General features: G+C 38.4%; 12 protein-coding genes across 22 annotated transcripts; 8 read left to right on the forward strand and 4 right to left on the reverse strand.

The window, feature by feature from the left end:
• Positions 1–830: 830 nt before the first annotated feature.
• Positions 831–18,692, reverse strand: LOC121635425 (complement C1q-like protein 4). The gene is made up of 2 exons (XM_041978563.1): positions 17,965–18,692; positions 831–1,476 (listed from the first exon to the last, which is right to left on the reverse strand). The coding sequence occupies exons 1-2, from the start codon at positions 18,502–18,504 to the stop codon at positions 1,297–1,299; spliced, it is 720 nt and encodes a 239-aa protein (XP_041834497.1). The 5' UTR covers positions 18,505–18,692; the 3' UTR covers positions 831–1,296.
• A 37,625-nt stretch (positions 18,693–56,317) lies between these two features.
• pfkmb (phosphofructokinase, muscle b) lies at positions 56,318–66,991 on the forward strand. Of its 2 annotated transcripts, none has more exons than XM_041981623.1 (24): positions 56,318–56,435; positions 57,648–57,719; positions 59,150–59,266; positions 61,816–61,889; positions 62,329–62,406; positions 62,685–62,874; positions 62,989–63,154; positions 63,243–63,287; positions 63,598–63,706; positions 63,783–63,878; positions 63,965–64,057; positions 64,136–64,261; positions 64,432–64,496; positions 64,587–64,650; positions 64,748–64,894; positions 65,007–65,077; positions 65,202–65,289; positions 65,394–65,546; positions 65,650–65,814; positions 65,931–65,992; positions 66,087–66,198; positions 66,285–66,384; positions 66,489–66,594; positions 66,692–66,991. In XM_041981623.1, the coding sequence occupies exons 1-24, from the start codon at positions 56,333–56,335 to the stop codon at positions 66,831–66,833; spliced, it is 2,544 nt and encodes an 847-aa protein (XP_041837557.1). In that variant the 5' UTR covers positions 56,318–56,332; the 3' UTR covers positions 66,834–66,991. The 2 variants fall into 2 exon arrangements, with proteins under 2 accessions (XP_041837557.1, XP_041837558.1); XM_041981624.1 differs by lacking the exon at positions 56,318–56,435 and adding an exon at positions 56,763–56,785 and having other exon boundaries at positions 66,692–66,990.
• Positions 66,992–67,355: 364 nt separating this feature from the next.
• On the forward strand, positions 67,356–81,480 carry espl1 (extra spindle pole bodies like 1, separase). Of its 4 annotated transcripts, XM_041981451.1 has the most exons (33): positions 67,356–67,378; positions 67,515–67,575; positions 68,145–68,233; positions 68,464–68,766; positions 68,862–69,614; positions 69,714–69,800; positions 70,089–70,200; positions 70,358–70,485; positions 70,659–70,852; positions 70,973–71,215; positions 71,346–71,490; positions 71,621–71,780; positions 71,901–72,040; positions 72,289–72,423; positions 72,526–72,642; positions 72,720–72,891; positions 73,020–73,148; positions 73,234–73,390; positions 73,647–73,756; positions 74,092–75,236; positions 75,442–75,847; positions 76,140–76,271; positions 76,590–76,803; positions 76,972–77,177; positions 77,301–77,428; positions 78,642–78,764; positions 78,891–79,040; positions 79,129–79,296; positions 79,455–79,559; positions 79,671–79,786; positions 79,894–79,977; positions 80,456–80,620; positions 80,850–81,480. In XM_041981451.1, the coding sequence occupies exons 3-33, from the start codon at positions 68,153–68,155 to the stop codon at positions 81,049–81,051; spliced, it is 6,510 nt and encodes a 2,169-aa protein (XP_041837385.1). In that variant the 5' UTR covers positions 67,356–67,378; positions 67,515–67,575; positions 68,145–68,152; the 3' UTR covers positions 81,052–81,480. The 4 variants fall into 4 exon arrangements, with proteins under 4 accessions (XP_041837385.1, XP_041837384.1, XP_041837383.1 ...); XM_041981450.1 differs by lacking the exon at positions 67,356–67,378 and having other exon boundaries at positions 67,409–67,575; XM_041981449.1 differs by lacking the exons at positions 67,356–67,378; positions 67,515–67,575 and adding an exon at positions 67,860–68,008.
• A 2,271-nt stretch (positions 81,481–83,751) lies between these two features.
• pfdn5 (prefoldin 5) lies at positions 83,752–87,741 on the forward strand. The gene is made up of 7 exons (XM_041981675.1): positions 83,752–83,837; positions 84,048–84,199; positions 84,462–84,564; positions 84,799–84,830; positions 85,134–85,208; positions 85,327–85,432; positions 87,124–87,741. The coding sequence occupies exons 2-7, from the start codon at positions 84,134–84,136 to the stop codon at positions 87,207–87,209; spliced, it is 468 nt and encodes a 155-aa protein (XP_041837609.1). The 5' UTR covers positions 83,752–83,837; positions 84,048–84,133; the 3' UTR covers positions 87,210–87,741.
• Positions 87,742–88,494: 753 nt separating this feature from the next.
• larp4ab (La ribonucleoprotein 4Ab) lies at positions 88,495–101,550 on the forward strand. Its single transcript, XM_041979920.1, has 15 exons — positions 88,495–88,933; positions 90,491–90,629; positions 90,969–91,212; positions 91,637–91,773; positions 93,282–93,385; positions 94,542–94,652; positions 94,771–94,824; positions 96,028–96,240; positions 96,446–96,549; positions 97,091–97,321; positions 97,934–97,982; positions 98,122–98,277; positions 98,418–98,551; positions 98,631–98,808; positions 98,970–101,550. Exons 1-15 carry the CDS (start codon positions 88,931–88,933, stop codon positions 99,336–99,338), a joined length of 2,226 nt encoding a protein of 741 aa, XP_041835854.1. The 5' UTR covers positions 88,495–88,930; the 3' UTR covers positions 99,339–101,550.
• Positions 101,551–102,113: 563 nt separating this feature from the next.
• atf7b (activating transcription factor 7b) lies at positions 102,114–108,749 on the forward strand. Of its 3 annotated transcripts, XM_041979922.1 has the most exons (12): positions 102,114–102,369; positions 103,370–103,431; positions 104,331–104,427; positions 104,549–104,676; positions 104,783–104,908; positions 105,019–105,176; positions 105,409–105,505; positions 105,622–105,741; positions 105,950–106,099; positions 107,431–107,619; positions 107,745–107,850; positions 107,999–108,749. In XM_041979922.1, the coding sequence occupies exons 2-12, from the start codon at positions 103,384–103,386 to the stop codon at positions 108,232–108,234; spliced, it is 1,455 nt and encodes a 484-aa protein (XP_041835856.1). In that variant the 5' UTR covers positions 102,114–102,369; positions 103,370–103,383; the 3' UTR covers positions 108,235–108,749. The 3 variants fall into 3 exon arrangements, with proteins under 3 accessions (XP_041835856.1, XP_041835855.1, XP_041835857.1); XM_041979921.1 differs by lacking the exon at positions 102,114–102,369 and having other exon boundaries at positions 107,446–107,619; XM_041979923.1 differs by lacking the exon at positions 102,114–102,369 and having other exon boundaries at positions 107,972–108,138.
• Positions 108,750–111,853: 3,104 nt separating this feature from the next.
• On the forward strand, positions 111,854–153,884 carry dip2bb (disco-interacting protein 2 homolog Bb). Of its 4 annotated transcripts, XM_041979501.1 has the most exons (40): positions 111,854–112,379; positions 130,476–130,547; positions 133,466–133,612; positions 136,093–136,218; positions 136,336–136,650; positions 137,155–137,301; positions 137,451–137,468; positions 137,895–138,014; positions 138,319–138,516; positions 138,710–138,801; positions 139,369–139,479; positions 139,573–139,696; positions 139,862–139,971; positions 140,090–140,192; positions 140,285–140,349; positions 140,436–140,529; positions 140,608–140,727; positions 140,822–140,936; positions 141,499–141,638; positions 142,366–142,502; positions 142,618–142,698; positions 142,782–142,909; positions 143,106–143,220; positions 143,428–143,629; positions 144,028–144,140; positions 144,387–144,410; positions 144,900–144,980; positions 145,122–145,245; positions 145,347–145,468; positions 146,140–146,251; positions 146,895–147,004; positions 147,359–147,489; positions 147,575–147,743; positions 147,823–147,993; positions 148,080–148,141; positions 149,552–149,609; positions 149,696–149,770; positions 149,893–150,067; positions 150,235–150,358; positions 150,546–153,884. In XM_041979501.1, the coding sequence occupies exons 1-40, from the start codon at positions 112,295–112,297 to the stop codon at positions 150,796–150,798; spliced, it is 4,869 nt and encodes a 1,622-aa protein (XP_041835435.1). In that variant the 5' UTR covers positions 111,854–112,294; the 3' UTR covers positions 150,799–153,884. The 4 variants fall into 4 exon arrangements, with proteins under 4 accessions (XP_041835435.1, XP_041835437.1, XP_041835436.1 ...); XM_041979503.1 differs by lacking the exon at positions 144,387–144,410; XM_041979502.1 differs by lacking the exon at positions 137,451–137,468.
• A 1,152-nt stretch (positions 153,885–155,036) lies between these two features.
• On the forward strand, positions 155,037–160,894 carry atf1 (activating transcription factor 1). 2 transcript variants are annotated; one of them, XM_041979505.1, is made up of 8 exons: positions 155,037–155,208; positions 156,002–156,105; positions 156,924–157,046; positions 158,229–158,326; positions 158,427–158,560; positions 158,896–159,078; positions 159,624–159,777; positions 160,077–160,894. In XM_041979505.1, the coding sequence occupies exons 2-8, from the start codon at positions 156,007–156,009 to the stop codon at positions 160,219–160,221; spliced, it is 936 nt and encodes a 311-aa protein (XP_041835439.1). In that variant the 5' UTR covers positions 155,037–155,208; positions 156,002–156,006; the 3' UTR covers positions 160,222–160,894. The 2 variants fall into 2 exon arrangements, with proteins under 2 accessions (XP_041835439.1, XP_041835440.1); XM_041979506.1 differs by lacking the exon at positions 156,002–156,105.
• A 251-nt stretch (positions 160,895–161,145) lies between these two features.
• Positions 161,146–162,504, reverse strand: LOC121636210 (methyltransferase-like protein 7A). The gene is made up of 2 exons (XM_041979507.1): positions 161,993–162,504; positions 161,146–161,388 (listed from the first exon to the last, which is right to left on the reverse strand). The coding sequence occupies exons 1-2, from the start codon at positions 162,488–162,490 to the stop codon at positions 161,152–161,154; spliced, it is 735 nt and encodes a 244-aa protein (XP_041835441.1). The 5' UTR covers positions 162,491–162,504; the 3' UTR covers positions 161,146–161,151.
• A 152-nt stretch (positions 162,505–162,656) lies between these two features.
• Positions 162,657–164,703, reverse strand: LOC121637291 (methyltransferase-like protein 7A). Its single transcript, XM_041981345.1, has 2 exons — positions 164,149–164,703; positions 162,657–163,312 (listed from the first exon to the last, which is right to left on the reverse strand). The coding sequence occupies exons 1-2, from the start codon at positions 164,641–164,643 to the stop codon at positions 163,079–163,081; spliced, it is 729 nt and encodes a 242-aa protein (XP_041837279.1). The 5' UTR covers positions 164,644–164,703; the 3' UTR covers positions 162,657–163,078.
• Positions 164,704–171,981: 7,278 nt separating this feature from the next.
• Positions 171,982–217,424, forward strand: scn8ab (sodium channel, voltage gated, type VIII, alpha subunit b). The gene is made up of 28 exons (XM_041980684.1): positions 171,982–172,045; positions 175,462–175,799; positions 183,944–184,062; positions 185,433–185,522; positions 185,612–185,740; positions 186,573–186,664; positions 190,268–190,489; positions 190,647–190,710; positions 192,593–192,734; positions 194,982–195,188; positions 195,271–195,552; positions 197,861–198,217; positions 199,432–199,564; positions 199,805–200,043; positions 200,969–201,142; positions 201,352–201,708; positions 201,807–201,980; positions 202,116–202,409; positions 203,831–203,948; positions 204,120–204,274; positions 204,962–205,135; positions 208,605–208,727; positions 210,968–211,252; positions 211,340–211,393; positions 211,482–211,619; positions 211,796–211,900; positions 211,990–212,260; positions 213,469–217,424. The coding sequence occupies exons 2-28, from the start codon at positions 175,518–175,520 to the stop codon at positions 214,632–214,634; spliced, it is 5,946 nt and encodes a 1,981-aa protein (XP_041836618.1). The 5' UTR covers positions 171,982–172,045; positions 175,462–175,517; the 3' UTR covers positions 214,635–217,424.
• A 9,991-nt stretch (positions 217,425–227,415) lies between these two features.
• Positions 227,416–242,819, reverse strand: si:dkey-195m11.8 (fidgetin). The gene is made up of 3 exons (XM_041981527.1): positions 242,689–242,819; positions 241,773–242,002; positions 227,416–231,272 (listed from the first exon to the last, which is right to left on the reverse strand). The coding sequence occupies exons 2-3, from the start codon at positions 241,795–241,797 to the stop codon at positions 230,110–230,112; spliced, it is 1,188 nt and encodes a 395-aa protein (XP_041837461.1). The 5' UTR covers positions 241,798–242,002; positions 242,689–242,819; the 3' UTR covers positions 227,416–230,109.
• Between the last annotated feature and the right edge of the window lie 974 nt (positions 242,820–243,793).

A 243,793-nucleotide genomic window follows, 5' to 3' on the forward strand; every position in this document is an offset into this window, starting at 1 on the left:
TTGACTTGGACTTGCAAAAATGACTTGTAAACATCTCTGGTGTTTAGTCAGATACTTCTTTAGGTCTGCTGTAACACAGAAAGGTATAGGAGGTCATTCTGGCCAGCAGCCATTATCCTCTGGAACATGGACCTAAATGCTAACTTTGACTGACAGTGAAGAAGAAGAAACAAAGCAACCCTACATAAACATTAGAATTGCCCTTTCATTCCTTTTCATTTAATTTTATTATATTAACTAATTTAAACCTGAGCACCATCTGTTGGTATCAGTTAGTGGAATTAATTGTAACACATTTTAGTTCCAGTGAGGACAAAAATATATCATAAACTATTACTTTCATAGTATAAATCTGCTCTAACAGGCTTCAATTTAAATATTGACCTCTAAGCAAACAAACAAACAAAAAAAGCTAAAGAGCATATTCCCTAACCCGCTGAACCATTTCAGTAATGCAGCATACCAAGGATGTAAGGTTTGTGAGGTGAGGACACAGAGAAAGTCTCAGCTCGTTAGCAGGATAAGATGAAGCTCTGAGGCTCAGGATCAATCTCAAAGCTAAACCCTGGTATTGATAAGCTGTGTGTGTTAAGGGACTGTTACTAACAACATGACATCCGCCCTCTCTTTAAAGGAGTCAAAGACTGTGCAAGAAACACAAACAATAACATGATGCTGTTTTACCTAAACAAAGCTGAAGGGCAAAACACACTCATATGCTTACACACAGACATACAGCACACTGGGTAATGATCATGAGGTTGACTGTATTATTATGTATCAATATATTCATGCTTCTTCTCGCTTGGAGTCTACAGCCATATCGGAAATCCATCTCATAGTGAAGGCGAGAGGCTGAAGCTAAATACCCCCACTCAGACTGACAGTCTACATTCAGATTTAATTTCAGTGGATTTCAGACCCACAGCTGAAATAGTCAACTTGTCACAGAGAAGCAAGTAAAGTTCAATTAATGTGCACGTTTGTGCGTGTGTACATAGCAAAATGTATGCAAGTGAAAATGGTGTGAATTATGTATTTTAACCATGCATGCACGTACTGTACATGGTACTGAATAATGATTACACAGGTGTTTGTATCAGAAGTCAATGTTAATATATACAATGTTCTATTCATTTTTACACAAACACTCTTTTCATTAAGTGGTCATGTTGCTACATGTTTGGTGTACTGAACAACAGGGAAATGACAAGTTAATGGAAGAATGGTGTGTAAATGAAAAAAAGAGAAGAAACTTTTTGCTTTATCACAGAAAGGGAGGAGAAGAATTTCTTTTCAGTCAGGGTAGATGAGGAAGCCAGAGAAGGTGCTGTATTTGTTGGTATTTCCCCCATGAACTTTGCCCCCATCCAGTTGTACGCAAACTTCATCTCCTACATCCAGGTGCAGGATTACACTGTTGGAGGCATAGTCGTAGTTCTGATCTGCATCTTGAGCAATTGCACTGGCTCTCACCTGGAATACAGACAGGAAAGATGATGACAAATTCCTGAAAGGGAAAACACTTTGAAGTCAAAAAACAAAGCAGAGTTTTGCTCACTCCAGTTGATCCTTGTTTTTTGTCTATTTTTTTTCTTGAACACTTTTAATCTTTATTATAGACAGCAAGAGAAAAATGCAAGAAGGTCTTCAAATTGACTTGAATAGCATCTGCAAGAAAATTTTAGTGTTACATACATACATACATACATAGAGTAGCTATTATTTTTAACCCAGAAGTTTTTATAGAAACATAAAGTTTCTCCATTTAAGTAAGGCACAAATCTGAAATTGTAAGTGTTCTCGGTCTGCTAACTCTGCATTGTCGAACCCATGTTAAAAAGCTTGGTGTGATTATTGATAGCTCTTTTAACTTCCACCGGCAGGTCAATTCTGTAGTCAAAAGCGTTTTCTTTTTGCCCAAGCATGACCTAGAAAAAGTCACCACCTGCTCATCATGTCTCACATAGATTATTGCAACTCTCCGTATTATGGCATTGACCACTCATCTTTGCACTGACTGCAGCTTGATCAAACTCTGCTGCTTACAGGGAAAAGACGATGTGATCACATCACTTGCCTCCTTGCGTTGGCTTCCTGTTAGTTTTTTTGGGACCGAGTAAAAGATTTTATTACTTGTTTTAAAGCCTTAATGCTTTAGCTCCCCCGTATTTGTTGCTACACCAGCATGCAACAGCCAGGACTCCAAGGTCCTCTTCACAGGTTTTTCTGAAGGTCCCGTCTGCTAGACTCAGATCCAGGGGTGACAGAGCTTTCTCGATTTCTGCTCCAAAGCTGTGGAACGGCTTGTCACTTCACATCAGAGCTGCTCAGTCTATCTGTGGTTTTAGGTCTCTACTCAAGACGCACCGGTGTTTGAAAAATATTGAGCTTGACATTTGCTTGTTTTTACTTTTTATTCTAATTTAGTCATTTTATTTTTATTCATTTTATTTTTATTGATTTTTATTGTTTCATGTGTAGTGTTTTATTTTAATCTGTGGAGTCTATTTGTTGTTGTTCTATTGTTCAGCACTTGTAACACAGCAAATGTGTTATGTAAATAAACTCGAACTTGAACCCGAACTTGAACTTGAATAAAAGAACAACTTGGACCATATGGAAGCTGAGAGCTGCCATTCCTGAAATTATTTCTTTTTGGTGCCTTTATCTTGAGATTACATTAATCATTATTTTGTCTCAAGATTAAAAAATTCATTTTCATGTGATAAATTATATTTTCTCAAACAAATGTGCATTTTCTCAAGATAAAGTCATACTGGAACTGGTTACTAGATCTCATGTCTAAAGATCACAGTTTGTGTACTTGAAAATGAGAAGTTGGAACCTAACTTAACAAGTTTTTCTCTCAGCTGGTTAGTTGGTACAGTTATGACATGGTTTTTCACCAGATATGATGACTGCCTAACAACCCAAGGACACTGCATATTTATTCAATGTGATCATAAATAACTAAGTAAAAAAAATTGAGCTATATTAAGGAACATATTTTAAAAAGTGATCAATAGGTCGTCTTTTATTTTAGGAAAAAATAAAAAATTTTAAATCTCATTTTAAATCTTACCATCCTACCCACAACAGCTTGTTCACTTTATTTGGAAGCGACCACTGCCATTTTATTTCCTGTTTCATACTGTGATCTTGATGTAATGTCATCAGTACTGATTCCTTCCTGCCCACTGGGTAGATAAATGAGTTGTGCAGTGATCTTTGGCCCGAAACCTCCATCTGAGAGCACAGCCTTTCTTAGTCACTATCAATTTTCCCAGAGGATTGTTGCTCTCACACTGGATCCACCTGTTGCAGAGGATTTCAAAGTCTGATGGGGATTGCAAGGGATGATGGTATCAGGAAACACATCAGGTCATTTGTCAAGCAGCTGCAGAAAGCACAATAAACTTTCACACATACACATCTGATCACATGTACAGACATGTAACTGATTATCGACAATGATTTTCCATTATTACAATTTCCTATGGACAGTTAATTGCATATTTTAATCTAGCTGTCCTATGTTCATATTCATGTTCTTTAATGAGTTCTATAATTGGCATGTGTAAGACCTACTGTATACTTTCTCAACACTAAAATGTTTTATTTAAAAAGTGAAATGTAAAAGATCTCCAGTAAAGTCCTCCGATTTTAGAAATGATTTGTCTAAACTAACACCTGAAAGTGCATACTGCAAGATCAAGAACTGAACAGCTGGTAGCATAAATAACGAGATAACTGTTAGCAAGAATCTTGTCCTAAAACAACACGGTAGTTTGTATGGTTAACTTAAACATAGTAAATATTAGTGTTTTTAACCAAAACATTGTAGTGTGGATGATTGCTTAATGTTGTTCACATCAGAAGAAAGTGACCTTTAACACTGATCTTTGAAATGGTCGACACACATGCACACAGCTGCTTATTCGTACGAGACACATGTAGAGAATCATCCCTTAAAAGTTTTACTCGTGTCAGTGTATTGAATCTAAAGCAAATATTTGCTGGTCTCTACTAAACTCTGCAAAACACAATTGCTGCTAAATGTTCCGCTTTACGTTCACTAGCTTATCACAGCTAAATCACCAGGACAAAACGTTGAGTTTCCATTTCTCCAAACAAGTAATAGATAAAACCATTGTGTTTCTTCTCTAAAGCATTCCAATATCACCTCCACCTCTCACAAAGTGATATTTTGTCAAAATAGCAGCACGCTGATGCAGTTTTTGACTGCATGTGCACCTGTGCAAGTATTGAAAAAGCCAGTAACTAGCAGTGTTTCCAACTTAGTGACTGTCGCTGCCACTGGCTGATCCATCTTGGCTTACAGTCAGATAATAATGTACGTTCATGGAGACAGACACATTTAAAAAGGTAAAATTGCATTACTGTAACTGCTGTACCCAATTAAAATTAGGGCTGGGCATATTGATGCATAATTGTTGCTGTAACACAGACATTTAGTTTATCATGTATGAACATTGTTTTTTACTTTTTCGAAATTTGTTTTCTGGTTCTATATACACAGACAAACCAGAGGTGGCAATGGCTGGGAGTGACTGTTCTTTTGCGTCCCACCATTGAGAGCACCTGTGTGTGCTCACCTGAACAAGTGTCTGCTCTCTAACAGCTATATATTGTCTGCTCTATCTGTGTCTGCTCTATCTAATATATATATTATATAGTTAATAATTCACAAATTAGGTTGTGCACCTAAATTACTTTTGGTGCAGGTAATGTTTTGCCATGTGCACCAGTGCACCTTTGCTTAAAAGTGTATTTCGAGTCCTGAAAGCAACAATTAAACCAAAGTTTCCTTTATTCAAACAAAGTAAACTGTCTTGCTGGTTAAAGTATGTTCATATTGTCCATACCACTGGAGTGTGTATTGTATGTATTAATCCTGTAGCTGCCAGTGGAGGCATGTTTGCTATAGAATAACTTACTTTTTTTAGAGGTTCTGAAACTCAGAAATGATCAAGGTTATCACACTAACAGCATTTTGGCACATGAACTACAGAAAGGCTGCAGAATTAGGTGCAGAGTTTGTTTATTTGCTTTTTACCCTATGCACTAAACAGGAGGGGACTCCACAGGTGAGATGTGCCCTCACGTCTACATGTAATAAAAAAATTGCAATTATGCTTGCTGTATTTTCTTTGAACTCTCATGGTATCATTTTTGGTGTGTTTGGCTTTTCATGAGGAAAGTAATAGCGTCGGTAAATTAAGCTGAAAGAGCACCTATGTAGAGCACCAAGGATGCACACAAAGATGTTAAAGCACATATAATCTAATCTAATTTTATTTATAAAGCATACAAAAAGTAGCATAAAGTGCTGTACATAAACAATTTTGGCTAATTAAAAAGTCCTAACTTACCAAGTATATGACCTAACAATCATAATCTCTCTCTCTCGCTCTCTCTCTCTCTCTCTCTCTCTCTCTCTCTCTCTCTCGAAGACACACACACCCACACACACAACATGCATTATTTAAAACTTAATACGTAAGGTAAGATGGACGGCACTGAGGCATTTAGTTATATTATGATACTGTCTATTTTGTTACTTTTTCATCTTTATATATTCAGCATAGTTTTACATTGAAGAGATGCACCTTAATTTTGTTGTTCTGTGCAATGACAATAAAGCTTCCTATTCTATTCTATTCTATTTTATTCTATTCTATTCTATTCTATACATCATCAATGATCATTCTTTTTTTAAAAAGTGGATTTTCTCTGGCTAAAACATGGGTTTGCAGGGACAAATAAACAAACACTGAAGTATTAAGATACAGTACGGTCTCCTTGCACTGTGGTCCTATAGAAATTCAGAATACTGTCAACATAATTTTATCAGTAAGGGAGGTTCAGATTTGTATTGGAGTAGATCTTTAAAGTGACATATGGGGCCTTGTGTTGGCCCTGGCAGCTGGATAGTGCAGTTGGCAGTGCATTCTTCTCCCTAGCAGGAGATCCGAGTACTAATCCCACAGGGCAAAAATATTAACATCTTCAAGTTGGGTCCTTAGGCAAGACCCTAATGCTACTGCCTAACCACCTTCAGATGTAAGCTGCTTTAGAGAAAAGTGTCTGCTAAATTAATGTAGAATATCTGCCACCAGTTCTTAGCTGTTTCTTTATAGGAACAACTTGTAACTGACAAGAGCTAGACTGGTTAAAAAGTGGTTAAAAAGTGATGTAAACTGAACAAAGACCACAACTTTAATCAGCCTCATAGCAAAATGTTAAAAAGGACAGAAACAGAACCTTTTATTTGTAATGAAGACCCAATCTATATTTATTTCATGGCAAATAGCATTACTTGTAAAGTAATGCATTTAGGGATAATATGTCATTTGTCTAATATGCTTTGTGCTTTAAGCTGAGATGGCAGGGCTTGGCAACCAGTAATCCAGGAAAAGTGCATTTTGATGCAATATATATTGCAATGTATGTTTTAACACAAATCTTGGTATTTATCTAACATCACCCATGTTGTTTTTAGTACTGACACTTCTGAACAGCAACTGAATCTGAAAATACATTTCAAATGGCTGCAGAATTAAGTGCTGATTCGTTCCTTCTGAACTTGCTGGGCTTGACATTTGAATGTGTTGCTCTATCAACTACCCCTTCAACCTCAAAATGCAGACTTGTCAACAAATAGGTTGTAACTATTGTTTTGTGACTACTTCATAAAACTTACTAACACTGTTTGCCTTTATGTAGTTATTTTAATGTAAAGTAACCCCAAATAATTTCATGAAAAAAACATTAATTCTGCCCTAGAGTATATGTCAGTATTCAAATCTAACACACTTTGATTAATTCACTGGAAAAAAAGACCACATGACCCTCAGCCTTGTACAGTTTTGAGAAGTAATATGATAAATCATGCTTCATAGTTTTATCTTCAGTTGGACAGTTTTATGATTTGTAGAAAAGAATGTTGGCCACATGATGTGTAGCCTGTAATAGTGTGAGCAACCATTTAGCAACAAGTCTGATGATCATGTTTAAATAGCATTTTATATTCATAGCTTAACAATGATTATGTGGTGTCTCCATGTTCCCAGATAATAATGACCCCATACATGCTACTAAATAAATTCAGCAAAGGTTTCAGTAGAACATGAAAACAGTCAAACCCCCCGACTCTGCAAAAGAACAAGTAAACATCATGTCTGCTATCTGGTTCTAAAAGCACATCTCAGCATTTCAGCACAGTTGAATACATTTCAATGTAATGAAGCAGCATCTTTCTTCATTATGTTGTTAAATATTCCTGTGTTTTCATCCACTCTAAGTAAAATCAGAGTTGTTTTTGCCTTCAGTAAGCAAATCTGCTTATAATAAATTGCTGTTTCACAGGGCAAGTAAACTATTCAAGCAGACAAACAGTGGAGAATAAAGTGCACATTTGCATACATATTAATGAATGCAAATATAATACCCTAACTCCATCTTTGTCTCCTCCTCTGGGTCTGAGTCTGACTAAGGATATGGTTAATCATCTCCACCAGTCATCAGGCGTCCGTGATCCCTTGTTATCACAAAGACAAATCAGATGAGTGTAAACTATCTCTCTTCATCCTCCATCTTTTGCCCATTTCATTTGTTTAATTAAATATAATTCTATGTAAAAACATTTATTTCAGCTCTAGGTATTCATTTTTATTCCCTTCCCTTAGACAGAAGTTAATCAATACATTTCCTTTCTTTTAATTCCACTCACATCTCTCCATTAATTGTTGTCTCTTCCTCCACACCTCTCACCCTCTCCATCATCCCTCTCCCATTCACCACCCTTTCCCTATCTCTTCATTCTGAACCCATCTATCCATCTTTTTGTGTCCGCACACTGGAATAAGATGCAGGTCACGCACAGATTTTCTCTCCCCCGCCATGCCAGTGTTGGCGGGAGCAGGGACTAAGTGTGTCCCTGTCTGGTCTAAATCGGATTGATTAACGACGTGCTGCTATGGCAAGTCTCCTGAGAGGCCCTACCCGACCCCAAAACTATCCCCCCTAACCGTCTTTCCCAACCCCCTTACTACATCCCTCACCCCTCCCTTACCTTCACGATGCATTAAGGCAGGCTATACATGGCTGCAGTCTACAGTAATTGGTAGTCTGACAGCCATGGCAGATCCCCACCTAATAGGTCCAACTCCTCCATAACTCCATGCAATCACAATAAATGGGGGCACAGGATAGGCAACAGTGGTCAAATGGGCCCATGAAATACTAGCAGTAGGTCAGGATTAGATGCTACACGCACACACAAACACACACATTATCCTTTTCTCTCTATACATCTCGATAAGATCAGATACTGTTCTCTTTGTTTTTATGAAGCTCAAGTGAACATAAGAGGAAAAGTGGAACATTTGAGACATTTTGTTGCTTTAAAGTGTGAGGGTGCATTGCTCTAAAGGGACTGAACAGCTCCCCTGAGGAGACCTAATAGGCTTTAGAAAAAAAAATACAACAGTAAGAAACTTCTGACAACTTGTACATTCAACATCTGTCTACATGGATGAACAACAGAATTCCCCTGACAGTATCGGCTGAGTTTGAGGCTGTCAGGCTGCTGTAACCAGCTTTGATTAAAACTATCAGCAAAGGGCATTATGACCACTCATATATCAAGTAAATAATGTTGATGATGTAATTAAAAAAAAAAAAAAAAAAAAAAAAAGCAAGTCAAAGCCTGGGACACAAAGGGGGTCCTTGGGAGGTCATTCCAGAAACTAGTGCTGATTATCAGATGTGCTGCAACAGGTCTGATCCATGGTAGGTGAACCTTGGAGCTTACAGGATCAGCTGCTTATGTCTTGGTGCTTCATGTGGCAGACATGGCAAATGTTGCTGACGGTTAGTAGAGCCCAGGCCTCATAGAGCTGCGTTAACCTACAACATTTATAGCAGTAGCGGTGGAAATATTTTAACTCATCAGTGTGTAACATTCCAGTAATTACCAGCTAACTTTAACCCATTAAGGCCCAGCCCATGAAAAAAATGGTAAGAGAAGTCCAATTTTTTAAATATGAGGACTTTATTTGGCCCTTTAACAAAATGTAACAAAAAAAATTTACTTTTATCTACCATTTATTACTATGTGATATATTAAAAATATTTTAATATGGTTTTCTTTTATGGACTAGACTAGAAATCATCCTAAATTATCTTTTACATAAGTTCTACCCAATTGAACTGTCTACATCTAAGGCTCACAACAAAAGTTGCAGCACTGATGCACACACTATCTTATTGAAATGGCCTTTAAAACATGAACATCAGCTAATTATATTTGCCATCCAAAAGGACACAATATTATTTATGGCTTATGGTTGACTTCATTGTGAGGCACACGTAGGTTTGCTTAGCCTCTCCTCCGACAGTGGAGATGCTGACATTTAATGGGTTATGTTTATGATTAATTCATGGCTTTACTTTCCTTCTATACATACAGTAACCCAGTAAACAAATTCTCTTCTTCAGACATTTTAAGCACACATTTAGAAGGGTGTGACATTTAAGACATTATTGCAGTCATCATCATTTGACACAACAGGATATTTACGATATCTCAGTATGACTACGATGATATGAATAATGTCATAAAACATGGAGAAAAATCTACAATAACTTCAAGTAAATACACAGAGTAAATAAATGTGTTTGACATTAAATGACTCACAGAAATATAGGAAAACATCCTATTGGAAAGTTGTAAAATAACACACAGGCCACTTTTTGCGCAACATAGTATTTTGATTGTGTACTACATTATACTTACACATGACTACATTTATCAGAAATCTGTGTTTACACAACCCAGGCAGCCATGTCAGAGGTGAGCATGATAAGCATGTTGCATTTGTCTACATGTCAAAAGTAGTGTCCCAATACAGAGTTGAGATGACAATGTTTCCATAGGCTGTAGTTTGGGCAATAGTCACGTGATATTTTGGGCATCAAAGCATCTGAACTGTAAAATATGTAACCTGTAAGCCTGTATATTTTTTTTAATAATTTAATCATGTATTTTTGTAATATGCAAACCTAATTATGTACATTAGTTTTAAGCCTGATTATGTAGTTTTAATCCTAAACCTAACCACATGTGAATGAGAACACAGAAAAAATAAAATAAATAAATAAATAAAAGAATCTTCATTGGGACTGATGTAGACAAGTTCAATTAACCATTTTTCCTCGTGGCTCTTAAAACAGCAGTCTCTTGTATGGGGGCCTGTAGCTCCCACCATGCCACCCCTCCTCTTCATAATTAACTGAATGAACACTAATGTGATGCTACAGGTGGATGTAAAAAATATGGAAGGGCAAAGTGCAATTCAGTTAACGCAGAATGTTTGGCTGTGTGCTTAGTTGTTTTAATTTATTTTAGCATATTTTTATGCTTTTTTATATAATGATTGGTTCACATTTTAATTTTGTTGTACTCATTACTATTCCACAAAAAAATATTTTGATTCCGATGTGATCGTGAGAATGTGTACAGAGACTTGGAGATCTGGATCTGTGTGGGGAATTAAACATGTTTTGAACATTTATTGCGAAACCTTTAGATGTGTGGACTAGCTTAACTGTTTCATATTGTGACATGTTATTAGGCTGAGTTACAGGTAATTTTTTTCTAATGAATTGTGATATAGCACTCATTGTGTTGTTTCAGATTTTACATCAACTAAAACCTTTAAATTGCTAAACACACAAACACACACACAAAAAGAAATCCAAAATTGCCCACCAGCAAAATCATCTTTAAAGTAAAAAATAGGATTTTTATAATTATGGCAAATGTTTCCTTTTAGTGTTTCACAAATTTCTGATGCCTTTCTTTAAGTTTTAGCTCTTCCTTTACACTAAATTATTTTGTTTCTTACTGGAAAGTCCACTGATTAAAAATCCTTTCGCAGGATGAAACATCTGTGTGATGGTCTTCTTTGTGTTGCTTGCTCTGTTAGATATATTACTCATCCATGGGTCCAAACAGCTTAGGTTTAGTGCTACTGCTCCATTGAAATCAATTATTGCATGACTGTTTTACCTCTCTGATATTGCATTGAGTCTTAAATCACTGATATTTAGAGGGAAAAAAAACATCCTATTGAAGATCCCAAGGCTTATAAGGCTCACATCTCACATTTTCATGTGAGATATGACAAATCTCAAGAAGAAAAAGAAAACTCATCATCCGTCTGGTTGTATGACTCAGCTGGTCCTCACCAGACAGCTAATCTGTAAGTCCTTACATTTAAAAGGGCTTGTTTCTTGCAACTGACTCTTACATTGTTGTGTCTGTTTATACCATAAACTGAGGAACAAACTGTGATTTCTTGGGCCAGGGACATTGTGATCACACTGTTGAGACACTGAAAGCAGCACAGATGAGTCTGCAGGTTCAGCTGTCAGTAACAATCAGAGTGAAACCTTGTTTTCTTAAAGTGGGCAGGAAGCACTGGGGCTTTGGGAGTGAAAACAAGCGGGAAAGGCAAATCAGGATTATTGTCAACAGTGGCGGAGATTGATAGCGACAAGGGAGAGAATTTCTGTCTGTTGGGCCAACGCTGCTCTGACTTGATCTGCTGCTGTTGGGAAGAAGGGAAGCCCAAGAGACAGTAGAGAATATTACACTGCCTACACTTTTCATTAAGGGGGGGGGGGGGGGGGGCAGCATTAAATGGGGATAGAAAGCCACAGAGACGTGATAGAAAGCAGGAGAGAGAAAAAAAATTACAGCCAAGAAATAATTCACTCACAGTGAATGCTCAGTAAATTTTTAATAAAATCACCTTTTCTTTTAGCTTTGTGTGACATCCTCTATAGTTGATCTGTATTCTAAATAAATTTATCCCATTTTTATGCATGCTCATAAAATGTTTGAGCTTTGTCTTTTTTGTAAAACTGATTGGATGAGGAAATAAGGCAAGGAGGGAAGAGGTAGACAATGAAAAGGTGAGTGAAACAAAGAAATTTGGTATTCAGCCACACAAACGAGGAAGCACATGCATGTTGTCTGGCAGCTGACGCACAAGATTCAAACAAAAGAAGCTAAAGTTGAGAGAGGCCTTAAGTGAAGGAGAGGGGGCTTATTGGATAACAAACTGATCAAGCATGCTCGTTTCAGAGAGGGGAGGAGGGGTAAATGAGGTTGGGGATGTTGGCTATCCATGTAGTGTGTTATTTTTTCAGTTTTGTGTTGTTTGGCAGTGGTGCCTTGATCCTCTGGTAATAAAACTGACAGGATTCATTCACTGTGATGTACAGACCTCTCAGAGCGGAGCGAGCGATTGAGACAGGGTCTCTTAAACTTACCTGAGGGACCTTTAAGGGTGAACTGGAAGAGAGAAGAAGGGCAATTGAAATGGCCTTTTTTCTTTTTTTTTTTTTTTTTTGTAGAGACTGCCGTGTCTCTTACTCTATCCATGTGTACGAGTTTGAGGTCTCCTGCTTATTTTATGCAGGTCGGCATGTAACCCTTTTCCTGCACTGTGGACTCACACACTAATTGGCATACTAAATGCTAATATTTTGCCATGACACTCAAGACCCAAGGTGTCAAGATGTTGATTAGAAAGTCTCTAATTGGCTCTAGACTGAAACCTTTGAGGGCAGAGAAGATGGCTTAATTGGATATAAATGGGTTCTCTGGCTGGTCTACCTGCAGAGCATCAGCTACAGCCAAGTCTAAGTTCTTAAGTTAAATTATCCAACTCTAAAACAATATATTTTTTGTCATGTATGTGTAGTTAAAAGTTTATACTTATGTACCTGTACACATTGAGCACAGACAGGCGCAGCATATGGACACAAATAGCTGGGAGGTGACTTGTTTAAAACTTATTCATTATATGAAATATGCATAACAGGTCATAAGTTAATACCCTCATACTTTATCTGTTGTCTAAAAATGGTTAATAGCCCTGAGATATTTCATGTTCTATCTGAAAATATGACTACCACTGTGACACACTGCTGTTTATGAAACAGATAAAACACAGTTTCTTGATGAACAGGAATAATGATAATAACAGGGAGGCAAAAGGAAGGCACAACAAAGACATGGCAACAACCAGCAGAGTCCTTTTAGTCTTCAGAATATAATGGCCTCAGCCATTATAACAGAAACATATAGTGAAATAATGGCTGTGCACACAGACATAAATGTGTGTGGTTTTGGTGAAAAGACAAGAAGAACAAGGAAATCTGCAGGGTATGTGAGCGGGTTCCTTTTTCCTTCTGCTTGCTCTAAAAAATATTCTGTCTGAAAGAACTGACTTTTATCCTTATATCACATAATGCCCCCCATTATAATCCTACACCATTGTGACAGGGAAACAATACAACACAGAGACAACACTGAATTATTCTACAGTGTTAATAAGGACACAAGACTCGGAGGAAAAAGCAGAAAAATGTGCCAAAATTAAATAAACTTAATTTAGTCTAATTAAGTGCTACACAAGGCTCATATTGACACCTTGTCTGACTTATACTCTAATTAACAGCTTTCACCTCACACTGCAGCAATAGCAGCTTCACTCCTGCTTACTGTAAATGAGCTGCTCCTGCTTCTAATTGAGCCCAAGCTTGTCATCACCACAATCTTTAAGTGGTATATTAAATTGTCTGATCATCTCAAAGAGCTCATTAATTATCTTGTGATGTTTTGGGTTAAATTTTCAGCTGAAGGTATATTATAAAAACAAGGATGTATGGAGTGTTTAATGTAATCACCATGTAAAGCAGCATTACATTCTAATTATGCTGTTTAAAATTTACATTTGCAGCCTTACACTCAATGTTCCCCTTTTTGAGAACTTCCATAACCTCTATACCTTTAATATGCCTTTTGTTCCAACCTTTATATCTTAAATTGTCAAGACTAAGCCACATGATAGATCATTTTAGAGAATTTTGTACAGTAGAGGCCCAGACTGTACCCGAGTCTTATCACAAGTACAGACTGACCAACTGACCAACTATAAATATTCATACTCTCGCTCCATGCTCATCACTGTAAAGGGCAAAGTACATATTGGTGGTGAATTATATATCCATTGAAAAGGTCATCCATCTCAACACCAATCTTTTGATGACTTATGAGACACAAAGAAGGAAGAAGATTCCTTTACTGAGGCTTTAGATTAATGCAAACATATTTTAGATTTACACATCAGCTGAGCCCTTCATGGGCAAGTGTTGGAAATGGTGAGACTAGATCCTGACATGTCTATTTTTTTAAATATATGTCTGACTATATTACTTTATCCTTATTTCTTATCTTTTCACTTCATTGGAGAACCTCTGTTCATTCTCCTGTGAATATCCATCTATGTCAGCTCTCTTGTCTGTCCTGTCTGTCTCTGTAGTGATCTCTCCCCAGGATGTTTCTTGTTCTCAGCTCCCTTTGACAAGACATTGATTAACACTGTGCATATCAGTCTGACAATGGTTACGGGCCTATGCACATGTGTGCGCACCCATCTGACTAAGGCTAAACATGCTACACACACACACACACACACACATATATATACTGTACATGCAACTCCACTACATATTGTCACAATAGTACAGAAAAACAACATTTTGAGACACTGTAAAAATAGAAAAATGAAAATAATAATGCACTATTATGTGTCTTGGCCAGCCTTATAATTGATCAGTTCTCAATAATGTGCTTCACTCTGCTGCACGAGAAGTTACCTATTCACTAAAACAAGCAGAAGGCGCGATGAACCTGTGAGAGCAAGATCAGCTCTGAATTGGCTTAAATAATTTAGTTGATGGAAAAGATAATTAATGGAGAAAGAGTCAACAGACAGTATGGACAGGAAAGGTGTAAAGGGTGTGTGTGTGTGTGTGGGTGGGTGTGTGGGTGTGTAAAGGGGGACACAGGTGAAGGGAAGAAGATCTCATCTAAAGGCTATGAAAGATTTAACAGCAGGAGAAGACAGGAATGACAATGTCAGTGAAGGTACGCAACAAACCAAGTCCCCCAATTATATCTGGCATTTAACTGTCCGTCCTCTTTTCTCTGCACCTCATGCCCATCTTGTCAAATCAATAAAATTGGGAATAACTATCTTTATAGACTTGATCAGTGACAGAAATGATGTAGTATGTGCGGATGTATGCATTTGTAAAAACTGTGAAACCAAAGCAATTCAAAAAGAAACTAATAGACTGAATTTGATTTTATATTGCTTTAACAGTGATCAGTAGGTCATATGTTAAACAGAATACACCTGGGATCAATCAGTTGCAGTCAAATTTGTCCAACATCTCAAACATTTCCTTAAATATAAAATAAATTGTGAATTTAATAGCTTTGTGTTATAGTCTGGACAAAACATTCAGAAGATACTACACAGGCGATGATGAGCATTTTCTTTTTGGTTAGGTTTAGGCACCAAACTGGCTCCAAAGCTGCGCTCCTGACAAAACCTTAAAATGCTATAGTTTTCCACCGTTGACCCTGTGAGATGGTCTACTCAGTATGCCTCATATTTCCTGCTCATAAAGTATTTGTTTTCTAAAGCCACTCAAGACACCTCAAACAAATTATATAGACTGATGGCTGACCAAAGTTGACTGTATTGATTCAAATCTCCCTAACATGTTTTAAATTTTCTCTTTACGCACCCTGAAGTAGACTTACAAGGCACCATTGTGCAGGTGCAGCTCCTGGATAATCCTAACCTCCAAAATCTTGTCTTGTCTTGAGGGTTTTATGAACTCACAGCATCTTAGCTGCTGCTTGTTTCCTCCTCCTCAGTAAAAAATTGGCAGGGCTTTCCTCCAATAGCTTGAAAGATACACCCAGCATTCAAACTTGAATAATTTCTGGAAAACTAGCTACTTCTTGCATACATTTTCAGTCAAATCATATCTGGAAACAAACTATCATGCAACCTGCAGATGTGAACCCTACTCAACAACCTACCTTTGCAGAAGGCTTAGAAAATTTTGCATCCTATGTGAAAGCTGCTTAAATGATCATCTCTAAAAAAAATCCACAAAGAGAATGATACAATCTGGATCCATTGAGTTAAGTTTTTATCTAGCTATAGGGATTTTTTAAAAACTGTTTCAAGGGTTTTCCAAGGTTGCACAATAGCCATTGACAATAAAACAAGCCCTGCTACACATCACATAACATACAAAAGCTAAGGTCCCTCTGGTTTCACACTGAAACACACAGAGTGCCCTTAAACATCATGTCTGAACTAGCACCTTAGTCAGGATTTTTTTCTATCCTTAAATTTGTTGTTTTCATGCCTTAATTTCTAGAAGTTTTGATACTTCAAACCAAACCGAACACCATTTTAAAAACAAATGAAAAAAATTTAGCAAACAGTGGGCACACGTTTACTGTCTTCGGGGCAAAAGTGTTGGACTAACTGTATATTCTTTTACCACTCCTTCCCCTTACTTTGAGTTCTGGTGTTAAATGCTGTTCTGTAACACATCAGTGCTTCCAGTAGGTATAATTTTGCTAGCACATCAAAGGACATTTCAGCTGGAGATGCCAGCTCTTTTCACAAAATATAGCCGTATCTGACTCCCCTGGGGAGAAGAACATGTCTACATAATCAGGTATTCCAGTATTAAAGAACACAAGGAAGCAGTAGCCTCATGTTAAGATGTATAACAAGGAAACTAAATGTCTAAGGTTTTATGGCGTATGATGGGTTTTGCTCTGCTCCTATCGCTACAGTTATCAACTATTAAGCAAAGAAATTCCCTTTCTTCCGCTATCAAATCCTCACTAGCCCACTTTTTTAACATTTAGTATTCCACTGAACCACAGCCTGGCACAGTGACGGACTACTCAGCATCACTTGCTGTCGGTTCATCTACTTATGTACAGAGAAACTGTAGTTCTATCTGGCGCTTGTAAGAATGCAAAGCATATTTTTCTCTTTTCTTCTCTGTCTCTGGTAATCCCCAGGATGTCTTTCCTCTGTTCTGCAGCACACATGTCAGAATCAGAGCTCCTCAACAGAGTAAGGGCTTAGTACTTCAAGCTTGTCGCTGTTCTCCAGATGGAAGGCTTTTTCCAGGCATTTGTACTTGTTTATTTATTAGTGTTAAAGTCTGAATCTCTCAGAGGACAATAGCCAGCTGTTGCATCCTGGCTTTGCTCCACAGAGACAAGAAGGATTGTTATCCAACCGATTGCTTGGCTGTCACTCTCTTTCTTTTCCTTGGTTTGTGAGTTGTGCAGAAAAATACAAAGTTATTGCTTTTCATGAAAAACGACTATTTGTTGGACCCCTGGATCAGCTTCTATCAAACGTGATCTAAACTTTGTTTTGTAGCTTAAACTGAGTTTTGAAATTGAGTTAGCTCATCTCCACAGAACCAACAGCATAAAGTCATCTTACTTTTATTCTCCTATTTTCATGTATTGTTTGTAAATTTAGCTTCAGACTTCACTGTCTGAAGCTTCACCACGATACTTTCAATGCTCTGTTGTTAGACTTTGTTTTTTTATTTACCATGTTGAAAAGCTGAGTGACAGTCAGCACCTATGCATAACAATATATTCCACTTCAATAGCACTGCAACAAATACTACCTTTATGTAACAATGTTTTCCTAACTTTTTAACAATATCTATATAAACAATTATTTCATTCATTGATAAGACAGACATATTGCTCTTTCACTAAGGGGCAAGTTATATTAATTAGAAAATATCTTTGTTTCTGTAAAGTACAAGTACAGAATATGTATTATCTTTTTTCAAATTTGAAGAAAATGCATGTTTTACTTATTCCCATTGTTCTCTAAAACACTTTTTTAAGATTATTATTGTATTAAGGCTGGAACATTTAGTGGTTTGCTCAAATGGAAGTTAATAAAGTTCCAGAGAAACATGTCAGACCAAATCACCCTGACTCACCTGTCCATTCTTCTTCAAGTCTGCCCACATGCTCGTCCCGTCACCCCCTCTCATCAGGACGTGGTAGGTGAAGTAATAGATACCAGGCAGAGGACAAGTGAACTTGCCTGTGCTTGGCTCGTAATAGTTCCCTACGTTGGTCACTACATCGTCAAACTTCAGTATTTCGTTTCCTTCATGTTGTTTCCGGAGGCCAGCATAGAAGGCGATTTTAGGAGTGTAGAAGGAGGAACCATATCCACCGGGTCCAGGCCCTGGCGGACCCGGTGGCCCAGGCTTGCCAGGCTCTCCAGGGGGTCCCTTAGGACCTGGAGGTCCAGGAAGTCCAGGACTCCCTCTGTACCCCTGTTTGCCCCTGCGGTTTGGGAAATCTGGAGGCTGAGGGGAGACGGCTGTCAGTTCTCCCTGTGGAGGGGTGAAAGTGTCACACACCATCTTGCAGCTCCCGAGCATCTCGTAATGCGTACCACCACCTCCAGACCCTCCCCCCTTAGTGGTGTGAACCAATAGGGGAATGGCCACCAGCAGGATCAGGACCATGGCCACGCCAACTCCAGCCCCAATAACACGCTTCTTACGGCTGAGCCGTGAGGTGGCCAGCGTGAGGAAATCCTCTTCCCCTTTAGCTGGAATGGTTGTGCCGGCCAGGCTGACCAATGGGCAGAATGTAAGCACTGAATTGAGAAGTGGAGGGGGAAACAAGAGGGAATTTGTGGGAAAGAGAAAAGAAATGAAGGATTTTCAGGAACTGAGACAGTCTGACACAAGAGGAAGAGAAAGAAGTCAGTGATAGAATAAGAAATAGGTTTTCCCCATTTCTTGGTGTGTTATTTGTTTTTTTTGGTTTTTCTTTTTGTTTGTTTTTTCTTTTTGTTTTTTCTTTTTTGTTTGTTTGTTTTTTGTTTTGTACTCGTTGCTGTTCTCTGGTTCACAATGCACTTTAAAAATAATGCATCATAAAAATGAAATATGTGTTTGTGTACACACTGTTCATTACTATTGAGATTTTACGCTTTGAGTTTTAATCCAGCTTGGCGGTGTGGAAGCTCCAGTGAAAGTCCTTCAGTTACTCAGGCAGGGAGCTGTCAGGTGGGGTCTACAGTATTCCCACTGGAGTTCATCTCACCCACCACATACCGGGAAGGGCGCTTTACTTGTCTGTCCAGGAATGAGAAAAGAAGAACAAGGAAATGGCTAAATTTCTGCTTTTTTCTTTGTCTTTTCCTACTTGTGTCTTGTTGATGGGTTCATCACTCTATTAGATTTATCTCAGAAATCTGATTCTGCATTCAAACCACATTTTTGATACAATCCATAAAAAGGACAATTCTGAGAAAAGATATTTAAATAGAACATATTTTGTTTTATGGGCAGCTTGCATTAGGCAGATAACATTTGATCACATGCATCACATTTATTATTACAAGATACAGTAAAAAGAGGAGAAATACACATATGAGGTGACAATCATGAAATAAGAAGAGACTAATCTCTTTGTTATATCATGTAATAAAATTAAACTAAACACATTGATTAGATTAAAAAAATAATCATCATAGGCTAACAATAATTTTGCAATGAAGAGACAAAATGGGATTTTTATACAAATTTAAAATACAAATGTGACAATAGATTATTTACATTATTCATACTGAACGCCTCAAATCGATCCAAACAGCTTTTTTTATGAAATAAAAGAGGAGAGTAAGATGACATGTGTAATACGAGACAAACTTATTCCACAGCACATGTTGATGTGAGCACAGGCCTGCACGGTCGATTAACTTGGTCAGTTTAAACATAAAAAATCAATCGTAATTAAATATTCAGAATTCCTTTAACTCTTTTTTTAACTGAAATGACCACTTGGATTTTACGACTCGTCCAAATCTAATTAGAGCGAGAAGAATGATTATTTAAAAAGAAAACTTCTTACAAACTTGTGAAAAAAAAATATAAACCAACTCACCGAGACTTCTCTCTTCTGGTTTTTCTGTCCGTCTTTTCTACTCAGTCTTCAGCGTATTTTCATGCTGTGGGCTCCGATGGAAACGTGGAAAACTGGAATTAAATCCTCCAACAACTAAGCGCTTTCACTTGCTTATTGGATGAAGTTACGCTTCGGTGCAAACTCAGTTCGCATGAACCAACATCACACTAAGATTTAAACTTCAAATATCTCATCCAGGAGTCCGTCGTGGTGTCCGTCCAAAAATGCTCAAGGCAGTACACGCGAAAGATTTTTTTTAAAGAGTAACACGATTTAATGTCGTAAACGCTCCGGTACAAAATATATTTATATAGTTTTTTAAAAAAATCTCACATTCTGGCTGTGACTTTAATCGAGTTTCGCTGTGTATAAATGTCGGAGCTCAGCCACTTTAATTGCGGAGCAACAGTTCACTCACTTGTTGTATTTTCTGTCCTGCTTCTCTCTCCTCAGCATCTGCCTTCAACCTCTCCCCCGCCCTCCCTCTGTACCACACACTCTCTCTCACACACACACGCAGATCCAGCGTCCTATCCTGCGCGTGACCTTTTCACAAATCAAATGACTACATTTGCTTAATACTTTAATCAAATTTGGTCGTTTCTGTTTAGTTATTGACAGTTTATTTTTGCCACATTAAGACAATAAGGCAAAAAAGGACTATCACACCATTATTGGCCTAAATGTGATACTTTCTGGCGAGTTTATAGCTTCTTTATTACATGTGTAAATTAGAGTATTAATAAAATTATAGTTTATTTTTAAATAAATTCTCAATTCCCTGTAACAATGTAAGCAATGACTGTCTTTTAATGATGTACTTTATGTTCCACAGACTGTAGCAAGTCGTTTGCAGCAGATCTTTTGGATAACTTAAGCTTTCTTTAGCCAAATAAAGATTTTCAAGTGGCGTAAGATGTATAAGAAGCAGGAGAACAGCAGATGTAAAAGGGTTGAAACGTATAAATAGAAGATGTGGGCTATACAGATGTGAGAATGGAGCGCGTCACGCAAGAAGGTGAAGACAGAAAACGAAAGGAGTGGCATTCTCAGGGTTTGTTGTCAATTTCTGTGTTTTTGTAGCTTTCAGACCTCATTAGTGATGAAAGATGTATTGATGCTGACACTTCCCCTCCTCCACATCCTCTTGGTCTCTTTCTTGTTCTTTTTTCTCTCTCCCTGCAGCACATTTTTAGCATTAATAAATTAATTCTCAGATTAGATATTATTTTACGTTCTTTAGTATGCTACTTTCAGGTGTTTCTTTTTGTCAGTCTACATTCAATTGTGTCTCACAGACAGTCTTTAAATTCAGCACAGCCATCCTGATTAATCCCACTTACATTGTATATATATATATATATATATATTTATAAAACATGTTGGTCTGGGTGCATTCACACAAAAACGAGCCAAGTAAAACCGTTTGGGCACTCGGTTCTACTATACTTGTATGCACTGTCAGTTCTGCTCCTTATTTATGCATCTCTCAACTTTACTGAGCTGGAGAGTGTAGCAGATATTGAATATGGATCAATAGATCACTCCCCAGGATGCATACTGTCAGCCGACTGAGCCCTCAGGCAGATGCCAAGCCTCTGGTCACATTTGCATTTGGAGATAGAAAATAACTACTGCTTGTCAGAAAGTGGGTAACAGTATGGTCTCTGTGTTTTTAACAAAACTGGCAAATAAATATAGAAGGTGGAGAACTTTATGCAGTACCTTTCAACTCATGTGCATGAGCATGGTTCAATGTGTCTTTTTTATTATTTTTTTAATTTACCCTTTTCACAGGTGCGTGAATGCTTACATGGTTATATAATTGCACACATACACATATAATTTACATATGGGCTCTGGCACAGTGGTATAACACTCAGAGGCTCCCTGCATTTCAATTAAAATTGCCAAGAAGAAAAGACAATTTAGAGAGAATGAGGTTTAAGAGCCCCATAAAATATTAACTAAGGTGATGACTGTATAAGCTGTGAAGCTATAATGTGTCTCCCTGACTCTGCTTCCATCACCTTGTCTGCATTATATCTTTTCTTCAATCAAGCTTCAAGTTTTCATGCAAAACATAGATATTTTCTCTGGTGCAGTCTAAAATTTTAGCTGCTGTAATATACCTTCTTCTTTGGTTATTAATCCAGTTACATGTTACATATTTTCTCTTACCCTCAACTCTGATATTCACCCTTCTGCTTTCTGACCTTCAGGTGTCTGAGCTGCAGGAATATTATTAATGTGAAGGGGTGGGGGGGATAAAACTGTAGGCTCTAAGTGTTACAGGTTTAATCTCATGTTAACAGATCCAAACCCTCTACAAATAAGAAAACAAATGAGCAGTAATTGCTTTCAACCAGCTTAAAATGGAACATTTTCCAGAATATTCAATAATGACATAACTGGTCAGTTTGTTGTTTACATTTTTACATTTGTGTAGTTATATATTTAGCTAATTATTACATTATTGGAAGATGTTTGTTTGTAATGCTTATTCTTAAGAGCAAAGGAACATATTAATGCTACTGCAGCATTTTTATATTTCCCACAGATGTTTGAGAAATGATCAAAAATAATAACAAGTTATGTTTCAAGTTGTAATTTGTTTATTTGTTAGTTTTTTTCTTTGTTTTTTTTTTTTTTTTTTTATACAGGTGCACAAAAATATATGCATCGAGGAAAAAGTCTCACAGAAAGGAGTTTACCAGATTGAAAAGTCACACGTATGGCTGTCCTCTTGGAAACCTGAGTTTCTCCCACCCTGTACTTTCTACACCCCACTTTTTAGTTGCTGTCTGATTAGATTTAGAGCTACTCAGTTAGCACTAACGGGCCTCGAATATTTATCACATTTTAATTCTCTTCTTCATTCGCTGTCAAGTGATGATTTGCAAAGAAGACAAACAGTGCTTTGATACATCAAGATGCTGCATGGAGCATTCTGGATTAATCCACAAATGTTAACAATTGATTTTACATGTTATTTTATACATTCTTGATGGTCCTTGTTTGGCAGCAACTACATTTGGAAGTTTTTTTTATCTATCTTTGGCCAAAGCGCTTTTATAGTTCTTAATAAAGAAGATGCTGTCACTTGGATTTCTTTGTCAGCCATCTTATAGAATGCCTGTGTGATTAACTTCTGCTCTTTTAAGTTCCTTCTTTTGTGTAAAATAAAGATTAAAGATAAAGATGCCACAATTTTTTTCCCAATTGGAAGAGGATGAAGCAAATTCTAATCTCTTTTGCGATCTTTATTGCATCGTTATCTTTTGAATCTGCATTTAGTTTGGTAACTAAGACTTTTGCATTGTGTTGAACTGTTTGAAGCAAAGACACAACATCCCCTGTGACACAGAAATCCTCACACTCTGCAATGAGACCAAAACCAAAAGTCATGGAATAATTTATTCTTATAATACCTTTATAAAAGATAAGAATAAAGTGGGTGGTTAGCTTAGTTGGTAGAGCATCAGCCTTTCATGTAGAAGACCAGGGTACGAATCCCACTGGGGATGAATATTAACACCTTCCAGTTGGGTCCTCAGGCAATACACTTAACACTACTGCCAGTACACTGTAAGTTGCTTTGTATAAAAGGGTCAGCTAAATAACTGTAATGTAATTTCTTGTGAGGCGTGTCACTGTAATCACTTTTGAGTGATTCAGGATATGCTGACATTTATGTTTAAAACTACTTGCATAGAGAAAAGTGTTTTTTCCAGATTTCTTTTTTTCTTTTTTTTTTTACAGATAATTTTACCTACATCACTTTTTAAAAATCCTCGTCAGTCACAACTAAACCCGTCATGTTTTTCTTTCAACTAACACGCAGGTTATCAGGTTTGTTGACGTATATTATCTCTCTCTTTTTTTTTTTTTTTTTTTTTTTTGCTTGTATTTTGTGTATTTGTGTGTGTAGCATTAGGCTCTCTTGGCTATGGGATATACTAAGACTTCATAGAAAAAACTACCAAAAAATAAAAAAGAAGTAACTACAGGCAGATTAAAGCTTCTTTTTCTAGGATGGAGACATACATTAAGACATATTGTCTTAAAGTCAGAATATGGCATAAATACGAGGACAATAGTTTAGAGAATTTATCACAAAACATGTCTGTGACCACAAAATCCAGAGCAAGGGAAGAGGATAGATTACAAGACAGTAACAGAAAGAGTAACTCACTATTTTGTGTGGTTGATCTTGAGATAACTTTATCTTTTTCTTATTACAGTTTTTCAGCATGACGGCTTAAACCCAGAGTCTTCCCCTGTGGTTATGACAGCCAGTACTATACAATGGAATGACTCATTCTTGATAAACTAGTCTTCCAGAGAACTGCACAGAGAGATAGATAAGACTGGACAGAGGTAATTTACCAACAGGACTGTACATCTGTCTGTTTAGAACAATCAGTAAAACCAATCAGGACATGAGCAGGGAGTCAGCATGTGATCAGAGAGGTTACCATGGTATTAACCCAGTCATTCAATGTGGAGGTGCAATCAACACAGCGAGACACAAATACAAGACAAGTAAGTGGCTTTGGGAAAGGTATTAACCTGACCTGCAATCTCAGAGGTCTGACAGTGCATGAGAAGGACAGAGTATAAACCATGGAAGGAATGACAGTAAGGCAGCAGGGTAATGAAAACGTTGCGGTCATACCATCACATGCAGTTGTTGAGCATGTTGTGAGCCAGTCCCACTCTAGATATATATTTTTAGATTTTTTTTAATGCAGCATACAATATGCTAACATTTAGGGGGAAAGGACCTCATGCAACTGCACAAAATTAATGTTTGTTTTCCAAACAACAGGAACATCGCATATCTGTAATGAAATGAGTATAACTGAATTAAAAAGTCTATTTGAATAAGTTTGTAGTCAGAGATGTATAAATATCAGTATATTCAAAAAGGGATCTTTCTGTGCAGAGTTTGCATGTTTTCCTTGTGTATTCATGGGTTCTTTCCAGGCACTCCAGCTTCCTCCCACCGTCCAAAGACACGCATGTTAGGTTAATTGGTCACTCTAAATTCTCTCTTGGAGTGAGCGTGAGTAGCTGTTTTTCTGTGTTGGCCCTGCGATAGACTGGCAACCTGTCCAGGGTGTACCCTGACTCGTGCCTGCTGATTGCTGGGATAGGCTCCAGCTTCACTGTGACACTGGATTGGGCTAACAGTATAGAAAATGAATGGATGGATGATTGGCAGCAGATTCACAAACTGTCTTGAGACTTATAATATTTCCACGTTTGACAGCAAACACATCAAATATTGCAGAATCTTTTTGATTTGGTTGTTTTATACAGTAACTTCTTCCCTCAAATGTGGCCAAGAATGTTCATTTTGCTCATGCTCAGCCTCAGCTCAATGTGAGATTCAGAGGAGTCATCTGCATTAAGGTGTGACTGTGTCGATTTTTTTTTTATCTTGACTGCTAGTGCCTGGCATTTGAATGAGCAACAGACTTGCTGTGTTTGCATAGAATAAGCAGACGTGACTTTTATTTCCAGTAGCAGAGGTCATTTTAATTATACTGAAGTAAAACATCTCTTCCATTCATCACTTTTTTGTTGTCAATGGTACTACTGTGTTGAAACAGGCAGAGCTAAGTTGTAAAAATAAAAAATTAATGGTTTTTGTATGCTTTTTTAATAGTCTTGTATAAAAAAAAAAAAAACGAATAACCAAGCAAACCAATGTATGCACTTATTTTTTTATCATGGTAAAAAAAAAATTCACTTTATGCGTTATCCATTCCAAACTCTGACCTACACAGAGTTTGCAGGTACATACCTACTCTCTTCTTTTACTCCTACTTTCAGAACCACAAAAATGATAGTTTGTCATCAGTTTCCCCTCATAATGTATGATAATGTTGTATATATATATATATATATATAAAATTTCACCAACATGCAGCTGGAATTATAGGATATAAATATACTCTACACAGTTCTCAATAATATGAAGTGTTGCTGCTGTTTTAATTTTAGATGTTCTACTGAGGACATTTCTGCAAAATGAGACCATTTAAAGAGTCCTCATTGCTTAATCACATCCCCAAAGCTGCAGTTTTGTGGTAAGAGTTCAAAATCAGCTCAATTGTAAAGAGAATTGTGGGGTTTTAGAAAGGAATGAGTGTTCAATATGGTCAATGCAGCAGTGAAATTTCCTCATAAGTATTGGGAAAAATGTGTGTACGTCCATGAACCCCACTCCACTGGGACATCTACCTCTGTGCGCAGATCTGATTATGGTCCTTGATTGCGAGTGACAGTGTGCAGATTGAGTTGCACAGCCCCTCTAATTCTCTCTATTAATGAGTTGAGCTCCACACTGCTGCCCCGGACCCCATCTATTAATCACAATTTGTCATCTGTCTTGCGCTTTCCACATTTCCCCTCCCTTCCTCCTTCTCCATCGCTCCTCCTGCCCTTCTTCCTGTCTAAACAACATTATCCTTTCCCAACCGGTTCCATTCTTCCCATCATCTGGTTTCACCTTCTACCTTCTCTGCTATATTCTGCTATATTTTGAAGATTTTTCCCTCTACTTTTACTTATCATGTGTTTCCCATTCTCTATTTTATGCTTGCATCTCCATCTTCAGCTATTATACTTTCTTTTTCCTTCCTGTGCTTGGGTTCTTCCATGGTATGGTCAAGCATACAGAGTGGGTTTCCCCCTGAAATCCCCATCTTAATTCTGCTAGCACTCCAAGGTTAAGTAAGTCCTCTTGTATTGGTAAATAATGATATATCACTTCAATTCATATCCTTATTGTTGCTCTGTAATTGCATTTAGTCAAAGACAAATGCTACTTTGACAAACCTGAACTACTTTTTTTTTCTTTCTCTAAGACAAATTGTTTGCGACTGTATAAAGTGAAAGTCTGAAGTGTTGATGTGAAAGCGCGGCTGCTGCGTCTTTGTACATTTCACTGTAACTGGACAGCAGTCACAGTGAAATGAAAGAGATTGTGTCTGGACAGAAAGAAGAGAATAAGAGAACAATGAGAGTAAAATTCAACACTTCTGCATCAAATGTTGCAGCAGAGTCCCTACTGAGCAACTGTGTCAGAAATTCTCCACCCCACACTGAACATTAATTAAAGCTCTAGTCTGTCCCGAAGCCTGCTGTTCCCATCAGGAAATCTGTGTTCTGAATCTCTCCAACATGGCAAACCCCAAGCAAAACTACACCAGCTGAAAGACACACACACACAAATACACACAAATGTGCACATCTGGTATAATACGGCAAATGTGCTGAAAGTTAAAATGTGGTATTTTAGACAAACAAATATGAGGCAGATTAAGAACTTCACATAATTTGACTTTTGTAGTCAAAAATTCACAAATTAAGGTGTTTGAACATTGTTGTTTTAGCAGTTAAATCCTGGAATTGATTATGTGATATAGAAATAAATGTATGGAGGAGATAAATGAAACCGTAAGGGTCTTTGTTAATACAGCCTTTGTTAATATCTTCTTCTGAATTTGTGCTTGAATTAGAAAAAATAAAATAATTACATATAAAATACCTAATAATATACAGTGTTTATAAAATGTACCATCATACTGCAGTCATGAAATTTATAAGTAATTATAACATGTTGTTGTGTGTCTATCAAAGCTTGTACAAGGTAAAATTAAAATTTGGGGGAAAAGAAAATCTCCCTTTTCTTTAAAGTTTTGTTCCTGGTTTGCAACCTCTATATTTTCTATTTGGTGCAGAAAAACACTAAATGATGGGCTGGAGGTGACAACTGAGATCAACACATGATTCAAACCAGGTGTTTCTGTCTGGAGCTTGCATGTTCTCCCGGTGTATGTATGGGTTCTCTCCAGGTACTCTACCTTCCTCCCACAGTCAAAAAGGTTAATTGTTCATTCTACATTCTCCCTTACTCTCTCTAGGAGTAAGTGTGAGCACGGGTGCTTGTTTGTCTTCCTGTGACGGACCTGTGATGGACTGGCAACCTGTCCAGGGTGTACCCTGCCTCTCACCTCTAATGTGGTTTCAGCCTTTCAATGTAACATGCATAACTTAAAACACGAATAGTATCGCAACAACCACAAGTTACTAAGTAAAAAACATGGGAATAGTTAGCAAAAAACAGATAATTATTGTTTTATATTTATATTCAAACAAACTGTTTTTATACTTTGCTTTTATAATCACAAAAGCCAAAGAAACTCTAACAACATCAGCATTTTGGAAACCTCTGAAAAATCGAATTAAAATACTTGCAATAAAAAGCAACATGCCAGAGATGTAAAAAGGAAGAAACAGGGTTAGCTTTAGTTATATTTTTCTTGTGCAACACCCTTCATGGCTGCAAGTTTTTAGTCTTGTTTGCTAGCAAACATTTACAGGGTCATGTCTGCTTATGGTACACTGATTTTCCAGGTTATTTCAGATAAGCCTGCTGCCCACCCAATCTTAAAGAATCACAACCAGCTACAGTATACAGATGTAGATATCTGTACTTAGATGACCAGTGGTGATATAGTAGGATTAATCTAATATCGATTTGTGAGACCCTATGACAAGATGCAACCTTCAGTCCCTTAAGATAGAGACAGAAGTTTATTTAAGCCAGGCAAACTGCCACTAAACCCACACCACCTAATGTAATTCATCAGTTGTGCAATCAGCTCACAGCCTGAACCCACTCTGATAGCTCCTTGTCTCTCTTTTTTCCTTGAGCTGGAATTACACCATTGAATCGCTTTGTATTACTTCTCAGTTTTCATTTTCACAATAGAAAGTTACAAATACTTATTACTATCGACTGTGAATGTAAAAAAATAGAATTTCACTTTGCAATAGTTCCATTTAACATAGAGCAAGATGCAGGGGTACAAAAAAGAAAAAGAAATGGAACACACAACCCGTGACGAAGGACAGAAAGACAGCCGGGTTGGAAGAGAGCGCAAGGGATCATCCAGCATGGATGACAGGGGCAACAGAGAGAGAAGCGAAAAGGAGGGAGAGATAGTGAAGCGAGACATCGATGACCTTCTTTTCGCTCTTAAACCATGCTGTTCATGCCATCGCATCACTCAGAGACAAGAACACCTTCTTTACCCTGCTGCTGCGACACGAACATGACAGGGCTTTCTGATACACCGGACAATGCTTCCTTATACACACAAACACTCTCACACATTGCTTTTGAGGCTCTGTGTGATTACATCTACAGAAAAGGATCAGATTTTGACTTGTCTCATTAGGGCAGATATCCTGCAGGTATGCTGCAACATAAGGCATGGAGAAAGTTGAAAAACCTGTTACAGTGGACGCTTATTCTGTTTTTACATAAATAATTAAGATTTTGTTTTACAATTATTATCTAACTACTTGTTTCTTATTCTATTACCACAGGATTTGTTTAGTCACAAAACTGAATAAAGATTTGGACCGTTCAAGAAAAACCAATGAAAGCTTATCTCATGGATTTTAAATTTTTGTAATATCTATAATGGGTTTTCACCTACATTTCCAGGAATTTAATGTATATATCAGGGTAAAATTCCTGGTAATCTGCATGGTTTGCATTTTTACCACACCACACAGTTCCAGAAAATTAATTGTAACCAGGCTGCTACCATTTATTGATACAGCAGCTGGACCCTGTTGATGTGGTACCTTGGCTTCTTTACTCTTGTTTGAGTTTCTTTAACACTTTACGAATGTGTCCTAGATTTAACTGTGCCAGCATTTGGGCTATTTTTGCATCTGCTTTGTCATTTCATGCACTGAACATCGTCCTCTGCAAATAGACTTAAAAGTGCTGAGACTTTTTAAATAATCAAACACAGAGTTAAGTTTAGAAGTAAATTAAACATGTTTAAAGCTGTATTCCACAAGTATTTTCCACCAATCAGAATCCTAGAGAATCTGAAAAGTTCTACACCTGCACTAGGTTTATTTTTTCAGGTAAAGCTTGGATGGAAAAAAGCACAAATGAAAAAAGTTCCTGCAGCGTCAAAGGGGCTAAGGCAGATCAGTAACAGTTGTTTTTTTGTTTGTTTGTTTTTTGTTTGTTTGTTTGTTTGTTTGTTTGTTTGTTTGTTTTGGGAAGATAAATTTAATTAAGTGTGGGGCCCATTCGTCGCTCAGTTGTTGGATATGAAAGAATGACACCACTTACCTCTGCATAACCTTGTACTTGGTTCAAATACAGGATGTGTATACTATGCTGAACTCCTCTTGTTTTGTTTTGTTTTGTTTTGTTTTGTTTTGTTTTGTTTTGTTTTGTTTTGTTTTGTTTTGTTTGTTTGCTTTTTGTTTGTTTTTGTTTTTTGTTTGTTTCTTTGTTTCTTTTGCTCTGAGATCTATGCTTTTTGCTGTAGATCTGGCTTGATATGTATATTTTTTGCTGGATTCCTTAATGTTTTGTTTTGTTTTTTTGTTTTTTGTTTTTTTTTTTTACATTTTTGTTTGTGAGAGAAAGCAAAAAGAAAAAGGCTGGGCAGATAGTGAAAAAAGACATAATGAATAATTTAACAGTCATTTCTTTTTTGTCTGACCAAGACGTTAAGAAAAATAAATCAATTAATAAAAAAAAGAAAACTTCTCTAGCAGTCCACTGTGTACTTTCTCCTTTTTTTTCTTTTTTTTTCTTTTTTTTAGCAATTATTCATTGATATAGCTGAAGTACAAATTTCATTATAGATATGTACATTAGTTCTTTCTTTAATAAATGTAGTTACAGGTTAACTATATAATTTGCAGGCAATAACAAATGCAGAAGAAAATTTCACACAATTAAATAAAAACAATGGTGGGTGTCTATCTTAAAGCAACACAACACTATGTCAGTGAACTACATTGTATTAAATTGTATTTTAATTTAAAAAAATAACAGATAAAAATAAAGCAACACTACAGAAGGTTCTAAACTTAGAACTGATTGCTTATGACTTGTTTCAAGGCTTTGAAACTTTTTTTTTCAGCTGGGGCATTACATGACAGCTGAATTTTAGCTTTATAGCACCATGCCACATGCTAGCAACTGGATATCAACACACTGGTGGTTTAAAATATGCACCGTGACTGATGCATCAAAGAACTACAAGAAAAAGATGAAGAGAAAGTGCAAGCAATAAGACATGCATTAACACTGAACTGACTTTTACTGGCTAGTAAGAGCTCAGAGAAGAGACAGGTTACAAGATAAATGCCAAATTAGCCTTTGCTAGATAGTGTGCCATAGTTTGAAAAAGTTCAGTACTGCCACTTTAAAACTCCATTACATTTCAAAGTTTTGTATAAATGGATTTGAACTTATCTGTAGGTGTGTGGGAGGGAGGGCTGAAGTGTTTTAAAACTTTATTCATTTATTCATTTATTCACACACATCCAACATACATATAAATGGCCTTTGGAACCAAATTCTCATTATACATAAAAAATATGTTAACTTTTCCAGACAAATTTCTTACCTTTTAAATAGTTTTCTTTTTTTCAGTTTTCATAACATGAGGAACGGTGAAGTGTCCATGGCAACAGTAAGGAAGACAGGTCCTTACATTTTTAGCACAGTATCACTCTCTATCTTACACCTAGAAAATGTATGACAAATAATCAATTTATTCCAGAAATTTTTTATTTTGTCTCATCAAACTGGACAAGACTTCAAGTAGACAAACACTTATTTTTAGGGAGGAATCAATATTATATTGGTGAGATTAACTGGTCATCCATCTTCCTTCATTTGGAATAAATGTGCAGTCAAAATGTGTGAAACCATCCGTCTTACACTCTTACTGTCTCATACGGATCTATCCATCTGTGTCCTTAATCTAAAGCCCCCCTACCTGCTTTAGCTGCTGGGTAAACAAGTGCTCTGGACACAATTACAGTAACAACCCCCCCTCCCCCTGCACAGTTTCTCTTTTCCTCCCACGCAGTCTCACCCGTTCTCCCTCTTTTAAAACTTTACTTCTAGCTCTTGCACTCTTACTCTTGATCTCTCCACAAGCCACAAGTGCAGTGGCCTCATTTGTTTTTATCCTGTGGTTAACAACATTTTATTTAGCCTGTTCTTGGTTGTGTTGGGAAACTCTTTGTTCTTCTTCGTCAGATGGGCCACAGTTATGCACAAGATCATCACTGCTAAAGCTTCAGTTACAGCAGTTTGTGAAATAATTATGAACCATTTGGTCAGATACTGTTATATTTTACCATTTGTTTTATTGTGTATTTTTTGGCCTTACATACAGTATACTTTAAGAAAGTTTAAGAAAAAAATAGTGAAACTTGGAATATGTGTTTATGTGTTACATTTATCATATAGAGGGGTCCATTTTTTTAGGTTATCTTTTGAAGCGTTTCATTCTCTACAAAGCATAAACTTTTGTCTAAAAGTTGTACAAGCTGTAGAACAGCACAATTTTGTGCTGCCTCTGGGTTCTTGGGGCTCTGGGCTCTTTGCAATGGCCGCCCTGGATGGCTGGAGCCTTGCGGGGTCCATGGCAGCCGATCCTGGCCGCCGGGGCCTGTACCCCGGAGGACTCTGGCTGGGCCTTCCTCTGCCACCCTCAGGATGGGTACGGGATTGTCTTCGTGGTGGGGTGGCTTGGGTTTCTGCTCCGGGATTGCTGCTGATTGCCCACGTTCCTGGGCCGCCCTAGTCTGACTCTAGCCTCTGTAAAGGCGTGGTCACACTCATCTCTGATCACTCCTCATTCCTCATTCTCTGCATGCTGACACAGTCACTTTGTTGTCGAGTGGTTTTATACACTAATAGCTATTCTTGTTTAGGTTTTTTGGTTATTTGGTAACACCTGATGATTGTCAGCTTAGTTTACTTGTAAAAACTGTAAAATATTTCTCTGTTGTGTTTCTGTACAGGTGTCACAGTTGGTTTTCTGGGGTTAGGTTGAATTGAAAAGTCTTTGCCTTTTATCTACTGTATCTTTGTCTCCATTTCCTTTTTTCTACTTTCCTTTTTACTTCTCTTCATTACTCTCCTTTTTTCTGTCCCCTCCAGTCAGGTTCACCAAGATTATATAGATTAAACAATAGGCCTATATTTACATAAATAAATAAAAATAATAAATAAATAAAATCAGATTATCAAGAGGAGCCTCATGCCCATAAAGCTCCCCTTAGCAAAGCAACTCTGTTCAACACAAGACAGCAGCTAGACCATCATTCTGTTTGCTATATGCTGGACAGGAAAAGTTATAAATAAATAAATAAAAGTAATATAGCAACAGCTCAGAAATTAAATAAAGCCATGCTGCATGTTGAGTCCTCCATTCATCTTTTTCCCAACTTTATTATACAATTATATATTTTTTTTATTTGCATATTTTCTTAGTTATTTGGGGGCACTGTCATTGTCTCTTTGTCAAGCGAAGTTTTACGCTCGTCGAACGTGCAGATTAATCAGATGATGGGGCAGTGGACACAAAAAAATTTTTTAAAAAAAGGACTGTTGTGTTCACGTTTCCATTCTGCAGGGTTAATGCTTTGTGAACAGCTGTGAGAGAATCAGGAAGGCTTCACAAAGGGAGCAGAGGAACCCTCAACCCGTGAGTGATAATATTTACAATCAACTTCTCAGAAAAACAAGTGCACCAAGCGGACTTTGCAACACTGCCCATGTTGTGCCCATGTCACCAATATAAACTGCAAGAAGTTCACAGCTGAGGGTCAAAATGTATAAATTTGGTTAGTAATGGTTCAGGCTAAAGCGCCACATGGTAACAGTATCTGAGTTAAATTATTTATAGAGTAATGCAGTAACCTATTAGTTACTGACAAAAGTAACATCGCTACAGTAACGCGTTACTACCCAACACGGCTCTTTATTGAGACTTTAAGAACTGAGACAGAGTTGGTGTCCCGAGACAAAGATGGTGATTTTCAGGGTCAGAAGCAGTGGAATGGGGGGAAAGGAGAAGGGGTGGCAGAAAATACTGATTCAGGATCAACTGTCTAATCAGTTGTGCTCCACTTCTCGGCTAATCGATGAGTGTTTTTGCTTTTGCTTTTTCTTAAACCAACATCCAATTAGTAGCCAACTTGTTCACCTGCCCTCTAGTAGTCATTAACCTTACAGTGGTACAGGGGCGGCATTATTTCTTCGGTTTCATTTTCGCTGCTGCTGTCTCAGCTTCACAAACACTGTCAGTAAATACCTTGAGGGCATAGGTTGACTGCTTGTTAAACCGCAATATATCTGTTTTTCTTTTCTTTTCTTATAAGCTCATACTTACAAAAAATACACTATTGTTATAAGGTTCTGGATAATTTAAAGATGAAAAAAATAAATAAATAAACGTTGTTAAAGATAAGACTCCCATGACAAAGGAAGCCTGTCGAGGGATGGGAAGGCATTTCTGTGGTAGTGAACATGACTCAGGACCAGAAGCAGGTGAGAATTTGCAGGACCGACTGGGAAGACAGGGCTAAGACTGGACCCACAGGAAGTGGTGGTGTACAGAATAAATGGTGTAATGTTACAACTAACTTGTGAAATGGTGCAGCAATCGGGAGACACAGAAAACAAGAGAATAGCAAAAGCACTTCCTCCAGTGTATTCTGCTGAGAGTCGTGTCCTAGAGCTGTAGGCTGGCTTGTTACTGCCACTTTACCTGATCCCTGATTCAGCAGACACTGCTGTCCCTCACCATGTAAAGGCTTTTGTATAAGAACCATACTGACACTTTCCATATATACAGAGGGATTTGCAGGAGGAGATGAGGTACATTATATGTTGAAAAAGCAAAGACAAAGTAGCCATGGATTTTAAAATGATTCTCTAAACATTTGTCAAAGCTTTCACCTGGTGACTTATTGTTTGCTGCATTAACATAATAAATCTCCACTGATCACAGTTGCTCCCTTTCTTTTGTCTGGTTATCTATATTCTTCAGAGGCAGTCTTCCAGGTGTCTCTCTGACATATTGTCTCCTCTTTTTGCCAACTGTGTGCACCTTAATTTTAGGGAATTTCCAAATAATTATATCTTTAACCTTTCTCTCGGCTCTTGTCAGAATGTGCATTTCAGAACTCCAATACGTTAATTTATATTTTATTTAAACCTGGTAGCTAAATGATTACAGTCTGAAATTCAGCTGTCTTTGGACACTGTGTGAAATGCTGTGCTGACACAGTTGGATCTTAGCAAACTGTCTCTGCTCCGTCTCCTTCCATGTGTTTCAAACACTGGTTATAGACCAGGAAGCTATGAATCATTCATCAGTGGCGATTAATGTCTGCTGTTAATTAACCCTTATCCTTTTGCACTAGTGAGGTAGGGGTCAGTAACTGATCCCTTGCCTGACCCCTCAGACCACCTGCTCACTCTGTATCTACTCAGTTTAACTATTAGTTCTGTTGCTCTTTGAGGCAGCGTGAAAGTGATTGTTTTCCTTTGCTACATAAAGTTGTTTAAGTCAAGAGAAAATTAGTTTTTTCATCTTATGAATCATCCAAAACGCCATTTTTAAAATTGTAGTAATAGACTGTACTGAGTATATGAGTAAGTGTATGTGTGTGTAATTGCCGTGACGAGACAAGATGTTGAGAACTCAGCGGTGCATGTCGTCAGAGCGCTTGAACGCTCCACGGATGGCCCACTGAGAGGAGGAATGAAGGAGACACAGAAGGGGGTAGAAGGATGAGAGGAAATGTGAGAAGAGACAGACATATATGAATACACATTTATTGTTTAAGCAACAGACAATGTCTCAGACATCAGAGAGAGCAGCTGCATGTGAGATATGGATTTTACTTAGAAATGTGCCTGTATTTGATTTTTGTTTTTGTTGTTTTTTTTTTTTACTTGTGTCAGGTGAGTTAAATTAAATTAACCTAATTACACTCAGTTCAAAGTTTCATTTGCTGGATGATTAAAAAGCAAATTGTTTAATTCCAGTTTGTGCATCAGCATTGAGTAGGTGTGTGTATTGATGTAAGTCATGCATGCATGCTGTATATAGCAGTATACAGCTTCAGAAAGATTTTTCTGAAATGCCTTTGCAAATATACATAAACCAATAAACACAAGACTGCAGTGAAACAAATATGACCAAACAAGCACAACAGAAGATTACAGGTTTCAGTTTGAAGAGGGGGTGTACCTGAGGAAGGAAAACATAGGCCATAAAGCCAGTTGAAAACAGAGTCGCTGTTACGACGCAAAAAATTAAAAACTGAAGTCTGCATGAAATCACAATTAATATATACATTGCATATCATGCACCTTTACATATTATTCACCTAGTATGTCATATTTTTGCAGCATACCATGCACTAAACATCAGGACTCTCAGGGCTGAGCTACATTTCAGAGTGCAAACATCCATTGGAATATTGGGAAAATTTGTGAGCAACTAACATTTTGGAATCTATGAAATTACAGCACCTATTGCTTTCATACAGACACTTTCCTGGTTCTGGTTCTGGTTCTGGTTCTGGTTCTGGTTCCGGTTCTGGCTCGGGCTCTGGCTCTGTTCTAGAGTCTCGTGGTGGTTTCTGGAAAACAAGTTTGCATTCACACCAATTTAACCAGAACCAAAGTGGGAGGACTTTACCAAATGGAAGTAATTGTGGAAGCAAAATGGTTGATTGTGTTGATCATCTGTAAACCTTCGTTCTACGTATTGTCAACCTATCCTCTTAATTTGTGGAAGGTCAAAGGTGGAAGACAGTACTTGGTCAGCTTCGTCTTCAGTTGTAGCTGCTGCGATGGCTGATTTTTGTGCCCTTGTTACGTGGTTTGTGTAACACACATCCAGCTCTATTTCCCCCCCAAGTCTTTTATTTATTCATGTTTTATTGATTTAGTTTACTGTTTTGGACTTACTTCTTCTCTTTTCTAAGCTTTTTAATTATTTAGTCTGGCATTTGGGAATACCCAGCCTTTGTCCACTGATGACATCATGGTTTGCAAAGAAAAACTATTTTTCATTCTGGATGCAGCAGTTCACAATTAGGCTTGGCTCTGCTGGTATGAAAGGACTTTATGACTATTTAAACAGGTGTATCAGACTTCTGCTCTGGTAGAAGGTTCTCTAGTATCAGCTAATGCATGCCCTGGTGGCCTCACAGAAAAATAAATACATGCTATATTTCCAGTGTTGGGGTAGTTACAATAAAAAAGTAATTAGATACTAATTACTCATTACTTCTGTAAATTGTAATGAAATTGCTTTACTCGTTACTGCATTTGAAAAGTAACGCCACTACTTATTACTTTACTTTATCATTTCTTAATTCACCATGTAGACATGGACAAACATCATAGCCAAATCATCACTGATGGTCTGCAAAGTGTTTACTGTATATTGTAAATAAAAAGGCTTTAAAACCATAAGAACTTTAAAGAACTTACTTTTCCAAGCATACTATATTATCATCATAAGTAGCCTAGTAGTACAACACCAACTATTAAGAAAATACTGAAAAATAAGAGACTTGCTGTCATCTCATCTCCGGCCATAACACTATAGATTAGGGCAGCTGCTTATTTCAAAGATTCGGCTCTTTTGGCTTGAGTTGAGAGCCAGCTCTTACAGTTCCCAAATGGTTCTTCAACTGCTATCATTCTGAGTCTTCTATTTTAACATAATTTCGCGATTGTGAATGGTTGGCTTTGGTAAGTTTTGTCCTGTGCTTTTATAAAAACCTTACTATTTTGCTTTTTTCATTACAAAAAATAAAGTTACTATTTAAGATTTGAATCAAACCTGCAAATAAAGAGATATTTTTAATTTAGCAAACTCTACACTAATCCCTGCAGTCTCCTGTTGAATTGAAATAGACAAATGCTATTTTTATCAGTTTTTACTCATTTCTTCACTTTCAATGACACACTTCAATTTAATGGCAAAATTTAGCTCTACCATCTCTCTCTGTCATTCTTACCTGGTCTGAACCACCATACTCATTGATTTCGGAGCTTCTTCCCCCTTACCGCTATGACATAATGGTATGATCCTCATCTTTCCTTACATGTAACTGGTTTCATGATGTGCCCATAAAAGGAATTAGTTAAAAAATATTTTCTCGCCCAACAGGAGTCAACTTTTATAGTTCACTGAAATAAAATCTACATAAACATAATCCCTGTTTCACCAGCAGTGGTCAGAAACTGTGATGAGGAGTAAATGGGAAACAGTACTGAGTTTGTTTTGTCAGGGTACTGATATATTGAGGTATTGGGGTAAAGCTAATCAAGAACACAATTTCACAAAATCTAAAACCAGGATTTTCCTGTGATTCTAGTCGAATTTAGTCTTTAAGTATCCACGTGCAATAATGGCGGGCATGTTGCGTTCAAGTTGGAAAGAGCAATCATCTCAAATCCACCTAATATTTAGCAACAAATAGCTTGTCAAGGAGCAAACATCTAACATTGGTAATCACTCCAAAGACTCAGGTGTTTGTTTTCCACCTTTTGTGTAGCCCAAAACTGCTTTGCCTCTTCGTACTCTTCCTTTATTAAGATGCATTTTCTGGCATTATATGATGACCATAATATACCATTCTTAAAGCTGTACTCTGAAACATATTTTAGGACAACATCTACAACTTAATCTATGGTGTCTTTCTCTTTGTTCTTCTTTGTCATGCTCTGGACAGAACTCTTCTTATACACGCTTTTTGTGGCAGCAGTCTGTAAGTTCTCTGTAGAAAGATCTGCTGCACAAACAGGAACTAGAGACTAATCCTGCATTCATGTATCTGTCTAGTCAATATGCTACACACTTACAGTATATCATATCAATACTTGCATAAATCAAGACATGCAACACTGTATGTCACAGAAGAATGTAATCAAGTTTTCACTTGCTCTATAACAACAGTTTTTTTACAAGTCTTTCTAACATTCAGCTCAATGTTGTGTTTAAAACACAAACAGTAGGTAGGTTAAATATTCTATGGACAGTACTTCTTTGACAGGACCTGCAACTGATGGTCTGTGTGTTTGTGTGTGTGTGTGTGTGTGTGTGTGTGTGTGTGTGTGTGTGTGTGTGTGTGTGTGTGTACAGTGTGTGACTCGTGGTGGTGGGGGAGTGACAGGCAGTGACGGTGGGTACACAGCGTAACCTTTAGAGTGGAGCCACAGGAGCATGACGGCCAGACTCCAAGGTAACAGAGAGGGAGACGGGGAGAGGTGTTGTGGGGGTTGTTGAGAGGAGAAAGAGAAAGTCGACAGGTAAGGGAGATAGAAACTTCATCGTATCTGTGTCATCTGCCCTTCTGTCTGTTTGCTTTGCTGTAGACAGCTAAAAGACTCCCAGTGGCCTTGAAAGGTTGTGATAAAAAAAAAAAAAAAGTTAAACAATTTAGAAAACATGCTTATCTGAGTGAGATCAAACTTATCTGACATGGTATATGTATTGGTTTGCATATAATTATTTTTACTCCATCATAAATAAAACAGTGGGAAAATGTTAATTCTCTTATTTATTTATTTATCTATCTATCTATCTATCTATCTATCTATCTATCTATCTATCTATCTATCTATCTATCTATCTATCTATCTATCTATCTATCTATCTATCTATCTATCTATCTATCTATTAGGGTCCATTTTATTTTCAGTTAATCATATTTGGGTAGTTGTTTCAAACTCAAGAAGTATGAAAAAGTCAAGCATAGTAATAATTGGGTGGATATATAAAATATTGCATTGGCTGTTCAACACTAGGCAACCTCCACTCACACATACTCCAATAAGGCAGCTCTGTGACAAGGAGGTATGTGTGAGTGGCTGCATAACAGCGACAACCATGGCAGAATACAGCACAGAAAATTTTGTTTTATTGTTTATCCAAAATATTCACAACAGGGACTTAAAGAAAGAGGTTATGGTGAATGCTCAGCCTCCACCACCAGCCATCAGTAACTGAACAGATAGGCAACTTTTATATACTCCACTCTGACAGGGCTAAACCATTTCCTCAGCAGCTACCTGTTTTACAAAAACATCAAATCTATAATGTAATCATGTAATCAATAATATTCACACACTAACACACAGAAAATAAACATGGCTATTAAAAAAAGAAAAGAAAAAATGTACAAAACTGTGTTATACAGTACATCTAAAACCCAATTCCAAGCATTTAGAACTCAGTCACACCACCCCCAATACACGTATCCCATGACCTCTCCTAGAACCTGCCATTGGGGGTTCAGAGACGCATCAATACACTGATTCAATGATCAGGGTTGGAAAAAAATTTTCAAGTAAAGCTGCACTGATGCACGTGACAATCAATCAATAAATAAATAAATCAATAAATAAATACTTCCACTCAAAATAATTTAGGTGCACAACCCAAATTTGAGAAATATAAACTTTAAATTTAAACTCATAAAATCTTAGAAAAGTCTTAGAAAAACTAAAACGCACATATTTTTATCAGGATTAATCACATTGTTACGCAAAAAAAATGGTTCTAAACTGGTTTATTGGAAACCTTTATATTAAAGTACCTTTGTATTAACAAACGTGCAAAAACTTTTGATGTGTGCATGTTTGTGGTTTAGTGTCTGTCAACTGATCCCTTTGTTGCAAGTGAGCACAAAAAATAAAAAAAAAAATCTCCCCCTGTCCCTTAGTGGTCTCCGTACAATACTCACAGGAAGAGTTGAAAATAAATTAACACAGGTGTGAGGGGGGACCTTGGTAGGTAGCGAAACTTTATAAACAAATAACTTAAATTGCAACACAGTGCAATGCAGAGGTGACTCAAAACCACCGCTGCCTTTTCTCATTTAGACAGTTGTCTTTTTCACAAAATACCAAGTTATTACATTTCTATACCTAACAGATGCTAATTTCACTACTTCTGATTAATGTGATGGTTGATGTTACATTTGAAAGTAATTCAATAATTAAGAGAAATATTGCTTAGGGGTTAGAGTGGCTTAAATGAAATATCTGTGCTCCTAGTGAGTGACTAAAGAGTCAGTTGGTGACATTTTTCTTGTACAGTATTTGGTTTATGAGTGCTCTTTCATCTCATTCTGGGATCTTTTGTTCATGTTGCTAAGGTTTATGAATTCAAGAGCTTAACTATGTCAGTTTGATCTACCCTGTTAATGACTGTAGGTGTGGATGTTCTGTGTGTCATTTTCCCATCATTAATTAATTACACAGAGGCCTAATCATTCCTCTTGTCCAGCAGCACTGATACTAATTAGTTTCTCCATACAGTCCTTTCAACACGAGCGGACACAAGCAAAGACATGGTATCTATTTACACTTTACACGTGCTTGCGTGCACACAGTGACACGGCTGAGGGTCCTTCCTACAGCATTTTTCTCATTAGAATCTCTGTCCTGTCAATCGAAGCTTGGTGAATAATTTATAGATATTGGAGAGGGGATAGTTGACAGAGGGCACAACCAAAGTCCCTGGTGTGAGTTTTCAAGCTTCCACAAGTCTAGGGAGCTTTTCTGTCAATACTGTCACCAAGCTGAGATTGCCCACAATGACAGGTCACAGTCACATCATGTATACATAATAGTATACAAAAAGAAGAAATTCATACTCACACAAGCATATACTTTAGATTTATACATTTTTTTGTTTACAACTACCTCTCCAAAGAGAGTGACGTTTTATATAATGTAGTCTTTTTTGTTGTTGTTGTTTACAATAAGATTTTTTTTCTTTTTTTAATATAAATATAATTAAACATATATTTAGGCTATTGTTCTACTAAGTCTATTGAAATAAACATGCAGTTTTGTCCTGTTCTTAGACGTACTTTAGTTTCTAGTAAGTTATATAATACTTTTATTGGGGATAAGGTTAATGAAACAATAATATTTGGGAGATATGTCAAAATTAATTCAGTGTCTATTAATAATGGTCTTGTCAAAAGATTACATATACAGTACAGTTCAAATATTACAGTCCATTTTTTGTATCTATTTTCTAATATAATTTTATCCTTTTGAGTGTCACAAGAGGCATGTGCTTTAAAAGCCTTTCTACACCAAATCAAATTAAATTTTATTTATAAAGCACTTTTCATGCATGAGTACCACAGGTGCTTCACACAGTAAAATGCACATAAAAACATCTGTTTACAAATTAAAAACAGTATAAAATAGCAATTAAAAACACATAAAACAAAGCCATAAACAGAATTTAAAAAGTTACAAAAACAGGCGATTTTTAGATAAATAAGTACATGATTAAGTAAAATGAATAAAATAATAATAAAATGAAGTAGACTAAAAAAGAATAAAGTAACCATTTAGTTAAAAACTAAGCTAAAAAGATAGGTCTTGATACTTTTTTTTAAAATCTGTAACCATTATCCACTTAAAAAAGAACTTCTACACCAAGTCTGATGCTTTTTGTGACTATCTGTTTTAGATTTTATCAGCATCAACAAAATGGAGTTTATTTTATCTTAACAGTACAAACACAATTTCTCAAATCAGACCCATATCCCAAACAGAAGTCACAATTCTGCACCAGAGGAGGTGGCAAGTGCAAACACAACGTGCTTTGTGTGATGTCATGGCTTCTTCTGCTCTTGTTGGTTGCTTCAGGGCCATAGAGTCTTTATGCTGGAGTCTGATGGAGGTTGCATTAAATTAAAACGTGAACAACCCAGGAAAATAAAAATCAGATATGAGAAAATGACTTGGAATTTAACATTAAGATCTGCAGAGTAAATGTAGCCGTTGTCTCAGACCATTTGGAATGATGATGTTTGCTTGTTTTGCATGTTTACAGTCCAATAACTCTCAAAATACATTTGACTAAATATTTTAATTTGAACAATGAAATAAAGCTTCTAAAACACTGTAAATATAGCTGATATAATGTGAAATAGTATTTATTTTTAGGTTTGGGTTTTATTTAGATGGTAAAATATGCTGTTGGGATAGAGACAACTCAGCCCAAGTGATAGTCGACAAGAGGGGGAGTATAGTCTGGATGTGACATGATTATGCATGCTTATATCTACAGACAATTTAAAATCACCAGTTTACTAAACATGCATTTCTTTTGCCTTTGAAGAGAAAGCTCTTAGAAAAACCTAGAACAGAGAAAAAATAAACACCCAGCCAACACAAGATCTGAATCTGTTGTATTTACATGTCATTTTTTGTAAAAGCATATGCATGTTGCATTGCTATATCTATATCAATTATTTAAAGGTAACCAACACTGTAGGTAAGAGGCAGGTGACTAGAATATAGTAAGACCCAATGAACTTTGTCTGACTGGTATCTAACCAGTTTTCATTCATCATGCCGAAACTAACAAGAGGCAGTAGAAGCAAAACAAAAGTTGAGCCTTAGGCTAGCTACACACGTCAATATTATCCGTCTGTTTTTGTCCCAATTTTGCCCCTTCCCGACTAAGGACAGCAAATACCCGATTATCTTACGTCTTATAAGATTTTCTTATAAAATGATCATTTTGTCTGAGGTGTGTTAAGAGCGAATTCATCCCGACAATTGGCTCCAAAACGGGCCGTGGCCGACAATCGAAAGAATTGAACATGTTCAATATTTACAATCAAATATTTCCGCCTGTGTGTGGAAAGCCGACGACCCCTGAATTGTGGCTGTGTGGATTGTGATGTGGAATGGAATGTAGCCAATCAGAGATCAAGCTGACCAGGCAGCAAGGAAGGATATAAAGTCTGTGTTCAGGCTGTCTCCAGTCTGTTGTTTTTTTTTTCAGTTCTGGATTTTTCTGTTAATAACAGCAAGACCACCATCATTCCCCCATCTTCTATATCCTCTTCCATGCTGGGTGTTGTGTTTTCCTGTTGTTGCCATGGTTCTTCTTCTTTGTTTTTCCGGTTGTTGCTATGTTTCTTCTTCATTTTTGTTAGATCAGGTTTGATCACGTGAAATTTCTGACTCAAAGGGCTGGATTGTAGATCGGTTGCGGGGCAGCATCATTATGTGTGTGTTGTTCTGTGGTGACATTATCAGACCACACCACACACAGTACAATCAACACTGTTAAATGCCTGATTTTTTAACTTCATATGTGAGGTCTCGAACAGATAAAAAATCTCATCAGATTAAAATAATCTTCATGTGTGTACCTAGCCTTACTTGAACATAATTAGTGAAAAAAATTACTTGCAGCTCTTCCAACATTACATTTATATGCACATTTTCTTAATCAGTACACCATAGAAGTGATTCCTTCAGTGTTTTGTACATGTGAAATTAATTACAAATTTGTATAGTGGTAAAGTATGAAATTGCTTGCTGTCTTCAGCTGTGGTCTTGTGTTTAGTTTTGCCTCAGCTTTGGTATTAGTCTGGGCAAATTATTTTAATGATGTAAGATTTGAATCAGCTATACTTGTCAATTATGATCTAGTATTTAGTGTATGGAGATCACTTCTAAATATGAATAATTCATGAGATCAACCTACATGCAGGCATGCAGAGACAAATTAGCGCCATTACTTTTACAAATTAATTTCACACATGAGTTCAAACACTTTCAAATACAGTATAGATTCATGTGCACTGCTACTCCTACTACTACACAAACACACACACACACAAACACAGACACACACATACTGCTTGGACTGAGGCCTGCGACTATGACAAGCTCTGCTGTCTGCCTCGGTCCTCTCCCAGGCTTTAGGGGAGGATGGAGAGGAATGCTAAAGAAACCAGGAGAAGCCAAGCATACAGTTCTACCGTAGGGGTAGAGGGAGGTGGAGACTTGAAGCAAAGGAGGAGGGGTGGATGCTGCTTGCCACACCACACAGCTCTGTCTTTCTTTCCCCTCCTCTCCTCGCATCCTCTCAGTCTGTAGAGACCCCATGTGTGTCAGCCAAGCAGCGGAGCATCCCTTCTGTCTATTTTGCCTATTTTTTGTTGTTCCTGCTGTCTTTCTCCCACCCCTGTTATCCCGTTTACTCCTTTATGTTTTTCTTTGTTCTTTTGATTAATTTTGTGTTTTTAAAGCAGGTTTCCTTTTATAAAGAGTGTTGCAGATGTATGGAAATGTAGGGAGATAGGAAGAGAATCAAATGCAAGGGGGTTACACTTTGTAGGATGTGTCAGTCTTAAAGTTAAGACAAGCTTAAGCAATGAATGACTTTATTGTAAAGAAATGCTGAATGATGTTAGATGGTAAGCTCTAGTGTGTGTGTGTGTGTGTGTCTGTGTGTGTGTATTTGTTTCCTGTGAAACTTCTCCACAGCAGGTGTCAGCTGAAGAAGGAAACTTGGAGGCGGAGACATGGAGAAAGAAGGCAATTACTGTTGTGGAGCATTTTGTTTTGTTTGTGGAAGCAGCATTGTGCTCCCCTCTGCTAATGAGGCCCAGCAAGCTCGTTAATAATGAATTGTAAAAAAGGTGACATGGGGACGGTGTGTGTCTGTGTTTTTGTGTAGATATTTGGTGAGGTCAGTCTCCCCAGAGGGTGTTGACATTCTTTCTGATAGGCCCCCAGGCAGAATATGGTGTCACAGCACCACTTTACATTAATCTGGCAACAAACACTGTCTCTTTTCCATCCCATCATAGTAACTGTTTTATCTGTGTCCATGTTAACGTTGCCCAGATTTTACATCCTTTAAAAAGAATTAAGTCCGTTTTTGTTTTATATCATTTGTGTGTGTGTGTGTGTGTGTGTCTGCTTTTTAGCATTCACTAATGTAATACAAATAATGCAAAAATCTTCTTGCTGCAATTTATCAGCAGTCTCTTAAAATTTGGAGAATATTTTTCTTCTTTATAACAAACCTCTAAAAAGCTTTCTCCCTCTGGCGTTATTTGTCAATTCTGGGTTGCCGTGAAGAGCTGAGGGATTTGGGTCGGATCTCGTGTGAGAACAGACCATCGTGATAACAACACTCACTGTTACACACTCACCTTTACTGTGTTGACACTTCTTCCTGTGGGTGACTTGTGTGTGTGTGTGTGTGTGTGTGTGTGTGTGTGTGTGTGTGTGTGTGTGTGTGTGTGTGTGTGTGTGTGTGTGTGTGTGTGTGTTTTAGTTTGGTTTTGTGCGTAGGTCTGCATTGATGGTGGAGGAAGAAATATTACTACCCATACTTTGGTGTCCAAATGAAGCCCCTCAGATTCCTCCTGACTAACACCTCCCTGGGGGGACAGGATCAGACAGTCTGGAAAAGGAATGAATCTCTGTATGTTTGTGTGGGTGTGTGTGTGAGTCCAGCAACTGTGCTAGAAGGTTTAAGTTACACTATCAGAAATAGGGGTATGGTAGGAGTACATTTCTGTCCCTCAAAGGAAGGTTCAGAACTCTTATTGTTTCTTCCATAGGCACCAAATGTTCTGGAGGAGGATCTTTTCTGTGTTAAGGCTTATGAAAATTCAGCACATTCGCTATCAGAAGGTACAGCCAGACACCAAGATCGGACAGAGCCACATGATGCAACAAAGGACATCTACTTATGTAAGTGTCTTAATGTTAAGAGTTGTGGAACATGCCAATCTAGCCAAGGCAACATCTACATAGAGACTGAACCGATTTCATTTAACAAAACAACAAACAACTTTTCCTGACAGAAGCACAACAAGAAACGTGCATCAACACACAAAACCACTGAAAATGTTGTAGTACATGTGCTTGGTCTGTAAGTGGTGTTACAATGATGCCACAGAAATACACCAAAAACATAGAAGAAACTATGGAGCATGCACATAAATTTGTATAATTTACACAAACATTTGAAGAAAATGATTGAGAAAGTAGACATTTACAGAGGAGAAGATTATTTTGTTTTAAAGTCTATTTGATGTTCAGCAGCTTCTGCAGTAAAAATGCTGCACACTGGCAGAGTTTGCACATGCAGGTTATTGGGGAGGTGGGGCTATGACATCACCATCTCAGTAAAGCTTTTATATGTAAAAGCAGAAACAAAACAATGAATTTTTCAGATTAATTCACTTTGGGACCCACTTTCAAAAATGAGTGTTTGCAAGCTCCCAAAATGCTGGTTCTATGAGGGAAAAATGTCCAACTGAAACATTTTTATGGCTCCACTTAAACTCATCCTCATGTGGACACGACCCAAGTTGTTTTTGGTTCTTCCCTTTCTCTTACAGCTGAAACTTTGTTTTCAATTTTGTTGTCATTGAAAATAAAGTTTCAGCTATTAGAGAGCCAGTGTTTTAGCATTTATTTATTTAATTTATTTTTCTGTGCCTTTTTTTGACATGTAGGTATGCAGAAAATATGTTCAAAATTAATTTTAATCTATATAGTAAGGCTAACTTCTACAAAAATCCTTTCTACAAATTTTTTTTGGCTGTGCTGAACCAAAGATACAATTATTATAAAACTAAAGAAAGCTCAGTATTTCTTCAGTTGCAGGTTAGTGATGAAGTGGAGTAAATACATTCTGCATTGGGAAAGAAGTGACAAAGATTTGACTGCGTCTGCAAGCAAAATCTCTGCCATACCAGTTCTACCTTCAGGCAAGAGAGGAGGCTCTCGCTGAAGAGTTACCAGGAGTTAACAGGTGTATATTAATTGATATTTCCCATACCAGTGAACCAACAGTTCGTCAACATAACCCTATTGCTGTTGTCAGGTTTTTGAAACCATTGAAATGATCAAGAATTTGAGCATTAAAACATTGTTTTGATCTTAAATGTATTGTCTCTCTTGCAGGTATTTACTCTGGAGCAGCCCTTTATATTTCTCCCATACATCTTTAAGGAAAACAATAACTTTTTTATCACTCTTGGAGAGGTATGTGTCACGGTTGAGGCTCGGATGCAAGGACCCAGATGTTGGACAGAGAGGCAGGAGGGTGCAGCAATAAAGGTTTAATTAATAACTACTTAACAGTGACGGGACACAACAGAGAAACATGACGGATAAACTGACAACTGAAACCAAGGAGTATAAAATACGCAGAGGAACTAACAGAGAGCAGGTGAGGTGCATTTGCAATTGAACCAGGTGAGCCAACGAACAAGAAGCAAAGCACAATATACAAGGGGAATGAACTACAAAATAAACATAAAGTGTGTCTAACTTGTTCAACTTAACCAAATACACATAACAAAGTTAGCAATTTAGGTATTCTTATTGATTGATTCAAACAGGACAAGTTGAAAGGATGCATAAAATGTTATTTTGATTCCATTTGACTACACACTCAATAGTTTATTTACTTCACAAACAATTAACAAACAAACTCTAATGTGGTTCATTTATTTTAGTCCCATCTAATATTAGCATGACCCTCCATCTCCACATCCAACTATTCACTTGACTGGTCAAGACTGGGAAATGGCCTTCACCAAAAGAGCTCCAAACATTGTGACAGCAGATGGTGTCGATGCCTTCTGCACATACTTCGTCTTCAGCCTGGCATATCCAAGACACCTGAAGAGCACACTGATGTTCCTCCAGAGGTGCATGGTGGTGACCAACCTCTGCCAATAACTGGTAACAGGAAAATACATCTTCATTATGCCACAAAGCTACCAGTGCTTCTAATGCGAAAGGGGAGAATTTACCTTAATGAAATTAATTCAGCACATAGGACTGATTAATGTCAATCAAGGCAACTTTAATATTAACTTTAAATATTAGTTTAAACAGTGCTGGGAGTTTTTTCTGAATAGAATATGTTGGGTGAATTTGGGAAGGTGCCTAAAAAAATCCATTTTTATCTTTTGTAACTACAGAGAGCCCTAACAGTCAGAGCCTCTAATGTGGATTTCAGTAACAAAAATTTCCTACATGTGTCTGAGGTTATGTCAGCAGTGTTAAGTACACAATCTCATATATTTGTGATGGATGTACTACATTCAGAAGTCCTACTTTTCTAGAAAATCAAGTGCATCTTAAACATAGACATCATGTGGAGTCTCTGTGGTAAAATGCTGGCTTCTATATTGAATGGCCACCACTTTTGTGCATACAGTCAGAGTTGATGAAGCATGGACTTTACTGGAACCTCCAGGCAAATGACACTCAGTGGATGATATTTCATGTTACAGTTTGACAGTGTGTTAAAAATGCAATGAAATATAAAATGTTACAAAAGATTAAATAAAATTAAAATTTCCAAATGTTTGATGAATATTTAAAATTATTATTATTATTATTATTATTATTATTATTGTTATTATTATATGCACACTGTTCCCTGTAAGAGTAAATTTTGTATCTTTTTAAAAGGGTACATTAGGTACAAGCTTGCCACCAGAGGTACAATACTGGTCTTAATAAGGTGCAAACTAGAAGGGTACAAATATGTACCCTCTGTTAGGGTTACACCAGCAGTACCATTGAGGGTATCACCGTGGTGACAAGCCACTGTACCCCTAAAGGTGCAAATTGGTACTTTTTTTCTGAGAGTGTAGCATAAGCCAAAGGACCAAAGAGCACTGACAGCTTCTCCTTTACATTTCCTCTCTTCTCTTTCCACTTTGCTCTTCATTGACACTTTCCATCTTTATTGTGAATACAGCCTGATCTTTCCATTTCCCCTCTTAGTCTTTCAATGTACCATCTGACTGTTAATAACCTCTGTCAGTGCTCGAAGTCTTTTCTCTGACTGTGCTTTTTTCCCCCTTCTTACCTTTTAAAGGTGAATACTTTCAGCATCTTGCTTTTGTCGATGTAGCTGTCTGTTTTTGACACTTTCTCTATGTGCTTTATAAACTCTCTCTCCCTTCTTGTCTTTTCTTTTCTCACCACTGCAGAGATGGTGACCAAAATATACTGTCTTATTTTATAAAAGCACACTTGTATGCTTGCCTCCAGCCATTTAGCTTTTCTCTCGTTTCATGTCTCCTTTCAATTCTCCTTCTTCCTTTTTACTTGTTTGTATCCTGTGGGCAAGAACTGGGACGTGAGGTGCATTCTCCCCCTGAATTAATTTATTTGTCTTCTCTTATCATTTTCTTTCTTCTTTTCCCTTTCTAAACAAGACTGATAGAGACAGACAGATGTATTACACATATTTAAGTCTTTTTTTTCACTAGCAGTCTGTCATTATGTGTCTGTACTAAACTGGATTGTGAGTGACTCACCTTCTGACCACTCTGTCCCTTCAGGGTGAGACAAAGGAGAGCCCAGAAGACCACAGAAGACCTTATTTATTTCCATCCCCTTTTCACCCAGTCCTTCACTGATGACACAGATGTCCCCACTGGTACCACATCTGACCTCTTCAGTCAGCTCTCATCAACTTGATTGACAGCTGACAATCAAATGTCTGAGCTGTGGTGTGACAGGATGAAGCATTGATGGACAGTCACTCTGTTTGTGTGTTTACACTCTTCAACAATGAGCTTCTTTAATACCAGAGTTCTCCAAAAACTAAACAGAGTCCATTGATCCATGTGGTAATATATTACTGGGACTTGTAGGAGTTTAGCATCATATTCGATTTAATAGATTGAAATTGTTTATGTATTTATTTGGAAAGAGTTAACAGTTATTAAAGCCAGTAAGGTGGGATGAAGTTCAGTGCCTTGGTTTGTTTTGTGTTATTGCATAAAGCAAAGAGTACCACAAAGAAATGTTTTTAGTCTGTGGCTAAAGCAGAGCAGATTTCGCAGGTCATATGTCTTTGTTTGTGTGGGAGAAACAGACACATCCATTGTTTTTCTGCATTATTATGAACTGGCAGCAAACCACTAATGATATAACGTTGCGATCAAGCGCTTCGGTTCATGGCAGCCGGGTCTCTAGTCATAATCTACAATGGTGTCCACAAAATAATGGCTATGTGAGAACACTAATAGATTGCAAGGGGGAGAATCAGCTATATATATCTGTAGTGTGTCAGAGATCATAGCAGCAGTTGAATATTTCTGTTGTAGCTGCAGCAGGTAGATTTGCTTTAAGAAAAAAAAAGAAGTTTTACTTGCAGGGAAACCAGATACCTAAAACTTAAAAGATCACAAACTGATTAATGGGAGAGTTTAGCAGAAAAAAACAAAGTTATAATGTCCACTTTTTTGTTCTTTATTCTTTGGACCCTTTCTCTAATCTTTGATTTTTCTTTTTTTTTTTTTTTTTGTAAAATGTAAGACGATAATAATAATTATAATAATAATAATAATAATAACAATTACAATTACATGTAGGAATTTTAGTAGTAAAACAAGTTATCCATCAAAAATCCAACTTTGACCACAAGCTGCTTTTTGTTTTGTTGTTTTAAGTGAAACTCATGTTTAAATTTAAACTGTTGTGTTTCAAAAGTTTGTCACAATACCAGTTGCATAACATCCTGATCTTAAAGATAGCTAGAAACTGTCTAAAATAAGTTAGTTATTTCTCTCAGTTATGTAACTTTTTGCAAACTATTTAACATTACATTTTGTAAATAACTGATTGTATATAAAAGGTGAGAAGGTGAGACTTGATGATTTCAGCTCCTTGTACAGCTTTATTAGTTTAAAATTAAAGCCACTGTAATTTGCTATATTGTCACAGATTTTGAGATAGTTTCATATTCACTTTTACCGTTAGGATGATCCAAGATATGTCACATGTTTGCTTTGAGTACATTGCTTTGTAATGTCCATGCAACTGCTCTTATATCTAGCCTGCTGCTTAAGATCAGATTTAACTGGAAATTTATCCTTTTGATTGACTGGATTGTCATCTTTCTTCTAAACAATAGCGCAGAGGTCCACTTCTGCAACGTTGTAACTGCATCAGCAGAAACATGGTTACCAGTAATGCTGGTATCCTCCTAGCTCTGAATAACTGCAAAAAAATTGTTTGTCTTAAAATAAATTTAACCAACAATTTAGCTGGCTTAGCAATGCATCATTATATGTAATGAAAATCTTATTAGCTCAAGCCAACACAATTAAGATAGTGATTTATATGAATGCAAATTAACATATGAATAAGCCTTATAGGAAATGTCTCATTAATTAGTCATCTCTTAATTGGTCCTGAATGCCATTAGCGCACTATGTTTGTTAACCATGTGTTCATTAATAACATTACGGGGCAACCCAGATCTGCATGGTAAAGTCAAAACGTAGTATTTGTCTGTCTCTTTAGCTGTTGCATGACACTCTGTGTGTGTGTGTCTGTGCACACATTTGTAGGGTGTATGGTTTGTATTAAATCTGTCTGAGTATGATTTGACACCCATGCCCATACTGATACACAGGCTGGTTTTGCTTTGACCAATGGCGCCTGGCATTGAAAGGGGGGGGTAAAGATGGGGTTTGAACCTCCCACTGGTGCTGATGAAGACGAATGAGCTAACAAGACATGACGGAATTGCTTTTGCAAAGAGGGGGGGGGGCTGAATACCATCTAGTGATGTTGCGTTGAGGGTGGCTGAAGGGGTTGGTTGATTTATTGTTGCAGCGGCAGATAGCCAATGTTTTACCTCCCCTCCCTACTTATTCAGAGAGACCCTATGGTCTTTAATTACAGCCCCTAGCCTCTTCCATTCTCTCATCCATGTCCTTATTAGAAGACTCATGCCGCACATCATACATCTATGTGGGCAGAGAACAACACTATATATGAGACTGAGCCCTATCTAGTGCACAAAATGTCACATCCATGTTGATTTTGCATTCCATTACCACCTTATGGTCAGAAAAACATGGAAGATAGACAGTTGCACAAAGTAATGAAACAAGGGAGCTGAAGGTCATAGAAGAAAAAAAGGAGAAAAAAAAACACAATGTATTTAGTCTAGGTGAGGGGGGAATGGACTTAAGATATATGCATAACGGGAATAAGGGACTGGGGATGACAAATGTAGAAAGAAGAATCCACAGAGAGAGAGAAGGAGGGGTAAAGACATGTTAAATGGTGTGGAAGGCCTGAGAGTAAGGTGGAGCCCAGCGAATTCTTAAAACCCTCTGGACACAAAGAGGAGTAAAGAAAAATAATAAGAAAATGCAGACAAGGGGGTAAAGTTGGAGCAGTAAAAGAGATGAGGCTGTAGCAATGATTCTCCCGTCTTACTCATTGTCCTTGTCAGTTACAAGTAAGTCTGTACTTCTAGAAAAATTAATAAAGTACAAAAAGCTGTACAGATGACCACTTTGTGTGGCTAAAAGACAAGTGAGAGGATGGGAGAGGTAAGAACATGAGCATTTCGACCCATACAAATAATCATCACACTGCTGTTCGTCTCTGAAAAATCATCCTATTAAAACATTCATTTAGCTGATTAAACAGCAATAAAATCTAACTAAAATTTCCACCGACACTTTCAATGCAGGATTTATTAGGCCAGAGCCATGCATGTGCTTCTCAATGCAATGATAAAACAAGAAGATGGGAAAGATCAGATGCTGCTGCCACCTCTTGGCTGATGAAAGTCATATTTTTAAAAGAAAGTATTGAATTTATGCTCAAATAAACATAAGGGCATAACTTTGGATCAATCTGTAATAGCTTTAAAACCAATATATCTTCTATCATGAATAAATCATAAATTCAGTTAAATTAATTAAATTATATTTTTAGGTATTTCTTATTAAATTAAAATCAATTTGATTTCATAAAACTAAAAATGTCAGATTCCTTGTGTTTTTACACTTACATAATCAGAGAAAAACATGAGTAAATTATAACAGACAGACAACTAATATACAAAATATACAAACCGCAATAGGTATTTAAAAATATTGTGGCAGGATGATGATTTTATCCCTTCCACATGTTAGGCAGGATTCTAAAATCAAAGATATTCAGATCCCAAATGGAAAGAACTCATCATCTGTGTCCCAAATGTGCGCTGTTATCTGAGAATCAGCTTCAATTAAACACACAACAATCTGCTTAAAAATAATTTAGATAACAGGAGATGGGTCAGACAGAAAGGACATATTTCCCTGCATTAGCTCATGTGGAAGTGTTCTGTGTTGAACTGGTGTTGTATTGATCCATTTGGTTTATTACAGGCGGTGTGAGTGTTAACAGTGTCTGGGAAGACAGGAGCAGGGATTACCTGGACATGGTGCTATTGATTGGGAGGGTTGCCTCAGGAGAGAGATGCATGTCACTCAACCCACCAGGAGTGTGCTTAAAGAGATGGCGTACTGAGAACCAGAGCACAACGGCCACCTGAGGTGTGCAAGTATGACAAGGTGCCTTTTGTACACAGTGATTTATCTACTTTAGAGGTCATTTTGTTGGTGGGAAGGTGGACTCTGCAAGGAGGTGATGAGCAATCGCGGAACGAGCTCATCAAAACAGCAGGAAAGCACTTGAGTTAAATCCTCTTTAATCATCTTGATGTGTGAGTCTGTAACCTACGTCCATTTCTGTGGAAAAAATTAGACTAAACTGGAAAGTTTTAAGATAAAGATCAAATTTGGCAAATTTTCTAAAAATAGATATCGTGCGTTAATGTGTCTGCAGGTATGTGTGTATTTTTGCATTGACAGGCTGCCTGTGCTTCACAAACATGATCTCAGTCTCCCCGGTATGACATTCACACCAGTGTCACATTGCTGGAAAGCTCACTGCCTGCTTGCTGCAGAGAGGATCAGTAGTTTAAAAACACTGACTTTTTTAGCTGAAACTACCACTACACTGTCATATTACACCCTGAAACAGACGACAAGCGTAAAATAACTTCTCATGCAAAGTCTGCAAAATTGAACTGAATGATCACTGAGTGATATAGCTACACTATTATTTTAATTGTTATTCTAATTATTATTTTAATTTTTAAAAGTTATTTTAAATAAAAAATTATTTAAATTATTTAAAATTATTATTTACAATTATTCTTAAAGTTTTCATTAAGTTTACAGTAATGTGATGTACCCCAGTGTATGAAATATTAGTCTGTGAAAAATAATTGACTTTATATAGTTAATTTTTTTAAAAAAGATTCAAACTTTTGCCCATTTTAAGACTTTTTTTTAGATAGGTTCTGTTTTGTTATTTTCTGTACCCTCCAGAGCTCAACTAGTTTTACTGAGACTGCCAGTGCACAGAGTTTTCTTAAAACCACGTATACTTTTATTTTTCCCTTCATGATATGCTTTATTTTGGTGTTGAAATACAAGCAGTGGCTTGTCTGACAACTCTGTTATAACGGCTGTTTGTGGGGGATGCTGTACTGATTGTGTGGTTCACCATCTCATCAGAGGAACTCTAGATCTCAGTCTGGGTCACTGATGGCTTGTTGGCTACTTGCCTGACCAAGACCTTTCATCCATGATTTGATTAGGCAGTCAGACAAATAAAGTTCATCCATCCATTGTCTATACCTGCTTATGTTAGTTGAGAGGCAAGATACACCATATAGAGGTCATCAGTCTAGATCATAACAGTTTGTTGAAGATATCAACCGAGAATTGTGAAGTTTTGACTCTTTGGTGCTTTGTTAGGCTCAAATATTAATTGTATATTTTCCTTGATTCGTACCTGGACATCATCATCAACACTATGAGCATCAAACTTTGTTTAATCAGGTCTCCAATTTAAGTCCAATTTTGGAAGCATTTCAATGACCTCTGAGAGAAGACACAGAGGTACATCAAGAGTATCACGAGAAGTATTATATTTAAAGGCTGTTTTCTAGAATATGCATGGGTGTAGATGATATATTTGTAAATTAACAACTTCTTTGGTGAGTCATCAATACACTGCCACTCACTAAAGAATAAATAAATATATGATAAAATGTACTATATGTACATAAATCATAACTACCAAGTTTGCCTCAGTGACAAACAGGAGAGGAAAATGATATAGCTTTGCTTTTATATAATATTAACATCATATAAATAAGACAACATATTATTTTATAAATATTTTTAAGAATAGATGAAAATAAATTAACCAAGCAAAAAGTTTATTAACATTTTTTAAAAAATAAAAGCATCACTTCACATGCCTGTAGAAGTAAAATAAAAATATTGTGCTGTTTTTTATTAATTCGTGCATCAGAGGATTAAAATTATTCTGAAATATAACAGAATGTGAAAATCAATAAACAGCATAAAAACTTAACAAGATTTTATATGTCATGTATGTATGTACATATGAACTATAAAATCACAGCTCACAACATGAAATAACTACATACATAGTTACACAAGAAAAAGAAAAAGATTTATTAGTATTACCCTCTTTGCCATTTCTGTGCTCTCCTCTGGCTTTTAGTTTATTTATTGACAGCTTTCATGAAATTAAACAACCAATATGTGGTAAATATAAAGGCATTTCAAGGTACATAGTCCCACATTAGTTTATTTTGTGTTTTGCTCCTTTTAAAACTATCTTGCCTCCTTCCTTACTCTGGCAGGCTGTATTAGCTTACCCAGCATGCTTTAACGATAGAGGTCATTACTCCACAATGAAGAAGTGATGTCAAAGTTATTAATACAGATCAGATCCACAATGGTCCTCCAAGACGAGAGATGTGTGAGGATGTGGTACCTGGTTGTCCTTTCAGTCCTTTCAGGCTTTTCTTTGTTGCACTGTTTGTTGGTCTGTTGCTCTGGCTCAAAAAGAAAGGTCAAGGTATGCACCTGCTTTTTATATGTGTTCCTTTGTATGTTCGTGGTAGAACTATTATGTCTCTGTTTCATCTGTGTAAGATTTAGAATAGAACACTGGTCAATGCGTTGATTTGAGTATTTTCCCTCCTATATTTCTGATAATTCATTTTTTGGGAAATTATTTATCACATAGTAAATACACAAGTCTAACTATTCCTCTTGTCATGTTCATTTGGGGATGACTGTGCAGTTTCGCAGCAATAGTGGTGAAAAAGGGGAGGGGTTACTGTGAGTTTTAAAGATAGCCACTTGTTTCTATTTACAGTAAGCCTTGGTGAACTGCCTGCAGCATATGAGACTCAGGCTCCCACTGTGGGTACTTATTTTCTTTTTTTATTCTTATTTAAACATGTATGATCAAACATCAGATCTGATATCTCTGACTTTGTGTGTTAAATGTTGAGTTAAAATTGCTTAAATGTTCATACTGTATAATATACAGTGATATGTTTATTTAACATTCCCTATTAAAAAGAAAGTAACTGTGCATTGCTGGTACAGCTTGGTAGAAAAAATACTATTTTGTCAGAGTATACATACACACACACAAATGTATAAATACAGCTGTAGCACTGGGCTGAATCTAATTTCTCTCAAGAATCAGCAGGCCAGACGTTAAGTGGGCTATGACATAATACGTCTCGTAGAAGAGTAGCTGGTCAGAAACAACCTGTTTGTATCTTGGGGGTGACATGGATTATATCTTTCTTCATAAAACTATTAAAAACAGCACAGTTCATGTGTGAATTATAGGCTTCTTGTTGAGGAGCCTCCATTTAGAAAATCCAGCTGGTGCAAAAACATTCAAATTGAATATATCACACAGGGAAGACGTTTTTTTCCTAATAAGACAAAGCAAAACACAGGTGTTTCCATTTGTTTTCCCCACCCCATTTGCTCTTAAGGAAGCAGTCTATGAACTGTAACTTGTCGCAAAACGCAAGATAAGGCCAGCGGGAGTAAACATGTCTGCAATGTACAGATAGAGGGTTTATAGAGTGATGACAAAGGTTTTAAATGACTAAATGGATAGGAGAAAAAGGAGTATTGCATGAGCAACTTGTCATTTGTAGAGAGGGTTTATCAAGTGAGTGATATAAAACCTTACATTTCAAAGTGAGTTAATGACAGTGCTGCACTCCTTGGTTAAAATAACATCATTTTCCCTCCTCAGGTGGTGATGGCCCTTCTGCAGCTGAACGTGAAAGTGAGACGTCTTCAGGTTTTGATTCAGGAAAAGATGCTGGTAAGCCAGACTAAAATTAAAATAATGGACATTTGCATTTAGGGTCCCTGAATGGAAATCAGCCATTTTCAATCAAGATCTTTACCCAACGTGCTTTGAGGTCCATCAGATAATTAGTGAGATTTCTGCTGAATTATTAAAAAGCTCTGATATCACATTTGTATTCAAGCTCATTCTTGAAGAACTACATGGCTCCAAATGGTGAGGATGTGTGAATTTTGATATTCTGAACCAATATCAATGATTTAAAAATAATTACTGGATTTGCAAATTGCCAGTAGACAAGTTTTTGTAATTTATTTCAGCTTTACCAGGGAAACACTGGAATGTGGATCACAGAAAAATAACATAACTGTTTTAAAGAATCCTAGTTATTTTTTTTCATGTCATCTCTACTGGTACAAATTCTTACATACAAAACACATTTATAATAACTTTGCAGATCTGTGTAAAAGAAATAACTATTTCAAAGATGTTTTCAGCCCATTAAATCATTCCCTTGTCAGTAACATGTCAGTGTTAATATGACTCAGTATTTTGCAATATTAAACATGAATAAATCTAGTCAGTTCCAGTTTTAGGTCATCCAGGACAGACCATATAAAACTCATGTTAACCTATTTACCTGATTGCTGTTAAGAAGCTGAACTTTTGCTTCTGAAGTCTTACAAGGATATTCAAGTTAGAAGAAAACACTGTCAACTGTTTTTACAGTTGAACTGGAAATTGTAGCTGATACTGCCTCCCTCTGGTGACACGTACTAACTGAGTTTTTACTTTGTATTTTCAGACCAGTCTATGGGAAAGTACTTAATTCATATTTCTGTTTTGTGGATTTTCAAATGATTGCTTAAGATTTGTTATGGACAAGGACCAATGAAAGATAAAAATGAAAACACTGATGTACTGAAATGAAAAAACTCATTATTATTTGACTAAAATTGTCTTGGATTTCTTTCCAATCCTGAGATTGTTGAAAAAGTCTTTTTCAGGCGTTTTACTATTTAATGTGAAGATTTTTATTTTTATTTATTCTTTTTTTTTTTTTTTTTTTTGACAGGTATGAAACAAACATGATAACAATCCAGTGATTAAATGTTTTAGAATAATTAAATATGAAAAATATTATTGTTTTGGTTAAAAAAAAAAAGAAGAGGTGGAGTGGGATGTGAGGGGTGTACACAGTACCTATTAAAAACACTTTTAATACGATGTGCATCTGTGCGTGTCTGTGTGTGTGTGTGTGTTTGTGTGTGTGTCTAAATGTGTCAGCACAACTATGTGTGACCCCATGTCTGCCAAGTTAAGCTGGGTACTTTTGCAACTGTTATTACTTTCCATAACAGGCAGGCTGGGTTAGAGGCACCTTCTGCTCCACACAGTACAGCAGAGTGGCAGTAATTTTTGCACTTAAGGCATCTTTCTCTTAGCCAGCTCCAGCTCCAGCTCCAGCTCCAGGACCATGGCACAACAGGCTCCCACTGACCCCACCAAGATGGGTGAGGGTCGCGCAATTGCCGTCCTGACCTCTGGAGGTGATGCACAGGGTAAGTGGAGGATTTCTAGGGATTATAGGGCCAAAGAAGGGGAGTTGGAGGATGTGTTGTTTCATAAGTCAGTTCTTGGTGACAGAACAGCAGCGTTACCTTCAAATAAAGGTGCATTTAAGATGCAAAGGGAACGAGAAGTCAGCCAGTCCAGAATCAAACTCTTGATGTAATTGGTATTACCAGACAAGCTCCGATCGTATGCATATGACTGTATTCAACCTAAAGATCTGAACACTGTGTCTCTATTATCATAAAGTCTGAGTTTTTCTGAATAAATCCCCACTCACTATGTGAAAATCAAAAATGCAACCCTTGCCTTAATAGCCACAATTAAGCATGATCCCATCTTTCCATTTTAAATATTATTATTTATGATTTATGGCTGATTGACTTTTGTGATTATCTTTGCCAGAACAGTTATCTTGGCTTTCGTAGAGCAAAGATATTTATGTAAAAGGGCAATGTAAGTTACTTGAAGCACAGAGTGAGGCAGACGGTCCCCTGACCTTTAACTTGATGAGGAACATGTCCAATGTGACCTTTGTAAGGTGTGTCAGTGACCCCACACCCCTGTAGTGTGAGCATATGAGAGGTAAAGCTATCCATCAACAGTATTTCCTAACCTGCAGAAGTACAAATGTAAATTTAAAAATTCCTTACATTTCTTTTTTTATAACAACTTTGGTCTACTTTCATCCAAAAGATCTCCTCCTTCTTTCCCTAGTTTTTCTCTATGACTGTAACAGTTAAAAAGGCTAATTTTAGAGGCATGACCTTTCTGTCATATGTGAAAATTGGTAAGGTAGATCAAGAGTGTAGTTATACTCTTCCTTCTTATCCGCTTCTCCTTTGCACTGTAAGTGGAGATGCTCTTGGCGCCCTTAAAGTTAATCTAGCCACATCTTGTCCTTTAAGTGACACCCCCTTCACCCTTTGGGAGAACAGGCAAAATGTTTCAATAAAAAAGGGTCTGCTACAGTCAGTGACTGTTTGCCAAGACATAAATGGAAGTGAAGTGGAAAGGGACCATCATGTTGTGTTATTACCTGCCCCGTGGGTTTTTATTGCTCCCATCTGGCATATCTTAGTTGCAGAAACAAGTTAATGTACGATCTATATAAAGGTTGTCTAAAATTATTCATGAGTTCAGATGACTTGCAACATTCATGCAGCTTATCAACACACAAATTGGCAGCTTGGAATCACTATAAAATTAACCCATTCAAGTTGTCATGCTGACTTTCATAGAAACGTACTACAGACCAGACTGTAACTTAAAATAACCTACCAGAGGAGGATTTGTTGTTTGTGGACTGCGAGTGCAATTACTGCTAAAACACACTCGGATGGCAGATTAAAGAGAGAATGCATTCTGGTTATTTTGTTAACAAGGTGTAACTCCCCTGTCGTCCTTTAAATCACACATTGAATTTACCCAAGGAGTTTGTATTAATAAGACAAGAAACTGGGCCATCTTTCAATTCTATGATTTACAAATGAGCCTTAAAAGCCAGCTCCTCCCATAGTGAAATGGAGATGTATATTAGATCTTGTCTTGTGGCGTTTTGATGAGATTAAAAAGGAGTTGAAGTTTCAAAAGTACTTGTTGTAACAGAACCAGGGACAAAGACAAACCATCTCTGGTCTCAGTTAATTGTATAATCCCAAATATAAGTAAAGGATGCATGGGTTGGATGAAAAAGAGTAAATAATTACTTAAAGTGACATTGTATTATGTTTTTTCCATACAGTGTGAAATAAATAAATGATTGAACAAACAAGGCAAATTAAGAACTATACCCTCCCTACCAGGTTATAAATTTGGTACAACTTCAGATGAACAACATATTTTCATTGTGTCTTCGTCTATTTAAAAAAATAAATAAATGAAACAGAAGCAGTGTGTGAAAAAGTTAAGTGTACTCTAACTTGTAGAACCACCTTTAGCAAAATTAAGTTGAAACTGTTCCCTGTATGATGTTAGCGGTCTCTTACATTCTCATAGAGGGATTTTGGCCCTCTCCTTTTTGCATCGTTCAGTTTATTGAGGTTTAAGGGAATTTGTTTTTACACAGCTCTGTTATGGTCCCACCACACCATTTACATCAGATTGAAGTCTGGATTGAAACCTTGAAGCAGTTCAATTATTTTCTCTTTTAAGCCATTCTGTTGTAAATTTGTTGTTATGCTTGGAATAATTTTCTTGTTGCATGGACAAGCTTGAGCTGGTGGACCTCATTTGCCTCTGGAATACTTCAGTAATGGAGTTTATGGTTGACTCAGCAATTCTCCTTCCTCTGACGTCGCTATTTGACAGTTAATATGAGGTGTTTTTCCTGTTATGCTGTATTTGGTTTTCACCTAAAAATGTACTGTGTAAAAAAGTACATTGTTCCAAGTCTCAGTATTTGTTCAGAAACAGCTTTACAAACTTTGTAACATGTATATACATTGGACATTGTAAAAGCTCTGAAGGAGACTTCTAACCCCCAGCACATGTATGCAATATTTTTGTATGAATCAACATACACATACTGTTCCTACAGGTATGAATGCAGCGGTGAGGGCCACAGTTCGAGTGGGGATGTACACTGGAGCCAAGGTGTATTTTGTCCATGAGGTAAATCCTGTTTTTAATATGTTTTTTTATGTTTTTTTACTTTTTCTCTATTTGTGCAATATCAAAGCAAGTACAACAAAGTTAATTAGATAAATAAGTAAGTACAATTCTTCATTCCTCTTTCCAACATTAAAAACATTCGAAAGTTAAAAAACAAGTAACAAATGCTCCCAAATAACAAGACATCAGTTTTTGTTTGCCATTTTAGTTTGAAATATTGTATAAACAATTAATTAATCCTAAAATTAGCTTTTGCTAAACTGTTTGTCATTAGTAGTATTGCATTAAATAATTCTGTTACCAAACCACTTGCTGGACTGGCTGCCTAAGCTAAAGTAACAGCATGCCTGTACTGTTAAGGCTACAGCTACTTCCCAGTGATGACCTACTTTCTAGGAGGTGACATTGTGTTGTGTGTTGTGTTTTTATTTGCTGACAGGGTTACCAGGGTCTGGTGGATGGGGGTGACCATATCCGTCTTGCTACTTGGGAGAGTGTGTCAATGATGCTGCAGCTGGTGAGAACAACTGCAAAATGCAAAAACATCTTAGTCTGTATATTTAATGTTTACTATATGCAGTCTTTAACTTTTAACTACAGGCTAACTTTTGTGTGTGTGGTGCTGTGCTGTTGGTCAAATGATTAGTTAAATGCCAAGGTTCATTAGACAGCAAAACTTCATGGACCGTCAACATTAGTGCTTGGGTTTCAGATGACCACAACTCTTCTCTTCACTCGTCTCCCTGCCATATTTGTCTGTAACTGAAACCCCTTCCTCCTTGCCTGACCCTTCAGGGTGGAACTGTGATTGGTAGTGCCCGCTGTCAGGACTTCCGCACCAAGGAGGGCCGCACCAAGGCTGCATGCAACTTGGTCAAGCTTGGTATCACCAATCTCTGCGTTATTGGAGGTGATGGCAGTCTGACAGGTGCCAACCAGTTCAGAACAGAGTGGAAAGACCTGTTGGCAGACCTGGTTAAAGCTGGTGAGATATGTGACCTGGGAACTCCATCACATCATACATGCAAACTTGATATTGAATATGTAATTGTGTGATTTCTACCATTAGCATATTTGTGATGTTTTGATGTTTTCTCAGGAAAAATCACAGCAAATGAGGCCAAGAGTTCTTCCCACCTCAACATTGTTGGCATGGTGGGCTCCATCGATAATGACTTCTGTGGAACTGACATGACCATCGGCACTGACTCTGCCCTGCATCGCATCATAGAAATAGTGGATGCCATCACTACCACAGCGCAGAGGTGCACCTGCAAACCTCTGATATATTTAAAAAATGGATACAGTAGATAGCTTATTTTAAGACTTGTCCAAAAATGTGTCTTTTTGCAGTCATCAGAGGACCTTCATCCTGGAAGTAATGGGCAGACACTGTGGGTGAGTATGAGGGTGTTGTGTTAGCATCAGCTTGACAGCTCATAAAACTTCATTCATAGTGTCTGGAGTTATGAGAAAGTGGCAGCAAAAGTAAATAAAACATTATATATTTTATTTTCTATTTTGCCAAAAGACTGTTTTGACTATTACTTCATATCAACTTCTAAAATTATATACACATGTGATGCAGTTTGAGCAAATGTTTACAATGCTGCATTAATATGCCAATGACCTTTTTTAATGACAAAAATCAACAAAGACATCAATAATCTGAATGTCTGAATGATCAATGATTTTTCCATTTATCCAGTTACCTTGCCTTGGTGACAGCTCTGGCCTGTGGCGCTGACTGGGTGTTCATCCCAGAGATGCCCCCAGAAGAAGGATGGGAGGAGCATCTGTGCAGAAGATTGACTGATGTAAATATTTGGTTCTCCATCATCACACTCATGATCAGTTTAGCTTCAACTTTAACCTTTGCTCTGTCCCCCTTAGCAAAGAGAACGTGGCTCCCGTTTAAATATCATCATTGTTGCAGAGGGAGCAATGGATCGCAGCGGTAAACCAATCTCCTGTGATCATATCAAACAGGTCAGTAATAGCAGTACTACAGTGTACCAGCACATAGATACAGTCTCAAGTTGTTTAAGGTAGATTGCTAACAAAGTATTGTCCAGCTGGTGTCCAAGAAGCTTGGCTTTGACACTCGCACCACCGTCCTGGGTCATGTACAGAGAGGAGGTACCCCCTCCGCTTTTGACAGAATCCTGGTAAGATCTCAATTAATTATTACAATTATTCGTCAGGTGATCTCATTCTTTTTAAATGAGCTCATTGTGACAATTCAGGCAAGCAGAATGGGTGTGGAGGCTGTTATGGCTCTTCTGGAGGCCACACCTGAAACCCCAGCCTGTGTAGTCAGCTTGTCTGGAAACATGGCCGTCAGGCTGCCTCTCATGGAGTGCGTGCAAGTGGTGAGTCAATTCCTTCGCACACACAAGACAGAATTACTCGGTCAATGTGACATTAACTGTGACAGGTCTGCTGACCTTCACCAACTACTGTACACTAGATAAGCGCCTACTGTAGTTTTTTAATTTAGATTATATCCAAATTAAATTATTTTGACCTGTTCCCATACCAGACTAAAGATGTCACAACAGCCATGGCTGAAGGAAGGTTTGATGATGCAGTGAAACTCAGGGGAAAGTGAGGCAAACACATTTGTTTTGTTCATGTATAAGTCTTGCCTTGTGTTGGGATTCAAGTGTCCACCAATTTTTGCTACTTTGACAACAGGAGCTTTGAGAACAACTGGAGCAGTTATAGAATGCTGGCTCACGTGCACCCTCCAGAAACAAAGGTAAGGGACGTTTTTACTCCTTTATTGCAAACACAACATCACTTTTGGGAAAATAAGTTTGCTCTAATAACTGTGCCTTTGAATTTGTCTATACCAGAGTAACATCAACATTGCCATATTGAACGTGGGTGCTCCGTGTGCAGGAATGAACGCTGCAGTACGTGCAGCTGTCAGGATTGGCCTCCTCCAGGGCCACAAGATGTTGGCAGTGCACGATGGCTTTGACGGCTTGGCTAATGGAATGGTAAAATATTATATTTGCAAAGACATACTCGAACAAAGGGCTTAATTTTGAGACAATTATATGGTTTTATGCTGAACTTACACAAAAGATAAAACCTTCACTGTCTGCACAGATTGAACCTATTGGTTGGTCTGGAGTGGCAGGATGGACTGGAAAGGGAGGCTCAATGCTTGGCACAAAAAGGTGAGCCATCTCAATACAGTGATGAAAATTTATGTTTTATTGATTTTAAATGGTCATTGACTTGCATTTATTATTAGTGTGGTTAGTCAGATATATTATGATTGGTGTTTTCTGTCCCTTAAAGAACACTGCCACGCGAGTTAATGGAAGAGATCAGTCTGTCCATCACTAAGTTCAACATCCATGGTATTGTCATTATCGGAGGCTTTGAGGTTGGCAGCATTTCACTGGCCCTGAATCCTGCTAGATTGCTAGAACTTCACCTTCTACCTTCAAATTATAGTAATGTACTATTCTACTGCTTTCCTCCTACCAGGCATTCCTGGGAGGTCTGGAGATGGTGCAAGCTAGACAAAAGTACGAGGAACTGTGTATTCCACTTGTTGTTGTTCCTGCTACTGTGTCAAACAATGTTCCAGGATCTGACTTCAGTATTGGTGCTGACACTGCCCTCAACACCATAACCATGGTGAAGCTCTATTTAAAAACAAAGAAAAACGTAACATAATCTTTAAAACAATGAAGTCCTTTTCACCACCGCACTCTTCTGTCACATGCCTACTTTTTTGCAGACATGTGACAGGATCAAGCAATCTGCTGCCGGCACCAAGAGAAGAGTGTTCATCATTGAGACTATGGGAGGATACTGTGGCTACCTGGCAACCATGGCTGGGTTAGCATCTGGAGCTGATGCTGCCTACATTTATGAAGAGCCCTTCAACATTCATGATCTTGAGGTCTGTCTGCCTCCTTACAAATCAACAAAAGAGAGGAAATAAAACAATGACATTCATAAATAAGGGATGAATTCATATTTTTGAACTCGATGGTCTGATAGCTGATTTGTTTTTAGCTGAATGTAGAACATCTTCTGGAGAAGATGAAGACCACAGTGAAGAGAGGACTGATTCTGAGGTTTAAGGGAATTGGCATGATACTTTTAAATTTCCACAGTGGTTTATAGTTTATTTTGGCTCATGTCTCTTATGTTACTCTGCTTTTGCTTTAGAAATGAGAAATGTAATTCAAACTACACCACTGACTTCATCTTCAACCTGTACTCAGAGGAGGGCAAGGGTGTGTTTGACTGCAGGAAGAATGTACTTGGTCATATGCAGCAGGTGTGCTACTTAGTCTGCATCTTCTGTTTTTCCCAGTATTCATTGCCAACCACTTTATTATGTTAATATACCTTTCTTTGAGTTAGGGTGGAACACCCACTCCTTTTGACAGGAACTTTGGCACAAAGATGGGGATGAAGTCTGTCCTTTGGATAACTGACAAGCTGAAGGAATGCTATAGACATGGTGAGGATGTAATATTATTCAAAACATAATCTGTTTTAATAAAATTTGCTGCTTTCTCATTAGGCCCCTTGGCTAATGATTACTTTCTAAATTCAAACCTTTAGGTCGCATCTTTGCCAATTCTCAAGATTCAGCCTGTGTGCTGGGAATGAGGAAAAGAGCATTGGTTTTTCAGCCTCTGGCTGAACTCAAAGAAGAGACTGACGTTGAGTGAGGATTCATTTGTACCCTCTCAATGTATTTTCTGGACATTTTATCTTGTTATTTTTACTTTGCTCTTGTCATTGATGAGTGTTTTCATCTGCAGACATCGTATTCCAAAGACCCAGTGGTGGCTCAGGCTGAGGCCCATCTTGAAAATCCTGGCTAAGTACAAGATCAACCTGGACACCTCTGAGAAGGCTACGATGGAACATGTCATCAAGAAGAAAGGCTTGGTTACTCAGTAGCCTTTCTATGTCATTACTCAGGACCGGACATGAGCTTCTTGTCTTCAATAAAAGCACTTTTTAAAACTATGTTTAAAGGAGAATACAATATTAATAAAGAAACTTATAATGAAAAAAGAACAGTGTTACAATAAACCTCACAAATCACTTAAGTGGTCATTCTTAATGAAAATATCACTGTACAGAAGACTCAAGGGTACTTTTCTTGATATAAAATGTTACAGTCTGGTTAAACAGATGCAAAAAAAGATGGAGGCAGGCATGAGGCAGCTACTGTTGTGGCAAAATATGATTTATTAACAAAAACATAAAATACAAACAAATTAGTAATGTATGTGTGGATGAACGAGTGTATATTGTGCACAAAACAACAAAACATGCCACGCCTGCCAGTACAGGGCCGACCTCCTGGACCAGCCCAAGAAACATCCCGAGTGCAGGCTTGTGAAGCTCTTAAGTAACCAGAGTACACACTAGGCCCAGGTGTAACTCATGCCACTAATCATCATAAACTACCTGCAATACAACTCCAAAAAGAAGTGGTGGTGGGGCTGTCAAATTTAAAAATCTTCTTTTGAAATACTATCATTTCTAATCACTGCATAATAATAATAATAATTAAGTTGATTTTATTTTTTTAACTTCTTTACTTCTTGGAATTTTGTGAATATTCCACCAAAGAACAAGATAAAAAAAAAATTCCAAGACTGATTTGAATTCACAAGGTGTGATTATCTGTCAGGTAAGGCTGTTTTTATACATCTCTTTTTCATCATACATCTTTGGGGAGGGGAACATGGCTTCTAAAGTTATTTGTTATTTAAATTTTATTATTTAGGTTTCTACCACAGACTGTATAGAAATAAATTCCAAGAATAAATTAAATAAATATTTTGTACAGAATTTCCCCACAAGGAGTAAAATGAAAACTACCATACCCACAAGTCACCACGTTTCCGGTTGAAAGCGGTTATGCTTTCGGATTGGTTAGCAAAGATCTTTCAAAAACAGAGCGCGGGCCGGAGACGTTCGGAGAAACGCTAAAGAAGACGAGGTTCGGAAACTGAACACCAAATGGATTTCTAAATTTAACCGCTTTTCAGACGGTTATCATGGGCAGTAAATGGTCTTTCTGTCGCAAAGAAAGTTATTTACATAAACACTGAGCGCTTCAAGTGAGTTCCAGCTTTAGCACTTAAATGTTAAATCGTTATGATGCAGTTGATGCACTTTTAAGATCAGCTAAGCTTAGCCACTCTGTTTACGTTTAAAAGTAACATGATTTGTCTTTCGCTAACTTATCATCTTCAGGTGTCGATATGAAGTGTTTGAAAGTGGACGAATACATCAAGCAGACTTCATCTGTTCAGGAGACGAGGCTTTTATTTGAAGAACTAGAGGTTAGCATTATTGCACGTTAAACAGAAGAATCACGATTTATCTTTACAAGTTCATTTACTCAACTAGAAACAGTCTTTTAAATAATATTCACTAAGAATTACGTGACTCATTGAAATGTTTACCGTTCCAATGCTTTTGTAATCAAAACGAAGAAATATATCGGTCAGGTGTGCAGTAACTATATTTTTCCCTCTGAAAACAAAATCTAAGGCTGGTTTACATCTTTCAGAAATATGTCAAGAGTCAACCTGGACTTCAGGGGCGTACTCTATGTGACAGGGTTATCAGGGCCTGTCACCATCAACTTGGAGTTGGATCCCTGGACTTTGATCATATCACTCAGTTAGTAAAGCTGGTGGAGATTTCTCTTCATGGCTATGATATTTATGCAGAACTTGTGGCTCATAGCAGTCCATTCTACATGGAAAAAATTATTTTCCATATTGTCAAGAAGCTAAGCTCCCTAGACGTTCACACGCTATGTGGCCATGTAGCTGGGTTGCTTTACAACAGACTTTCTTCAGCACGACAGGTATGTTTTACAAAATAATTTTTATTTGTGTCCTCTACAATGTATATGGACAGGATAATTCCTGTTAGCTTTAACTGGGTTTGTATGATCTGTAGGCACAAGAAGACTACTGTGTCCTCGTGCAAAGCTGCTTCTCTGTGCTTTGGAGTGGATTATCTGCGGCCAAAAACAAGAAAATCTTGAACCCTCGGGATAAGCTGTGCTGCCAGATGCAAGCTTTGAGCTTCCTCTTTTTGTTAGATGGAGAAACTGCTGGACCCTCTTTCTCTAAAGTCCCCATTTATGCAGAGTATGCATTTACTGAGTTTGAGAGCAACTGTGAATCACTGACAAAAGAGGATGCTTCTTTCCTGCTCCGGGAAATAAACATGCTTTTTAACAGATGCTTTACCGGTGATCAAGCCTGCCAGGTAGATGTATTCAAACAGCGTTTAGAAACGAGATTTTATGCACTTTGTGAAATGGTGCTGCTTATTGTAAAGATGCTTTGTAAGGCTGATCACCACAGTCTGGCCACAACCTTTCTGAATGCAATGGAGAGCAAGGTTTTAGACTGTGTTGGCTCCCAGTGTACACCACTGGTGTTTGGCAAATGGGGAGTAAAAATTCATTCAGCAATGAAGGCTGGGAAAGTAAGCGGACTGGCATTCACAGGGTGTGCTAGGGCCCTGAGATCTCTCTCAGCTGACCTGGGCAACAGAGAGAGTCATGCTTTTCTGGAAGGTTGTAGTCTAGTGGTATGGGCCGTTGAAAGTGGGCACAATAAGGGATTATCTGGGCCTGTGCTCCTGTCTTTGTTTTCTTTTCTTGAGGAGCACCAAGAGTGGATAATGAAAATGCTTAACAAGGTTAGTTTGGCTTCTAAAAAGTAAAGTTTGATAATTTCTTGAAATTAATGATGTTTTACTAATCTTGTTTTTTCCCCTATCCTGAATTCAACATGACAGACTGAGTGCAGCAGACTACAGCAGACCCTCTGCTTGAGTATTTACCAAGGCTTTGTATTTGCTTATGAGAGCATGTTGGCGTCACAGGTGAGAGTGCACCTTCTTTATGGTACATTCATAACCCCCACATCCTCAAACTGCTGCTTTCTCCCTCTGTAAGAATGCGTGATTGTACTGTCTGAATATGTATCGCGTGTTTGTCTTTGCTTCTGCAGAGCAGACACCTGATGAAAATCTTTTTTTTTTTTGCTTTTTAAAATAAATAAATACAGTATTGAAAAAAACTGGGAGGGGAGAAATAAATTCCACAGTAAAATAATGTTTTTTTTTTTTATGTAAATAGATTTTATACTAATTATAGTTTGTTGTGTCTAGCTGGAAAACAGTGACACATTGGACAGAGTTTTGCTGTACTGCCAGTCCACAGCTGGACTGCTGATGACAGAGCTGCACAAGTTATCTAATGAAAACCTCTTCATCAAAGCAGGTGATCTCCTTTTTTTCCATTTTTAAATTTCAGCAGGCCAGTCGAATGATTGTCATTTTTCCATTGCTGTAAAATACAGGGAAGTTTTTTTTGTTTTTGTTGTTTTATTGTTTTATTATTATTGTTCTAACTTTTGTGTTTGCTGTTTGGCTTTTAGTGATTGCTGTGAGCAACTTGGCTTGTGGGTTGTACAACCGACGCCACTATGACCAAGCCTTCACACTGGTTGAGATTCTCTGCAAGGATCTATGCAAGAACTGCCCTGTATCATTGTCTGTTGATAGAGTAAGTTCATTAGATGCTTTTTATTTGTTTTGCTCTTTAGACTGGGATGTTAGTTCATTCACTTCATTGTGAAGTGATCAGTTTTAGCATTTAGGTTTAAGTGTAAACCCAAATCCCTCTGGAATGTGTGTTACTATTCGGTGATTTATTGGCTTGTCATTGTTTCCTCCCAGCTGAGTCGACCCTTCATGCTGGCTGTGCAAACTTCACGTCGGGCTGGAAAATTGGAACGAGCCCTGGATTGGGTGATCCTGTGGCTGAAGGCTCTTGGGGACAATATCACTGCTCACATGTCTGAACCTGTTTCTCTTTGGGTGAAAACAAAGACTGATGCAGCTCATGACTCTGATGAGGACATCAGACTCAGGTACACAAAACTACTCATTAATTGCTTCTCTTCATTGTTTTTAGCTATGTTGTGTTTTGCTGAATATAAATGAAAACTAAAAACACAAATGCTCGTCTTTGCGGTCATGCTCCTAAACAGGACATTGCGTGATGGTTTTGGTACCGATGTCCCTGAGGAGCGAATCATGCTTTGTCTTTTGGCGGAAGAGCTGCGTGTCTATAAGGAGTTGGCAAGAGACACGGCTCAAGAACGCTACAACACACTCTGTGATCTGTTGGACATCTGTCACGAGGAGAGTTCTCACACCCATTTACGTGCTGTGTACCTCTGCGAAATGGCCCAAGTTGTGTGCTTCCAGGATTTCAGTGAACAGACTGACTGGTAAAAATTTATGCATGATTTAATTTTTTTAAGAAAGTACCACCAGGACAATAAATTAAATAATTTTATCATCATTCAAGGCCAACATTGTTGTCATCTCTTTTTTTATTATTTGTTTATGACTACACAGCATGGCAGTGGACTTCATCCATGAAGCGTTACGACTTCTCGAAGAAGAACCAGAGACTCCAGACAACGCTGATAGACTGAAGGATGACAAAGCGCATGCTTTACTTTGGCTCTACATCTGCAGTCTGGAGAAAAATCTCCAGGAGGTGATCTCTTTGACCATCTCAAACCTCTTTATGTTCATATTTTTCTAAAGTAGTGATTGTCACATTTTAATAGTATGTGTGTTGACGTGTCAGTAATGTGGTGTTGGGATTCTTGCCTTTTTGTGGCCAGGCCATTGAGAGTGATAGAAAGCGAAGAGAGTTGCGTGAGCAGACGCAGTATGTGGCTGATCCCATAGGCAGCAATGATTTTGATTATGAAGACAAGCAGAAGACACAGGACAGCACTCTGGTCTATGAAGGCCTGCATTTCAACCTGGCTGCAGAAAAAAGTAGGAAAACTATTTTAGAATTCATCGGTTATAGTGCTGTGCAGGTATTTGAGCATAAAATTATTTATTATTTAACACTTCTGTTTGTTTTGTTTGTCTGTTTTTTATTATTATCCTAAGAGTTGTGTCAGCCACTGGAAAAAGCGCTGGACATGTGGTCTGCTCTTTTCAAGAGTCAAGCCCATCCCTCAGTCAGGAATGCTAAACAGACCTGCAGTTCCATTGCTGTGGCTGCAGCTCTCTTCAGACTCATGGGAAAGGTAATGACACAGAATTTGTCTGATCTATTTCATGTCACGGGGTCCTATTTGGTGGCTTTCAGTTTTATGCGATTTAGATTTTAGAGGGAAACGGGGGGAAAAAACATGAGCTAAATAAGTAAGCACCCCCTATAATACAAGAAGCAAAACTACTTCTTGCATAATTCTAGATTGATGTGTGTGAAAACAGTTGCTTGATTATATGTGTTTATCCCTTTTTTTAAATATTTCATTGTTCTCTTGTTTAGCCTCTAAAAGCTTTAGAAGCGTACCAACTTGGTGTTGGAGTTTCACAAGAACTGGCTGATGCTCAGAGCTGTGCCAGCTGTCTTTGTCAGTCAGTCAGTATCCTCCTCGATATTGGCAGCCCTGAACTGGCTCTGGTAAGAATCTTTTGTACTGTTTCTTTATATATATATTATTTATTTATTTATTTTATAAATTGATTGAAATTGAATAAAATATCTTTAACTTCTTACCTTCAGGCCCAGCTAGAAGAAGCAGAAAAAACATTAACTTCAGCTGCCACAGATGAGGGCCCTTCTGCCCTCTCAGTGCTGGTTGTTTTATTGAAAGCTCAGTACTTTTACCTTGTAGGACAGGTATGTGGCGTTGTAACATGCCAGTTTCTGACGTTTATCACATTTTGGTATTGACCTAATGTTTGGCCAAATTTCAGATCGACTGTGGCTTGACTTATCTGCGTGAGGTGCTTAAAGCAGTAAACGAGCAAAAACATTCAAAGAGCTGGTACCTGCTGCGTGCACGGACTCTCCAGGTCTGCAGCGCCTATCTGGACTTAGATACAGCTCAGCTGCCACAAGCCCAACGGCACAGTGTTGCACAGCATGGTTAGTTCCAACTTAACTATTTGTAACATTATGTGTACCCAGATGTCTTAGTATTTTTCATTTGTAATGTGGAAGTACAAAGGTGATACCCTTTGGTAAAACCAAGTATCTGCTTTTGTTTGTCTCAGGAATAAAAACCCCAGATGCTGCACTGTATGAGAGCTTGAAGCTTCTCTGCAGTCTGCTGGTCACTGTAGCAGGAAAAGGCTTGTATGGTACCAATGGCAGCAACTCAGATGTGCGTTTTATCTACCACGGTATGCTTTCCCTAAATTCTAAAATGTATCTGTTTCCGTTTTTGGTCAATGTGAGTTTCTTACACTCTTCTTGGTCTATGAACAGGTGACAACCTGGTGCTGAAGTGGCAGCTACTCTCAGAGCTGCTGAACTGCTCCAAGAAGATGGTGGCTATGCGTAGCAGCTGCGGAGCCATTAACGATGCCAGACTCCAGTGTCTAGAAGCCCTGAAACTAGCCATCAAGCTCCAAGCACTCAGCCAGTATGTATATGTGAAAAAAAAGATTACTGGTTGCTTTCAAGCCAAGTTCATTGGGCACAAGTAATGCATTATATCCCAGCGTTAAACCTATCACTTAGTTTATGTTGGCACTTAGAGATGTTTGATATATGCTTTTCTTGTATCTTGCTGCACATATTAGACATAGTAATGCTCATATTGTCACTTTATGACTTCCCATAAATGTCACAATCAAATGTTTTATTGGATTATTGTTTTCTTTTTGCCCTTGTTATAGATGTGCTGAGCTGCTGGTGATCAAAGCCGAGTTGGAGCTGATGCAGGGGGAGAGAGAGGAAAGCAGAACAGATTTGAATATTGTCAAAAATCTTCTTGAGCACTGCACAGGTCTGTCCTTGCACAGATGCATCTATTCAAATGGAGCTTTTGTGTTAATGTATTGTTTTTAGTTGGCTTTCATAAGAATAATTTTTTATGTCAGTACAGTTGGGCTGTTGCTTTTCATGGTAGAAGTTTATAGTGAAGTCAATTCAAACGTTAAAAAATGTATTTAATTATTTGCATTGGACCTCCTATTAAACTGGTGTTTATGTGTACGTGCCTTGGTAGCAAGATAGGAATTTATTTTAGATTGATTGATTTATTTATTTATTTTTGGAGTCTAATTTTCATTAAGTTTTCCCTCTTCTTTTTTCTTTTTTTTTTTTTACCCTACACTTAAGATATTTCTGATCAAGTTCAGAAAGCAGATGTTAAAATCAAACCAAGGAAAGGCCGTCCAGCTCGGAGACCTCCCTCTCCTCTTCCAACAGTGGAGGATGAACTAAAGGACATCCTGAGCACCAGGTGGATTGCCAAAGAACCTGTAGTGAAGGATCCGGCCAGCTCCCCACCTCTCAAAGCTCCACCTCGCCTTTGGCTTTCCTCATTGGCCCATGAATTCGATTGTCAGTGCCCTTGCTGCTCTGAACCCTGTTTAAGCCGTGCCACAGCTCGCTGGGCAGCTGCACAGGCTGATCTGGTTCTTCAGATGGATCCCACTGAAATCAGCGCCAGTTCCAAACTTCACTGGGCAGCTTTATTTCAATCTAAAAATATTACTACACGACTCAGAAACAAATTGGCTGAGATCTTCCCTTCCTGTGATCCTGCCAAAGGCATCTGTAAACCTTCCCTGATGCAGGATGTCGTAGGGCATGTGTATCTACACATGGCCCAGACTGGGCTAGAAACTAGGCTTAACAAGGTCTGTGGTATATGGAAAACATTGGAAGCTGGCTTATCATTTGTAGATTCTGTGACTTGTCCTGTCCCGGGGCGTGTGAGAGCCGGCTTAATGGCAACTAAAGCCATTGCATCGCTGGTGATCTTGGCTGCCAAAAAAGGCTGCAGCCCAGAGGAACTATATTCAAATGTTTGGACCTGGAATGCGCCAGAAGACGATACAGACATCAAACCAGAACAGAAAACGGCACCTCTCTCATCTTCACTTAAAAAGCCTAAATCCTCTTTTAAAAACCCAGATATGGCCGACCAAAAAAAGGAAGCAAGACAAGTCAAGGCTGTCAAACCCAAAATGGAAGTGAAAAGCTCCTCAATCAAAGAGAAAAGTCTTGTTCCCAAGACACCAATAATAAAAAAATCTAAATCCTCAGTTAGAGAGCTTGGCTCATTTGATTTCAACACAGTTGTGCCTACTTTGGCTTGTACCCCTGCTCAGAAAGTGAAATGCCCTGCTGCCGTGCAGAAAGCACCAAAGACTGCCTCTAAGCTTCAGTTTCATGTGTATGAAGAGCTCTCACCAGTTCAGGACAAAGCCCAGCATGTGCCTGCTGCCCCTAAAAGGACAAAAAAGTCACGCTTTAAGGTAAGCCAAAAAAAAACAAAGCTTTTTAAAAATGATTGAGTGTAGGATTCGTCAGCAGTTTATTGACGAGACAACAAAAACATTCCCAAAAAATGAACAACTGGCAATTGGTTAAATTGGAGAAAGACTTACTTGGTGTCTGGTCTTGTAGATTTACTTTATGATTTTATTAAAATATATCTGACATTTTTATATTTTAACACAGGTGGAATTTAGCGATGAAAGTGACTCGGAGGCCAGTACCCATGGAGAGCTAAGACCAAAAGATGTCCCTAAAAAGCAAACAGCCACAAGAAAAGCTGCCTCCAGTGCTAAAATGGCCCCAGAACCACCTGCCGAGAGGATGCCACTCAAGAGGCAGGCAAAGGGGAAAAAGAGCACCTCAGTGCCTTGTTCTTCTGAGGATGAGGACACGTTGATCAGTCAGCCTGTCTTCACAAGAAAAGGAAGAACAAGAAAAAATCTTTCCAAGGTGGAAAAAGCAGTGGAGGAGCCAGACACAATGAGGACCATTAAGGAGGAAATTGATGAAGTCCTGGACATGAGCATTGAGCAGCTACGGACATCAGACATGGAAGCTGAGGATAACACAGCTTCAAGTAAAGATATCAGTATGTATTTTGCACACACACAGCTGAGCTTAAAGAATATGGTTGCCACTCACACAAGTAGCTTTTTAGATTATGTCCATCAATGATACCAGATTAGATGCTGAAACATTTTATGTTATCATTGTGCCCCTTTAGCCCAGTTTTTGTTTCTTTAAGCTGTGTGTTGTTCAAGAAAATCAGTGGCCTTGCTTCTGGACAACTTGCAGAATCAGGGGCGCTGTTGGGTAGTACTATATGTGCAATATGTAAAAAACCAAATCCTGAAACCACTGTCTTCTCTTCTCTCATTTAGACATAGATTTTGAGGTGTTGCGAAGGGATATGTGTTTTCACCAGGACAGAGATGATCTGAATGAATTGAGGAGAAGAGGACATCCAAGAGAAGGTCAACAAACCCACATCTCTCAATCAGACAGCAGGCCAGGTGAGTTGAGCTCAGAATCACATTTGACGTATGTGTCATTGATGTAATAACAAAATGGAATTTATTTTCTATTGTAATACAAAAATGATTTTTTTTTGTCTGACCAAAAATGAATTCTTACAACTACAGATATTAGTATGTTTTTAAAGACAAAATTCTTTTTAACACCATTGCAATATTTTTATTTACTTAGTTTTTCCTCTATTTCTATAAGCTAGTAGAGTCAGATCTGTGGGAAAAAGTATCAGTGTCCATATTATGTATCGGATGAGAACTTCTTCATCCATTTTTGTTATTTCTGTCTTTATTTAAAACCAGACAACCTTTCTCTGGAGGAAGTTCAGGTGTTGCTCCGCTCAGCCTGGCTGACACTCCAGCACTTTCCCTGCCCCACCATCCATCCGACCCTCTCTGCTCTTCTTGCCTTAACTCTGGGACAGCAAGACCCCGTAACTACAGCAATGCTACATGCTCAGTCCTTAGGGGTCACCAGTCGTCATCGCACAATCCGGCATTTGTCCAGTTCTCTCCAGTAAGCACATCGTGTACATATATTAGTGGTTTCTGAATTTCTACTTCTCGATTCTTTTATCTGTGTTATATTACCAACTTTTGCATAATCTTGCTATTTTTTATTTATTTAAATGTTATAAATTGTGAATAACAATGAATGCTTAATTGTCTTTTTTCATTTTAACAGTAAGCTGAAAAAGGCATCCAGCGAGCTGGCTGACAAGATGGATGCTTTGAGTCTGAATGAGCCCAGTAGGACTGCGTCCACTGCTTCCACCGAGCAGAGGTTGTCTCAGATGGAGGACATCTTTTCCTTTCCCACTGCTGATCCTTCAGCTTTCCCGCACAACCACTGCCAAGAGTTTATCAAACAAATTCAACATCTTCCCGAAGGTAGGGGTCTTTTTAATCTCAGTGATATTTCCACGTCTGATCTTTATTGCTTAAGTAGAACTTAACTGAAACCAACTTTTTATGAAATTTGAGTTTTTCTTTTTTCCATCTTATCCTCTCCAGGGGTAACAGTGTGTTTGATGTCTGTGCTTGGAATAAAACCGGGGGAAATGGGAGACAGCATTTTACTGTCTCGTCTTGAGAAGGATTCTGCACCTGTCACTCTGCATATCTCCACATCCAAACAGCAGGTGAAGACGATCAAAGGATGTAAATGTTTACGTATTGCACAACCAAATAGCTGTGTATGGCACCAGAGTCCCCTGGTGAGACAGAAATGTTGAGATGATAACTTTCTTCTTATAGTACTGCTAAGAATGTTTTACCGTCCACTCAACATGGACATTTTTTATGCTAAAGCTGTTGGATAAAAGCTATTAAAGTACTGATACTCTTTCAATACAATAGTATCTAGAAGCAGAGTTTAAGCTCTGTATGTAAGTTGTTAACTGATAGCTAACTAGTTGCTAAATGAAAACACAAAGTGACTGAAGTTAAAGATCTAACAAACTTCTGTTCTGCTAATGAAGCATCGCTCTGGCTAACCCAGTGGTTACCAAACTGGGGGGTGGGCTCCCCAGGGTGATACAGAGGTGTAACAATAGGGCTAAATAAAACTTGGCACATTTTTGCACTTCTAGCAAAACATGGACAAATTTATGAAAGTACCAATGGGCAAACAATGATGAATCAAGAACAGAAATTTCAACTACCAAAGAAAAAAGAACAAAATATGAGGAGGTATATCTTTCCCTGGGTTTGATCAGGTAATGGTCTATGGTGGGAAATGAAGTGAGACCACACCGTTGTATGTCTCAATATATAAACATCTGACAATATGAAGCCAAACCGAACCACTGGGCTAATCCAAACTACCAACATATAACATTTTAAACACCTTTTAGCCACACTGCCTATCTATTTTACCTTAAAGTTAGCTTGGGATAGGAATTGATAAGATATTTATTGAAACAAGTGCCATTACTGATGCTCCTTATGGATCCAGTTCTTTTTAGATATCCTTGTTTTTCCTTGACCAAGTTTCCTTAGGAAAAAAGATCATACAGCAATTTAGCATCAAACAAATGTTTGCCATTTGAAATGCTAAATTTAAATTATTTTGGGTTTAGCATCTTTGTATTTAACAGATTAACTTGCAACTTGAAAAATTTAAATAATTTATCCCCATTTCTTATAAACCACTTTTCTGAGCATCTCATTTTATACCATCAATTAAAATCTATGTAACCCGACCTGCCTGAAATGTAGGACTTTGACTGTTGAGAAAGGGTGCAAACCTTTTTTATTGGAAATTTTGTGACAGCATAGTGACATTCATTTACCCTTTTTATTACTTTTGTTGCTCTCATTTCAAGATAACTGTTTTCTCTTTGTGTTGTGCAGCACAACATTAGCTGGTTGGTGCAGGAGATGGATAATATTCTGGTGGAACAAAAGGTTGTGAGCTGCGTGTCTGAGAAAGCAAAGTGGTGGGAAGGCCGATGGGCTCTTGACTCTCGAGTTGAGGTAAGTGTTACAGAATGAGACTGCTTATGGGTTGTAATACCTTCCTTAAACTTCCATGGGTTATGCTCAGATATGATGCTTTGCCGTAAAACCCTATGAGAACTGAAACCCGTTGCCATGTTATAGCGTCTGTTAAAAGAAATGGAGGGATCACTTGGATGTTGGAAGAGCCTTCTTCTACCCATCTCATCGGAGCCTGAGCTTTCCACACAAGCCAAGCAACTCTGTAAGGCCTTGTCTACACGAGGAGTGACAGTCAGTGTGGAGATGTTAAGGGTATGTCTTTTGCCTCATGACCTTTGTCTTATTCTGTAAAAAGTAACAGTAAGGCAGCAACTACTAAAACTTCTCATTTGTCTCCTAGGCTGTGCTTTCTGCATCTCATGTTCTCTCTGAGGAAGATCTTAAAGCATTTTCACTAGGACTTTACCCCCAGTGGGACACTGAATGTGATCATCTTCTCCATACTGCAATGTCCCAGCTCTCAAAGAGAGATGAGCCTCGAGGTCATGTGGTTCTGATCCTAGACAAGGTTTGTGTTGTTATCTATATGTAATGCTAAACTCTGCCAGATTGTGATATACAGCTAGTTGTGCACTAGTCAAAAATATAAAAAGAGCCATTAGAGTTTAATTTGTGAAGAAGGAAAGTATTTAGTGCTTATCAGTCTCTGTCCCATGTTTGATGCAGTATCTTCAGAAGTTGCCATGGGAAAGCATGCCCATCTTAAAGTCTTGCTCTATGAGCCGAATGCCTTCTTTGCATTCTCTGCTTGGACTGTGCCTTCAGAAAGAGGTAAGATTAAGCACCTTGACTGAGTTGGTATAGACCGTGGTGCTGATATCGTTAACTCAATAGCTGTTACTTTCAGTATATTTTTCTCATGGCTTGAATCTTCCTTGTTAGACTGACTCTCAGTCCATCCTGAGGCATGGTGTGAATTCAAGGAAGGTGTTTTATGTGTTGGACCCTGATGCCAACTTAAAAAACGCTCAGGATCGATTCAAGGAATGGTTTTGCAGGTGAGACAAACTATAACGGGTAGCATGATTTTAATGTTCTCGTGCATTTCTGTTACTGGTTTATATTCTTTCTCTTTTGTCTAAAAAATAAAATAATTTTGTTCAAGTAAACCGGACTGGCAAGGTGTGTGTGGAGTTGCTCCTGATCTGGGTCAACTACAAGAAGCTGTTGCAACCAAGGATTTATACATGTAAGTTTGAGATGAAGTATTTTCTATTAATATTTGTACCAGCCTAGAGGCAGACTTCATGTTTTTCCATTTTCAATGTGTTGGTTTTCATTTTGAATGATGTCACTTTTATTCACCAGTCCACATTTAATAAAAAATAAAACATTTCTAAAATGTCAGAAATGTAACTCTATGTAACTTTGGATAAGACCGAGCATCAAACTGATGAATCATGGTGTTAGCAGCATCATCAAGTGTTCTTCTCTGGGGCAAACGAAACACATGAAGTAAAAGATTTTGGCTCTGGTTATAGGGCTGTTTGTGTTGGACCCATTCCATGTAATATAAAAAAAAATGGATGTGGTCAGAAATATTGTGCCGTACGTGTGACTCCACTGCATATTATGAAATATGTAGCCTCGGATTTTGCAGTTATTGTTCAGACTGACAAAAACCATTAAAGTGAAAAGCTGTCTCATTTTCTCTGTACATGTTCTAGTTATGTGGGCCATGGTGCAGGTGCAAGGTTCCTGGACAGTCAGTCGGTTCTCAAGCAGCAGATGACTGCAGCCTCTCTGCTGTTTGGTTGCAGCAGTGCCGCTCTGGCAGTGCGAGGCAATCAGGAGGGACAAGGCATCGTTCTCAACTACCTCACTGCAGGCTGGTGAGATATCTGTCGAGTTTTGGCATCTTGTGTGTCCGTAGTTGAATCTTGTAGAAGCTTGTTTAGTAGTATCTGTACTTAAAGTTAATTTAGCAAATGTGAATGGTAAAGCTTAATTTTATAAATGGCATCTCATTGGCTCTAATATAGATTTACTTGGCATTAAATATCTCATTTAATTATTAACCTTTGGTGTTTGTGTCATGAATATTTTGGTCTTGTTTTCTAGTCCCTTCATTTTGGGCAACTTGTGGGATGTAACGGATCGGGATATTGATCGCTTCACTAAAGCTTTGCTGGAGTCATGGTTCTCTGCGGGGTCCGGCGCACCTCTCCTGCAGTACATTGGTTCATCGCGTCAGGCCACACACCTGAAATACCTCATAGGAGCTGCACCTGTTGTCTATGGTCTACCAATTCACCTGCAATGAGACTGGAAATCTGAAACTCCAAACAGTAAAGCAGCATATTGACCTTATCATTTTAGTGCACAACCTGGAGGATTTTACTTAACTTTGGAATTAAATTCCCAAAAACATTATTAGCGCATATGTTTTATTTAAAAGTTGTTTCCAGATTTTAACAGTCAATTATTTGAATGGCCTGTAATGGTTTTGTTTGAAGTGCTCAGGGTTTGCTTTTGGTTTTTATTTTAATAAATGAACTTGCACATACAGTTTGTTTCTGTTTTGGATATGATTGAGACGTGGAGCTCAACACTTGAATGTGTTATAAAAATTGCCACCATCATCTGGGAAAGATTATTTCACTGTAGACTCCAGCTAAGTCCTGTTACCATACATTGTCATTAGACTAAAAGTCATAAGATGTGTTAACAAATTAAATCAAGCTCTATCATCTAATGCTTCTAAGCATTTTCCTTCATCTCATTTGATCAAGAGCTCAAATTATGTGTGAACAGTGTAGGAAGAAAGTCAGGTAGCAGCTATAATTTTTGGGGAACATTTCAGTTCACATTTCTATAGTTAGTAATATAACTACAAGGCAAGGAAATGGGCAGAAGAAACAAAAAAGATTACATGAATAAATGTGTAAATGCATGCAATCAAAATTGAAATGCAAATTAAATAACTTTTAGGAATACATAAAATGTATTAAATTCCAGTTTGACACATTTTGACATGTATCGAATTATTAAGAATGCAGCCCTTCAGCAAAATAGCCCTCCTAACAGAAATGTTTCAGCCTAATAAAAAACCAACTATGTAATCTGAATATATACTGATAAAGAGAATGCTGAACACATCTTAGATTGAAAATATTTATATTCATTACATATTGTATTTAGAACAAAAGAGCATAAGAAGGATCAATGGAAATCATTAACCTATGGGGGGCTGGATTCAGAATCATACTGAGTCCAGGTGAAATAGAATCAAAAGTGGAGAGAGTAGACCTCAGGATGACCCATCTTATGGAAATTCCTTAAGACCATTCAGAATTAATCAGATCTACTTTATTAATCCCAGACTGAAAATTCAGTGTCAGAGTAGTATAAATGTCAGAGAACAAAATAGTAAAATTAAGCTGTAAGATGCAAAAATACTATATACAAAAATAGAATAGATGTAAAAGTAAAATTATATGTATACATACCTAAAAAATAAAAAATATAAAGAAATACTCTTTACAATACACAATTCACAAATGAGTATCCTTGTAAAAAAATCAATTATATATACATATATATGTATATATATATACATATATATGTATATATATGAATAATGGGACAATATAAGCCTGAGGCAGGAAAGATCTCAGGTAGTGTTCTTTGTGAAAGCGGAGCTGCATGAGACCTCCACTCTCTGTCCACTGTGTGGTGGAGAAGGTGGTCTGGATTATCCATGATAGATAACAAACCCGCAGTCCTCCTCTCCACCGAAGCCTCACATGTTTCCTGCCTGCAGCCAATTAGGAAGCCAGCTTTCCTGATCAGTATATTGAATCTGAACTTGTCTCTGGCTCCAATACTGCACCCCTAGCAGACCACGGCAAAGAACAAAACGCTGGCAACAACAGGCTGGTAGAACATCTCCAACATTCTGCTGCATACATTGAAGGATCTGAGCTTCCTCAGGAAAAAGAGTCAGCTCATCACCTTCTGCACAGCCAGGCTGTTGGTCCTTCAGTCCAGTCTGCTGTCGGTATTCACACCCAGCTACTTGTAGTTTCTCACTGTTTCAATGTTCCTCATCAGGATGCAAAGAGGCTGTGGAGCTGTCCTCCTTCTCCTGAAGTCAATCACCATCTCTCTGGTCTTAATTACATTCAGCATTGGGTCATTTTCACTAGCCCACCCCACAAATGAGGTTCAGTAGTGTGTGTGGCCTCCACATCCCTGTATACACTCCCTACAATGTCTGGGCATGCTCCTGAGAAGATGATGTAAAAATTTCCAAAAATTTTTATAGAGGTCCTCCTTAAGACAGGTCGGTCAGTTTTCACTAGCAGCTTGTTTTTTGGTGTGGTTCCTGCTAATTTTAAACATGCAGCAGTGCAGTCCTTCATTAAGAAACCTTGATCACTTTGTGCTGGCAAACTTTAGGCCCATCTCCAAGCTCCCTTTTCTCTCAAAAATCTTGGAGAAAATGGTTTTTGCTTAGTTGACGTCTTTTCTGGATAAGCACAATATATTGGTGGTTTGTCAATCTGGTTTCAAGAGCTTTCTGGCACAGAGGTGGCTTTATTAAGAGTCTTTAATGATATCCTCAAAGCATTAGGTTCTGGTGACCACAGTGTTTCTAGTCCTCCTTGACCTAATTTTTATATTTATTTTCTTTGATATTTATTTCCCTTTTTAAACCTTAATATTTTAGTGCAGGGGTAGCCAACGTTGGTCCTCGAGGGCCCCAATCCGGCAGGTTTTCCAGATTTCCATGCTCCAACACACCTGACTTAAACTAACGAGTCATTGTGGAGATCCTTATAGGCTGTTGGATCCATTTAATTTGAGTCAGGTGTGCTGGAGCAGGGAAATCTGGAAAACCTGCCGGATTGGGACCTTGGAGGACCAACGTTGGCTACCCCTGTTTTAGTGTGTTCTGTATATATCATTTTCACATCTGGCATCATCTATACTCCACATCATATAGTTTAATTTCACTCCGATTCTCTTTCTTTTTGTATAATGCTGCTGTGACGCTGTAATTTTCCAGTCTGGGATCAATAAAGAACGTCTGATTTTCATTTACAAGTAGGTCTTTTTAAAGCACTGTGTGAAGAACATGTATACACTAGTTGTAGGAATAAAGTTAAAACCAGCCTGACACATGAGATTGCCCTGTATGGTCTGTAAATTAGTGAGCAGTGTAATTTTCCTTTTCTTGGCAAGGATGAGGGCTTAGTGTTGAGAAATATCGCATTTATTTTCTTCTTATTTTATTTTTATCAGAATGTCCACAAGGGGGCGGTGTTTCAGACTAACAACTCCCCATATCTATCACCCGGAAGTTCAAAAGGAAAAAGGCCATTTATCATCACGCTTCCAATATGGCGGTGAATCTCACAGACCTCTCCCTTCCTCAGTTAGAAGGACTCAAAAGCCAATTAGACCAGGTAATTTATATATTTTTATTCTATAGCTTCAAAGATTGTGTTCTTACAAACTGGTTGCATGAGTACAATGAGCTCAGTGAAAACAGGACGGCAGGTTAGCTAGCTAACTAGCACAGCTGACGCTACCGTTAGCTTCATAGAAACACCCAGTCACCCTGTGTGTATTGTGTGTACTTCAATAGTTTTATTTATTTCCACAGTCCTACACAATCATTTAGTTAATATGGGTATTTCTGACTTTTCATTTTGACGTTTCCTCTAGGAGGTTGAATTTCTGACGTCTTCAATAGGTCAGTTCAAAGTTGTCCAGACCAAGTATGTTGAAGCAAAAGACAGTTTAAATGTCCTGAACCAAAACAATAAAGGTGGGTAAAATTTGTTTCTTATTTAGTTTTTGTCGATTGAACAAAACTGTTCGAAATGCTTAGCTGTCACAATTTGAAGACATGCTGGAAAATGAGCAGTTTGATCGGTTAAGTTTAAAAAGAAAAAAAGTGTTTTATATTCAGATTTTAAGCACGATATATTGTGTCTATATATATAAATATGCATCTTATTTGCCTTGCTTGTGACCCTCTCTTCCTACTCTCCGTTCACAGGAAAAGAATTGCTTGTGCCTCTCACCAGTTCTGTATCCTCTTTAACGTTTTGTCAAGTATCTTTTGACATGGACACCATTGATTAAATTTCAAGGTGCAACAGCACAGGATCACTTAAAATGTGTTTTTGTCTATGTTATAGGGAAGAGCACAATCGCTTGGCTTGTCACAGTTACATTAAACAAATTATGTAATTGCATAACCAGAATTAATGTTTGTGATTACAATATGAAGGAGCCCAAGAAATATTTCCCATGTTGTGTGGTATATGTTGCTGTTGTTGTGTCCCTTTTTTTAAATTTATATTCTTGTCCTTAATGATTGCTTCTAATCAGATGTATGTCCCAGGAACATTAAATGATGTGGAACATGTCTTAGTGGATGTGGGAACAGGATATTATGTTGAAAAGGTAATGTATATTTGTATTTGAGAGACCACATATATACTATTGAGTAATTGCACCATTGAGTGTATTTTAAGTAAACAAAAAATTGTCATGTTTAATTTATATGAAATTGTCTCTGTAGAATGTGGAGGACTCGAAGGCTTTCTTCAAGCGCAAAATAGATTTTCTCACAAAGCAGATAGAGAAAATTCAGCCAGCTCTTCAAGAAAAACATGCGATGAAACAAGGTAAGCCAAGAGGTCAGACTGTTTATCAGATTTTGTATTTAAAAGTGAGACGTTAAAATGTTTTCTTTCCCCGTGTTTTTCTTAATTTGATCAGTTTACTGAAGAAATGATTATTCTACTTCAGGGGTGGCCAACGTCGGTCCTCAAGAATCACAATCCTGCAGGTTTTCCATGCATCCCTGCACCAACACACCTGACTCAAATTAAATGGATCCAACAGCCTATAAGGATCTGCACAATGACTCATTAGTTTAAGTCAGGTGTGTCGGTGCAGGGATGCATGGGAAAACCTGCAGAATTGTGGCTCTCGAGGACAAACGTTGGCCACCCCGTTCTACATAATTCTTCAGGCCATAGTACTTCTTTTACAGGCTTGACTCATTTTAGTTTTTGCTGAATTCTGAAGGTCATTTCTGACTTTTCATTTTGAAATAGAAATTATAGCCATATTAAAAAGAAACATTTGTGTTATAGTGTTGAAGATTAACATGTCTTCATTCATCACATCAAACTCATCATTTCATGTTAGTCTGTATGACTCATTTAAAAAAAAGGTTGACCTGAAGTACTTTTCAGCCTATTCACATGGGTTAGTCATAGAGGTGTACATGAATAAAAATTGTTAAAAGAATTACCAAAAGGGTTAAAAATTACAACAGGATTAAGATGCAGCTGCTAATTTAAATCTAAGCACTTAAAGAGCCAGCTCACTGTTCTTGCAACATCACAGCTTGTTTATCATACTTAAACTTTGGTTGCTCTGGGTCTTTAGTTCAGTGTCCAAATACCCATGATGAAGATCCAGACAGAACAAAATATTAGTGTAATCAATATAATAATTTATTCTGAGCGAGAGTATTTTGTGGCAAGCTGTTTTTTTTTTTTTTCTCCTACAAAACAAACAAAGTTATACCCTCTAATTCAGAGCTATTCAGTTCAGTCCCACAAGGGCTGTGGTCCTGCAGGTTTTCAATGTTTCCCTGCTCCAACACACCGGACTCAAATGAGTCATTGTGCAAAACTTCCTAGGCTGTTGGATCTATTTAATTTGATTCAGGTCTGTTGTAGCAGGGGGGAAAAAAAAAACCTGCATAACTGCAGCCCTTGTAGGACTGAATTAAAAAGCCTTGCTCCGATTCATTGGCATCTGAGATAGTTGGAAGTGCAAGTATCCTTTTGAACATTTGATTCAAATTTAAATAAATCATTGAATAATTGACCCAACCCACTACCCTTGTATTGAAAGTACTTTTAATCTAAGAGAAATTCTAACTCTTCAGACAGGGATCCTCAATCTTGGCCTTCAATGACTGTTAGAAGTTCCCCTGTTGCAACACACCTGACTCACTGATGCTTTGGTGTGGATGAAAAAGGAGCCTTACTGGCTAAACTGAACAGGAAGCTTAGAGCACAGTTATTAGAGTAACTAGTTGTATACAGGCCTAGCCTTCATAACGCAGTTCTTCTCCATACAAGGCAAGCTGAACATTAGAACACTGATATTTAGCCACCATTGGTCGGTGTTATATGTACAATTGAAATTGATCTCAGATGTGGGTACAATAAAATGTGTTTATTGGAAAAAAATTTCATTTAATCCTAATAAGAGTAATTAAAGCATTGAATTTGGCATTTTTAGTGAAGCTCATATTACATGCACATTTACTTTATACACTGTGTTTGTCTTGCAGCTGTGATTGAGGTAATGAATGTGAAGATCCAGCAATTACAACAGAGCCAACAAGGATCACAGATGGTTGGAAGCACCAAGGCCTAAGGACAAAAACTGTTTGAGCTCTTTGTGACTGGGGCATTTTTAAATTTGTTTCCATAAATGACTAAATCTGAAATGCACAAACCTTGTTTCAGATATAAGTAGGCTGTTATCAAAGTGAAGAAATGTGTACTTGATCAGTTTTAAATTAATTAAATTGGGTGTCTACATTTGGAAAATTAGCGGTTACTGTGGATTTAAGGGACATTAAAGTGTGTCACTGTCATTTGTTCACTGAGTTCATCTAATATTTCTGTTCTTGCTTGATAATGAAACATTTTCACTATTATAAGTAAAAGAAGTGCAACTTGCAGGACACCTGCATTACAGAGATGTTTACTTTTTCTTTCATTAAACATCTGACTTTTACCTTTACTTGAGTTTATAATAGGTCCATCAAAACCTGATAATCTTATGTAAATGAGTGCAGGATTATTTGACTGACATCCTAACAAGACTTCTAAATTGCCCAGTTCAAGGATTCCAAGTCAAGATAGTGACAAGTACAATTGTCTCAATAAAGTTGTCAACTATAGAGGTTCAGATTGGTCACTGTATTCTCTCATAATTTCCCTCATTTTAGCATTGTTCTACTAGAATGCAAAAATTTTAAAGAACTGATAATGCTGTGTTAGAACAAGCTGTTATGCACAGAAATTGCTGAATTTACTATTCCAGGAAATCTCAAACAAAAATGCACTATACACATTCCCAGTTTGGCCATATATAAGCATTTATGTGAACGCAGGTCATACAAAAACACTTAAATATCAAATTAGATTTCACACTGAAAGTTGCTCCATTCTCTTAAAAAAATTCTTTAGTCATTCTGAGTCAACATGCAAGCTATCATGAATCAAATCAGCTGAGTACATTTCCATGTAGGTAATAAATGAAGATTTGAATTGAACGACGATCGGGTTTGTTGTGTACTATTTAATTGATATGGAAAACGCCTTGTGAGGTGTTTAAAAAATTAGTTTGTGGCGTATTTCTTAAACCTAACCGAATTAATTATGCTATCTCTAGACCGACTATTTACGACTATAAGAGCAAAATTGCTTTTTAATTTGTATTAAGTGACGGTCTGAAGTTGGCTGTAGGTTAGGTAGTTCCTGTCACAATATTGGTAAAATTCACCTTACCATTATTTACTAATGAATGTGAACTTTTTTTTTATTTTTTTTTTTTATTTATTTATTTATTTATTTATTTATTTATTGTTAAAATCGTTCCAAGTTGGCATGATCCTCCGTTGTGCGTTGACTCCGCCACTCGACCGTCTCAGAGGTCACAAACGCTGCTCTGCCGTTAAGGTCGAAGCGGGCGGGGTGCAGCCTGTTGTTGGCTCGGAGGGTTGCTGGCAGAAGACGCAGCTGTCACATGCTGGGTAACCGCTGCAAAGCTGACCTGCGGCATGAGAAACTAAGCGGAAGGCGATAACTGATATGGGAAACGCTTTTCTATAAAGTACCGTGAAACAGTTGTTAGTGTTACACGTTGGTTAAAGTTGTCCAGGCGACACAGTATTTGAATCGGGGCACGCGCTGGCGTATTCTTACCGGTTGACTGGAGACGGTCGTCAAGACGAAGAAAAGGACGGGTTAACTCTTAATAAGTGCGACCGATATTTTTTTTATTTTATTTTATTACAGTAAAGTCTCTCCAGAAAAAGAAATCCATCCGACTAATTGAGTCTCTTGGAGCCGAGAGGGACAGAAAACATGGTAAGTGCAGGGCCTGGAAGCGGGTACCCTAGCTAATGAGTGCCAACCTGTTTCACTCATTTCTTCGCTTTAGATTTACACGCGTCTGTTCTGAACAGTACACTGAAACAGAGTTCATGCTCCTGACTGAGTCGTGGTTTTTATTTATCTATTTGAACAGTCATCATATTGTGCATCAAACTGTCAAAGAAATTGGCTTATGTTAGCAGAGTAAAGTAAGGCCGGTTCCATCTGGTCTGCTAGTAAATGTAAGCTAGTTAGCTCAACGCCGGTATTAGTGGTGTTAACATATGGTTATATGACGGTCACAACTATCAAACAGCCATCCACTTTTGCAACGCGTATTACTTGGATTGTTGAGTTGGGTAAAACTTGGGCATTTCGTCCTGCCATAGGTTACATGAAAGGTATAATTTGACATTGCACGTGTAGAAACTGGCACGTGATTTGTGTTAAACGTTAGCTGCTGCCTAAGTGTAGTTGAGTGGCTACCAAAGACAAAGGTCGACGGGGACATTAACTGTGAAAGGTTATCGGTGTTATTGTGGTTTGGTTATCAATTAACTGACAACACTTGGGTTTGAAAAGAGCTTAAAGCAGCTTTCTGAATGTCGTGACATGTTAAAAATAGCAGGGCACATAGGCGCCACGTGCTCCTCCCAAACCTAATACACTACTTCACGTTAAATCCAAAGTTACTGTTTCTTAACAAACAACTTCTGTTGAATACACGTCAAACTGGAAAGTTGTGGGAGTTACGATTAACGTACTCATTAGCTTTCATCAGTGACCGCTGCGCCCTCGCAGTTTTGTAATGGATGATGACAGGTCACAGCGCCTTGTTGTAACCACGCCGAAGCTCAGAGGCGGATCCGCGCCATGTATGGTTGCATGTGACCGAAGTAGAGGCGGAGGTAGAGTAACCAGGAGCCAATGAGCATTCAGATTTATGTGTCTGAGCACTAAGTTGAGGCTTTTGCAAAACCAGAAAGGATTACAATCTGCTGAAGTCCCATCATTCACTAAATAAAATATAATGTATTTAACTAAAATAAGTGCTTTGTGATTAAGCATGTGCATTTTTCTTCTCCATATTTATCATATTTTAATATGCTTTTTATTTATTTTTTGTTTAAGGCTCTTACAAAAGAAAACAACTTGTATGTTTGACTATTTTAGTGTATATGGAAGAGGGGTAAGTTGAGCCATTTGTTTACTTTTAGTAAACAAATATAAGACTATAGTAAGACTCTAGTAAAACTATAGAACTGGTTACCCAGTTTATCCTCAGATGTTCATCTCCAATTACGTTTTATATTAATGTTTCAGAGACAGAAACTAGAAGTCAGTGTATTTTTGTGCAAGGAAGGGTGGGGGTTATATATGTGCGCTATGTGAGTGTAATGACGTGTGTAAAAGACAGTGTGATCAAGTGTGTTATTGAACTTGGATGAAGGTTTGATATATATTCAGAATTTGTTTTTATTATGTGAAGTACTTTGTGCTGTTTTTGTATGCAAAGGGCTCTCTAAATAAAGTTGGATTTGAATCTTGCAGGTAACCACTAAGGGAGCAGGTCTGAATCCCAATGCCAAAGTGTGGCAAGAGATTCCTGCCCAACAGAATGAGCTCTCAGGAGAAACGGACGACAGTCCTTGGCCACAGACCTACCCTCCTCCTGCTGAGATGACTGAAGGTATGAGTTTTTTTTCCCCCTCTTTAAAAAAGGATGAGCTGTTTAACTTTTAATTTAAAACCCTGTGGTAAATAATACAAACCAAACCCCTGGTGTTGCTACACTGGTACAACTCTGAAGAATGTGGAAAGACTTTTTGTGACAAGTGTAGACATGAATAGTGTCTACTTAACTATACCAAGATGATTACAGATAAACATATTTGAGGACATTGTAACTATTGGTTTTAGGCGTATGCCCTAACTACAAAGCCTGAAAAAGCTTATTTAGAGCGTTGTAATTTTCTGTAAACATGCTGGTTATTTTGCAATCAATTACTGTTTCTATTTTTTTTACTAGGTTACTCAGATGTTCCCTCTTTAGGAGGTAAAGGATACTACACCGAATATCTGGACACCACTGCTGACTACTCAGCTGTACCCACAGGCAACGTTCATGACACTGAACAGCCGGACATAGGGTATTTAGACTTTAACCCACAAGGTGAATCTGCCACAAATATCGAAGTGTCCAAGGAACAACCAGTGACTGAAGAGAGTTTGCGAGGGTCCTTAAAGAAACGGCTGGAGTTCTGCTTTTCTAGGTTAGTGTGGTTATATACAAGTTGTTTGTTTGTTTGTTTTTCCCCCCATTCAGTTAAATACTGTTTTTCATGATTTTAATAGTTATTTACATCAGTAATGATTAGGTAACGTAAGAGTTGTTAAAATCAGATGCACATACTTGTGTGTTTATTTTCTTACAAGCTGACAATCAGGAGAGTCATGTTTTGAACAACATGTTAATTAGATGTTTGTTATATTGATTTAAGTTTGTAATCGAGGTGAAGGCAGTGAAGTGATTCATTGTAGTTATTCAAGGGTTTGATTTTAAACTGTTTTAAACTGTTTCCCTGTAAACTACCAATGTCATATAGATATACTGAGTTATTATTTTAACACTGCAGGGGAAAAATATGTACGCACAAAGATATTTTGAATAATGTCCTGTATTTTGGATGTTTACAGAGAGAACCTGTCCAAGGACTTGTACCTGATATCGCAGATGGATAGTGATCAGTTTGTTCCTATCTGGACCATTGCTTGTATGGAGGACATTAAAGCTCTCACCACTGATATGGACCTAATTTTGGATGTACTGAAAGGTACTAGGGTTGCTCTATTTCCTATGTTTTAGATAGATAGATAGATAGATAGATAGATAGATAGATGCTGGCTGGCTGGCTAGCTCATCGCCATGCGACACATGCAAAATCAATTACTATTTGCAAATCTTCAAAATGGATTGTTTTTCATAATAATTAAATGACAGGAACACAGCTACAAAGTGTGGCAGGAGCATAAAAGTCACTGACTGGTCCGTTCCCCCAAGGTGTTCAGACAGGAAAACAGTAAACAAAGCCAAGAAGCCGATTTGATATACGTTGTCAGAATAGCATATCATAGCCTTGTCTGTCGATTTAGACCATTTTATCAAAACAGCATAGCTATGAATTCCATTTGATAAGTTACAATATTTCATATTTTATTTAGCAATAGATATTTCAAAGTTAATCATCACATGTTCAATCTCACGTAGTTTGGGAGAAGGCACTGGATTCTAATAAGTCGATGTAATAATGTGACTTTAAACAACATTACAAACTCACTTGCAAAAATATTAACAGGGAAAAAAATGTATTACAAGTACAGTTTCATACATATTATCTGGGTTTTTAAGTGCATTTCCCATTAAGTTTAGTCATAAAAGAGATGCACAATGTGTGATTAAGATGCAGTGTAATACACAAACTGCTTGTGGCTTCACAGTCGACTGTGTGCCGATGCAATTCCTGAGCAGTCAGTGGTGCCGAATTGATGGGTCATTTGCAGTTTTCTGTGCTACGCATTCTCATTAGCCAAGGATATGCTATTCTGACAACATATGCCAAGCTGACAGAAAATCCTGATAATCGTTTACTAATCGAATTGAAGCACCCTGAAGTTCAGACAGCATCAGTATGAAACATTGATTTCAGTACAGTGAAATTTTCAATGAGGGTATAAAAAAAAAATTGAGCCACAGAGTAATTATTTTGCAATGCAATATTCATGCACATACTGTGAAGTTTCATGGATTGTTGCCTTTCCAGCTGTTTATAACCTAGGACACAATGTCAAGTTACACCACTTGCCAACATCACCACATCACTGCATGTTTTTGAATAAACTTAATTGGTATCATTAATAGATAAACATAAGCAGGGTCTTGGTCTTAAAGTTTAGTGTAAAATGTACATGTTGGTTGAGGGATGTCACAGTGAGAACAGTGAAGTTGATTCTGGCCAAGCTGTCAGATAGATGGGTTGCATGAGTTGGCAGTTCACAAGATTGTTTGCAATGTCTGCCAGTGGTTAAGTGTGACAAAGTCGGTTAACCTACAGCAAGATCTGTTGCAGAAAGACTGTTGTTTGCATTTTTCTTTTTCTCTACAATTTTTTATTTTTGATAGTGGAAGAATTTCAAAGAATTACAGGAAGCTCTGAGCTAGCAACTGAACATGGTCACAAAATGTTGCCACAATAAACTTTTTACATAATTCTATGAATGTTTGTTCTTCATTAAAATCTGTGATTTAAAAAAAAACAACAACTTTTTTTCTCCCTTTTAACAGCTTCTCCCATGGTGCAAGTTGATGAAGCTGGTGAGAAGGTTCGACCTAACCACAGTCGCTGTATTATTATTCTAAGAGAAGTGCCAGAAACTACCCCAGTTGAGGTGAGATTTTATAAGTATTGATTTTTAAGCCTTATTTTGTAGTTTTACTAAACAGTAGATCTTACAAACAGAAGTGCATGGAAGATGTTTGTACCCATTTACACCGTAATGAAAACTCCATAGAATGGGATCTCAACATTTTTTTAACCTATTACAAAAGAAAGCAAACTGCCATCCTCAAAATACAGATATGACACAAAACAATTTGATAGCCAAACACTCTGGCTTTTTAAAACCTACCTCAGAATTTCAAAACTGTAATTTTTTTGCATTTTTGTGATCAAATAGAGGAAAGTGATTGAATCGCTTAGTAAGAAAGATTATGGAATTGCCTTTTAATTTAATTTCTGAAACGAATATCTGCATAAGTCTAAATATGCAAATAAGTCTGCAATTAAGGCTGTGTATCCACGCAAGGACAAATTTGGTTGATTCCACCACAGCTGTTTTATCATTTTGATGTTTTGTTTACCCCGGATGTGACGTTTTGGTCTTCTAAAATGGTTCCCAAAGTGAAAAGCTCTGCAAACGCCACCCTTTTCCATTCTGTGTGTACAACCTCGATGTGTCTTTTATTTATCATTTTTAAAACAACCTTTCGGCCCAGAACACTTTCTCACTTGGTACGGTGCCAGTTCCTGAACCTAATTTTGACTCAGCCAGCACATTCAATGTTGGTTTGGAACCTGAAGAATCTGTTCTCAACAGGCACAAAGAAATAGTGGTTCTCAGCTGTGAGCCATGACAGTATCCATGGGCAAAAGCTGGTTTAACCCGGTGGCCAGATCTTTGTATTATGTTTCATTAAAGTTCAAGAATGAAGAAAAAGGAAAAAAAAAAAAGAAGCCAGACTGGTGCTGGTTGTCACATTCACACAAATGCTGCATCGCACATAGTTTCAATAAAAGAAGTGAAAGAAGACTGTGACAGAAAAAAAGATTTGGACAAAAGTGGTGCTGGACGTGGTGCTACATATTCTCTTTTCTTCTGTCTGAAAAACTAGTCTCAAAAGCTAAATCGTTTGTCTCTGTGTGGACGTGGCCTGAGAGTGCTTGCTACTGTTTTACCTGAATGATGAGGAGCCTGACCTACAGGTGACTTAAGGGGGTAATCTTAAGCAGAAGTAAATAATGGGTTTTCTCTATTACTTTCACAGGAAGTGGAGGCTCTCTTTAAGAGTGAAAACTGCCCCGAAGTGCTGAGTACAGAGTTTGCTCACAACAGCAACTGGTACATAACTTTTCAATCGGATATGGATGCACTGAAGGTATGTCTGCCCCCCCCTCTTTTAAAGTAAAAATTTTAATTTCATCTTTCCATTTTACCAGGGACAAAATTAAGATTGCAATAATATTTTTTTTTGTTTTGTTTTGTCCCCCACTCAGGCCTACAGGTATCTACGAGAGGAAGTGAAAATGTTCCAGGGGAAACCAATCATGGTAATTAACTTGCACTGCCAAATTTTGGTATTGTCCTTAATCTCTGCTTATTATTTGCCCATGAGTAAAGTGGTGTCAAGGTCAAAGCAGTTTGTGTTACTCAAGATCACATGTGCTCCTGCATCTCTCCTCACCAGAAGAAGCTGCTTTACTGAGCTTTTGCCTTAATATTCACACAGACATTTGTTTGTACAGAAACGTTTTTATTCTTTGTTTTGTTTTACCACAAAATACAAAGTTAGAATGCCACAAAAATAACACAATCCAAACAATACAACAAAAATATATTTAGAAATTAAGAAAATAATTAAGAAAAGACATTAAGAGTTTAAAATAAATGCAATATTTTAAAGCTCTGTTAGTTCATGCAGAGCTATAGTCTCTGGAGAGGAGAGGAAGCGCGACTCATTAGGAAGAGTAAACAATAAGTCTTTTGATATTAGTCTCAGAGTCCCCAATAACCCCAGAAATAGATGCTGAATTTGTCGCTAGTCATTTTTAAAAAGAAGTGCCAGTAGAAAGGTAAAAAAACTTGCTAGCTAAGTTGGTAACACAGTAAACCATGGGTCCTCCAGGGAGATGCTGCAGAGGCCTGTTTAAAAGGAGTAAAGCTGGTTCTTTCCATGAAACAGCAGATGCCAAAGTGACATTTAAGTATGGACACCCGTGCTAGTTATTATCCAACTATATGATACTAAATTTTAGAATTGATTTAGTATCTGAGAATCTTTTTTTTTTTTTTTTTTTTTTTTAACACTAGCCCATGATCATAATTGCCCCCCCTAATTTAACATTTTCTGAAATGTTAAGTTGAACTTTGTACCCAACTCTTTTTCCTGTGGTAAAACAAATTAGACAGTGATCTATAAATAGTCCTATTTGTACCCCAGTGATGATCAGTATCGCGCTTGGAAGGACCCATATACACTGTGGCTATCTGGGAGGAACTTTCAGTAACTTTGTATTCATCTGTATCTCTGCTTCTGTACTTTATCTCTATCTTTCCTCATATTCCTTTACATTCTTTTTTTTCCCTCCCTATTTGCTACCCTTCTCCCCCCCTAGTTAGTGCAGTGTTTTATGGCCTTATGACCATGAGATTATGAGATCTGAGGGGACTAAAGGACAGCACAGCATCACTAATAAGGACTGGTATACTAGAAGTGTTGGTTCTTTACTCATAGAAAACATGTGTCTTTCTAGGCCCGCATTAAGGCTATTAACACGTTCTTTGGAAAGAATGGCTTCCACAGAATGGATGCAGCACTGTACCAACAACATGTTCAGCCGCAGGCCCAGTTTGACTCTTCAGTCTACATGCAGCAGGTGTACAGCCCACAGCAGCAATACCCCGTTTATCCTGTCGTGTCTCCTTCCTGGAACCCTTCAGTCATGCCTCATTTTGAAACACCACTGGTAAGCCCTGCTCAGAATTTTTCATAGTACATTTTGAAATGATCCCTGGTTTGAACAGTCACATTCACACTTTTACCAGCGGAATTATAGCAATATGTGTGTGATACATAGCTTCAATCTATTTACAGTTGTGTTGTTCAGAGCCAGAGATGCATTATGTAATTAAATTTTTTAATCTATGTATTTTTGCTATTTTTGTGTTTAGGCACCCTTCCCTAATACTGGATTCATGAATGGTTACCGCAGTGCAGGAAACTACAAAACAAATTCAAGCTCGGTCAATGCCCATCGTCCCATAGGCAGGAACAGGTAGGTGCAAGTTATGATTAATCTCTCATTCAAGTACTGTCTTAATTTTTGTTATGAAACGTAGTCCAAGTTTTAGGTAGCTAGTGTTTTGTTTCCAAGACTGTCTGCCTCAGTACATTTAGCTCAATACAAACTGGTGGTACATTTATGTGATAAATCTAAGCAGGCTTACATCACTCTAAAGAATAATTGTGCTTCAGATATTGAAAGGGGCCCACACACATTTTGGGATTTCAAAAGCAATATCACAAGCACATATGGAATCAGTCAAAAACAACTTACTTTCTTTGTATTCAGTAACATCATGAAATGTTTGACACAATAGGCAGATTGTTTACTAATTATATTAACAGACTTCTACTCTACACACCATATAAAATTGGTCAAGTCTGAGCCAATGTTTTAGTTAAATCACTTGTAATCTGTTGGAAACAATAAGGCATGGTTGTGCATTGTGCCATCATTAGATTTGTGAAACCAAATGCATTTCTTTCATGATTAAGCTTATTTTCAGACACGTGTTCTTTATTTTTGGACATAGAAACTATGCGAAAGGACATCCTAGGCCTGGAGATATCCTCCCATCTTCCCTGGATTCGGGAATCATGATGGATGGCATGTCTAGTCCCTTGAATTCAAAGGACCTCCAAGCATCAGGGACACTGATTGACAGCACACCACGGACGATCCCTCTGTCTTCCTTCAACCTTAAACACAGTTCTTCATTGTCAGTCATGCCAAATGGGGATCTAAACCTGGCTGGACGAGACAGGTAAATGGATATTATCTTATGAAATTATTACTCTAACACTTTTTTTAATTAAATTTATGGTAATTAAATTTAAGTTTAATTTGAGAATCATTTGTCATTTACAATGACAACCTGGGTTAGAGGCAACAGTAAAACGTACATTGGTACATATATTACCAAACATTAAAAATCTACATCTCATCCAGAATGCTGTTAACCAGGACTAAGAAATCTGAACACATCACATGTGCTATAAACTAGTCTTGCCTTACATATAGCAATGACACAAGTTTATATATAATGTATACAATTTTTTTTATATGTATGTATGTGTGTATGTATATATTTGTGTGTGTATGTATGTATGTATGTATGTATGTGTGTATGTATGTATGTATGTATGTATGTTTATTTATTTATTTTATTTATTTATTTATTTAGGACAATGCATATTAATCAACATATGAGCAAAAGCTTCACAGTAAATATGCCAGAATTAGCCACAAAAGCTAAATTGCATCTGTTGTCCTAAGGCAGGCACATTGAACAAACATTGACAAACATCTCATACATTGACAAACATCTCATTTATTTATTTATTTATTTATTTTTCTTTCTTTCTTTTCACTGTAGGAGAGGCAGCCATAGAGGTACGAGGAGAAACAGAGAAGAACATAACAAGGTAAGCACATTTTCCCTTTTTATGTTTGTCATCAGTACTTTGGACTTGTTGAAAATGTTGGTGTACCTTCATCTCAAGGTTTTCCTTCTGCCCCCTCTCCCTCCTCTGTCTCTTCTGGGATCACTCAAATGAAACCCAGAAAACTGTGATGGAGACCAAAGCACCACCTCCTAAGTTTGACCTGGAAGCTTCAAGTTTCCCCCCTTTGCCAGGATCTGTGGTCACTGCACAAGAAGGAACTGTGGTAGAAATGCGTCTTTCTGATGTTGTACGTGGCCTAAAGGTTCCGACAAAGGTGACTAGCCCTCTTGTGTAACTTAACTTCTTCTTTCAATAGTAGAATGTTTCAAAATATAAATACATAAATTAACATTATTGTTTTTTTTTGTTTGTTTGTTTTTGTTTTTTATTTTTCGCCCATCTTCTTTATATTAGGCTGTGAGTCAAGAGGACAACTCAACTCAAAAACTAAAAGGCTCAGAAAGTCCTGTAAGTAAACCAGATTCTGTGAGTCTGGTCACTAAACCTGTATCTGTGACGAAGGAGATGAGCACCCCATCATCATTACGGTAACTTCAATTTCAGGATAATATCATTGAATAACCAAAGTCCATACATGAAAATGACTTCTGTTCCTTTTTAATTCAGCGCTTCTCCATCGGTAATAAAAGAAGATAAGACTGAACCTGCTGTTACAAAGGGAAAAACGTTCCCCTCCACTGAAGCCCCCTCCACAACAGAGTCAGAACATACCCCCACCACTTGTAGTCAAGCTGTTCATTCAGAAACATCCTCTCCATCTCTCCCATCCCCATCCTCAGAACAAGTAAGGCCTGCTTTCTAAATCCCAACTATTTTTTTTTTATTATTACTATTATTATTATTTTCTTTGGGTGGAAATATTCTACCATCTTAAATTTGTGTTTCTCAAAGATCTATTTTACAGATCTACATATAAATATATATATATTTTTAATAACTTACCAGGTACCGAAAAGGCTCAGCTATGCAGAGGTGTGTCAACGGCTAGCCAGAGAGCCACCTCCAGCACAGACATCCTCTCCCACCCCTCATTCCTCTTCAGACAGCCAACCGCTCCAAGAACTCAAGGTCAATACAGTTGAAGAGCCTCGGCTCAACTCTAGAAAACCTCCAGAGAAACGTGGGAATAAACGGCCTCCTCGGCAGCCATTACGCAGCTTCAGAGGAGCATCTGGCCAAGCCAGAATCAAAGGATCAGGGATGAGTACACGGGAGAATCAGGGTGGCCTGAATTCTGGCAAACCATTCTGCCCTCAGCGAGGAGTCAGGCACAGTGGAAAAGAGCAGAACGTTCCCCCAACTTCACCAAAATAACAAAAGATATTTAAAACCTTAAACAGACTTCCAACTATGTGTAAATGTATAAAGCCTGTAAATACACAGATGAATCTATTTGTTTTGACAGACTTGGTCAAAAAAATCAACTTTGTTGCAGACCTTATATTAGTTGGAAAGACTATAAATAGAAAATTTAGAAAGAATTGCTGACTTTGGATGTTGTACATCTCAAAAGGGTTAGATATACAAGGTCTCTTACATTGATAAAGCAGTCCTCCATAAAGATATATTAAAGTATTGTACAGCTCTTAAGAGCTGTGTGGAGCATTGAGCTGGACCTAAACTTTCAGAATTTCCTCAGCTTAAAAAGGAAAAAAAAATTGCCAAAACCAGTCTTGTTCTGTGATGCTGGCACTCCGGTGCAACATCAGTGGGTCTGAATTTTTGTATATTTTAATTTCAACAGTTCAACAGCTACTCCCATAGACAAGCTGAATTGTTTTTGCATATATGTGTTTGAGACAATGAAAGGGAGAATAGATGTTTTGTTGTTTTGTTTTGTTTTGTTTTTTTTGTTTTGTTTTTTAAATCTAAAAACAAGTAGTTTGTCATCAGAAATGACAAAAAGTCACACTTGATCTCTCAGTTTCTGTACTGTTATATCATCTTTTGCGTTGAAACCAAGGATGTGTTATTTGAAGTGGGCATGAAATGGAACATGTTAAATCCATGCTGGAATAATTAGACATAATGGAGATATACTTTTTAAAAAGATTAGAAAGTAAGAGTTTAAAGGAAGCCTTGTATGTGTTCTAAGTATGTGAACCATTGGTCCCCTCTAATTCATGTGGTAATAATAGGTGACTGACCATTGATCAGTCTTGAACATTGGCTTTGAGGACAGTTCTTATTCCTTCATAGAAAACATGCTCAACTCATGAAGTCTTAAAAAAAGCCTTTGACTTGTTAATAGATTAAACGCACAATTCTTAACTAACGTACAAGATATTACAAATCCCAGTGGTTCACATTGTTTTGCAAATCAGATGTAATGTTGGATATTTTTTTCCTCAAAGAACCACAAGGCATCATGTCTTCGTACCATGCAAGAATGTGATGTTTGGTTTGTATTGTGTATATTTGTTGACTTTCAAACAGCTCAGCTCTGCATAGTAGATATGCTACTCAAGAATGTTAGTTTTGTTCCAGAGAATTTAATACAAAAACATCGAGGAGAATGATTTTGTATTAGATTAATGCTGCTGCCCATTTCAGTGAACATGGTTAATGGGCAAATCTGGCAACTTAGGTTTCACTTCTGGCTTTGAGTATTGCAGAACTTGCTTTTTGTTGGTACAACCGTCCATGTTCGCGATCATACTTATTTAGTGCAGCTGAGTAATCTAACAATGTGCTTTGCCTGTGGGAGGCACCCCACACAGAAAGGTTGCAGTCAGGTGCAAACCAGCAACCCTCATTAACATACTGTATTATATGGATAGTTCTACCTGCTTGGGTAAGGTGTTCACTGAACAGCTGTTATTGAGAATTGGGTGTTCGTTGTTGACTTCTAGCCTCTGCTTTAGCACTATTAATCTACAACTAGAGAAACCAGGAGCATGTGTTGACTTTCCTAATCAATAGAATGTTTTTATTAATTGATTTGAGTAAGTTTATGGTTGACTAGTTTCTTTAATATAATTTGTAACATCACTTTTATTTTGATGTGACATTAAGATTCAAATGAATGTAGTCTGTAACCACTGTTGAGCTTGATTTTCTGTGTTTATTGTAGCTGTCTGTGTGTATATTGTAATCTGGGTTTTCCAGTGTATTGTGAGTAATGCTAATTTTCTGCACTAGTAGATTGTGCTTTTTCTTTTTTACTTTCTTCTCTCTTAACCATATTCAGCTTTTCAGTAGTTCTCCATGAGCTGAGAAAGAGACTTGATGGAGTTGGGTAGTTGGCTTAAAATACCTGTAATGGTGTCTTCGAAATGCACCTCTATTTGATTTTAAAGTTTTTAAGCCTGACAGAAGACATGGAAAGATGTTGCACAGCACAAGGATGCTTTACTCTTATGTAAATATTTAACTTCTGTTTGAATTTAATCCAAATTGTTAGAAATCAAAAAGAAAAGAAAACATGAGAACTGCAGACTTTGAGGGAGGGGTTTTAATTATTCTTTTTATCTTGTATGGAATTTTATTTTTGCTTCAGTAAACATAAATAGTATGTTTGCCCAAAGCTCTGGTGCCTTTTTTTTGTGTGTGTGTTCATTTTCAGCTAAATGACTTTAAAACCAACTGAGCAAAGCTTTTTAACCTTAAATCTTAGTTTTTAGAAGGTGTGGGAGAAGGGCTGGGGTTGATTCAGCCAAGGTATGTGTGCATGTAAGCCTGTTTTGTGTCACTTATTTTTGTTAGCTTGCCAATACTACTTAATTCATACTATAATCTTGTTAATAGGTATAACATGACATTTCAGTCATTCAATTTTAGTAAACACTGGTTTATCAGTTGGGTATTTTATTACTGAGTCTAATGGATGAAATAAAAGATATTTTTGAAAATTTGTCATAAATACGTTTTTTTTATTTGAGTTTGTATGTTTTCACGGAGCTGAATAACACTCCCAATACGGTAAGGTAAAGTAGGAATGGCATCTCGGATATGGCTTTGTAGAAGCTGCGACACAGCTCTAAACTCGGAAATAGCCTAAAATATTATGTAACCACCGTAGGCGCATTTGTCTTGCAGCGTAAAGTGAACGTGTTCAGATTTCACTGTTTCTTGGCTCTAAAACCACTGATCAGCATTTATGCTTAGTTTACGTAAATAAGTTATATAAATGAAGAAGTTGGAGGATATGTAAGGATCCAGATTATATTGATGGATTCGACATAACAATTTTCATGCAAGATCAATCATGTTACGTAATATACTTACATGTTTCCGTTCTCGCGAGGTTTGGTCAATGGAAGTGTCAGTGTCAACAACGGACAGGCAGCTCAGTAGCACTGTCCGGAGCAGGGAGGGGGGAGTGAAGAGGCAGTTTAAACGTCAGGTGAGTATTTGCATATTTCGGATCACCTAATGGTAATTGCGACGTTACATGAAATGTATTCTGCCAATACTTTCGAAGCATGTAATACATATTTGCGCCTGCAGTTCCGTTTATGAGCATAGCTCGTTTAGCATTAGCTTGCTAACGTGTAAAGCTAGCCACCGACTTGGAGGCGGACCTGTTAGTGTAAATTCTCATGGCAAGCTAATGCAGCCTCGCTTAGCTATTAGCATTAACATAGCTAGGTGTTATGGAATTGTAAGATGCTGTAAAAATAGTTTCAGTCTGGCTTGTCTGGTTTTACCTGTATTTGCCTTTTTTCCCAAGACATTAGCTTACACGTTCGCTGTAATGACAAATCAGATTTAGATTGAAATGTTTAGATGTGGTAAGCAAAAAAGACATATCTTGGGGCCCACCTTTCAGAAAGTCATAGCTAGTCAAAGATTTGTCACTTTAGATTAACCTCTTCATTGAGCGTTATTGTTGCAATGTAAATAACTAGTTTGAGTAGCTAACGTTGGACGACTGAGATAACACTATTTAGTAGCTTGTCTTGACTCTGTTGCCTCATCGTTGGACGCATATCTCCGAATGTATTCAGCTGAGTCCAGAGCAAATGCTATAAACAGGCCATCGGTGTTTGGCCTCTGTCCCTCCCTCCTAACCATTTGTAGTATGACTAGTTTGAGCGCTTATGTCGACAGGTGAGCACGTGGAATTAGTGGCGCTGACACAGATTTCAGTTTTCAACAGGTGCATGTCATTCTAGCCATGCTGATGCAGCGACATAGTCACAGACACAACAGTCCTAAATGACGAACTGTTTCCCCACAAGCTATCTGACTCAGAATAAACGTTGTCATTAACGGAGAAGTGGCATAAATGAAACAGTAATTGAAACCTGAAACATTCAGTATTTCTGTACATGATCGGCATGTCTTCATGCATGCATATATATAAGATTGCTCATGTGTTTATTTAATTATTTTTGTTGTAGAACATTCATCTGAGATGGGGGATGACCGACCCTTTGTCTGCACTGCCCCTGGCTGTGGGCAGGTAGGTGTCCATGACCCTCTTTTCTATTTTGTTGTTCATTTTGTTCATTTAACAAAGTAGTCATACAGCTGTCATGTATGTATGCATGTATATATATAGAGAGAGAGAGAGAGAGAGAATGCAAAGATTGACTGGTCGGTAACCAAAGTAGGCCAGTATTCAGCTTAACTGCTAACCAGCCTTTCACTTTGATACAATGTGCTGGCAAGATTTACACATATGAGCAATGGATTTTTCATGTCATGCACAGTTTACATATGCGGCATCATCATGACTTTACAAACACACTAAAATCTCTACTAGATCTTCTTCTGTGTGAATTAAGAAATCACAAAGTTTGCAGTTTGCTTTGATATTATGGTTCATTTATGACATAATGTAACACAGCAGGCAGCACTGCCCACTAGGCTTTTCTCCATGGCGATTCAGATGCACCACAACATCTCATTCTAGAGCTTTTTTTTGTTTATCCCCTCATAATCAAAATGTTACTCAAGCACTAATTATACTATCTCCAAACCATTATAAGATGTACAATGAGCTGGCAGTTGAAATCAAAATGAAACACTGCCTGAATGCCTCTGTGAAGCTGGCAGTGAGAGTGTGGAACTGGCCGTTAACTTAGAACCCTTTATTTTTGAGAGTTGTTCTAATCATACTCAGAGAGTGTACTTTAATTTGATACTATTGGTGAAAAGGCTTCATAGTTGTCTGTTTACTGTGGATCATTTGTTCAGTAGGCGAGTTCTGTTATTTATCTGGCATGATCTATAAATAGCTTCTTATTCTTTGTCATATTTTGGCAGCATTGCAAGCATGCTTATACTGTCCTTTGGATTATTTATCATGACAACAAACCTCTACATTGTCTATATATGACTTGTTCTTTTCTATTACAGAGATTTACAAATGAAGACCACCTGTCGGTCCACAAACACAAGCATGAAATGACTTTAAAATTTGGTCCTGCCAGGACTGACTCTGTTATCATTGCAGGTAAGGAGCTGAAGAGTAATAAAGTTGTCATACCGAGTAGGCCTACACTGATATACCACTCATTCATTTTAAGGTGATAATTCTGTTACCTAGTTTTATGACTATTGTAATGTTCTTGCAGACCAGACTCCCACCCCCACACGTTTCTTGAAAAACTGTGAGGAGGTCGGTCTATTCAATGAGCTGGCCGGCTCCTTTGAACAGGAGTTTTGCAAAGCACAGGACGATGAGCATAGGACAAAACACCCTGTGAGGAAAAATGATAAAAGTTCAATCTGTGTCATTTTGTTGGCTTCCCTTTTTTATTAGATGACTTGGCAGATGTCCTTTTATCATCTCTTTCTTGATCTTTAAGGCTGCACCATTACAAACACCATCTGAAGCAAAAGAAGAGGACGAGGGCCCTTTACAAGTTGATTCATCCCCTCCTGGAAGTCCAGATTCTTCATCCAGCATGTCTGACAACAGCAGAAGCTCAAGGGTAAGAGAGAAGATACAGCCCACTGGCACAAGCTGTGTGCTTAGCAAAGTGCTTTACATACTATTTTTTTTTGTGCATGTGTTTAAAATGAATTATGAATTTCTTAATAGGAAATTCTCACAAAGCCTCTAGCAACCTCAGCTCCCACTCCAACTATTGTGCGTCCAGGTTCTCTTCCCCTTCACTTAAGTAATGACCCACTACACCCAACTCTGCCGTCACCAACTTCTGTGATCACGCAAGCGCCGCCCTCCAACAGACAGCTTGGGTAAACTACATAGTGTTCTTATTTGCTTATATGGGCACCTATTTGCTTTGCTTCAGTATTTGCAAAACATCTCAAAATTCAAATATTGTCAGAAAATGTTTTTTTTTTAAAATGCAGTCACGAGAAGGTGATTTTGGTTATTTAAATGACTCACCTACCTAAACATTTTATTTACTCTTCAAATTCTTTTGCACCATTCATTTACTGTTCAAGTGTCTAATCTTGTCAACAGCTCCCCCACAAGTGCATATCCACTGATGAGGCACCTCCCTAATGGGCAGACAGTTCCTCTTTTGCCCAGTCCTGTACAGATGACCTCAGTTATATCTGTAAGTCATACATTTGAGATTGAGAATAAATGTGTGCCAAACAATATTTAAATTGATATATTACCCTCCCATTTTCTTCTCCTTTAACCTCTGTGGGTATTTTTTGCCACATGAAGCTTGCAAGGCCAGTAAACACAGTGCCTAACATCCCTGGGATTCCAGGACCCCCTGTTGGAGGGACTAGCAGTGGTTCTTCCTCCCCATCTGGATATGGCCTTCATTCTGAGACCAAGATGGTGAGATTACCAGTCATGCGGTCATTTTATTGGCTGCAGGCTATAAAAAGAAAAACTGTCTATTTTTGGTCCATTCACTTTTTAAACTGGTTAAGTTGCTCATACACTTTAATTGCGTTAAATTGGAAGAACAAATTGTTATCTTTTAGCTTATTTTGTGAGCTTGGTATCTTATGACCTACATGGAGTGTTGTCTGTGTCTTTAAAGCGGCTGAAGGCGGCTCTCTCTCATCAAGGCCCAGCAGCACAAGATGGAGTAGGTAGTGGCTCAGGAACCATCCCTGCTGTCCCCCAGCGGCAGGAGCAGAGCCAGCAGCCAACTCAAAACTCTGACGCACCATCACCTGCCCAACCACAGGTACAGAAATGTTCACAATCAAATCAAACTCATCAACTGACTAACTTTAAATGACAAAGTCCAATGTTTTGAGCTACAGTGGATTCCTTGTTAGCCTTGATGGCATTTGTTGTTGTTGTTAAAGATATCTTAAGGTTTTGCCACCAAAATGGCTCCAGTGTTGGTCCTGAACCAGAGCCTAAAAGAATCAGCTTTAGCCAAGCATATTCTGGCTTCAGCACCATAAATAATGGTGTTACTCTGGGACTAAGCTTCTGCTGGGCCAGTGGATATGGAGAACACCAAACCAGCTAAATATCAACACTGTAGTGTTCAAAAATCCAGAGCTAGTGGAGAATTTAGTCTGCTTAATTGAAGAGAAAGAAATCAAAAACTGAGCTACAACATGGATGTGAAGTCAAAACAGCAGGGGAAAAACACAAGCTCAGTTATTCCTCTTTTTCCTGATGTGCAGTGTTTTATATCACAAGTCTGTGAACGCTACTGTAGAGCTGTATTCATAATCACCATTTGCACTAAATCTGCCTAAGCATTTGTAGCTAGTTTAACATTGTCAAATGTTTTAGTAGTCAGCTGCTGTCTATAGATCCCAATCGAAACAGCTTATAAAAATCCTGCTTGTATCACTGTACATAATACTTGTTAGTGTTTTAAACCTCTACAGAGAGCATTCACAAACAGCAATTGTTTGAAATGGCATGAACAAACAAGTGTGCCAGAAAAGTGACACAAACACTGTTCATTTCCTCCAAAATTTTTAAGACCTGTAAACTTTAGTGTGTACTTCAGGAAACGTTGTTACTGTTTGTATGTAAAATATTCAAGCTGGGCCATTCATGTCCAGCTCAGTGAGTGAAGGAAACAGTCCAGTGTGAGCTGCAGTGGGGTTCAGCAGGCTAGAGAATGAGCCAGGATAGAAATGAAAACAGTGATTCATAGGAATGAAATGGTTTCTCATTGTTTTACAGCGGTGACATGTTAAAGCCTAATTAAAAACACCTCAGTACAACCCCGTGGGAAGGTGCTGGTTTCTCTTCACCATCTCTCATTTTCCCTGCCTATGTACTGCAGCTCAGGAGATAAGCAGGAAATTGGCTTTCTAGTTTACCCATTGCACCAGCATTGTATTTAGTTTCAGAGTCTTAGAAATGATGGTTTAGCACTGCAGTTCAGAAAAGAGTTTAGCATCAAAGACATTTTACTGTGGGAGTAAACATGAGTGCATTGTGTAGTTGTTGCATGCTTTTATAAAAGTTTGCATTTCAACCCTCACAGATGAGCTACATTTGTATCTGCAAGTTGCCCATTTTTACCCCCTCCTCATTCTCCAGGTGTCCCCTGCTCAGCCAACAGGGGGTCGCCGGCGGCGGGCATCAGAGATGGACCCTGATGAAAGGAGGCAGCGTTTTCTGGAGAGAAACCGGGCTGCTGCCTCCCGATGCAGACAGAAACGAAAACTATGGGTTAACTCTTTGGAGAAAAAGGCAGAGGATCTCGCAAACATGAATGTCTCCCTAACGGTTAGTTTTCTTCAGGTTGTATACAAACCATATAAACTTGTTCTTACATTGTATTGTTGACAGGGCTAGAGATGACTTGTGATTTATTTTTTTTTTGTTTGTTTTGTTTTTTTTTTTTATGTTAGAATGAAGTAACTCTACTGAGGAATGAGGTGGCACAGCTGAAGCAACTCCTCCTTGCTCATAAAGACTGCCCCGTCACTGTGATGCAGAAAAAAGCAGCCTACTTAGGTAACCATTTATGAAAATAAACTGGCTACCAAACTTTATGTACTACATCGCTGCTTATATCAGGGTTCATCCATCATCTCATTTATCTAATGTGCTATTTTTACTCGCTCACCTCTCTAAGGGTGAATGTTGCTCTGTCTTTCTATAGCTGCAGGAGGAGAAGAAGCCTCCAGGGATGCTTCGGCTGAACCCATCGGCTCCCCAGCGGCTGTTATTCAGCACAGGCCGTCACCACCCGCCTCAGCTTCAAGCCCAGGGACCACTATCAACGGGCTGAGTGTTCGGGCTGCAGAGGCAGTGGCCATGTCAGTCTTGGCAGGCATGGGGTCCGGTCAGCCTGGAGGGGTTGTCATGGCAATGCAGTCACAGCCAGCCCCAAGATGATGTGCAGACAACGGCAGCCAGAATGAACTTGAAAGACATTTGGAGGCCGGACTGGTGCAAAATGTTTTCCTAAAGAGGGACCTGCCCTCAATCCACACCCCAGACTTAAGATGACCTCTCCCCTCACAGCCTACAGTAATCACACAAAGACGTGGCCCAGCGTCTCTATCTACCCTCCACTCACAGCAGGCACCCTTTTTCAAAGAAGCTTGGTCACTCTGCTCATGTAAATATGAATAACACGTCAAACACTCTGCAGGGTTCAGGGGCATCTCTTATTCAGTTATGAGTGTTTGAAAAGGTTTCAGGATTGGAAGAAAATATGAATGAAAAATCTCACCAGTCAGTAATCAGTTATTTTCATGTCACTTAAAAAAGCAGCAACAGTCCAGTTTCTACCCACACTGGCTGTGATGACGTCTGTTTCTTTCCTTTTCAGTAAAAGGCACCCTGGAATTTTTTTTTCTTTTTTGTGCATCTACTTTTTAGCCAGTCCTTTACTTTTTTTTTTTTTTTTTTTTATACATATATATATATAGATCTCTCTCTCTCTCTCTCTCTCTCTCTCTCTCTCTCTCTCTCTCTCTCTATATATATATATATATATATATATATATATATATATATATATAAAAAATTTCTCCATATACACACTCAATGGGTTAGTCAACTGAGTTTATAACAAACCAAATTGTGGACGTGAACACTGTTTACCTTGTGATTGTGTGCCTGACCTCTTTTTTTTGTTTGTTTAACCATTTATTTTAACCCATTTAGAATGGATGTTATGGTATCAGTCGTTTGTATCGGACCCTATTGACTGCATGAATATTTCAGTGCTGAAGAATACCACTGCTGACTTGTAGTTTATTATACTTTTATTGTTTTTTTTTTCTGTTCTGTAACATCAGAAAGTTGGTGCAAAAAAAGATCTAATGTAATGATTCCATCCTCAGTCCTAATGTAACACACTTGGAAAGTTAAGTCTTTTAGACCTTTAAATGATAATCAAGCATAATAGATTTTAAACCCAATACCCAGACATTTCAGTTGAGGAAAGAGGAGTGCAATATATTTTTCTATTGAATATCAATGTTTGTGCTTTTAGCTGATGCAAGTAGTCCAGCTGCTGAGAGGGGTTTGGTCTATTTCAGTCGAATCCTATAGCTATGAGGTGACCAAAGCAAATGTGGTGTTGAGTATTGAGTGAATGGGAGATTGTTGATTTGTGCACATTTGTAGTCAGTTACAAATGTCCTGGTCTTGGGTGCTTTCCACCATATAATAAGCAAGTCACATCATCAAGTAGACCTAAAACTTGTGCAAGGTGCTTCTTTTGAAATTTAAGTTTTGAAATGCAAATTATTTTATAAAACATTGTACTTCCAAGACTGTCATGTTTTTCCCCTTGTCACTTTTCTTTTTAATTACATGTTCTTTTTAACGGTTTTATTTTTTCTGGAAATCATGATAGAATGTCCCCTTAATTTGTTAGAGAGAATGCATTGTGTGTGTGTGTGCGTGCGTGTGTGTATTTAACTGAGGTTGACCTACATGACAAAATGTGTAGGAGCTACATGTTTAGAGGAAGTTTGTTCAATACTCAGGCCTCAAGATGGGAAAAATTACTTGTATAGTCTCAACTAATGAATAAATTGTCTCGAGCAAACAGTAAAATAAATTAATTAAAAACTTAAGCTTGTTGGTGCATTTACTGACATCTTATTTTGAAAATCTAAAAACCAAATGCATTTTGAAGGAAATAGAAAAAACCTTTGTATAGATGCTACTGTATTTCACTAACCAACTTAAACTTTGTTATTGGAAGGGCTCTGTACATGTACAAAGTTAGTGAATATGTGGTACGCATCCTGAGCATCAGGCAAGATTTTTATTCATGCATAACCCTCTTTCGAGTTAATGAAGATGCAAGAACAGAAGTTAAAGTAGGGTATGGACTTAAGTTAATAAAACACCCACATGTACAACTAATTCCCAAAAATTGAGTTTAAAAATTTACAATAAAACTGCAATGATTTGGAAATGATGTGCCAAATGTTTTCTACTGGTGAAATGTCAGGAGTACAAGCAGGCCAGTTCAGCACCTGGATTCTTCTGCAAAGACAAGCTGCTGATTTGGATGTATGTAGTTTATCTTTGGATTGCTGAAATATGCTTTGCCTTCCCTGAAAGAGATGCCCGAATGGGGCGTATTATGCTCCAAAAGCACTATGTCATGGATTCCCAAGTCCTTGAGGGCCAGTGTTCTGCAGGTTTGAATCAGGTGTGATACACCAGGGAAACATCTAAAACCAGCAGGACAATAGTCCTCAAGGACCAGGGTTGGCTATACCATTGAAGATGCAGGCTTTGAACTGCTGCTAATAACAAGCTGGATGGCACCTCTCCTCTTTAGCCTGCAGGACACGGTGCCCACAGTTTCTAAAAAGAATTTCATTTTGATTCATCAGACCATAAAATAGTTTTCCACTTTGCCTCAGCCAATTTTAAATGAGCTTTGGCCCAGAGAAGACAGTGGTGTTTCTGGACCTTGTTCACCTACGGATTCTTTACATGATGAAGCTTTAACTTGCATTTTTTAACTGCATGGCAAACTGTGTTCACAAACAATGTATTCTGTAAGTGACCCTGAGGCCATGCAGTGTTTTCCAATAGAAAATCATTCCTGTTTTTATTGCAGTGCTACTGTGACCCCAAAGATCATAGTTTCTGTTTTTGACTTTTGGCCTTGTCCCATGCGCACAGAGATTCCACCAGATCCTCTGAATGTTTTGATGATATTAAACACTTTGGATTGTGTGATTTTCAAAATTTTCTGAATTTTACATTGAGAAATGTTTTTTTGTGTAATTGTTCCACAATTTATAGACACAGTTTGTCCCAGACTGGTAAACCTCTCCCCATCTCTACATCTGAGAGGTTCTACATTTCTGAAATGCTTCCTATACTTAGTCATCTTACCAACCTGTTAACAATTTACCTAATTAGTTGTTTTTGATTTGTGCCAATTATTTTTCCAGCCCTTTGTTGCTCCTGTTGCAACTTTTTGAGATGTATTACTGCCATCAAATATTTTAAAAAGCTAAAATTTTTATGAAATTGTAAAATGTCTCAATTTCAACATTTGATATGTTGTTTGTGTTTTACTGGGAAAAATATGGACTTAGGAGATTTGCTAATCATTGCACTCACGGGTGTGAAACTCCAGTCCTTGAAGGCCACTATCCTACAGGTTTTTGTTGTTTCCCTGCCCCAACACACCTAATTCAAATCAAAGATCCAACAGCTTACTGTCAATTTCTTCACAAAACCCCCATTAATTTCAATAAGGTGAGCTGGAGCAGGGAAACAACAGAAATATGGATAGCAGCCCTCGAGGACGAGTTTGACACTTGTGGTGGACATTTTACATTTCTTTCTTTCTTTCTTTCTTTCTTTCTTTCTTTCTTTCTTTCTTTCAGAAAACTGGGGCTGTAAATACATGCATTTAAATTTCCAGTGGCCATCTTTGTTTGGGTAAAGATACAGAAACTGGGGCAGTCTGATAAAAGGGAGCACAATTTTTAAAATATCGATCAACGACATTAGAAATATACGTAGAGGATTTGAATATTTTTACTACATGTTAAATGTATAAAGATTTTTTTTCCGTCATGTGATGATGCTTGTTAATATCAGTATGGAAATATATGAAACATTTAGGGAGCGAGTTTTTACCTGAGGTGAATGTGGCAGGTGAGTTAGGTCAAGACGAACGCTGCTTCACCTCCCATTCGTGAAAACGTAACAGCAGAGGGAGCAGAGAGTCTGCTTTATTTCTCCATCTTGTCATAGAAATTACCGTCAAGTCTGGTCACGTGACCGCCGGACTCCTCTGGCGAGTTGCTTCATCTCCCACAGTCATGGCGGTGTCGGGGAGTCGCGGAGATGGAGTAAAGAGCACTTCTACATCTTGATTTTTCTTGGTTGTAGCTCCATGCTGGACTGTAGGTGCTGTCACTTGAGATATCGCTAACATTCTGCTGCTGCGCTTCCAACGATGACGGACCGCGGCGTTGATCTATCGGCTCTTCCTAAAGAGGTCAGGGACCAGCTGGCGGAGTTGGATCTAGAGCTATCCGAAGGTAGGCTGCCCTTAAATTTGCTATAATAGTTGGTAGTGCGGCTACATTTGATGCAAAACCAAGTTTAGTGTAGATCCTGGGCTTGTTGTTGTTGGAATCAGCATCAGACAGCTCTCTTGTATCAGCTGGGTCAGAGCTGCTGCAGTCGATCGGGTCACGATTACAAGAAATCATAAAAACTGACACTGACCTCCTTTTTAAGCCTTTATTTCTGTCAGCTGTCATTGCTACTTTTAAGCCACATAGGGATTATTATCTGTATAGGCTGCAACTCATGAAACTAACAAATGTTTACATTAGTATTTTGCCATGTTTTATTTTGTTTTATTTTATTCGTCATTTTCTTGTTATTAATCACATCTAATCAGTATACATTAATTCCACACGTTGTTTATAGTTAAATGAACATAAACACTCCTGTGAAAGAATATAGGTCAAGTTTGGCATCCCTGAGGCCCTGTGTGTGTATGTATGTGTGTGTATGGGTAGCCCTAGAGACGCTAAATGATGCTGTGGCCCTTCCTGCACTCAGCTCTGCTGCTCGTTCTGAACCCTGACCAGCAGCAGATTTAAGGTTAGGGTTATTTATTTTGAAGGGCTAAATGTAGGAAAAGGGAATATGGATCTTGCTGTTATGCAAGTCTCCTCACACTGTGAATCACTAAGCAGCAAGTTGATTGGTGCTTTGCAGTTCTCAGGTGCCTGGGGGTGGATGAGTAATGTTATGTTTCTCATAGAGCCAAGCAGGGGGAGGTATGTGTTGCTAATGATGTCTCAGTCCCTCATGCACCAAGAACTCTTATGCATATGTTGAGCTGCACTGCACTGCAGGACAGGTGAAACTTATCTTTTGAAGGAACCTTGTTGGAGACAGTTTTCCTGTATAGCATTGCACTTATGCACCACTGTATGAAAGTGTCTGTATACTGTGGTAAATATTAAACTACAGTTAAAAGTGTACTTGTGAGGGTTGATCATAGAAAAACAGTTGTTAACTGTGTTATTGATTAAAGGTGGATGTTTTTCCAAAATAACTAATTATGTACACAAGCATGTAGCAGGGACTGTAATTCTACAGCCATAACAATTAACGATTTTGATATTAGAATTTAGCACTTTTTTCTCCATGAAATTACACGCAGCTTGTTTGTGGAAGATGTAATTGAATCTAGTTACAGATGAATGAACCTGCTGTGGGCTGGAGCTTGAATGCTGTGATATGATTGCATAATACAAGTGTAATAGAGCCTTTTTAGTGACACCTTCATTGTGAAATGACTGTGATCAATCTGAATCACAGATATGTCAACAAATCAAGTCAATTTTTTGGGGGTTAAAATTTCATTCTTGGGATTTATTCAATTTAGTGAAAGTTTTCTATGATGAGTTGTCTTCATACTGTTTCTTACAATATGAAAAAGTCACCTTCTGACTATGTCAAATGACAAGACTTTTCCATCAATGCACTTCTTTTCTTCCCTAATGGCACGGGCATATTCCAAGATGGCAATGTCAGCGTTCATTAGAGTGGTTCAGGGAGTAAAAGTCATTTTACTGGATTAGCCACCATAGAGACTAGACCTTAACACCACTGAGAATCTTTGGGATGAGCTGGACAAGATTTTGCACTGTATTATAGCTGGTGAATTAGCAAAGCAAACCTAAAAACACAGTTGCAGATACCTACAACAGTTTGAGTTTTTGTAAGTGAGTGGTAAAGTGACACCTTCTGTCCTTCTGTTGCAGACATACTGAGCCTTAGGGGACAACAGAGAGATTTGTAACCTAAGATCAGACGTTATTATTTTGCTGATAAAAAGGCTCTGCTGTCCAGATGTCCTCCTTTCATATCGTCAACTTTTAGAGCTGTTTAGCATCTTTGCCGTCTGCCCAACATGCGTTTGGTCTGTAACAGGCTGATGGCACAAGTCAGACAGCAGCTGGACACCCAGTGAGTCCCAAACTTTCTCATGGATATCTTTTACATGGCAACAAACCTCCAATTGTTGTCCACATAGATGGGAGTCCCCTAGCAACAAACCGGGGAAAATGTACATCAGCATTTTTTTGTTTCTTACAGAAATAGAAGTGGGCTGCAGTAAAAGTGTGCATGTGAGTGTGAATGTGTGTCTATCAGAGAGAGAGTCCGCCTACTTTAGCTTCCATGACTGTAAGGACACAAAGAAAACCTTTGAGGGAGGTCAGGGTCTTGGTGATTGAACTAGACTGGAATTTAGAGCACTAAACTGCAACTGTTTAAGCTGCTCAGCCCAAGAATATGTGTGTGGGCATTATGTCCACCATGGTGACAATGTGGTTGGTTGATTAGCTGCATGTATGCAGATTTGTATGTGAAAGTGTGAAAGTGAATGGCAGAAAGCTCAAAGGGACCAAAGACAATTTGCTTGACACAGTTACTGTTCATACAAGTGGACAGCCCGCACAAAGCACAAACTTCAGGTGTGCATTTCATACAGGTTATCAAACTGGTCAGTGCAGTATTATTTAGACCCTTCAGTCACACATTTGATGATTTAAATAGTATGTTTGGTAGTTTTTTCATGTTTTTTTTTTCTTTGTGTTTTTTGTGACCACACACATTATTGAAATATTGAGAGGTTTTGTTGCATTAATTAATTAACTTTTTTTTGGTTTACTGTTGATGTGCTGCAAAATTATGCAATGTGATGGTCTGGCAACATGTCCAGGGTTGGCCCTGCCTCTTGCTTGCTAATTGCTGTGATAAGCTCCACAACCCTGAATTGGAATAAGCAGTATAGAAAAGGAATGAATCAGCATTTGATCAGGGCCGCCAATTCTTTTGACATTTGGCACTTTATTTTACATCGTATTACCAATATATGTACATTTAATTAATTTAATCCATCCATCCATCCATCCATCCATCCATCCATCCATCCATCCATCCATCCATCCATCCATCTATTCTTACACAGACTCAAGTACACAGGAGGTGTGAGTTTGAGCTTGCGTAGTTGTTTGTCTCTGTGTTTGCCCAGCAGTGGACTGGTGATCTGTTCAGGGTGTGCCCTGTCTCTCCCCTCTTGGCTGCTGGGATCGGCTCCAGCCTCTTTGTGACCCTGCATTTGAATAAACAGTGAAGGAGGGAGGCATGGATGATTGGTTAGTTGGTTGGTTTCCTGTCCATAATGTGCCCCACTAAGAATATACTGTAATATATACCTCTTCCTTCATGGTACCTTTACATTCAACTCACCCATTCCATGACATTCCCCAGTAATAATAAAAATGATAATGATTATAATGCATTAATTTTATAGAGCACTTTACTGCTCAAGACACTCAAAACGCTTACATTGTATTCATCATTTATTCACTCCTCATTCATACTTGGTGATGGTACGCTATATGTAACCACAGCTGCCCTGGGGCAGACTGATGGAAAGGCAGCATCTAATGTGTGTGGCACATAGAACCAAATTTTTGTTTTTCAAATGCCAGATGTGAGGCTTCAAAAGCAGTAAATAAACCAACGAGAGATGTCACAGCAGCTACATCCATCTTTTGTTTTCAGTCCGAGGTCGTGACCATGCTTATTCTGGTTTATCTACTGCTCATGTGCTGGAAAATACTGGTAATATGTAACACTGTGGACGTCAGTCTCCTTTGCATTTCTGGAATGTATCTACCAAGCAGAGTAGAAAGGTGGAAGAATAAGAGGAACAACTACTGTGCATACACTCATCCTTGTGAAATTTATTATGATTTGCCAGTTTTTAGCACTGATCATCACATTACAGTGCACATTAGTGTAAAATCTGGTATCCTGGATATTAATTTGATATGACCCCCCCCCCCCCCGAAAAAAAAAAAAAAAATTATACGAACCAAGCACACCTTCCATGGCATTATTTGGGTCATATTGTTCTGCAGTAAGAAATCTCACCCCATCAATACAGCAGAAACACCTCAGGAATAGCTAGAAGATCACAACAAAAAGGCCAAGCATTGACCCGACCCCCGCAATGCTAAAAAGCACAGAACACCCACAGGTGTCTCGTGCCCACATCTTTGTTGGTCAAAGCTTATTTATGAGACTGTACTGAGGCACAGTGGAACTTTTATTTAAACGCTCACAATAGCATGCTAATACAGTAATGTGTCGCTGTGTGTAATGCCCACCGTCTTAGGTTTTTTATTTTATTTATTTAATCTTTATTTTACCAGGGAAGTCCCATTGAGATTACAAAATCTCTTTGTCAAAAGAGCCCTGGTCAAGACAGCAGCAGTCCAAATTCCATTATAGACAGTACTGGCACAAAGGGTGCAGTGGTGAGTGAGAGCTTTGCAGCCCGTCACAAACCTTAAGGCACTGTGGTACATACTGTGCAGAGAGCGCAAGGACCTCACAGAGGCATGCATACAGCAGGTCTCTATAGTCTATCAAGAGACGGAAAGTAGCAAGATAGGAGAAACAGGATTTATTCCTATAATAAAAGCCCAGCTTAAGCTTAAGTTTTCAAACAAGGTTTTTGATTTGTAATGCCTGCATGTCTGCAGGCTTACGCTCGTTAACTTCCACTTGTTAACTAGTGCTACACACAAAATGCAGTTGAGGATATAGTAGGTTGCTAAATAAGGGTGATGGATATCTGTGCATATTTGTATGGAAATACATCTCATGGAGGTTGAGATATTTAAGTTGCCTTTAAACTGAGTTTGCTGCCCCACAGTTCTGCTACTACTGTAGCTTTAGTTTTTTCTTATGTATTTACAGTTCAGATGCAGCTCAGCTCTTATATTTCTAAAAATGCAAACAATATACAGCTCTACACATGAACAGTGATGCATGCCATCTGCGCCGTCCTCTTTTATGCACCTGTGTGTCACAATAATGTATCACAAGTCGGTTCCACTTGTGTCATTTTTCTGTATTTCATGATTTGGTCTCAGTCGCTGCTGTAAGGTCTGGGCTGATAATGTCTGGATGAGTATTTTTCAGTTAACATACTGCTGTCTGCCCGCGATCCTGTGCAGGACAGGCAGGTTTTCATGTCGTCAGCCTGTTCCATACTGACAGAGAGGGAGAGAAATTAGAGATTATAGTCCTGACTGCATCTCTCAATCTAGGTCACAGAGCATCAGGGGGCAACATGCCTGGCTCATTTAGCCCGTGAGTCACACTAGGCTTGGAGTGCTGCTGGGGATCTCTCCCTCTCTTGCACCCTCCACCACTAACTGCTCTCAGTTTCCTTCTTTTTCCCGTTAGGTGTCCTTCCTTAGTTTTCCGTACTTGAAAATAAATAAGATGCGTTCTTACAGAATAAGGCTGGGAAAATTCATTGATGGTATTCAGAGTGCAAAGCCCACTATGCATTAATCCGTCTTTACTTAAGTGCCACTTTTACTGTCCTGTTTGTTTAATCCCACTTTTTCCTGAATTGTAAATCAACATGAAAGATTTTATCATTTGAATCACAGATCACCACACAAATTCAGCTCATGTGCTCACATGGTTATTTGTCCATATGGGTGCCTGGATATAAAGCCTGCCACTTAAACTTCAGGTAAAAGGCAAACATCTCAGCATCAGCTTTTTCTCTTAGTGTATTTTTAAAGTTCTGTCTAGAAGTGATGATTGTTTTTTCCCCTACATTTATCAATCAGCTAAAATTTCAGTCGAGAGTCCCCTATAAAAAGTGTAAAGTTGATGTCAGATGCCAGTACGCTTGGATGTTATATCTTACTGTTTTTGCTGTTCTTCTGAGGTATGCCCAAACCCTGAGTTCTACAACTCCAATTCCCAAAAACGTTGAGACACTGTGTAAAATATAAACAGAATGCAACAAATTGCAGATCTCATAAATCAATATTTTATTTCCAGTAGAACATAAATAACATATCAGATATTGAAACTTAGACATTTTATCATTTCACAGAAATTATGAGCAGATTTTGAATTTGATGGCAGAAGCATATCTAAAAAATGTTGGAACAGGTGCAAGAAAAGGCTGGAAAAGTAACTGACACAAGCCAAAAACAACTAGAGGAGCATTTGATAACTTATTAGGGGAATTTGCAACAGGTCAGTAAGATGATGCAGGTTAAAGCTCTATCATGTAGAGAATAATCCTGATCCGTCTTCTCTGGGCCAAAGCTAATTTAAAATGGTCAGATGGATAAAAATTTTTAATTATTTTGGAAACTAGAAATGCCATGTCCTGCTGACTAAGGCCTGGCACACTCATAAGGATTTTTGGGCTGTTTTTGTCCCGATTTTGCCTCTTTCCGACCTCGGACGGCAAACGCCCCATCATCCTGAAATTTCCCTGTCCAATCATCATTTGGTCTGTGCTGTGTTACGAGTCGATTTCTCCCCATAATTCGTAGCCGACAATTGGGAATATTGAACATATTTCCAAGCCGATTTTCTGAGGAACGCCAACAACTCGTGCATTCTGACTGTGTGAATGGTGACGTGATATGGAATGTAGCCAATCAGAGAGCGAGCTGGCTGGGGAACAAGGAAGTAAATAAAGTCCATGTTCACGCCACCTCCACTCTGTTATTTTCTTTTCTGGCTTTTTCTGTTAAAAATAGTCCCAAGACCACCGTCATTCCCTCGTCCTATATATCCTCTTCCATGCTGTGTGTTGTGTTTTCCGATTGTTACTATGTTTCTTCTTCTTCGTTTTTTGCGGGTTGTTGCTATGGTTCTTCTTTTACGTTTCGATGTTTGTCCGGCTTGGAGGACTAGATTGTAGATCAGTTGCGGGACAGCATCGTCGTGTGTGTTGTTCTGTGATTACATTTTTGGAGCACACCACACACAATGTGATCAAAACTGATTTTTTTTTTGTCTTCATGTGTGAGGTCTCGACAAGATAAAAAAATCTCATAAGATTAAAGAAATCGTTATGTGTGTATCAGGCCTAAAGAGAAGAGGAGCCACCCAGCTTGTTATCAGTGGACATTTCAAGAGCCTGGACGTCTGATGGTGGACAGCTTGCACAGCTATGAAGGGCCCGTCTTTGTTGAAAAGTACATAGAAGTGTTACAGCAACATATGCTTGTATACAGTAAAATGAGCAACAAATGAAATGTTAAAATGCTTCAGTTTCAACATCTTTGCTGTTTCTTTGCTTGAACTGTAGGCTCAGATGCTAAAATAAGTTTTCTGTCCATTTTTTACTTCTCACAACCAAATTCTTAACATTTCAATCTGTTACAAGCAAAAGAGTCATATAAGAGCTTCTTAGAAGATGATGCTCTCATCTCCACAGGAAGCGTGGCGTGACATACTTTTACATTCTTTTTTCATCATCCGTCATGCTTATTATACAAAATAGATGCACCTCCTACCATCCTCCAGTGAGCATTGTGCCCACACTTTGCTAAATTTGAACATAAATGAAAAGTATGGACAGAGCTGTTACTTATTTTTTCATAACACAATCTGTAATACTTCCTCTGACAGCAGATCATATGCCAACATTGGCGCTCTGCATCATTGTCAGAAGGCCCAGCTTTGGTTAAAAAAGGTTTATTAATTTATGTAAACAGCTATACTAGAGTTCATCTGACACTGAGTTGGAGATAATTTTGAGCTGAAGAATAATCCATATTTGAAGTAGGGTTTACTTTGTAGTGACTAGAAGTGCATACAGTGACCATGGTAACAAAGCTGCAGGTCACCTAGGGCGGCTGTGTGACTCATTGATTTGTTTTTGATATTTAGAATTCTTGGAACCATTAAATCAAGCAGTGAAGATAAAGTTAAGTTAGACATCCAAGAAAGCACACAGCAAAAATCTGTCCAGTTGGAAGTCAAGCCCAAGGTTGGGTTACTCAAGGCATTTTAAGGTCCTTTAGCATCACCAGCATCTGGACAAGCTTTCGTTCTCTTCATTCATCTGCTTTGCTAACGAACCAATCAGAGTGAGTTTTCTCACCAACAGGTGCAACACTGATTATACACGTTAAATCAGCTGTATTTATTTGTGTGTACCCTCCTCAGTGACAGGGACAGGAAGGAAGCTTATTTAGCTCATTAAATGTTGCAGAGGGGCTGTCCTCTGATCTTCAGTACTCCAGGCTACATACTTGCTCTTACTCCATGAAATGGGTGGCTCTTGCACCACTTGTGTCACACAAAAACACAAGAGCATCTATCAAGGTTTCTTTTTTTTATTACATAAAACATAACATTTCTAATTTTACCATGAAAATCTACCCACACGCATATAAACACTGTACACTACTAAGAATACACTTTAGCTTTGAGTCAAAAATGTCTGAATTATTTAGATGAGATTTGAGTGCACACCTCCACACTGCCAGCCAGGTGGCTGAATAATCTCACTTTCAAGTTCATAGTAAACCATAGGTGGTCTTTCAACCCGTTCTGCCTTTAAAGTTGTACTTTACAATACCCTTTGATAATTTTAATTATGCTTTCTCTGATTTGTTTTGTTTTCTTGTGTTGGCATTAAATAAAATGAACTAAACTCAAAGAGGTACCACATTGAGCGTGACAGGGGTTAATAAACAGTAAGTGGTGCTTAGGTCACTGTACTGTTTGCTGAATTATTAAATAGTGCCAAGTAGAAGCAGCAGTCTGACTGCCTGCAGCATGTGCTTCAGATCAGGAAGTCCAATACCATTTAATTCTAGTATTTTTTTTTATTTATTTCTTTTTCCCTGCCTTAGAGGTTTCTTTCTCCTTTGAGACAAAACAAATTTGCTCTAAAATGAAAACCAGTATGCTTCTGTCAATGCATTTAATCTAACTCTTTATTTCTTTAAAGCTCCTTGTTAAATTTATGTGTGCCACCCTGTTATGTCTCCATGGCTATATATTTCATATTCCCCTCATGCCATCACCACATGGGCCTGGTTGCTATGGATACATCCCATATGGTGCCCCCATACCTCTGCTCCTTTCTTCCCCTGTAAATTTTCCTTAAAGCCCATCCAGATATAAACAGCCATATGTTTTAACCACTCATATAGCAGTACAATTAAATGCTGGGCTAAGCTGTTAAAACCATTACAGAGTAAACCCGAAGCTTCTGCAAATGTGCCTGAGAAATGTAGCTGTGTCATGGCTGAGAAAAGAGTCTCTCATGAATCATGGCAGTCTAGTGATTGTGTGCATCCCTCATTAAAGCCAGTAAATTAGTGGACTTTTAAAATTTATTTATTCATTTGTATTTTGCATTTAAGGACATTTTGCCCTTAAATGCCTTCAAAACCAAGCTGAAAGCATCAGAGACTGCCTCAATAACTTTTTCATGACCTGTTTGATATTAATGTTGTTTGTTTGATGTTGTAACTGTGTGTTGAATTTTTACTGCCTCTTGGCCAGGACGCCCTTGGAAAAAATTTTTTTTAATATCAGTGGGACTTTCCTGGTTAAATAAAGGTTAAATAAAAACAATTACTTATATCTGGGCTCAGCTGATCTAAGTGGTTTTCAAACTGGGGGTCGCCAGATAAATGTAAAAACCATATTGCCTACATTTATAAGATAAGTTTGGGATTTTTTTTTACCAGGGCTGTCAAAATTAAACCATTAACAAAGAGATAAATCTTTGAAATTAGCACATTATTTTTTAAAACACATAAGCAGTGCAGATTTTTTAATATGACATGTGTAAGGTGCAGTGATGCGGACTCTGCATCGGTCTGTTGTGGTGAAGAAGGAGCTGAGCCAAAAAACCTCCTCAGATGCTCAGCTTTTTCCTCATACAATCTGTAATATTTTGATATAAGCATTTAAGTGTTTCTAGAGTATGCTTAACTCATATTTTAACATCTGACCCAGCAAGGCAGGGTTGGTAGACAGACAAGCAACACATGCTGTCAGGAGATCAGACAGGTTGAACTCAAATCCCTGAGTTTAATCCAATTATTTGACACTAAATAGCCTTGTTGCCACAACAGGTACATCATTCTCCAGTTGTTGCAAGAAAGTTGGGGAAATTCATGAAAATGTATTTAAGCAGAGCTTGGCTGCCCTCCACTAAACCAGAATGTCCTGATCATATTATGTACACCACATATTCTGTTAGCTTCTCATTCACTGATCATTTTTGCTCATGTACTACTGCGAGTCCTAGTTGTACTTAATCATTTATTTTCAGTTAATTTCACGTTTTCTTGTTTTCTCTTTTAGTTTATGGGCAGGGTCAAGCATGGCTGCTTTTGCAAAGCCCAACAAGACATTCAATATTTGAAAGTGCTGTGTGATCATACTTTAGTTTAGTTGAATACAGTATTTACACACCAGGCTGTTTAGTGACATGCAACTACTATGGCTAAAACTCAACAGGTTTTCTTTCTTTTTCCCCCCACAATGTCATTATTTATTTGTCATAACTGTCACAGACAAAACAGTTTTTCATAGCATTACTCCCAGTACTGAAGTGTGTGAAGTGTAGTATGTCAGGAGGTTCAACCGCACCTTCTTCCATCATTCTGTCAGCTGCTGAACAAAAGATGGAAAAAGCTGACGACAGGAGATAGAAGAGGGGGGGGGGGGTGGGGGGGGGGGGGGGGGGGCTGAGTCACAGTTTCCTTTTACCTACCTCCTTCTACCTATTTGCCTTTCTGCTTTGTAAGCCTTGTTATTACCACTTCAGGCCCTTAGGGGCCTGTGGGTGTGTGTGCACCTCACTCCCTGTTCCCATTAAGCTTAATAACTGTGTGGAGGAAAACATGATTTGCTCTGTTACCTAAGTTGGCCGCAACCAGCGTGCTTTTTCACTGGGAGATAATTATTTGAAAACTACAGAAAATGTGTGTAAGGGTGTGTATGTGTGTGTTAAGGCTTCAAGCTTTTGAAAAACACATCTTTTACCAGTGCCAGTAATACCAGTTTTACTGTCTGAGTTGATAATGGTTCACATGTAGCTTCTCTTTGAGCAAAAATGTGTTGTAATACTCTGAAGATTTAGTTATGTAGGAGACAGGCTTGTTTTCTTTCAGGGTGAAGCAGGTGTTAACTTCTGAAACTGAAAGGAAGATAACTCACCTTAACTATATTACTAAATTCTACAACCATACCAATTTTGTTAAGCTAAGAGGAAATGTTTCTGAATACAATGCAGCGTGACAAGCTGACACTTGCCTGTATGCAAGATTTCCAACCTTAAAACAGCTTGAAGTGAAGGACAATGGTAAAATATTAAAGTTACAAGATTTCTAAAAGCTCAGTAACTTCCTGAGTAGCATTATCACCTGTCGTATAGTGCGTTCTTGATGACACACCCGGCGTCCTGTATCAACTTGCATGTTGAACCGTTCATTAACAAACAAGTTCACAAGCACAATGGCAACAACTACTTCGTGGCAATGGCAACAGAAGATTTTGGAAACTGTCTGCATGTTATTTTATTTTCATTTTATTCAACTGTACTATTTATTTATTTATTCATTCATTTACTTATTGATTTATTCATTCTTAAGCTATTCTTATTGTTTCTTAAGGTTGTTTAATTTTAATTTTAATTCCAGTGTTTTCCTTGTGGGGATCCTCCAAGCCGGGGGGCTTTACCTGCTTGGTCTGGGGGCTGCTGTCATGGTGATTGCACCTATCGGGGTGGCTGGGGCCCTGCACTGCGGCCTTTTGGCTGTGGTGGGGGCCCTGGTCTGTTCTGATGGGGGTGGTTGCCGTTGTTTGACATGGGTGGACTGGCCCCTGGTGTGGACGGATCCCCATGACACTGATATTGTTTCCTCACAGCAGCATCAGGCCGGATGCTTATCACTTTTAGTATTTTTAATAACATTCAGTTCGAGACAGAAATAAGAGAATCATGTTTGTATAGAATGGGGAGGGAAGGCTGCTTGGTGTGTGTGTGTGTGTGTGTGTGTGTGTGTGTGTGTGTGTGTGTGTATGTGTGCGTGTGTGTGCGTGCAGCTGTGTGAAATATTTTGGTGAGTGTTTCTTTTGTTATGTATTCCTACTTTGTTTTGTTTTATATGCATACATGTTTTTAATCATGTAAAGCACTTTGTGTTGCCTGTGGCATGAAAGGTGCTTTATAAATAAAGTTTGATTTGATTTGATTTGATTTGATTTGCATTTATATTTAAATTTGTTTTACAGCATTAGTTCTTCATTTAGGTTATAGTAGTAAAAAAAAAAAAACACTTTTAACTAATGATAAAAATCATTGCATTATTCTGAATACACTTTTAAAATATTTATTGTTGGTAAATAAAATTTAAAAAAAGTATGTGAATGTGAAGTTTCTGCTGATGTAAGGAGGTGAAGAGGTTAAGCTTAAGGTTAAGAGGTTAAAAATCTTTATTAATCCCTGAAAAGAAATTGTAAAAGATGGTGGGAAGCATTGTGGTTTGGACTCTACCTCTCCTCTTCCCTCTGGGCACAGAGAAATCACCTTTTATTAAGATATCTTACCGGATAATGTTAGGGTTGATGTACAGACACAATGACACAATGTGCCCTAATACCAAAATAAGGCTACCGTACAATGACTTAAGATCAAGACCAGTCCATAAAGGACCATCCTTACTAATGATGATTTCTCTGAAATCACTTTAAGACCTTCTAAGTTGACATTCCTGTCCTCTCTTCATGATGCTGAAAGTACCTAGTACAATACCTAGTCTGTGTTCCACACCTTTCTTTTAGCCACTTATTTTCTTCTAATTAAAACTGGAATAAAGTTATATCACATATTTTGCTGATTTTGTGTTTTCTGGATGCATTTTATATGTGAGCTTATTAATGTGGGAAACTGAACTCAACTCAACTCTTAGCCGCTGGCTGCCACTTCAGTTAATCTAATAAAAGGTTGGAAATGACACATTTAAGAAAAGAAGAGTATCAGACTACTGCCAAGTGGTCTTTGATACTGATAGGGTCTCTAAAATTTGTCCTTTTTGATTATTGCCAGGAAATCATTAATGTTGATGCATGAATAAAATATAAAAATATGCCCTCTAATTAAGTTAGTTGCCACAACACTGTTTAATTCACCTCATCCCTCTTATCTTTTTAGCTTGTTGTGAACACACACCCTTCTGATTTGCTTTTTCTGTGTAACACAGCAGTTCTGAGTAAACAAAACCAATTTTGGGGCCTGGGTATAGCTACAGCTGCCTGGTGTCAATGTCTACAGTGAAATGGATGCTCACATTGTAATAATTATAGTTGCTTTTGAAGTATTTTCTTGATGTGGTCGCCCACAACTCAACAAAAATGTTTGCGGCCTGACACCAGTAAACTCATTCACATCATGACTTTGCTAAATCAGCTCTGTCAGGAAGAATGTTCCAGAGTTACTCCTGGAGGTCCTAATAACGACTACAACAAATGTTTGACCACTTAAATCCTTTCTGCATGTGTGTTAAAGTGTCTACATACTATATAGGGTATTAGTATTTTTTCAGATATCAATAATTCATGTCATGCTCTTGGTAGCTTGTGTGGGTCCGATTAGATGCAGCTATAAAAAGGCCGCTGGGAGGTTTTGGTAGGATGTTTATTCCACGGATAAATACCGTGCCAACTCTTTAGCCCTCAGGAATGTCAGTTTTCTAAACAAACAACAACCCCATTGAAAATAATAGACTTCAACGGGGTGGCACAGTGCCAAGGAGGGGGGGGGGCACGTGTCGTCCTGAGACTTATCTTCCCCGTCTGCTGCAATGGCTGATTTTGTACATTAGGAGGATTGGACTGTGTGCTTCGTGTTTAGTGGTTATAGTGGATGTCTTGTATTCAGCCCCTGTTGAAATTCCCTCTTGTCTGTTACACCTGTTATATTTTAGCATGTGTTCATGTAATTTTCTGAAAGCAGATGTTGACATGAACTTAAATTGTTGTCTTGAGAGAGCAATTGAGTGCAATGTGACGAAGTTGAGCAAGGGGAAAAAGAGGATAGAGATCAGTGGCTTATTACTATTCAGACTGAGTGCCTGTGGGGTAAAAGGAGAGAGCAGCCTCACCACAATTCACATAATCCAAGGCTAGAAAGTGTGAGAGTGTTCGGGGCTGAGAGGAGGCACAGCTTTGATGTTTCTTCATTTAGCTGGTGGAGAAATAAAGGAAAAAAAAAAACACTGTGAGGTGTTTTCTCATCAAACCAGGATGAAAGAAAAGATATGTAGCGATCGCATATGAAGCTCAATACTGAAATAGTGCTATTGTGACCTCCTCCATTGGGACAGACATGACTGGGTCACTCTGGGAAAGTGGGTTAACAAGGGAGGCCCTCTCCTGCTTGACAGAGCTGTGCTTCGCCTCTTAAGCAGATTTCATTCACTGCTTCTTTAAGTGTAAACTGTGAGCACCAATTTGTCCATTTTCATATTTCCATTCTAACATGTCATGCAGCCTCTGTTTACCTGTAGTTTCACCTATAGATTCTCCTTGCAGAGGTTTAACTCTTCATCTCCAGCTGCTGGAGTCTGATGGTGCAAGCACTACAAAAACAGATGAATTCCAAATCATCCAGATGGAAGAGCGATAACGTTGTGTTTCATTTAATGCCATGCTAGCACCTCCCCCCATCCCTGACTCCATCCCATCTCTCTCAGTCTTTCTGCAGAGAAACTGCCTGTTCACATAAGCTAAAAATAAATCATGTGACTGAGCGCGGCCAACTGTACTCTTCATGCATTACTTATGGAAGTGTTTGCTTTTCTTCCATTTTTTTTTTTTCATGAAGAAAAAAGCTCCTTGGTCCCTGACGAGAAATTATGTTGGAGTAGGCTGTCAGGCGAAATCCTCCAAAAAGGGGCTCTCTTGCTATTCTCTGTGTGTCCTCAGTTGTCTCTGCAGCATTGTGGTTTTTCTGCCTCGGTGTATAAAAATGCTTAAGCATGCTTTCTTGTCGGTGGCATTAAAGCTCTGAGATAAAAGTCAAGACAGGAGGTATGAAGCTTATAGCGCTTATTCCAAAGAAAAATAAGGTTAAAAGTAAATGTTAGTGGGGCTAGCTACAGTATTTTTAATATGTTAGTTTAAAAGCTACAGCACTGGTCTAGCTTTGAGCCTCCATATTTTGTCACTAAGAGCACACTGATATTGTTACTGTGTAAAAAGGGATTCATTCCAACACTTGTGCAAGCTCAGCTTTTTTTTATATCCAGATTTGCTGTGTCTTATGTTATTTAGTGATGTTTTTATTTGCAAAACATTATCTCCATCTTCCGATGAGGTTCTAAACAAAGGTAAAACATAATACTGTTTAAGATCTACTGTAACTCAGCCTTTAAAAAAAAACATTGAACAGCTTTTGAATTCATCTCCCTGCAACTTGATAGAATTTAATACATGTATTTAACTTTTATTTTTTCCCTCTGTTGCATAGGAACCGGAAATAAGAACCTCAATTTATGGGGGATTTTATTGGAAGAGTATTGTCTCTCCTCAGACGGTCAGCAGCATTTATTGAAAATATCTTTGTTTCATGTCCTGAGAATGATGGCATTATAAAAATATTCCTCATGCTGCCTCAGGCTTTAGAGGCGCATGGAAACGTCTCATTGGATCTCAAAGGGATATATATGTACACACAATGTTGCGTCTGGTTTCGATAGATTAAATATGGTGACAACAGCCCACATTATGAGACTGCATCTCTTGGAAGGCGCCCTAGTGTTACTAGCTGTTAACATAATTAATTAAAGAGCTAAAAAATGAAAGAAGAAAGCTAAATTTAGTTACAGAAGTCGTTAAACTCTGGCTCTGTTAGACCAATGTCTCCTTGTTTGCTGAAAAAGTGACTGAGGGTGAGAGTTCATTCAGGGCTGAACTTTTTGGTTGTGTAGCGCTTGTTTTATCGTCATACTTTTGCTTTTTCATATTTTAGCGGGTATAAGGTCATATGATTCGTTTTTTGCTCTGACACTGTGACTTACAGAGATGAATTCATATTGCCACCTATGGAAGAAGCTGCATGCCTTACAGTTGTACATGTGTCTTGATGCCAGAAAATCCTCTTCTAATCTCTGTCATCCTCTTTTGTGAAACTAAGAAAAGACAACATGAAGGTGATCTGGGCCGTGGCTTTTTATCTTTCAATACTGTATGTCTCAACAGACTGAACACAGCAGGGTTTTCTTTTCTTTTTTTTTTCTTTTTTGTTTTGTTTTGTTTTGTTTTTATTTCAGATCAAACTTACATCTTCAAGAGATGGTACAACTGCAGATCATAGACCATTTTATCTTAAAGTGGGATTAGATCCTGGTTAATATTTTCATACATAAATATTCACTACTCTAATACAGATTTGATGTCACTGAATAACCTTTATTTATACTCCAGCACTCATTGAGATGTGATCCTTATTTCCACTGACATCAAACTACATTGGTAAAATAAAACAGTTGTACAAACAATAAAGAACAAACCAAGTGGTAAATACACACAATTAGTCAATTAACTTCCTAATTCAAGAGGATATTTCAACTATATCAGAATATTGAATAACATGGAATAATTTACTTACAAACAAATTGAATGTTCAGCATAAAATGCAAATAAATGAGAATAACTAACGTGTAATAAAATTGATAGAACTACACAAAAAAATTAAACGTTTAAAATCAAGTTCCTAAAATATACACAAGGTATAACTATAGTGATTAAAAGCTTTCTTTTATTATTTTGTTTTTAAATCCTTTCATGGTTTAGCCCCCTCTTACTTAGCATATCTTTTATGCCATTGCTCTCCACAGAGATCCTTCGGGTCCTCTGGCCAAAGACTCTTGATGTTCTCCGCGTATATGCTGAGCCAACGGGGAAGTTGTTGCTTTGCGGTTGCTGCCCCTAAACTCTGGAACACTTTTCTTAGCTTTTCTTAGAGAGACGATCGTACAACTTCACTATATTACATCCAACCATGTTTCAGCATCACCTGTAAAGAGAGAGTTGTGGAGGAAGTGTGTCTCATCACTGAGGCCTAAGACTGACATATTTCACAGTAACCTTTATTCTATAAAATATAATAATTTAAAAAATGTGGCAATGACAGCTTAGTTCCTTATTGTTGAGGCATTCAGTCATTATGGGGCTGCACGGTGGTGTGGTGGTTAGCACCGCAGCCTCACAGCAAGAAGGTCGCTGGTTCTCGGCTGGAGGGAGTTTCAAATCTTGAGGGCAGCGGCCTTTCTGTGTGGAGTTTGCATGTTCTTCCCGTGTATGCGTGGGTTCTCTCCGGCTTACCTGCAACCCGTCATGGAATAAGCGGTACAGAGAATGAATGAATTCAGTCATTATGACAGAAACTGAGGAGCTAAAGCAGTAATGAATGAATCGTTGCCTCTCACTGCTACGAGCAAAGCGAGGGCAGGATCTGCAGATGGATTTTTAGTATGTCTGAAAATCTGACAGCTTTACCCACGGAGGAGTTTGGCAGAGTTACTGCATGGCGTCAGAGCCAGTGGATAGCTCAGTGAGACAGTGTTGGGTCTGCTGGGATGGAGGAAGATGCAGATGGGCTGTCAGCAGGAGGGATTGAAGGGGGCGTTCAGTTGACACTGCGTTTGCCTACCACTTGATTCAAGTTCAAGACATCCTGCGACTCGGGATTCCTCTTCCTCTGTCGTCCGGATGTATAATCACTCCCTTCTGTCTTCCTCACCTCTTCTTTTCATCATCACCACCATCTCTTCCTCTTTTGTTCCCTTTGCACTTCCGTTTCATCTCCCTGTGTCTCCTCTGCGATCATACCTCTTCATTTTCTCTTTGTGTCTCTGAATCATCCTGTTTCTTGCCCACGCTTCTGAATGTGTCCAGAATTAGTCTTGTTTTGTTTTTCACTTCATTGACGCTGGAACTGAGCCACATCTTTGACGCCTGCAGCTATCTCTAGAGATTACTGCAACACTGTGTGCATCCATCTGCTTCATTATCTTACTTTCTAATATAGTTTTCCTACCTGTGTCTCTTATCTGCTACTCTCTCCTTCATCACAGCTCTTGTATTTGAACTGATGGTTCTTATCAGATGAATCAGCTTTAGTTCAGAAAGTTGCTTATTGATGTAAAATGTTTAAAAGATGTTTTTTTTTCTTTTCTTGGTATTTTATGAGCACATTAGTCTTAATTTTATTAACAATTCAGTTTTGTTTTCAGGTGACATCACACAGAAGGGCTATGAGAAGAAAAGGACTAAACTCCTGGCTCCTTACATAATTCATACTCCAGGTAAGAACTGATCACTACTAATTTTATAATCTTTTTGGATTTTAATTTCACACTCAAAGTATTTTTTTAATTTCACTTTAATGCAAACTGAATGTAGATTTTATCCTCTTCTCTGTTAACTGCTGTTTTCTGTAAATGTCACTTTTACTGAAAATGTGTGTATATTTTTTTCGTGCTCACCACCGTGTCCAAGTAGACCTTTTTTTTCCCCACTTTTAGCCCCCCTTGCCAAAACACAGTAACCACTGCCAAGACAAATGAAAACATTAATCATCATATTACAGTTAAGCAGTGAGTGAACAGTCTGTTTTTGTAATTAGTGCATTAGAAGCAGGAAAAATGGCCAAGCCTAGAGATCGAATGGACTTTGAAAAACAACTAATTGTGACAGCTGGACTGGGTCAGCGCATCTCCAAAACAGCAGGTCTTGTAGAGGGTTCACAGTGGTTACTGTCTGCTGGGAGCAGTCCAAAGGACAACCATTGAACTGACAATAGTGTTATGGCCGTTAAAGTCTCATTCATGTGTGTGGGAATTGAGGACTGGCCTGTGTGGTCTGACCCAACAAAACAGCGACTGTATTGCTAACAACCTTTGAAGGTGGTCATAATAAAGAGGTGACAGAGCTTGCTGTGTATGGGGCTGTGTCAGTACAGTGATCAGTGTTCATGCTGGATGAGGACATTGTGGACAGTGAAATGTCAAAACCTGACCGTGAAGCAAGAAGGCAGCATTTGTGTGATGAATCATGCTTACATTTTCACTAAGTGGACAGTAGTAATGGCAGTTCTGTCAACGTTCACTATGGGAGGCCTAATTTGTATGCACCCTGCTACACTGCAAAGATTTTGAGGAAAATTCAATCAACGGTTTTGTTACATGCCAATCAATGACAGAAAGAATAAATATATCATTAAAAATGACATTTCTATTGGTATTTAATCACTTTACTAAAATAATTATGTTTTTAATCTCTTAGAATGAGCCATTTATATCCACTTGCCATGGTGGCAGTTGCCATATTTGTGCCAACATTTTTATTACGGAGTCTCTGAATGGACAAACAACTCTGTGCGAAGTGAGAACCGTCTGAGCTTTAAAACTGCGTTACCGGCCTGCAGTCATCGCTGCACCAGAGGCCACTGGATCTACTCGCAGATGAAAACATGTCTGGAAGAATTTTAGCCACTGACGTCCATCATCCATTCACAACTGAGCTGCACCTTTAAGGTTTTGACTTGGCACGTCTCACAAATGAACCATCTGTTGGGTTGTGCTGGGAAAAACCATAATTGAGGTCCCAAATTACTACCTCCCAGGGCTTAAAAGATCTTCTTCAAAATGTCTTGTTGCTTAGTACCACAGAACATCTTTAAAGGTCTTAAGGAGTCCATGCCTCAACAGGTCAAACTGTTTTGGTTGCACGAGAAGAACATAGACAACTGTAGGCAGGTGGTTTTAACCTTGTTGGCAACTAGTGTATACTCAGGTGATATATTCTTACATTATATTAATACAGAGGCTTCATTAACACATTGTGTCTCTTCCATGAACTGGTTGAACAAGAGTGCAATTGTTTAACATGTAATGCTGTCAGCCTTAATAAATAAAAAGAAAAAAACTTAAAATAAAGTCACAGGAAAACATACAGAGAATGTAATGAATGTGATGAGGCTGTTGACCAGAGAAGAACGCACAAGGAAAGTAGAATATTAATTGAATTAGAGTCAGAGTAAAGCAGAAATGTAGCATCACAGAAACAGGTGTAATTCACTCAGCCAGATAGGAGTGATTAAAACTGTCACCAAGTATATGAAATTAAGTTTCAAAATCATGCTAACATGAGCAGTGAAATCTGTTCGGAGACATTGGGAGAGTTCTCACAGAACATCTTGATTGACAGATCTCAAATTAACCACACTAACAAGACAAGCAGAGCTGATTGTTTTAATTAAACTAAACTACTTGGGTGTGAAGTGGAAAATTTTTACTGTACATATGAAATATTTTTGGCCAACTTCCTACTGTGAACTCAGTTACTAACGTTTTTAAACTGGGCAAGTCACATCTTGATAGAGATTAATATGTGGAATTACATTTTTTAAAACATTAGCACATAAATCACAAAGTTATTACTTATGCCATATTAAAAATCCAAATTTGGCATTATCTCAGTGAGAGTATCCGATTTGGAGCATGTAGGTGTCACAGCTGTGAACCGAATCCACCAAAAAACACTTTATCCTCCTTATTTAATAAGATTCAGACATTTTTCAAGCCTTATATTTTAGGAGTTCTTATGTTAACTCTGGGGGTCAAGGGTCAGAAAGTTTGGGAATCACTGCATTAGTTTGAGATGTCCTGATAAAACTTTGTGAAAAAACCAGGTGAGGATGAAGCAGATGTTGGTGGTGATCCACAGCATTGTTCAATAAAAGACTGTCCGATATAAACCTTTCCAGTCTCTGAATGTATGTTACTATGACTAATTAAGATGCCCAGATGATATTATCCAGAGATGGTGACGTTGCATCAAAACTGACGAAAGTGATTCTTCAACTAACAGCCTTTACATCTTTTTGCCACTGAAAACTATAAAGTCATTAAAAGAGCTCAAACACAGTGTTACTGTGGCCTCCCTTGTGGAGAGCTTTAATCTTAAATGGTTACAAAGGCACTGCTGCAACAGTATTCCCACCAAAATCTAGTGCCACAGGGTCTTAGAATACTCCTGTAAATCACCAAAGTAAATGATTAAGGTGTGCTGAATTTTTACTGTGTGATAAAAGATCTTCCACTCCTTCGGGTCTATCAGGAATGAAACACATACTGTTCAGAGAAATTGTCACTGAAGTTTCTGCAATGTTTGTGAGGGATACCTGTCGTACTAAAGCATGTTTGTTGTGCTTGTTTGACAGTTTTGCCCCCTCAGAATGATGTACAGCCTCCTGCTCCAAGTTCCTCCAGCCATGCCCCTCCCCCTGCCAGCTCATCCCGGTATCGTGAACGTCGGACTCGCAGAACACATCGCAGTGGGGGAACTAGAGATGACCGCTACAGATCAGGTCAGCAAGAAGTCCTGCATTAAAACCCCTCTGATATCAGGAACTAGGCTGTATCCTGCTGCCCTTATATATAAAACACCTCGACACGTGCATGTTGATACGTCAGTTCCACCCTCTAAGCCAGCCTGTTTTTAAGCTCAGACTCCCGGCTGTCTCAGAGGGACTAATTATATAGGAGTACATTGGAAGTGTGTTTGTAGCTGGGGAACCCATCAGTGAGGACCCCCCCTCTGACAACAGAGTGATGTCACTGCCTGGCTATGTATGCCAAGGCTGCATGGACAGCAGGATAATACAGATCTGGAGCAGATAAACCTGACACAGTCAAAACTCAGCAGTGGAGTTGAGGTGAAAAACACAAAGCACACACAAGAAGGAATTAATTTAGGATGTTCACCCAGGTTTAGTATTCTCTCTCCTCTCTCACCCTGCTGTATCCCTACAACAGACAAGAGGAGGTGTCTTTCTCTTCTCCTTTTATTGGGAACACCCACACACTGCAGCAGGATGAATATAAAGCCAGACGGATCTAAAGTCCGTAGGGTTTAGTCAAGTTTTGCAAAAGGCTTTTTAGACAGTCTGAGAAACAACATAGCTCTGTTTAATCCGATCAGATGATTTAAAGAAATCAGAAAGCTTCAGTGGAATGAGCAGCACGTCTCATTATAAAGGATGCTAATTGGGCTTTCTGACGATGTATAATACATCACAAATTGGTACTATTAAAGAGTGGAAATAATTGACCAAACACAAATTTCCTTACTTTTTGTGCGCAGTGAATATACAGTGCACACAGCCTTTGGTCAAAAGTGAAACACATTCATTGTGATATTTTTATCAATATGCTGTGTACAAATCATACACAATACATTATTTAATTACTGTAAATGAATCAGAGGCGCTGTACTGTCCATTATATGTTTAATGGAGATTTTGTTCTCTCATTTTAAATGACAAATATGGAATATGCACACAAACTATTGACGATTTTTGTCATAAAAATTGTAAGTAACAAGCCATGGTAGGTGTTCCAAATGCTGAGTAGAAATCTTATTCTGGTCATGTGTTTACAGTAAGAGTGCCAATAACTTGTGTTGTTATGTGCTGCCCTCAAATTCATGTTCTATAAACTAGTTTAAATTTGTATTACATAAAGTAGCATGCATCAAAAATTAGACTACATTCCTGCTAGCTTCCCAATTGTGTCCGTGTTGATTGGAGTTGGAATCGCACGGCAAGCCTCCATACAAACCTGCTGTGCTTATCGCCGTGGAGACAGCCTCCATCCTCCCAGACATGTGTAAGGAGTCAGCCTCTGCTGATGCTCCTGTGTGAGGGAGGACTTGGGCACATTATGAGAAAGGATGATTTTCATCAGAGTGCCAGTTATGTAATTATGGTCCCCACTGCTGCTGGGAAGTGGGCTGATGATTTATTTAAATTGGTTGATGTCTGAACAGCTTTTTAAAAATAATTTATTTTTTTACTAAAATAATAAATTGTTGTTTTTGTTTTGTTTTTTCAATATGTGTTCTTTTGGTGTACACTTTTTTTTTGATGGTCTGACTGGGTTGTTGTTCACGTGGCACTTTTTAATGCGCATGTGGGTGTCATCAAGTGAAAGCGGGTTTGTGTTTATTGCTCAGTGCATTTTTATGTGTGTAGGCATGTGAGTGGGCTAATACACAGCTTTGTTCTCTCCTTGCGGTTTCCTGCTACAGTGTGAAACACGGTCATCTTCTGAGGATGTTTCTTCTGACTCCTTTCAACTAAATCTTATTGGAACCAGTCATTAGTGCTTCATTTGAAAATTACAGTTGTTATTAAACTGTGCAGAAGGAATGTTTCCTTGATCTGATTATTAAATCTTATTTTTCCCCTGCCCAGATAATCACTAACAACTTACGAGTTTAGTCAACAGAATAAATTAGTTTTCTATTTTCTTCCTGGTGAATAGAAGAAATACTCTACTGCAATAACTTGTTTGACAATAGGAACTTTTCCATAACCCATAGAAGCTGTAATACAAGCTAAGTCCTCATCCCAGTTGCCACCTTTGGCCTTACCAATTTGTTTTTCATTGTTTTGGGTGGACTGGCTGCCCCTTTTCTTTTGACAATCAAGAAATATGGGTTATCTATTTAGCCATTTAAATGGCCCACAGCATCCAAGTTGAAGGGCTGGAGGACCTCAACTTATTCTTTTCTTGATCCTTAAAAGAAAATGGCTCTACACAATGAAGACATTAAGCCAAGGAGAGAAATTGGGATTGTAAAGTGTCACTGCAGTGATCTAAGTTTAGTTGACGGGTTATGCATGTCAGGACCTCTGATATAAAAGTCCTGCAGCTTCTGTTATTATTCGAGCAGCAGTGGATCATTTATATTACTAAATAATGCAATGAGTCCAGAGGGTTTTTTCATCAGTCTTTCAGGGAAATGATTGTTATCTAACTGAATGTGTATTCTCTTTCTACACAGATATCCATACTGAAGCAGTACAAGCTGCCCTGGCTAAGCATAAAGAAGAGAAGATGGCTCTTCCTATGCCTACCAAAAGGCGTTCCACTTACGTACAGTCTCCCATCGAAACTCGTACACCACCAGGTATGACACTAAAAGAGACAATCCTCTTCTTCTCTTCTCCTAACGTGACACTGCAGTTGGAAATTTAGCCAGGAGGTTACAATGCTGCATATTCATGCTTTGTCATGATGCATTCAGACTCCTCGTCAGGCTCTGAAGATGAGACATCGGCGCGCAGACAGTCTTCAATGGCCGCTCCGCCACCTCTGGTCAATCCCAACTTGCAGAGCCCAGACTGGATGAACCGTTCTGCCCAAGGCTCTTCCACCTCCTCCTCAGCCTCCTCCACCATGTCACACGGTGAGGCCAAGCCACAGCCTCAGAGCAAACCTCAGGCTCAGCCGCAGCCTCAGTACAAGCCCCAGTACCAGCCTCTGTATCAACCCCACCACCAGCTGCATGAGCAGAGCCGCACTGCAGCAGTGACAGACATGCTGGCCCAGAGTCGCATTGGTGAGGCTGATTTCTTTAAAATATTCATGGACACCAAGTGTTGCATGCATTTGTTCAACAAGTTCCTAAGCTCTTCCTCAGGTCAAGCGTCATAGTTCATGAAGGGAACTTTCTTGATGGATTTCCTCATTCATAAGGCAACCAAAAAAAGAGTATAAATTTCAGTTTTTGTTAAGAGCTGTGGAAGTATTCTTGAGAGAGACTTTGTTAATATACATCCATGTTTGCATTTTAAGTTCCCAGATTCCCAAAATAAAAGTACTGACTGTAGAGCTTTTGCTACTTTATAATATTATCATTCCATGAAAAGTCACAGTAAATATAGGAATCACAGTTTGTTTATTTATATGCATTTTACATACCCAATTTAGGATCTGGGCTTATTAAAGCTGTGACTTAATATTAAATTCACTGTACCTTTTAGTTCTTTTGCTCTCATACACCTGGTAATTTTCCTTCTTGTTATTAAAATGAAAACATCAGGAAATCTTGTTTTTCCTGCAGCCCACACTGAGAACAGCGTCCCTCCTCCAGATGTGACGGCCGTGGCCCCTCCAGCCAGAGGCCCGCGAGTGGACCTGCCCTCCAAAGCTGTTGTCAGAGGGATGAGCCGCGGGCAGAGCCGCTCGAGCATGATGGAGACGGCAGATGGTAATGGCTGTTTATTAGTTTGTGTCTTAGCGTGGGTTTGTTTCTGATCAAATAAGTGTTAAGTTCCAGTGTTTTATTAATCAGACTTTACTGCTTTCTTTTCTTCTTGATCTTTTCCATCCTCTCATGTTTATTTGACTGGCTGGTAGGAAGAGGTAATTTGCAGAGTAAGGAAACTCCTTAATGTATAATGTCCGTAGTCTTCTGTGTTTCCTGGTAAACCCTTACTCTTCCTGCTGTTTGTAGTGGATGATTACAGATGGAAATGCACCAAATACAATGTCCACGCACAAACTTGATCCTCATGTGTGATCCCAAACCAAAAAAAATATCCCAATTCACACTAACTTCCTTGTGTTGATGACACCCACCCATGCTGCTGCTTTTCATTTCCACAATAGATTGAAATAAATTCAAGATTTATTATTATGATTGATAAAATTTTACTGAAATTTGTGGATTGGAATGAAGAACAGCAGGCTGCGAGATGGTAAGATGTTTCATCAGGTCTCGTTTGACTGTATGAGCAATGGCATGTGTGACTGTATGTTTCTCCATTCTGCTGCCTCCCTACACCTTCACCCCAACTGTAGGAGTTCCTGTAAACAGCAGAGTGTCCACTAAGATCCAACAGCTACTCAACACTCTGAAGAGACCTAAGAGGCCCCCGCTCAGCGAGTTCTTCACAGACGACTCGGAGGAGATCGTCCAAGGTACGCTGCCTCATGAAACACTTCAACCAAAATGATCCTGAAATAGATTTCAAAGTAGATAGTTTTCCTATGAAACTTGCACAAAACTCTTATCTGTAATTTATAAACAAGGAATTACTGTCAATTTTCTTTAAATTTTTTTATTGACAGGTTCTTACAACTTAAATAGCAGAGACAATGACGATTAGAATTACATACAGAAGAATACAACACAGGAAAGCTGCAGTGCTTATATTGTATCCATAATGGATCTCATTAATCTCTACCCATCATACCTAAAATCTCTTTATTGTCTTTATCATAGTACCCCAGCCGGACCCTAACACACCCAGGCCAGAGGGCCGTCAGATCATCCCAGTGAAAGGGGAGCCTCTGGGAGTAGTCAGTAACTGGCCCCCAGCGCTGCAGGCAGCATTGGCTCGCTGGGGGGCCACTCAGGGGAAGAGCCCTGCTCTCACTGCTCTGGACATCACTGGCAAGCCACTCTATACACTGACTTATGGTGAGAAACATCACAGTTCACAGTGTTTATTCATTATTGCCAGAAGTCATAAACGTGAGATGCTGTGTCATTTCCAAATTAACTGATATTACGTAATGTGTGAACCCTATGACATGAGATTTTCTTGGCAGTAGTAAGATGTCTTCCCTGCCCTCCTGACTGCCTTCTTCCCTCCCCACCTTCTGTCTGATAGGGAAGCTGTGGAGTCGCAGTGTGAAGCTGGCGTACACTCTCCTGAACAAGCTGGGCACCAAGAACGAGCAAATTCTCAAACCTGGAGACAGGGTGAGGAAGCAGACACACAGTTGGAGCTTAGATTTACCCATCATAGGAGAACACAATGAAACAGTGTTTCATGCAAAAAGCTCTCGTAGTCTTTAATTTAATTTTCAACAGGCCCTGAATTTGTCGTAATAATTTTTGTTTTTTGAATTATCTTTAAAAGCAAGAATCCAATGCTGACTTCACAAAACAACAAACATCTGCTGTTCAGCCACAACATTAAATCCAAGGAAGAGTGAAGTGAATAGCACAGACTGATTCAGTACAATGCAGTAAAAAGAAGGAGAAACGAGAAACTAAATGTACTGAATTACTTTAACAATGTACATATTACAATTACTAAGTGACTGGATCAGAGCATCTTTAGAACTGAATTTCTCCTCAACACATCAGATTAGCCTAGACTTGAATTTATGACAAAATATCTCCAAAAATTATTACAAGACATTCCCATCAAACTCGTCATTGATTTATATTTTCTAATCTGTGAATTTGTTACTAAACACTAAACAAAAACAGAGATGATCTCACGTAAAATGATCGTAAACTCAAAGTTAATTGTCTTGGTAGGTGGCGCTTGTCTATCCAAACAGTGACCCTGGGATGTTCTGGGTGGCTTTCTATGGCTGCCTCCTGGCTGAGGTTATACCTGTACCTATCGAGGTACCGCTGTCTCGCAAGGTATGAAAATCGTCAAGCAAGTATGTGGGCAGAAATATTTTCATTTCAAACCTGTGTAAATGTGGTACTTTCCCCCATGTGTGGTGTTTCTAGGATGCAGGTATCAGCCAGGTGGGCTTCCTGCTTGGTAGCTGTGGTGTTGGTCTGGCTTTGACCAGTGAAATCTGCTTGAAAGGTTTACCCAAGACTCCCACTGGTGAAATACTACAGTTCAAAGGTCAGCAAGCCTTGTCTTTTATGTGGAGTATTTATTTTGTGATGTATAACACATACAGTGGCCTTGTTTAGGCCACACTCATTGACTTCTAATTAAAACTATGTTTTTTCTCTAAATATTTATGTTATGTTTGCCTTTACTTTTCCTGATTACTTTCTCTGTCAGGATGGCCTCGACTAAAGTGGGTAATAACAGATTCAAAATATCTGACCAAACCGTCAAAAGACTGGCAGCCGCACATACCCACTGCTAATACTGACCCTGCGTATATAGAGGTAAATAGATCTTCGCTTGTCCCGTGATTACCAAGAACATTTAAAACACTTGTACCTGTCATGATAGAGTTATTAATAATAGGTTGACAGGTTGTCCTCATCCTCTGTCTCTTCATAGTACAAGGCGAGTAAAGAAGGCACAGTGGTGGGTGTGGCTGTATCTAAAGTGGCCATGTTGACCCACTGCCAAGCACTGACCCAGGCCTGCAACTATTGTGAGGGTGAGTAGCGTTGCCATGTTGTCATTCATTACCTGAAGGTTTTCTTGTCAGCACAGCTGAAGTAACATCTGTTCTTCTGTCTCCATTTTAAGGGGAAACTTTAGTGAACGTCCTGGACTTTAAAAAGGATATGGGCTTATGGCATGGAGTACTTACGGTGGGTGTTAATGAAGTTAAATAAAGAAATTAATCTTACTATAATAACTGATGCCCATTACATGAAGTTTCTTGTTACTTTTCCAGGCTGTAATGAACAGGATACACACGATCAGTGTTCCCTATGCAGTAATGAAAGCTTGTCCTCTTTCCTGGGTACAGAGGGTCCATGTCCAGAAAGGTAAATGACACATGACTTTCACCTGGAGAAATAAAAGGATTGTATCATGATGTACTGTGTTGTCTTATGATGGTGCAGCTCGTGTAGCTTTGGTGAAGTGCCGTGACCTGCACTGGGCCATGATGGCTCATCGGGACCAGAGAGAAATCAGCCTGGCTTCATTACGGATGCTCATTGTGGCTGATGGTGCTAACCCCTGTGAGTACTCCATGATCTTTAGCTTTGTTTATCTATGCTTCAAATTGCATAAATTAGAAATAACCTGTGGAAAAATTTGTCTCTTTCTGTCCAGGGTCGGTCTCTTCCTGTGATGCCTTCCTGAATGTGTTTCAGTCACATGGGCTGAAGCCTGAGGTTATCTGTCCTTGTGCTACCTCTCCTGAGGCCATGACCGTAGCTATACGCAGGTATGTCACACTCCAAGTTTTCATTATTACATAGAATGGATAAGACTAACTGAAAAAAGAAAGAAGTTCATTCTCTTACCCATGTTTCACCCAAAACACACTTGGCCCATTAGAAGACACCAAATTCAGAGGTCATTATGCTTTTTGAGTTTTTCTCTTTGCTTCAATGTGTTGAATTTTTGTGCAACATATTTGCATAATGTATAGCAAGGGCTTTTTTTGACCAGAGTAGACCAGGCCTTTCAGGAAGCACCCATGACATATATGCTAATTATAAGGTGTTTCCTGTGTAAAATGACAAGAGGGAATGTATCAGGGGTGCAGTTAGTGAAAACCCTTATGTTTTTGACAATTATGCATGTAAACAGCTTATAGCATATCCCCAAAACAATACCATGAGTCTGTAAATAGGTCTTATATGAGTCCTGAAGCTGACTGAGACAAAACTGAAGAGGTTTTTCTAAAACAGCTGACATATAGGCGTATTAATCAGTAAGAAACACTATAAATAGGTGAGATGGATGTTAACTTGTTTGTTTGAGTGACTTGTCTGCTTGTATAGACCAGGAGTCCCAGGAGCACCCCTCCCAGCTCGCGCTATCCTTTCCATGGGTGGCCTGAGTCACAGTGTCATCCGGGTGAATACAGAGGATAAGAACTCAGCTCTGACTGTACAAGATGTAGGACATGTGATGCCTGGAGGTAAGGATAGAAGGAAATATATATGGGGGGGAAATGTTAGAACATTTTAACTAGTATTTTGTCAGAAATGTAAGCTCAAATACTGATTTAAATTGTATAAGTCATCAGCTGTTTTTATGTTTCTGTTTGGAGCAGAACCTTCTTTCTTGTATGTCAGTCTATGTTCTTGTAGGTCCCTACATAGCTGTTATATGTCCCAGTAACTCAAGTTATACTTACTTGCACTTGTTTGCGTTGATAATCTTGGAATCTGCAGCTGTTAGGAAATAGCTCCAGACGCATTCCAGACATGTAAATCTTGGATCTTTTCTCAGATTTGCACAGTTCTCTGGACTTTCCCATTATACTATGTGTAAGTTGTTCCATTTAGTGCTGTCAAACAGACTCTTAACAATTGCAAAGACAGGCTAGAACTATCCTTTTCAGCCTGTATGTGTGTCTCGATTTCTGTTTTTAACAGAAGATAACCGCATTCATCTCTGCACACAAACATAACTCAAACAATGCATGTTTTCTGTGATGCTTTTGAATCTTCTGATAACTTGACAAAGAATACCAGGTTTTAGATGTTCAGCTGAAGATCTGAGGCCTGTGGGAAGGAAAGAAACATTTACCCAGAATAAAGTAGTCGAATACTCACAAGCCAGGCCAAAACGTGCAGTGTGATTGTTTCAGGCATTTAATTAGGAAGTCTTTATTCTACTAATGTTGACCACCCTTCTTCCAGCTCTGATGTGTATAGTTAAGCCAGATGGACCTCCTCAGTTGTGTAAAACCGATGAAATAGGAGAAATAATAATCAACTCCCGTGCTGGAGGCACCATGTACTATGGCTTGCCTGGACTCACCAAAAACACATTTGAGGTATGACAGAACTGACAGCCAGCATGTTCTGACAAAATCTACCTCAGAAAATTTGAGCAAAGTCATTAATTTCTTTTTGTGGCTGCCCTTTCTGTCTGTGTGTCATGGTGCTCAGGTGATACCGGTTAATGCGAATGGAGTACCCATTGGAGAGATTCCATTTGTGCGATCAGGACTTCTGGGATTTGTTGGTCCAGTAAGTACGACTTTCATTACTGAGAGGCCATTCCTCTTTTACTAACAGTATAATAACTCTGCTGTGTGTTTGGCTTTGTGCAGGGGAGTCTGATCTTTGTGGTGGGGAAGATTGAGGGTCTGCTGATGGTGAGTGGACGGAGACACAACGCTGATGACCTGGTGGCCACTGCTCTCGCCGTGGAGCCAGTTAAGACAGTTTACCGTGGAAGGTGAGGAGAAATTCTAATGGAACTCTGTGGTGGGTCAATTGCAAATATAAATTCATCACTTCTGACATCTAGTGGTGGAGAGGAAACACAGTCAATCTAAACGGAAATGTTTTGATGAACCAAATCTCTGTGTGATTCTGAGATCATTTAAATATTCTTGAATGTGTGTGTGTGTTTTTGTGTCCGTGCATGTCAGGATCGCTGTGTTTTCAGTCACAGTGTTCTATGATGAGAGGGTTGTAATTGTGGCAGAGCAGAGACCCGATGCCAGCGAGGAGGACAGTTTCCAGTGGATGAGCCGAGTTCTTCAGGTAAATCGTCTCACCATCTTCTTTCAATCTTTTTTTTTTTCTCTACATCTGTATGATATAAAGAAAAGATCACAATTTTGTCCACCAAAGTTCTAAATGACTTTTAGTTTTTCCAAATTTCCCACTTTTATCAACTAATTTGCCAAATATTTTCACAGCAAGCTATTAATTCACAACTATATTGATCATGTTTGGTTTCCTCTGTAGGCTATAGACAGCATCCATCAGGTGGGCCTCTACTGTCTGGCTCTGGTCCCAGCCAACACTTTACCCAAAACACCCCTGGGTGGCATCCACATCTCTGACACTAAACAGTTCTACTTAGAGGGCAACCTGCACCCCTGCAACATCCTGATGTGTCCCCATACTTGTGTCACCAACCTGCCCAAGCCCCGCCAGAAGCAACCAGGTAATATGAATGTTAGAAGTAATATTTGTGAGGAGGCTAAATGTATAACACATATATTTATAATATGGCATGTACTGTTTAAACAGCCTTATGCAGGACCCTTTCATCTACCCATTGCATTTGTAGTGAAAAGGCCTAATTCATAGCAAGATCTCTTCAATATCCATAATATTTAGTATTCCTGTCCTGTGGCCCAGCCTAACATAGCATTTGTGTCACTTTCATGTGAGAAGAAAGCAAGAACAGGCTTGTTTGATTTAAAAGGGCTGATATGAAACATAAATAGTATTTCTTTGTAAGGTATCCCATTTATATATCTCCCCCTCTATCTGGCTTTTTTCCTCTACTTCTGCTACTTCTGTCTATTCTCTTTCTCTTTCTTTTTTTTTTTCTTGTAGTGGGTGTAGGTCCTGCATCTGTTATGGTGGGTAACCTTGTGGCTGGGAAGCGGATTGCCCAGGCTGCAGGGAGGGACCTTGGCTTGATCGAAGACCAGGATCTTGTCCGAAAGGTAGTTTGGCTATAATGCTGAAACTCACACTTTAAACCAGCTGGTAACTCTAAATCTGACAGCTTATTAACAGCATGTCCTCCAGAAGCTGCAAGAATCATGTGCATGTGATTAACAGCAATGTTCAAAGTGTGTATGTGAGGTAAATAGTGAAGTTTGAAGACTTTCCACTGCAACAGAGGTCAGTTTTTTAGAAAAAACTGGATTCTTCTTTTTCTCTGCCCTTGTCTCTCCCTGTGGATGTAGCTCTGTATGTGGCCCACAGTGATGGTAAGAATTATGTTCCCTCTTGCATCTTCCCCACACCTGTGCTTATTTTGTTATTCTGTTCATGCTCTAATCTTTACAGTATTGTGGCCACATATGGCTATATGTGTGCTTGTGAAGAATTGTCCTGCTTTTGGTTTTTTTGGTGTTTTTTTTTCCCCTGTGGTTATCCCTGCTTACTGCAGATGTACGTTACCTGTTACATCTTAAGTTATTGCTCATTAGCTTAAGAGCTGCATTGGCTAAGAGTAAGTGGTAAATCATGTGGCATTGGCAAGTGATAATTTATGTTATACTGCTATCTACCAAGGTATGCAGTCTCTAAGCACCACTTTATTTTTCTATTTTTTCAGGCTTATTAAATTATTTTTTCCATCAGCACAAAACCATTCTTGACTTCGCCTTTCATGGTCGTATTTGTAATAACGTGTGCACATTTTTAAAGGAGACCCTCAGATGTGGTCTATAATCATTTTTCTTATTTCATTACAGCATCAGTACTTGACAGAGGCTCTGCAGTGGAGAGCCCAGACAGACCCAGACCATGTCCTCTATGTTCTTCTTAATGCCAAGGTACCAAACTGATATGTCTGTACACCAAACAGGGCAACGGATCATCAATGTCCACATTTAAGTTGCTTTTAAGTGTGATCCTTCCATTTTTTAAAGATATTGTTTTGTTAGTGGTGTTCATTATTCTGGCCTATGTCTCAGGGGGTAACAGTAGGAACGGCGACCTGCGTCCAGCTTCACAAGCGAGCAGAGAAAATCGCTGCAGCACTCACTGAGAAAGGCAGCATCAACACCGGGGAGAACGTAGTGCTGCTCTATCCTCCTGGTAAGTTCTCCTTCTGGCTTTTCACCCAAAATTTCTCAGTGAGATTTTTATGAGAGCTTTTTTTTTTTTTTTTTAAACTTTTTTTCCCACGATTTTTTCAGGTATTGATTTGATTGCGGCTTTTTACGGCTGCCTCTATGCTGGATGTGTTCCAGTAAACGTCAGGCCTCCACACTCTCAGAACCTGGCAGCCACGCTGCCTACTGTCCGGATGATTATAGATGTATGTATGTGTGAGCTACGCTTGTACATGTACATGAGTATGTCTGTAGCTTCATGTGTGTTATTCCATTTAATTCATTGCAGATAATAAATTCAGCTTGGAGACTTTGGATAACTTCTACGATTTTGTGGCTGGGTGTTGCATACTGCAAAGTATTTAGATTCCTTTTCTTTTTTAGGGCTGCATCTTAACATGAAAAGACCTGTGGTGCACCAACAACAACAGCAACAGAAAAATGTTCATTAGACCCTGAAATCTTTTTCATCTACAAACTAAATCTACTAAATTCTGTAGATAGATGTTGCATATAAAGTGGCTCCTGCTACAATCTCAGTCATACTTGAGTTGCTGAGAAAACATCTTTTTCACAAAGAAAAAAAATTTGCTTTATAAATCCTGTATTAGAAGTGTAACTCGTTTTGTGTGTTATTAGAAGTGTAACTCGTTTTGTGTGTTATTAGAAGTGTAACTCATTTTGTGTGTTATTAGAAGTGTAACTCATTTTGTGTGTTATTAGAAGTGTAACTCATTTTGTGTGTTATTAGAAGTGTAACTCATTTTGTGTGTTATTAGAAGTGTAACTCATTTTGTGTATGGGTGTTTATGTCACTCATTTAAGTTTTGGAGCGGTTTCTCCTGTTCACATAGTCACAGTTGTGTTTTGTTGCCAGGTCAGTAAAGCTGCGTGTATTCTTACAACACAAAACCTCATGAGGATTCTGCGCTCCAAAGAGGCTGCAGCTTCTGTCAACATTAAAACTTGGCCAATAATCATTGATACAGGTAATAAATCAAAAGATACAAAGTGAATTAACCAAGCCTCAACTCATAAATACAGAACCACTGTGATCAGTTCAGCTCAGCTTTAATGTGCAAACTAACACTGAATCCATCGGCTCTCTGATATTTACAGTTGAGCACAAGCGTAAATTTGTTGGGAATTAAACTGAAAAGAGCAAAATGGGCTCATTTGTTCTCAATAACTTGTATGTTACGGTAGATACGTTTATGATAGAAAGTAAGAGATCTATTACAAACTCTGGTATCTGTTATGGAGGGCAGTTTGCTAGTCTTGCAACACTTGGACAAACTTTTTTCTGCATTGCTGTCTGCAGGTATAACTGCTCAATGGGTAGATTTGACTTGTTAAGTACTTGGTTAACCTTTTCTGTTTTCAAGCTTATTTTTCTCTTAGTACAAAAATTATATGATAAATGTATTGTATTTCGTACTACTATGGGCAAAGCTCCTATTGGTAACATTTAGATTTAATAAGATGCACAATCATGAAGTCTGGTTCTACTGCACAAAGCAATAATAAACTAAATGCATCTGGTAATGATGAGTTTTTGTTATATCTGTGTTTCTTTATATGGCATCTGGACTTCTTTGCTCCCTTTAAATCCTGCACTTTTCTTGTTTGCAGATGACCTTCCTCGGCGCCGGCCTCCACATATTTATAAGCCACCCACAGCAGAGATGATAGCTTATCTGGACTTCAGTGTGTCTACAACAGGCATGCTCACTGGGGTCAAGGTGAAAAATGCTACTTTTTACATGCTTTACATGTTAAGATTTGTGGTTGTTAGCTTTCTAAAGAGACATTTTTGGAAAAATTTACTATGATGGTTAAAACATGTTTGCAACCATCCTCATAGTCTGCCTGTGGTTGTGGTTTTTCAATCACCAAAAAACACAGATACACACATCCACACATGATTTATGGCTGGAAATTACAAAACAAGCCAAAAGTTTCAATGCACTCACTCAAAATTAATATATACGCGCATTCGACTATTAGCTGGTGTTGCATCAATCCAGAGGCATAACTTTTTCAAAGAAAATACAAATTAACAGTTTTTTTTTTTTTTTTTTTTTTGCTGTTCTCAGATCTCTCATGCAGCAATCAGTGCACTTTGTCGTTCCATAAAGCTTCAGTGTGAACTGTACTCCTCTCGCCAAATAGCCATCTGTCTGGATCCTTACTGTGGTCTGGGCTTTGTCTTGTGGTGCCTCGCAAGGTACAGTTAGTCATCACTTTCTACACATCTGTGTCATGCAACTGATTCTTACCCACTTTTTTTTCTTTAATTTGTTGTATCATAGTGTTTACTCAGGTCATCAATCCATCCTGATTCCCCCCTTTGAGCTAGAGAGCTGTTTGTCTCTGTGGCTGAGCACGCTCAGTCAGTACCGTATCAGGGACACCTTCTGCTCCTACTCTGTCATGGAGCTCTGCACTAAAGGACTCGGTACACAGACAGAGTTGCTCAAGGTGAGGACTCCATACAAAGAGTTGTAAATTATAACAACTAGAATCATGAATTCATTGTCGGTGTTTGGGTGTTTGTAAGGGACGTGGTGTGAACCTGTCATGTGTGCGGAGCTGCGTGGTGATTGCAGAGGAACGTCCTCGCCTCGCCCTTACGCAGTCCTTCTCCAAGTTGTTTAAAGATTTGGGGCTGTCGTCCAGAGCTGTGAGCACTGCTTTTGGCTCCCGGGTCAACCTGGCTGTCTGCTTGCAGGTACGAAAACCAGCAGGACATAATTTTGAAATATGGAAAATGCAAACCACTGGGACCTGTAAGTAAATATTTTTTGTATATTTCAGGGCACCACTGGTCCTGATCCCTGTACGGTGTATGTGGACATGAAGTCTCTACGCCATGACAGGTGACAACACAAATTATTTCAACTATAAAAGATTAAAATTAATAGTGTCCTAAACTGAGCTTAAGAAATCTATAGACACTCAAATTAAAGTACAGACATATCAGTTTGGTACTCAAATTATAGATTAATGAAAGATAAATATTCAGTGGATCCAGTTTCTTATTAGTTTCCAGAGTCAGGACTAGACATGGAGATGCTGCATTCAGCTTCTGTGCTCCACATGTCTGGAGCAAACTCCCAGAAAGCCTCAGATCAACTGAAACACTCAGTTTATTTAAATCCAGGTTAAAGACCCACCTGCTCTCTGCTGCATTGCAATAGTTTTTATTTAAAAAAGTCCAAATCTGCATCTGTTTCTTTTAAGCTAAAATTTTTAAACTTGATTATGTTTTAATACTGTTTTTATCCAGTGTTATTTATTTTTTCCTTTTGTTTTTAATGTTTAATTATGCTTCTAGTATTCTGTAAAGCACTTTGAATCACCCTGTCGTTGAATTGTGCTACACAAATAAACTTGCTTTGCCTTGCCCAAAGGAAAAACCCAAACAATTGCCTCCTTCAGAGAGGGGATCTGTAAGTTTTATTATGTTATAACATTTATATGTTATGTTTTGGGTCAACTTTCCCCTGTAGAGGGAAATGCCACCTCAAATTAGATACAAAGTTGTTTGATTAAAGCATTCTCTTCCACAATGTCTGCATCCACAGGTCCCAAACCAGTTCAATACTTTTTTTTTATTTTGGATTGATATGTAAATGCTAGAACCATTGCTTAGAATTATTGAAGCTGTTCCCTCTATACTTGGAGGCTCAACACCTCATGTGTACATTGTATTTAAAGTGTACTATATGAAAACAATGTGTTCTGGGACTCATCTCAGTAAATAAAACGCATCCTTTTGTTTCCTCTAACATTTTCCACAGTAAAAAGGCTCAACAAAGTCTCATATTTAACAAAAGGCTTTTGCTAATCTGCTTCTTTTTTTAATCAAAATAGGACTCAAAGAAGGCTTTGCATTATGATGCAGTAAAAAAAAACTTATTTTAAGAAAGCATGTGAGAAGTAACAAAAAAAGACATAAAACTCTCTGAGGTTAAACAAAATGTTAGCTGGATAAATGTCAGTTATAGAAAAATGAAGAGTATGCAGAGTTTTGGTTTATTGAGTACACTTAAAGCACAAGATAAACACAAGAGACTTAACCAGGGATTATGTGCACAAGTCCTGAATCTACAGTCCCAATTTCGAAAAGGCTGTGTGAGAAGCTGAGTGAAACGTAAATAAAAACTGAATTCAGTGATTTGCAATTTGCTAATTATGGCAATCAATTAAAAATGAATATAAGAATTCCTTATTTGAGCTTTGATCATGAATGACTGCATGTGTTTGCCTGTTGTTGGATGATTCAGGGTGAGGCTGGTGGAGAGAGGAGCACCTCAAAGTCTTCCCTTAATGGAATCTGGCAAGGTGGGATACATAACATGGTTTCCAGTAGAGTAGTTTGTTTGTTAAATCTTAGGTCATAGCAATGTTGACGATGAATTTATGTGCAGATACTGCCAGGTGTTCGGGTGATAATCGTAAATCCTGAGACCAGAGGCCCACTTGGTGATTCTCATCTGGGAGAGGTGAGAAAGCCGTGAAGTGACATTCCTCTTCTGTCATGACGGCATCACAATATAAGGGGGAAAAAAATCCTGGTAAAGTGGTCTTTCCTCTGAAACCAGCACCATGTGCAATTCTGTCTCAGATCTGGGTGAACAGCCCTCACAATGCAAGTGGTTACTACACCATCTATGGAGAGGAGAGTCTTCAGGCTGACCACTTCAACACCAAACTCAGCTTTGGAGATCCACACACATTATGGGCCAGAACTGGATACTTAGGTTTTGTGAAGAGAACAGAGTTGCTGGATGCCAGTGGAGGTAAACAAACGAAGCTAATATTTCAGTTAAAAGACAAAATATACACTTTTTAGACACTATTTTACCTTTAGACACAGACATTATCTTAACACTAATTAGTCATTTATCCTCTAATGAGTCTGCAAACTTTTGCGGGTTACTTATGTTCCCTCCATTTCTGCACTCAGATCGACATGATGCCCTGTTTGTGGTGGGCTCACTGGATGAGACATTGGAGCTTCGAGGATTGCGCTATCACCCTACTGACATTGAAACATCAGTGTCACGGGCTCACAGAAGTATTGCTGAGAGGTGAGAATGCGTCATACACATTATTTACCTAACCTAACACACTTTATGTTCTTTGGAAAATAATCCTTGATTATAAAATCCACCTCTCTCAGCTGCAAAATAAAGTACTTTCATAACTTTTAACTAAGAATTTCTCCTCTAAGGATTTTAACATTGTTATTAAGCACCTTGTCCTTGTTTCTCACAGTGCTGTGTTTACATGGACCAACCTGCTGGTGGTGGTGTCAGAGCTATGTGGTTCAGAGCAGGATGCATTGGATCTGGTGCCTCTGATCACCAACGTGGTCCTGGAGGAGCACCACTTAATCGTCGGTGTGGTGGTCATTGTGGACCCAGGGGTTATACCCATTAACTCAAGAGGAGAAAAGCAACGCATGCACCTTCGGGACTCGTTCCTCGCTGATCAGCTGGATCCTATCTATGTTGCTTACAACATGTGAGCGCTTATGGTGGTCTGTGTTTGTTTGGCCATCATCCACCGTCTTCTGTACCATCAGCTCGGTCACTGGCTTGGCAGGGGGTGTAAAGCAAAAGCATGACACCCAGCCCCAAATGACACCAGCATACCGTGGCCACTGCATGTCTGTGATTAGGTCTGCCACGTTTGGAGTTGTTCACTGTGGTTTTATACAAACATAACATTTTGCAAAATGGAACAGGTGATATGTACTGTGAAATGCAAAGAAAAGCAAAATCCCACATGTACTTTTTTTTTTGAAGAAAGGTTAAAATGACACAGCAGGTCCACTTAATAATGAATAACTTAGGACTGTCTTAGTGGAAATCTGTCCTCTTATTCTCTATTTACCACAAACATGTTCCCTTTTTTGTCTCTTAAACAACTTAAAATATTTTTTCATGCGGCTTTCAAACAAATTCACACAAATGCATGTGCTGAGCCCTTATTTCTCAGTAAAGTGGATGAATAAGAGGGCAAAACAGCAGCTTGTCTCACTCAGTGTGCATATTTAAAGAGTTTATTTTTCCCCTAATAATGAAGCCAAATAGATGTTTCTGCTCTAATATCTTTCCTGCCTTATTAAACTTCAGCCATACATTCCTTACTTCATTTTTATTGAATTTACTATTAATGGCTGTGTACTCTTCTTTGACTAGTAGAGGAAATCCTTACAGATCAAAAGAGATCAAAATAATAGAGGAAAGAGGCCATATTCTGTACTGTAACTACAAGGGTCTCTTTGTATTTTAGATACTGTACATGCATTTTTGTACAAATGTATAAATCTTTGACTCACCTTTCTCAGTTGATGGTTTCTGGATTAATAACCCAGCTGGGAGACTGTAGTAGTAGCAGAAAAAAGATTGTAAATAAGATTTAACAGTTACAAATACTTTTGTTGTGGGTACACTAGATATACAAGGGAAGATAAAGATAAATAACTTTAAAGCATTATTAATCAGTACAGATATAATGTTGCACTTTCTCTAAAATGATCTATTTTATTATAAAAATGAGGCATTAAAATTAATGTTTCAGGAGCATATAGGATATTTGAATTTTACTGGTTGAGGAGCTTTGAGAGTTTACTGGGAGAGCTATCACTGTTACCCTTCCATGTCAGCCACTGGGGATGAAAAAAAGTGTCTGTTGAGAAGGTTAAAAACCAATATTATGACTGTTTTCAGGCTACCAGGTTATTTTGTAAAAAGAAGGCCCGTAACTGTTCATCTATTATCCATTGCCATTGTGTTTGTAAGCAGGCATGATCTCCTCAGTTTTGTACTGGTAATGGAGGAAGCATAAATGAGTTTGGCCCATTTTCCTCTCAGAACTCAAAAAAGTCATCAGGACTGTGTTTTGTGTTTGTGCAACTTTGTAAATAATGATTTTGAATTCCAAAACCATTGTTGTTGGTACTGTAGTCAATAGAATCAAGTAAACAAGTGTCATGGTTATTTTCTGTATTCAGTCACTGGATTTATAAGCACTTGTGAATGCAGCTGCAAAGCTGAGCCACATTCGAAACATTGATTGGCAAATAAAGATAACTGAAAGAAAAGGGATTTAAAAACAACATATGTGCATCAAGATGTACTTGATTTCCTGCAAATTTATGCTTTCCTTGTGCTCCTTGCCATAATTTCAAAGTTGTTTGTTTTGGGTTATAATGTTTTAGTGATGCACCCTTAATGTCAGCCTGTAAATAGTTTTGTTTTCTTCTCATTCTTATTGACTTTGCTGTCATTCCATAACAACATTCAGCCAGACCAAACACACATTTAGAGAAGTCTTTAATGTTTAATGCTAAACAGGGATGATTAGTTTGTTAACCCATTATGAGTGACACACTCATCAAATCAACATTTTTAAGATAAAATAATGAATTGATTTTTAAAAGATGATAAAAATGAGGGCAAGAGTCAACAGTTTACAAGAAAAGTTAAAGATTTAACCTCTCACATGTTTTATTATTATATTTATTTTATTTCAAGTTTCGAGTTTCTTCAGAGGCTGCAAAATAAAATGCTTTAGTGGACTGTTCAAGTTTTCCAGAAAACCTTCTGGTTTAAGAAAGTTGTTTGAAACAAAGCATTAGGTCTAAATGGGCTAATGCACTTTGCACTGGTGGTACATACAGTAGCTTTTACTGTGTGGACTAATTATATTAATTTCATATTACATTAAGTGGGTTGAATAATTTTAAACATATACAGTCTGATATTGATATTTGTTTTTTTCCCCTATTTTAGTCAACCCAGAAAAAAATCAAAGGAAAACAAAAAGAATCTAATAACACCTCATTTTAGCTTTATTGTTGTGTCCTACAGTTGCAGCAGAATGTTTGCATGACTCAGCCAAGCACAAAAAGATATTGGTTTGAGATACTTTTCAATTGGGGGCACAGATTGGGGGGGGGTAAATATGTATAAAACCATTTATTCAGGGAGCAAAACTAATAATACAGGGATGGACCAGTGGTCCCATGGTGCAATCTGTGAATAGTACCCATAAAATGTAGACACTTGTCTGAAGGAATCTTTTTGTCATCACAGATCTTGCAAACCTAAAGAGGAAAAAGAGGAGTTACTGTCAACCAGTCCTGTTTTGCTAGGAAGTCTACAAGGGCTTCTCCTGGTTCCCACTTTTTAGCATCAAAGTTCTTACACACTATGCAATCCTTATGAAGGTGCAAATTCATTTCAAAGCTTGCACAGTAGATGTGATGCTCATGATTTTTTTTAGTAACTAACAAGGACTAATGAAATTTAACCAGTAGTGTACTTAAGACTGTATTCATCTCTCTTGAGTTGTTCTGTCAATATTTTGTGTATGCACTCTTAATGTGTTGTATTGTAATTACTTGGTAAAATCTACACTTGCTCCGAGAGGGTGTGATCCACTGATTAATCTTAGATGATAGAGGGTGTTTTAACTATTACACCGTCATTCCAGGTGGTTCACTTCTTCCCATTTTTCTCACTTATTTTTTTTTTTTTGGTTTGTTGTATTTTGTTTTATACTTTATGTATATGTAATGCAGAATAAACAAGCATTTAATCAGTGTTTCTTTTCATTTAATTTGAAATTCTCCATTCCAATTCATTTACAAGGTTTGTTCATGCAATGCTTATTCAACATTGAAGTAATGATTCTATAGAGAAACTTAAATCAACCCAGAAAAGGAGTCCATGATGCAGAACACTTTCCACTGTTATTTCTTGAAAAAAAAAGAAAAAAAAAAAGGCAGCAGTAAATATGCTTTAGCAGGAAAATACAGAAACATTTCTATAAGCATTGTTGTACTTCTGAGATTATTGATGAGCTAGGTGTAAAATGTATTTATTTATTTATTTTGAACAAAAGACAAAATGTATAAAACAAAATATTTCTAATTCCAAAATTTACAAATACAATAACGCACAAAAAACAAAGCATAAAATTAGCACTGATGTGTCTGAAAAGGATTAGAAGAAGGAAAAGCTTTTCAAGTCCTACCCCTATTTGCTCTAATCAATCATTTTAATTTATCTTTTACCCAGTAGTCATTTGCTGAATCGCTCACTCATCCAAATTCTCCCTCATTCCCTTTATCACTCACTTGCTCATTAGTACAGGATGGAGATGCGCATGTCCCCAAAAGACAACCAGATGACAGAAAAACAAACAAACAAAAAAAGAAATAAAAATAAAGAAAAGAAAACCCCAAAACACAACAATGTGTAAGAAACTGTGTTTCCAACCCATTAGCCAACTCTATGCTCGTCTTCTTTCAGGTTCGACTTTGCTAAAATTTTTTGTTTGTATTTTTTCTTAAGTTGTATGACAGTTTTACTAAGTTTAACATTTTATAAGCCATTCCATAAAGTCACTCAACAGACAGAAATGCAGAAGAGTAGTTCAAATACAAGGTTGTTCTGAATTACTTTTTCTTCTTAATTTATATTTCCTTTAGTTTTATGTAGCTATTAACTGTCAATACAAAGCTTTATTACATATTTTTTTCAATACAATTCTAAGATTATATTGTTTAGGTTTGAACTTTTGTAAATATATATTTCTTTCAATCCCATTGAATCAGAAGTAGACTCATTGGTGAAAAAATAAAATACAAATACTTGCTTTTTCTATGTACTACCAACTAGAACTCTTCTACCAATCAAAACGCCGAAAGACACAATTACGCAATGCTATCTTTGCTCAACAGCCCCGCCCATTTCCTTTGGAGAAAAAAAGTGGTCAGCTATTTTTTTAGCTGACATCTTTGTGTTTTTAGCTATTAGCCATTACTGCTAACTAACTTTCCAGGTTACTTTTCGATTAAAAGTCTGTGCACGAATTGTCCGAATTCCACGCTGTGAACCAGAGCAGTTACACATCCTTTGTGAAGGTAAATTTTGGCTGGCTTGAGCGATTATGTTGTGCTCGTCTGGCTGACTGCTCCGCTGTAGTCGTAATGGCGGCTGAAGCTTCGTCAACTCCTCGCCGTTTTACGAAAAGGGAAGGTGTAGTTAGCTTAATGGCTCCCCGTATCGCTGACGTCTTTTGACGCGATAAGTTGCGTGCCAGTGACAGAGTTACATATATTTGCTCACTGGGACAAAAGCTCGTCCATCCTGTAAATCAGACTAACAAAGTTTGCCAAGCGTCCTGTTGCGAATTTAATGTTTTTAACGCTTTAATGTGTATTACATCCGCTTAACTGGTTAGCCACTGTTAACTAGCGGCGATAATGTTAGTGAGCCCGAACATTCTAGAAGTAACCTTTATCACTTTTTAACTAAACGTTTGTTTGAGGTTTAGTCGCAAATTTCTGAAATATATTATAAGATAAATGAAGTGGAAAAAGTTAACAGTATTGATAGCAGGAAATGGCTGTTTCCTAATTCGATGTTAACGTTAGTTGCATTGGCTAATACGAACGGACTAGAGAAGAAATCGATTGCTAGTTCATTTCTTTGCGTTAAAATTTCATTTGTTACCGAAGAAAAAAAATTGTTTCTTATTTCTGATTTATTTTATTGTGGGGCATTACAAGTTGTTAATGTGTCTTTTTTATAATGAATAATATAGGCCATAGCTTAGTGGCTACAGCACATTACAAGCAGCCAAACGCGGACAAAGACAACTGTTGTTACACTAGAACTACTGTAAAACAGTAATATTGATTTATTTCTTCCCAGTTACAATGGAAGAAGTACAACAGGGCAGCAATGGCACTGAATCACAGGCTGCAACCATTCCCACTACCATCACAACCTCTCAGTTCTCACAGATAGCTCAGCAGGTAACTAATAGATCGTTTTGGAAATGCCATTAAAAACAATATCTGACCTGGTTAATGGACATAGTGGCTATTATACTGAAAATACCACAAGCACTAAGGTTAAATTAAAGCAAAGCTACATTTTAAATGCTCTTTATATAGTGAGTTATTTTAACTATTGTCACAAGATCTGGCATTTTAGATGGGTCCAACCAGAAATGATATACATATATACAGTACCAGTCACAAGTGTGTGAATAAATACCTATTAAATCATTAAATCAATGCTGCTCAGTTCCTATCTTTTTATGAAGTTTCATGGACATTTCCATTCCTAACATAAATACTGGAAGTTACAGTTCCTGTGTGAGGCCAAAAAAGTTAATTATTATACAGGCTTAGTATTAAATATTTTGTAGATTTTACAGTTGTTCAGAGCAAGGCCGACATAGTTCACTAAGTAATTAGGATGGTTTTCCCAAAAATATGCATATTTGTTGTGTTCACTCAGATTAATGCATTGACTATCCAATTCAGTTTTATAGCATAATTATGCTAAAACTATTAGTGGTAAATATCCTAATATATCTGTCTAATAATCAGTCTTACTTATTGCTATCCCAGTGGTGAATGAGAAGATGTATATAATATAGATACATGTTAGTGTTGATAATAGTAATAATAACAAATATTATAATTATTACCATTAGCAGAAAATACACATTGAGTTTAATTGAATTGACTTTATGCATGAAAACACTAATTTAGCTCCTCTGTCCAATACTCAAATAACCCTGTCCTCCTGTCTCTAAATTGAAAATTTTCTTGGATTTTTCCAGATGTCACTGGGTGGTTCATCTGTAGCTGTTGTGCAGCTGCCTGGGGGGCAGTTTCAGGTTCAAGGAGTGATCCAGTCTGCACAGCCATCAGTTATTCAGTCCCCTCAGGTGCAGACTGCACAGGTAAGACTTATTATTATTAAATATGTCATGTTCTCAATTTTTATCTTTAAACTGCCTATATATGATTACTTAGTGTAAATGCCGTCGTTGGAATAATTAAGTAAATCGTGTATACATTTATTTTCCAACAGGTCTGAACAAGCACACATTTGAAAATCCTCTTTGACTTGATGCCTAAAGTTATAGATGATGTGCTTAAACAAAAGCTGCATAAAACTGATATTAAGTATGCTGTCTGATATTATAAACTTTGTCATAGCTCCTGTAACTGTTGAAGCTACCCACACTTTTTTGTCACCAGCAGCAACTTTGGACCATGTAGAATTAGATCAGTAAGGTCTGTTTCAAGTCCTATTTCTGAGGAGATACTCTGCTAGCTTAAGATGAATCATGTGTTACATAACAGAACAGTAAATGGCCCAAAATGGATTAATTGAACATTAGATTACATCACTAGTAACTGTAAATGTAATTGTAAAATCTCAGTATAATGCTGGCTATACAAACAGCAGCTTTGAACTGTAAATATATCAAACACAGGCTACTAGATCAACTGTTGAGTCTAACTATCACTGATTATATTATAGAACAAATACATTGCCTGGTAAAAGGAAAAAAAAAAAGTCCTGCATTCCAACATTTTGTTGCACCTTTCATCTTTAGGTTTTATTAGTTCAAAGTGGCATTGTTTGGATAAGCTTGTGAAATATGAAAACATTCACTTCTGATCAGAGTTTTTGTTTTTGACCAAGCTCTTGTATTGATGACATGAGTCAGACCACCGTGTAAAGCCTCCTCTAGCAGATCTCAAAGATTCTCATTGGGGTTATGGTTTGGACTCAGTGATTGTCTTACCGTAATGAAATTTATGTTTTACATTTGAGCCTGGTCAATCCTGGCAAAGTCATTTTGGAATATGGCTGTGCCATCAAGGAAATGTTGATGAACTTGGCTACCGCTCCCCCAAAACAAAAGAAATATTACATCTAGTTATGTTTTTGTTTAATTAATTATTCAGGGAAAAAAATCCTTGGGTTGTTTCTCGAGTACATTATATCTACCAGCATGCACTTTTTCAAGTAGCAGCAAGTGTTTTGAGAAAGAAAAAAAAAGCCATCTCTGGCCTGAGTTGATTTTGTCATGTAACTTCATGTACTTATTAATCCGCCTTTCATTGTCAAGGTCCAGGATACAGACAGTGAAGATTCACAGGACTCATCAGACAGTGGAGCGGCAACCCAAAAGACCAGAGAAATACTGGCAAGACGGCCATCATACAGGTAAAAAAAAAAAAAGCAAAACAATGAACATCCAGGAAGAAAATATTTTATTTGATGAATATATTATTCTATATATCAACACCTTTTCCCGACTTTGTAGAAAAATTTTGAATGATCTTTCATCTGAAGAAGTGACACATATTGAAGGAAAGGATAACAGCCCGGCATCAACAGGAGTGACAGGTGTTACAGTACCAACCACTCAAATCTATCAAACCAGCAGCGGCCAGTACAGTAAGAACCTTTCCCTTCAACTTGTTTACAAAAGGGACTTATATTAAAAAGGTGTTCATTAACCTCTGAAGTGAAGAATTCCTGCAAATGTTAGATATCAAATTAGTGCTTTAAGCAGCAAATTTGAGGATGATTTTTACGTCTGAATGCCTAGCATGCACTTATTTTTAGCAAGCGCCATAGAACGAGTTAAAAAAAAAACATTTTGGGTGTTTATAGTAATTTGTGGATTCATCCAACAAAAGCAAACAAAAAATCCTTCATGGAAATCAAGTAAGAATGTAATTTAGCTTGTACCTTGCTCACTTGCAATATTATTTTTGCGATTGTTATAGTTACCATAGCTGCTAATGGCACAATCCAGCTGGCAACTCCAGGGTCCGAAGGAATTCAGGGACTACAAGCTGTCACCATGGCCAACTCTGGTGGAGCCCAGCAAGGCCCCACCATCCTTCAGTATGCACAGACACCAGATGGCCAGCAGATACTGGTGCCTAGCAATCAGGTTGTTGTACAAGGTGAGCTCTTGGATTTTATCAGTTTTTGAGTCACTCTTACCTGGTAATCTATTATTCTTCTTTGAGTGAATTATTTCAGTAAATGAATCTTGCAGCCACGCAGAACATGTTCAATCAGAGTAAAATACAGTATACTGTTTCACGAAATGAAACTCCAGTTTATTCCATTATGAGAAGTTGCTGACTAAAATGGCTCGAATAAGAAAAAAAACCCATAAAGCTGAGAACTCAGTATTCTGAGAAAAATGCTAGCAAGTACCAAATGCATTACCTCCTACTGCACAGCATCTTGTTATAAAAGATAGTAATCAAGATCTAAATGCTGTGTAGCTAGAACCAAGACAGATCAACTGTAGCTTCTTCATGAGAACATTACTGAACTATGTAGTGTGTTGTCTTTCTACCTGATATGCATCTTACACTTTCTCTGCTCAACTACCCAACACAGCTTTGGCAAAAAGAAAAAAAAAAGACAAGTTTAATGATGAATGTTATGTGGCAACTTGACCAATGTTTTTATTCCTCTGCTGTTGTGTTTAAATCAGGTGCAGGAGGGGAGGTGCAGACATACCAGATCCGAACAGCTCCCACATCCACTTCCCTTCCTCAGACTGTAGTTATGACCTCTCCTGTTGGGCTGTCCCAGACTAAGACTGATGATCCAACAATGAAGAGAGAAATCAGGCTTGCAAAAAACAGGTAAATGCAATGTTTACTTCTGGGCAACAATTAGAAAAATCTAGTTTCTTGTTTTTTTTCTGGACGGAAAAGCTAAAAATCTTCCATATTTCTTCAGTTAAATATTGAATGATGAGTTTGGGTCTTTACTTCCTTTGAAATGTGGTTGACAGGTCATTATGAGTGTGAGGAATGCTAACTGGAGGATTCATGTATTTACTGTAAATAAATGAATGAATGCAGTACATTTTGATATACTTGAAGTGCACTCACTACATAATTCTTAAGTTTCACAAACTTCCCTTTTTTTCCTCTTTCAGAGAGGCCGCTCGTGAATGTCGACGGAAGAAAAAAGAATATGTTAAATGTCTGGAAAATCGTGTTGCAGTTCTTGAGAACCAAAACAAGACTCTGATAGAAGAACTCAAAACGTTAAAGGATCTTTACTGTGTTAAAACAGGATAACCTGTTTGACTACCAATCCAGGATTGAGTGAAAGGGGCGCAGCTCAGCCTTTGGACATGATGGGGTTTTTGGGAACACTTCATTTCAGGCTGAGTCTCCGGGTTTTGTTCTTTCTTTTTTTTTTTTACTCTGATATAAAGTGACTTATGGCAGTGAGATTTACTGGACAAATAAACAAATTGGCCATTTTTCCAACTGCTGTGTTTTTTTAAAGAAAAATTGCAAATGCTATAACATTTATAGTTGTGTACATTTTTAATACTGGGAGGTTTGAAATTGTGAGCTTTAAAGTTGAGTCTCAGTTTCCAAATGTATCCTTTATCTTCTTTCTTGTGTTTTTAATAACGTTGTTGGATATAATGGCATCTGCAGAATTCTGACTGTGTAATTGTCATGCAGACTTAATTTCTGTTTATGTGAACCAGCAATTCCCCTCATTTCCCTGTAAGGAGATGTAACAATTGTCATTCCTTATTTTTGTGCAATGGAGTATAAAGGGCAACAGAAAAGATGACATTAGGTGTGGATGTTACTTGGTGGTTACTTAGACAATCAGGGAAAAAAGCACAGTGTCCAGGTAATATTTATTATGTACATCTTGGGAGGAGGGGGGAAAAAGAACAGTGTATGAAATGTTGCTGAACTGTGAGTAAATAAATATATTTTCGCTCTGTAGTGTGTTTCTAAGGTAATGTTTGTTGGATATGAAAAGCTTTTGCTTGTGGTGATATGGAATCTGCTGCTTAATTTTTGATCCCCCTGTTTTGAGTGTGTCAACTGTGTGTAAACCTTTAATAATGTGGCTGCAGTACGTCTGTAACTGTTTAACAAATATTTCCAAGTTAGAAGTCAGTAAATCTATTCATAGTTATTAATGACAGAGTAATCTAAAATACCATAAATGTCAAAGTAAAGTGACTTTAGTCCCAGTCATTTGATTGAATATCCCATAATATGTGGTCTTATCATTAAAGACACCTCTGGAGCCTCAATGTGTCTTAGGTGAAGTCCAGCAAAGCCAGCTGCCTCAAGATCTTTCCATGTTGTTCTGGTAACCATACATCCATCTCCAAGATAGTACCAAAGAGGCTCAAACACATACTGAAAGAAATATGTCCATGAGGAAGGATCTGAGACAACATGCTCCAGAAAATAGAAAGCACCACCCTGAAAAAGAGCAAACAAACAAAGACTAATTTCAGAGCTACCCCTGAGTTCAGCTACTTGGGTGTTGCTGGTTACAGCTGTATACATGCTTTCAGCATTCAAATCAAAGGTCATTATCAGTTTATGATTGGTATCTAAAGTGATAATAAATCAGGAGTTGCTGGAAATAGTAACTCATTAAAAAGAGACAATGTAACATGGGGGGACCAACAAAAAACATCAGTTTCAATAGCAAACACTGCAGCATTTGGAATAATGATTTGCCGTTGTTTAGTGTGACACCCTTTCTTGTATAGAATTGATTTGTAAGATTTTGCAACTTTGACTTTATCATAGGTGTCGTTATCAAAGGGCTAATCACAAGACAAACAAGTAAATTAACCTTGGGACCTTTAAACACCCCACAAACACTCATAGGGCTCACAGAGCATGTAATAAAATGTGTTGAGTCATCCAAGACTCTCATTGGTCTACTGGTTGTTTTTCAGGCTTAATGCTTTTAAGTGTCATATAACCGACCACTTCCGCGCCAACTATATGCGTGTAGTCACAGATAAAATATATCCTGCCGCACCTGAAGGCAGCACGTCACGTTGAGACTCACCGTTCTGAGAACGCGCCGGGCCTCCTGCAGGACCTGCTGCACATTTTTAACAGAGCACAAAACCAATGTGCAGACAACGACGTCCATTGACTCGTCCTGTACTTCCTTCATGTCCTCCCCAGTGAGGACTAAAAAGGTGCTATAGGTCAGGTGTTTATTAGCGTCCATGCTCATCTGCAGGTACATCTCGAAGTGCGGGTTGGGGTCGGTACAGATCACCGTGCAGCCGTGGGGGTAAAACTTGAAGTTTGCTCCGCTGCCACAACCGATCTCCAGCAAGCGAAGTGTACCGTCCGCCTTTGCAAATGTGGCTACGTTTCGAAAAAGTTCTCTCTTCACGTTGTGCATTTTGTCATTGTATGAAAATGTTATGTTGTAGGCGAGCAATGGAAACAGACGTTTGTACATACCATACAGCCCCACTGTCTGCAGTAGCTGAAGTGGTAAACATAACACCAAGCAAATAAGTCGGGACAATTTCATAAAAATATACTTCATATTTCTCGGAAACTAATAGAAGCTGCTAGCAGATTCAACTCAAGGACTGCAGAAGATCAAAAGATTACCTTAATACTTTGACCAACTATCACACTTAAACCACAAGAGGGCGCCAACGATCTTGTGTGCTGTAATCTAGGCCTGCAGAAGGAATCATGAAACCAAATCTTTTTCACATTTTATTGCATAGAAAAATTAATTCTGCTGGCTGAAATGTTTTCATAATCAATTTGACACAATGTTGAAATCACAGAAGTGAAGTATTATATAGTAAAGGTAACGACTGAATACACTGGTAAATGCTGATACTCCGTTCTCCAGGTGAAGTAAATTTACCAGCAAGCAGGTGGGCAATGAGAACCAGTGGATTACAGAAACAAGATGCATATTCCACAGTGTAATTAGTACTATGCGCTGCTTCTAAAGATATCTACTTCAAAAGACGGCTCATCTGTTATACAAAAATAAAAATGACTCACAGCTATAGCTGCTACATTACTGTTGATTATACTGGGGAGGAGAAGAGGGCAAACCTTAGCATTTTACTAGTTGTGAAGAAAGTTTGTTGCATAGCTAACAAGAAAATAACTATTTCACAGCATAGCCTACGATGTGCGGTCTGATTACGAAGACAAGCGGTGCGTCGACGTGTCTCAGTTTGAGATCAGAGAATCCAGCTGCTTCCAGGTATTTCCATGTTTCCCGGGTGACCTCACATCCATCACCAAAGTAGTACCATGCTGGCTGGAGGACATGCTGAAAGAAGTGTGACCAAGTCGAAGGGTTTGCAGCCACATGCTCCATGAAAAAAAAGCCTCCACCCTGTGAGTAGAAGATCAGATTAGTGCAAACCATCCAAATGACATGCATGCTGCATATTCCAATTTAAAGATGCATATGAAAATATTTGTGCTCTGTGCATTTTTTTTTGTACATTTAATCAGAAAGGTCAAAGGTAGGAGCCACATATGCAAACATGATGTGAACCACACTATTCAGTCATTTAACTGGTGCAGATACCAGGGGTCATTTATCAGCCTTGCAAGTGTTACAACACATCAAAGCAAATTACTGCTTTGTATAATCCTGCTCAAATCCAACTGCATGATTTATCATGTTAAGTAAACACTAAAACAGAACAGTATGCAATGTTTTTACTTGTTTGTATTTATTCCTTTCTGTAAGCTCTGGTAATTCTCTCTCTTTTAAGAATCAATAAGTCAAAAGTATTCTTCAAGTCCTTAGACACTCAAAATCCCTGCTTTGCTTACTGTTTTGAACTTTCCTGTACATGTTTTTAATTTGATCAAACGTGGAAAGCATTTATTTGCCCACCAAAAATCTGAGTTTAAGGTGTATTTGACTGTGCTGGATGGACTTGTGGGTTGAGTTTGATGGCAAAACCCTGACAAACACGTTATGTAACTAATGTGAGACCAGAAGCTCACAGTGTAAAACCACTGTGGTGATGAAGCTTCTGCTATATATATATGTGTGTGTGTCTAAAAATGGCTAAAATAAGTAGGCTATATTTTACTGAGACTTAAAACTGATTAGTTTCGGGTTAATTTTGCACCCTTAAAAATATTTTTTTTTCTGCAATTCAACATATGAAAGTAACAAAATATTATATTTACTACAGGGATGAAAACACTTACGGGGCGCAGGACACGGTGCACCTCTCGTAGGGTTTGCGGAATATTGTTGACGGAGCAGAGCACCAGCGTGCAAACAACAACATCCACCGACCCGTCCTCAACTGAACTCATGTCCTCCCCCGAACACACCACGAAGCTGTCATATGTTAGGTGGTCATTCTGAGCCATGCTTTTCGTGAGATATTTCTTAAAGTGTGGGTTCGGGTCCGTGCAGATCGCCCTGCAGCCAGGCGGATAATATTCAAAATTTGTGCCACTTCCGCACCCGATTTCCAGAATCGTGATCGGTTTTCCAGACTGGCTGAACTCCGAGACGCTGCGAAACAGCTCCTTTTTCTTGTCGTGCATTTTCTTGTTGTAAGTTTTCGAAATCCGGTACAAGCAAAACGGAAAGATGCGTTTGTATATTTGGTACAAACCAACTGCATTGATCAAATGAAGGGGCAGAACCAAAACATTGACCACGAAGGTCAAAAATTTTTGGGCAAAACACATCTTTTCACGTAGTCGTGTTGAGCACAGAAGTGGCTGGAGAGAAAGTGGCAACAAATTCCATTTATGTGGCGAAGTTACGGGACGTCCGGTTGATGTATTCAAAGTAAAAGACTTCCAGCATAGGCAACGTATTTTCTGTCCATAACAAGCTGGACATGTACCGTTACTTTGAAATTGTGTCACCAATAATATCTTTTTGCAAACTTAACCGGATATTTGGTTTTAAAACCTATTTGGAAGCCCGCGACACCCCCATAAGAATAACTAACTTGTAGTTTGCAAGATATACAAGTTGCAAAAGTCTTGATCCACCTACTTTCATTATTGCCAGAAATGTGGAACACGTGCCGGGACTGAACAGGGACGTGTCGAGTTAAATGGGGAGAAGCAGGTATTTGCACGTAGATTCGGAAATTATTAATTGACTGTTACAGTTAAAATGGCAATTTAATGATAGATAGATAGATAGATAGATAGATAGATAGATACGTGACATGTTTGCATGCGCTCTAATAAAGCAATAATATTAACAACAACAACAACAATAATAATAATAATAAACAAAAACATGGTTTAAATTTTCCAATCCATTATTAGATTGTTTTATTTCGGAATATCTCGGGGAGCATCCCTAAAACTTGTTAATTTGATAAAGAAAATTATTAACACTGTGTCCTGCTGTACCTCTGGAAAAGTAACTTGTAAAATACATTTTATTTTAAATTTTACTTTTACATTAAAAGCTTGGTAGCTGCCGAAGATACAGACTGATCGTGATTAAGTTTTTGTTGTTGTTGTTGTTGTTGTTTTTTTTTTAGCACATTTACAGATGTAAACTAGCTAAATTAATCCACTTTGCTGGTATACATGTCTGAAGATACTGGGGTATTGGAGAGAAAACTTTTATCAGATATCATTATCTGATTAAACATATCACATTATGCTGTTACATGATCGCTTGAATAATCTGATAACTCCAGAAATCAGTTAATGATCAGATTTTTGGTGTGTTTGTAAGTTAACACTGCGATTTTTTTTTAGCATTCTTGGCTGTTTAATTTTACACTGTCTTCACATCTAGTGTTTTATAGCTATTACACCCTCTTAAAACTTGAACAGTTTGGATGCTAACAGTAACACCATCTTTCACGTAGGCAATTGGTGAGATGATGTTGTATGAATGCTGCATTGTGAAGAACATGGTAATGTTGATGTAGAACACAGAAGCTCATTACATGCTGCTTCACTCACATTTAGACAGCTGCCGTTTGCCCAGGTTGTCAGGTTGCTGAATATTTCTTAAAATTTAATTCTTTCTTTGACACCTGGAGGTGTCATAATTTACACACCAACAAGGCAGACTAAAGATAAAAACAAATTACAACTTGCTTTGCAACATAAACACTTGTGTGAAATGATCACATCCACCTACAAAGCTGAAACACAACACGTCTGCATTGCTTTTAGGACGAAGAGTTATGGCGAGATCTTTCAGCATCTGATCTTTTAAGTCAGATTGTGTGGATTAAAAAATCTGTACATGAACACGTATTAATCACACAGTCATTAAAATGTGCCAGTTCAAAGCTTTGGACACTTTTATTTGTCATTTCTTTTCTACTTTAGATTTCTTTGAATGCAGAATATTGAATCTGCCAAATAAATAATTTCACTCCAACAAGAAGCTGTTGGTCTGACTAATTCACTCATATTTATACATTAAAAAAAACTCTACAGGTTCAACTTAAATCCAAAGAAAAACTTTGAAAGACCTTTAGAAATCTCTAGAGAACTATTGATCACGGCCACTGTAAAAGATGACACCAAAGTCTGGCTTCCTGGAAGAGAAACCTAAACAGAGGAGGGCTGGATGAAGACTTTTTAACAGTACTGCGCATCACACGCAGTTCTTGTCTTCATCACAGTGTGAAGTATTTGTTTTGAAGATGTTCACTGTCACTTCAAATTTAAATCCAGCTCTACATGAATGTCCTGACAGAAACCATATTTTACATCCAGTAGCTACCAGTTAGAGGTGCTATAGACCAGTATATTTCATTTAGATGGTTTTTATGTTAAACAGCGTTAGTTTGTGGTGTCCCTGCTGGTTGTTCTCATCAGTCGTCTGTGGAAAACGTTTCTACAGTGTTAAAGAGGCAAAGTACAAACACAACTCCTTAAATTAGACCTGATCATTTTCAGCAGGTGGATCAAATTTGAGTGAAAGAGGCAAGAAAAACCTTGGTTGTAGAAATTCAAACTTTACTCATTTCTCTGTACTGAAGTTTTTATTAAGAAAAATTTTTTAAAAAGTCAAACGTTACAAATATTTTCTTCTCTCAGCATGAACTTTGTACATTCTGCTGTTCCAGAAAAACCCACCAACTTACATTAGTTTGACATTTTCACTATCAGATTTCACAGAAAAGAAGAAGAAAGGAAATAAAATCAGATTTCTGTGTAAAAATGTATTTTGCTCCCACATGAATCACAATGAATGATCTTTTATTCTAATCCCGGAAATGCCCATTTCTGAACAGCTCATCATTTGATATCTTATTTTTCTGTTGATTTAGAAACACATTTTATTTGATCTCTACAACTACTGACGTCAATTGCAGGTAGAAAAGAAATTTCCAAAGTGTTGAGATGATGAAAGAAGGTCTGCTGATTTCCATTTGGCTCCATGAAGTGGAAGAGAAACAAACACATCCAAATAGACCAATACAAATACTCAACAAATATTCAGAGAACAGAGAAGTTCAGATTTTCATTGGCCAAATAAGTGATTTCCTCCCAAAATAACAAAGAGAAAATAAAGTTTATTTAATTTTACAGAACTCAGCACTGGAGTCATCAGCCCAAAAACAAAATCCAGCACAAAGCGGCAGCGTGAACGTAGTCTGGACTCTGTGGAGGAGAGTCATAGTTTCAGAGACGCTGTAATCCAGGTACACTCCTACTCTGGAGGTCAGAGGACCGGAGACGAAGGTAGCTCAGAGGATGGATGTTGATGCTGGATGAGTGTGTAGGCTCACTGAGTGCTGACAGTGAGGGGTAGTTGTGTAGAAACTGGTTTTCATCCTCTGTGTGTGAGAGCTGCTTCAGCTCAGCATCTTTCCTCTTCGGCTCAGTGACCTCCTGCTCCAGCTTCTCCAGAAGCTCTTTGACTCAACTTAATTCAGTTTCCTGCTGAAATCTGACCTGCTGCTTCACATCAGAGCGTCTTCTCTGGATTATCAGTATCAGCTCAGTAAAAATCTTCTCACTGTCCTCCACTGTTTTATCAGCAGAATGATTGATGGCCTCCACCTCCTGTTGAGGCAGCTTCACATCTTCCTCTCAGCCCTTTCCGCTGCAGCTGAGACTACGTCATGTGCTTTGTGATCATCCAAAGAGTAGAGATAACAGATTTACTTTTGATCAGTACGGCATCTTCATCACCTCATCATGAGGAGAGCAGATGTTTTCCTGGAGGTTCTTGGAGGGCTCCACCAGCTTGTGTTTCTTAAATGGAGCCACTTCATAATGAGGCTGGTTCTCACAGTAAGAGGTCAGACAGAATAAAAAGGACTTGATGGCTTTCAGTTCTCTTCCAGTGCAGAAATCACAGGCCACATCTTCAGGTCCAGCATAACAGTGATCAGCAGGAGCAGCTTGGAATCCAGTCTTCTTCAGCTCTTCCAGTATATCAGCTAAAATGAAGTTTTTCTCAAAGACAGGCATAGGTGTGAAAGTTTTCCTGCATTGAGGGCAGCTGTAAACTCCCTTCTGATCCTCTTCAGTGCATTGGGTTTCATTACAGTCCATACAGTAGCTGTGTCCACAGGGAATAGTCACCGGATCCTTCAGTAGATCCAGACAGATGGACCAGCAGAGTTTTACTCTGTCCAGCTTGTTTCCCCGCTGCACCATTTTCCTCTTCATGGTGACTTTCAAATAGTTGAACTTTTCCTGAACAATAACACTGGAGTGACGCAGAGAAAGAAATAACCTGTAGGAGTTAAAAAGAGCTTTTATAACGACAGCAGGGTTTGTTGTGTGTGATCTCCAAGGAGAAGTGTGCTCTTCTGGACCTGTTTTTCTGGCCCTGCAAACCAACATGGATGGCGGGTTGGAGTGTTAAACATGAGTCACATCGTTTGTTAAATGCTATCAAAATATTTTGTTGTCTTAAAATAAAGAGCAAAATTGTTGTTTTACTATTAAGTTTTAAATGATTTAACACTAATTACTACTTCTTGTCTCAAGCTCCTCCGACAAGATAGTTTCTCCACGTGATGGAAACGCAGATATCGCGAGAGAAAGATAAATAGATAAAATTAACTATAAACACAGAAAAACTTTAAATACCTTAAATTTTTAGCATTAGCTAATAATAATAATAATAATAAAGTATAATTATAATATAATTATAATATTAAGTATAGTAAAAAGTTTTCCAAATACAATACATTTTCCCCTTGCAACACAAACACAATGAAGTCAATCTTCTTGTGATTAGTAGTTAGAGATGTGTTTTTATAATTAAATTGTGCCTCAAAGGTATGGGAATCTGTATTTCTTGTAAACACATGGGAAACATCTGATTGGCAGTTTTCTGGACATTGAGATACATTCTCTCTGTTTTAATAAAGAAAACCAGTATCAGAATCTCCTCACTTACATATTGTACATATTGTAATGGAGGTAGTAATGCTTCAAGAGAAAAATGAAGATACTTTAACAGTATGAGGGACTTGTGGACAGGGATGTAAAGAGACAAACACGCAGCTATCAGGCAGCCAGGAGAGAGCAAATTAGCTAAACTGTTTTTTTAACAGGTTCAGCTCTTACTCCTCAGTCCTTGCATCCCTCCTCCCCTCTTACTCCCTGCGGTGTGCTCTCCTGCACAACATATATTAATTAAAATATTAATTTAATCCACTTCAATACTTTTTTTTAAACTACAAGTTTCATTATATGTAGGTTTTGAAGGGAAAATGCTTCAGCCAGGTAAAAGCAACACAAGACCACAATAGTCTGAAGGGTTCGTAAAATATCACTCTTATCCACTGTACTGACCCCTATAAGGGAAAAAGGTAGATGTTTGTTTTCTATATATAGGCTACATATATTTTTATTGTCTGGCATCATTCCCATTTCTTTTCATGTAATTCATGTCAAGCACATTTTTTATTTATTTATTTCTTATAGAAATCTTCCCTGCGTATCTGTTTTACTTATAAACTTCAATCCAACCATTGGGGCACTCTGTGGCTCTCTGGGCCTCAACCCCATCCACTAAAGCCTGAGTTCTCACCACAGCAGCCATGGGTTTATTTCAACCTTAGCACAAATGTACTTTTAGCAGTTTGCCCTTTCCTGTTGTTGTCTGATAAATGTCACTGACAAAAAGAAGGAAAAAGAGAAAATCTATAATGAATGGCTTACAGTATACTATGTAAATATTTCGCATGCTCACAATTGTTAAATACATATACAAGCTAAAAAAATGGCTTAATGCACTTCTTCAGCATACCACCAGAGAGAGACATTGTTGGATCGCTTTGATAAATGTTCTGTTTCCAGGACTGAGGGCTACTGAGTAAAGCTTTGAGATACTTAACACCTTTTCCTTTAGTGTTTTAATGTCAGCAGTCTGTGCATAGATTCCTATCGTCAATCTCAAACTAGAAAGTTCTCTTAAAATAAATTAAACATTAATTTGTGGACTATAAATAGAAGAATGCATTTAGAAGTTCTTATTGTGTAGTAGTTTAAAGGAAGCTGCAGGCTGCCTTCCACCGTCTCATCTGGCATTACCACACCCACCATTACCTGTTACCTTAATGACGCACCCAGGAAGTTATATAACACCAAGCCTTCGGGCCAGCCCCCCTTCCCTCCAACCACCACTACTTAAAGAAAACAAAACTCTCCATTATATATTTCCTGAAGACGAGTTAAACCCCAGCTCAGTATGTTACCTTATATATTTCCTTTTCATTTGTTAATGCAGACACATTTAATTAAATCTATTGTTGCACCCTGTTATTTCAGACAAAGCCATCCACCAAACCATCCCCTCAGTATATAACAATTAACTGGCTAAACACAGCCCAGAATCCTGTGTTTAAATATGAACACCACATAAGATGTTCAGTCACCCTGCCTTACCCAAGTGCTAAGTAATTTTTTTAAGGAACTATAACATTTAAGGCAATATTTTAAACCTTAAATCATGAATGTAAACCACAAATATGATTGATTTTGATTTTGAGAATATAATAAAAACCCTCAGAAATGGGGATTAATGGGTACCATATTTGATCGGAATTATTTTTTAAAAAGCAAGTATTTGCAATGGTCATATTAAGTGTGTACACATGTCACAAATGATTTATTTAGGATGTTCAGAATATTGCGGTGTTTTATCAAACTTTCTAATATGGTACAAATATGGAACAAGGTTCACCACCTCTGCATGTCATATTTTTTATTTTTGGGGATTCAATGCTTTTGATATTGGATGTCAAAAAATTATATAATACCAAAGTCTCTGTTATACATTCCCTGTAACATACATACAGAAGAAATTCAATACAGTTTTTGCTACTGTACAGTTTAAATCCAATTGTGGTATAACATTAAAATTTATTTTGCACATCAGAAATTGAAAGAGAGGATCTCGTGAACTTGTCTTGATTTAAAGGTCATGGGTTTGAGCATATTGGTTCACTATCAGGGCCTTATATGCACTGAGAAAAAAGCATATGTGCATTTCAAAATTTCATATTTATAGCTTATAACTCCACTTTAACAATACATGAAAGTACTTTCAATCAAGATTAAACAAGGCTAACTCACCCACAAAACTTATTTTCTGAATGGTTTTCTCTTCTCAAGATTATTTTTTTTTAATTTGTAGGCCTGCTTGTAAAGTAATATGAAATGCAAAAATGGGTAAATAAAACTTTTTGAGTACCATCCACCAAATCTGAGCATACTTAAACTATATTTTGTTTTTTAATTTTAGTCTTACAACTTCCAGGTCACATATGTCTTTAAAATGTGTTTTTAAACATTTACGCTTTCCTGTTGTAAGAAATTATAACTGATAACAAGTATGTTTCCAAATGCTACCAGTTCCAGCTAGAATATGAGCCGATGTTGTTACATGAACAGTAAACACTATCTTTTATGCTTACGATGCTGCGGTCTCTTGTCCGTTACTGAAACCGAAGGCATTTACCGACACTCCCTAACAATTTGCTGAGAGTCATCAATTATGCAGGGTAGCGGCACGCACTGGGAAGGAAGATAGCAGCAACAATATGGCGACAGCCGCAGTTACTCCCGACTCTTTTCTACATCTGCAATTCAGTGACATCTGTCGGGATATCTGTTAATACAAGTGAAAGTAAGTAGACAATCTGTTCTCTGCTTTGTCTGGTATTTTTGGTCGTGGACTGGGTCTCCGTCTTACTTTGTCGACTGACTGCATCCCACTGCCGCAGAGCGGTCCCTCTCTCAGCATCTTTTTCTATAGCGTCTGTGGAAGGCTCCTTGCCAGTACATGGCCAAATATGCATGTAAAAGGCACCAGTAAGAAGTAGCAAATATGTCATTTTTAAAATGGAAAACTGGAATATGTGACGTTTTTGTGAAAGGGTAGACAGCGGCTTATTTGGGGAGTTGGCCTGGATGAAATTACATTTCAGTGTCAGAGTGGGAAACATACGCATGCATGGGATGTAGAAGTGAAATCACGTCAAACTTCCCAGAGTGGTGGCGAAGGCACTCTTTAAAGATATGAATAATGCGTCACATTTAAAACATTTTAAGTGGAATTTTGAAAAACGTAGTTATACATGTATTTATTTTGTCTAGCATTATTTTGTAACTACGATAGTCCCCCCCCCCCCTTTCCCCCCTTCCTCTGTGCCCCCCTCCCCTCTCCCCCCCCCCGCTTGCAATCTCTCCGGAGACTGTATTGCGTGAGGAGGTAGGTGCGTCTTTAGTTTGGCAGTCCTGAAAAGAGACCGCGGCACCCTTTTTCTGGTCTTTTCGTGCAGTCTTCCCCAAGTAATACAACATTCGATATTACACTGCCATGTAGCTCATACTGCATAACTGGATCTCTGTTGTATCGGTCTTATCAGGGGTGCGGTTTAGTTTCACCCCTCGCCCACACCCCGCAAATAATTTCACTTTCTTTTATGTGATGTGAATTTGCGTTTTGCTAACTTCATATATGTTGCATGAGTTCATGCAAAGATGAGTTGTTAGGACATTGTGCATTTAACTGACCTACTAGGAGTTAGAGTGTGGAGCAGCAATAAACCACACTGCAGCATTTTAGGCTTTGGCCCTATAGAAGAACGACGCGCCCGGCTGTAAAGCAGTACACTTTTACCAAACACCGCATATATGGCTGCATATTAGTTTCACTCACTGAATATAAATTGCATGATGGGTATAGGTGCGTTATGAAGGAGGGCGAGTGATCTGCATCCTCAAAGAAAGAAGTTCTCTAATGAGAAAAGGCGTTCTTTATGTTTTTAGCACCATTAATCAGCGGCCTGTGTCGTCTGTCTCTCGCTCCCATTCATTGGATTCGGCTGAATTACCAAAACTCATCAAAATTTCCTGCTTGATCGTCACAACTTTAACGGAAACTGACACTGTTCAGACTCTAAGAATGCGACGTACTCCATATGGGATGTAAGGAGGTTTATTATGAGGCTCCTTTAAATTTTTATCAGCCGGTTTATTTTCCCAGTGATAAGCTGTCCCGCTCACCTGCGTTCACTGACGCTGTGGATACGAACTGAAATGACATAACAGGCAGCAGTAAGACATGCTGCAGAAAGCAAAGGGTGAACTTCAGTAGCGATCCATGTGACTCTGATGCAAGTGCTATGTGCGCCTCCTCTTCCCAAGCACCGTTAACTCCGCGGTGTCCGGTGAACCCTGTGAGATGTTAGATGATCACCGGAGTGCACGGAGCAGAATAAAGGAGTTTTTTCCGCGGTGCGTTTGGGTGTTTCACCTCCAGAGGACGCAGCGTCACGGTAGTTTCCTACACGCTTCTGAAGGAACAATGATAAAGCTCAGCCTTTTCTTTTTGGGAGACAATTGAAGCTGCAGGACTTCGTAGTTTTCCTTCTCATCCATCAGATTTTTTCTTCTTTCTCCCCCTCACTTGTCCCAGGGTGCATTTGAGTGAACAGACAGTCTGGAGTTGTGCGCTCTTTAAATGCTGCAAGACTGATCAGAACAACCTATAATCAAAACATGGAGGCTAAGTTTGATTGTTGCAACTTATGCTGTGTTTCTCATATGACCAAGTGAATTGGTGGCTGTAGACCTACACAGCATTTGCTAAATTTAAAGCAATCTGCACTGTCACCTTTCCGTTTTGCTCCCTGTAATGTGTCATGTGTAAATGCACCTCTGGTCATGCTATCGCAGAATGTGTTGAATCACCTTGACGGATCAATTGATGTAGCTGTGGTGGAAGGAGACTTGGAGGTTGCACCGAGCCTGGGTTACTTAGATCAGACTTTCCCACTTCTTTTATCTGGAAAGTACAAGGTTGTTGGATCTTTCTCTGCCTGTGGATTTCTTCCGACTTTTTTATTTTTCACATTTATCCAGGTCTGTATCCTCACTGTTGTGGCTAATAATATAGCCTGATTGTATTAAACGGTGCAAATCCCAAGCCAAACTGGAGCGTAAATTTTATGTTTGGCTGAGCCTGGGGAGAGTTATTAAGAATATTGCAATTGTACCTTCTAAATAACAAGCCAGAGCCACAGATGAATAATTAACTCAAAATTGATCAATCATGATTAGACTATTTATGAACAACAAAAACAGCTGTAGCCTAATATGTGATAAAAGTGATTGTATTTATTAAATGTCATCAAATTAATTGTCAAAAATTTTCTTATGGAATAAATCCTACCTATTCTCATAATCACATTCAATGCTACCTTTTCTGCTATGTAGATGTGTGGATTATAGTTATATTGATGTACTTGCCATTTTAGCCAAGTGTTGCCTAATTACCAAGAAGAAATATGGGCTTCTTTGATAAGTTGCCTAGCATAGACAAATTTTTACATGAGTCAAAGTGCAGTGAATGCTTTTTTTCTATTAACGTTGACAGCAACTATAACTCAGGTTTTCTGTGTCTACACCATTAGCTGAAAACTGCTTATTTCTATAGACCTTGATGTCAGCAGAGCTAACTCCTTACACAATGTGATTTTCATCTTAGGTAGATTAATGGAGTTTTTTTTTTTTTTTTTAGGTTAAACCAAGCTTCTAAATACTGCATGGTTTAAAGTATTAAACAGTAGTGAGCACAAGCACAAACTTGAGTTATGCAAGGTCACAAAGTTGTAAGAAAAATGCTGACTGTATGGTGAGCACATTAGCTGTTGGCTTTTGGGTAAACAGGATCATCGCTTTAGTCATTTAGGCTTGATGGAAAGAGCAGAATTTGTGCAAAGACTGGCTTGTGTTTTAAATATTTGCGTCTTTCAGCTCCATTTTGCTTTGTTTGCTTATTCTTGAACAGTTGTAAGTCGTTGAGGAGCACTGAGCGTGAAAATGGATTAAATTAATTTAAAACTTGTTCAATCACAGCCCTTTGTTTCCCACTCAGTGTAAATAATAAAACACTTGATAGAAATCCAGGATGACAACATCTGGGAGATGAAACCTTTTCTTAAACATATATTTTCCTTGAGCTGTCTTTCTTGTCATTTGGTGTCTTTTTTCCTCTCTGCAACACATAATCACTGTATTTCCCTCTCTTCCTCTCAGAGCTGAATGTCGGGGATGGAAAACAAATAGAAAGGAAATAGCTGCAGGATGAAAACATGGCCGCACCCCTTCTTGCACCCCCAGGACCTGACAGTTTCAAGAAATTCACCCCGGAGTCGCTCGCTAATATCGAGAAGCGCATCAATGAAGAGAAGAACAAGAAGCCACCCAAGCCCAGATCGGACAGTAGTCATCGCGACACGTCTGACGACAATGAGCCCAAGCCCAACAGTGACCTGGAGGCTGGGAAGAGCCTGCCCTTCATCTACGGCGATATTCCTAATGGATTGGGGGGCACACCATTGGAGGATTTGGACCCCTTCTATTTGAACAAGAAAGTGAGTTGTCACACACATTGACAAGTTTTCCTTGAAGTGACAACTTAGTACAGTATTTCCTTTACCAACTTTTTAAATCTTTGAATCGTTATTTACATGTAGACACGTTGTTCTGCTGAAACGTCTCACAGACCATGTTTCACGTCAGCCTGCCAGCACTCTTCATTTAAAAGTTATTGACACAAACAATTCAGATTTCATATTATCTGAAGGAGATTCATACCTCTGCAGATTACACCTCTGCTGATATACTTAACACAAGTGTGCAGTGGCACGTATTGTGGCATATTTGGTCCTGCAAGACTACAGGTTTGAGGTGCATTGTGGTCCAGGTGAAGCAGTTAGTGTTGTGTTGATGAGGTGTTAATATGTAGTGAAGATGATGTACAAGCTAGAGGGAGTAATAGTTTTTCCTTTGTATGTGTAAGCTATCGGTGCTAAACAAAGGCATTTTTAAAAAAAAACTGTATAACATGACAAGTTCGGCACCAAAATGGCAGGAGAAGTTAAAAATGACTGGATATGGTTTACCTTTGCCACCTAAAGGAGCTTTTTAAATATAACTGAGCTGCTTTTGTTAACTTCTAATTAAGTATCATGTCTATGTTTTTTAGTTTTTGCTTATTCATCACAACTTCATTTTCATTATAAATAATAGCTTTGCCATTTCACTGTATTTGCTGTTGCTGCTTTTATTCATTACCATGTTTTGTTTTTCAAGAGTCACATAAACAATAATTTCCATATTCAAAGAGTCAACCTCTGAATCAACATGATACAGACACAGTAGACACAAACCTCCAGCCTTCTTTCCAAATGACATATTTCTTTTTTAATCAACAAGGATGGACTCTGCCCTTCCTGCAGCTCTGCACCAGCTTTAAAGGAATGAGGAGTTAAGGGAGAAGAAAAGTGCTGGAGCATGCTATAGTACCTTTCTGCTGTGTATAAGTGTGGAGTGGCAAGTCTCCTGTGTGGTGGCGGTGATAATGTGTAAGAGAATCTGTGGCCTCTATAGAAGCAAGAAAGCTAGTCAGCAAGACTGGCAATCTCAGCGAGCAGCACTCCCTTGTAGGGCGGATGGAACAATGAAGTGCATGTGCCTTTTGTGATCTATTGATCTGCAGCCCCAGTTCAATGGTTGCCACAGGAAGGGTTACATTATTGCCTGATCATACTTCCCAACTTTTCTTTGTGCTCGGTGTATTCTACTTCAGCTGTTCTCACTTTCCTCTGTGGCATTTAACTTTGGTAAGGAAAGTTCCCATTAGCATGAGCTCAGTTGTGTGATGGTCTGTTTTGCACAGCCTTTTGCACACACTTGGAAAATAAACATAAAAACAACAGTATATGATAGGGAAAAAAAGGTTTTCTGTATTTTCAATATTATTAAAAACATTGCTCAGGTTGTATGACAAAACACAAACAGAATTTGAATAGAAAGACTCTGGCTACAACAAATTTTATGCCTATCACACTGATGCACAAAATGCAGATTAAAGATAATCAAGATAAGAAAGTCAACAGTGACGTTTTCCAAGCCTTCAACACAGCATATGTTGCCTTTGTACAAAGTACTTGAATGCAACAAATACTATTTAGGAGGTTACTTATTCAGTGTAAAGGATATAAATTAGTCACCCAGCATGTAATAATAATGTAACTATTTCATCACTCTTATCACAGACAAGTAACTTGATTACTTTTCAAATAAATATTCTAGATTGAGAATATAAAATGAAAAGTCCTCTATAGGTTTTAGATGTAACATGTTTTTATATGGACTCCAAAAAATGTTATCAAGCCTGTCTTACTCATTTTAAGGATGACAGCATGTTTTTTACAAATTCTTTGATTATTAGGATACATCAAATGTTTTCATCTGTTATCTTCATGAACCTGGAACCTTAAAAGCCTGAGTTTACTTACAAAAATAATTCTGATGAACTTTTTGGATTTTTACAATTATGTAAAATCATTAAATAAAATGGACCTAAATCCCTTTTAATCTGATGTATTGCTGGCAGAAGTTGTGAAATTAGACAGCCTTTATCCATCAACATGACATGGTCGTACATCTGTAGTCATATAATTATATTCATATTCCATAAGATGCTGCAATTCTGACCAAAAACCATCAAACAACACTTTTCATGTATTTCTTTTTTACACACACACACACACACACATATATATAGTTTCCTATGATTTGTGCAGCCTCATTTGTGTATCTGTGACAGAGATGCCTGATTAAAGAGCTTTTTATATTCATTTTATAGAAGTGAAAGTATACTAAATATCTCATAGTACTCTCTTTGCTTCATATGGATCTCAGCATGTCCAAACAGGATTTGACTACACTTCTGTCTGAACAGCCAAGTTCTTCATCACTCTCACCACTACTGCATGTCAGCAGCCACGCACCATCTTTTTATCTTTAAGTCAATCATTTGTTCTTTTCCACTAATATATTTGTCACACCTGAATAAGAGATTCTGACTACATTCACAGTTCAGTGTCCATTCTTCCTCTTCTATCTGTGCCCTCACCTTTCCTGGATGCACGTCTCCTCTACTCGACCGACAGCCATCCAATAGTTCAACATTGCGCTGTATGTCAATGAGTGAGTCTAAGTGTGTGTGTGTGTTACCATCAGCTGCAGGAAACCTGATCACAGCACTCATGCATAAAAGAGAGGAAGAGGGGGCAGCGGCGAGGAAGAGAAATGCAGAGTTGCAGTTCTTGGTTTCCCCTATGATGGGGAGAGGACTAGGCTTTTCAAATGTCTGATGTGATTAGGCAATATAAAAGCTGCTGTAGTCATACAGGAACAGCAGCACAGGATGGATGGAAGGCCGATGAATGTTTTAGCCATTGCTGTGGACATTTACATCCAGATGTATTTGTATAGAATAGTGGCTAAAAAAAAGAAAAATCAACAACCACACACTTTAAAAAACTGAGAAAAATATAAACAAGAAATTGATTTTTTTTTTTTTTTTACAAATATTTTGCGGGTCTGTTGTTTAAGGCCAGTGTGCAGTATTCAGCCATTTCAGCACATGGTCATGCTCAGCTGCAGCTGCAAGTGGGAAATCAGCATGCACATCATTACATTATGTCCCACCAGCTCTCTTGTTGAATGTGTTTCTGTACATTACTCTGCTTTTTGCTCTTGCTTCCGCCGCCTCATCTCTGGCGCTCTTTCTTTCAGGGTGTAGTAAATTAGAATGAGGGCCAGCCTTTAGTGCTCTGTCTGTGTCCTCAGTCTCTGATGACACAGCATCCTCCTGTACTGGGCTGAGTGAAAAAGGGATGGGGTGGGCTGTTGAGTGTGCTCCCACTGCTATACTGGCTGGGAGAAATAAGTTATAGGTGGAGTAAACAGTGACTTCCCCTCCACCATTTGGATTACAGCATATCGATGATGTGGGAAACATTTGTTTTGTTTGTATTTTTTTCTGATATGGTTTAATGTGCATCTTAACTACTTTGCAGTGATATATGTTTGAGTATGTTAGTATGTGTCACTAAAATTAGCTCAAAGATACCTCTTAGAATAACGTTCATGAAATGCAACAAATTATCCAACTTCAAATGTCAAAATGTTCGCAATCTCATGCAATCTATATATATATATATATATATATATATATATATATATATATATTTAGCTGAGATTGCATGAGATTGCTTCATGTCTTACCTCCAGGTGTTAGTATGCGAACTCATCTTGAACGTCACTTTAAAGACACGAATATGAGCTCAACATTAGGTGTATAACTTTATTCTGAACTCATTAACGAAAAATATCAATTGACTTGCATGTTAACCCAAATCACTCTTCCTATCCTCATGACATTAACCGAGACAGCAAGGGTCAAATTCATCTAGGCTAGTATTCATAAAAGAAACCTTTCCAATATATTTACACATGACCCTCTATTTATTTATTTGCCAAATCCAAAATGTACTCCTATTTGACCTTGTGTTGAAGATCATTTTTGCATTTTCAGGATAAAATGTATATATGGAATGTATATGAGTAGAATTCTGCTGGTCAGTCACGTTTAATAGTTTTTATACATTTGCTTTAAAATGCTTGATTACTGATTAGAAAGACTATATCTGCACTCATTTCTGTATATTAGACTTGTGACAAACTGGTGGTTTTGTATGATGAAGAGAAGAACATTTCCCCTGATTTGCCTCCTATTATTCTGCTGCTTAGATCTCACTGATCTCTCTCTTTCTCTACCCTCCCTACCTCATTTCTTTCTCAGTTTCTCTCTGCTGCATGCTTACCCATTCCTCCTCCACTCTTCCTCCTCCTCCTTCCATCTACCCATCTATCTCAGGTTTGGCTCTGTTCTCTCTGCAGCTCTTTGGCTTTCTGCTCTGCATCACTCCCCCACCATCCCCTCATCTCTCTCTTTATTCGTCTCTTTCTTTGCTGCTGTCCCATACCCCCGCAAACCCGTCTCCGTAGCCTTGTTCTGCTGTTCCTTCTGTTCTCCCGTGCACACAAACACAAACACCCATCACTGCCCTTGCAGCTGTATTGTGCCTGCTGATTTTTGCATGTGCTTATGTTTTCTTTAAAGCTTTTTGGGGAACATTGCAACAGCTTTGCAGCAAATGTGGCTTTGTTCAGTAAAGTCTGATCTGCTGAGTTGTGTGTTTATGTACGTGTGTATGCATATGCATTTAGTGAGACAAATATGCAAGTAAATCAGTAAAGCAATGTGTGTATGTATTATACCTCCATACACTTAAGATTAATACAAGCATTCATTCTCTGATGGATATACTTTGTTGTATCTACACTTCTTCATAAGCAAAAACATGATGGACGTGCTTCTCCAAGTCAGTATATTTGAGGCCACTTTACAGAATTTATGTAAAATAACTGCATTAAATAAATTATTCATTTGTCACATAATCGGCTTGCAGAATTTAATAGTAAACAATGTTTTATGTTGGGACATGTGCCGTGGTTGGATTAATGATTCTGCCTCTTGCAATAATGATATCCTGGACATCTGCGTCGGAATATGTGCTCATTGTAGCTAATTCCTCTTATGCAGTTTCCTCTCATTTCATTGTGTGATTTTGAAAAACTGATTTTATGGGCCAATAATTCCAATTAGTTTTATGCTCAAATGATTCATTTCTAACCTACAGTTTTGTACATATTCTTGACATTATAAATAGTTTAAGTCATAGTGAAATCCTCATTAAAACACATTTTATAGGTCACGTATAGGTGAATATTTATTTAATTTAATCTCTAAGTTGCAGATATTCTCTATTCTTATTAAGTGTATGGTTTATGTAAAAACAGCCAATGACAACAAAACTTTCATTCAAGATATCTTTCATTCATATTTGAAAGGCTTTGTGAGTCATTGATTATCGATTAATGTAGCAGATTATCAATTAAGGAGATTGCCTGACATTTGCATCCTCTGTTGTAATACTGCCAAGCAGCCAGGTTTGCGGTAGCAGCACATTTTTCTGCCTCCTAGCCGACGCAGTTCATTCAGTAACTGAAGCCTCTTTCCAACTTAAATTTAGTCGTGATAAAACTTTCCAACTATATCTAATGATAGATAGATAGATAGATAGATAGATAGATAGATAGATAGATAGATAGATAGATAGATAGATAGATAGATAGATAGATAGATAGATAGGTGTCCCCTTTATATGACAGTGGATCCTGTGTTTTGCTGTTTATAATGTGCTCATTGAGTCATATTAAGTTAGCAGTAGGATATATTAAGTTCCTCTCCAGGAGTAAAAAAATCTCCTAAAATCTTATCTGTAAAACTTAAGTAGTTTTTGTCAAAAAAAAACAAAAAGAAAACTTTTCATTCTTTTCATTGATTGGACATCTTTGAATATGTTAATATGTCCTGTGTCTATGCTACCATATCCAATGACCATGACCATGAACTATGAGAGATTTAATATCCTGTACTGAAGTGGGAAACAAAGTACTCACACCTACTGAAAAATGGATTTTTCACTTAAATACCACTCACTATTTTCAGAATGATGGGTGTCAAGGTGAGGTTGATTGGCGTGCTATAAACTGCTCTCCAACACCACTCACCAGTTGGAGCTGTTTATTTGGCTAATTAGTCTTTTGGGAGACTCATCATCTCAGAGTAGGAATTGCAAAGAAAAACAGGACAGAGAGAAAACACATTAAATAGAAAACAAAAAAAAGTAATTGACCCAATGATGGACATGCCGCCTCATACTCATGGCACCTACAAGATGTTTAGAACAGCATCAGACTGCAGTGTCCTCTTTGCTCATTTTTATGTGATTCTGCAATGTCTCCAAATAAAATGAATCCTCTTGTACTTCAACATGTCTGAGTAAGACATGAAGGTGTTTAGTAAAGCAAATCACACCAACTTAGCTTGTGCTAACTTTTCTTGCAACGCATGCTTACTTTGCATTTCATCTATTTCTAACTGTGTATACAAATTAATATTTAATAATTTGAAAAGCTCCACCCATCAAGTATTTTGAAGCCTTCCTCTAGTATACAGAACATAAGGGTTGCCTGACCTTGGTTGATTTTGCTCAAAACCCACATGTTGCAATAATACCATTACTGACATGGTACAAATGTTAAAAACTTAAAATAAATGAATGAATGAAGGAATCAGAATCAGAATCAGAATAAATTTTATTGCCATTGTCAGTGAAAGTTTCAAAGACTAGGAATTTTTGTTGGTGCAATGGTGCAACATGGAACATAGACTAGTAAGGGAAATAAATACATGTAACAACAAACAATAGCATGGGATGGAAAACACTTGTAAATGAATGAATAAATAAATAAATACTTGATGAGTCTCTTAAGTCTTACATTACCTTGAGTCAACTTGTGTCTGTTTATTTAACTTTAGACTAAATGCATCTCCTGTGAATTTTCTGTATCAGTAGTCTGTTGTTTGTGAGTGTTGTCATTGTAGTAGTTAATAAATGACTGAAATCTAAACTGTACTGAAGTTAAGCCATAAGAATCGGTGTAAATTCACATCCTAAATGAACAGTAATAATAATAATTTGATTTTGATATGTCTTCTTCCTTATTGTGTTGCCTTAATACAGAACATGATGTGCTTTTCTAGCAGCTGACATTTTCAGTGGTGTCAGAAGCACAAAGAAGGGTGGAAACGCACCCTACCAATGTACACATCTATATCTCACCCACAGATTCTCATCTCAAGCACACGGTGGTAAATAGTCAAAATCAACTCCAAACTGCATTGGCTGGATGTATAAAACTGGTAGCCATGGTAACTGAACATCTAATATATTTCTGTATTCTGTTTGTTTGAATATTTTGCTCATACTTCTCATTTTGACCCAGCATGTTTTTTGTCCAAGAATGGGCATAAGCATTCATAGACCGTGCACAAATGCACCGAGACTGCTGCCTCACCCCGGTGCCCATCCCCTCTTGGCCCAGTGCTGTTTATGGGTAGGGAGTGGTTTTTGAGAGCCTAGAGTCAGCAGATCTGCTCTGATCGATGACAGCATTTGCAGTTCCTTTCCAGTAAGAGCTTTAAACTTGGGCCAAAGAGAGTCATTTGGCTACGAAGAGGGGAGAGCCTCCCATGTCCCTGTCTGCTGCTCCTGTGGCAGCTTTGTCACAGTGAAAGCCAACCAGGACAGAGGTGCACTCCAGCTTGCTGGGTGACTGGTCACAGAGGGAGGGATGTCAGTAGAGTAATACAGTCTTGCATCATTGCTGCCTCTGATTTTCTGTCCTTCTCTGTACATTTATATTTCACCATAATGTTTTTTTTTTCTCATGGTGTGAATATATTAGATTGTAAAAATGTGTTTCTCAATGATAGTACAGTAACTATTTTACTATTAGTTAAGACAAAGTTAGAACTCAAGCTGGCTTGTTCAAATGCATTTCCAAATCTGTATCTTGAAGGTAAACCAATGCAGTAATGCTGGCTGATTTGGAACTGAGCTCACTCAGCTCACTGTTTTTTGAAAGTATGATAACTCAAAAGGTTTTCTTAACCTAATGTGTGCTATAACACAAATAACATTGTGATTTGTCTAAAAGCATTTCTGTTTCTCTCTCTTTCTTTTGTCCACAGACATTTATAGTCCTAAACAAAGGGAAAACACTCTTCCGCTTCAGTGCCACGCCCTCCTTGTACATCTTAAGCCCTTTTAATCTACTGAGGCGAATAGCTATTAAGATTTTGATACATTCATATCCTTTAAGCGATTTATTGTCTGTGCTTTCAGCTGAATGAAAAGAGATGTTGTGGGTAACACTTTACAACAAGGGACACAAAATGCTAAGTTGTTTTCAGTTTGGGAATTGATAAATCTTTAATTGATAGATACCTAATAATAACTACGAATGGAGGACTGAATTGCAGATACAAACAGGTGTAGACACATGAGTTAGACATGAGTAGCTCATTAACATTAGTTACTAAAAGACAGACTAATAGATCCTGTATCGCTTCTACATAATACCTCATTAGACTGTTTCACCGATAACTTTATACTGAATGGTTACTTAATGTTATTTTTTAAAATATTTTCATTACTTTTGAATATTACATTATTCTAACTATAAATGCAGTAAAAGTAAAACATAAATTCCTTCATTTTCTTGTTAATTTTTCACTTATAAAGTTTGAAGTAAAGGGTGCTGGACCCTATCCCTGCTTTCAAATGAGAGGCCAAACAACTGCTCACCCTCACATCATAGGGGCAGTTTAGAATCAGTGTTTCTCTTAAAATACGTGTTAGTTAAAATATTGTCAATGTAAAGTATATAACGTATAATTCAATAGTAATAACTAAAACAGTTAATTGTAAATAACTATGCAAAGGGACACTTTGCGGAAGGAATGCTGCTCATAAAGTAGACTATCATCACTTTACTTAAGGAACACAAACACTTTACATGCATGTTTTCTTTTGCAAATTGTGGTATGCTTTCATTTTGCATTATATAACTGTCATATATGTGATATTGTGCTATTATTACACGTTCAAAACAAATAAAGGTGATATGAGTGGATGGTAATTTTACACTGCACGCTGTCATACAAGACAATTACATTTGAATCCATTCAAAACCAATGATCTCCAACAGCTTTTCTCTTTTTAAGTTGCAGTTGGTTAAGGTTAGAGATAAAATAATAATAATAATAATAATAATAATGAGTACAGGTTTCTACCCTTGTATGTTACCTTAACACATCCAAACAAGCAGTGAAATTCTTTTACTTTCCATCTCACTATACTTTAATTACATAATTAAATTAGGCTCATAATCATTCATTACAAATAATTAATTTGCTACCAAATCCTCATTTATTTCTCTTTTGTTTCCTCAAACTACTCAAAATTTTGTGTCCCTACTTTGAAATGTTACAGATACAAAATATACTTTATTTAGTTTTTGCTTATTGTAAAAGCTATTTTATTTTTAAACATAAAAATCTGCTCTGCCTTTTTTCATTCATTTTTCTTCTGAATGAAAATGTACTTTCACTTGTCTGTGCATATCTGGGGTGTCATGGGAAGCACTGTCCAAACTTTCCTTAACTTCTGTGTTCTAACATTATTCAGCATGATCATCATGTGTACCATTTTGACCAACTGTATATTCATGACATTTAGTGACCCCCCTGAGTGGTCCAAACAAGTAGAGTAAGTGCATGTCCATAACTTCTTTTCAGAACTGATATCCTCATTTAACACTTGGAGTTGTTTTTAATCTATGCTCTATTTTATTCAAGGTATACCTTCACAGGTATCTATACATTTGAGTCACTCACAAAGATTGTTGCCCGAGGTTTTGCTATCGATGACTTCACCTTTCTCAGAGACCCATGGAACTGGCTGGACTTCATGGTCATTTCAATGGCGTAAGTAGGAATTCATTTTCATTCACTGTGAAATAACTGAACAGCTCCATCAGTAACGTGGGAGCATTGTGGTTAAATGGGAAAAGGAAAAATCGCTAGAGTTAAAACAGGAAAGCAAACAATTATTTCAACACTATTACCAAGCATATGAAAGGCAACAACAGAAAAGCTCATACCAGGGTTCTGATACCCTGATGAACACTGGCACACTTTTATAGCCTCTGGTACACATTAGAGCAGCAGCAGCATATATGGACCATAGACTGTTTCTTCTATTTGCAGGCTCCCAAACACTAGGTGGGCATGACTAACAGTAGACATGCAGTCACATACAGCAGCTAAACTAGATGACTGGTGACTGAAAACTGCCCCTGCAGGGCATCAATTCACATTGGTCCATCACACCATATTAATAATGCTTATTAAAATATTATGTCAATCTGTTCTTCTTCTGATGGGGATGACTGCTGAGTAATTGTATCTGATCCACCTTGCAGGTATATAACAGAGTTTGTAAACCTAGGCAATGTGTCAGCCCTGCGTACGTTCAGGGTTCTGAGGGCTTTGAAAACAATTTCAGTTATTCCAGGTAAGACAGGTGTTTGTGTTTGTGGGTGGGCGATCCACGGGGTTGATGTTAGGTGTGGTTTTGTTTCAGTCCCTCTCCTCTCCTCTTCCTCCTTCGTCTTCTCCTCACTGGTTGGACAGGTGTTCTCTCTCCCACTGCCCCCCTCCCGGTCTTCGATGGTGGTGCTGGTGTCGTGCTCTGTTGTTATCGTGTGTGTTGTGTGTCATGGAGTTCTGTTCTGTGTGTCGTCCTACCTCGTTACAGATATATAACAGAGTTTGTGGACCTTGGGAATGTCTCGGCGCTGAGAACGTTCAGGGTTCTCCGAGCTTTGAAAACTATTTCTGTCATTCCAGGTGAGACTCCCATTTAAACACTAAGGCTGAGCTTAAAAGAAGCAAATAGATGTCTTTATTTTAGTTTTTTTAGTTTTTTACTTTAACGTAATTCTCTTTTTAACAACAGGCTTTTAAAGCTTCTTTTGTTTAATTTTTTTTTATGAAAATCAAAAATGGTAGTAATACATTTTTGATAGGCTTAGCAGTCTTCTGGCAGTCTTGTGGGTCACATGTGGACAGAAATCTTCTGGTACATCAAGACAGACAACTATTCCTCTGTAAACTGAAGTAGAATTTGAAGCATATATACATATATATATATATATATATATACACACACACACACACACATATATATGACCATATAATTTCTGGTCATACTTTAATGGAAATTCAACTCTAAGACTGCCAAGCTTCATTTAATAGGGTCTTTATGCTGCATGAGGCTCTAATACACATGCTTTTCTAGCTTTGTTTTAAGAGGCTATTTCTTAAGATTTCTTTCTTTTTTTTAATTTACAAAATTTTTTAGATTCAGGTTTCTTTTTTGTTTTTGTGTTTTTCTTTTTTTGTTTGAAGATCTTTCTCCATCCTGGGAATGACAAGATACACAGTGATAAATTAATCACTTGTTAAAAAATTTTCTGTGTGAACTCTAGTTAGATTTTAATAGCCTTGAAACACATAATCGGACTTAATCTTCACTATAATAAAGACAATAAGTCCTACATCAGATGCATGGAACCCATAGAACATTACTGAGTCAAGCGATGATCACAGGGAAGGCAAGATATTAAGACAGTCTGGATACATAGAAAAACCACATTCACATTTGACTTTACTTGTAATAAATGTTATTATAAATGATAAATGGATCATTTATTGATTAATGCCATTGTGCTGTTCTATATACACCTAATATTCAATATATTTTCCTAATTAACATATAATAATAAACATTTTTATATTTGTGTATTCAATACACAACACTGGTGTTATTGATGTCGAACACTTCCCATACATATGGGGCTTTAGGCACCTACTCTGCCTGTTACTGTATTTCAGCACATAACACATAACTATATATATATATATATATATATATATATATATATATATATATATATATATATATATATATATATATATATATACCCTCAGTGTAGTACATTCAGATTACCTCCCACACAGTGCTCAGTAGTCCAGTGGGTTAAACCTTGTTGAGGTGTCACGTGGCACTGTGATAGTAACACAAAAGGGTGTCTGGGATGGGAACAGTTCTTCAGTTAATCCAAGCAAGGTCATCATCATGGTTTAAATAGGTGATGCTGACAAAGTCATTTCCTTCAGCCTTGGCGTTTAAATGACCTGCATGCCACCTCTCATTGACCCAAAACTCCACCCCCACAGGCCATGAATCTCCCTTGCCTCTTCCTCTCTTTCTCTTCTTCACTTCCTGCTTCCCTGACTAAGCCTGGCTCTGTGCACTGTCTGCTGTTTGTAGTGCTTCTGTGTTCAGTTGATTTGTAGGTTGCACTGTAATCATCAACAGAAGTTAGGTAAGGATGTTTCCAGAGATGGACAAAAGGAGTGAAAGGAAATAATAATCCTGGATGCAGTTTCTCCTTTCAGATGTGTCTAAATTCAGCTGCAACAATGGCTGCTTTCTAAAAAAGAAATGCTTTGATGCTTTTTTAATTTTATATTTTCTGTTTACATACACGCATACACTTTAAATAAATGGGAAAAATAACAGTGGAAATGTCTTTCTCTGATGGAAACATCCCATATAGCTTCAGCATTTGTATTGCTGTTCTTTAAAAACTGATTTTATTATCTACATTTGTGACTTATCTAAGATGTTCTGTCATAGTTTAGAATTAAAGTGAAATCTGCCATTTCTGTCTCTCTATATTATTTGACAGTAAACTTTTCATCTAAAATGTGTAATATGAAATTACAGTATATAGTTTTAACTAAATAACTTAAGGAAAATCATAATTAGGTATTATTATTTAACAGCCAAAGTTGTGTCATACTTATGTTTCATGTGGATGTGTGGACAGGGCCTCATCAGACTTGATTGACAGCTTGGGTAACATGAGCAATATTTCTACTCACCATTATATTCAAATTCTCAGTTTTTTTGTTTTGTTTTAAAAAACCTAAAGTTATTTCTCAAAATAGTGCAGCTTTGACATGCTGTGTTTTCTGAAATGGCCTTTCAGTTTTGATTTTGTTTATGTCTTTTGCACATTAGGGGCACTGCAGTGCAGAAGGTGCTGCATGTAAATTATAATTTGACAACTGAGCCCCACCCACATCAAACCAGAGTACAGACAGATCAACAAAAGAGAAATCTCCCAACTGAGTAAAACAAACTTCTTGTCTTTCACAGTATTTCAAATGCATTTTCTGATTTGTGACGCTTTAATAATGATTAAGATATCTTTAATTATCACCCAAAAACAAGTCAGTGACAACACAGCAGAATACGCAGTTTTGGTCAGTCTGCATCAGCTGTGTTTCTCTGATTTTAACTAATTAATTATTAAAGTAACAGAAACCTGAAGCCTATCAAAATGAGCATGAAAGAAACAACAAATGCTAACAGCCAGAATGTTAGCACAGAAAGGTAGACAGACCTGCTTTTCCCAGGAGACGTGGAGAAGCAGGACGACATGTTCTCCTTTCTCATACCTCCAGACTGCGACTGGAAATATTAATCCCTCAGACCAGAAGACACCATCGCTTAATTATCCTGTGAGACTAGCTGTAAACATTATGGTAATGCAAATGTATTCTTTATATTTGGATACAAGAGAATTTCCATTTTTACACTAAATATCTTTCACACCCCAACAAGAACTCGCCTCTATAAGCTCTGCTGTGATGCTACTCTTTAGCCGGCTCTGTTTTGACTAAATAATGCTACAGTTGATGTGATAAACTCAGCATATTTATTTGAAGTCTTCATTTTCATGTGTGTAAAAGTGTAAAACGTGTCAGGGAAAGAAACACTTGCTGACCGCTTAAGTTTTCATTTTCAGCATCTTTTGCAAATATTCAAGTTTCACTTTATTATTTCTATAATGAAAATGAATTTATCAGTCAGAACTTGCTATAATGAAATAGTAAAATGGATTTCCCAAGCGTGATAATTGGCAGTGTAATGTGGTGTTAGGGTAGTAAAATTGCAGTCTTTGCATGCTTAAATGATAGATTACATACTAAATAATGTCAACATGGCCGACACACGTCTGAGTAAGTCATTCACAGCTTGAGCTGGAGATTTTTTTCAACAAGCAATAACAGGATCAACAACAACAAATACCTTTAATCATTTAACTCATGTGAAAGCACTGAGTTAATAAGTAAATACAAACATTAGATGTATGGTGAGCAAATTTAACATTCAAGCTTAACCTAAGACAATTCTGAATTTAAGCCATCAAATCAAACCCAGCTCTTACACATTTAAAAGTTGCCAGACATTTTATTTGTGTCTATTTGCGTGTGTGTGTGTGTATTTGTATGTGTATTTGAGTGTGCTTGTTTCCATGTTTGTGCATTTGTGCACATTTGTATGCACGTGTGTGTTATCTGTGTATTAATTAACAGGCCTGAAGACCATTGTGGGCGCCCTGATCCAGTCTGTGAAGAAGCTGTCGGATGTGATGATCCTGACTGTCTTCTGTCTCAGCGTCTTCGCTCTGATTGGACTGCAGCTCTTCATGGGGAACCTTCGGAATAAGTGTGTATTCTGGCCGATCAACATGACCAACCAGTACCTGGAAAATGGCAGCAGAGGTTTTGACTGGGACGCATATATCATGAATGACAGTGAGTAAAACGTGGCATTTGATTTAAAAAGCGGTACATGATGAAAATAATTAGGTCTTAAACAATTTACTAGTTGTTTAGGTGAAATATAAACAGAAGCATAGTTCAGTACATGTAGGGGCTAATGAATGTCTTGTGTTGTTGTTTATTTCCATAGCTAACTTCTACTTCCTTCCTGGTGCACTGGATGCTCTGCTTTGTGGAAATAGTTCTGACTCAGGGTAAGCATCTCAACAAGTACATGCCAAGTTAGAGTTATACAAAGTTAAGATGTGTCTTCTAAATCTCTGCCAATGGAGAATGCCCAGCACATACGAACTGTGTAGGTATGCAAATAAAGCCTTTCTTCATGTGCTGTTGAAGCATTTCAACCTTGATTATCTGCTTTGAGGACTCATGTGGACTGGTTTTCCAAGACCATTTTCCAAAGACAACATTTGAACAGGGATTGTGGTTACATTGACATGTTGGATGAACTTACAGAGAGGAAGTTAGAAGTGACAGAATGTCTTTGTCACACATCAAAAAAGCAATGCTGTGAATGTGCAAACAGCTCACAGCATTGCTGCCTTAACAGAGCACCAACGTAGTGGTTTCTGCAGCAAGGAAGAGACCTTGCGCTGTATGTCCTAAAATTAGCTAGTCTGTTTTGATAAACAAACTAGTTGGGTTTGAAAAATGGTGCAAACTTGCAACAAAATTGCAAAATTGCTAATAGCAGTACCAGTCTTCTCTTTTTAGTGCTGCAGCATCATAAGTTTGATTTTTACTTCTTAAAAATGCTAAAAAAAATGCTCAGAAACTGGTCAGAAAATTCAGTATTTCCTCTGCATATATAGTATCTCACAGGAGTGAGTACACCGCTTGCATTTTTGCAAATATTTTTTTATGTCTTTTCATGGGACAACACTATAGAAATGAAATGTTGATATACAGGACACCAAACTATAAAAACTAAACTTTGATATTCTGTATGTAAAAGTTTCATTTATATAGTGTTGTTCCATGAAAAGATATAATGAAATATTAGCAAAAATGTGAAGGGTGTACTCACTTCTGTGAGATGCTGTATACCTGCTGGCGGGCAGTGTTTGCGCCAGTGCGACTGGCTAACACGTGACTACAAGTAGAACGCAAATGGAAACCAGAAACCTTACAGTACCAGCAATCTTTTGCTTTACTTTTCCTACAAACTCTGTATATTCATATGTAGATTTGCATTTAGAGCCGAGATGATGCACCTGATGCATGTTACTGATCTCAAGCAACAAAACTGAACTAAATTGAGACACGTGCCTTATTGCTCACTTTTTGTCACTCTTTCTAAAGCTCTCTGCTCATTGAAGAGCAACAACCTTCATGAGCTGCCTTACCTTAATTGGTAGAGCCCTTAACACTCTCAGCTGCTGTTTTACCTGTCTAACCATTTATCTGCTTGGGTTAGATCTAATCTGCTGGTTCTTAATGATAAAATCTCTTAGCAGCAATGTTGATAAGAAATGATCAACAAAAGCTTGAACTTATTGCATCTTTTCTCATTTCTGGGTTCAAAGATGCTCATGAGCTGCCAAGGACTTACCTGTGGTTTCTCTCTTGCATCTTAGCAAGTAATAATCAAGAATATTTCACCACTTTTGCCCCAAGTAACTCTTTCAGTCTGGTGTATCTTTAAGCCACAACTCTTATGATGTATATTAAATAAATACATTATATTAGCATTAACCAAGAAATTATTGATAGATTGTGATAGTAATAAAAATGGATTTGGAGAACAATGTCTGTCTATGCAGTTGTGCATAATGGTAAATAATTTGAATCTTGAATTATGAATAAAGTATTAGCAGTTTAATGTTAATGTAATCCAATCTAATCTAGTCCTGTTTACTCTTAAAAAGGTCATGAAATATTAAAGTATATCATTTTAATATCTCATTCTTTATGGCGTAAAGCATACCCTCATAAGCTAACATCAGCAGGTTTTTCTTTCATGGCTAACTTCATCATCCTGTTCCATCGGAGTTATTGATGTCAGTATAATGTCACGCCACTCATGCATATAATTCAGTTATTAAGCAGTTTTATGCTGCTGTGTGTTCTTTCTAGACGATGTCCAGAGGGATTTACATGCATGAAAGCTGGAAGGAACCCCAACTATGGATACACCAGCTTTGACAGCTTTGGATGGGCTTTCCTCACCCTCTTTCGCCTCATGACACAAGACTTCTGGGAAAATCTGTACATGCTGGTAAAGCAGTTATCCCCTTAACCCTTTCTCTGTCTGTCTTTCTAATTAGCACATAAATGACCAGCAATGCAACAATAAGAAATGCAAACTTAATTTTGCTAAAGTATGGTCTATGGATTAAGTATTGTCTCTGCACCTTCTTGCATCCATGTTGTGCTCCTAAATCAAAGCCTCTCTAGTTCTCTGCAACTACCTACTCCATAAGCAGTGCAAATAATTTATCAGCTTTGTACCTGAATGAATCAGCAAAAATGCATCTCAGCTGCAGCCCTTCAATTCATTTGCCCTCTGAATAAAAGGGAGAGAAGGACAGCTGATTTGGAAGGCTGAAGCTAGGAGTGTGTGACTTGCCAGGATTTAACAAGATTTTTAGATTTCACAAAGGTTTTGTCGGTTGCATTGTTTTTGAAGCAACTGATGACGTTTTGTTTTTTTTTTTTTGTTTGTTTTTTTTTATTATTACCTTTTGGTCATTTGCCATTTAGCCCCCAATAGTCACTTTAGCCTTCTCACATTTCATTAAAAACTGAAAGCCATAGAGCCGTTCACCTGAGAAAGACCCCCAAAGGCCCAACAGCCCATCCTGTTACTAACCCCATGCAAACGCTATGTATACTTCAAGCTAATATCACCATCTATTTCCATCGTCAGGATAGCTGCCACGTCTAATTTAGAATTATTGACTCTGGAAACATACCTCTAGACACCAAGATGAAGCAAATGCCTATAACAAACTTTAAGTTATTGAAGAAATTTGCATTTTTCTCTAATGCCAGCAGTTAGCTGTGACTTTAACATCGAACATGATGTCTTATTTATTTATTTATTTATTTATTTATTTATTTATTTATTTAGCTAATGATTCTGGGCATTATCTGTTGAGGTAGAAGCTGTAATGGCAAAATTATCCCTATCTCCAAATAGTAAAGAATCCTTTTGAAGTTTGTGGATCCAGGCAGTGATCCGGATCACCCTCAGAATATAATCACTTCTTCCTTATTCCATTTCTTGCATTTTCTAAAAATGTAATCAAAATCTGCCCATATCTTTTTGTGGTATGTTGCTAATAGACAGACTGGCAGACAAATCAATGCTGCCATAAACATAACCTCCACATTGGAGGAGGTAAGAATTATTAGCACTACTCATGGGGAGCCTGTAGTTGCTTTAAACGTGGGTACACTTAAAGCATTTCCCATTGTGTGTAGTAGATGGTTGATCATCTGTGCTTCACTGAGTAAAATTTACTGGTTTAGTAAACCGCTACCTCCCAGAGAACAGACGTGTTCTTATGACAACATGAAGAGATGGGATTACACTGTATAATGCCGGTTGTATTTCTCATGATCACAACTCTGAGATAACCAGATTAGTTTACAACTTTTGACTATCATCAGCACAACCCAGCAGGACAGAGGATAAACTGTCAGCTGCCTTGATGACATTTTAAAATTGAATAAACTTCATATAGAATCAATAGAAAAAAAGGAAAAAAAGACCAATCTCAGTTCTTTTTATCCATTAATTGTTGTCATTTTCAGAGCCTCCATGCAAGACGTTTCAGTTGAAAGACATGTTTCAGCAAGGGAACCAAGAACTGTACCCAGTTGTGCTGCCCAGACTGCAGAAGCCTTAGTGAAAATGAACGTATGCACCCAGGTCATGTGTTTCAAGTGAGGCTGAGTTGACGACCCTACAACAGTTACTTTACACCAAGTTTAATGCTGATTAAACACTTTGATGTTGAGCTTAAGACCCAGATGTCAGTGGATTTTAGCAAGTTTTTCCACTAGTATGAAAAAAGGCTTTTGTCGCTCTTTACAATCACAAATGTAATATTCAGAATGATAAACATTGCTATCATGACCCTGGATTGGCATAAATTTCCACCTCCTTGACCACAGTATGACCACAGTCACAATGAATTAGTCATTTGGCAATTATACCAGAATTGTACTCTGTGTGCATGTGTGTCCGTGTGTGCATGTACACGTGTTAATAGGGATTTTCTTTGGAGGATTTCCTACAGAAAAACTTGGATTGGGTGTTCAAGCACAAGACACAAAATAAATACATGCAGTAAAAAATGAGGAAATGGGGAAATACTGAAAAAAAACTTTAAGAGTTTAAAAAAAATGTATTTCTAAGATGCGTTCCAACTATATTTCACCAGTAGGACAATGTGTTGGTTAAAAAAGTCTTCTATGTTAAATGTCTGATTCCTTTTGACTGTGTGTTTTGTCACAGACTCTGAGAGCTGCAGGGAAAACCTACATGGTCTTTTTTGTCTTGGTCATCTTTGTGGGCTCTTTCTACCTGGTGAATCTCATCTTGGCTGTGGTGGCCATGGCTTATGAGGAGCAGAACCAGGCCACCATGGAAGAGGCGGAGCAAAAAGAGGCAGAATTCAAGGCAATGCTGGAACAGCTCAAAAAGCAACAGGAGGAGACACAGGTCAGTCTCAGTCCTCCACTCATCAATACCTAAAGCTATTTTACATACCATATAGTTATCATATGCCTTTTGTTGTCCTCAGGCTGCTGCTATAGCAACATCTGCAGCTTCAGTGTCAGAGGCTGCATTAGAGGATGAAGGAGGGGGGCACTTGTCCCGTAGCTCCTCAGAGGTCTCCAAGCTGAGCTCTAAGAGTGCTAAAGAGCGTCGCAATCGCAAAAAGAAATGGCGTCAGAAAGAACAGGAGAAGGAGAAAGGAGACAGTGAAAAGGTGGTTAAGTCTGAGTCAGATGAGGGCAGCAAGAAAAGCACCATTCGTTTCCCAGGAAGTCGACTGGGGAGGAAGACATCCATCATGAATCAGGTACAGACAGTTAGAAAAACTATTGATTTTCTTGCTTCAGCTTTTGCAAGATGATGTGTTTGATGGATTCAGGCATGAGAAATACATAGATGGTATGCTTGAAAAAATGTGAACTTCCTAGACTCTTAGAGGGATCTGGTTTCTTGCCCTAGTCTTGTTCTCTTGTGGTGTTTTAGGCAATGACCTGCAAGATCACTTATTACAATGTGGGTCTTTTGGCTTTGACAAATTGGTTGTGTGACTGGATAGAAAAGTTCATCTATTGCTTCCTCCACTTCCTCCTCCATCCCCCTTGAAGCCCAGAATTAAGAAACTGGTATTAAAAAAAAGGGTACTCATCAAAAGTACTTAGTAGAAAAAAACAACTTTGTAAGTGCTATACTATTAAATAATGGAGTACAAGGATATTATTACGATTTTATTTATGCTTTAGCAACATTTAACTTCAAGCTGCTTGATAATAAGCTTGTTTGTATGTTATTGGGTTTGCTTCTGATGAACTTTTTAAAATGAATCTATTTGCCTGCTTTTCCTGTTTAATTAAAAAAAAAAAGATAAATATACTAGCTAAATAACCAGAATCACTTTTAAATAAATCTCTTGTCAAATAGTTTTATATTTTCATTAACCTCTTAATGCCCATTGTTGCAAATTTGTGACAAACTTCTTCTGACCTTTTTTCCTATTTTTATTTAATTTTATTTTGTTGATTTATTTTTATTTATTAGCAATTATTTAAGTATTTCTTTTGATATTATTAAGTTCTTGTTATTAGTCTAATTAATATTTAACTGCCATTTTCCACAGTCTTTTTTCTTTTGTTATTTTTTCTTTATCCCTCCCTTTTTTTTACTGTGATTTTGTTGTTGTTTTATATAATTATAAATTAATTCAGGTGTTAACGGCAAATCACAGTGTATAAGAGGGTGACCCTCAAGCTAACAAATTAGCCAGGTAACACAATATGCTGTTTACACCAACACAGAAGCTGCCCACAAACCTTCTATTTGTCCTTGGTTCATCCATACTGTTGTTGTTTCTATGTAGGAAAGCTATGCCAAACATGATATGTGTCATACCAGAATATTGGAACAAACTTAAATCATTTCTGAAAGGAAAATCTTAGTGACATATTCTAACTAGTCAAATTCCACCACTGGTTAATATTACAATCATCATTCTACCTCAGTGGTTCTTACGGTACATCTTCTTGATGGTCTTGACTATTGTTAATTCAACTGGACTGGATATATACACCTTAGTAAGGTGTGTTTGCATTGAATTTTCTATAATTTGTTTTTATTGGAAACTTGGCCAACTCATTCTGCCTTGCTAGTGTCTGTCAAAGCTTTCTAGCGTATACAGAAATCCTATTTATAATCTGTTTGCATTGTCTGTGATATTCCTGGAATCATGGGATGATCTTGACAATGTACACTCTCTTCCTTCAGATGCTGGTGAAAATTTATTGGTTTCCATCATTTGTGTAGAATGCAAGGTGGCTATAGCCTCCTTTTAGCTCACTTTTCTTCAGCTACAGTCATTTTTCTGCCATGTGTGGTCTGTGTGCTGACTGTGATGGTTTCCTATCCAGAGAGTTTAGACTCCACTTTGAGACGCTTTGCTCTACACTCTCTTTAATGACCACATTGTTGTTTGCTTACTTTAAAAGATCTCATCTAGATGGGCTTTCATGGTGGATCTTAGCCCCTACAAGATGATTTGTTTAATAAAAGTCTCCATGAAATGGGATAAAAGGGTTGAGTGACTGAGGGGGTTATCTCATCAGGCCATTGAAGTAGACTCTGCAGCTAATACAATTTTCTAAGGAAATATATAAATGTGTGCAAGTACATTGCACTTTACAGCAAGTTGATGGGAACTTTAACTTCATGTGAATATTCTAAAGAGGATTGAACATTTGTTAAAATCGACCCCAACGCTCACATTAGGTTGTGATCATGGCTGATAGCAGTTTGCTAAAATACATATGTGATATTTGGAGAAACCATTGTATTTAAAGGAGCTTTGGTATCTGTATAACCAAAAAGCCAGACTTCTTAGACTGATTTTAGGTGCTCTAAGAACCCAGAATTTTACTTTCAGAGAAGCAGCATAACTGTTTTTATTCTTATATTGTTGTTTGTGCTTTTATGCAAAATACTTTTCTCTTTGCTTAAGACTGCTAATTTACTTAATCTTTGTCCTCTGGATAATTCTTGGTTTATGTGTCTCACTGTCTCCTCATATCTCTTGCTGTTTTTATTAAACCTTTTTTTTGCCCCCCTTTTCCATGTTTATCTCTCAGTCTTTGCTCAGCATCCCAGGCTCACCGTTCATGTCGCGCCACAACAGCCGCAGCAGCATCTTCAGCTTCAAAGGCCGCTCCAAGGACATGGGCTCAGAGAACGAGTTTGCAGATGACGAGCACAGTACAGTGGAGGAGAGTGAAGACCGGCGAGGCTCCCTGTTTATACCTTACCGTCGCAACAGCTACAGTGGCTACAGCCAAGGCTCATCACGGATTCATCCGCTAGCACCCCACTCTGGAGGAAAGAGGAACAGCACAGTGGACTGCAATGGCGTGGTGTCTCTCATCGGCCCTGGGCCTGGCAGACGGCTTCTGCCTGAGGTGAAAATAGATAAGGCAGCCACTGATGACAGTGTAAGGACGTCCATGGGACACCAATACAGTTTAGGCATGATGGTGGTGATGGTGGCCCTGGCTACTGCAGCTCCTCCTTTACAACCTCTTCCCCTTGACTCTTGTTCTCCTTTGCCAAAACTCAGTAGCTTGTTTTTTCCTTTCATAAATATGTAAATTCTGTTGAATATATCACCTTACACAGCCACTTACACATCCAGCCTGATCTAATGACTTTTTACATCATTTTTTTAACAGTTTCACAAGACCCTAACAAGCAAAAATGATATCCACAAACTCACTGATTATTTTATTAAGATCATCTTCTTAGTTTTCATCAGATTTCAAATTCTTACTGTCATCCGTAAAAACCAAGCAATTTAAACACTTTTTGATACAGATTCAAGTTTTCATTCCATACCTTTACTTTCCCTCCTCTTATGGGGACTTTGGCATGTGGACTACTACTTATTTCTATTATCTACTCTTATCTACTTCTAACTGCATCTCTCTTTCAACTTCACTCTTATTCTGCTGTTGTCACTCTTCTCCTCCTGTCTTTATTTACCCTCTTCGCCTCCCTCTCCCTCTGCTCTAATCCTGGATGGTGCAATTACAAAAATAACCTGGGTCTTTTTGTTTTCTGTAACAATATTTCTCCTCATACTATCTAGCATGGTAGACCTCTCTTGTCTTCTCAGCCAGTCAACCTTTTGCTTTTACCCCTTTAACCACTCCTCAAATGTAGCATGGTGTAGCAGCAAATGGTGTCTTGGATTCCCCTATGTTGACATGACATGCATGCCTCTGCATGCAGTTTAATGTTGCTTAGGGATTGTTATCCATAAGTCATGATATAGGATGTAGAAAATATATTGTAAATTCTCAAATGAAAGCCACTGTTTTAATAATGGCTGCTTGTCCAGTAATAGTCTTTATTTGTAGTTTTTTTTCATATGAAGACCTTGGTATCTCTAAATTAAGGCGGGTATCTGAGAATTTACTGTATGAATTTTAACTATGGAATATAAAGCTTTGCAGGAAAATTTTCAAGTGAACAAATGAGACAATGTACTTTTAAGACTTAATGTAAATGAATTTGTCTGCCATTTATTTTGTTTTCTAGGCAGACTTTGAGCATTATTGATGTTTTAGATAGCTTTATAGCATAATGTGCATGTGAGTATGCAGTCAGCATGGTCTCTGAGTGATGTGCTCTCATTCTGTGAGTACAGACTACAGATGTGGAGATAAAGAAGAAACACTCTGGCCCTCTCATGGTATCCGTGGATCAACTCAACTCCTCATTCAAAGGAAAAGACCGTGCCAACAGTCAGATGAGTGTGGTCACAAACACACTATTAGAAGGTGCTTTGTATAAAATGGTACAATCTTTTGCCATTAAAGGTCAAATGTAGTGTATGAGTAGAATGAAAGGAAATATCCTGTGGGCCATCACAGTCTCACAAATGTTATATGAGCTTGATTTGATTTTCACTTGAGATGTGACCACAGCTGATAAGTCTTGAGTTTGCACTAGATCATGTCCAAAGTTAGACTTCAAGGTAAATTTTAAGTTTAGGTTTTCACCTTTGTCTCTTCCCACAGAGTTGGAAGAGTCTCAGAGGAAGTGTCCTCCCTGCTGGTACAAGTTTGCTAATGTCTTCCTCATCTGGGAGTGCTGTCCCATCTGGCTGAAGATCAAGCACATAGTCTACTTGATTGTCATGGACCCATTTGTTGACCTGGCCATCACCATCTGTATTGTGCTAAACACTCTTTTCATGGCCATGGAGCACTATCCCATGACTGAACAATTCGAAGGCGTCCTGTCTGTTGGCAACTTGGTGAGAAACTGCTGTTTACAATTCATGCAATTTCATACAGCACTGTAGTCTTAGGATTTAAAGAGGCATTGTATATTTTGCATGTATAACCTCAAACCAATTTATCAATGCATCATTTGACATGTGCACTTAAGAGTGCTCACATTCACCATATACAGTAATCAGCTGGGGTCTCATTAAAGATTCAGTTTCTTTTTAATATCGCCATCTAGTCTGCCCCCCAGTTTCTCCTCCCCCCACTTAGATCACTCGACCGTTGTCCATTGCATCCTAATTACAAAAAGTCTCTGAACATCACTGAACTCTTTGATTGACCTGTCAAAACACTACAGGCACACCTCCACACAAGGACATGCACACGACTATTCTCGAAGGATTTGGCACAGTACATATTAACCTCTTCTGTAGCAGACATTTTGATTTGTCAGTGCTCTGCCCTTGCTTTCAGATATCACTGTAGCACAGCTGTCTGAGTGCAGCGGTATTGGCTCTGTGTCAGCATTAAGACAGGAAATGAGGTCATAGGCATTGGCACACTGTGTGAAACAGGAATTGAACTCATTTGCGTAGAATGTGGATGCTGCAGTGTGAATCATTGGGTGTCGTCTGCAGCACTGACTGGACATATGATTTGATGTTGAGTTATTGTTAAGGGAAAGGCCCAGAATACTACAAAGCAGTACAAATTCTACTAAACTTTGTTGCCATTGCTCTTTGACCTTGATGCTTTGATTTGAAGTTGATCATTAAATTTTTTTTAAAATGTTTAGTGTGAGCTGTATGAGTTGCAGTTCAAATGAAATGGATCCATCAGCTTATTAAGTTCATCTCAAAGAGATGGACTTTGGTTACTTTGGTTTTAGCAAAGGAAATGATCTGCACCTTATTCAACCTTTGTGTTATTCTATGTTTATCTTATCTACAGGTTTTTACTGGCATTTTTGCTGGGGAGATGTTTGCCAAGCTGATTGCCATGGATCCATACTACTACTTCCAGGAGGGCTGGAACTGCTTTGATGGTTTCATTGTGACTCTGAGTTTAGTTGAGCTGGGACTGGCTGACGTGGAAGGTCTTTCAGTTCTCAGGTCTTTCCGATTGGTGAGTGAAAAAGAACAGAAGCACGTGCTAGACATTTGTCAGTATATTGAATATGTAAAATGAATATATCATACATCACTGAATTTTTGTAATCCCATTTAGCTGAGACTGAGCCTTGATGAAACTTCTATAGATAGTAAATAATCAGTAAATTGGGTTTTTTTAAATATGACATTTTAAAACAACCTTGTTTTCTGTTTCTCTTCTAGTTAAGAGTGTTCAAGCTAGCCAAATCCTGGCCCACTCTCAACATGCTGATCAAAATCATTGGGAATTCAGTAGGAGCGCTGGGTAATCTGACCCTGGTGTTAGCCATCATTGTCTTCATCTTTGCCGTGGTGGGCATGCAGCTGTTTGGAAAAAACTACAAGGACTGCGTGTGTAAGATCGCAGAGAGCTGTAAGCTGCCACGCTGGCACATGCACGACTTCTTCCACTCTTTCCTGATTGTGTTCAGAGTTCTGTGTGGGGAGTGGATTGAGACTATGTGGGACTGTATGGAAGTGGCAGGACAGGCCATGTGCCTAATCGTTTTCATGATGGTCATGGTTATTGGAAATTTGGTGGTAAGAAAAGACAAGTGTTACTGTACATAGCAAACATACTACAAAATTATTCTAGTATGGATGCAAAGGTTCTAGATTTTGTGCTGTTATTTTCCGAGGTGCTGAATTTGTTCTTGGCCCTGCTGCTGAGCTCATTTAGTGCAGACAACCTCGCTGCCACAGATGATGATGGTGAGCCCAACAATCTGCAGCTTGCTATGGCACGCATTAGGAAAGGGATCGCGTGGTTTAAGGCCAACATGCAGGTTTTTGTTTCGACGGTGCTGAAGAAGGTACCTTTTCCTACACATACAAATGAGCAATTCATGAATGTTTGATAAATTGACTTTTCAGATGAATGTGTTTCTTTGTCAAACAGCTCTATGATGCCATATTTGTTCATTTTATTGCTTCATTTTGTCAAGCAGCCGATTGAAGATGAGCAGAAGCCTCTTGATGAAATGTATGAGAAGAAGCTCAACTGCATTGCAAACCACACAGTGGACATCAACCGTGAGCTGGACTATCCTAAAAATGGCAATGGCACCACAAGCGGCATTGGGAGCAGTGTAGGAAAGTACATGATTGATGAGGACTACATGTCCTTCATCCACAACCCCAACCTCACTGTGTGTGTTCCTATTGCTGTCGGCGAGTCGGACTTTGAAAACCTAAACACAGAAGACTTCAGCAGTGAATCAGATGTGGAGAATAGTAAAGATGTGAGTAGGAAGAACTGCTAAGAGTATAAGAATTACATCACTGTCAGCTGGCTGAATTATCGCATGCTGGAGAGAAATATTGCAGCACTTTTACTTTAAAGAACAGGGGCCAATTCAAGCACATGACAAAGCTGGGATAATCTTTGGGTTTAATTACTAAATTACTGGTTTCATTATTTTCATTATACATAAAACATATATACCGAAAAGTCAACTTTATCAAATAATACAAAGCAAGCGGAACTGTTTTGAGCTGCCACACTGACGACACATTTTGCCTGACATTTCAGAACATCCATTTAGACAGGAGCGCTGTAACACTGATCCCGAGTGCTGAGCATGCAGACAAACAAAGACAGCAGTCAGACAGGGGCAGGCCCAGCGAGAGGACAGAAAGAGAAATACAGTCTGCTGTTTATTATCAACGAAGGAGAAGGATAAGCCAACCCCAAAGCTTGTAAAGATGTATAATACGTAGGTCACCTTGGCCTGGTTTGTTGTAGGAAGAGAGAAGATAGTACATCTGCATCACTACAGTATCTGCACCAGTTCCATATTCCACAAGGGTCCCTCAACTAACCAACCAACCATCTTCTCTGCACCACATCCACCCACAGGGCACACTGCAGGGAGAAAACACAGAGAGCTGCAAGCAGCCAGTTAGAAAAACAGAGATCCAACTGACTGAGGAAACAGATGAAGGGAGTGCAGATGTGTTACTTTACTGACAATTTAATTTTAGAAAGTGTAATATCATTCTCCTGTAAACTTATGTGACTCATCAGAATAAGGCCTCTGTTATGCTGGTGTTTCCACAGTTTTTCCTGCATCCCCTTCACTTAAAATGTGGCATGATTTATTAGTAAATCTGAGCTTAGCCGAGACATGCTTTGAAGACTAAAGGACAAGACGTTACATTCTTGGACTGGATTATTCTAATACTTTTCTTTCAGAGGTCTATATACAGATGGCACTTTTATATAATAACTGCCATTTTAACAGCAACATTTTTTATTTTCCTCAAGTGTGTTGAACTAACCTTTTTGGATAAATGATCATTTAATATGCATAGCATAGTCAATTCTTTCATACTAAGTAGAAAAATCATTATTCACTGAAGGATCTTATACCAGTATAACAATGAAAATCATCACTAGAGCAATTAGTCCCATGTCAGGTGTGTCATAATTCCTGCCGGTGATGGTCTTAATGACTCTGCAGAACAGGCAGCGGCAGAGGGCAAAACAGCTTTGCTACATAGCTGCAACATGTGTACCTCTTGCAATAAATCACGGCATGCATTTAAACGGAAAGGAGGATTAAAGTAATGACTGTACTGGCACTGTGCCACATGCATACTGTATGCTTTCAACGTCTAACATAAGAAATTCAAGAGGTTGAACTCGTCCCTTTTGTCCTAGCTGGATGACACCAGTTCGTCAGAGGGCAGCACAATTGACATCAAACCTGATGTGGACGAGGTGGCAGCGGTTGAAGTTGTGGAGGAATACCTTGACCCAGATGCCTGCTGGACAGATGGTGTGTGATATTTATTATCTGACTTTGAAGTTAATACTGTAAGAATATAGAACAGACATGAGCCCCTGACCTATATCCTGTAGTAATGGCACAAATGTGTTGTCTGTGCTAGTACTGTACAACATATCTGTTGATAAATATCAAAAGTTAATGTTTTTGTTTGTTACACAGAATGTGTGGCCAAATACAAATGCTGTGATGTTCCCATCACTCACGGCTGGGGAAAACACTGGTGGTTCCTGAGGAAGACCTGCTATCTGATTGTAGAACACAACTGGTTTGAAACCCTCATCATCTTTATGATCCTGCTGAGCAGTGGAGCCCTGGTAAAAACACAAGAACACACACACGCATTCACACCTATACACACATACTAAAGAGCATCAAAACCGAGTTGGTTATTGGTTTTACACCAGTCTGATAAATGCAAGAAATAGCATGTCAGCAACAGTTAGAAACATAAAAAACAAAGACATGTAAATATATGCAGGTAACATTTATTTTGAGTAAGTGAACAACATTTATTTCCAAGGACATGGGCAGGCAAGAGTATCTCCTGCATTTCTTCTGCAGCTGTTCTTGATGTTATTGTTGCTAATGGATGGCAAAGTGCTGTAATGCACCAACCTTTCAACCACAAGAATCCAGCTTAGGTTTGCAGCTTTCTAGGGGAAGAAGGCCTCTGGCCAAACGAAAACACTTATGTGCTGAAGAATGGATACAGGCTACGGAGGGAGTCGTCATTTTTTCCTTTATTGACTTTTTTTTTTCCTTACGAGTAACAATATTCAGAATGCATTCTCAAAGGTAAACAGCATATAAAGCACTTTACATAATTCAGCACAATTAAAAGTGATTTAGGTGATATAAGAGTATGCCGTTTCTCAGTTTACATATAATACATCTTTTACGTTGATATAAACTCCCTGCAGTTTTTAAAAGTTTTATGCAAGTCAAGAATCATAGATTAACCTCTTTCAAATGCCTTTATCACTCCTCTCTGCTCCTATTAGGCTTTTGAAGATGTGTACATTGAACAGAGGAAGACAGTCCGCATCATTCTGGAGTATGCAGATCGGGTTTTCACCTACATCTTTATCCTGGAGATGTTGCTAAAATGGGTGGCTTACGGCTTTGTCAAGTACTTCACTAATGCCTGGTGTTGGCTGGACTTCTTCATTGTGGATGTAAGTTCACTTGCATTCTATTTCTGTACATATGGATCACTTGTTTTCGGACCATAACATCAAAGACATGCGCAGATTTTAGAGAATGTTTCACAGGTCAATTTAAGCTGCAAACTGTTTAACATTTCAGGAACCAGAGTAGGAGGATGAAATGTCTCTTTTGATGTAAGCACAGATTCTGCAGCACTAAAACAAACAAAAATAAACAAACAAAAAAAACTTATTTTTTTAGTTTAAGTGTGAGATTTCTTGTTTTCACTCAGTTTTCAGTCTGTCACACTAATCATATAATGTCCTAAATAAAGTGGCATGCTACATAATAATAATGGCAACAATCATAACAAAATGTGCTCTTTTGGGGAAACATTTATTATCTTTTTGTCTATATTTTCATTTGGCAGAAGTTGCCCATATGAACCATGGTCTCAAATCCTGGTTTCCCTAAGTTGAAAAGCTGGAGATCTGAGCAGCTGTTGTTGGGTCACTGTCAGGATCATTCAGTTTTCTGCAGAAACATAAAGTGGCCACAGAAATTTGAATAGGACAAGTGGACATTTCATGTGACATTGCCAATAAATACGTACAAGGAATCAGCCTGTGTATGCATTTACCAGTCACTTAATGTCACCTCAAATATCAGTTTCATGGTCTGCTTGTAGAAATGTCACACTCCCTCCCCAACAGCTATACAACAGCTCTCCAGACTCAGTTAATATCTATAAACTCTGAATATATTTCCAAGCTTTCCCACTTAACACTAACTTCTGCTCCATTAAGATTTGTCCTTTTCTGTCGTTGGTGCATGATGAGTTTCTCACTGTTTTGTATTTTCTGCACCCCTCTATTCAAAAAAGACAAAATGAAAGTTATATTCACTACTGCAGGATTAGTGAAATATTTCATGTTTTTCAGGAAGTAATTCTTTTGTAGAACACTTGTTGGTGTATGATGTATTTGCTTGATGTGGTAATATTATGTAATGAAGACAGTGTATGCTAGAAACAGTTTAGCTCTGGAGACTCCCCAATTCTGAGAATGAGTGAGAAAGGTTTTGTGAATCAGAAATATAAAACAAAACCATCTACTTTTACCTCTGCAAAGGGGTGATTTTAAAAAAATACTTTCTATTAACTTCAAATGCTTTGATAACAATTTAATTTACTGCCTTTAAATTTTCCAAAAATTCTGAGTCCTTTTCTTAGAAAAAAGAGTCTCCCTGTTTGCACGTGTACCTGTTTTCTGTCTGTTCATCGCTTTTCTTGCCAATTCAATGTGTTTTATAACTTCTGGGTGCATTCTTGTTTTTGAATTGAGTGTTTTTTTCTCTCCTTTAATGTTCTCACAATAATGAGAAGCACACAATCAGGAAAGGCAGCTTAGGTAAACAAAAAGAGGTCCCAGTGGCCACTTATATTAGCACACTCTAAGCTCCCTTAAACGTCTCATAGAAGCACTTTGCAGAACCATATTACATACAGTGAACCTCTCCTGCCTCAAAACCTTTTAAGTTAGGTTAACAAAAAGCCCTGCTTGTCCACATTTGCCCCATCTGCAAAATCTTTAAGTATTTATAGGCCCTTAATCTTAGATAACGATAACGATTTCTATGAAGGCCCATATATCGCGGTTTGTGATGATGATTAAACATAACATAACAATAGTATATTTCTATGTGGCAGACACATTTTGGGCAGGCACTTTAAGTAACAGAACTCCTCTCCTCAAACCTAATCTGTGGCATTAATGTGATAAAGCAATGTGTCGCACACATTTTAAGAAGATTACAAAACAAAGTGTGTCTCTCGGTCAGTCGTTGTCTTTTACAAACATTTACTTACATTTTCACCTGAAAGGTTTGATGTACATAAAGTCATTTAGGCCACAAAAAGTATGAAGATTTATCCTTTGAAGACTGTTGATATTCACAGACATTAAATTTCATGACAGTCTCAACAGTAGAAGATGCCAAACTTTGGGAGGGATCCAAGATCAGAGCAAATAACTTTGCTGTGAACTGCAGCGGGTCAAGGGTTTACCTATTTGTCACTAAGTCTTTAAAAAAGAAAGATGCATGTCTATATTGAAGTGATACATAATTTTTTTTTGTTTTGTTTGTTTAATTATTACTTAATAATTTTCCATTAAGCCCAATAAGTTACAAATATTCCAGCCTTTACTCTTCATCTAACAGGTGTGATGTCTGGAAGGGATGCGAGTCGTTTCAGATCAACAAAATAATGGTTTTCCGACTCAAATTATTCTGAAGTTGTTCCTTTTTCTAAATCAGTTAAATCTCTTGTTCTATTAATTTATTTTATACAAATTTATTTAAATTGATTTTAAAAATCTGTACAGATCTGTTTTTATTTATTTGTGGTTTAATTTAATTTTGTTTTATATCCTGAATAGCAAAACCTTTGTTTTTACAAAGGGTGTGCACTTTATTTAAGGCATTAATGTAAATATCCCCATCAAAAACAATGATTGGTAACTTTTCCACAGTTGTAAGTTGCCTTTTTTTCCTTTGGAACCCCTTAAATTGTTAAATAAAACAAAAATTATAGCAAAAATCGAAATTTGGTCTTCTTTAAAGTATTACAACTTGATAAACAATTACAAACATGGCTTTATTATTCATGATTTTTCTGTCAGATAGACTGACTTTTCACCAGAAATAAAGAAAAGTTATTAGGTGGGGAAAAAAGTATATAAAAAATATATTGTGCAGATAACATCCTCTACCCTAATACTGACCTGTCCTCTTTCTCACATCAGGTGCCTATAACTGTGTCTCTCTTTAAGTTAAGAGAGACATTGTGCAGCTGTCGAGGGGGACTGAGAGGTCGGTGTTTGGGGGTCCAGGGTAAGGTTTGTGTGTTGTGGTGGGGCTCCTACTTTCACAGGTTATCCTCTCTTCTAACCCTGAAAGTTGTCCTCAACCTCCTGCGTTTTCTCTCCCCTCTTTAAGTAAAACGCTCTCTGGTGTGGAAACTGTACTGTTTTGTATTGTGTATTGTGTGTATATTATTGTGTCACATTGATTTAGTGTTTGTGAACACATCTCTCCTCTAATTTATCCCTTTGTTTGACTCTCTTCTCTTCCTCTCACTGTGTCAACCACAAGTTTCTTTCCAGGTGTGCTCACTGTGCTGTTAAGCTGGTTATCACGCTAGACTGGCTTGCCAAACTAAACCAAACACAAACAAGAGCCAACACATTTCAAAAAAGAAAAAACCTCGGGTGCACTTTATTGACCTTTGTTTATTGCAATAACCCCTGTTTAACCTTTATGTTATAGAAATATTCTTTCACGTAAAGAAGCTATCTTTGTACTTATCTATATGTAATTATTCAGCAGTCCTTACAGTTGATATAGGGTCCACCTTTCTCTCTATATCCCCTCTAACTATGTGGGTCCTCTCTTCCTTTGCTTCTGTCTTTCCTTCTCCTTCTGTCCCTATCTGTGTAGGTGTCTATAGTCAGCCTTATAGCTAATGCTTTGGGCTTCTCCGATCTAGGCCCGATTAAATCACTCAGGACACTGAGGGCCTTGAGACCCCTCAGGGCCCTGTCACGTTTTGAAGGGATGAGGGTAAGACCTAAAACACCAGGCAGCTTGTCCTTTTGCATGCCAATAAAAAAAAAAAAAAAAAAGCATTAACGCATGCTAGAGATGGCAATAAAAAATGAGTCTAAAAATCTCTCTGAAGGCTGAGGGGAAGTTTTTTAGTAACCCCTTTAATCAGTGAGAAGCTTTTTGCATGGACACAGATCATCTCAGATGGTCGTAATGCATCTGATTTGATTTATCATATTTCATTTCATATATGATAAGTTTAGCGTTATGTTAAGGCAATTAATGATTATGCATTAAAAATATAACCCAAAGTAAAAATGTATCCCTCCTTTCTATTTACGTGAATGATGCAGCACATATTAGAGTAAAAGCTAAGCTCTGTTCTGTGCCAGCTGAGAAACAACCAGAGGATGGTATGTTCTGTCACACCAAACTATTTCAACCTGAACCACACTGAGAGGGTTTTTATTGACTGAGATGCAATCTGTGTAAGACACTGACTAGCTGTTTAAGTGTTTCTGAGGTGCAGAGTCTCCCTGCTGTCGTATGAGGGACAAATTAAAAGACGTGGAAATCTATGCACATAGTTGCTGAAAATTGTTCATGCTCATTTTATTGTGTAGATGCAATTTATTAGGCTGTTTCAAAGGCCCGTTCCCAATTCCCACTCTTGGTCTCACCAATTGGCCTTGCCCATTTCTTTACAGAAGTAAAACGCAGTGGTTGTCTAGCACTTCAGCTGAGGTATTGGATGCTTTTTGGATGATTAGATGACCGCCACTCCTCTAAACAAAAGGAGCACTTACCATTCCAGCAAGAATTTTTAAAAAAAGGGATTGAGCTACTATAAGTAGTTGAGGCAAAGAGAGTAGTTGGGATTGGGCTTATGTGTGTAGAGATTCAGCTCTGGAGGATTCTGCACTAAGAATAAAAAACAGGAAAAAAAAAGTTTTTTGACAGTAATGGAAATCACTTCGGAGCCTCACTTCAACGTGTGATGGGTCAGATTAGCCTCTGGTTGTTGTTGGGCAGAAAAAAAAAAAAAAAAAAAAAACCTCTTGTCCGTGTCTAGGCTCAGCATCTTCTGATCTTTGCTCTGCCTCAAGTGTCCTGTTATCCAATCTTACCACAGTTTGGCTTTGGCATTGTCACACTGGAAGATCAACAAACTTCTGGTTGCATAACCCCCTCCCCTGCCATCCTTGCTCATTACTCCTCAGTAATTCTCATTACCATGATTTTCGCAGTCACCATTTTGCAGTTATATTAACTTCTCACATAGATGCATTGTTTCTGTATTACCGATATCAGCAAAACACAGAAATAACAGCAAAAAGTGTTGACATTAGATGTTTGTCTCTACGGTTGATTTATTTGGCTTTTTGTTTCCATGGCACCTCTATGTATGGAAATGCACACTCTTCTTGTGACCTCCCAAACTCTATCTCAACTATTATATCAATTATATCAATTTCAAATAAAGAGATCCATCTTTTTCACATTAGATGAGAATTGACTTTTCAGATTGACTCAGCATATTTAACATAAATTAATTCATATATATATATATATATATATATATATATATATATATATATATATATATATATATGAATACATTAAGTCAATCATTGGCACATTGTTTAAATGTCTGGTTTTATAGTTATTGCATTTAATAGGAGTGTAACAATATATTGTAGCAGAATCCAGTTCATTGCAAAAATTTGTAAGCAGCCATTGAAAGCAGTTATATGCATTTGTTTAATACACTAACCTGTCAAGAAAGCTCCACCACTGTATAAAGATTTCAAGATTTTGACTGGCATTTAGCCACAACTCTGATCTAAAGAGGGGATATATAAAAAAAATGCATATAACCTAAAGAAGTGGAAAATTGTATATGAGAGCAACTATTTACAGACATTTGTTCTTAATCTACACAAGTAACATTGCTTTGTGTAGCCAGCAGTGTTATTAACAGTTATATTTTTCTTAGTTACCTATGTTTGTGCTATTAACAGATGTTCTGTATTGTGTTGTATTGTGCTGAGTATTGTTACGCTCCCTTTTAGTTTATCATGTTGACCCTAAAGTTGTGTCAAGAAATCAAATGACACAAGACGGGCTTTTTAAGGAGAGATAGAGCGTGCATTTCTATGTAAGTGTGTGTTGATGTTTTCATGTGTGAATCTCGTGCAGCTGGTGTGTGCGTGATTGCAAAATTACACTGTTTGTTTCCTCACTGCTCTCCTCAGGTTGTAGTAAACGCCTTGGTGGGTGCAATTCCCTCCATCATGAACGTGCTGCTGGTGTGTCTCATCTTCTGGCTTATCTTCAGCATCATGGGCGTCAACCTGTTTGCTGGAAAGTATTATTACTGTTTCAATGAGACGTCTGAGGAATACTTTCTGCCGGATGAGGTCAACAACAAAACCCAGTGCTTCGCACTTATAAATGAAAATTACACGGAAGTTCGGTGGAAAAACGTCAAAATCAATTTTGACAATGTGGGTGCCGGATACCTGGCACTTTTGCAAGTGGTAGGAAACTTTTCTTGCTACGTCTCGTTTGTTTCTTTCTACTGATATCAAGTATATTGTCTTACATTGTGATTGTCTACCTCACAGGCAACATTCAAAGGCTGGATGGATATCATGTATGCAGCAATTGATTCTAGAAGGGTAGGCTTTCTTTAGTTATGATGTGTGAAGTGTGGCACTTCATCGCTCAGTACAAATTTTTATTATCTTTCTTTTCCCCTCTTAACAGGTGGAAGACCAGCCCCTCTATGAGGACAACTTATATATGTACATCTACTTTGTCATATTTATCATCTTTGGCTCGTTCTTCACTCTAAATCTCTTCATTGGTGTCATCATCGATAACTTCAACCAACAAAAGAAAAAGATAAGAATTATTTTCTTCACTTTCACCATTATATTTCCCAAAATGTTGTGTTATTCCTTCAATTTTAGAATGTAAATAATGAACAGTCTCTTGATTTAAACTTTATTGGGATTACCACTGAAAGAAAGGCTCTAAAATGTATGCGGATTGTAACCAAAATGTTTTTGTCCGTGTACTTTGGAGGTCAGGATATCTTCATGACAGAGGAGCAGAAGAAATACTACAATGCCATGAAAAAACTAGGGTCAAAGAAGCCACAAAAGCCAATACCGAGGCCTCAGGTAAATACCACTGCTCTTATCGCTATAAGACACGTTTCTGATTTTAGCTTTCCAAATATAACTCCACCCTTCCTCTACTTTCTCTTCAGAACAAAATCCAGGGTATGGTGTTTGACTTCGTGACGCAGCAGGTGTTTGACATTTCCATTATGATACTCATCTGTCTCAACATGGTCACCATGATGGTGGAAACGGATGATCAGTCAAAAGAAACAGAGGAAGTGCTTTACTGGGTCAACTTCATCTTCATTGTGGTTTTCACTGGCGAGTTCCTACTGAAGCTTTTTGCGCTGCGTCACTATTACTTCACCAACGGTTGGAACATCTTTGACGTGGTTGTGGTCATTCTTTCAATCGTGGGCAAGTATTTTAAAAAGATTGAGGTGTATGATGAGTGTGATATAGCTTGATCAGACAAAGATTGGCTAGTGCCAGTGTAAATAAACTTGAATAAAACAGCACAACGAGATGGTTAAGAGGCTATCCATGCTAATAGATGCTAATTTTATTACTAATAATAATCAATAAAAAAATAAATAAAATTCTGAAGAGGGTACAGTTAACATCCTTTACCAAGATTATTTAGTTTAGATCAATCATAATTAGGTTTTGAGCTGCAGCTATTTTAATAGGGGAACATTTTACCAATAAAGGCAACAAGAGGTTAGAACAAATACAAACAAATACTAAATTAGCTAATGATGAAGAGAGGAAGTATGATGGTGTGGTGTGGGTGTGAAGACAGGACCAAATCCAGGAGGCAGGTGCACGTAAGAATCAAGGATTTATATTGTTAAATAACGAAAAGTGCTGCCACAGCAGGATACGACTGCATAAAATAATGAAAATGAATAATTAGACAAACAAGCTGAACTAAAGAGGCCACAAGGGAAAAACTATAGGACTAGGAAGATGAGGGATACAAAGACAAAACAATGACCATGATCTATCAGAGAACAAAAGAAACCAAGGGGTAAACAAACACTGAAGAGAACTGACTAAATGAGAATCAGATGGAGCAAAAAGCAAATTAAACAGGTGTGTATTGAAGAGGAAGTAAAGATAACAGAACATAAAGGTGTGGACTCATGAAACCAAAAACACAAGACTTAAAGGCAACCAAGAACAGAAACAGAAATTAAACACCTGAAGCAAAAATGGCAAAAATGAAAATGAATACTAAACACCCCTCAAAAACCACAACTGACCATCTCAAGAGATGCATCCTCAAGGTTTTGCTTTGACCCTGACAGTCCTGCAATTAAAAATCTGTGCACAGAGTTTTTAAAGAGTAGTGCTCAAAGTTTTTCACGGGAAGAATGAGTAAACCTTCTTACATTAATACAAAAAGCTTTCAATCTGTGATACTTACCAAGGGTGCTGTTACTAGGTAGAGACTTTAGCTTTGAGTCATTTTCTTTTATTTTTATAGAACATAAAGAATAATATTTTTTTAGAATGTTAGGTTAACTGTGAAAATGAAGTAAATCAGTGGGAAGTGTTTGAGCAATATTTCCCATAGTCTAACCACAAGTATTCCACATCTCTTTGCTTCCTTTCCACTGTAGGAATGTTTCTGGCTGACCTGATTGAGAAATACTTTGTGTCACCAACACTCTTCAGGGTGATCCGACTGGCTCGCATCGGCAGAATCTTGCGACTCATAAAGGGTGCCAAAGGAATCAGAACTCTGCTGTTTGCCCTCATGATGTCACTTCCTGCCTTGTTCAACATTGGTCTCCTGCTCTTCCTGGTTATGTTCATTTTCTCCATCTTTGGCATGTCCAACTTTGGTTATGTGAAACATGGAGCTGGAATTGATGACATGTACAATTTTGAGACCTTTGGCAACAGCATGATCATCCTGTTTATGATCACCACGTCAGCTGGCTGGGATGGCCTGCTATTGCCTATTCTTAACTACCCCCCAGACTGTGACCCGTATTTGGAGAATGCTGGCACCCCAGCCACTGGAGACTGTGGTAACCCATCTGTGGGAATCTTCTTCTTTGTTATGTACATAATCATTTCTTTCCTAATTGTGGTTAACATGTACATCGCCATCATCCTGGAGAACTTTAGTGTGGCCACTGAGGAGAGTGCTGATCCACTCAGTGAGGACGACTTTGAGACCTTTTATGAAATCTGGGAGAAGTTTGACCCTGATGCCTCCCAGTTTATCACCTATGCCAAGCTTTCTGACTTCGCTGATGCACTTGAACACCCACTCCGTGTCCCCAAGCCTAACACCATTGAACTGATTGCAATGGATATGCCTATGGTGAGCGGAGACCGCATCCACTGTCTGGACATCCTGTTTGCCTTCACCAAGCGTGTGCTGGGTGACAGTGGGGAGTTGGACATGCTAAGGCAACAAATGGAGGAGCGTTTTGTGGCAGCCAATCCTTCCAAGGTCTCTTATGAGCCAATTACCACTACTCTGAGGCGCAAGCAGGAGGATGTATCTGCCAGAATCATTCAAAGGGCCTATCGGTCCTACCTGGCCCGACGGGGTTTTGTCTGTAAGCGCAAACCAGCCAATAACAAAGTAGAGAATGGTGGTAACAATCAGGAACAAGATAAGAAGGAGGGCACTCCCTCAACTGCCTCCCTGCCCTCTTATGACAGTGTAACCAAACCTGAAAAGGAGAAACAGGATGACAACAATGAGGGCAAGGGAGAGAGGAAAGAGAAAGGAAGAAACCAAAAAGACATCAGGGAATCTAAATGTTAGGGCAGTGGATGATTAATCACAGTAATAACAATAAAGATTATAGTAATGTAACTAAAAGTAAAGCGAGAGGAAACTCACCCACACAGATGTACAGATTATTTCATTTGCAAGTCAGAAAAAATAGTATTCAATGATTTTGTTTACAGACTTCATTCCTATATTGATGCAGAGGGAAGCAGCTCGGTCTGTGACAGCTCGAGGACTCTTGAACTTTCGTCAAACCAAACATAATCAGCATACTGTGTGGCATTGTTGTATCTAGACTAATGATCTTAACTAAAGGAAAAGAAAACCTACAAGGAAATGTCTGGGGCTCACCGACCACTGGTCTACAGATAAGACAAGAAACTCTACACCAAGAGTTGGAATGAAAAAACAGGCGTCCTCCGCCTGGATGCAAGTAATGGATTCCTGTTGAAGACAGTACTGTGCAGTGAAAGCAAGGATGCTGCTTGATGTTGAAGTGTCTTCTTACAGCAGCCAATGAGTGTTTCTTTGAACTGCAGTGTATAGAAGAACAAATGACACACTCACTTTAAAAGCAAACAGAAGGATGACTGGTGAGTGAAAGAAAGACAAAAATAACAGAGTGTTGACAGTACTTTTGTTTTATTAAAGCTAGAAATTGTTTATTTGAGCAGCAAAAATGCAAACGTATAAAAAAAAAGAAGATATTTAACAGTTTGCCCATGCCACTCAACTCCTCTGCTCATTTTATCTTTGTTATACCCACATCAAAATGCTTTGTTTTTTACATGGGCTTTCACACCAAACTGGTAAAGGGTCTGTTTATTATGGGGTCAACTCGGGCCAAGGGCTTACATTTACTCTGAAAGATTTCCAAACAAATACATAAATAATTGTGCTTGTTCAATGCATAGAAATGACTTGCATGATGGCATGTTTTGATCAGAAATCTTGCATGAATTATCATAGTCCACAAGACACTAATACTCAGACCACACCGGTGGCTCGACGGTACAATTGAGACATGGTCAAAATTTGAAAGTTTGTGGTAATTTGTTCAACATGGATAAGTGATATGCGGGTTGATCCAGTTTTTAGCTCATCACTTAGACACATTACACATGTTTATATGAATGCCTGTGTAGACAGAAGAATGAAACACATGATACCGCCACAGTAGATCAGTGGGTGGGATGCAAACACTTTTCTTTGCTGCTCGGGAGATTAATGAGTGTGTAAGGTGAAGAAAAAGACGTCTGTGTGTAAATTTGGACTGAAATGTTTTCAAGGGCGCAATACTTTGGAGCTAAAAAGCTTTTGTTCATGATTTGTATGCATCTAAATGAAATTCCATACCATCTGCCTTTATGTTTGTGTGAGCAGGCATTTTGGGAGTCCTACTGTCAGTGGTTTGTGGGGATTTCACAGGTTTGGCAAACTCCTTTCTATTTCTTGATGTTTCTCTGTGGGGGGGTGAGACCTTTCTGAAAGGGCTGAGAAGAGTTTGGATTCTTTCTTTACTTGTTTATTTATTTTAATTGGTTTCTTGAAACCTATTTACCTAAAATGTAAATGTAAATCTTTCTTTTTTTTCCTTATGTTTGTTTGTTTTCTTCCCTGATGTAATTTCCATGTTTTAATGGGTGATGAGTCTTATATTACACAGTTTTATAAGCCACATCCAGTCAAGAGGAAAGCGGTCTTGTGCTGGAACATTTCCGTTTGGTGTTAGTGGTGTCCTGTTTTAGTGAGAAACATAAAATGATGAATCGATGATGAGAACATTGTGTGTGGAGAAGCCAAAGAGATCTGCCTTGTTATCCCTTGTTGCCCTTTGTCCATGGAGTGGGACTGGGTGCCCATTCTGTTTTTTTGTTTGTTTGTTTGTTTTGATTTGTTTTTGTTTTGTTTTTTGTTTTTTATTTATTTATTTTCGCTGTCGTTATTAGACAGAAAGACCCTAGAAATGTATGCAATGCTTGAAAAATCCATCCCTTTTTCTCAGGAGATATTATAGATGTACTATTATGAGCTCTGCAACAAAATGCAAGTGAATGTGATGGGAGTATTTATTGTATCATGTTTTACACTTTTGTTTTATGCCATGCTGGTGGACAGTGATCTCAGCTGGCTCTCCCTGTGTGACAGCTGCTCAGTCAGGGGCCAGTTTGGTGCTTCCTGCTTACGATGCTTAGAACTATAGGGCTAAAGGCATCTCAGTGGAATAGCAACATTGCGCTTGCTTATAATGGGCGACTCTTATTGATAACAGATTACATTTTTGGCTTAGTCGTTACAAATTGAAGTGTGGCATCAATTAATTTCAGTAAACAAATAACAAAGTTCACCCTAAAAGCAAACACAGATGCAGGAAACACTGTGAGGAGATGTCATGAAAGTGAATTGGGATATGTTGGTTTGAGCAGCACACACACAGAAGTGGAATGCTCAGTGGATAGGCTCCAAATTTCAGTTGTCAACAACAGCAAGTGCTCTGAGCCTTTCATTTACCCATTTTCTTCATATTGCTATGTTGCATAACAAATACCAAATAACCAACAGAGCACTGGATGCATTCTCATGGTACTGTGAGCCTAAGCACCACACCAGAGCTTTTGCACTTCCTGTTGTGCAGTGATGTCACTTCCCTGTTTATGAATAACTCCCTCATCCGTTTTCAAGTTTCCATGGTCCAGTTGCTGCATGAGATCTCCAAAATCAGTGTGGGTGTTAACATGAACCAAATAAAACTCTGAATGACAAGCATAAAAGCTACTGCCGTCCATTTTCTCCAAGATCTCCACAGAAACAAAAAGTATGACAGAAAAAAAGTAAAACTTTCATCCATTTGGTTAAAAAAATAAATAAATTCAGATTATGTTCTATAGGGCACAAACTGCAAAAGCTGAGACTGGACTTTTTAAGACACTATAAATAATGTAATATATTATTTTAACAGCATGTGTAGTTTTTTTTGTAAATATGGGATTACCTAAAAAGAGAGGAAAAAAAAAAAAAAAAAACTACAGCTATTAATCTAACACTAAATATTAATACCGTAAATAGAATGGCTTCCAGCTGTCACACTTGTTAGGCTGTGACGTGTCGTTAGATGGAGTAGATATTTTTTTTCAGTTACTTTTCACAAAAGAGAAAGGAGAAAGCTAAAATAATATATATCAAAGAACAGAAAATTGTATTTAAAACTGTGTAAATCAAATAGATCAATACCCATATATAAAGTTGTATCGTATATATACATATATATACATATATATATATATATATATATGTATATATATATATATATATATATACATATATATATATAGTATACACATTAGAAAAATGTCTAACTCTCCTGTCCACTCCTTGTATTGAGGTGAAATCAGAACCAGAGTGTAACTGATCATGCTTCTTTCTTTGTGTGGTATGTTCAGTGTTCAGAGAACAACCAAAACTCTGGCCTGCCCAGGACTTCTGCATACTGGGTATCGGCGTACAGTGCATGACGTTGTACTGGCTGCTTGCTGAGAATTGCAGAGCCTGCCTTGGTGAGAGGATAGCACTACCAGCATACCTTTTTGTACACGCGTGAAGATGTCTTGCCCCTAGTTTCCTATGTTGTAACACAAAGATATCCAGATGCAGACACACACACGCTCACGCACACAGCCTTTTGCAGGCAACTGCTGGTTAACCAGTGTGTCCCAGTACGAGCCACAGCTCACTTTTGTGTAACAAACTTTTGCTTGCTGCAGCTTGAAACCTCCAATCCCCCCTCGCCCCAACACACTGCTGCAGTTTGGAGTTGATCTTTAATTTTTTGCTGTCACTTTCAATATGATATATCTAATGATTTAAGGGTTAGTTGTCTTAACTGTCTGTGTGTTTGTTTATGGTGCAATATCTCTTAACGGCACGTGCCTTTTTAGCTTTCTATTTAGTCAATCAATAAAATCAGTAATGAGGATCTCAACACCCATGGAGTGAATCAAAATGAAGCACGATGGAAATGATACTTTGAGTTTGAAATGAGCTCAAACTGCAAACTCACCACCTAGATTAGGCTGTCTGGACTAACATCATGTAGAGTCATGTATTAAGTGCTCTGTGTGTGTGTTCTGTTTACTGGCTCGTCTGCTAGTAGGAGAACAGCTTGCCTTCTGTTTTACACTTTTGTTCATTTCCAAATGTTGGTTTACTAGTCGGTATATGAGGTCATTCTTTTGTAGCATGACTGAGATAAATTTGCTTTTCTTTAAAAATAGGTTGACAGAAAAAAAATAGAAATAAAAGACTTTTGACTGTCATTATCTCTTGCCACTAATACGGTCAGAAAGTAGACATGTGTTGCACAACCACATGGGACAATTAAATGAGAATCAGTGAAAGAATGTCTTCATTTGAGCACGAATCTATTTCCAAACAATAAAGCAGCCTTCCAGTTAACCCTCTGGCTGGTGTCGTTTTTGGTCAAAGAATGAATGATTGTGAGGTTAATTCCGCCCCACCCTCTCTGAGGATGTGTGGGTTCAGATGAAGTTTGATAACTGTGAGACTTAAATGGCTACACCTTTTTTTACTTAAACATCACTTTAAAGAATGTAATTTGGTCCTTTTTTTAAATTGATCATTTTTATCATTATTTTCTGTGAATAATCATTAAAATGACAAAAATGTTTTAAAGCTGTACAACATGGGATAAACACAGATGGATCTGCAAGACAAACCTACACTGTTTAGGTCTGGAGACAGGAACACGTTTTTTTTTTTACAGAAACACAAACTTTGTTCTTTTCTGTTCACGCTTTAGTAACACCTGAGTATAATTATTACTTTATGCGGTTGGGTGTGTCATGGTGCTACAGTAGCACTGATGGCAAGTATGTGTGCATGAATGTTTCACACACACAAACACCCACCCCACCCCATCTCCTGTGTGTGTGGTGCACTGAACAAGGGAGGAGTGTGAGGGGGTGGGGGGTAAGTAGAGACAGCACTGCAGTGCAGATAGATGAATGCAGTGGCCTGGGCTGAGTCAGCAGCATGTTCCCAACAGGCTCAGACTGTACAGTGCACTGTAAAGCACCTCCTTACCCACAGAGAGCAAAGCAGAAGGAGAGTGAGAGTGAGCTACTTCAGGAAGAAGGAAAGTAAATGAGAACAATGAAGAGAGGCTCACACAGTCCGGAGAGAGAACACTCCCGAAGATTTATCCTTCAACTTCCTGTCGGCAGTGCTGCAAGTGTTTTGATTGCACCACTTTTTTCTGCAGTTTGTTGTACTGCACACTTTGTTATTCAGCAATATTTGTCATGATTTTATTAATTGTTTAATTACTTTATATTTTATATAAAACAGTTTTTTGCACTATTACTTCAAACAGAGTTAGTCATTATCAAACCGACCTTCTCTGTGTTTTTATTTATAGATTTATTTATGGTTTCTACATAAATCTTTTTTTAAAATACCTTTTTAGATTTTTGTTCTCATTGAATCCATTTGAATAGCAGGGCTTAGTTGCAGAGGTAGGACATGGATTAAGTGGGACATTGGTGAGATCTGTTGGGTTGTTTCGAGGTTGGAAGCAGGTTTGTGAAGGAGAGGGGGACAGTGTGTATGTTTTATGTAAGAGTTACAGGGAAAGAGAGATTGTGTCTCTTTAAGGAATAAGAGTAATCTGAGTCATTGCTGTTATCAAGTACACGGGTGAGGTGGTTGTCGGTTTTAGCACATACAGTAGTTTTTCCGTCGTCTCTTCCGGCATTCTATAGGGGAGCCGACCCTTCATGTTCATGCAATGAAGGATGAATCCTACATATTTGTGTTACGACGGGTCAGGCAGGCAATGGTTTCTGAACCCCACGGTGCAGACACAGAGCAACCAAAAGACAGAGGATGATCAAATAGAAAGGGATTTAATAAGGACTTAAGCTGAACAGTTCAATCCACGTTCAAGATCCATTGACCACGGTGGTTCGCTGCTGACTGAACGGGCGGACGGGCAGGCAGAGCGGGGCGTGAAGTTGGTAGGAGCTGGAGACGAGAGAGTGGATCGGAGCAGGGGAAAACAATCCAGGAGGTTGGCAAGGCAGACAGGACTGACAGGATCCAAGGCACCAGGAGTCTAGACACAAGACAGAAGTAATAAAACATGAACTGAATCAAGCTGAGAACTAGAGAGGCCACGATATACCAGATGGGTAACTGGACGATCCGGCGAGTCATGTAGAAAGGTCCAGTGTTTAAGTACTGTGGTGGTTTGATTGGTGGATGAGGTCCTGTTGTGGAGATCAGCAGACATGGCACACAAGACAGATAGAGGGAGCCAGACGCACACACTAGGGTAATCCAGGGAAACACACACACAGGGGAGACAGACAGGAACCCTAACAAGGTCGAATTTGAAGCCACACAGTCTTATAGCGCTGGAGGTGATGCTGGACTGAGGGAACCATCAACTCCCGCTCCCGGCTGGGAAACAACAGGGGCTGATAGCACAGGTAGGCCTCAAAGGAAGAGAGTCCGGTAGCAGAACTGACCAGTGAATTATGTGAATATTCCAACCACGGCAGGAATGAGCTCCACGAGGTGGGATTGGCAGCAGTAATGCATCGCAGCACCGACTTCAGGTCCTGATTAGTCCTCTCAGTCTGCCCATTGGTCTGTGGATGGAAACCAGAGGAAAGATTCACAGATGCCTCCAATCCATTACAGAAGGCCCTCCATACCTGAGAGACGAATTGTGGACCCCGGTCCGAAACAAAGTCGACAGGAATCCCATGGAGGTGCACGACATGGGACGTGACCAGTTTCGCTGTCTCTCTGGCTGAGGGTAACTTGGCGAACGCCACAAAATGTGCAGCTTTGGAGAAGTAGTCTACTATGGTGAGGAGGACGGTGTTGCCATTGGAAAAAGGCAGACCAGTGACAAAGTCCAAGCCAACATGGGACCAGGGCCTCCCAGGCACGGGAAGGGGCTGAAGAAGGCCGGCCGGAGGTTTGTGGGAGCTCTTCCCAAGGGCACAAGCGGTGCAAGGCTCGCACAAAGTCCCTGAGGTCAGTGTCCAGGGACGGCCACCAGAAGTGATGCTTAGTTAGACTGAATGTGTGGTTGATTCCAGGATGACAGGCGAATTTAGATGTGTGGACCCACTGCAGCACCTGGGATCGGACTGAGTCAGGAATGAACATGTGGCCTGGGGGTCCCCCTCCAGGGTCAGGTTGTTGACGTTGAGCCTGGCGAACAGTGGTCCTAATCTCCCAAGTGAGAGCAGTAACGATCATGGAAGCTGGAAGGATGCTCTCGTTCCCTTGTGGCCTCTCCTCGACGCAGAACAGTCTGGAGAGGGCATCGGGCTTGATGTTCCGGGAGCCAGGACGGTAGATGAGGGTGAAGTCAAGTCCGGTCGAAGAAAAGGGACCACCTGACCTGCCTGGAGTTAAGCCGTTTTTGCCGTCTGGATATAGGGCCAGGTTCTTGTGGTCGGTCCAGACCACGAAGGGCTGAGAAGTGCCCCTCTAGCCAGTACCCGCCACTCCTCCAAAGCCATCTTGACCGCCAACAGCTCTCGATTGCCAATATCAAGAGTCGTCAGGAAAAGAAGGCACAAGGATGCATCTGAGGGTCCGAACCCTGCCTCTGAGAGAGAACAGCCCCCACTCCTACATCAGAGGCATCCACCTTCACAACAAACTGCAGTTCGGGGTCAGGATGGACTAGGACCGGGGTCGAGGTGAACAGCGTCTTGAGTCGACTAAAGGCTCCTTCGGCCTCCATCGGTCCAGAGGAAAAGGACGAGACGGGGATGTGAGTGCAGTCAATGGTGCCGCCACCTGGCTGTAGTTGCGGATAAAACGGCAATAGAAACTGGCAAAACCATGGAAACGCTGCAGTTGTTTGCTGTTAGTGGGAGTCAGCCAGTCCGTCACCGCCGTTACTTTCCGTGGGTCAGCTTGAAACTCCCCTCCTCTCAAGATGACGCCGAGGAAGCTGACCTCAAAGGCGTGGAACTCACATTTCTCCTTCTTGATGAACAACCGGTTCTCCAACAGTCTCTGCAGCACCTGGCGGACGTGGACCTGATGATCGGCCAGGTTCTTAGAGTAGATTAAGATGTCGTCTGGGTAAAGAAAGACAAACCGGTTAAGGAAGTCACCTAAAACATCAATAATCAAGGCCTGAAAAAAGGCGGGGGCGTTTGTCAGTCCAAAGGGCATCACCAAATACTCGAACTGGCCCAAATGGGTGTTGAACGCCATCTTCCACTCATCACCTTCTCGGATCCGTACCAGGTGGTAAGCGTTACAGAGGTCCAGCTTGGTGAAGATGGTAGCACTTTGAAGGGGAGTAAAGGTAGAGTCTAACAATGGCAATGGATACTTGTTCCTGATGGTAATTTTGTTGAGACCTCGATAGTCGATACAGGGCTTAACAAAAAACAACCCTGGTCCTGCAGGAGACTTTGAGGGGCGAATGATGTTAGCGGCCAAAGAGTCCTTAATATATCTCTCCATAGCCTCCTGCTTGGGTTTGGATAGATTGTACAGTCGGCCAGAGGGAAGAGGGGCGTCAGGAAGCAAATCGATTGCACAATCGTAGGGGCGATGGGGAGGTAAGGAGAGTGCCTTGTCCTTATTAAATACCTCTTTTACGGTAGACGGAAGGAATGTCAGACAGGTCTACTGGCTCAGAAGGAGGCTTTGTGGGTAGGGAAGCTCCCTCTGTGGGTGACAGTGCAGAGAGTGTTCATGGCAAAATAAGCTCTAATTTAGAACTTTGCCCGGTGACCAGTCTATATGGGGATTATGTTTACTAGCCAGGGGTAGCCCATGATAAGGGGTGTATTGGGAGTTGATATGATTAGGAATTGAATTGTCTCCACGTGGTTACCTGAGAGGACAAGGTTCACCGGAACCGTGCGATGGGTGACCTGGGCTAGCATACAACCATCCACAGCGAGGGCATTGCGGGGCTTTTCCAGGGCCTCTAAGGGGATACCAGCTTGTCCTGCCACTTGTTCGTCAATGAAGTTCCCCTCGGTTCCGGAGTCAATGAGGGCCTGGAGGGGAAACTGCTGCAGCCGAAAACAAACGGTGGCAGGGATCAGAAAGCGAGACTGAGACCCACTGGGATTTCGGATGTGGCCCGCCAGAACTCCCAGTTTCACTGGCGGGCCTGGTCTTTTGGTCGCCAGGGGCAAACAGACCGAAAATGACCGGGTTTGCCACAGTACAGCCACTCACCCGCTTGGATCCGTCGACTCCGGGGAGAGATGAGCTCCTCCCACCTGCATTGGCTCCTTGGGAGGCTGCACACTTGTGGATACGGGGGCTGAGCCAGCAGAGTTAGGTGACGCTGTCATGGGAGAGCTTGGAGTCACGGGGGAAGCTGGAACCATTCGGCGCTCGCGCTGGAGAGCTTGCAATCGGGAGTCGATACTACAGGTTAGCAAGATTAATTCCTCAAGACCCACGGGCTCCTCCCGATAAGCCAGTTCATCCTTCAGATGGAGTTGGAAAAATAGTTCACATTGAAAAATGAATCCCCTGCACTGGGACAACACACCTGAAAATGGTTTGGGGGCGACTGCTTGGAGGTCCCGCGGTTGATCGGTTCCGGGACCGGGCGAGTTCGGCTGGATAGTCTGAGCTGTTGTTCCCTGCAGCGAGGCCAGCAGAGCAGTTAGTGATGAAACCTACTGGGTGAGAGTCTGATTAGCAGAGATCAGCACTTGGATGTTTACTTCATGTTGACCCAGCAGGATCCCCTGCTGAGTGACTGCTTGCTGGACTGGGGCTGGTCTGGAGTCCAGGTCTGCGGGGTCCATTTTGGCTGGATCGTAATGTTACGACGGGTCAGACAGGCAATGGTTTCTGAACACCACGGTGCAGACACAGAGCAACCAAAAGACAGAGGATGATCAAATAGGGATTTAATAAGGACTTGAGCTGAACAGTTCAATCCACGTTCAAGATCCATTGACCACGGTGGTTCGCTGCTGACTGAACAGGCAGACGGGCAGGCAAGTTGGTAGGAGCCGGAGATGAGAGAGTGGATCGGAGCAGGGGAAAACAATCCAGAAGGTTGGCAAAGCAGACAGGACTGACAGGATCCAAGGCACCAGGAGTCTAGACACAAGACAGAAGTAATAAAACATGAACTGAATCAAGCTGAGAACTAGAGAGGCCACGATATACCAGATGGGTAACTGGATGATCTGGCAAGGAATGTAGAAAGGTCCGGTGTTTAAGTACTGTGGTGGTTTGATTGGTGGATGAGGTCCTGGTGTGGAGATCAGCCCAAGTGAGGTGATTGCTGCCTTGGTAGCTCTCCTGGCCAGGAACAGACATGACACACAAGACAGACAGAGGGAGCCAGACGCACACACTAGGGTAATCCAGGGAAACACACACACAGGGGAGACAGACAGGAACCCTAACAATTTGGATATAAGAGTTCATTCTTAGGGACAAGCACTCTGTGCTGCATTCACAGAGTGCATCTCATTCAATCCCTTCGGGGACCCCCCACCTTTGAGCCACCACCCCACCCACAGTGTTAGATATCACAACTATTTAATGAAGTATATGAGTTTTCCAACAGACCTTAGTGGAGTGCTTTTAAATGACTTCATATACAGCTTCATACCGCCCTCTGGTGGGATGTGAATAAAATAACTCATTGACATAAGTTTTCTCTATTTGTGGATAAGTACGGCTTTTCGACATCCCATTTTGATTCTCAGACCGACAGAAGAGAAAGCAAATGAGCCAAAAATGTTGTATTTATTCTTTTATTTATTGAGACAATTATTTATTATCATGCCTGTGAGGTAAAAGGCATTTCAACCTTTCCATGATATCTATTTATCAGTATGTTACATCATCTTTGAAGGATTTCAGTCCCTCTGTATAGAGTAAAGGCAAATTCCCAGATTTTAGATGTTTCCTTTTTTTTAATACACCTAATTCAAATTAAATGGATCCAACTGCTTATCAAGCTCTGCGCAGTGACTGGTTTATTTGAATCAGGTGTGTTGAAAGAAGGAAACAGAACTTGCCTACCTACCCCTGGTGGAGGGAAACTTCTGCTCTAGTCTTATTAAAGAGAACTTCTACATTATCTGAATGTTTCAGGTTCTTCCACGTTAGCTGTATGAAATCAAGACGCTTTTCTTTAATTATTCCAAAGGCAGACCTGTGGCACAAAACTACCTTATCTGTAATAAGAAAAATAAAGGAAAAGGAAATGGGTTTTTGCACTTGCCACAGCCAGGACTTTCTCTCTTTTGTAAAATGTTTTTAAAAAAAAAAGTTCTAAATTCAGCTCCTCACTGCTGTGCTTTTTTTTTTTTGTTTTTTTTTCCCCCACTGCTGCAGTTTCTGCAGTTTGTCTAATTAGCAGATCTTAGACAGTTGAATAAAATGGCCATATAGATTTAAGAGATAAAAAGGGAAGAGAAACTCTGTGTGCTAGTTTTATTTTACTTGTCTTTCATCTATTAATTGTGAAATACTGCTGAGACAAGGTCAGTCGACAAGAATAAGTTAATGAGCTTTGTTTGTAATCAGAATTGTGAGCTATGAATGCAGTCAGTAATTTTGTTTAAATTAGTAGCATTAAAGTTTTTTTTAAAGTAATGAAAATCTAGGGGTTAATCACCCAAAGCCAATAAATGTACTATTTAAAACATCTCTTTTTCTTCTTTCCTGTTAAACCTTATTTTATTTGGGATTTTCCATAGCTCCAGCTAAAAATGGGAACAAAGTACCTAAAGATGCCATTTAAAATAGGTTGGTAACATATCTGTTTTCTGCTGACACAACACTGGTTCATCCCTTGATTTAAGAGGTTTTTATGCTTAAATATTTCAGTTTTTTGTTTATTTGTTTGTTTGTTTGTTTTTTCTGAACATGATCAGGTACAAAGTCTGGACAGAAAAAGAGTGAAAAGGAAAATCTAAAGCCTATCAAAAATCTGAAAAACTATTGCTCAAAACTATTTTAAAAGATTACAAGAAAGTTTGGCACATTGGAAGCAAAATGTAAAGGAATTAGAGGTAGCTCAGGATTTTTGCACAGTACTATAAAATGGGTCAGTTTCATGTTTTTAAGTGTCAGATGATAATTCATAATATGCATATTTACGATGATAAATTCTATAAGACAGAGATGATAAAATATTGCAGTATAAAAGTTTCCCTTTACATTATTATTATTGTCATATATTATGTATATTACAATAAACTGTAGAATATGGTATTATTATAATTATAATTATTATTATAAATAATAAAAAATTATTATACTTATGATTATAAATATAAGTATATAAATTATAATTATATGTATTATAATTATAATAATTATTATAATAATACCATATATTACAGTTTATTGTAATATACATAATATATGACAGTAAATTCATATATTATGTACACAGTAAAGTCCTCACAAGGCACTATGATTTGAGCTTTGTGTTATTATCACAGTTGGAATGGTGAAAAATAAGAGAGAATAGTGAAACTACATAGAAATAAAAATGTCTGTTCAACCAAAAAATTGATAGCAAAAAAAGCCTTTTTTGGTAGTGATGTTGGCATAATCAGGTAAAGGAAAAATCTGACGCTGACAAATAACCTAAAAAAAACTGTGTGAGCTGCATTTCACATTATTATTGTCACTTTGCCTAAAGCAATGTTTCGCTGTCAGACTGCAGGAACACACTGAGTGAACACCAGTACAGGGAAAATGTTAGAAACGTCACGCAGTCATATTGTTAGAAAGTTGAGAACACCCAAACGTTGTATTCCCATGCACAAAAAGACAAAGTCAACAATGTTTTTTTTTTTTTTTTTGGTATATCTTCATTTCCATGACACAACAGTCTTTAGTGAGGTAGAGTATAACAGGTCAAACTTTAGAAACACTGCTCCTTAAACTGGCATGTGAAAATGACATGAAATAAATACTTCCATGTACAATGTCTTCAACATGAGGTAGAAATGGTTACAGAGAATGTATAAGACACAACAAAAGTACAAGTGGCTTACAAAATTAACATCGTAGCTCAGTTTTGACTCCAAATCCTTCACTGAATTATTGGAACTCTATAAAAGCAAATACTTGCTGTGGTATGTCGTTTACTGTAAAACCTGTTCTTTGTGTGGCATTGAAGAGCATTCATTTGTTGTAGCTAAGCGCTTCAAAACTTGAAAATCAGGGGCAAGGTTATATTATTATTTGCCAGACATATATACTTTTTCACTAGGATATGATGAGGAATTTGTTTCAAGAGTCTATTTCACACACTACCACAACGTGAGTAAGACTGAGTTCAGGAACGGTTGAATTTTTCCACATCACTATTTCTTTGCACTGAATTTTAGAGACTGTAGTTTAGCCTAGTTTCACTATTAAGGGAAATCTATTCTCTTGACATGCTGTTTGGAGTTTAATTTTAAGACACCAGCTGAAGGGCTTACGTTGAAAAAAAAAGACGAGTGGGCACAGTTGTTGAAGGGGCTGGCATAGTGGATCTGCTAAGCTACAACATGTTGAGAAAAGCTGAAAAGTTGTGACTGTTTTCTAACAGTGCATGCTCTCAAATTTCTGTGACTGACTGGTGATTTAAAAACACTGACATTGTCATGGGATATTTTATTAAGACATCTAAGAAATATTCCTGTTACAGATGATATACTGCATTATATGTATATCTTGATGCGTCAAAATGTCTTTTTTTTTTATTTTATCAGGAGTGCTTCGTTTTGACAGTTTGTCTGAAAAACCACCCCCCACCCCAACCCTCAAAAAAAAAAAAAAAAAACTACACTAACACTTAACATGCCATTCATTTTTTCCCACCAAAACCTATAAGAGAATTACATCTATACATGAAGAAAATATGTTTCATATATCTAAAAAAAATCCTTTATGTTAATTATGGCATGTATTTCCTTTTAAAAAAAATCTGAATTACATTCAACATTTCGGGCTTTGGTACAAAAACTTCAAATTGCAGAGAGCAAAGAAGCCAAGCAGATATTATTTGCATGTTATTCATCTTTATGTGTTTATTTTACATTAGTAAAAGTCGTGTAAGTTCATGGTTTTTCTGAAGTTTTGGACGTGGCTCGATGTTTTTTTCATCCTGCTCCTAAAAGCTCTCTACCAACACCCTAAGGTCATTACATACATTCTTATTTTATCATTCTGAGGTAACAATATTCTTCCTGAGTATTCGATAACACAAGATAAATCATCCTTCTGAGAGGCAAAAGTAAAGAGAATGCATATCATAAAAAGTCAATTGTGGCATATAGGCAAGCAAATCCTCATAAAGAAAATAATGTTGAGCAAAAGCTATTATGGGCACTCACTCAGAAGCATACATCCTCCAGTGAAACCTGGGCTGTACATCCAAGCCACACTCATAAAAAGCCTTTATGCACCTTTATGCTATGGCTCTGAGTGAATTTTAACAGTAATAAGACCTATTTCTGAGTGTTTTGTTACTGATTTGTATATTCTTTCAACTTTGTGGCATTTTATATATTAATGACAAAGGCATAAGCTGGGCAAGGTTTCGGATCGTTCTTAAACTTCTGAGAAAGAGTTAAGAAAAAATCTTCATGTCCAAATGCTTTTAGAATGTTCTGAATATATCTGTTTACTGCAATACTATGAATGTGAAACATTTCACTTGAAACATGAAGATAAAATCTTACCTTACTCTTACTTTACATTAAAATGTGAATAATTTAAATGTAAAGGGCAGCTTTATGTGCACTTCCCTATAATCTTAGCAGCTTGGTATGTATAAAGTGGACAAAACCAAAAGTTGTTTGGCAGTTTAAAAGAGAAGGCTGAGCTCTGTGATAGAAGTTAGATAAAGAGTGAGAAAAAGAGAGGTTGAGACAAAGTAAAAGGGAAACATTCATCTCTCAAGGCCTAATGATGCACTGAGCCTTGCAGTCAGCTGTGTAGCAGTGATTGTGCTGGAGAAACATGGCAATCTCACCATTTCACTTATTGCTCTCTTTACTTTTTGGTCAGTAATGATTTTTTTTAACATATTGCAGTCACAGGCCTTCTTACATACATAACGGCCACAAATAATTACACCAACTTCTAAAACAGCAACTGCAGTGCCGCTGCCACAGTAGCAGAAAGGGAATAAATAGGATCCTGAGAGAAACAGACACTCAAACATTTAGGTTGTCTTAATGCTATCTATGGAGAGAATGCCTCAAACTCACTCCTAAGACTTGCCTCAGCCTTTGAGGCCACAATGCCCATGTGAATCTTTGGAAAGATATGTGTGATAAAAATGTTAACTGTACACAAGAAATAAAGAGTCTTGTGCCCTCTTGTGTTTGCTGGGGAGATTACACTTCACATAAACAAATTCAATTTTATTCCTGCACATCTGTCTAGCTTAAGAACACCGGTTGGTTTTAAGGAGCAAGGGAATCCTCTCAAATGCCAACTGGGGTTATCAGCGCCCACCGGCGGGGTCCTCAGCTTGTGTATGGGATGCAGGTATCTTCATAGACATTCTCTGCTGTTGAGGAAAGTTGTGCTCGCCTGACACATTCTCTCCTGCTAGGCCTGATGGCGGGCTGTAGTCTCCGGGTCCGACATATGGAGGAGATATCAGGGGCTTTCCAGGTTTGTAGACCTGGGGGTCTGAGGCTGAGCCACTAATATCATAACCATTGCCATTGCCGTTACCATTGCCCTTGTTATGACTGTTTCCATGACCATTTCCATATTTTCTGTAGCGTGTTCCCTCCACTTCTGCCCCCTCTTGCCCTTCCTCTGTCATCTCAAAGGCCTTGCGTTTCAGTGGCACCCCTGCATCAGAGCTCCCTCCGAGGTTGTGGGATGGGTAGCTGTAACTGCCCCCCACCATAGTAGGCCTAGGGGCCAGAGGAGTGGGAGCACTAATTCCAGAGGGCAGGTAGGAGGCACTGGGGTGGTTGTATCCAGAGGACAGGCTAGTTTGAGGGTAGCATCCAGGTGAGTAGTTGTAGACAGGAGTGCTGGCACTGTAGCTGGGCACTAGAGTAGGTGTGGCCTGCAAGGAGTGCAGAGGGGCAGGTGGAAGTGCTGCACTGGGCTGAGGGTAGTATCCTGAGGACAGATAGGTGCTGTTGTAGGCAGGAGGGTATTCCTGAGATGATGGGGCATTGCAGGAGCCAGTGCCACTATACCCAGGCTCTGAGGCCAAGTTACTGCTCACTACTGTTACACTTCCTGTGGCTGGGATTCCCACAGAGGGAGATCCCACCTTTGTGCCAGTCAGCGCCTCCAATCCAGGGTAGCATTCCATCCCCTGACCCAAAGCCCAGGGCTCAGATTCAGTTTTTAGAAAAGTCCCAGTCTCTGAGTAGGCCCCTGCAGGGCGCTCATAGGATAAGTCCAGGCCTGAATACTTCTCAGCATAGCGTTTGAGCAGAGAAGAAGCTGTAAGGGCTGATATGTCATCACTGGCCCATGGATAACCTGCAGGGCCATAGCTGCGGCGAGCAGCAGTAGTGTGGGGGTCGTGTTTGTGGGCAGATGGTGGCGAGGTGGTAGACGTGACATCTAGGTGCTGCTCAGGCCACTGAGATAAAGGGGCAGCGTGCTCCGGAGACCAGTGCATCTTCAACAGACCTGATGGAAACAAAACCAAAGGTGTTAACTCACAACATTACTTCATCAACATCAAATGACAGTTATGCTCCCAAAGTTTTTTTTCTTATTATTTAAAGTCTTTGCTTAAAGAAAAAAAAAAGTGAATTTGGATTCTGTTTTCATTATAACCTTAGAAAGCTGACTCATTTTCAGAATGTTGTTGTTTAGCTCATACTCTTATACACAGTCTCATCCAGGCAGAAGACAACTGTTCTAATCTTTATGAGAAGCTGCTAACATAGCCTCCAGCTTGGTCTCCACGGCGATAAGCCTCCATCAGCCTGTGTGCTATCCTTTGCTTTTGCTTCTCTCAAATAGGAACCATTGTTGTCTTTCTGTGAGTCTCTTAGTCCTCAAAGCCACCCCCACCAAGCGTGTGATCTAATTCAGCCCAAACCTCGGGGGTCTGCTGGACAGGGTAAAGAGGGTGGGGTCACTGGGGAGAGAGATCAAACTAGTTTTTCTTCAAATTCTGCAGGGAAAAGACTGACACTTCTATGAACATATTACCAATGAAATGATTGATTGGGGGAAAAAAGTCCAATTTTTATCTGACTTGCGCAATTCTAGACGCACATTTACACAGAGTAATCCACTGGTTTTTTGAGTGGTTTTGTGGCTTGTCTTTTTTGAACTGGCGTTAGGCTGACATTCCAGGCATTGCAGAGTATTATTAAACTGTCCTGACCCCAGGCCTGGGCCAGAGGGCTTTCTGCAACAGCACTGGATAAAGTATGCTTCTGCAAGATTTCACCAGTTGCTTATAACACATAATTATGTATGTATATATTATTATTCTTTTATCTGAGATAGCAAGAAGTAGTTGGGAATTGTTTTCCTCATGGATTACTTCAACCATTGCTAATTTACAAGAATATAAAGAAGAACAATGTATTGAAATGTTGATGATCTTAAAATGATTTTTCACAAAAACTGGTGTTCAAAACGATCAACAAGTACCCTCAGCCCTATTCAAGACCCCAATCAAGACGATGTACTTACTATGGCGTGTAAAAGCAGTAACTATACGAATAAGTGAAGTGGTACAGTTTGACAGTTATTCATTATCACCATGCACATACGCTTGCTTCTTCTCCAGTCTAGTCTGAACCTATGTGGATTGTAACAGGTGGAGTCACATGTTCACAAAGACCACCAGATGGGCCTCTAAACGGCCCACATGTTGATCCCTAAATCAAATGATCCCTCAGCCCAATAATCCCTCTCATCCAATCCAGGGATCGCAGTGCTCTCGAGCAGCACAAGCTCCACCCTGGATCTGAGAATCCTTATGCTCTAGGGAATTCTGACTAATCACAAAAACATTAAAGGTCTATATTCCCAATGATGCACATTCAGTTTGACTAAAGCCAGCAATCAAGAACAAAAACTCACTGTAAATACAAGCTACTATTTTCTACACCGCAGCTGGGATAAAAATAATATCTTATTTAATGTTAACAGGAAGGTGTTGATTCTTATTTAATTGTAAATCTTCACATTGTGGAAGGATTGCCTACAGCCACAGGAGCCCAAAAGCTTAGGCCCCCCTAAGCAACTATGCCTGCTGTGAACATGAAATTTCTTAATACAGAATTAAAGTTCTAAGGCATTCAGCAGATAAGGTCAAATCCCAAAAGAATAAGTGAACACTTAGATGAGAGAAGCCATCTCAACATCTTGTAGGTTTGGCTCAGATTTACAGCAACACCAGCTTCAGCTCTGCTAGATAAAATATGTACTATATATTACTACTGACATGCTGTATGTTGTACTGAGATACAGGTGGATATACTGTACTCTGTTCCCCCTGTTTTCTGTCCAACCCCTGTTGGATTTGAGATACACACAAGTTTTCTTTTGGCAAATGTTTTTATGTGTTTAACTTTTAACAAGTGGCAAAGTCATAATAAGGTGCATGAAAGATGTTTGGACTCATAAATACAAGCGTTTATTTCAAGACAAACTTGGGATATTAAAGTTTGCTTTTACAAACTCTTTCACTCACTGTTTGGTTAGGTTTATGCATCACAACTACTTTATGTTTATGTAATACAGTTTCTTGGTTGGTGTAATACCTTGAAACCTATCTGTCAAGTTTAAGAAAAGATTGCAGTTTACATTAATCCAATGGGTTAGTTAATACTGCCGATGACCCTTTTACCAACTGAGTGATAACCCAAAAATGAACAAGTTTTAGTCTTGTGTTTTTTTTTTTTTGTTTGTTTGGTTTTTTTTTTGTTTGTTTGTTTGTTTTTTTGGCCGTGTCACAATTTACTGCTGCAGTAACTGAAGAAGTCAATTATAATAGGCTCTTAAGCAAAAATAGAGATTAGGTAATAACATCAAGGTGCATCCCATTCTAGGTCATGGACATCTTGTAGTCATGCCTACTAACCACATGCAAACAAAACTAAACCCAGATCAATGCCAAATGTGGCCTTAAGAAGGTTGAAAGAGAGAAAAAAGAAAGGTTGAGTAATCTCAATTAACTTTTCCATATAGCCTTTCCAGTTGTGTTTTCCAATCTTTTATGTGGAGTAGCTTTTTACACATCTAAATAACAGACATACACCCCTCTACGTAATTCCTGTAATCTAATTACAACGTGTTTCCATGAGGACGATACTCAATCTCTAAATCAAAACATAAGTCAAAAGGTCAACATACAGTTTTTCATTTCAAAGTAGTGTGTAAATGCAATTACATCTTGTTATAACATTAAATCCTTTTCCACTGTCTATAGTGCTCTATAGGTTAAAACATACAAAACTGAATGAAATGATCAATAAATAAGTCAGCAAGCTATGACAACATGAAGAAATGGCCTCACATTGTATCTTACAGGTGGTCTCAGGCCATGAATGCTAGCCTGTTTTCCCTTTAGTGCTGATCAAAATGGCTAATTATTGACAGTTAGGGCAAAGTCATAAGAAGACAGCCAGAAGGGTCATTCAGTGAGCTCTGACTGCATGCTGCTGTGATTCATGCTTATTATTTTGTTGCCATTTGTTGATGTAGCAAGCAATACATTCTCCATAGACAATTTTGCTGTGTTAGATTCCTTTAATCAGTTTTGACTTCATTCTATTATTGATTAGTTCTTTGACTAAATGGCCCAATAGGCCCTGTAAGGAGGCTAATCCTCTTCTTTTTCATTAAGTAAATGTTCTGTGGTTTTCATCTTTTAAAAAAAAAAGCTTTGAAGGGAATTGTAACATTAAGTTAATATCTCTAGTGAGCCCTATGTGTTTGTGTGTCTTGAAATGGAGATAGTCACCATCAACTACAAAAAAACTGGTAAATTAAGTCAGCATGAGCTTTAGCTGAAACTGATCACTTCTCCATATCCTCTAAATGTTGCCACTAATGACTCCAGAAACTGCAGCATGTTTAACCCAAATGCAAAACTGGGGTCTTGTAAGAGCTCCATAAACCAGTGAGTGAAGCCTAAAGTTTAAACTAGACAGTATGAAAATGAAACAGAAAAGGAAAGCATCCTTTGATTAAATGTTTTATAAACACTGTGGCATTAATAAATGTGTTGCTCTATAAAGAATTAACCCCAGTTCTCAATGCATTTCATTCACTTTTCAGATAAATTAAGGCATTCAGTTTCCTTCATCATGGTTGTCAGATGAGACTACTCTAAAGACACCTGACTGACTGTCAAAACTCAAAACCAGTCTTAAAAATGCAATGACTCTGTGAAAGTTATAAGACATGCACTGAAACCAGACACACAATAAGCGTCGTCAGACTGATACTTACTGGTCATGCTGACAGCAAGCATGAGCCAGTTATTTGCTGCTTTGAACCCTCTCTTATCAGGTGGTATTGAATCTGGCAGAAAAAAAACATACTTAAGCACTGTAATCTCACTGTGTCTGGAATCCTCATTAAATTTAGCTAGGGAATGTTAAATCTGTATAAAAGGAGGGCTCACAAAGGTGGAAGAGTGAACAGGAGGGTCTGGATGGGTCAAGGACCACACTAAGAAAGGAAACCAGACTAATGATGGATTAGAGCATATATGGTTTATGGATGTGCACGAGCTTGGAAGCAATCTGATAGTCAGCACTAAGAGTAAACTTTTTGATTTTTCACTAAGTTGTTCCCCTTATTATATGTCCATTAATACAACTGTAATCATAATTTTGATAGTGCAAAGTGACTATTTTTAATATAAATAGATGCTACGTAAACCTATACAAGTTGGAAATAAATGTAAAATAAAACTATTTAAATGTAAAAGTACACAAAGTAGTAAGTTAAAGTAGTTCAGTTACAAACACATGTAGGTTGACATGACTCAGATTCCTTAAATGTGAAACAATCTGCAAACTGTTGTCACTTTTCATCATTTCATGCATTCATTTATCCTCACAATATATTACGTACAGCTAATTTCATACTATAAAACTTCATAGAGAAAGTCTAGGCTATGATTTTACAAGAACAGAGAAATTTATAAGCATGAGAAAAAATTGTACTACACTAAAAACTGGGAATGTCAGGGCTGCTGTAGCATCCAGCATCTATGCTTCAGAGAGGATTTTGTAAAGTGTTTTTGGGGGGTTTGGATGGATGAACAAGGAGCACAAAACCCTAAAATCCTTACTTGGTAACAAACCTTCATTCTTGGTCATGCTTGGCTTATCAAATGACAAAGATGAACACTAAGCCAGCTTTGTAGAGTGGCAGCTGCCCTCAATCACAGTGATTACTGTTGACCAGTGTTTCATCTTTGTTCCATGGCAGATTAGTTACTGGAAAGCACACATAGATGAATATATCAACGCAGAAAGCGATCCAAGTTGCAACAGTTATGTTTTATGAATGCCTAACAGTTGCTATATTGTTTTCTATGTGCTTACTTCAAACCTTGACTAGCTTTTTTTTTCTGTACAGATCTCTTAAAATGCTCCAAAAATCCCCACAGCACCATCACAAAACAACAACTTCTTCTACTGGCTTCCCAGTAAGGTAGTATTTGCTTTGTATTTAAATTCCAGTTTGCTTTTACTAAAGCCCCTTTCATACTAGTAAAAAGGAAAAATAAAACACTGACACCCACTAACATCTGGTTTTTGTCTTCAGTGGGAAAGGGTACAATCAACATTCAGTCCCACATCAGATGACTCTGCAGTAGTGTTCAGGCAGCTCAAAAATGGCAACACACAAATAAGTTTTAAAAACACAGTCTTACTGACCACAGTACATGACATCATTGTGTCATAGAGACTGCCTTCCAACATGGGTATATAAATTGTTTGACCCTCCAATCTATTTTAGATTTCTTAAGTACAACGACAGATTGTTTTCCCAGCTGAACACGGTGGTTGTTTCATTTTCCGTGCAACTGGCAGTGCAGATGGATATTTACAAATGGGGATCAGCACTTATACACAAAGATGGTGCAAAGATGGTTTAATAACAGCAGCTCATGATATTAAAACATCAAACTGCATTTATAAACCTGGTTCTAAACAGTGATTGCACAACACTGTAAACCAGGCAGCTTTCACAAATGCTGACTGGTGAAATGAAACAAAAAACAGCAGGAAAATGGGAGGAAGAAGAACCTCATGGGCTTACTCTGCTGCATCCACTTCACACCCATGTTGAAGCTTGGTTTTTAATTGTTCTCCCTTGAACTGGTATGACAAGATGCCATACTGGCAGTTTAGCTGATTTATGTGCTAAACCAGCAAAGAGTTGGTTCTGCACTGGAACCATTTTTCCGCTTTTAAGGCTGTCAAAATGCAAAAAACAGATTCAAGATTAGACATTTGCTCCAGAATAGCACTGGATTTTTAAATAGGGATAAGAAAAGAATCTCAAACTAACAAGAACAAGAAATTAAATATATCATTTTCTGTTGTAGCAGACTGTATGGTTGTGGTGTGTGGTACAAAAGACTAATACACATATACACAAACAAATAAAACACATTTTTTCTTATTGTGTTCACGTGGCTTGAATTTTCTGAATCACATGAGATGTATGCCATGACACCCTGAAGTGTAAGCATGTGATAATATGTGTATCTTTTAAGTGAGTCTTTATGAGTCTGTATACAAATTCATTGAAAAATTAAAAAGGATTGCCTGCACACCAGTGTTTGATAGCACTTTTCAGAAAGCACACTGCAGTCTTTGCCCTACTTTAATGTTTTGAGAAGGAAGGGCAAGGAAGGGATGTTTTACTTTCATCATTGACCTGAATGTTGTGGTCAGATGTTTACACTGCTGACAAATCCACATTCATCCCTGTTTACACGACAACATTTCCATGCAAAACTCTTTCCTATGTGTATTTGGAAAAAAATAAAGCATTTACACAACAGTGGAATTGAAAATATCTTCGTGCAGGGGGAAAACGCAAATAGGACCAGAAACAATGCAGTGCGCACCACACTGCCAGCCACTAGTTATCTGGCGAATATAACCTATGAGTCTTTGCTAATGGCATAAAAGCTCTACCAGAAACTGGTTTTGCTTCAACAGCCCAATCTAAGTGCAAGATGACATGAACGTTGTCACCGAAAGATTTCAGTTCCAGTTTATGCTGACAGGCCTCACCTTGTGTTGCAAAAAAAATTCCCTCTGGAGGCTGTTGTCAAATTTTTGTGGTTTTATCCACTGAAAACTCTGTTACTGTGTAAACTAGAGGTCAAAAGGCAACAAAGCTTTTGTATTTTTTGTTTCAGCCTCGTGGTGTAAACAGGGCTTTAAAGGTCAACATATTTCCTGGAAGAGCTGCTGATTGCCGGCCCCTTTTATTTTTTGCTATTGTTCTATAAAATAGAAAATGCAACCAAAAGCCTAAAGAAATCAAATTAATAAAAATGTCTAATTTCTGTATTGAAATGGTCAGTCAGAGCATTGGATGTGTTCAGGCAGGAAATACCAAATAAAGAAGGCACATGTTTTGGTGCATTTCATTTGTAAAATGTTGGAAAAATCAACCATAAGGACCACCCCACAAAGTTGGATTTCTGGTTCATGAGTTTGGGAAGGTCAAAGAAACCCCACCAGCTCAACCTCATTATGCAACATGACTGGCGTGGACTTAGAAAGTGGTAATGGTTTCTGCAATCACTTCTGTCAGTTGTCTCATTAAATCAGTTGCATACATAGTAGTGTCAAACATCATCAGCAAAACCATTGTTTGTTTGTTTGTTTGTTTGCACAAAATACAGTGTATTCAATTGTTGTCAACTTGTATGGCTCATAACATTGTCAGTGAGTAAATCATGCTGTCTTACCAACTTGCATGTTTAATGGCACATATTTGACTATGACATTATTCCCAGCTCCAACTTCAGAAAGACTCATGCAGCGTATACATGGATGGTAGGTAAGCCAAACATTAAAGGGCACAACAGTGAATAAAAATAACAAAAAGTGCCAGTAAACAGCAGTCTTCTTAGCTCAAAGAAAAGATAGACCTTCCTGTTCGCTATCCAGCCATCCACAGCCTCCGCTTAAACCAGTTATAGTACTTCAGTATTTATCTGAGGGGTACTACCATTTAAATATTTGGATATTTTATTGTCAAACCACGCAAAAATCCATTTTAAAAATGCAGGATTATGCAAGTCTTTCATGCTTTCTATGTATCAGTGAAGGCTAGTTTGACTCTCGGTCCACTGCATGGTCAGTATGAGTAATTAGGGGTTAATAAGATGGGAGTAAATGTGGGGGAAGGGGCTAACTGGGATGAGATTTGGGGGTTGTGAAGCATCAGAGATGGCTGGTGGGTTGGATGGGGAGTGAAAACAAAAATCTGCCTTGTGTTGTTAAAAGGTCTCTGTTAGCGCTTTTACTCCACTCATAATAAACAAAGGGATCCCCTGAAGACACACAGACAATCGGAAATAAACACATTCATACTCATCCAAGTGCCAGCAAAGTCTTTTTTTTTCTTCTTATTTAGAGTTCAGCTTCAGCTGGCTAACAGGCAGAAGAACTCTTGGTCATCTATAGGATGAGTCAAGCCGTTGGAATGCCAAGAATCTAACCTGAGATCTATTTACAAAATGCATATCCTCTCCATACACTCAGCACATTGTTCATTGCTAGTCTCACGGAAAGAAAGGAGGAAGCAGACAAAGTGTGAACACTCTTCACAGTGTTACAGTGTTAATAAATCAGCTGTTTGCAACTATTGGGTCATTTGTGATAATTAAAGAATGAATTGGATTAGAAATGGAAAATAAATATTGAAAGAGCATGTTGGGGTTACTATTACTACAGACGATGGACTACACACATACACACACATCACCCAGATATCTTATGTCTTCTTTGCTTACAATGTAAATGGAGGTTAGATTGTTATGTAAGCAGTGGCCGCTGCCTAAAACATAAAGTCAGTGTGAAGGAGAGGCCCCTCCTCTCCCTTTTAATTCCCCTTCCCCCTTCTTCTCCTGTTCTGCACAGTTTAACAGACCACACTGATGTCTACCAAGCAAATACTGTACCACATCAGATTCAGGTTTTACACATCACCGACAGGCAGGCTGAAGGTCAAATCTGAAGTCAGAAAGAGCTCCAGACTTAATCAGTGACACAGTTTGACCCCTCATCAGTCACTAGTTGAAATCTCACTTTATTTTCATTCAATTTCCATCCACAATGGTCTTTGCCCTACACTTCTGTCCTTGAGCCTCCCTCTCTTTCACTTCTCTTGTGCAGCATAGTAAAGACACAACTGTGTGTCCCAGCCTGTGTGGTCAGTTTTACCATCCCCCACCCCTTTAGCTCACACACTCACATGTGGCAGAGGCCAGCCTGGCCCACTCTTCCCTTATTGTGTCCACTCATATATCAGGCTGCAGCTGACCAGTCCCTCCCCAAGTCTTCTCCATCTGTCCTTCACGCTGCTCCCCATCTCAGATGCAAACATCTTTAGCATGACCACTAATGAGAATCTAAGGTGTGCTGCAATTTGCTCAACAAGCTTTCACAATCACTGTTAAGGACTAATACGTATGTGTGTGGAAGCAGAGAGGGATGTTTATGTAGCCCACTATTCACAACTAATGAGAGGCTGTTGACACCAGGTTACTAACGAGCTGGCTTTCATTCACAGAATCGCTTCACCCTGGTAACTGCCAACTAAAAAGTGCTAAAGGGGCTCATCACTCTCTCTGCGTCACACCATCATTATTGTGTACAGATCCACTTAATGAGGTGAAGGTGATTGTGTTTACATCAGAATCAGAATCATTTATTTCCCCAAGTCTGTACACACAAACAAGGAATTTGACTCCGGTGAATTTTGCTTTCATTGTACTTTTAGCACAAAAGGTAAAACTAATTAAATAGAAGCAAATGAAAAAAATAGAGAATATAAGCAGTATTTATATTAATTTAAACATAACATTTACATACATGTTGATGTATTTGCATTTGAAGACTGATCAGAAATGTGTCAGTGCATGAGATTTCATCCAAGTTGTTGGAAAAATAAATAAATGTAAGCTTATGAGTGTGTTTGGCCAAGTAGGAGGAAATCTAACATGATGCTGTGAGTCACTTTAAGGAAGGAATGTGACACCTTCACGTTACCAAAACTTCTATCTGCTCAAACAGCTCCTTCATTCTGCCTGAAAGACTTCAGGGGGGGAAAAGGCTTCAGGATATTTTACTGCTTTAGAATGCAACACACATGGAAGGAAATCCCCATTGCATTATTCCAATCAGGTTAGTGTTGTAATCCTGTTAAAGCTTGGCCTAATCAATAACTTAAGTCAGTCAATATAAGCATATCAAAAACCCTGGATAGGATCCTTTCATTTTCATGTGCATTATACCAAAACAAAGGAACTATTTTATGGTTTGATGGTGAGAATTATCAATTTAATCTGCTTTATCATCCTAATGGTGAATGTGCAAATAAAATGTGATAGTTTATATTGACAATAAACTGGAAAGAGAAGGTTTTTGTTTTCTTTACCACCTTAAAAAATTAACACAGCCCAATATCCATCAGTATGCTTGTATTCTTAGATCTGTCAGTAAGTACCAGCAACATAGATAACCTCTTCTTTAATGGAGTCTTTAGATGTAAACAGAACATGTAAAAATTGTTGCAGTAACACAAACAGCAGCGCTTTAGCTGCTGTCTAAACTGACAGCTCATTGCAGTTTATTTACATGAAGAGGTTAAAAAATAAAAAAAAAATAAAACAAACAAACAACTGAATACTTTCTGCAAAAATTCCCCAAAGCAAAGCCTGGAGACTCAGCTGTTAAATCCATTAGCATTTTTGCCTTCTCAACAAGACTTCTCAGAGAACCGCCCTCCCTCCCTCCCAGCAGCACGCTTCCCTCTGCACATCCACAGGAGATGGACAAAAGGGGAGCCAGAAGAAGAATGTGTACAGGAAAACAGACACAACTCAAACTGGCTCATGGATGTGGTATTCACACAGTGCAGAGCACACACACGTTAAAATGTCATACTTACTGTAAGGGGTGACAGGACTGAGCATTCTGCAGCCCTGGCCCCAGGTGTAGAGGAAAGGACAGGGTCCACTTGGTGTTAGTGAGGGCCCAGCTGCATGCTCCAGAGCCTTCCCGGGTGACCGCTGCTTCTCCTGTTGTAGACTGGGTGACTGGTGGCTTGGCTAGTGACTCCCCTCTTGTATAGCTCCATGGCTCATCTCACACTTCAACACCACTTTGACATGCTGCCACCTGAAGAGTGTAAACAGACCAACAGACAATCATCTGTTTATTCTGAAAGTTGCAACTCAATTTTATATAAATAAATCTTGCATGTATTTACTGTATGTATATTATTAGGTCAATTTTTCTTTATAAAAATAAACTGTGGGGAAAAATCTAAATAACTGCAATGGATATTAAGTGATGAGTCATGCATTCTGCTGCATATGCTTGTTTTTCCGTGTTTAATATTTGTGGACATAAATATGTCAAAAAAAAAAAAAAAAAAAAAAAAAAAGTGAGCACACAACACACCATGACACACAACGGGCTTCACCCTCTAATATGAAACCAACCAAAAGAAACAAGTTTCCATTTACTTACAGCAGCTCATGTGTTGTGTTTCAGCACAAAAAACTATTAACCACAAGAGAAAAAGGAACTTTGCACCCTCTCCTGAAAGAGGACACCCTCCTGTCTAACACCACATACATATGAAAAGAAAATAAAGACTGAGCGCAGAGAGAAGAGTTGACATGCAGATCAAATTACGAGAATACGATGCTTAGAAAATAACTAAGCAAAATGCAATCACGCAAGCGAGGACATGTAGACTAATATCAGTATGAGCAAAAATGTGCAAGAAGCCGTAGGAATATTGACATAACTGGTTAAATTAAACATCTCCTCCAACAACTGAATAAATGGTTACTAACCTGACCATGCCTGCATGTGAACGGGTGGTGCTTCAATACAGAAAAGTAATCCACTGTTCCAAAAAATTAGATACAATAGAGCGTTGTAAACGTGATTGTAGCTGTGTGTATGTGTGGAGCGGCGCTCGCTCTCTCTTCAGGGACCCTATCCTTTTCTCCTACACTCCCTCGCTCGCCCTCCAGCTCGCTGCGCCCTCCCCCCTCCGGCTCTCCCCCGCCTGGTGACAACAGAGCAGCAGCACACACACACATCCCCTCCCCCAACCGAGCAACCCCCACCACCTCCCCTCCTCTCTCTCTTCTCCCTTTTGTTCAAACTATTCCAGCAGGAAGGGAGAGAGAAGAGGGAAAAAGTGACCAATCATGCAGTGTCACAGAAGAGCCTATTTTCCCCGCTGTGTGCGTGCGTGCGCGCGCGTGTGTATATGAATTTCTGCATGAGTGCGTTCGTGTGTGATCTTATTTGCATGATTACAAACCTTCAACATGATAAATAGCTATGTTGGGACACATGTGAGTGAAAAATTGTGAATTTTCTCCTTCACTGATCACATGAGAAGTTCAGTTATTGTCAATGACTTCTATTGATTTGGTACATTGATCTTAGTGTTGTTGGGAGGATGGGGTAGAAACAACCATGTCAATATTACCTAATTCCTCTGGTACCCCATCCCCCCACCACACACTCTTACATGCACACATTATAGACCGCACGCATGCATAGGCGGCAGCAAGTGACCTCCACATTGGCCTTAGCATTCTGACTAATTGTGGGTTAACTTCTTCACATATAATTTATCTATATCATCAGTATTTGCCCACATAATGCCTGTTGTGAGTCTTTCAACTTTTTCTTGTGGTTATCACTGGCTCATGCAAAGAAACACAGTTGTGACTCTGCATTTAGTATGGTATAGTCAGGATAGGTTGGTGCACTCCTCATGTTACTGTGCTGTGAAGGCCCTGCAGGACGTGCTCTTTTCAGCTTTGGCTACGCTTTTCTCCGGCCCTTGACCCAAGGACACACACAGGCACATGTTTGACATGTGTGAGCTATGTTTGGGGAGGGGGGGGTCTCAGAGAGCAAACTGGAACTGCTCATTTT

This window comes from Melanotaenia boesemani, chromosome 3 (assembly GCF_017639745.1).
Source record: "Melanotaenia boesemani isolate fMelBoe1 chromosome 3, fMelBoe1.pri, whole genome shotgun sequence".
NCBI lineage: Eukaryota > Metazoa > Chordata > Actinopteri > Atheriniformes > Melanotaeniidae > Melanotaenia > Melanotaenia boesemani.

Bases quoted from the DNA above. Each gene is read 5' to 3' on its own strand.
- LOC121635425 (XM_041978563.1), bottom strand. From the start codon at position 18,504: ATGGTCCTGATCCTGCTGGTGGCCATTCCCCTATTGGTTCACACCACT. The intron at 1,477-17,964 runs GTGAGTCAGGGT...TCTGTATTCCAG, and splicing joins ACTTGAAGAAGAATGGACAG to GTGAGAGCCAGTGCAATTGC.
- pfkmb (XM_041981623.1), top strand. From the start codon at position 56,333: ATGTGTGAGGATGTGGTACCTGGTTGTCCTTTCAGTCCTTTCAGGCTT. The intron at 62,875-62,988 runs GTGAGATATGTG...ATGTTTTCTCAG, and splicing joins GGCAGACCTGGTTAAAGCTG to GAAAAATCACAGCAAATGAG. The intron at 64,262-64,431 runs GTGAGTCAATTC...TTCCCATACCAG, and splicing joins TCATGGAGTGCGTGCAAGTG to ACTAAAGATGTCACAACAGC.
- espl1 (XM_041981451.1), top strand. From the start codon at position 68,153: ATGAAGTGTTTGAAAGTGGACGAATACATCAAGCAGACTTCATCTGTT. The intron at 70,486-70,658 runs GTAAGTTCATTA...GTTTCCTCCCAG, and splicing joins TATCATTGTCTGTTGATAGA to CTGAGTCGACCCTTCATGCT. The intron at 73,757-74,091 runs GTCTGTCCTTGC...CCTACACTTAAG, and splicing joins TCTTCTTGAGCACTGCACAG to ATATTTCTGATCAAGTTCAG.
- pfdn5 (XM_041981675.1), top strand. From the start codon at position 84,134: ATGGCGGTGAATCTCACAGACCTCTCCCTTCCTCAGTTAGAAGGACTC. The intron at 84,565-84,798 runs GTGGGTAAAATT...CTCCGTTCACAG, and splicing joins CCTGAACCAAAACAATAAAG to GAAAAGAATTGCTTGTGCCT. The intron at 84,831-85,133 runs GTATCCTCTTTA...GCTTCTAATCAG, and splicing joins TTGTGCCTCTCACCAGTTCT to ATGTATGTCCCAGGAACATT.
- larp4ab (XM_041979920.1), top strand. The intron at 96,550-97,090 runs GTAGGTGCAAGT...TTTTGGACATAG, and splicing joins CGTCCCATAGGCAGGAACAG to AAACTATGCGAAAGGACATC. The intron at 98,809-98,969 runs GTAAGGCCTGCT...ATAACTTACCAG, and splicing joins CATCCCCATCCTCAGAACAA to GTACCGAAAAGGCTCAGCTA.
- atf7b (XM_041979922.1), top strand. From the start codon at position 103,384: ATGGGGGATGACCGACCCTTTGTCTGCACTGCCCCTGGCTGTGGGCAG. The intron at 104,428-104,548 runs GTAAGGAGCTGA...ATGTTCTTGCAG, and splicing joins TGACTCTGTTATCATTGCAG to ACCAGACTCCCACCCCCACA. The intron at 105,506-105,621 runs GTAAGTCATACA...TGCCACATGAAG, and splicing joins AGATGACCTCAGTTATATCT to CTTGCAAGGCCAGTAAACAC.
- dip2bb (XM_041979501.1), top strand. From the start codon at position 112,295: ATGACGGACCGCGGCGTTGATCTATCGGCTCTTCCTAAAGAGGTCAGG. The intron at 138,015-138,318 runs GTACGCTGCCTC...TCTTTATCATAG, and splicing joins CTCGGAGGAGATCGTCCAAG to TACCCCAGCCGGACCCTAAC. The intron at 150,359-150,545 runs GTGAGAATGCGT...TGTTTCTCACAG, and splicing joins CACAGAAGTATTGCTGAGAG to TGCTGTGTTTACATGGACCA.
- atf1 (XM_041979505.1), top strand. From the start codon at position 156,007: ATGGAAGAAGTACAACAGGGCAGCAATGGCACTGAATCACAGGCTGCA. The intron at 158,327-158,426 runs GTAAAAAAAAAA...CCGACTTTGTAG, and splicing joins GCAAGACGGCCATCATACAG to AAAAATTTTGAATGATCTTT. The intron at 159,079-159,623 runs GTGAGCTCTTGG...TGTTTAAATCAG, and splicing joins CAATCAGGTTGTTGTACAAG to GTGCAGGAGGGGAGGTGCAG.
- LOC121636210 (XM_041979507.1), bottom strand. From the start codon at position 162,490: ATGAAGTATATTTTTATGAAATTGTCCCGACTTATTTGCTTGGTGTTA. The intron at 161,389-161,992 runs GTGAGTCTCAAC...GCTCTTTTTCAG, and splicing joins CCCGGCGCGTTCTCAGAACG to GGTGGTGCTTTCTATTTTCT.
- LOC121637291 (XM_041981345.1), bottom strand. From the start codon at position 164,643: ATGTGTTTTGCCCAAAAATTTTTGACCTTCGTGGTCAATGTTTTGGTT. The intron at 163,313-164,148 runs GTAAGTGTTTTC...TTCTACTCACAG, and splicing joins TGCACCGTGTCCTGCGCCCC to GGTGGAGGCTTTTTTTTCAT.
- scn8ab (XM_041980684.1), top strand. From the start codon at position 175,518: ATGGCCGCACCCCTTCTTGCACCCCCAGGACCTGACAGTTTCAAGAAA. The intron at 184,063-185,432 runs ATATCCTTTAAG...CTGTGTTCTAAC, and splicing joins ATTAAGATTTTGATACATTC to ATTATTCAGCATGATCATCA. The intron at 198,218-199,431 runs GTAAGGACGTCC...CTGTGAGTACAG, and splicing joins AGGCAGCCACTGATGACAGT to ACTACAGATGTGGAGATAAA.
- si:dkey-195m11.8 (XM_041981527.1), bottom strand. From the start codon at position 241,797: ATGCTCAGTCCTGTCACCCCTTACA. The intron at 231,273-241,772 runs GTAAGTATGACA...TGTTTCCATCAG, and splicing joins CAGTCCTGTCACCCCTTACA to GTCTGTTGAAGATGCACTGG.